This window comes from Apostichopus japonicus, chromosome 15 (genome assembly GCF_037975245.1).
Source record: "Apostichopus japonicus isolate 1M-3 chromosome 15, ASM3797524v1, whole genome shotgun sequence".
NCBI classification, from domain to species: domain Eukaryota; kingdom Metazoa; phylum Echinodermata; class Holothuroidea; order Aspidochirotida; family Stichopodidae; genus Apostichopus; species Apostichopus japonicus.
In genome coordinates this window covers 25671277-25959634 of record NC_092575.1, presented here as the reverse complement: position 1 = coordinate 25959634, position 288358 = coordinate 25671277, and the positions used below count along the sequence as shown (strand labels likewise).

General features: G+C 37.2%; 10 protein-coding genes across 15 annotated transcripts; 9 read left to right on the top strand and 1 right to left on the bottom strand.

Annotated features, from left to right (window-relative positions):
- Positions 1–10000: 10000 nt before the first annotated feature.
- LOC139980832 (uncharacterized) lies at positions 10001–55598 on the top strand. Of its 2 annotated transcripts, XM_071992786.1 has the most exons (22): positions 10001–10269; positions 16632–16709; positions 20210–21044; positions 23160–23430; positions 24169–24401; positions 25482–25610; positions 29374–29458; positions 30244–30567; positions 31130–31612; positions 31790–32016; positions 32446–32607; positions 33426–33578; positions 34260–34320; positions 34673–34989; positions 35365–35542; positions 41151–41474; positions 41728–41951; positions 44449–44589; positions 46952–47104; positions 48730–48879; positions 52288–52519; positions 52948–55598. In XM_071992786.1, exons 2-22 carry the CDS (start codon positions 16690–16692, stop codon positions 52971–52973), a joined length of 4728 nt encoding a protein of 1575 aa, XP_071848887.1. In that variant the 5' UTR covers positions 10001–10269; positions 16632–16689; the 3' UTR covers positions 52974–55598. The 2 variants fall into 2 exon arrangements, 1 of the variants encoding a protein (XP_071848887.1); XR_011797712.1 differs by lacking the exons at positions 48730–48879; positions 52288–52519; positions 52948–55598 and having other exon boundaries at positions 41728–41994; positions 46952–47089.
- Positions 55599–79127: 23529 nt separating this feature from the next.
- On the top strand, positions 79128–128766 carry LOC139980831 (uncharacterized). Of its 3 annotated transcripts, XM_071992783.1 has the most exons (24): positions 79128–79373; positions 89594–89671; positions 90208–90269; positions 93248–94082; positions 95729–95999; positions 96731–96909; positions 98087–98215; positions 100316–100400; positions 101124–101447; positions 102008–102490; positions 102671–102897; positions 103326–103484; positions 103799–103960; positions 104784–104936; positions 105623–105683; positions 106036–106352; positions 106689–106866; positions 112795–113118; positions 113350–113573; positions 116851–116991; positions 119367–119519; positions 120893–121042; positions 124352–124586; positions 125014–128766. In XM_071992783.1, exons 3-24 carry the CDS (start codon positions 90220–90222, stop codon positions 125040–125042), a joined length of 4869 nt encoding a protein of 1622 aa, XP_071848884.1. In that variant the 5' UTR covers positions 79128–79373; positions 89594–89671; positions 90208–90219; the 3' UTR covers positions 125043–128766. The 3 variants fall into 3 exon arrangements, with proteins under 3 accessions (XP_071848884.1, XP_071848885.1, XP_071848886.1); XM_071992784.1 differs by lacking the exon at positions 90208–90269 and having other exon boundaries at positions 125014–128765; XM_071992785.1 differs by lacking the exons at positions 79128–79373; positions 89594–89671; positions 90208–90269; positions 93248–94082; positions 95729–95999 and having other exon boundaries at positions 96897–97003; positions 125014–128763.
- A 13302-nt stretch (positions 128767–142068) lies between these two features.
- Positions 142069–143175, bottom strand: LOC139981418 (uncharacterized). The gene is made up of 2 exons (XM_071993789.1): positions 142969–143175; positions 142069–142653 (listed from the first exon to the last, which is right to left on the bottom strand). The coding sequence occupies exons 1-2, from the start codon at positions 143173–143175 to the stop codon at positions 142069–142071; spliced, it is 792 nt and encodes a 263-aa protein (XP_071849890.1).
- Positions 143176–143529: 354 nt separating this feature from the next.
- Positions 143530–149042, top strand: LOC139981417 (uncharacterized). The gene is made up of 3 exons (XM_071993788.1): positions 143530–143574; positions 146739–146871; positions 147860–149042. The coding sequence occupies exons 1-3, from the start codon at positions 143530–143532 to the stop codon at positions 148942–148944; spliced, it is 1263 nt and encodes a 420-aa protein (XP_071849889.1). The 3' UTR covers positions 148945–149042.
- A 2404-nt stretch (positions 149043–151446) lies between these two features.
- On the top strand, positions 151447–260134 carry LOC139980833 (uncharacterized). 2 transcript variants are annotated; one of them, XM_071992787.1, is made up of 17 exons: positions 151447–151729; positions 236611–236688; positions 240005–240857; positions 243926–244196; positions 244937–245169; positions 246271–246399; positions 248098–248182; positions 249623–249946; positions 250492–250974; positions 251150–251376; positions 252949–253110; positions 253863–254015; positions 254741–254801; positions 255429–255751; positions 256160–256337; positions 256868–257185; positions 257938–260134. In XM_071992787.1, exons 2-17 carry the CDS (start codon positions 236669–236671, stop codon positions 258060–258062), a joined length of 3945 nt encoding a protein of 1314 aa, XP_071848888.1. In that variant the 5' UTR covers positions 151447–151729; positions 236611–236668; the 3' UTR covers positions 258063–260134. The 2 variants fall into 2 exon arrangements, with proteins under 2 accessions (XP_071848888.1, XP_071848889.1); XM_071992788.1 differs by lacking the exon at positions 151447–151729 and adding an exon at positions 227229–227515.
- Positions 152309–155996, top strand: LOC139981536 (uncharacterized). Its single transcript, XM_071993994.1, has one exon. The coding sequence runs from the start codon at positions 152594–152596 to the stop codon at positions 153983–153985; it is 1392 nt and encodes a 463-aa protein (XP_071850095.1). The 5' UTR covers positions 152309–152593; the 3' UTR covers positions 153986–155996.
- Positions 165573–171794, top strand: LOC139981416 (uncharacterized). The gene is made up of 4 exons (XM_071993787.1): positions 165573–166394; positions 168712–168982; positions 169678–169796; positions 171547–171794. Exons 1-4 carry the CDS (start codon positions 165573–165575, stop codon positions 171769–171771), a joined length of 1437 nt encoding a protein of 478 aa, XP_071849888.1. The 3' UTR covers positions 171772–171794.
- On the top strand, positions 173169–177148 carry LOC139981414 (uncharacterized). Its single transcript, XM_071993786.1, has 4 exons — positions 173169–173217; positions 175151–175474; positions 175945–176436; positions 176901–177148. Exons 2-4 carry the CDS (start codon positions 175168–175170, stop codon positions 177146–177148), a joined length of 1047 nt encoding a protein of 348 aa, XP_071849887.1. The 5' UTR covers positions 173169–173217; positions 175151–175167.
- On the top strand, positions 177204–184493 carry LOC139980834 (uncharacterized). The gene is made up of 7 exons (XM_071992789.1): positions 177204–177707; positions 178508–178660; positions 179288–179348; positions 180562–180878; positions 181280–181457; positions 182010–182306; positions 183186–184493. The coding sequence occupies exons 1-7, from the start codon at positions 177654–177656 to the stop codon at positions 183317–183319; spliced, it is 1194 nt and encodes a 397-aa protein (XP_071848890.1). The 5' UTR covers positions 177204–177653; the 3' UTR covers positions 183320–184493.
- On the top strand, positions 198344–217179 carry LOC139981454 (uncharacterized). Of its 2 annotated transcripts, XM_071993855.1 has the most exons (8): positions 198344–199492; positions 202283–202342; positions 204468–204621; positions 206279–210675; positions 211298–211378; positions 211772–211849; positions 212655–212720; positions 213908–217179. In XM_071993855.1, exons 2-8 carry the CDS (start codon positions 202288–202290, stop codon positions 214153–214155), a joined length of 5079 nt encoding a protein of 1692 aa, XP_071849956.1. In that variant the 5' UTR covers positions 198344–199492; positions 202283–202287; the 3' UTR covers positions 214156–217179. The 2 variants fall into 2 exon arrangements, with proteins under 2 accessions (XP_071849956.1, XP_071849955.1); XM_071993854.1 differs by having other exon boundaries at positions 198344–202342.
- Positions 260135–288358: the final 28224 nt, after the last annotated feature.

Sequence of the window (288358 nt, the reverse complement as noted above, 5' to 3'; positions counted from 1 at the left end):
CCCAACTGATTAAAATCCCCCCCCCCCGATTTATCAAGGTGGGTATCTGAACCATTGTAGAATGGCCAGAGGCAAATCAAGCATTTAAAAAAGGGAAAGTGTTGCACTGGTGTCATTGAAGCTCTCTCCTATATGTTGGGGCGGGGGGGGGGGTGAGTTGGAGTCCTCCCGCTAGAAAAAAAATGTGGAGACGTTAAATGATGTATTCTGAGGCATTTTAGAGCATGAGTTAGATCTATATAGCCCTGAACTCACAATTTTTCCACCCATAGCAGTGGTCCAACTCTTCCCTGGCTGAATCCAAAACATTCCCCGACTGAAACATCCCTCGACTATCGGATGTGGTTGGTACTAACCCATTCCCTCTTGCACATTCTATTGTTTTATGGTTTTCCTAGGCCGTGTGTTGTTTGTGTCTGTTTGATTCGTATTTTAAGATATTGCATCACTTAAAGAATTCCATTCATTTTAGGCACACGTTTCGGTTTCGTTGATTATTTGCGGGTATATTTACAGTGTTGTGATTGGCATTCCTCTGCGCGTTATCTCGCGTTATCAAATATGTAAACCCGAATCACTGACGTGTCAGTCTCACTCATAGAATTTGAACTAGGAAGAATGCTGACACAGTGTATCGCCGTGTGTTTAAGCAGTGACGCCTTCAAAAAGTGAGGGCGCTGTGCGTTGTACGGCAAAAAGCCGGATCATTTGTACGTCTTCATACATACATTGTGCACTCGACTTTGAAATTGAATTTGATTTTACCCGTTTTTTTGAAAGAGTAGGTATACTTTGCACAGACAGAGACATGTTATGTCGACCAGAGTGGTAAGTACTATACTCCTGACTTAGAACCAACTTTGAAAAGTTATAAATTATTCTACACTTAACTTATGACCTAGGCTTACCTAAGTTAGACCAAGAGCAAGGCTACGCACATAGGTCTAAGTTAGGCTAAGCCTATTTCCTAGTATTGAATTTTTAGTGAAAATTCCACGACATCATAACCGTCACCCCACGTTATTCTGGTACGTGGATCTATCATTAGGGATACACTTTTAAGTAAAATGAGGTGGTGATAATTTTTGTCAATAGGCTTTAGCCATATCGCATCCGATTAACTATATCCAGGGTCCAGTGAATAACAATACAGCAGCTGAGCAGACGACACTACTAAAGTAATTCTATGTAATTGCTTCTACGATCACTTCCTAAGAATAACCTGTGAAACTACAGTACACTGCCACACTTTTGACGATTTTGGCACCCAAGTGCGGCACACGATATCACCATTTCGAGTGATTTATGTCAACTTTATAACTTTAGGTGTGTCAAAAACGTAGTGTTTGTATTACGCTCCGGTACATTCTTGCCGTACCAAGCAAAGCGCCACCAGTTGGATGGCTGGCTTCAGTATAATTCGCAAGACGTCATTCTCCCTACTTCAATTTCTATGGTCTCACGTGATCATACTACTCTCTTAAAATGAGAGACTGAAATTTCAGTCTAATCGACTGAAATTTCAGTCTAACGATGGATGGGATAAGGGATCAGACTACTTAGACTGAATTCCAGTCTGAAATGTAAAGACTGAAGGTCAGTCTTAATTAGACTGAATACTCTTCAGTCTAATAGACTGAAAATCAAACCACTTTAGACTGAACAGTCAGCAGTTTAGACTGATTTATTGCAGCACCAGTCTTAATTAGATTGAATACTTTCAGTCTATTAGACTGATATCAGACTGAACAGTCGGTCCTTTAGACTGAATTATTACACATCACAGCTATACTGTCAATCTTATAAACTGCAAATTCTGGATTGAACAAGCTTTTCTATTGATCCTCCGTGTTGGCTAAGTGCTGGAATTCTTCAATATAGATGCATTTAAGGTCATCAAAGACAACATTCAATGATCTGTTAATGCAGGGGAATTTACTGAAAGGTGCTACTTCATGGAGTGACTTCGCCTTCACATCAAGTATGTTAGGCTATAAAGACCAGAAAATCGTTGTGACAGTCACACACAAAGTACATTAAAAATGGTATGCCATCAAGAAATATAATTGTCAATATCCACCGAACAGTAATTTTATTTCCACTAACCCACTTATATATTCTTATTTAATTTTCGTTCATATTAAAAAAAAAAAAAAAAAATACAATATTCTGAGGGATGTTCAAGAAAACATGTTATCTTTCCAACAAACGTTCAAATTATAAAGATACTTTACATAACAGTGACATATTTTCAGTTCAATATTAATCTGTCAAATTTCTGCTCGAATTGGGCCATCTAAAATGTTCTTTAATTTTTTTTGAAAAGGATTAGGTGAGCTGAGAACAGATCAGTGGTGTCGCCAATGGGTGGCCTGGGGAACCCCTCCCCCGAGAGGGAATTCACAAATAGACATATCACCAACCAAGATTCAAATGTTTGGCAACACCACTGCAACAGAAAGCACTTTAAATTCTTTGTATGTCACCGCCAGGTGGTAATACCCTGGAATTCATTGACAACACAGCTGTAAATTGAGTCGTTGTATACCCAGCTGATCCCATCTCTCGATCTCACTGAACTTTAAATTTTCCACTGTAAAGGATATAGTAACTATACGATCCTGCCTTTGCAAAAGGGATAGGATGGAAACACGACGATAGTACAATTGATCTGCTACATTGCCTTTTTTCCAGTTGTGAATCATTAATGTATAGTAGCAACAATTTCTTAGAATGATTTCAAAATGGGGAAAACATGTGACAAATTTTCAGCAGGTTATTTATAAAATATTAGGAATGGTTAAACTATATATCAGTGCGGTCAACATTTAGTACTTTGTGTTTCAATGATATAGATTGGCGATTGCTGAAAGTCATTATCCAGCACACACAAAACAAAATATTACAAGCAGTTGACAGAATGGCACTAACTTCATAATGGTTATTAGATAAACATGAATTATTATATACTGCATTCACAATTTCATGATATGGCATTCATATAAAGCAAATTTGTATGCAAAAACAGTACATGTGACTATTATACCACCCTCAATTATTTCTTAACTTTCTGATAGTAATCATATAGTGATTGTGATTTCAATCAAATTTTGAAGTTTTATAAATTATCTGACGTGAATCATTTAATGTCGGCCTCTAGCTGAAAAAGAAATGTCACTCGAGAGTCGACTAAAAAATTGAAACAGTTTTGACTCATTACATCACTCAAATAAAAAAAAAATAGGGGGGAGAATAGTGAGGAAAGGATATTCTCAAATGGAATTTTCTACAGTTACTGACTTTATAATAATCAGGTTACTTGCTTTTCATGGAACAAATTATGGAATATTGTGCAAAATAAATAATATTAGCTTAATTAATTGCTTAATTAAATAAACCTTCAACATAGTGAGTGCAGTGAAATGTGGGAACATTAAAGTAAACATTAAAATAACATGCTCGAAAAATCATACAACAAAGTTTTTTGGCAACTAGGTGTTTGTTTAATTACATTCATAATTAGATCAGTATCATTAAAAAACATTTTTAAAAACCAAAAATCAATTAAATATTTATTTCTGGAGCCCTCCCTATTTATATAAAACTGTTGGTAAACTCCGGGTTATCAATTTAACGTTTTAGGGTATGTGTTAGTTACTCCTTAAAGGCATTGAAAACTTGTCTCAAACAGCATGCAGCCATCTGAAAAAAGTTAACTTTCTGTTGCTTGCAAGTGATGTTTGTTCGTGTCGCTAAAAAAGACAGACAGTAATGAAACGTGATACCTTGATATCTTTAGCTGGACCTGAGATGTTCATCGCTGTATCGTTTATACACTGTCATGTGGGTATTGACCGCAGCTGTATGTACTGACTGTACACTAGTGTCTAATTACCGACGGTAGCAAGCTGTGTTTGTATTTTCTGGGATCGATGGCAGTGTCTAACACTTCTGTTACACCTCATTCGAAACTAGGTCAGATTACCGGCATTAGACGTTCTTTTTGCGCGAGTCTTCACACCCTTTTAAAGCTACTCCATGCTGACACACATGGTTCCGGACTACAGAGCAATAAAAAAGTAACATTCACTCCTTGAAGTTACTCCATGCTGGCTGCCCTTATAGATGTGGCAAGGATTCGGACGGGAGACTTCACTTCTGTTGGTTGCACAATTCCATACACCATGGAAGCATGGAACTCACAAAACTAGTGTTGTAGAGGGGGAGCATAGTCTATGTTAAATGTATGTTCTACGCCTCTGTCCCTGCTGGAATGGCCAGTTTATCTGCCACAATGAAGAATTGTTTGGGGTTCAATTCTGACCCGAGAGATAGGATGAAAGGCTGCCAATATTGTCCTTGTCTGCCCTGTGCTGCGCTCTCAGTATCTGTGCCCTCCTGTTTGGTGAAGATAAAAATAAATGTGATAAAGGACAAGCAATACGGTATAAATCAAAACATTCTTGAAAAAAGATATGTTGAGAGGTAGAGTTCGATGTGGACTAGACTAATATTTGGGAGAGAATGGAGAAACAAGAACATGACTGGCATTGTACGAAGGAGATACATCAATTCACGATAGGCAGCAATATGTCATCCATGACGGGTGAGATGTGTTATGTGAAGGTGGATTCAAATTCAACCTAACATTTATGGGTTATCATGTTGATTTTGGCAGGTACATGGTTACCAAGCAAGGTTTTTTGTTAGTTGTTTTCAGAAATTTCTCTTTTTAAGGATAAATTGTTCATGACATCTCCTGATTCCATTACATCAGCATAGAAAACCAGTGAACAAGGAATATGATTTACATTTTAGCCTACTGATTTCACTAATATGTCTATCTGCTTGTAAAAGAAACTGACTTCATAAGATTAGTGAATGGTAATATTAGTGTAAAATCTTATAATAAAGACTGATGGCCCACTACATGTTTTTTAAAATAACAAAATCATACCAATTCTTTTCCAGTTTCCACATGATTTAAATACAATGGTAATGGTTTAACAGAATCGTGTTAGCTTCATGCTGTAGCAGTAACTACATTTTCAAATAATTAGGTGCTTACAATCTATGCATAATAGTACTGTGTTTTGCAATTTCCTTGAGCATTATTATGTTCAAGTATTTGTTATGAGGTTAACCTAGCCTAGATTCATTTCGGACGATCGAGTACATATTGCAGTCCTGACAAGCGTGCTTATTCGCCCGACGATTGGGTACATATGCAGGACAGGCGGGCTAATTTGCCCGACGATCTGGTACCGTGATAGCTTCATGCTGTTATGGCTGTAGCAGTAACTACATTTTGCAAATAATTAAGGGTGCTTACAATCTATGCATAATAGTACTGTGTTTTGCAATTTCTTGAGCATTATTATGTTCAAGTATTTGTTATGAGGTTAACCTAGCCTAGATTCATTAGGGACGATTGAGTACATATTGCAGTCCTGACAAGCGTGCTTATTCGCCCGACGATTGAGTACATATGCAGGACAGACGGGCTAATTTGCCCGACGAACTGGTACCGTGATAGCTTCATGCTGTAATGGCTGTAGCAGTCACTACATTTTTTCAAATAATTAAGGGTGCTTACAATCTATGCATAATAGTAAGGTTTTGCAATTTCTTGAGCATTATTATGTTCAAGTATTTGTAATGAGGTTAACCTAGCCTAGATTCATTTGGGACGATTGAGTACATATTGCAGTCCTGACAAGCGTGCTTATTCGCCCGACGATTGAGTACATATGCAGGACAGGCGGGCTAATTTGCCCGACGATCTGGTACCGTGATAGCTTCATGCTGTAATGGCTGTAGCAGTAGGCCTAACTACATTTTGCAAATAATTAAGGGTGCTTACAATCTATGCATAATAGTACTGTGTTTTGCAATTTCTTGAGCATTATTATGTTCAAGTATTTGTTATGAGGTTAACCTAGCCTAGGCCTAGGCTAGATTCATTTTGGGACGATCGAGTACATATTGCAGGACAAGCGTGCTTATTCGCCCGACGATCGGGTACATATGCAGGACAGGCGGGCTGATTTGCCCGACGATCGGGTACATATGCAGGACCGGCGTGCTTATTCGCCCGACGATCGTGTAAATAGGCCCCACCAATTATAACAATAGCCTAGCCGAGGCCCTATTTGCTATAGTACAGCCTAGCTAGGCCTACCTCGCGCACAAGCCTAGAATAACTAACGTTACGAACTGCCAAGCTTTTATTCTGTATTAATTGGAAAACAACAAAAAACATACATACATACCCTCGAACACTGTTATCACTTCTTCGTGGAAACCTTTATTTGTAAGAAAAGTTCTTAAAGACTCAGCCATTGCTAATTTATAACCTTTACTCTAGCTTAGACATACGGTCGTCTGTCTCGTTCATGCCTAGCTGTGTGTACGGCGTGCGTACGTACAGTACTGCGAGTACCTAGCTAAGCGAAGAATATAGTAGTATATATGTACACAAATTGTAGCGCTCGTTGTCGTTGTCACTTATTTCTGTGCGGCGTAGTTGCAAGTTTTCGGATGACGTAGGCGCAATTTCTATTCTCTGATTGGATACATTTTTCAGTGGAATACAGAGACTGAAAATGGTAAGATGCCATGCCACATGTGATTAGCTGATTGGTTAATACAGTCAGTCCAAAACAGCGACTGAACGGTGTAACTGATAATATAGTCTAAGTAGGTGTTTCTCAGTCTAAACTCAGTGTATAACACTGAAAACAATTTCAGTCTCACAGAAGACTGAATTCTTCAGTCTATCATTTTAAGAGAGTACTCCGCTGAATTCACAACTAACATTTCATATTTATTACATTCCATGTCTGCGTATATATCCGTTAGGGGTTGCAGCTTTGAACTTCAGTTGCGACCACGAAAATTAGATCCACCTAGCGTATAAAAGTGATACAGAAGCTTCGTATAGCTCAGTACCGCGACTGAGTGTGGAATTATTAAGAGTTCGATTTTCGACCGAAGTTAAGAATTATTTAAAAAAACCTTATGACTCTAATAGACCTGTTTATTTATTGTAGATTAGGTTACGTATCCTTTGTATTAATTTCAGGCACATTTATGGACATTTTGGGTGTTCCCGTGGGTCACGACATGTGACTTGTGCATACATACACCCATACGTACATACATACACAGACACACCCATACACATGTGCATACTTACGTACGTACATAAATGCATGCATACATACCGTGTACATACTGTTATGTAATAAAATAACAATTACAATGTAATTTCAACTTGCCCAAATCCCTATTATGTGATCTAGTACCATACCAAAGCACATTAGTAACTCTCTTTGACAACTTAGAGGAGCCTGTTACGTATTCTTTACAGCCATTACTCATTCCATAATGCTTCTGTGTGAAAATTGAAACTGTTGGTGTCTAAGGTAGAACAGAATTTGTAAAACACAAGTCTATTGGTCAACCAATCTGGCTTCTCTAATACGTTTGATATTCAGGAAGAGATTGGTAACCCCTCTGATGAAGTCAGAGTGAGGATCTGACAATAAAGGGGTAGAGGTTCTAGTCAGAGGAGTCTGGCTAAGTCCCCTCACTCTGAGAGAGATTTTTTGAAAATTATTTAGCCCTTAGATCTTGTCAGTGAAGGTAGCTAGTTTGTAGAAAGTTAAGTAAAATTATATCGTAGGGCAGACAGTCTTTTTCACACTGCTTTTATAAAGGTTCTAGCTTGTTTCAGTATTAGCAGAATAAGTAGGAACATCTTAATCGCATAAAGATCCCCTAACCAGGCTATATCATGATTTATAGTAGTGACCATACGTTGTAGCAAAAATAAGATGTTAAAGAATGATATTAAATTTGTTTCTGAACTCAAATGGTGTGTCGTTTCATTTCGTTCATATGTAACTATATCACTTTGACGCTCATAGAGACAAATGAAATGTTTTATATTGCTATCATTTAGACTATAACCATAATTTTTTGTCATATAAACCATAATTTAAATGCAGCGACATAATAAGCGCACAGAGCCAAATGGCGAGTATTACTTTCTTCTCCGTTTACACTATCACCAGACATGTAATTACCAATAATCATTCACAAATACAACATATATCAACATGGTAATAAACATTTATATGCAACGACAGAATGTACACACAGAGATAAATAGCAATTACCAATAACGATTCACAAGTTCAATATTTGAAATCCCTAACCTATGCCACAATATTATCCAATGTTAACTCGATGCCAAACTATTATCCAGCTGTATAGTGCAAATTATGACACACCGGCCGGATCCGAGAGTTGGATTAGAACTGGGTTGGCCGAACTTAGGCCTACAGAATAGGCTACAATGTAATTTACTAGGTCTAAGTAGCCTAGCCGTAACTTATGTCCCCCATTTGCCCTAGCCTATATGGTAAGTTAGGCCTAGGCGATCGTTAGCAAAGGCATGTGGTCTAACTTTAACTGAGTTTAAGTTAGTTATATGGCAATTCCACAGTAACATTGTGATGCTTTGGTAGGAATTTAAAATTTCAAGCGCAAATAGTAGAGACAGTGCAAAGTTTTGGAGTAAAATTTCATATTACAGTTCATCTTTTAATAGTTTTAACATTCATGCAGAATGAAAAATGTTTTCAAACTCTCTGAAATGTATGAAATATGAATATTAATAAGAAGAGTTACAGTAGTGCTGATATTCGACAATTTGTTTTAGCCGATTGATCGCATAGTTCTTCTCGCGATTACCCGGTTACAGTTATGACGTCATCATTGTCATTTTACATTGCTGAAATACAGTCAAAACAAATCTTTCTACATGGTGCACTGTCTTTGTTTGTTCTTCGTGTCTTACATGTGGTGTCTAAATCATGTTAAAACATCTACCAATCAAAAACTGTGAACAGCTTTCAATCTACAATGTTTCAATCCTTCATAGTTAATCAAACCTTTCGAATAAATATACGGGTTGCTATAACTACTAGCCCTTACTGAAAGCATGTGTAAAAGTAAGTGGGCCTGACGTTTTCATCCTAGCAGTGTCTTTCTTAGAGGCTGAAGGACAAGTAACAAAAACTACATGAGACAAATACAAACACAGAATACACACATAATAATGAGCAGGGTGAACACAAAAGAGATTGATGTAAGAGAAATAATAGACAAAGGATGGAGAGAAGAAATAAACCAACAGGGGGAAGAGGAGAGGTAGGAGATAAACTGCAAAGGGACAACGAGAATATTAAGGGAAGAAGGTAACATTAAACTGCAGAATGACAAAGACAGGAAGGTGTGGAGAAAAAAGGAGAGCTAAGAGAATAGGAGTGACAAAGGGTGAAACAAGGGGAGATAGAGGGAAGGGGGGGGGGGGGGAATTGAGACAGGCGGCTCAAAATCGGATAAAATTCCACAGTCTAATATGGATATCGAATTACCACCTCAGGGAGACCAACAACCCTATATGTTTGAGCCAGAAACAGATGCATCTGACGACAATTACAACCATGCAGGTCGAAGCAGCAGTCAATGACGTAATGCCAGCCAATCGCTTGGAGAATCTAGACTGGTATGAAACAAACATAGTGTACATGTTTGTGAAAAAAGGGGTTTTTCGCCCAAGAAATTTTCATATCAGTATCATTGTCACGCAACTACTGTGTTATTTGTTGACTGTGGTAAGTAGAATGCGACACTTTCGGACCAGTTACTGCTACTTCCTCCCTCTATATCATGTGATTTGCGCGTGGACTTGTATTATTAATATGCCTTATATAGTGTAGAATACTCGCTGAATGATAAAGACTTGGCATTTTGCTTGTCATTGTCAGTATTCACGTGAAGAACAAACATATTTTTTCACCTCGAAATGATTCACAATGGCTGTATAGGACAATAACCCTCACTCATTCAAAATGCTCAACGAATCATAGCTATAATTTGGGTAGAACCGACCTTACTAGTTAGTTCCTCTTTTGTAGACCGTGCTGGTAATACCTGTCAAAGATTAATCTGCATAATTCAACAGTTTTCTGCTTCATTTTGACAAGTTTGAAGCTGCCCAATGGTTCCACTTTGTTTCTCCTACCAACATGAGTAAGTGTGTTCTCTCCTGGTAGTGGATCCCTACATTTATCACCAGTCACCAGCCTAGTGCACCATCTGTACCAATACATCACCAGTCTAGTGCAACATCTGTACCAATACATACAAACGATACCAGGCAGACAGATAAGTCACGCCAGCAAACTGTAACTGTCAGTGAGTATCGCCCAAACCAATAGTAGCCTGCATCATTTTATATGTTTGAGTTGGTTAACAAATGTTTGCCGTGGACACGTTAGCCTACTTTTGTTAACAATTTGTTAAATTGTTTTAAATATAGACCTATTTCAACATTTGTAGAGCCTGAGTAGTTTGAAATTCTTAGATCATGATGTGCTGGTTAGGACAATTGAAGAAGTTTGAACATTTGACTGCATAGTGGAGATCAATTAAGGATAATAGAGGGATATGCTGCACATTAAATGTTGCTTCTCTCGGATCTATAACATAAATAATAAACATTGTCGGTGCACATCATTATCGTCTTCATTATCAGTTGTTTTTGTTGTGCTTTTTTCCACACTGAGTCAGTTTGTAGAAAGTTTGGAAAGAGGTTATCATTTATGTCTCATCCTAAGCCCTAAATAGTTAGATGTAGCCTAGTGCAGTATCATTATTTCAATGATAAAAAAATGTATTTTATACGTTTTTATAATTAACAAATGTCATTGTTGTTCTAAAAATGATAAGAAACCTGAATATTGTTTCTTAAAAGATAAAAATTGGTGCTAGAAATATTGCTTTCAGTCAATAACCAAGGCTTGGACATTAGTAAACAGACTGCATGTGACTCAAGTTACCATTCCAAGCCCATCGTTGAGAGAAATCAAATTCTTGGCTCGGAGTCCTGTATGTCACACTGTAATAAAGCCACCACCTCTCATACACTTTCATTGCCAGCTGTGCTGGCAATGACTATAAATCATGTATTGATAATATGGTCAATTTGTGTGAGCAGAAGAACCTCTTACTTAATCCTAAGAAATCTAAAGAAATAATTTTTGAAAACATTAACATTAAACATCAAGGTCTCATTCAGACCAGGGATCAGAAAACTCAGGTTCAAGGCTCCATTGTTGAGCGGGTATCTCATACTATGTACTTAGGAGTTGATATTGACGCCAAGTTAACCGTTACTAAATATATATCTAAAACGATGTCTAAGGTGTATTATATTGTATCAACGTTGGCATACATTACTCCTTAGATTCAATTCTAATGTAAGAGATAAGGTTTTCAACTCATCAATTCTGCCAGTGATTGTGTATGCAGTTCCTGTCTGGTATCACCTTCTACTTGAAAAGGACAAGAAAAGAACCAGAAGTTTCTTGAAATACTGCTCAAATATATTTAATCTCGACTATGAAAGCCTTGTTGCTAAAGTAAACACTGCTGCTAAAACTGAATTTATAAGACTAGCTAAGAATATACATAGTTCTAAAGATCACCCACTTCACTCCGAGTTGATCTCTCTGTGCAATAGAACCAACAAGTACAATCTACGTAATCCTACTATCTTGCCATCTTTTAGAATTATGCTTTTTAAGAACTCATTTATCTACAGAATAGCCATTTCTATTCAAAATGGGTTGTTAGAATCTCTGTTATAATTCTTTTAATCTTTAAAACTTCTAATCGTCTATCTTATTTCTTGTTTTGTTCATGCTTTCATGTTTGTACATGTTTAAGTCTTTTATGTATCATTTTTATGTGTCCTATTTATAAATTTTATAATTTATACTGGAATACAGAAATTTAATTGAAATTGATATCCTATATTAATAATCTCCCTATCATTAAGTCAGCTTTTCTCGTTTAGTAGCCAACTTCCTATAATTTCACTAAAAGTACCGAGAGGCACTAGCAATAGAATGACGATCAGGAAACAATCAAATTGTGTTTTTCTTTTATGATTTATCTTATGAAATTAACGTGCAGTATCAAGAAAAATTAAGTCCGAGAAAGATGTTGAATGGTACAACGATACGAGTAATATTGTTTATACTCTATACAAGATATATATTCAGAGCCCTACATAGAAAGTCCTGTTTATCACATTAGATTAAATATCATGCTACAATTAATATGTGATATCGTACTGCAGTAGCGCAATGACTTATTACAACGTTTCCCTCGTTTGAATGAAAGCAGGAATATATGAATTTTCCAACTTTATTCTTCCAATAAACTTGTACATTTAACAACTCAGTCTCGGCAAATCAAATACTAATTTACAAATATCCGTTCAGAAAATGTTTTATGAACTATAGAAAATTAAGTAAACTTATAAACATATTGAACAAGCACGTGACACACACACACACACACAAATATCAGAAAATGACATATATCAAATCTATAACCTGCTTATGCCTGTTACGCCGATCGCGACCGCCTTGTAGTTCTTTACATAATCCCTAATTAAACAGACCCATGCATCCAGTAAATTATAAGCAGCTTAACTTTCCTGACATGAACTCAGTCTAACATATCCTTATCGACTTTCTTTGATACTATGTTATTATCATCATCCTGGATTTTATATCCTAAAATTGAAGAAAAACATAGTGTACTGGTAAGTTTTAAAAAAAGTTGTTTTCCGCACAAGAAACTTTTCAGCGGAAGTTATCATCGGAAAGTACGGAAAGTATATATATACTTTAGACTTTCATCTCAAACGTTTTGCCATTTGATATTTACTTTATAAGTAACAATTATGAGATAAAAAGCCACATTTTGAAATCCCCCCCCCATGTCCCTATTAAGCCAACGTTGAATTGTAATACCTTTGAATTTTATAATTTCTCTCCTGCTGTGACCATGCATCTACCCCCCCCCCCCGCCAATTCTCAATTCATGTCGGGTAGCCCCGTATTTCGTGACTTTGATGTATCACGTTTCGGAAAATAACCGTTTGCACTGGTTGCCACTTGACAATAGAAGCTGCATGCATGGTCAGTGATTCAGGCCTCATTTTCAATAGCTATCTAGATGGTCGGGAATGGGCGATCCCAAGCGCACCTTCTTGAGCCAACCCTTTGGCACCCCGTTCGCCAGCAGGATCACTGCACATACAACATCAAAGTTCTACCACCCAAATAAGCCTTAAATAAAGATAAAATGTTTCGAACTTAGCATTTTCTGTCACTGCTATACAGCTATGCAACAGAAAACATACGAACGTGTTGTAGGCCTATCTCTCAGACACTGTGTATGCATATAGTGTGTGTTAGATGGAACACGTATCGTGTGCTTGTAGCATAGCCAAATTATCCAATTTGGACAGCGCTTGCGGTACAAATCCATCATTCATGTACATAAATCACAAAATTCCTGTCGACTGACTGCACTCGCGATCTTTAAGAAATTTACATAGGATGAATATAAGAGTTGTAACAAATTATGACCCAGTATAGTTAAGTGGTACAAAAATGTGCACAAGTAGGGGGACATTTGATATTGTGTCTGTACCATCTTAAAAAGTGGTGGGGGACATGTCCACCTGTGGATGGACGCCCATAACCAATTAATCATGTTATAACTGGGATAGCATACGCCAAGCGTAAGTGTCAACAATTTATATCGCGGTATCGCCTAATATAATAATAATACTGACAATAGTGGGAAAAACCAGTTTTCACCTCATAGCAATCGTTTTTTTTTTTATAACAAAAGTATGGCGTTTCCTAACATGAACAAGTCAAGTTAGTCGTAACAGTGTATCCTATACTGTTGGCTGTGTACAAACTGTGAATGTACAATACACCCTGACTTCAAACAAAGCTACATGGATATAGCAATCACATATATGTATGCACGGTATAGGCTATCTGTATAATTCATTGCCTTCAACGGAAGGTTTACTGTTATATACTAGTCAGACCAGTGGAGTCGCCAGACATTTCAATCTTTTGGGGGCACAGGGGGGGGGGGGGTGCACAGCACTTATTTAGGGGGCACGATGTTTATTGAGAGTGCCGTCCTGGAAGAGGAGTGTAATGGGAGGGGGGTTTTGATTACTTTAGGGTCCTTAGATCCAATCTGCAACTTGACATAACTTTCTGTTTAGAATTTTCAGGCTTAGTCTGTCCGAGATTTATGTTTTTAATTGAGGCGGATCAAAAAGTAATACAAAAAAAGGAATATTAAACCTTTTGCTTTGATAATGTTTGTAAATATTTAAGGGTCATAAGATGCAATTTGGTGCTATCTAGTGATGATCCATTATGAGAGAACACAAAGCAGTTTTCCGCTTGAAAAGTTTGGGCGGAAGCATACTTCAGCCTCTCCATCTCAAGAGGGTTAGGGAAAAGTTTATTACGTGGAGAACAGTGTTAAAAGTTAAATTTAAATTCATGCAGGATAGTAGTGAGGTTTAAGCACTAGCGATTCACGCCGGGGCCTCTGTGACCTTTTTAGTAAGAGAACAACTGGTTATTGTGATGGTCAGTGGAAAGAAATTTAACTGATGAACATAATACGTTTCGTCCGTTGTAAAAAAAAGTATCTCTTAAACACTACATTTGGGGGGGGGGGCACTTGGGGGGCACGATATTTTTGGAGGGAGGGCACGCTCCCATCCCCCCCCCCCCTTTGGCGATGTCACTGTGATAGCCCTAACGAGAATAACAAATACGATGTACAATGATAAAGTTCGGGTACAATATCATATGCGTCGTACCCTTTGCCTAGGTCTAACGGTTGTTACGGATATATCTATTTTTGATCATGGTTACATCTACGCTACCATTGTGTGTTACTGCTCTTTCTCTACGGTTAGCAAATACCTGCCTTTCGAAGCCGCTTTTTGGTTGACAGCGACACTAAATTTGGAGTGCGAACAAACTATTACGAAATATCGCTTCACTATCAGGGATTCCCCGATGTTGAGCAATAGTATTGCACAATCTTGGGGAATTCTTTGGTGACGTTCAACTGTTGGGATTTTGTTAACCGTAGCGTTATACAGTTTACATACTGAAAGATGTGTATTGTTCTATACTACACGATATTGAAATATGCTCGTGAACATTGAACTGTTGGCTTGGATAATCTTGTGTGCTAAAATATATCGGAACAGGACACAAGGAGCACGAACAAACAGACAAAGGAAAGTTTAACTGACAAATCCTGCTAAACTTTCGACGGTATCGCTCGTTAGTAGTATAGTAGCGTGTCTGGATGACAACCACCCACTCAATCTTATTGTTATAAGGGTGACGTCATAGTGACCTGAAATTTATTCTTTTATGTTTTAGACATAGAAATTAGTCAATCTTGAGATGGCCTTGGGAAGACCTTAAAGGTATGCTGTATTGGCCCCAAGTTTGCTAGATATTCAAACATGGTCACCTTTGGTTAAACTGTTTTTATTACAATCGTCGAGGAGATTTTCCTAACTGGGACATTCAGTCATCTTGTGTGTTCCTTAAAAATGTCTGAGAACAATTTGGAGAGTAAAAAACCTCCAGGAAAGTACTTTTTGAAAACTTCTAGCAATTACAGCGTGCTTTAATTCGGGGCCAATACAGACTACCTTTAAAGTACATACGGGAGTGGCCCACTTACTCCATTGAAGTTAGGTTGAGAGGGAGGGGAATATCTCAGGTTAAGAGATTATCCTAATGATCTGTAGACTTTACAGACATCTTTATATGATTTTACGCCAACCCCCTCCCTCCCTCCTCCCTGTTGCTCCCCCTTTCGAGAATAAAATTCGATGTATTTATTAAATAACTTCATAACGTTCGTTTAGTATAGCGTTTAGTATATAATGCAGTTCAGAATTTGTATCATCCTCTGATCAAAGTCATAGCATTTCGTTGTCTTTTAAATGATCTCAAAGGGCCCTCTGTTTGAAATTTGTGTTATCACTACACGCTTCGTTGACCTGCCAGCGACTCAGCATACAAGAACGTATCGAATTATCTCAAGAACAAGTTTATATTCAAGACCTTTCGAAGAATATTCGCTGTACCTCACATGCACCTGTCTTGCACAAACGTCTGTCATTCAAATACAGTAGAACTTTTCTGAATTGTTATTAACAATACTCCAATGTAGGAAGTATAGCTAACTTCTGTAATATGCCTGTAAGTGACATATTGAATAAAAATGTAAATTTCGTTAAAGAAAATCTCCACTCTTGACAATCGTATATATATGAATGTTTCATTTTTTAATCAATTTCAACTATTTTCTCACGATTTCGTCGTCTTTTTCAGGATGACTAAATAGAACTGTAACCGTACGTTAACTTCCTGATTAATAGTAGATTTTAGAATCGGGATCAATTAAAGAATAAGTCTAGGGAACCCATCGCAATGACCAAAACATCATTTCATCCATCATATTACATTCAAGGTTGCTCGTTAAACATAAACAAGGTCACAGCGTTCACCCAAAGAAGTTTTCTTTCCGTTCTGGTGATCTCTGTATTTATTGCGATATTCCTCCATAAGAATTTTTCTTAGAAAGTTGTATTTCTTTCTTAAGAATTTTTCTAACTTTATTCGCAGATCAGGACTCTCGCTGCATTAATATAATTCTCGAAGAACTAATTAAGCACATATCAAAATGGTCAACACAAAAACCTTGTAAGTATAATTATTATTTTATATATATATCACCTCACCTCACCTATCCCGGAGTCTGGTAGACCGTAGGGGCGCCACAGATGCCCTTCCAACTATTTCTTTCCACTTCTCCCTGTCCTCGGCCTCTCGAAGGGCATCAGGCAGTTTGAGGCCCGTCCACTCTGGGATGTTGTCCTCCCATCTTTTCCTCTGTCTGCCTCTCCTTCTTCCTCCCGGTACCGTGCCCTGCAGGATCGTCTTAGCCAGTCCTGTAGATCTTGTGACATGGCCATACCATCTCAATTTGCGTTTTTTTTTCACAATGGTGAGGAGGTCATCGTTAGGCCCGATAGCCTGGCCAATTCTTTTCCTCACTTCTTGATTGGAGATGTGGTCCCTGTAGGATATGTTGAGGAGTCTGGGGAAACATATATATACATATATTATAAAGGTTCCAAATTTGTTTATACTTGGCGATAATTATACATGACAGTATAATAAAAAAATATTTATTATTTGTTTACTTTACATTCACCTATATATATAGTTATTCAAGCAATGTTGTATACTAAACATCTTTCATAAACCGGGCTGTTCGTTCCCCAGATAACTCCTGAAATGTGGGAAAGTGTTCAATGTCGAAGGGGGGGGGGGGGGTTAACACACAAAATCCTAAGGGTAGTAGGACATCACGGTGACGTTGCTTTAAGGTAAAGCACGAAGATAAAATGGATCCTTTTTGCATTCTGTGCCACATATTCTGTTATTTTGATATGACAACGAAACAGCACCATTTGATTGATTACTTAAATTTATCAGCAAAGGGGGCACTGAATGATTACACTTTTTTTAAATGTCTCAACAAAAGGACATCTTTTAAATACCACAATATGACAAAGTACGGCATTTTTCCAAGATGTGCACTTCTAAGTTAATATACGCCTATTAAAACCCCATTGACTTACACACTAAATCACAAAAGTATTGTGGTTGGTCTCTAAGTCTAGATAAAAGTTCTCACTAGGTAAACGGATCTCTGGTTACTTGAAAAATTGGCCATTCATGGCACTATCAAATTTCGGTATCATGACTATGTAGATTTCTCTGATATAAGAGCCTACAATTTTCGTCATTTGTAAATAAACCTCTTCACTCAGAAGTAAACAATTTCGTATGCTGCTCCTGGTAGGCCCAAGGAATCTAAAATTGCGTCAATTGACCCAATTTTTGCAGAATATGTACTTCCATTCATGTTCTTTAACACAGGGACGTAGCCGGGGGGGGGGGAGCGACTGCTCCCCCCTTTTAGTGTTGATTTTTTTTAAACTGTTGTTTTTTTTTTAGCATGGTACTTTGTCAGTGCTCTTTGATCTTGAATACTCGTCAGCTCCGTTAACTCGATTATAATCGTAGTAACATTCATGCCTACTGATTTAACTACTTATTTAGTTTGGCAGCTGCAATAAGCTAAACCTAGCATATAGCCTATTACAAGCCTACAGTAGGCCACTGCGTTATAAAATACATATTGCCTACCTAACTGCACTCGATGGAGTGTTTTGAACCGTATATGCACAACGACGTCGATAACGTTTGTTCTCATCCTTTTTATGATTCGTCCTAATTTTCGTTGCACGAACAGCATGTTATGGAGCTAAGCTAGCAATCGTACGTGATACACACTTCCTAGAAATAAGTATTACACTGCTAATACACTGCGATAACGATATTTTTGTTAAGCCACTGCACATCTGGCTGTCTTACAAAATATGAAAGTTTATATTGTCCATCAGTTAAGTTCGTCAAATGTATTAAAGTCCATACAATGGACAATAAACAATATTCATCCTACTGGAAAAATTGTAAAAGAGCTCTATTTTAGTCTTTCTGATATATTAGGTAAAAGAATGGAAACAGGAAACAAAATCTGCTGATAATATGATATCATATGATAATGATGAAACTGGCAAAACATTGCACCAGATCGCATCTAAGGACCTTTAATTGTTCAGCATATCTCAAAGGGTAGTGGGACACCCCCTCCCCTTACACCTCTCCCACATATCAATCGCAACCAATCCCCCCCCCCTTTTCAAATTCCTGGCTACGTCGCTGCTTTAACATGAGAGCCACAAAAACTAAACCAGGATCCTGATTGGGTAACATGAATACAATTTTTTCTTCTACTGCTTTATGGCACATTTCCCGAAGGAGAACTTTCGGGAGGACTGATATAGACTCTAATATATATAAGTATTGCTACCCTCATCTATGAAGCGGGGCACTTCTTTGTCACTTCGGATCCCCCGCATCAGGTCAATCGCCTAACATATAACATATATTTTCTGGAGATAATGAACGTGTTTTGGTAAAGTTCTTAGAATTAAAAAAAAAATGGATTAACATTAAGATTTAGGATTGCAACTGAGGCGCCGACGTCATTGATCTCTGACTCTTTAAGTGAGCATTCCAGAGTTTTAGCATATTCTGAAGGTTAATATCTTTGAAACCTGTGTAGCAATAGAAACATTATTACTAGCAGTCAAATGTGTCCTTTCTTTTTCTTGGACTATAATATGCCGAAGTACTCAAGTCTAAACTTCTGTCTGAAGTTAACCCGTGAAAAATTTAAACCAAGTTAGTTATCTTTAATAGCGCCATCATTCATCATTAGCGGAGCCTTTGACAAAGTTAGCCTCCTTTAACAGCTCCACCACACACAGTTGCAACTTGAGTGCGTCTAACCATCTCTCATTTTTTTGGCGCTAAATGCAAATAAATCAGAATGTATTGCATGTGGTCATGTCAGCACATATGACAACTTTAATCAAAAATTTACATCAGTTATATATGCTAACGATGAGTATTGAAGATATGATAAATCCTGTTCAAGCAAACTAAATATCGCCTATGCAATTTTATCAATTTGACTGACACTGCCGGCTTTTAACACTAATTCGGTGTTGTTATAGTCGGTGTTGTTATATGCGAGAGAAATTTTGTGAAGGGAATATTTCCATATCCGTAAACACAGTAATTAATTTGAAATGTTTTTTTTTTTTTGTTCTGAATTTTATTTCGACTTTAATAGGATACTGTAATGGGAAAATATTTTATTCCGTCGATTTTCCAATTTCTAGCAGTTTTTACTCCGCTAGCCATATTTATGCGGCCATGTACTTTCCTTCACGCTCATGCGCGAAAGAGTTCTATTGTAAGTAACGACACTATATAGGTCAGTATCTTAATAATTAGGCCTTGAACGTCTCATACCTTATTATTTCGAGACTAGTATGTCGATTAATTTGCTCTGGACAATAGCCATTGTGGTTCGCGACTTTTGCAGCACTCAATAGATTTTTAAAGATTCAGTAACGTTCATTATTCCTAGTCACTTCGTAGTCTGAGCGTTGTTCATCAACATTCCTTCAATCAAAAATCACTCTAGATTCTTCGTAACCACGGAGACAAGCTTCCGACCCTCACATAACTTTTCACTTTTGCCTTCCACATACACACAGAGTGCATACAAAGATTCCACGATTCACTGTACAAGATGGTTACCATGTGTTGTTCATGGACGTGCTCGATACTGGCCGTTTGGCAGTCGCTGGATCTAACAACGGGAAAAAGAACACTTTTATCGATCTGTTTATGTTTCACTTTAATCCTGATTCTCAGGAACAACCGTTCTCATTGACGCCAGAGCCCTATTTTTCTCAGGAATATACCGAGTTTGGTTCAGAATGGCGGTCTGTTTGTTTACTGGATGATCGTCTGTTTTTAACGTGTTGTAAGGATACGATAGCATTGTACGATAGTAGTAATGGCGGTCTGGTCAAGCAAGGGAAGTTTAACGGTGTAGCCTGGTGTATGACAAGCAGAGGTGGTTTGGTGTATGTCGGTTTAAGATACAGTCATGAGGTGATTGTCTCAGATGCGAGAGAATTGAGAATAAAGAAGACAATCGTCTTAAAAGGATTAAGACTAGGAGACTGGCCTAATGATATAACAGTTAGTAATAATAAACTGTTTATCTGTACAGGCTATAGGAGTGCTTTAATGTGTAATAGTGAGGGAGAAATAGAACAGGAATATACAAACACACAGAACAGAGATGCACTGAGTATAACAGTCAGTGAAGAGAAAGTATTAATATTTATATTATGGGAGGGTGGTGAGGGTAGTCGAGTTGTTGTTTACTCTCTATCTGGGGGTCATTCTTCCATCTCTGGGGGTCATATCTTGGCTTCTTTTAAAGTTCCTAATTATTCCCGGAGAATCAGGATCAATAATAACATAAACAGATTGTTTTTGGTCACCCAGACAACTGGAGAAGTCTATGAATATCACACAGTAAGTACTGATAAAGGAAATATAAGCCTATGGCTAAAATTAGGAATATTTATCACTTTTATTAAAGCAATCCTTTTGAAGTTCAACAAATTGGATATCATTCCATGCGAACAGGTGACGAGAAGACACTCTTAGATGTTTTGAGTTCTACTTTTAAAATTTAATGAAAAATAAGGGCACATATTTCTTTGGGATTTGCTGATTCCGGTAAGGTGTTATGGAAATTGTTTGTACTGTCAATGTAAAATGGTTTTCCCTATTTTTTTTTCAATCTTAATAGCTTCAAAAATAAACAAAATTGTTGCTAGTTAATGCGGGAATTTTATTAAGAACACCACTATCACTTGTTTGGTAAGATGGAGGTCAAAATGGTGACAAAGAAAGTGCAATTTTATTTTTAAATTGAGGCCATTGCATTCTTGTTACCCGTTGCAATAATAGAGCAACATACAAAATTTGGGAAATATTTTTTCTTTTTTTCTGACTATACAACCTGCTAATTTTTACCAAATTGTTACTGGTGAATGCGGAATTTGATGAAGAACACAACTATATTTTGTTCGTTAAGAAGGAAATCAAAGTGGTGGAAAAGTAAGTGCAAAATTTAATGTAAATTTAGGCCATTGGAAGCTTGTTGCACTTTGCATATTAGAGCAACACACACAATTTCGAAAACATTTTTCTTATTTCTAAGCATACAATCTGCTTTTTTTTCAAATTTGGTATTAGTGAATATGAAATATTCTAAATAATGCAGTAAGTGCTATTTTTATGGGCAAATATTTCTATAATGAATATCTAGGGATTCTAGCCCAACATTCTATGAAAAGTGATGCAAATTAACATTGCATGACAAACAGCTCCTTTATCATTAAGTTTGGCTCTCAAATCTGCTGCAATATACACATTTGACAAATCTCAATGCAAAGTATTGCTAAGAACACGATAGGTTAAATTTTCCTTGAAATGAGGTAAAATTCAATAAAAATTAAGGGCAATATTTTTTATCTTAATTTAGGCCATAGCGATTAGTTTAATTGGCCATAGTGCACATGTAGAGCAAATACTGCAGTGATGATACCTTGATTTGATCACAGTATTTAAGTCTTGATAAATTGGTATGACACAAGCTTCCTTCTATTTTGGGATGTATGGTGGTTTATTTAGGTGAAAATTAGAAATTCTTTGTGTAAGTGAAGATACACAATATCCTGCTCAATTGTCTTAATATGCAGTACATTAATCAACTTTAGTAAAGAGCCCCAATCTTTAGCTGTCATCAGGCACACAGTGTAACATATTCAACTGCCCTGCACATGGATGAAATGTGATCAATGCTACCCATGTACGAGAAAGCATTACCACATGTCAACCAGTGTAAGAACGATATGGTCTTCCTGTAAAAGGCCTTTTTATGATAATAATACTAATACTAAAACTAAACCTAATACTACTACTAATAATAATAATGACGACGACGAGGACAATAACAAAAATAATAATAATAAATGAGATTTATATAGCGCCAAATGAGTAGACAAAAGTCACTGCTCAAGGCGCTTTACAAAGAAAGCAGATGAATTTACAAAAGAACAAGTGAAAAGATGGGTCTTAAGTAGACTTTTTAATGCAGAAATATTTGAATATAGAAATACATTGCCGAGAATAGAAGACACCTTATGTAGTTCTACGTTCATGATCACGTTCACACAGAAACATTGGTGACAATGTAGTGTTTATTGGTTAAAGTTGGAGAAAAATATTTAGCCCAATAAACTATAATTTAAATTTGGTGACTCATGAATAAATCTACAAGAAGCTGCCTGATAGAGCCTCAATTTATGGAATCATGTCAAGTCTGGAAAATCAGTCCATTCATTGTCAGCATTGAATACTTTTAATTTATTCAGATTTGGAAAATAAATATATAATATTGCAGTAAAAAAGACTCAGGTAAACCAAAATCACCTAATCCACACCATCATAATAAACTAAATCCATCGCTTTGAATATGTTGCTGCCTCAGTGCCTCAAATTACTACATCTATTTTGTTTTATAGTCTGCTGCAACCAGTATATTAATTTGATTTTCTTTTTGTTGAATTTTTGTTTTAGAGTGACATCTTTACATTTGATAACCTCCTGATGTGCTCAGAGTCATTGATTGAGAGAGATGACTGTCAGAAGCTACTTGACTACTTTGAAGTTCCAGCTAAGGAATCAAAGGACATTATTGAGAGTGATGCACCCTTTTCTTCTGTTATCCACCATCTCACAGAGGCAGAGAAGGTTTCTGTTGATGACATCAGCCATTTAATGACAGCATGCTGTGGCAAAGGACTGAGTAATTTGGTGGCAGTATTGACTGTCTACCAACAAGCTCAAGGTATGTTTTTATCAGAGAGCTTAACCAGTTACATATGTTTTGAATCGCAAAAACATGCAAATGCATTGCCCACACAAAGAACAGATGCGATTTGAGGTAATATACTATGGTATTTACTTAACTTAATTAACCCATGGTTAATAGAAGAAGGACCCCCCATCAATATCCTTTGATACAAATAATGTGATAAATGAGTTGGCAAGAAATTTAATAACCAGCATGGCCGGTAAAGTACTTCAATGCCAGAAAGAGAATCCAATTTTGATGTTCAGAAATGTAAATATTCCACAGTACATGTTTCAAGCAATGTCAAGGTCTTGTTTTACAGTGAAATCTTTGCATAAGTCTGTAAGTTATGGGATACACTCACATATTTGATTTGGGATATGTTCAGACAAGATTGAGGAAAGTTTGTTATTTGCTTTACTTTAAAACTTATGGACTTTAGTATCCTTGATATATTGGAGGATCATTTAAGGGTATTGATTTTGTTCAATTGCTCAGCTGCAGGGCCAACATAAGCACCAACGAAAGTGAAAGATTTGCCTGGTCACCTCATATAACATGCTCAAATTGGAGCAAAATTTGAGCACTAAATTTGTCATAATATTTTCCGGGAAGTGTTTACCGTATAAATTATTAACATACATTGAACTGTGTTTATTTACAATAAATAACTTAATCTCTTGGGTGGAAGACAATCTTTAACCATGTTTGTATCTTATATGTTTGTTTCAGATTCAAAGTTGACCAAAAAAGTACTCAAGGATCAAATAAAGGCATTAGAAGACAAAAGGCAGGAACTCTCTCACAAACTTACTGAATCAGAAGATGAAAAACAACAGCTCACTGAAAGACTAAAGACAACAGAGGAAGAAAGAGAACACTTCAGAACTAGATTGAGTACAACTGAGAACAAACTGAAGACATTGAAGGATGGGAAAGATGAATTACTTCAGCAGCAGAAAGAGGTTAGACTTCACATAGCTTGTTATTATAGAAAACAGATGACCAAGTTACCTAACTAGGGTCATGAGAAATGTAGTCACTTTGAACAATTCTCCACTTCTGCTTGATATAGTGGTGTAAAGTGAATTTGTAAGTTAGCATTTGCAAAAACAACATGTATTTTCAGAAATTAGGGAAAGTGTATGATATCCAACAGAAGAGGTCCAATGATGAACATATTAACAGCTCTTTGTCTCAAGAGTTTTAAACAAACATGATGTTTAGTTCATATGATGAACATTAACTCTACACATATTAATAGAGGTCAAATGTCATTTGAAATTAATCAAGGTCAATCAAAACATGTAAAGGTAAGACAATCAAGAAGTAGAAATTGACAAAGATCCTACTAGGCGTGAAACTTTTACATCATAAGTACAAGATCCCTATTTGTATTTGATATTTTAGTGCTACACCTAATCGTCATGTCATTCCTTTTCCAAACAGTGAAGTATATTAAAAACGTTTATCTCAAGAACAGATCTTTGAGAGTGTTTGCAATGCATGGTGGAATGCTTTGTTGATGTGGAAGTTCTCTACGAAACTGAAGTTACACTGTATTGTTCTAAATGCTTAGGTACAAATGGCAGTTTAAGTTAACTAGCAAAAGTAAACAAGGAATTTCTGCATGTGCTATGGCACAATATGTAGAAGATTAAAACATATTATGGGACTTATTTAACCTCAAAACATAAAAATTAATCAACCTTATTGATATAATTGAACCTCTGTCCTACAGTAGTTCCACCATTCATGGCAGTTCCTTTTGAAGGCTAGTTCACAATTCTCTGCACTAATTTATTGTAAACATGTGATTTCTCTGAGCCAGGTAGAAATTTGCAAATAGTCACACCCGAAGTAAAGGTCAAATGGTTATCAGTTCAGCCTGCTTGATATTTAATACGAAGAAGTTTGTCAACTTGGAGAATATGTTTCCTTCAGTAACGGGCTACTTCAACACTAGTCTACATGATAATATGTGGCAAGTAACCACTGGGAGGTACATCTTTCTTGTCTCATCAATTGTGTTGTTTACATGACAGAAGCTGGAAGATGCTAAATCAAGTCTGAGAGCTACAAAAGATGATCTTGTGAAGTCTCAACTGGAACATGCCAAGGAATCCATGGCCTTACAAGAGGTGTTAAAGCTACCTAGGGAAGCCTTGAAACAGGTATAATTTGTAAAGCCCCTTTCCCAGTTCCTGCAACATTTTGGAACAATTGCTAGCAGAAGGCAACTAGCAACTTCCATGACGTAAAAAGGCTGTAATACATATCCAGAGCGGGTTGTTACGGGTGGATACGGGTCTAGTACGGGTTTCCACGACATTGTTACAGGCTGATAAGAATTTGTATGGATAGCTTCCTAGGTTAACTTATGGGTAGTTACGGCTTACTTATAGGGCTCTCTTACATGTTGGTGCGGTTCCACTACAGCTTACTACGGGCTGTTAAGTATCCCCTACTGGTTCTTACGGCTTGGTACGGAAACATAGAAACGAACTTCCGCCTGATGCAGTCATTCATTCCACAACATCTGGAAACATTGATAGAAGGAGATGCAGACCTATATCCAGTCCTAGATTCAAAGTTGGATCTAACCTATGATGACTCTGTAGCTCGGCTAATGCTGGGCTCTTGGCTCTTCATCTCCATCTTGATTCCCTCTTCTTTGGTGGCATGATGAACTGCAGTGATGTGGTGATGTGCTCTGATCAATGGAGAAAGTCAGAATGATCGAACAGTTAGTGAAGCGTCACCAATTGACCCAAACGTTGGGCGCCTCGATTCGTAGCAAGCAGTACCAAGCTTTACCAACCCTTCAGAATACGTTACAACCCGTAGCAAGTTGTATCCAGCCGTAGTTCATACATAGGCATACCAATACTTGGCGCTATCCGTTTTAATACGTACCAACCCGTAGTAGATCCGTCACTGATTGAGTGATCACGGCTTCCTAGGGAAGCTATAAGGGTCCATTGCAGGCCGCTACGTATATCTATGGGTCGTCTACGTACAGAAGGCAACTAGCAACTTCCATGACCTAAAAAGGCTGTAATACATATCCAGAGCGGGTTGTTACGGGTGGATACGGGTCTAGTACGGGTTTCCACGACATTGTTACAGGCTGATAAGAATTTGTATGGATAGCTTCCTAGGTTAACTTATGGGTAGTTACGGCTTACTTATAGGGCTCTCTTACATGTTGGTGCGGTTCCACTACAGCTTACTACGGGCTGTTAAGTATCCCCTACTGGTTCTTACGGCTTGGTACGGAAACATAGAAACGAACTTCCGCCTGATGCAGTCATTCATTCCACAACATCTGGAAACATTGATAGAAGGAGATGCAGACCTATATCCAGTCCTAGATTCAAAGTTGGATCTAACCTATGATGACTCTGTAGCTCGGCTAATGCTGGGCTCTTGGCTTATCATCTCCATCTTGATTCCCTCTTCTTTGGTGGCATGATGAACTGCAGTGATGTGGTGATGTGCTCTGATCAATGGAGAAAGTCAGAATGATCGAACAGTTAGTGAAGCGTCACCAATTGACCCAAACGTTGGGCGCCTCGATTCGTAGCAAGCAGTACCAAGCTTTACCAACCCTTCAGAATACGTTACAACCCGTAGCAAGTTGTATCCAGCCGTAGTTCATACATAGGCATACCAATACTTGGCGCTATCCGTTTTAATACGTACCAACCCGTAGTAGATCCGTCACTGATTGAGTGATCACGGCTTCCTAGGGAAGCTATAAGGGTCCATTGCAGGCCGCTACGTATATCTATGGGTCGTCTACGTACAGAAGGCAACTAGCAACTTCCATGATCTAAAAAGGCTGTAATACATATCCAGAGCGGGTTGTTACGGGTGGATACGGGTCTAGTACGGGTTTCCACGACATTGTTACAGGCTGATAAGAATTTGTATGGATAGTTCCTAGGTCAACTTATGGGTAGTTACGGCTTACTTATAGGGCTCTCTTACATGTTGGTGCGGTTCCACTACGGCTTACTACGGGCTGTTAAGTATCCCCTACTGGTTCTTACGGCTTGGTACGGAAACATAGAAACGAGCTTCCGCCTGATGCAGTCATTCATTCCACAACATCTGGAAACATTGACAGAAGGAGATGCAGACCTAGATCCAGTCCTAGATTCAAAGTTGGATCTAGCCTATGATGACTCTGTAGCTGCTAATGCTGGGCTCTTGGCTTATCATCTCCATCTTGATTCCCTCTTCTTTGGTGGCATGATGAACTGCAGTGATGTTGTGATGTGCTCTGATCAATGGAGAAAGTCAGAATGATCGAATAGTTAGGGAGGCGTCACCAATTGACCCAAAAGTTGGGCGCCTCGATTCGTAGCAAGCAGTACCAAGTTTTACCAACCCGTCAGAATACGTTACAACCCGTAGCAAGTTGTATCCAGCCGTAGTTTATACATAGACATACCAATACTTGGCGCTATCCGTTTTAATACGTACCAACCCGTAGTAGATCTGTCATTGATTGAGTGATCACGGCTTCCTAGGGAAGCTATAAGGGTCCATTGCAGGCTGCTACGTATATCTATGGGTCGTCTACGGGTTTTTTATATCCGTGGTTCGACTCAAAATTGTTTAACATGTTTGGTACAGGTTGCCATGGATAGCTACGGATCACGCCAAATCGGACCACAGATCCTGCCGGATGCGTCCATATGCCCCGATCTGGCAAGACCCGGTGCGATTCGGGAAAGTGTGAAAGGTGCTTAAGTATGATTAAGTATAGTAAGTGAATTATGAATATAGAACAGTGTGTATCTGTAGCCAGTATACCATCAGAAGCAAAAGAAACTGTGTTTGTTTATGAAGTTAGGAAAATATTGTGACTAGATCAATAATGTGTTGAATTTATGATAAAATATTCCACTAATGAAGGTAATTACAAGTTGACAACAATATCTTGAGCTTTACAGAAATAATGCAATAAGTTAGAAAATTTTCAAAACTCATGCTACATTGGATCACAAGTAATGTGAAGTGAGTATGCATTCACCTATTCTACAATCAGTTTTATCAGCTGAGGTCATAATTGGTGTAACTTGACAGGTGATAGAAAAGAAAAGTAAGGTTCTTTCTGGTTATTTGGAAGTTACCATAGGTAGGTAAGTTACCTATGCAATCAGGTTGGCGAGTGTGTATGCGTGATGATGGGTTTGTGTATGTGACGCCCTACAGTAGCTTGTAAACACAATGTCTTAGGATCAGTTATAACCTCTGTAGTTATTACATTTGGCATGTGGCTTCCCCAAAATTAGCCCAAGAAATTATCTTGGTTTGTGTGGAGGTCAAAGTTCATTTGGGGTCATCAAAGATCAAACTTTGTAAATACGTATCAACACAAACCTTGTAAACATGATATCCCAAGATCACAGCTCATAGTTGGCATGTGTCTTTCTAATGGTAAGTACAGGATCCCTATTATTTTGGGTGGAGGACAAAGGTCATTTCGGGTCAGCAGACGTCCAAGTTTCAGAATATCGAATGTACTTTATCTTGAGAACTTCACCTGCAAAAACGATTATATATGCAACGTAGATTACCTAAATGCTTAAGTAAAATTGCTGTACAATTGGGAAATCTCATTTAAAGTTTGTAGAAGTTAAACCGTACGAAATTTTAAAAGTTCAGGTTTCAATGAAGATGTAAAAACTTATGCTGATTTGACTTTTCAATATTTAGTAGAACCTCCTTGCTGTTCAGGTGGAGTTCAAAGATTGGCTTTGGTACATGCAGCATGAACTTCAGCCAGGGTTAGCTTGCAAACTACTCCTGTGCTGCATATGCAATGTATTAAAAGGCAATACCGCTGGGAGGTGTTTCCCTCTTGATTAAAGTTACAGTACACCAAATAAGATATCTTTCCTAAGTTTTTTTTTTTATCTTCAGGCTTCATCTGCATCTGTTACGGAGGAAGAAACCCTACTTGAAGAACATAAAACTCTAGACATGTCACAGCAACCAATTTTGGCAGGTAGGATCACAATAAAAAGATAATTACTGCTTTTGAATGTAAATATCAATGCAGTACAGTGGTTCCTTATATCAGTATGTTTGTCCTTAAATAGTCCTACTTGCAGATCTTCAAAGCTGTCAGGAGAGATGTAGAAAGAGGGGCAGGGAGGGGCCAAGGGGGGGGGGTCATTGAGTTGATTTAATTTAGTGTAGATGCATTGTCAAACTGTCAATCATATTGAGATATTGAAAGTGAGCTGTACACAGGTGTAAATAAATCAAGGGGTATCATGGAAACAAGTTACGTCTTTCTAAAGGATTGTTCGGTGTTAAATTAATTTGTGACATTACATGTCAAATACAGACTTGATATGGGCGGGGATAATTGTAAAAGATGCATAGTCTTTCTTGTTCATCTTTTCCTGGTTTTGGTTGATCTTCTTTCTCACCTGAGATGATTGAAAACATACACTGGTACTAATTTAATCCTTAAATATATCTTACTCTCAAATTTCACCTGGCTTAAATCATCAAACTGCTCTATAACTTCAAATGTTACACTACCCCTTTGGTAGCCATGTGATCACCATCTAATACCAACAAACTAACACATCTAGTTATCTGTTCTATAACTGAACATATTTATAGCAATTAAACTATAAGGTCAAATAAACAAATGATTAATAGGAAATGTTTTCTCATCCATTATTTAATGATCAGTTTTATCAATTGTCTTATTGTGCTGATTTTGATCTTTAACTATATTTATATTTTTAACTATACTTACTTTTATTTACATTTCAGCTGATTATGGCAGATTAATAGTCAATGTTGCCGATGATCTTACTCTAGACAGCACTCTGAAATTAGCAACTCTGTTTGGTCTACCACCGGCAGAAACTGATATGCTACGCCGGGTTTCTCTAAAAGAGACACCAGGAATCACTCTGATTAACTTCATGAAGACACGAAACATCATCAATATGTACGATGTCACTAACCTGCAAAAGGGTTTGGTTTATATTCAGCTAAACCGAACGAATGAAAGCCTGTTAGCTCCATATCAGTCTAAAGTTGACTCCTTTCAGTTTGAAGAAAACCAAGCACCAGAACTGCTTGCCTGGCCTGGTAAGAATGGATAATATGATGCAATAGGAATACATAAAACAAACATAGTACATTACAGTAAAACTCTAGAAATGTTTGTGAATCAGTGCTTAATATTTGGCTTTCAGGCAATGTGTTGATTTAAATTATTACGGTGTATGCATGGTGTACGTAATTACGAGAGGATCTTTTGACCAATTATTTGTTGCCATTTGATTCATTTCATTATGGTAAAAAGATTGAAAATACAAAAATGCTCAAAAATTTATGTCCCAAGGATTATCCAATATTTGAAGGATCCATATGAGCCATCTGGTCACTCTCAGAGAACGATGCTAGATTCTTTGATATTCCCGTTGTCTGCTGCCACTCGCCAAATTCTCTAACAACATAAAGCTTGTGTTACATATCTATACATTTTGTATCATGATTCCTTCAAAAATACCTCTTTCATAAATCAATTGCAAGGCTATTTTATTGATGTTGAAATTAACATAAAGTAGCTCAGTGTGGCAATTTTTTCCCCATTATTTCAAAGCTTTAATTACTAGTTAGTTTTTGTTTTTCCATTATTCTATTTCAGTTGAAAATGTCAGTTTTGTCCCTGATGAAAACTCAACTCCATCACAAGGTTCTGATGAAAGAGAGGAATATCATGACCATAGTAAGGAGACTTTGCTGGAGAGAACAGAGAAAGAAGAACTACCAAAACAAAGAAAAGATCCAAAAATAATTGAAATGAGGCACCATCATTCATACATTGAACACAGGATAAAGTGTAAAGGTGGAACTATTAGCATCATGGGGGTACATCTGACTATACCTGAAGACGCTTTATCCTTTGATCATGTAATTGCTGTTAAAGTGATCTATGATCCTGACATACACCTCCCTGGAAGTGCTCGTAGAGGCAGAATGACACCCCTACTAAAACTTGAGCCAGAAGGACTCGCCCTCAACAAGCCAGCCCAGCTGACTATTCCTCACTCGGCTATTATCCCTAAGCCAGATCGACATGATGTTATAATCTTCACTGGTCTGAAAGATGAAGAACATTCACAGGAAGGTAAAGATGGTGACCAATAAACACTTTTAAAAGCATTTAATGAATGTACCAGAAGATGTTTAATAAATTATATGTTGGGAAACAGTACTGTAAAATATATCTTACTTAATAAGCTATTGATATTTACTGTATTTAAGATTACCAAGTACTTTATGTTTTTATCATTACTTATAATAGGTGAAATAACTTGGACCGAAGAGAAATCTTTTGATTGGAAGCTGTACCCGGAGGAAATCAGTCTTGATATTAACATCCTGAGCTATGTCTTTGTTAATTTAGTCAGCCAAGAAACAGAACAGAAGCATATATTCCGTATTGTTCCATTTATCGATGGGATACTTGATGCCAAAGATGATGTCTTAATCACTGTTTGTTTCTGTAAGGACAGTGATGAAGAGTACAAGGTAAGGATAATCTCATGTTACCATGGTGATATCTGCAGTAGTGTGAGGTCAATTCTGTTTTGTACTGTGATGTATACAGTAAGTCGGATACTGGGAATCTTGCTTTCTCTCATGATTTGTATAATGAATTTTATTGTGTTTTTACTGGCAAATTATGAAGTGATTGGGTAAGGGTGCAATTGTGTGACATTTTTATTGATTCCTCGTAGCACTCAAATAGAAAACTTTGTTAAATTTGAAAAACATTACATTAAATTTGCAACAAGGACTTAGAGAATCTGATAGAAGTAAGCAACATTAATTAAATTAAATTAAGGACACAAATGCTGATGTTGCTTGCTATAGAAGTATTGATGAAGAAAAGTGAAGGCAAAACAAATTGCATAATTGACTGTTTTTTATGTACTTGTCCATGTTCTTATTTTTTAGTTACTATTAGAGGACCACCAGTCCAAACTGAGTCTAGGAAACTATACAACATTTCACATTACCCGGAAATTAAATGACGGCAGAGATTATGCTTCTTTCATCGATCTGATGATGTCTTCGCCCGGTGAGAGTTACCATCTGACGAAGGAAGAATCAACAAAGGTTTGTATTAATCACCAATGCTATTAAAGTGTATCTTCTACATTATATGTAAGTTGACTTGTAGTTAAGGATTGGTAACCTAAAGTGGACTAGAATGCTGTAGTGGTTAGCATGTTGGCCTTACAAGTACTAATTTCTGGTTAAAAAACCCAAACAGGGACTAAAATCTATGCAAAACATCGAGTGAGCAGTGTTGTTGAGCATAATCTTGTGAGTGTTGTTATTTTCGGTTCATGACTTAGGAAATGAAGTTTGGTTTTATGTTCTTTCATATGGTTTACAAAAAGCTGCTCTCGCCATGTCTGCACGTTGGTGATGATTCATTGGGATGTTTCATTAATTCAGCTCTAATTGTATTTTGAGGTAGTGTTTAGGTGCTCTGGCAAACTCTCACTTGCTAGAGTGGGATGTTGATTAGGTGGCTGTCCTGTGAGCAGAAATGATAGAGGCAATCACATGCCTGCCTAGTTAATTCTCTGAACACTCATCAAAACAGAATGATTGATATAAGCCTGTATTCATCTTCAATCACAGTATATATTGTATCGAATATTTAATGGCTCGACTATGTTTCTGTAGGGTTCCTACCCCATGGGACAAAATTAACATAAAATGTTGTTATGGATTTCTTTAATACAATAGAAAGTAAAATCTTCACCAGCTGCCCATGAAATCTAAGGATTTGTATACGGCCACGTGTCTTGGTTCCTAACCAGCATTTCCTTAAATCTTATGTCTTATATGTGGCACAGTTTCTTTGAATACTTAACAAGCATTTTCTTCCTCAGTATATTGATCTTCAATATATTTTCCATTAGCATGTAGACATTGATCACCTCTGTGCTGCCAGTAGAGTCGCTCATCAGTTCAGACTTAAAAGAAACAACGATGTAGACACTGACATGGTTGATGTGAAGTTAAAAGTATCACAACATGAAGACCACCAGACAGCCCTTATCCTCCAATCAAAGGTGAGTTATGTCTGCTGATTGTCTTTCAGCTGTTTGTGTTCTCATATGTCTCTTCAATACATGACATTAAGCGGGATCTTCTCTCTTCTGATCATTTCTTTGTTTATTCATGTCCTGTCTGTTGACGGTCTTGCAGTTGTTTGCAGGCTGATTGAATAATGTCAGCGCTGTGACTGAATTATACTTATTTGTTGGCATGTTTTCGCATGGATCCTTTTCTTTGTAATATTTATGGTGGATGACAATTGAATTAAGTTGAATTGTATTAGTCTGTATTCTAGTTTTATGGTTTTTTCCAGTCATTCCAGCAATCCTGGTGTACCTAAGTTTCTTACTTTGATCCATTTTTCCAATTTTTTTCTGACTCTTTGGTGTTGCTTGAATGAGTAACTCAAAATGCAATGAAATGCTGAAAAGTATGTATTATTCTATGCACAGGTCAACAGTTATTGGAAACTTTGTTTTGTGGGTATCTTAGGTATCAATTATATAATCCATAAATTAAAGGTATGTTTCCATCAACATTCCTTTCCTTTGGATTTCAGACAATTATTATGTGTTGATCCATGTCTTTTAACCTCATCATTCACAGGGTTGGGATAGATAATCTGTACGATTTTATGTTAGACATGATTACACTTAACATTTTCATTATTCATATAATGTTTTTTTTTCCTTCAGGTGAAAGACATTCTCTTATCTCTAGAAAGCCAGGAAATTCTTTTTAGAGACTTGCACCAAGGTGAGTTTTGAAGTGGTAGTGGAACAGATGAGTGAACTTAGCTAGCTTTGAAAGTCCACCCTGGCCTGCATATAAATGAAATAAAGTTTAAAAAGGAATGCTGTTTATCTTAGACATGTATGCACCAGGTAAGTGCGTATTAGTGGAGATGAAAGAGTAAGCACACATGGACTCAGGTGAGTGTCTGAGTAGAGGTGAATAGGTAATAACTTTTGGTTGTAGAAGTAGACACACCTGAGTGTTACTCATTGTGCCAAATTGGCGCACAAATAGCATGTGATTCAGACACTCTATTTTGTACATGGATATAATTTTTCGAATGTAAAGTAGATGTTGTTGTCCTCACTTTCAGACTTACACAAATATGAACAATTGAGAGGAGACATTGCAAAGCTATTAGATAAACAACATTGTCTAAAGCTAGGCGTGTATTTTGAGCTCACGCCAGCAGAAAATGAAACAATTCAGACAGCAGCAGAATCTGGAAGGATGCTGATGAAAATATTGGATGAAAGAGAGCTCATCATGCCAGACAGAATGATCGGAATGTATGAAGGATTGAAAGCTATTGACTTTGATAAGGTGGTAAGACTGGTGCTGGAGTACATTGGTACATTACAGGAGAAGAATGGAAAGGAAAACGAAGGAGAGAAAGATGATAAGAAAATGGTTTGTTCTTTGGAAAACTTGTTAAGACTTAACAAAAACTTGTTAAGACTGAACACTTGAAGCTTGAAGCTTGAAGCAAAAGTCAGTTTGCATAAAATCAAGATGTTATAGGGTTAGAACCCCATTACACAGTACTGTACTTTCTGGTTTATAAAGTATTCTTTTTGCTGTCATGCAAGTCTGTCTGAAATGTCTTCCTTTTACAAATTGTAACTTTTTTTGCTTATTCAAGTTTGTAGAAATCCAGTGTACAGGAAGTCTATAGAATTTTCACTAAAGCCAATCAAATGCAGTAACTAGTTTTCTGTCTTCATGAAAGTATGATAAAAAAGATGAATTTTATGAACAGTTTGTAATATCTCAACATTTTTACAGGTAAACATTGCAGTGAAACAGGAAGTCATTTCAAAAAGGGAACCAAAGTTGCCAGTTAAATTCAAAATTTTGATAGAGGAGGGATACAAGAGACTGGATGTCCAAAGAGCCTTGAAATTGTCTCATGGAAAACTGGACTTGGGAAGACGCATATTGCTGCTTGCTAAGGAAGAGCATGGTAAAGTACCCATTAATGCAGCAGCTACACGGGTAGTCCTTTTTATGCCCTGATTTAATTAACCTCAATCTTCTATGACATTCTAGGACCAAATTTCATGGTCTTGCTGTTGCTGTGTTCATGGAAGAAAAAGTATTTTTATATATTTGTTTTTGAAAATTACTCACAAAATAGTTACAACATAGGAATGTGATCCAGACACTGTAAATAAACCTAAGTTCTTGTTACTGTCAATGGAGTATTCTCTTCTATATCTTTTTTCCATTAATCAGGTCAAACTTTTCTATTTGCTAATATACCTGTCAAAAATTCAAATATATTTTGAGTCTTAGTTATTTTAAGTAGAAAATAAGCAGTTTTATGTCAAAGAGATTATTTGCATAAGGTGTACTCAAATAACTTCACAACTAAACAATGCTCGTAATTATGGAGGGGTCCTTATTGCATCAAGTTACAAATAAATAAAGACAGTATCAATTCTTTCCATGTATGACAGCTATCATTGTGTCCTGTTTGTCTCTTTATAAAGAAAATACATTTATAAATTTTGAACTTACCCTCTAATCTTTTAAAATTCAACGTCCTAATTTAGCAAACAAGTGACTGAACTTTTGATGTTCTAAGGGTATGCTGGTACATATATTGTCTTTTGAAAATGAATTACGGCGTTATCAGTGTATCATGGTGTAATGAAATAAAGTGATTGCTGGTGTTCCTATTATTTTCATTCTTGGTGTATGACACTTTTTGCTATCATTGCTTGTATGTATAACTTGTAATTGTTAAACTGACTAAGCATGTCAGTATCTTAGTTTGTGTTGGAGTGAGCTTCCTTTACACTGGAAGATGATAAAAGATGTTATCAATTAACCAGATTACCCAACTATAAATATTATAAATATATTATAATTACTAATTTACCTAACACCTTGTTAGATTTATATCATGAATTGTGGAACATTTCACCTTCTTTAGTAGTAATTGGACTGTGTTCCTGTATTTCTTGCTTTAATAACAAAGAGAACTTATTCATCAATTGCCTACAACAGAAGATGGAGAGTTGGTTTGAAGCCATGACTACTTTCCCTTAGAAGAAATCTTGTAAATGGAGATCAAGCGATCTCTTTATAGCCAGCAGATTAGTCTTAACAACTTCTGGTTCAAAAATATCTAGCAGAGAAGTTGACCAAACATGTAAGCTACACTACCTAGATATCTTTACTGATGAAAGACTAAAAGCAAAGACTCAACTCATTCTAGTAAGACAGCTAGGCTCTGGCAAGACAATGATGTCCTCGCAGTCGGCCTATGACTGGTGTTGAGGGAAGCCAGTTTGGTTAGCGCAGCTAAAAGGTCTCCTCAAACCACTCCTGGACAGGCAGCAGGAAAAGACCGAAAAGGGGGCAGGGAACGAAAGCCAGTCAGGAGCGGCTATGGCCAGTCCGAACATGGCACCTGACCCAGAACCTGAGGGGATTGAGACAGGGGAGGATATCCTTGATTGCAGAGCCTCGGTTCAACTATTGGGATTGGAGGACGAGGTAGACGATTCCTAGAATTTGACACGATCGAGGGGCGACTGCGTCCTTATGAACGTAGAGGAAGAGGAGACCTCTACTTGGGGAGGTGCACTGCCTTCCGGACTGACGGCCAGTGCTGAGGAGATTTTTGGAAGCCAATGGGATTTGAGGAGCCACAAGAGTAAGTTCACAAACCAGCCTGAATTTCCAAGCTAACGACGACAGGAGAGTGAAGCCAGACGGAAGGCGACAATGCCGGTAGACGCCTATTGCTATGACGTGTTCAAAGCTATCAGGAAAAAGAAAATGAACTGCCTTCCCAACAAAGGCGAAAAAGAAGCTCATAACAGAGCAAGGCTCATCTTACTTTCAGATCTACAGAGAGCCAGGACAGAGAAACTATGGGGGACATGGTGACCCGGTTGGAAATGAACTTCTGCGCTCATGCTCGCTTCTGCTACTTTTGGGGTTCCTAGTGAGACTGGTATACAACCAATTCGTCAGGTCCATGAGTATCAGGAGTAAAATATAGTATCCTCAATCCGGTGGCCATCAGTTGAAGCAAGGGGAAACTGTTTAATCTCCCATTTCCTGGGAGAAATTTTTTGAGGGGAGCTTCCAACAAAAACTCCAAGAGGAAATATATCGGAAAGTGACACTGGCCAGGTGTAGAACATTGGAGATATACATGCCTCAACCATACCGACTAAGAGAGACTAGACCGGCCAGAGGAGGAAGTGGGATGCCTCTGTGGACGGGGAGGGGGGGCGGCAGAGGAAGAGCTGGCTGCCCATCTTGACTATGGGCAGGATCTAGAAGTTTGAGCAGAGGAAGCACAAACCCTACAATATGGGACAGTGACCGCTCCTCCACGAGACCGTTGTTCCCAGTTCGGCCCTATGGGTGCCCACCTCACATCAGCAAAACAACAGGGAAGGGGGGGGGGGCAGATTAGCATACTTATTCAAGTAATGGATAATGATAGGCTAGGACTAGTGGGTGTTGAGGACAGTATCCAAGGGATACCGAAGATAGTTTACCTCCAGTCTTCCTTTCGGGATAGAGGAAGGGCAGTGCCAACACACATATATCCCGTCGAGAGAATAGCTCTAGAGGGGGTGATTCAAGCCTTGCTGGAAAGGCAAGCAATTGTAGAGGTATTATGAGAGACAGGACAGTTCTTCCACACTACTCATTCTTCTTAACCAAACAAGGGACGGTTCTTGGCATCCCATCCTTAATCAGAAACCCCTCAACAAAAGATTTGTAAGGCCAAAACATTTCTGCATGGAAACCTAACACTTGGGGCTTGTGGGAGGTGAGCATATACTTAAAGGCCTACCTACACGTACCGTTGCACGAGGATCACTGAAGGTAGCTGGGCTTGCACTACGACAGGAGAGATTTTTAATTCAGAGCATTACCGTTAAGCCTGTCCTAATCACTCTGAGTAGTCAAGAGAGTGGCGGGATCAGTGGTCTTCTTCCTGAAGAAAAGAGGGGTGACTCTCTTTGTGTACCTTTACAACTGGCTAATAGTTGGAGAGTCAGAGGTGGACGCAAGAAAAAATGGAGATAAAACAGGTACAGGTGCTTCAGGAACTGGGCTTGGTAATCAACAAGAAAAATCACAGCTGGCATCGACACAGACAATCCAGTTTCTAGGGGCTGTTCTAGACTGCCAGACAGGGGTAGCCCGTCCCATAGAAGTAAGTTTTGCGGCAATAAAAAGGATGAAAGATCAAATACTGTTCCAACAAGAATCACCAACCTTGCTGTGGCTATGGGCTTTGGAACTAATGGCCATAAAGGTTGACGTGGTCCAATTGTGCAGACCACGAATGAGGCCGTTGCAGCTACACTACCTAAAAACCACTAACCCAAAGAATTTGGACAAGGGAGCATCAGTTCCCAGGTCGGAAGGAGTGATTCTGCACCTACTGTGGTAGTCCACTGGACCAAGGCTCCTGAAGTAGTGCGAATATAACCTAGAACTTTGTACTGTGACTTTTATCTTCAAAACAGAGAAATGTGGCAAGAAGTACCAAACTGTATTCAAATACATATTCCATGTGAGATTTGGCTGAGACTCTTATTGTCATGAACCATACATTTCAGTTGAATGGATCATTGGAGCAAACTTAATTCACATGTTAAAAGTAACAAATGGAGAATGGATAGTGAGATGCATTATTTTTTTTTTGTATAATTGTCATTTATTTCAGATCGTGTTCTGATATATGTCGGTCTTTAAAAAATTTGCCATAGTGACGTCATACATGTATGTACATGTATGTATGTACAAGAAGTGGCCAATCATAGCTTATACAATTTAGTTATGTGTGGTATTTTCGTCATAAAAATCTAGGGGTGGTGTAGGATGACAAAAGCATACAAACTGCAAGTTATCGTCTTATCTAACTGTGGGATTATATTCACTCAAATGAATAAAATTAGTGTCATTATAATGCTCGTATGTGACAGCTAACAGATGTCTATGCAATGATATAAATTGCTCAACTTACCTCAACTCCTTAAAGCATTAACTCAAATATGGTTTGTAATTGGACGTTGTTTCTCAGAGTAAGATCAAGTCTTCAGGAACAGTTCATAAAGAACAGGGATCTATGACTGGAACAAGTTAGTGCTAGATATTTAATGATGACTACAATGAAACAACAAGCAAACTGTAGTTCAAAAGCTGTTGAGCTGTTGTTCTCCAAGAGAGTCATAGAGACCACATCGTGTCTGAATTGAGTTATATGGAGACTTCTAACCACTCTGTGCCATTCACTTCTTTCAATAAAGTGCTATTTCCTTTCACTTCAGACGGTTGGCCATTTTCCTATGAAATCCTATTCGTGTTCTCCTAGTATTAAGAACTTAAAGAGTATCATACGTCCTTCTAGGTTTACTTCTGGGAATTTACTTCTGACAATCATGTTTGAGGAGCTAGGTCTATATTGATTCTCATCTTACTGAGGTATTATTGAGCAGTTGGTATCATATTCAACCTAATTTTCCCAATTCATGCAGATATGTACATAAGAAAATGCACAGTTCCATTTGTGATTGATACTCCTTGCAATATTGTGACAACAATTTTTAATACATTGACTAAAATTAGTCTAAAAGTCAAATTATACTATGCAAATGAATTATAAATCCTTTGTTAGTAGAACTTGAATGACATCATATCATATTAAACCGTACGCTTACCAGTCTTTGCAATAAGATTCACAGTGGTAGCTAGTGGTGAACTACTATGCTCAGCAAGTGGTAACTAGTGTTAAGGTCAGGCTTAACGAAAACATCCGAAAATAATGGTGTCAGGCCGCATGGTATCAATGACACAGTGTATCAGTAATCGATGACAAATGAGAAAGGATAAACCACCAACAACAGTATGCTGTAAGGAAATAAAATTCCACATCATTTTCTTAAAGCTTCCTAACATGCATGATGTAGTTTGCTTACTCAAATAGTCACTCATAAGAAACTGGGAGGGCGTGTCTTGATTTTCATGTCAACTTTGCCATTTCATAGTTATTTTCCAAATACCAAGGTTTTGTCACAGTTGTGGTGGGTATTACATTTTCATTTTTGGTAACATTTTGTAAAGAATTACATGTTATACTGGTAACAATCTTACTTTGAACAACATCAGCAACAAACATCAATCCTCTTTGAGTAATTTTAATTTTAATTTTTGTAAACACCAGTTATGTGTTATAGTTAAGTTTTTAGACTTTGTGTGTGTTTGTTTATTTATTATTGACAACAAGAGAAATGTGGAAACTGATAAATATAAGTTTAATAAATATATAGGTTGTACTATTTAAAATATATACAAACATTAGCATTGTAGAAATAGAGAATATACTAGCTTTTGACAAATAAGCAAATATGAGATATTAGCTTTTCCTTCAAGTGTTTTGACATTATGAATCAATGCCTGTGTACTCATATATACTACAAATACAAGCAAAGAAGAAGACCGTTAAGCAGACCACTTTTAACTGCAAACAATATTGTAAAAAAAAACTCCTGCTGAATGTCCCTGAACTTGTCTGATTATTTATATTGCAGACAACTTACCTTCCAATCCACTGCAAATGGAGCTTTGGGTCAACAAGGATGGAGGAGTGCTAGAGCTTCCAGATACCGGTGTCAGCTTAGAAATACCTCCTGGTGCTCTGGAGAAGGATCACTTGATTCAGATGAGAATTATTCCATATAATTTCCAGGGTGATTCTGATCTATCATTCACTAGTAATTCATCAGTTGTGGTTGAGCTCCTGCCTAGTAACCTGAAGCTACTGAAACTAGCAAAACTGACATTGCCTCACTGCTTGGTTCTTAGGAAAGGATGTGAATGGAAAGCAAATATATACAGTAGCCATCATGAAGAAGGTATATTTAAATGCACATATATTGTTTTGAAATTTATTTCACCTATACTAATAGGTTTTTTTGCTTAGTTATGATAGAACACAGTCTCTTACAGTGTTCAGTCATTGCATTTTATAGACTAATTCCGGCATAATACAATCTATCTCATGTAAAAGCTACCTGTTAAAACTTAAACTGTAAAAACTGTTAAAACTGTTAAGTTTTATTATTAAGAAATGTAAAATACTTTTTCTGTTTTATCTGGATTCTGCAGGCACCCAGCCTTTGTGGAGACCACAGCTGGACACGCCTTATGTACTAACTGAGCGAAATTGTGTGATCAAATTAAACAATTTCAGCTGGGAAAAATTTGACATCGGCGATGAAATAGTTGAAGGCAAACGTATCGTGTTATATGCTGCTAAAGATATGTCATCCTCTCAAAGCATAACTCTTATACATGTTGGCTATTACTTGGAGCTACCAGGGGGTGAAAAGGTGGGGATATTGACTGCCACTTGGATTTCCAGGAGATATTATGGTAGTGTTGTGCTAATATTTGCTATTGTTTGCATCTATCAAGCAGTCAAGATGTGATTTTTGGTTAAGATGCTGAAGGCTCAGCAATTGTGCCTGTGTGTTTATGTTTGTGTATGCCACAGCTAGCTTGTAATTGATATCTCAACAACCACTAGATACTTGGTAGGTAGACGACCCATGTTGTGTAGATGTGCCCAATTGTTTTTGGTTTGCATATCAGGAATATTAATGAGTGGATGGGGCTTCACATGAAATTATTAAAATGTCAATATCTCTTCAAATGTATGTTCTATTTAGTTCATACGTGGTATGGTGATGTAATGACATAGTAAGTACATGTTCTTTGCAACAACAGTTTTTACCTCATTAGTATTTATGCTTGGGTGGGGCTTCATGGGAAATCTTTGAAAACAGCTTGTAAACACGATACAACGAATACAAGTATAATCAATGACATACGTGGTAGATATATGCCTTATGATGAGCAGATGTGATATATTGTTGTTGCATCCCATCTCATGGAAATTAATGATAGGGCAGGGCCTGATATAAAACTTTTAAAATTTCAATTTCTGTGCAACCATATGCCCAATTAAGGTTATACTTGGCATGGTCATGTAACTAAATAGTATGTTCATGTTCATTGAAACAACAAGTTTACCTTATAAATATTTATGGTTGGGTGGGGCTTAATGGAAATTGTCAAAAAACAGCTGAAAAAAGCAATATCGCAAGAACAGTTAAATCAATGTGATAATTGGTAGATGTATGGAGAGTAGATGTGCCCTATTGTGGTTCTCATCGCATTAATAATAATAAATGGGCTGGTTTAACATTAAATTTGGTTTGTAATGGAATGGGAATGGTGATGTTGGTACATAGCAAGCACGGCAGTCGCCGGCTATCCCCGACAGTCAGTAGGATCAAACTATTGGTTTGCTGCATATGTAATGTATTTTAAGGCAAGTAACCGTTGGGGGGGGGGGGGTTCCCTCTGGTTCTACTAAGTCACTACATATATTTGGTCAACATGATAACTGTTTCCTGATACCTTTCTTTATTTTTTGCCGCATTAGTCAGTAGATAATCCTCTTCATTTTCGGTGTGCACAAGTTGATGAATGTTTACATATATGGCTTAATGCCCTATGAATATGTTTAGGCATCAGAACCACTAAACTTTTTCATTTTCTGTTTTGTTTTGGCTCACACACATAATTGTGTAAGAGGTATGGAATTCCAGATGTTGTCAAACTTCCAATTTTTGTTTCTTACTCTTTCTATTTGAAATTTTGTCAGCTTTTGTGCGACTAAACCTTTCAAATTAAAGGAGATATCATGTTGAAATAATATAATTTGTAGTAAATTTTGGTAAGTTTTTAGTAGTTCCGTGAAGAAATTGTTTATAGTATTTGCACACCACACGATTGTTTATTCTGTATCAATTGGGTCATTGCCAGCCTTCTGTTGAGCTCAGGTACAGTGATTATGGTAAGTATGACATGATACGTCACTTCTTTGTTCCAACTTACTGCTGACTGATATTATCTACAAAGTGGAGGTAACTACTTGGAATTCCAGATGTTGTCAAACTTCCAATTTTTGTTTCTTACTCTTTCTATTTGAAATTTTGTCAGCTTTTGTGCGACTAAACCTTTCAAATTAAAGGAGATATCATGTTGAAATAATATAATTTGTAGTAAATTTTGGTAAGTTTTTAGTAGTTCCGTGAAGAAATTGTTTATAGTATTTGCACACCACACGATTGTTTATTCTGTATCAATTGGGTCATTGCCAGCCTTCTGTTGAGCTCAGGTACAGTGATTATGGTAAGTATGACATGATACGTCACTTCTTTGTTCCAACTTACTGCTGATTGATATTATCTACAAAGTGGAGGATACTACTTGTATTAAGGGGTTCCATATTAACACTCCACCTCAAGTCATTACTAAGCGTTTTAACTGAAATGGACCAAAGCAAGTGTGATATCACGGGACCAAGTCAATCGGCTATTGGTGTGTGATTTCCATCGCATACTGTTAACTCAATGGAAAAGGTCCATTGACTTACTGTGTACAAGTAAAAAGATGGTTGAATCAACGTTTTTGCAAAGGACGAATCGAGAATGATCTCAACAAGATATATGTTTGTGGTTGGACAATAGATACTTGGTTAATATATACACATGTCCGCTGAAAACAGTTATACTACTGGGAATGCCGTTCAGCTGAACACTCAGTTGTTTCAGGTAGTGTCTTGAGGTGGGCGATTTATAAAAGCTGCTGGTGCTAAATAGGTTTATTCATTGAATCACACTTGTCCAAATAATAAATCTGGTGTGAACTACTGCGCTTTTATGTGCTCTAGTTTACATATTGATATCTGTAGCATCTTGTCAACTGTTTCTTACTTCTACATAATTTTTGCTTGTTTTCTCTCTTCTCTGTGTGAAGGTTGTCAGCATAAATGAGGTCTCTGTGTTGGTAAAAAAGTCTGCAGTATATTTTAAACATGGAAAATTGCCCCTGACATGTCATTTTGACAAAATAGAGCCACAAGTTTGGACCCATGGCTCTGAAGAGGAAAACCCAAAGGTATGGTGGACTCTGACTATTTTGTCAATACTATTCATGAAGTGGAACATATTAAACTTAACATAATTGAGACAGTTCAATTTGCAATATCATGTTTGTGTGAACTGGTCTTACCGTTCAAAAAAAAAAATGCAAAGGTAATTTAAAATAAGTAATGTTCAGTCATCTTTTCAAATTACCAAAAACTTATGTTTGTTCGCAAAATGCCATTTATATTTGGCAGAAGAAGTGTATCAAGCAATATAGCTTTGGCTGGTTTGAAAAGTACTTTGGGGTTAAAACACACAAATCGTGAAAAGCATGATGTTGCAGACTGGAGATTGGTGGCAAATATTATACTCACAACCCTTGGCATGTGGCTTGCGCATTCTGACTGTGAGGTATTTAATAGTTTTAAAGAGGCAAAGGTCAAATTTGTAAAATCATAAACACCTAATATATCAAGAAACTTAAGTTGAACTAAATTCTAATCTCTGCACAATCTAAACTCTGCACATGCACAATGAATTGGTGTTATGGTACTATGCAACAAGTCAAAACTTTCTAGGATAGGTCAAAAGTTTTCTGAGGTGAACAAATCTCAAAGCTGAAAACTTTATAACTGCAATATCTCAAGAAAGAGAATCGTGCTAAATGTCATACCACGTATGTAGTGTCATGTAATAGTTAGTCTGGCCTCCTCCTTAAACTCCAGGTCACTCGGAGTGCGCGCCGACGGCTTTTTTAACTACTTGTTTACTTCTCAGTTCTCCGGAGAGGACAAGTGTTTTCTCACGCCAATTTCTACTGTATTATATTGTTTTGGCTCTCTGTTACAAGCCTACATTCATGTCAAAATAGGTCAAGTTTACAAAGACGCGTGAAGTAATATTACTATCTAAGGACACTTGTATCTTGGCGCATGCTTAGCAGCTCACGTTAAAGATAATAGCTCCCAGTGGTTAGTTTTCCTGACCAATGACTCCCTTCCTTGATAACGTAGTGCATATTTATTTGGTTAGCTTGTGTAGTATTTCCATTCTGCTATACCTTTACTGTGTAGAAGCACTGTGAATACGTGCGCAGGCCTAGAACCATCCGACTTTTCTGCGCCGGCCCAGCATTCTGTCTCTGAAGTGATCAACTTGAAGCACCAGTAGTGTTGAACGTGATATCTCTCGCTCTCTCAACATCGAAATACATTTTATAAGTTAATCGCAAGGCAATTAAATGATGACTCATCAGAGGAATCAAGAAAAGTATTGTCTTCTTCTTATTTTACTGGAAAGTCTCTCTCTCTCTGATCTCAGCTGCCGAGGGAACATTTTTTACTAAGTTCTGTCATTATATAGCCTATGACCATTTACCCAACGTGAATTCCTGACTGAGCTAGCCGGCCACACAACAGTAGTTTGAGCAGAGCTGTGAGAACGAGTTCCTTACATTTTAGTGAAAGTTAAATGTCCTTTTAAGAAATTAAGACGTTTTGCAAGTTGATGATGTTTGACAGGTCTGCAGGTAGCCGAAATAGGTGCTGAAAGCTGCATTAGTATGTGTAAAATATTTAAATTACTAGCAATGATGAATGCAGTAAGTGTGTTTAGTAGAAGCTATATCCTTCTGGAAAGTCCATTGATTATTTCAGAACAACAATTTGGAGGTTCCTTTTCTAGTAAAGTGAGTCACAAACATGTCAACCACTTAAAACATGGATTTTCTCTTACCAGCTGAAACAGACATTGAATAGGTTTTTTTGGGTTTTGCATGTGACATCTTCACTTTTAATGGGCCAGAAATATTCAGTCCAGCCTTCTTAAATCTTGGCTGGCATATATCAGATTGTGAACACAGCTACTTAGACTAAGTTCTGACGAACATTTCTTCAGAGAAGATCAATTCTTCTCCATAACATTTTTACACTCCCTGCTGGTTTCTTCCTAGCAGAAAGAAGTAAAAAATTATATCCATCTCTTTACCACCAAATGTTGATTTTCTCTTAATACAACGGACAAAGGTAAAATCAATTATTGCTTGGTTTCAGTGCATACAATCCTAAGAAGTGGCAAGAAATTATCTGCAACTGCAGATCTGATATACAATTTAGAAAGGATTTTAAACAGCTTTCATCAGATATATGTCAATAATGTAAACCGTAAATCGTTCTCTCCCAAAATCAGCTGTTTGAATGATGGGATTTTGTTTTCCTAAAATGGCAAGTATATATCCACTGGGAAGATGTTTTATTCTTGTTAGTTCTAATTGCTTATTAAAAAACATTACCCTAACATTAGGTTGGTGTATCAAGCACTCTATCATAGGATAGCGATCATTCTTGTGAGTAATTAAACAAGAACGTTAAAAACTGTCACCTTTCTCATTTCAGGAAATATCTTTCCTAAGGGTTGTCACTTCCATGGGACTTTACTGCACATTTGTGTTACATATCAAGGAAGGTACGCAGGAAAGGCACAATTGTGCATGTTACTTCAAGGCTGGGCAAGGATCAGAGCTTGTGAAATTACTCTTTATTCTAAAGGTATAGAATGTTTGGAATACTTTACAATAACTATTAGGTTAACTGTAACATTCCTGGCCAAAATAGCTTCTTAAAATAAAATATGTTTCTACTCATTTCATATCTCATACCTTGATTTCCAGAAGGAAGTAGTGTCTTCATTGGTATTGAATATGTAATTTGCCTGTAAGGAGGCAGCGAGGTCCTTTTGATGAAGGCAGTAAGGCTATCAGGTAACAAATCTGTTAAATAAACAATGACAATGTAAGTATCACAGAGAAACTCTGTGTTGACATTAACTTGAATTTATAGTCGTGCCATAATATTCATTATTGTGCTTAAGATGTTCTTGGATAAAAACTTGATGGTGACACAAAGGGATGAAACTAGGAGTAGCAATAAATGATTGAACCACAGGAAGTGTGAATTAAGTGAACAAACTGCCAGGAAAAACTGCTATTTAGAGGAAACTTAGCGATGAGAGGAATGTAGTGAATAGCATGTTTAATTTGAAGGTATTGTATTTAAAGCGAGAACTAAGCGGGGCCTAGAAAATTTAAAAAAAAATAGATTCTTTGGTACCACATTTGTGATGCCTCATATGTTTGGGACCATTGGGGCCCACATTTTCTTTACTTTGAAATAACTCGGCAACCTTAAGTAGGATTCTAGCAAAACATGGTATATAGTTGTTGGTAAATAGCTGGTACATTTAGGCAATCTTGGCTCAAAAACAAAATTCCAGGCCCATTTTGGATCTGTGTGGGCTTAAATTTGAATTCCACCTCAAAAGCTTTAGAGGACACTTTCTTTGGTCCCGAATTTGTGGGGTCCAGTTGGGACATTTAGACGCAAAATTGTATCGGGCCCAATTTGCTTTGAGAGGGACCAAAATCTTAAAATGCAAGAACTCCACAACCTTATCAGATTATTATATTATATATAATGTGGGCATAAATATCATGATATTGAGTGATGACATACACAACTTTAATATTCCACTAAGCAAGGAATCGCAGTGCCTGTTGGGCTCTTCTCAACATATTCTAATTTGTTGGATTCTGGTGTAAACTATGAATTTAGTATGGTATCTTTCTTCAGGAAACTTGGCTTCGACACCAGCATGTCACCTGGGAAACCTTGACTACCTCCAGTTATGCTGAGAATGAATATTTTGCAACTGATGGTATTGCATCATTAATATGTTAATATTACAATATTCCATATTTCTTCAGCAGGACATATTTTTATGGTTCATCTGTTTTCTTAAATGAGCTATAGTATATACTGTAAGCATACTGCACATATCAACAGCAATCGTTTTTTTTTTGCACTGCACAAAAATAACTAGGTTAGCCCTTAACCATCCATGTGTTGTAATGCCTATACCTATAGTAGGACTATATAAGTTGCCTTCATATTTGACTTGTAACTTGACTTGGACTGAGAAACATTGACTTGTGACTTGATTTGATTTGCATGACTTGTCCTGATTAAATTAAATTTACCTGTGACTTGACTTGAATTGAGGAACATTGACTGGTGTATTGATGTGACAAAAAAAAATTGCTTGGTTACAACACTGGATCACAAAATTTAAGAAAGTTAAAAGTCCAGTTAATTTCTTTCTTGTTTTCTGATGTTAGGACGGAGAGAAAGATTCTGCAGCTAGCAGTTCTGACAAATTAGAAGTTACAGGACTATCTCAGTCACAGAAGAAGACTTGTGATGAAAGTCTAACGGTCAAACAACTCCCAGAAAACATTGATCTACAAGTCAGAGAAGGCATTCTCAGGGTAATAATTTAAATTCACAAAATACTGTTTTTTGGGGAAAAAGTCTTTTTGGCGCATATTACACAAATTGGTGCATTACAGTTTTGTCCATGTTGGCCCTTAAGGCATACCTACTTTGATGTTCAGGCTCTATGGTTTGCTTTCATATATTTCATCATTATTTATTTCTACTAAAATGCTTGCCATCTATAGTACTGATATTGCTTTATGATATCTGATTTTAATGAGGTATGTTCTTGCTGCAGTTAGTTTCATCTACGAGACTGAATTGTTCAATAGTGAATGCAGTAACTTAAAATGAGTTTTGACAGAGCATACGACCAAGCCCTAATATGAAACCGTGCCATGCTTTGTGAATGAGCTGTAACAAATAAGAGTGCGTCAATTAAATGCCGACTGTGCACCTCTTGCCAACAATTTGCAATGTTTACAGCTCACACACATGTTTGCAAATGGTGAAAGAGAAGCATACAACCGGCACAATGTTGGTTCACAAGTCAACTTTTGGAGATTACATACAATAAAGTATGTACTGAGCACAACTTTCCACAGTTTCATCCACTGTCTTGTGTATAGATTCTCCTCTTGGGTGCAGCATCAGTTTCTCTGAGCATGCAAAGTAGAAGTGAGTTTACAAACTTCAATGCAATCATGTAAATATGACTTAGAGTTTTCTGTGAGTGTGCCAACTGAGTAGCAGCATGCAATTTGTACTGATAAGTTTTGGGGGTTCAGCTGTACTATTAAATTTCTTTCCCTCAAGAAGTGTTCATGTTGATCAAATAGTCCCAATAAACATGACATTAACATGTTCATTTGGGTCCTTTGTTCCCTCGGAGACTAAATTAGTTGGAAATGCACTATGCAATTGCTCGACCATACATGCCCCCCCCCCCCCCTACCGATCCCAAGCTTCCTTTCCCCCTCGATCGAGCACCTGCATACAAACTAAAATCCCATGAACTGCATTAAAGTCAATAATTAATCTGCTGTTCTGGTTATCGCATTGTCCTTACCTAAAACACAAGTTCGTTTGTACTCTTTCGCACTTTTAACAAAATTAATACACTTTCTTGTGCTTTAGCAATTCAACATGGAAGAAAGGATGGGCTAGTTATTTGGCTTGTATGCAAGTAAGCAAGTCTCTGGTTGGGCATACACTTTGAACTTATATTTGTTGTTGTTCTCTGACAAGTGTACACAGCACATGCATTTGGTCTCTTACTATCTAACTTATACCATCTTGTACTAGAGCGAGAATTACATATATATTTCACTAACATGGTTAGTTGATTTCTTGATTGTGATTTGATTTCTTTAGGATTTTGTATTATACTCTGAATCAATAATTTAGCTATTTGCTGCAACTTAGGACATGTCTACATTGTCTTGATATACAACAGGCTGTGTAGCTTTTTTGTGCTATGCCAGGGCAGAACCCCCTCCCTTCCCTTATAAAATCATTTGCCTCTGCCCCTCCCATAAATGTTCAGGCCCCTACCACAATCAGTGGGGAGAAATGTTGAATTTATTATAAATTTTATTACCAAAACATTCCATTTTGAGATATTTTTGAGGACTAAAATTATAGGCTTAAAAGTATGTCTCAGAATGTACCATTTGCCTTCTGTTATTTTATTTTGATTCCTTGCCAAAGTCAAAGTCTAAACACTTTGTAAACAACTCAAAAAGTGGAGGTTGGATGAGTAGCTCATGGATGCATGTTATTGAGTAGAAGAAAACTTATTTTTTAGTTCAAAGGCAATTTGAGGTCAACAGAGGTTAAAGTCTGAAACTTGTGTTAGGTCTCACACTCGTTTAAGGTGGTTAGTAGTAAAAACGTTACTGTATATAACTCAGCCAACTACAGAGTAGGTAAACATTGTAGTTGAGAGAATGTTGCCCAATAATGTGTCCTACTTGCATGTAGCCAAAACAAATAATTACAGATTTTATACCTTCCTCCAGAAGGGTGGGATTGCAGCATTCTTCAGAAATTTCATATTTTACATTGGCTGGGGAAATGTCCATTGCAACTTGGGGCTGCTTGAAAGGTTACCATAGTAGTCACCATTTCTGAAATGTACTGTTAGGTCCCAGTTCTATATTTCAGAATGAAAAAACATTAATCACTCATAATATCTGACTGACTGGTGACAGGCAATATTCATTCTTACTTGCCAAAAGAAATTAGGAGCAACAATGTGACAGATCTTACACTTTCTTACATTATGACATTATTTTAATTTTGAGCACCATATCTTTGACGACTGGCTTTCCTGTATGTCACTAAATGTCACAGGATTTGACATTGGCTCTTTTAATTGGCTGAGGGAGTTTTCCACGTCCACCTATGACACAACTGACGATAACTTTTACAAGGAAATTACTTTTGAAATGGTCATGTTGTCTAAAACTCGTTTCTGATATTCTTGACTTGAGGACACACAGTTGTTCTATCAATCAGGTGATACATACATAAACCTATACTCCAGCACCCAAAGTAAGGGGACACACATCTTATTGTGCTCGTTGTGGAAATGATGTTTGCCACTTGCATGTGTGCCAGATGGGGATGTGCACCGTGTGCAAATATTTTAAACAAATTGCATACTGCACGCATTTGTATACATGCACACTCCATGAGTGCAATCATGCAATATGAGAAAATGTGCCCAGAACGAGCAACTTGCAACCATTTTGAAACAGCTCACATGAGCGTTGTACGTAAAGTTCCTTCCAGTTATATGCAAGGGCTACATGTTAATATGTGCAAATAGAGCATGCGTTGGGTATAAATGAGCAAACTACACATTTAGGTTGAGTGGTGACTCACAACTTGTCACCAATCTTTGTTTCATAATGTTCTCGATTTGCTCGTTCAGGGTATGCACGCGTGCAAATGAGTTTCAAATTTGTACTTGTGAGAAGCTCTATTTATTATTTTCATCACATTTGAAAGACATCTAGCTAGTGACAATCATACTTTGTCTGATTCATTTTCGGTAGTGTGGTCATGGATCCCTTTTCCAGTTGAGTCATTACCAGTGATATTCCTGACTCAAGTTACAATATTATCTTTGTGGGGTAAACTCCTTTGAGTGACTGTACTCTTGGAATTTAGTGACTCATGACCCGCATGTTAATTCCACTATCACTCTGTATCACATTTTAATATATATATATATATATATATATATCCAATATACAGTAGGTATCAGTTCTGGTATACTTTGTAAGAGAACTATAAATGGAAGACAATCGATGTGAATATTACTTCACTCTGTAATCAATTTATCAAAAATTGATTAAATACTTTAAACAGGGAACCTGATAGTGAACTGATATAATTTGTGTATGTTTAACTCAGGTAAAACTCAATATACAAAGACTTTGATCATATTACAGGATCTCTCAGGGAAAATTCCAAATAAATGGAAAGATGTAGGTAGAAATCTTGGACTTGTGGACTCAGAGCTTTCTATCCTTAAGAATGATAACCTGAAACTCAAGGAAACTGTTTATCAGATGTTGTTGACTTGGAAAGAGAGAAAAGGGAGTGGAGCCACATACAGAGAACTGGGAGAGGCTTTAAATAAAGCTTGCCGCAAAGACCTGCAAGAATGGCTGTATTATCAAGGTAAATATTTAATGTTATAATAAAAATAGCTGGAAGGAACTTAGTAATTAATTATATAACTGTTTCATATATAAAATTTCACTAAATTTTATTAAAATCTAATTTTCTAAACTTTCCCATTAATGAAGTGGACTGGTGGAATCAAATTTCATTATTCCAGGTAAATTGTTCATAATATCTCATCGTTGTAAAGTTACAAAGATTCACTATATGTTCATGTAAGACACCAAGTAACAACTTCAACAAAAAATAACACTATCTGTTGTAAGGATATTTTATTTGTCATTTCTGTGTAGGGTATAATTTTTGCCAGAAAGATTTCTTGATCATGTTTATTTTGTCCAAAAAAATGTCTGCATTAAAAAGTTTTTTGGCCATTTGCATATAAAACATTTTTGACCATCAACTATTCTTTTCTACCTTTTTAGCCACTATCCAAGATGAAAACTTATAATAGTTAGATCCAGGCAAGTGCCGTGCCAACAAACAGAGGTAGAAATGCAAATCTCCAGCCAAACTGTTCTGTTTCCTCCTTTCGTTGAGGAACGAATGTGACAGTGTATGTCAGTAAGGCAACTTGTGGTGTTGTTGACAACACATTGACAGTTTCTTGTTGATTGGAAAATATGTTATGTAGATGTCAGTATATTTTGGATATTGCAACTGTAATAACTGATATCTGAAGTTATATGTGAGTTCAGAGGTTCTGACTACAATTAATATGAACAAAAAATATATTTAAATGAATTATGTCAAGAAATAAGCAAAACTCATAATTGTCTTAAAGCAATGAAATCAGTTTACAGTTGCAGAAAATGTTGTTTCTCCTATTTGGTTATTTGTCAATTTCAGCTTTAAAACTAATATTAATAACATACATCAATTTAGAAATATAGAATTACATTTATGATCAACTACCATTGTAGACAACACTACTCGTGCTGCTTTCTGGTTCTTATGTTAACAGAATATCATTTATCATTTCATAATGTTTCAGGTAGTATGACCGTATCAGAGATACAAAACACAAAAAAACCGTCATGGAGAACAGATGTCAGTAATACTGTTCATCAGCATCTGGTATAGATTTGTCAGATATTCAGAATAGTCCAAGATATTTGAGAGATTAATTTATAAACGTATTCATAATTTCATTAAACACAATATTTTGTTGAAAGTTCAATACGGCTTCCGTCCAGGACACTCAACTGTTTTTCAATTTTTCACATTTGTATATATTTTAAATTTTAAGATTTTGTTTGTATAATTTTCGATTTTCCATTTGCAGTTTTTATACAATTTATTGTCAGATTGTATATAACAAATTTTCTACCCTTTTTATACCTTAAATTATCGATTTATATATTTGTATATCATGTTTGTATGTATTTTACTGTAAAGCGCCTTAGAGCAATTTCTGATTGCATAAGGCGCTATAGAAATTTTGTAAAATAAATAAACTGAACTTGACTTAACAAATGCTTTGGATAGGTTGTGTGGCGCATTGCACAAGAAACTGATCTGAGTGGGCGTTTTCTAAAGCGTTTGACACCATTGATCACGAGATTTTATTTATGAAACTAAGTCATTAATATGGTATCAGAGGTATCGCACTTAGTTGGATTGTGAGTTATTTCTAATATAGAATGCAATTTACACCATTCAATAATGTCAATTCAAATCCATGAGATATTGTATGTGGTGTCCCACAAGGTTCTCTATTTTAGGACCTCTGCTCTGTATTTTTTATGTTAATGACATTTACCTTGTTTCAGAGAATTGCTCCACCATTTTGTTTGCGGACGATACTATTATTTTCTTTACTGGCCCCAATCCTACTACAATGAATGATACAATTTGCTGTAAACATTCTCAATTTTACTCATGGTTTTCTGCTGATAAACTATCTCTTAATGTGAGCATGACAAATTAAATAGTTTTTCATATAATATTCAGAGAAATTGTCATTTGAGATTAAAATGGATGGAAAGTGTTTAAATAGGGTAACTTATACAAGTTTATATTATTGCTTCTGGTCTGACCTGGAATAATCATGTTAAATCTCTTTTAACGAATGTTGCTAGGGATGTTGGAATTCGTTCTAACCTGAAAGCATTCACTACCTAAGAATATTCTTCGTTCATTGAACTTAACTCTTATATATCCCCACTTGACTTATTGCATGACAGTTTAATCTGGCACAGCGTATTACAATAATAAAAAAGTTTTCACTCTCCAGAAAGAGCAATTCGCCATATATCGTCTGCTAACTACAATGATCCCACTAGCAAGCTATTCGCTGCAGTCAATATTCCCAAACTTCCTGATTTAATGAATGCTCATACTTAGGCACTTTTGCTTATCGATCTATAAATAACATTAATCCTCCCGTCTTAAAAGATTTCTTTTTACTAACAACAAAGAATTACACTTACACAATACGCAAGACAGGCTGACAACATATGCGCATGCCACGTCCTAAGACTAACATTAAGAAACATAGTTTACGTTATCGTGCTATTACCTGTTACAATTTTTTGCCGAATACTCTGAGAAATTTTGTTTAACACAATCATTTAAAAAGAAACATAGCTCATTATATTCAAGTAACTATCAAGAATGTTCCTTTCATTGTTCTCCGATCTTAGATATGTGCCTTAGTTCAGTTGACATTTCATTTTTCTCGGGAGTGTAGGGGGAGCAGTTGGTTTTTGTTTTGTCATGTGGTATATTTTCCTTTGCATGGGGTGTGGCACTACTCGTTTAGACTTGCAAGGTTTTCTAGGCCACTTCCTTCTCGTTTTATTTAAGTTTATGTTAGTAACCTATTAACTGTTAAACCTGTAATTGATGAGAAACATATGAAATATTACTTTATAATGTGCTTATGTAATTTTGGTTTAAAATGTAAACAGCTGCTATAATATATGTAGCAATTGTTTTCTGCACTTCATGAAAACATTGTGCAGTTGCGTAATTGAGTCACTAGTAATATCTGTGAGACTAAAGAACATGTATCATTTGGAATGTATCTTTTTTACTAGAGGTTTTTTGCTAGAGATCACCTGGAAATAAAAACTCCAAGTAAATGAAGCCTGCTGATTTTGTATTTCTTGCCGAAGGCCGAAAGAATATATGCGATGGTGATGGCGTGCGTGTGCGTGTGGGGGGGGGGGGATCGGTCTCCATAAAAACCTACTGGTCACTTCGCCCAACAACCATTTCGCCCAACTGCCATTTCGCCCAACCAGCCTGGTCATTTCGCCCAACCAGCCTGGCCATTTCGCCCAACCAGCCTGGTCATTTCGCCCAACTTTTTTTTTACTAATATTCAGTCAGAATAATATTACTTTTTCTTTTTCACTAGTTCAATTTGATTTATTTTGGGTTATGTTACTTCGTGGTAGGTAAATAAAGTGAGGTCCGGTCGATATCGATCGGAGTCTAAGCAGTTATTTCGGGTATAATGCGAGGACTACACTACTTTAGGCGGTAACGCATACAATGGAAGTCATTATATCACACAAACAAAGGGGAATCGGTGTGGAATAATATCACCTTTTCTATTTCACTAGTTCAATTTGGTATATTAATCCACAGCTATTGTTATGCTTGATGACTTCGGTCAAGCGTTTATCAAGTCCTCCAGGCATTAATCAAGGCTATTGTTCACAGCAGTTAGGTATTTAGTTCTACATAGTGTTAATTTAATGTTATACAAACAAAGGGGAATCGGTCTCCATGAAAACCTATCAAACCTAACCCCTAAAACACTGATCAGTCCTAATGAAGTGACCTGCTTCCTGCGTGTGTGAGTATTTGTACTCGTACTGCGATCTGAACTGTGAACAAGGAGCGAATCAGCAGACGAAACGAATCACCGTATAGCGAATCAACTCAACAAAGCAAATTGAATCGGCAGAGCGAAGCGAATCAACAGAGCAAAGCAAATCAGTGAAGCGAATTTGTATGGAACGCGGAAAGGGTAATTATTATGCTGTCTACTTCTTTGCTGTCTGTTATAATGTTGTTGTCTCCTTCGATGTTGCTCTCTCCTTTGATGCTGTTGTCTCCTTTGATGTTGTTGTCTCATTTGATGCTGACAGCGCTGTTCAAATTTATGACGTCAAAATACGTATACAAATTGAAAGCACGTGGGCCTAAAGGTATGATCGAAGATATTTGCTTCCCTTATTTTTATCCATACAATGACATCACATGCCTGTAGTTTTGATCCAGGCAAAAAGCGGTAAACCGGTTATACTAACGAAGGCACCATAGTTATATACCTATGGTTAGGTTAGATCCGTATCTGTAACTTGACCACATCTATTTTTTCGTAGGTTGAAATACTTTCGTAGTTTCTTTACCTTACCGATTATATTGAGATTTCCATCATTTCTGCTATCATTTTGTTCACAAATAACCTTATCCGACAAGATGAGCTGGTACGAAAGAGAACGACGTCGTTCTCTTTCAAACATTTTTGCTTGTTCTGAAGCACTAAATGCTTTGAATTTGTATACGTATTTTGACGGCATAAAAGTGAACAGCGCCGTCATCATCAAAGAATTCCGATAACGATTAGTTTTTAGCTTAAGAAGTCTCAGTCTACCAATAACCCTTTGCAGCGGCGTAACGATGAGCCTAAGGCCCCCTTTCTTCTACTGTATGTTCGATTTAATTCATATTTGGTATGGTGTGTAAGTACATATTATGTACATGTTCTGTACAACAACAACTTTTACCTCATTACTATTCATGAGTAGGTAGGGTTTAATTCATATCATGTCAATATGTCTTCAACAGTATGTCAGCTTTAGTTTATTCTTGGTATGTTGATGTAACTACATAGTACGTAAATGTAACAACAAGTTCGATCTAGTTAATATTCATGAGTGGTGGGACTTGCTGGGAGACCGTCGAAAACGGCATCTCAACAAACACTAGTTGAATCAGTGTCATTCTTGATCGATAGATGCCATATGTTCAGTAGATATGGCCTATTGGTTTTGATTCATTTTTTGGCCGGATAGGCTCAATTGTTTTGTCCAGCTCAAATGCATTTTGGGACACATTCTTTGGGCCTGAATGTTTGGGGTCCCAATATTCTTGGGACTATTTGGGCCCACATTTTTGGAGCTTATTTAATTTGGGAAAATGTATTTTTGATTCAGTAGTTTGGGTCGCATATTTTTAGGACCATGTATGTAGGCGCAACATTTCATTGAGCCCAATGTTTTGGGGGTGAACAAAATTATAAAATTTCAACAAAACAGTGTGCCAATTGGGCTCTTGTTATACTATGTCATTAAATAGGCTTTGTCAACATGATAACTGATTCCTGCATTAGTCAGCACATCATCCTCATCATTTTACTTGCACAACTTCATAAATAGGAACATATATGGCTTAATACCATGTTAAGGCATCAGAACCACTCAACGTTTTCGTTTTCTGGGTGCATTCTCTTAAAGTGCAAGTTTTGGTTTTGATGCCAAAGGTTCAGTAACTTTTGAAATCGTGATTGCATGTGAGTTTATGTGACGGCCAGTTTGTAAACACGATTTATCAAGAAGCACAAGATGCTACATGATGTGCATATGTGCCTCATTGTTTGTGGGTCCCATATTATGCATATTGATGAGTGGGCAGGGCTTAGTGCAATTCTTATAACGGCAATATATCTTCAAATATCCAATTGAGTTCATACTTGGTATGGTGATGTCAGTTGATGATAGGTACATGGTCATATAATCAAGAAATTCATTCCCATCATTATTCAGTAATGGATAAGGCTAGAGTGTTATCACAGTGAAAAGCTTGTAAACAGTGGCGTAGCTACGGGGGGCACGTGCCCCCACGACAAATCCGTGACCCCTCAGGTGCCCCCCCCCGAGTGAAATTGGTCCAATTTTTGACATTTTGATCACCAAACATAGCCCTTTCCAGGCAAGTCCAGCGCTGCAGCCCTTTACCCTCGCAAATTTTAATCTATATACCTTCCCGGAGGGAGAGAAAAAGCCTTGTGTCTATGCTTCTCTAGCATAGCGCTATCAGTTTTGATTTTTTGTGTGTGAAAACTTCCTCATGACTGAGTTGCCAAAGTGCCAAGCGGCCGCGTACAGCCAGTGTCCGATTGTCGTTGAAGTCCGTCTCGTTGAAGAGTTGGTACTTTAGGTAAGCAGCATTTCCCCAAATATTCATGAACAGAACAACAAAGGTTCGCTTCATGCGTAGTTTGTTAACACATGTAAAAGAGGAGAATCCAAACAAAGAAATAAAGAGGATGTTCAGACTTTCGGAGATATGTACCAAATATTCATCCTGTCAGATTAGGAAATTACTACTATTATGTGAAAGTGAATGAACAAAAGGTTAAGACCATTGGTAAGTTTTTAAAAGGTATTGTCTATCCAGAGGGAATTGAAGTGCTAACGACGAATTTTGCACATAAACGTCAGCAGGTTCCATTCTCGAAGAAGTGGGAAGGGGGGGGGGTGATGTCATTGCGGTCATGGCACATAGAGTACACAAACTCTATGGCCCCTACAGGTCCCCGATTGTAGGAAATGAGCCGTTTGATTTACATTGAAACTGATTATTTATTGTGATCTTATGTTCTCGAAATATGAACTGTGAGAAATGTTTTCTGAGAAAAGCATTTTCTCACTGCCGAAGAGGGATGACCACTCCTCGCGGAACTTTTTGCTAGGGCAATTTGTGACCCCCCAGGGAAAGGTTGTGACCCCCCAGTGCCCCCCTGCTCGAAAATCCTGGCTACGCCACTGCTTGTAAACACGACATCTCAAGACTAAAAAATGAATCAATGTCAAACTGGGTAGGTAGATGCGAAGATGTGCCCTATTTAATTTGTTTCAATTTATTTGTGGATTCCATCTCATGAATTTTAATGAGTGGCCAGACTTAGTAAAACTTCATAAAATGTCAATATCTCTGCAACAGTATGTCCAATTTAGATCATACTTCATATGGTGATGTAACTACATAAGTATGCACTTTGCAGCAACATTTTTGACCTCATTAATATTCATGAATTGGTGGGGCTTAACAGCCAGTTGGAACAATTTCCTAATGCTAAATTCTCTTTAAACTGTGCACAAATATCATGCTCTTGAAGCACTGATATTGACAGTATAAACAGTTAATATGTTTGTTGCTTTAAGTACACGCAAGTTTCCTTTTCCATTTTCACCCTCTGAGCTTCAAGGGGTCAACACGTTATCTCAAATGCTGGCAAAAGTTGCTCAGATTGGCAATTTGTTTTGTGAATTATACCAGATGACCTGCAGATTGTCAAAATATTTCACAATATCATGTAGAGCTCTCAATCTATAATATTTACATGTATGTAGAATTCTTCAAGGGATTCGCATTAGGAATAATAATCATATACTGTATAATCCTTACAAGTGAATTAGATGGTTAATGTTTTGTCAACATAATAACTGAAACCTCATACCTTTCTTTATACTGGGTTTGGTGCCAAGCCTCAATTATTTCAGGGTTCAAGTATTAAATAGGTAGAACAGCAAATAAAGAGAAATTTCAGATAAAGATTGTAGAATATAAACTTGATTTCATCTGAGATGATAATTATGTTGCTGGAGTGCAGATCCTGGATAATACATATCAAGTGCACTCTCTGAAGTCTGGAATGCTATGTTGTTTTTCACTCTAACAAAACTACAGTATTTAAGTAACTACAACTTCCTGAGAAGGAGCAATAACCACTCTGTGACATAGACTCTTTGTCGAGAATATTTACTTCAAATTACTAAGACACACAGAAGAGGGCTATGACTTACACATATTTTATACACATGAGATGCAACATGAGATGCAACAGGTTGTCATCTGTGGTCAAGCGTGACCATTTCATGGAATTTCATGGATTTCAAGACAAGGGAGGCTTGTATGACTATTTCATGAACTGATTTTCATTATAAATGTATTGATCTATCATTTTAAAATGCCAGAAGAAATATTACGACAAGCCGTCTTCATATTACAAATGTATAGAAAATAAACTACATAAACCGTAAGTCCTAATTAGCATATCTTAAAAAGGTTAGTGAAACTCTCTTCAAGGTGCATCCTTTATTGATAGATGTGTAATATGCACCAACTAGTATTATTAAGAGAATCATAGAGCTATCCACTCTGTTTCCTTTTCACAGATTGAAAAGTTACGACACACTGACCAAATCACATCTCCATTCCAGCTCGTCCTACCTGAATGTGAGTAATTAATTACCTTAGCAAGCTCATGTACCTGAAGATGTTCCATTACCATATTCTAATCACCACCAGATGTCTAAACTAGAAATGGTTTTAAATATCAAGTGACAAGTAGTGAAAATAGCTGATAGTTATACACTGTAAAACCCAACCGGTAGATGAGCTTTCTGAACAAGGGTAATGACAGTCAGGATGACTCAATAATGTTAAAATAAGCGTTACAACATGATTTACGTAAGTTTTATGCGGAAACGTAGATCAACGTATGAAGATATCGTTGTTTCAACTTGTGTTGGTCGAGTATCGAAACATTTCTACATGAAAACGACTGGAAAGAGAAGACTATGCGTATTTGCAACTAAATTACCGGTAAGTGTTCGCTCGCGCGCGTATATCGACTAAGTAGATAACATACGTCAGGGCCAGCTTTTCCAAGTCTTGGAAGATTTACGGTTCGTATTTAGAATGATTAATGCTCAATACAGTAATGAAATTCGCAAAGATTCGACTGAATCTGAAATATGTTGTTAAAATTAGCCCAAGTTAGAGTTTAAAACTTGCAGCATGAAATTATATGCGTGATTGAATTGGATTAGAAAAGTTACTATTTCAACAGCCTAGCCTACAAAATTTTTAAGCTCCATTTCACGTTGAACGTATGCTGTGCATTAGGTTAGGCTATAGAGCTTTACAGATAGGCCTAACCATTAACAGTTGCCCAGTGTGAGACAAAGGACTGGAGTAAACATTCGGTTCATCAGCATGAGCTCATGTGGTTAATACATGATACTGATTAGCAAATTTGAATGAGGTATAATTTAGAGATATATGTTTGTTGTGATTGGCAGTGATAGTGGTCATTCTGTACTGGTCAGCAAATATACAAACTATTATTGTTGATAAAACCAATGGATGGCTTGTGCTTGTAGTAAAATTACATAAATCTATTTTTCAAAGCCACATTGGAGCATACAAATTGACAGAGACTGAAAACTATCAAGTAGTTTGTCCAAGTTATCTTGAAGATTACTACCCTCTAACTTCCTACACTACCAGAGAAGCTAAAGTGGTTGTGTTGAAACACTTTGCAGATATACATGAGGAGCAATAGGAGTTACCCTAAGTTGAGTTGTCTGTAGCATGAGCCTTACTAAACGTTGAAGAAGCAGTACTTGGATGACTGTTACATGCAAAAATTTTACCCATGCAAGTAGCCAAGAGTAGATGTGCAGTAGATCAGCTGCCATACTGCATATTTATGCAGTACATTTGGTATACTGCAGCTGAATGGGTTGTTGCACTGACTGCTAAAATATTACTATGTGGTACACCTAGTACAGTACTGTAATTCTAAGGGTAGTGTATGAAACGATATAGCCAGCTGCTAACTCACTTACATTGTTCTCTTTTCATGCATAGGATTGCTCAGAAATTGATACAATGTACAAATTGAGGGTAGTGTTGTCACCAAAGGACATTCAGAAGGTGTCCCTTGAGCAACGTCCAGAGTCTGTTGAAAACCTTATGGAAACTTTGAAAGATAAGTTAAGCCTTGAAGGCAGTTTCACTTTGCAATATGCTGATCCAGACTTTGGCGGTGAGATGGTGAATCTGACTAATGCAAATGATTTACCAGAGACATGTGCATCTGTCCAAGTGATATACACTGAAATTGCTGAAGATCAGTGCTATCAGAGTAGCACACCCTCACTCTCATCTGTCGGTTCGTTCGGAAGCTCACATGACACTATGAGTGTTAGTTCAAATGATGACATACAGTCGGTAGAAGCCAAACTGAGACAAGGGTGTTGGCCAGAGGTCTTTCAGGTACCTAAAGTAGGTCCAGAGCTGGAACTGGTTTTTGAAGATGGTAATAGAAAGTATCTGTCAGAAGGAAAGAAGCACCTTGACTTAAGCAAAGATCACAAAAGTCAGTTCCTTGATGCGATTGCTAACCGCATTTGGGAGTACAAAGCTTATCCAGCACACATGGAATACACTGAAGTAGCAAAAGCAATCATGAGGACTTATCCTTGTTTGGCTGAAATGGGAAGTTCCTCTGGCTATGATGAAATGCTTAAGAGCATCAAATTTAAGATGGGTAATCTTAGAGCAAAAATGAGAAAGTTGGACTGCATGGAACTAAACGCTAACTCAAGGAAGCGCTCCTACCCTGGAACGTCTTCATCAAAACAAAAAACCAAAGAGAGCAGAAATAAATTACCAGACATTCCAATTGGAGAAGATGCAACAAGTATGGAGTCTTATTGAGAAAACTTTTGCACAGAAGTTCAAAAGAGAAACAGGGACATGAAAAAGATTTAAAAAATGATGATTAGGACCTATGCATACTGTAGAGAGGACCTGGTCTTAAATGTGCCAACGGCCAACGAAATGGTAGAAAGATGCCCGCCTTATTTCTTCCCAGTGAAGTAAGTTCCTTTAATTGTTCATTAACTTATTGGGGGTGCTGTCTCCTTCACTAAAATTGGACATTTTGTTTTGTATTTTTAATGATATAGTAGCTGCAGTGTATAATGAGTAGTAAATGTAATCACAGTGGGTGATTAGATGTTTAATGAGATGTTTAATTTCTTATATATAAAGTTTTGGTAAAATACAGAAAAAAGAGATGCAAAGTATGTGCTCTAATATGGTGCAGCAGGGTGATCTGATCAGTAATTAGCCGGTAGATGTATTTTTTAACCCATGGATGTCAGTCACCATTACTAATATTTTGTTGTCACTAATATCTGCACTAAATACCTGTAAAATTAGTTTATAACTGAATATTATATATGGTCTTACCCAGGATTCCAATTGGCAGTTGACTACCATCGACAAATTCACTTACAAGTTGCTTTTATACTCTCACCTTGGTAATGGCTTCATATTGCTACATGGCAAAAGGGGGCCATCTTCTTTTCATGGGGCAAACTTAACTAAATATTGTTTTCTACATTTCTCATTTTTATTCTTTCAGTGGAAGGCTGAGTTTTCGAGGTTAAGCAACCTTGCTCTGGAGAGCACTTTCTTTTCTTCACTAGACCAACACCTTGACAGAATGGTGGAAATATTGTTAGCCAGACAAAAGTTTCAGAACTTGTTTCACTTTGAGACAGGGGTAGGCTGTATAACACTTTCTGTATGGTATGATCAGATAATGCAAGAGCTCATTCATCTATATTCTTGTTTTAGCAATCCTTAAAACACAGTAAATAAGAGTTCATACTTTTTAATTAGAAATTACCTTGTGACAATTTAACAGTTACATTTTGCATTGTGTGTACAATATTACATGCAAAACTAGCATAAAGGTATGCTGTATTTGCCCCAAATATGCCAGAAATTCAAATATGGTCACCTTTGGTCAAAATTCTTACACTGGTTTTATTACCACCTTGGAGGAAATTTACTTTAATTTTGGTTTGTTTCATTTTTGCATTCTACTGTATATGTTAACAACACCATCGGTTTATTTGATCCATCGTAAGTACAAATTGTGTCCTGGATATTGATTCAAGAAAAAAGGGATTGCTGAATATTTTTGCTAATGACAGCTTAGAAATTAATATTCTTAAGTTAGGAATTTAATATATTGCTGTTTTATAGTAGTTTATCAACAAAAAAATAAACCGTCAAGCAACTTAAATAACCCTCTTAACAATTTGAAACCGTGCCTGTGGCATTGCATTCCATTACAAACATATATAGTTATCATGCATCTGAAGTGTTTAAATAGTTCATGTGGTGTCCAGAGAGATATTGCAAAACTCCATTTGACTGGTATTTATCTTGTTTCTTGGAAAGTCTTGAAAATGTGTTGAAACAAATTGTAATATGGAACAGGATGCCATGGGAAATTGTTTCTCTGCTTTTACATTTAAATTTATGAAGAATTGTTGATTGGGTGAATAGGCACTAATAATAATCATAATAATAATCAAAGAGCGAAACAAAGTTAATTATATGATATGCCAATGTTTTCTTCAGGCAGAGAAATGACATAATAGCCCACACCTCTAGTGAGTTGGAAGGGTCCAAAAATGTTTGAAAAAATTCTATCAGGCTTAAACTCTAGTTTACATTTTCATTTTTATTCAGAGCCCTTGTTTGTCAAATAATGACATTGTACTTGCTTAGTTATGGAGAATTTCTAACAGCTTCCTTGCATCAATGTGATTGGTATCCTAGTATATGTGTCAGAAATAATTTGCAAAATGTGTTATCAGTGAAATTTGAATCCTACAAACATGTTCATCCTAAACAAAGCCCAGTGAGGGATGTACTGTGAAATCATTTACAGAAAGTCAGTATTAATATTATATATACTGATAAAGGAAAATGCATCAGATATCTGTGTTGTGATGAAACTATATATTCAAATCACAGTAATACAAGTGTTTGAAGGATCCAAAAACTGGCAAAAGACAGGGATTGACAATGGAATTCTTTTAAAGTATTTTGTGTTCCAAATGGGTAAAAATAAAGTGCTTTGCTGTTAAGATATAAAGACAAACATTTTTCATTATGACTTTACTTTGCATGCAGGTTTTCATGAGCAAAGACTGTTGTGCTTCCTCTCAGATTATTAAAAGAGTTTTACAGAGTTGCTTTATCTTATGATTTAAATGTAAGTTTTTGAGTACAAAGGACCAAACGGGCTATTTGCTGAACCCTGGCTTGATTTCATATACCCCTTTCGAGGATGAACGGTTGTATGTGATTCCACAAACATATCCTTAGCTTTCATGGGAACTAATTTCGTGGTAATTTCTAATATAAGGGATCAAAATATCCTGAAAAGAAATTTTTCATATCATTGAAAAGATGAAATTCCTTTTTGATTCTTGGTTTTCACAATTGAACAATGCTCTTATCCATCATAACTAGTCTTTTTCATAAAAACAGGTGCAAGAAAATTGGTGGCATCACTATAGCTTTGCTATCGACAACTTTAAGTGCATTCCTTTAGTTAATGAAAAATTGGTGTTTTCAGCATCAATGCCTATTTACATGATGATGTAATTATGATTCACCTATATAAATATTTGCCACAAAATTAAAGTTTTTAGCTAAAACAATCATATTGTAAATGGCTGAGAGGAGTGGTTACTCCTTACTTCTTGGCTTTTAACAACATTGGTTATTTCCAGCAGCCATAACATATTAATTTTACTTCTGTATTTCATACCATGGAACACATGCACTTGAAATTGGTATACAATATCTTAAATGAATCATGGAATGAATGAATGCAGCAGGCATGTATACCCATGCTCCATGTTCTTCTGTATCTCTGTATTGATACATTTTGGCGTTGTTTCCACCCATAAAAGTAATAGACACTTTTTATGCGTTTGATTATTTCTTCTATTTCCTTGTTAAAGTACATTGTTACCGGCTTCAGAGGTTGAAAATAAAATTGTGTTGTAACTTAGCAATATATAGTTTTCTTTACTGAAATTGTGTGTTGTCATAACTCAATTATATTGAGGTAACCCGCTGCCTAGAATATGCCAAGTAGCGTCAACTTAAATATTCAAAGTTAATTGAAAGTGGGAAAAACTTGAATTGGTCTTGTCAGTTTAAAGAGGAAAGGCTATGCTGTATCAGCTCTAAAGTTTTAGTTACTATAACTTGCCCAGCTTTTTCTCAAAAAAAGATAAAGATTAAATTTGTTGGACTTTGCTGATATATGTTGCCACAACTGATGAACATAAAGTGTAACAAAGTAAAGCCATTGAGTTGGTTGTAACCACTACTGTCAAGTCTTACTTATGGAGTTTCTGGGTTAGTAGAGTGAACTTAAAAAAGTTAAGGCAGCGGGTTACCTTGACTTTTTCAAGTTGTCTTGACGTGTTGGGTTTTACAGTGTAGTCCACCTGTTGACATGGTAACTGCAGCCTGGACTGAACTCCTCTATGCAAAGTAGGATTAAGTGTACACATCTCATATGTTACGGAATTGTATGCAGTATGTAAAATGCTGATGTATGAAAAGTAAGATTCATGTGAAAGGACTGTAGTCCTAAATTATGTAAATTGTTGGTGTGTGCTTTGGTGGTAAACATCAAATTTAACACTAAAAGCAACACACTTACCGACTGAGTAAATATCTTGTATTCAAATCACACTGCTGTTTCAAACCAAAACTAATCCAAGTCAACAACCTACTGGAAATATGCATTCTCGGAGTTTCATCAGGTTTTATTTTTTGGGTTCATTGAAAACTCTGAGCTTTGATGTTTATTTTGCCCCTGTGTGTATTGTCTCACATTTCTGGATATTGTTGGCATACAACTGGATCAGTTTAATTAATTTTATGTAGAATAAGGTATTAAAAATATTATAATATATAGTAATATACAATTTCTTTTTCTTTCAACCTCACAGCCATCATCAAATCTTTTGATCAGCTGAAACAGAACTTATCAGAACATCTTCATGTAGACCAATCTACCCTGATGGCAAATATTTTCCAACTTTCTGAGGAATTAATAATAGATATCAAGGAGCAGAAAACACCAGGAACTCCTTTGTTAGAAAAGCTGACCAAAAATTCACTGATTTCTCCCACAAACATCACAAATTGGAAAATGCCTTAACATAACAAGGAAATGAAGAAAGTGCGAAACTTATCAGAGATTTTAGATGGAAGAATCCTATAGTTCAAGCAACAATGTGCCCAGAATAATGACAGAAATCACATTATTGGGGTTATTGTAGGCAAGTAATGATATGAACAAATCACCAGTGGTGATGTTAGGAATTTGTTCACTTGAGAGGGCCAGAGAACCAGCAAGTATATTTCTGTATTCACTGTTAATTACAGTCTGAGCTTATAAAAACAGGACTATGCTCTATTACTCCTGAAGGAGAAACTTATATACAATATTCTTCTCCCTTCTAACATGGGCATGTATGTAAATACTCTGTATGACTCTAATACTATCATTCTGCCTTTGATTAGCAAACAATTACAAGTAACCTATGCATTCATTTCAATATGGGTGTGTCTTGCGTGAATGCTTGTGTGAAGGCTGTAATTTTTGGTGTCGATGAGAATCATAATCAATGCATCATGATGACGTGTGTGCGTGCGCGCACATGTTTGTGTGTGTGTGTGACCCAGCTTGTGAACACTAGAGAGGAGCATGGATACTTCTCATACCTATCATCTGGATGTGTTATAATTCAGTAATGGAGTTCAAATGCCACCATAGGTCAAATCCTGAACACCTAATAAACACGATATCTCTAAGGAAGCATGGTTATTTAAATACCGGACACGTGTATGCAATACAGTGAGTAGAAGAACCCTGTTATTTTTGGTGAAAGCCAAAGGTCATCTGGGTCACCAGTGGTCAAACTCTGAAGGCCTATTAAACATTGTATCTCATGGTAGAAATCATGGATAGTTTTCATACACGTCATATGGATTTTTTATGGAGTACAAGAATCATGTCCGTGTAGGTAAAAGGTCATTTGAGGTTACCAACTTACCAGAGGTCAAACTGAACCTTAAAACATGATATCTCAAGGTAGGAATTAAAGATACTTCTCATACTTGGTGTGTGGATGCATCCATCACATTGGGTACAAGATCCCTCTCGTTTTTGGTACAGTATACTGACCTGTGTTTATCATGTCAAAGTGAATTGTACATCAAAATAATGGTTCACAGCATTAATACTATAAGAGCTATTTCTGGTGAACAAGCAGAAGTCTAGTGTAATGAAGTCATCGAAACCTCAATGCTCTTTTGCATTTTGGTTAAACATAATTTCCCAACAACCGTATTAATGCCGACAAACCTGAAGGATTTATAGCACAAGCTTGCTATTGTTTTGGTGGCAATCAAAGGTCATGTAAGGTCAGCAGAAGACAAATGTGAAATTTGAAAGTTCTATATGAGTAAAAATAGTGTTTATATGCAAAGTGCAGTTGTCTCTAACAAGTTGTTTTTGAAGGTCAATGTCAGTTGATGTCAACAGTTGTTAAGACCTGGAAAATTTTGTAAACATGGTGTCTTAAGAAGTGAAAAAGATTTCCAATCATCCAGAAACCGTAGCCGATTTCTTTGTCATTGGATAATGTTGGTTAACATTTCACACTTGGACTGGTGTGTCAGTTTGTACATCAATCAGTTACTTAAAGGTGATATTTAGCAATTCCAATCAAGATTGGCTAATTATTAAAGGTATACTCCGGTGGCTGAAGTTGTTTTCTCAAAACAATTCTAGAATTTTTTGCTTCCTTTGGTCAAACCACATCTTCTAAGCATTCTTTGTGGAAAGACATGAATTTATTATATTTGATAATAGTAAGTTGTGAATGCTGAAGCATTAACAGAAACTGAAAATGTTGTTGTTTTTTCTTCATAGTATCTATATAATGTATTCATATAAGTATAAAATATCTTCAAGAAAAGCTGGGACTGAGAGCTGATGATTTATCTTGCTTTTCAAAGGAATGTACACAGTGACTTTATTTTATTGACAATACAGATACAAACTCAGTAATCTTTTATTATTCCTATAGAGTTGTTTTACCTGTACGTTGAGGGTGATGGGAGGGGGCTATGACAATATCAAATATATATATCTGGATAATATGGAGGCAACAGATGCAAACTACATGAAAACAGACCTATGAATATTAATTTGGGTAGTGTACGGTTCTCATAAAGACCTTGATTATAGCTTTTACTTTGGCAAACCTTTTCGTTCATAAACCTTTTTGAGAAGAAATCGCAACCCTATAGATTGCGTACGGAAATACCTTTGTGAAAACAATGGTTTGTTCCTATAGACAGGCTTGCAAACATTAACTCCTAAACACGTATCAAGAAACTATTCAGTTCGGTTCACATAAAGGATTTTTCCCATGCCTTTATTGAAAATCTTATAATTGCAATTGGGATATTTGGAGTGTACTGACAAAATCTTAGAGTCATAAATATCATATATTTTGTAAAAAATATTTTTAAACGTCGAAATTCATAATTCAAAAATTCTTAATCAAGTCACGTGTAAGATGGGTAATGACGTAGGAGCGACAAATTGGTTTGAGTGTTTTCCCTGTACTGTATACAAACATCGCGATTGTCAGTGCATAAACCTATTCAGAGAGGCAGTTGAATTCCGGGATAAATACATTGCAGTTGGCCAGGTAAGATACGCAATATGTAAAATCAATATTTCATCTTTTAGCAACTTGTTTTTTAGATAAATGTTGGTCACGGAAAGTTAGTTTTATGGCCTAAAAAGATCCAACCGTAGCGTAGGTCTAGACTTAGGACACGCCAAACTGTGTACCCCTAGACTCGTCTACTTGGCCTAGTCCGAAGCCAAGAACAGAATGTAAACCCGGCGAGTAAGTCGTAATTTTATAAGATAGGCTGTAATATATATCGAAACATGGATCAACATCTTTTCTACGTAATGGAAGATACAAATTGCGTAAATATAAATAATAAAAGGAAGCATAAATGTTATTACGCGTTACTAGTACAGTTAGTTCCGATTAGGCCTACGAGCTGCTGTTGTTGCCAACATACATGATTACTAGGCGTGCAGTGAGAGTGTGGGTCGATCTGTTATCGTGCGTTGGTTTTTATACCTTGAAGTTATCAATGCAGTAAGTTTTTCGAGAGACTGTAGTATTAAAAGGCCTATCTTTATGCTGATTCTTATACTTAAGTACTAAAATTATTAGGCTTTAGATATGCAGTGACATTACTACTTACTACTAGGCCCCTATACTAAAATATTGAAAGCACTTGACATGCTAGTGCACTGTTCGCATTCACACCACCATCGCTCACTTACCCTTACGGGTTGGGCTATCATCACCCGTTTCTTCTTCCATTGCAATAACACTATAAGCCGAACGTTCGACCTCGCTGTGATTTGAGCCTCCGTGAATTCCGGCTCGAAATTATACCCCACGGGTCCGTTGTAATTCTCAGCCATTGAAGGTAAGCAGTAGCCACGCAATCAAAAGAGAAATGTTTCCATTGAAAATATTAAAAACGGTATAGGTAAATAAGCAAATCCAAAGAGTAATATTAGTTGAGAGACGTTTCGTACCGACAGCCGAGTGCAGTGTCAGTCTTGATATTAACCGTACCGATAACGCGTAAGGATTGTATTTGTCGCTGCTACGTCACAGGTCGAGCGAGGTCAATGTTGGAAAAGGAAAACCAGTCGATTTTTATTTCAAAAAGTAACCTAAAAACATCATTATTTCTGCCTTTCTATATCGCTTTCAAATGAACTTGATGTATATATTTGAAGTGTATTATATTAGTAAGCATATATGTAAACCCCCAATAGCATGGGACTAATATTTCGCATCATGTTACATAGACATACAAAACAGTGCAGTAATGGTATATACAAGATACCAGAAAAAACAACATAAAATGTTTATCAAAGCTAGTAACGCTAAAGAAAAAGAAAGAAAATAACAGAACAAAGTAAGAAAGAAAAACCATGTGTACAAAACAAACTTGACAATAATATCAATCACGGTACTTGGAAGTTAAATAAGTCTTTAGTTTATACTTTAATGAAGCAAATGATGTCGAATGTCTAATACCAGTTGGGAGGTTATTCCTTATTTTATAACAGTAATTGTTTAGCAGAAACTTTCCATGTTTAGAGCGATGTCTAGTGACAGAGAATAGTACATTTGTTCTCGTGACGTTAGGGATATCTGACCCAAATCTTGGGTGTACAATATTTCGAAAGACACGAGGCAGTGCATTGTTTACGTATTTGTAAGCAAAAGTAAACATTTTGAATATATGAACATCGTTGACTTTGAAGACACCAAGAGTACTGTGCAGAGTATTAGTAGGAAAACGCCAGTGGTTGAACGTGATCGTTTTTAGAATTCTATTTTGTAGAACTTGTAAAGGCTTTAGAACGGAAATATTGGTCATACCATACGTTTTCACACCGTAGGATATTCTGGAGTAGACTAGTGCATAGTAAATCTGGAGAGCGACGGTGAGTGGAAGTGAACATCTAAGGAGAAAGAAAATGCTTGTGTGCTTGATAAGGCTGTTGGAAAGGTCATCTATTTGTGGCTTGACGGTCAGTTTATCATCAATAAGAACCCCCACGTATTTGTCATAAGTTGTTCTACAGATCTGAGCATTATTAAGAGTAAAGGAATCTGGGCAGGGATGGAAATCGATTTGGCCTTGGACTGAAAGTTTACACAATTTTTGTCATGGACAAGCACGTTGGTGTCGTCAGCAAAGAGCCTCAGATGATCGTTAGGAATTACGTTACTAATATCGTTAACATAAATAAGAAATAACAAAGGACCCAACACTGACCCCCGAGGAACGCCAGTATTAATAATACACTGGTCAGACAAAATACTATTAACATACATACATACACTGTCTTCTATTGGATAGGTAGCTGGACATGACATCATATGCATTTCCACGAATGCCGTATAAAGCTTTTTAAGGAGAATTTTATGATCGACGGTATCAAACGTCTTCTTCAAACATTTTCGCCCTTGTCTAAGTATGGGCGAATACAATGTAACGTTTCAAGAATAGCATGACTAGGGTCATGACCTTTCCTGAAGCTAAACTAAAAATCAGGGAGGATATCATTCTTATCCCAATAGTCACGTAGACGTCTTACAATTATTCTTTCAAGTAATGTGTTGAAACAGGGTAATAAGCTAATAGGGCGATAGTTTTCAGGAAATTTGTGATCACCCATCAGGGTAGATACCAGAGGAGAGCACAAGATTGAAAATATAAGACAAGATGGGGAAAATTATATGACAAACTGATTTCAAGACATTGGGAGTGATTCCATCAATACCGGGAGATTTACCATCTTTCAAAGCGTTGATCCCTTTGGGTATTTCTTCATCGGTAACAGGTGAAAGAAAAATGGTTTGCGACGAACCAGTATACATAAACTGGTTAACGTCAGAGTTGCAGTGAATACTCTCTTCAAGTTTTTTCCCCTACATTTATGAAGAAGTCGTTAAAAGCGTTGGCGATACCAGCGTCATCACTAATCGATGTATTGTTGTGGAAAAGGTTATTAATAACTGGACTATTCTTCCATTTTCTATTTAAACCCCGAGTAACGGCAAAGAGTGATTAACACATCGCCACATGATACCGTTTTATTGTAGTTTTGTAAATGTATCAGAATTTAATTGTTATGCTCATTTTTTATCCTTAAATAGAATACGGAAGATGTTTATACGGAAGATGTTACGACAAAGACGTTGACGAGACTACGCATGCGTGACATATTGAACCACACATGGCTTCGTATGATTAAGCCTATCGGATGATTGGAGAACAAAGAGGTAGGTTATATGTTGTTATTAACTACAGTTATGCAAAAGCTTTGCTTACCCTCTGCATGTTTTAAAACCGTATATCGTCACCTTAGACGTTATTTAGAATTGGCGCAAGTGTCCTCATTTTAAAAATTGCAACAAGTTATCAGAAATGCTTCCCTGGAGGGTATGTATAGTCTACACAGATGCCATGTGTGCAAAGTTCAGAAACAAAACATTCATCATTGTCAGTTTCATTTCAAGACACATTAGTGCAGCCCGTGACTTTCCAAATGTTCTGCTATTCGAATATTTGATTTCGGTGAAGGGCTTGGGGCTAAAACGGTTTGATCGCTTACAGGGGACACAAAACCAACCATCACCTCTAACTTATATGACGCAAATCTTTAAGAAGAACAACTCCCCCAAACAGCTAAGAAACATTGTTCTGTGTGCGAGAAATCGTAGTTTGATCTCGGAGCTGTCATTTTGTAAATCTATCTGTGATGTCATATATAGTGCCACTATAGCAATGGGAACCTTCTCTTTGTTTTTCCATTCATGTTTTTTACCCTGATCACCAATGCCATCATTAATTAGATCATGTAACCAGTATCGATATTCGTGATTCATCACTTATAAATACCCATTTTTATCATGAAAAAATAAAATAAAAAATGAATAAAGAGAGACATAAGAAGTTGAAAAACATGTGGCTCGATGATTACATACGTAGACTTGATCAAGTTTTCGACCTTGCATCTCAAGAAAAAAAAACTATGATATCTCAAAAATAAAATAAGATCTTTCTAAGCTTTTTGGAAAGTTGTTCATGACAGTTACCTCTTTCACATATACTAATGAGGGTGGGTGGACGGGCTTGTGTCTCCTTTAATGTCAAATATTTCAAACTTCAAGCATTGGTATACAACTTACTCTATATGCCTTTTCCGATGCCAGATATGATATATATATATATATATATATATATATATATATATATATATATATATATATATATATATATATATATATATCCAAGTAATGGTTTCAATCATTACTGATAAAGAAAAAGAAAGAATGATACAAAATCGTCTCATTTGGTCAATTTGTTCCCCATTAAGTCCACAAAATACACATATGAAGTGCAATATCTCTGATAACTATACAGAAGCTGTCCGATTATGATAGCATTGATACTCCGGACGAAGAGGCAGAGCTTATTCAACCTAAACAGAGTAGAGATCAAAGTCTCAAGGAACCAAAATTGCTTCTATTGGCGAATGGAGAGACAGTCAGACAATGTAAGATATGACGTTTTTAAAAATACACAGCTTTACTGTTGTAAAAGTCTGGTATAGTCTCACCTGCTTGCATGCATGTAGTTATGTCATGTCTCCTTATATCAGTTGAGTAAATGGCGAAACTTAAATTATAGAAACATTTGATGAAAGTTTTCTAGGTCAATTTAATTGATTATAATTAGTTAATTTGTTGAAAAAGTGTTGACAAACGTCTTTACTTGCGAGCCAGAGCCCGCGCCGTAGTGGCGTACCTATAGTTGACACCCGAGTGGATACTTCATTTGTCACCCCGTGCAGTGGATGCCTTCCTGGGAGAGGGGTCTAAGGGAAGGGGTGTGAAATTTGTGTTTATGTAAGGTGGCGTAGATTCAAATTGGCAAAGCTTTGAAATGATAAGGCCTATATGTTTAGGAATTATAATTCTTTAGTGAATGTTTTTATAATGTTCCTTTTGTTTGTTGAAAAAAGACCGCCCGCCCCCACTTAGCACGCCATTTTTTGTCTTTGATGTTTTCGCATTTCTATAGGTTCATATAATGAAAGTGAGAATATATTATAATTCTTCGTCTCCGGGTTGTAGGACCCCTGGTCTGATCTTTACAGGCTTGCCCACAGGTATGAATACAACGCTAACACAAGAACAATGGCTGTGTAAAGAAATGTTGCTATATGGAAAATATAATGGTGTCTGAGTGAGAAAATAATCGACACCTGTATTATCTCATGCGGCATGATTCAAATATTTTCTTAATTAAAATGCAGTACTTTCTTTAATCAATTCTCAATCACTGCCTTGATGTTTGTCCTAAATAAAACATTCTGTCGGCGTTCTGTTTGTCAGACACTTTCCAATTCATTTTGGTTTCTTAATTTATGATTTATTAATTAATACATAATTTTGTGTCAGAGTGGCAAAATATAAAATAACCTGAATAAACACGAGTTTTAAATTATTTTATGTTTGTTTAGGTTAGACCAACATTTTGAACCTTTTACAAGAATATTTGTTTCAGGAATCACAGTTTAGAAGTTTCTTTGAATTTTATGCAATCATTGGTTCAATTGTTTTCTGTTTACGGTTTTTTTATTTCTTCTTATAGATCGAGAAGTAGAGAGAAACAGAGATCATTTCACTGCAATTACACTTCCTCGTTCGATTCTCAAGAAAAAGGTTGTATATTCAGAAACGGTAAAGTAAGGCCTTCCAAACTCATCCCGAGAACCACGCCAGGACTCTCCGACCACTAAACACAAGAACCATATGAAAAACATATATAATGGAATTCTCCGGCCAGGATCTCGAGCCGAGCAACTTCTCATTCAAGATGGTGAAAATTCTGAAAGAATCTTTCTCCAGATGCGAGAAAAAAGCGCGGAAAGGAATCATGGAATAAGAAAATTAAAAACGGAGGTAGAGAGAAAAGTGATCAGAAATGCAGAGCGTCCTCAGTTACAGTTCGAACCAGAGAGAGTCTGTCCGTGTCCTGCAAATGAACATATTATACCAGCAGAAAGGGGCGCATCAAAATCTGATGACGACATCGATGACGATTTATTCGTCTATGATGACTTTGAGGACGACGAACCATCCTCTGACGAAACCGTGACATTGATACCGGTCAACCGTCAAACCGTCAGGACATGGGAAGTCGGTACGGACAAAACTACGATTTGCTACCGCCTCGGAACGGCGCCTAAATCAAAGCCGAGTGAAACGAGTGCTAACTCACCGACACTAGATCTGACACCCCCTCCAGTACCAGGAAGGGTCATAACAACACCGGCCAAATCTCCAACGAAAGGTATTTTAAACGGCCTATCACCACCGTCACCTGTTGCTAAGATACAACCTACATCTTTTACTCCAGAGGAAAGGTCTAAATTGCAGAAGTATCCAGGAAGGTTTTCTGCCTCTCTGTCAGTTGACCAGAGGAAGTTCTCTAGTAGGGGCGCTCGTTACATCGTTGACGATAAGCGGGCATTGATGTCCGATACTTCTGCCTCTACTGGCAAAGCTGTGACCTTTGACACGTGAACTTCAGAAACAAGGAAGAGATTGAAAAAGCGGAGTTGTATGCGAAAAGCTAGATTCAATAACGAGAATCAGTTGAGGACGAGCGAGTTGCTTAATCACTTAGAAAATTTACCAATGCTACGGAAGTTTAAGACCAAAGACCATATCTGACTTTTAGATACATTGTTACTGGAGTCTATATAAGCTATAGGGAAAAAAGACGCAAGCATTGCTATCACAAAAATTTCACCGTTAAGTCAGGCTATCACATCAACTTATTTGTAAAGAAATGAAATAAAATCATCTTTTGAAAGGCACAATAATATACATATGGAATCACCATTATTTGAATGCCCCGCCACTTCACATCTCCACCCCTGCACACCCCCCTTCCACTGGGACGGGATTTTTTTCCCAAACAGGTTAACAATTATGTGTAAATAGTCGCTCATGATTGGTCGGAAAAGTTAGGTCATCACAAAAGAGACCTTCACTTCGAGGTTACCAAAGTCCATTCGTTGCAACGAAGATATATACCCGTCCTAACTATGTAAGGTGTTTGTTCAATAGTTTCCGCTAAGTATGATTTACCACATTGGGAGATACATATAATTCAACAGAAAAGTTGTGTAAATTAAGCCTTGATTATTCGCGTACCATTTTCCTAATTTAAGACAGGAAAATTCAGACTAACTAGAGTCCTAGTCGGGAAATTTGCTCACGTATTGTACGGATTCAATGTTTTGCTGTCATGTTTTGTGTATATTTATTCAAGACTCGTGAACTCACGTCGTGAAGTTGATTTTAGTGTACCCATTCCTGGAAACGAATTCAGATTTAAGTAGAACGGCTCACGAATCTTGGATAACGTAAACACGAATTCTATTAAATATAGCGTATGTATCATAAGTAATTAATATGTGTTCCAAGCATTAAAGTAAAGTTAGGATGTTGGGATGTTGATAACCACATCGTTCATTCGGGGCATACATACTGAAAAGTTGTGTACTGTTATAGAGTAGATAAATAGTGCTAAAATATATCGAAACAGGACACAATGAGCACGAACTAACAGATTGCTTGTCATATCTCAATAATTGTTGCTGTATTATACTTAAATTTATTTTGCTCTTTGAGTCACTCTTTTGTGCTCGCGTGCTCATCGCATCCACCGCATCGTGCGTTTTTCTCGGCATTTACTGTTTCAGCTTCACTGTCACCGATGCGACCGTCCGTTTTAGCGACATTTTCAACTTGGGCGTGTCCTGCAGCACCACCGATACCCAATAGTTCGTTATGACCAACTTTGAAGTCGTCATATCTAGGGCTCGGTCAATTTGAATAGCCTATTGCGTAACAACTTTTGTACCGATTACTTTCATCACACGTTCTGCAAATTCTGTTCGTTCAGATTTTAAAGTTACTGAGATCTATTGTCGTCGGCTTTACAAAATATACTTCTACACGTATAATTTTAAATCTAGGCCTATATATACTTTATCAAGTATACTTTTATGAATACCTATATATTACTCTTATTAGCTAAAACGAAGCCTTCCGAAACGGCCCGAAAAAAAAAACAGGAGACAGCCCCGAAATACAGATGCCTGCGGCTCCCAGAGGGGCATTCCCAACATAACGATGACATCATATCATTTAGTCTCATCACAACTCGTTTTGCTTCAATCTCTTTCATCTTGAAGGACCTTGGCGCCGATGCACGGTATCTTCTATACATCTAACACTACCGATAAGCGTTTTAGTTTAGTGTCGCTTGACCGTTACGTTAGTTGTTTGGGACAGTTCACGTAGGAAAGTACATCTTGGATATTAATTAGTGCATTGGTTAGTCTTGAAACTATTGCTGGTTTGGAATTACGACCTTTCTTTTTTAATTTAGTGGAGGCTTCAGGGAATTTTTTATTCACAAAAGCGGGAGACCCCTCCCGAAACATCTCCCAAAAAACAGATAACTTTATTATATACATACTTTGACTGCTGTTTGGGTAGATACATCTAACACCCGATGAGGTTTTTTTGTTTAGTGCCGCTTGGCAATTGCGTAATCACAAAACGGAGCCCCCGAAACGGCTCCCTAAAACGGGAGACTCCCAGTACAATGTGGCGAAGGCTCCCGAAAAAATAAATAAAGGGGAGCCAGTACAATGTGGCGAAGGCTCCCAATACAGAAAACGGGAGGGCCAGTACAATGTGGTGAAGGCTCCCAATGCAGAAAACGGGAGCCCCCGGAAAACGGTAGTCTTCGGCTCCCAGTAGATGCTCCCAGTAGATGTTCGGGGGAATGGGGGGGGGGGAGTGGCACGATATATACTACTTTGATCTGGACTCTAAATCTTGCAACCCACAGCAGTGGTTTAACTCTTCCCTGAAAAGATCTGACTTGAACTCACCCCTTCCCATTGCACACGCCACGTTTTAATTGTCTTCCTTGCCGTGTGGTCTTTGTGTCAGTTTTATTCGTATTTTAAGATATTGCATCACTTACAGAATTCCTCACATTTTAGACACGCCTAATTTCGGCTTTGTTGATTATTGGAGGGAAATATTAACCGTGTTGTGATTGGCTTTCTCTGCGTCGCGTGATCAAATATGTAAACACAAGCCACTGACGTGTCAGTCTCATAATTGTACGACTCCGCTGAATTCACGATTAATATTTCATATTTAATACATTCCATGTTTGCGTACATATCGGCTAGTCTGACATAAATGAAGAAACATCCTCTGTGTGCTCTACGTGCAATGACTTACATGATTACTTACTGCACAAAGGAAAGCAATATTTCTATTTCGTTTCATGTGAAGTAAATTATTTGTGCTTGTGAAGTATCTTTCAGTCCTGCTCATTTCAATCTTGGTAGATCAAAGGTTTCGGTTTTCTACATCTAACAACGCACCGCGTTACTGTCCATTCAGTGGTAAGTAGGCTACTGGTTTTCATATTCACTTAAACCATGTTAACTTGTATTCGTTTCGATATCACCCGTGTTATTCCATACTGAACACCTTTACCTATATACCCCCTCCCCGCCAGCCATATTCATCATTTAGTCACTCTAATAAGAAGTATTATGAGAAAGGATAGTAAAATTTTCCCCTCCTCCACCCCACCTCTGCATAAAAATATAATTTATTTGACCAATTCATATTCCTTGCGTGTTAAAACTGGAAAATGCAGCATACGCAAAGCATGAGTGCCAATAACTCTATATCTCAGCATCGCCTAATGTAATAATAATAATACTGACAAACAAGTTTTCACCTCATACTAGTCGATTTTTTTATAACAATAGTATGGCAATTCATAACACGAACAGTCAAGTAAGTCGTAACAGTGTATCCTACTGTTGGCTCATATACAAAATTACAAACTGTGAATGTACAATACACCCTGACTTCAAACCATGCTACACTGATATAGCAATCACATATATGTATGCACGGTATAGGCTAATGGTATATCTCATTTGCCTCTCACGGAAGGTTAGTGTTATAGCATTGTTAGACCTAGCGAGCATAACAAATACCATCTATAAAGATCAAGTTCGGGTACAATATCATATGCGTCGCACGTTTTGCTTAGTGTTGTGTTTGTTCGTTTTTGGGGTGTTTTGTCTGTCTTTGACGAAATAACTAATAAAGTAGACTTAGTAGAGTCCGTCTTGATTGTTATAACTCTGATTTATTTTCTCTTCCTTTCTTACAACTTACAAGCACATTTCTTCTTCTTCTAACCCCCTACCTTTCCACTCTCGGAAACCCGTCACGTAAAACATGCATATGATTGGACAATGATTATCACATGAGTAGGGGAAGTACCCTTTACGTAATTAACTCACTTTTGACATCACTTTACGACAATAGGCCTAATGGTTGTTACGGATAGATCTATTTTAATTTACCTTTTTTTGGCCATCTTTTATTCAAACTTTGAATTCAATGTACAATTTTGTTTTTCCATTTTCGTAAATAAACAATAGCTATTTCTTTAATAGAGACCATAATTGAGAAAACTAAAGTGATCGATTTACCAATCATATTAGAGTAATACCAATTTCGAAATATATAATAAACATTGCCACGCAGCAGATAATCAAGGTATAACTGAATCAGGACAAATAAATAGTGACTCCGAAAACCTTAACATCAAAAAGAGAAGAACAACTAGAAAATGTTGCGTAAAGGTTACTGTAAGAAATGGGAGAACGAGTTTCGTACTTATGGAGATATTTCTCCACCTGCAGTAAGAATTTAAACTTATTGAAGAATGCATTTGTTTTTGAAATACCACTGTTCATTTTTTCCTGATAAATATAATACGTCATATTAAAGATGAGGAAATTCATAGGGTGTTTTACTTGAAGACGATAACCAAAACATATATCTTGCTTAGAGAAAACAAATTGTCTATTTAATATTTTCTGATCAACATTTAAAATAAAGTTGGAGGTAATATTACACTCCCAAAATAAATGAACTATCGTTTCATCTCTTTCACCAAAGAACGTACACCGTGGATTGTCCTCCTTATTCATTAAAAAAAGGAAACAATTAGTACCTAAAATACGATGTATAAAGCGAAACTAAAAGTATTGAATCTTAGTATCTCTAAATGACTAGAAAGGAATCTGAAAAAAATACCTATATTGAAGTGCAAATTCCATTTAGAGATTGACTTCGGTGGTGTTACGAATCTCTGGATAAGCTGATTATATAACGTGAAAGGAATGGCATGTTATGAATATATTCTAGTAAAGACACCCCGTTGTAATCACCCTGGGTAAATAACTCTTTCAAATGACTGGGAATTGCGTGGATAATACCGTAATACGTTGTAAGAGGACAATTAAAGTTATACTTTTTTGTCAACGACGAGTGTGATAAGAAACAATAGTTGTCATCTAATAAATCTTTTAAATATGTAATCCCCTTGTCCTGCCAGGATTGATAAAAACAACTTTATGATCAACTTTAATATAATTATTATATTATTATATATTATATATTTATATTATATATATTATATTATTATATATATTATATTATATTATATATTATATATTATTATATAATTATTACTATTCCAAATGATTTGATCCTTGAAATTACAAGTTGGGTTCTGAAATGCAAAACGGGACCAGCCATGGATAACATCATTTAAAAACTTATTAGTAGTCTTAATGTCTTCATACGAATAATTACAAACAAATAAACGATGTTTGCCAAAATTCCTTAGATAAAAGTTGAAGTATAATTTCCATAATGCAACACTTTTGTCATGATATCGCCTCACCCAATTACCTTTTAAACCATCAATAAAGCTGTTAAGATGAACAGCTTTTAACCCACCACTGGAAATAGGATTTATTAAAGTAGTACGCCTACTTTTATCAGGTTTTCCTGAACAAATAAAATTATAAATAATCGACTCAATCAACTTAATGAAATATTCAGGCGGGTTCGGAAGATTCTGAAAAAGATAGACAAACTGAGAGATTGCAAATGACTTAACTAGGACAATTTTACCAATAGGGGGGAGGTCTCGACATGACCACATATTAAGAATATTTTTGAGGCGAGAAAGCTTGGGGAGAAAATTCAGCCGAAACAGACTATCTCTGTCATTACTAACCACAATACCCAATACAGTGATAGGGCCATTGGTCCACTTATAAGGGCGTAGGAACCGGGGGTCTGGGAGGCGCCAGCCCCCAGTGAGAAATATGGGGGGGGGGGCGGAAGTATCATTCCGCCCCCCTTCCCGCTCAGCAAGTCAGAAAACCCCTTTTTCATTTCCAAATCAGAAAAAAATCTCATTTGGAGCACCAAATTGCATCTAAGGCCAGGTGAAAAGGAAAAATTATTTACAAAATGGAGTGGGTATTGAAGTGTGCTATATTGCATCAAATTGCATCTGAGGCCACCTGGAAATGCAAAAAAAAGTCCAAAGGGGAGGGGACACCCCCTCCCCTTAGACCCCTCCCCCAGGCCAGCCATCAGTCTTCAGCCCCCCACTCATAAGTATCTTCCTACGCCACTGTCCACTTAAGATCATAACTATCTATAAAATGAGGCTTCCTATTAATAAAAGGGCCAAGTGGATCATATTGGTCTTATTATTGTTTACTTTAAGTCCAGATGCCGATTCAAAATTGCTAAAAATATGAACAATTTCAATCAGAGAAGTGTGGGAACCATCAAGAAAAAAATGTAGTATCATCTGCATATTGCATTATCTTAATCTCTTCATTAAGAATTGAAATACTACGGATAAGTGGATTGAAATTAATATTAATAGCTAAAATTTTAGCGCAGATAATAAAGATATAAGGACCTAAAGGGCATCCCTGTCTCACTCCTCTATTCATAGAAAATGACTTAGACGAATAACCGTTGTTAGTGACTGATGCCGTAGGGTTGCAATAAAAAGTATGGACACAATGACGAAAATTGTCATTAAATTTGAAAAATCGTAAACACTTCCAATTCAACTTATCATAGGCTTTCTCAAAATCAATAAACAGTAAAAAACCCGGGATAGATTGTTCTCTGCAGAAATCAATAGTATCAATAATACAGCGAATATCAGTCTCGCCAATAAAGCCAATTTTTATTTATCTTCGTTACATCTATACTACCATCGTGTGTTTCTGCTCTTTATCTACGGTTTGAGAATACCTGCCAGTAAAAAAACCCGGGATGGATTGTTCTCTGCAGAAATCAATAGTATCAATAATACAGCGAATATTCTCGCCAATAAAGCCAATTTTTTATTTATCTTCGTTACATCTATACTACCATCGTGTGTTTCTGCTCTTTATCTACGGTTAGAGAATACCTGCCTTTCGAAGCCACTATTTGGTCGATATTGTCAGCGGCACTAAACTTAGAGATCGAACAAACCTTTACGAAATATCACTTTCACCATCAGGAATTCCCGATGTTGCGCAATAGTATTGCGCAATCTTGGGGGATTTTGATGACGTTAATTAAACAGCTCGGATTTTGTTTACCGTAGCGTTATACAGTGTAAATACTGAAAGTTGTGTTTTGTTATATAGTAGAGGATATTGGAATATGCCTTGTGACTTTTGATCTGTTGGCGTGGATAATTGTTGTGCTAAAATATATCGAAACAGGACACAATGGGTATGAACGAACAAACAAAGGAAATTAAACTAACAAATCGGGTTAAACTCTCGCGCTATCGCTCGTTAGTAGTGAAGCGAACCGCAGATGGCGGGGGAAATTACCGAATTTAGGGTCCTTTGCTTCGAACTCACAAGTGATAAATGAGGATGCAAGAGTATTCTTGCGTTGACACAATGGCTGACAATTTATTACAAACGCTACAAAATGATAAATATACATATGAACAATAAATGGCTTAATGAACTTAAATGGCTCAATGAACTCCTTAACCTTATTACATCTCGGTTAAAACCTATATCAAAACTACGTAATATCCATCTCGCAATAACTCAACAAGGATATGCAGTAAAACTAAATTCAACAACAAAAATATTAAAAACACAGAAGAATAATACTGTAAAAAATGTATAATGAACATAATGAAATAATCTGCACTTGGAAATAATACAAGACGTTTGCCAACAGGCGAGGACTTTTGGCACCTCAGTAATACCCAGGGCAACACATGCCAGCTGCAACCATTACAGGAGTTTTCTACCTAACTGTTCCTAGACAGTAGGAATTTCACTTCCTGAACCCACAACTTTCTCAAGAGTCTTCTCACTCTATAGCTATCCAGAATGGCTAGGATTCAAGGACAATCTCTGAGACAATAACTTTAATAAACAACAGTAACAAATAATGTTCAGAGTACAAAAACACTCTTTAAACAACGAGCAGTACAATACTTAAATACAGGTACAATAATTAATAATCAATGCAATACAATATAATAGTACGTAATAAATGAAATGAATAGCACCCACATGCTTAACGATAAAGACACGCTATAAACCTGTAGGACCAAGGTCCAAAAACATAATTTAACATATGAACTTTGTACAGTAAAGCACAGCCTAGCCAAACACTTAAAACTACAATTCAATTAAGTGGCCTAACTTTAGAATCCGTACCATATGAATGGGAAAGCTTACTTCGAATCGGCAGAACAAGGTTATAGTAGTTAGAAAGTAGGGTAAAGGAGTAGGGTTAGGGGTTAGGAATTAGGGTGAGGAAGTAGGGAATATAGTAAGGGGTTAGGGAGTAGGGTAAGGAAGTAGGGAATAGGGTTAGGGGTTAGGAAGTAGGGTCGATTGGTACGGATTCTAAATTAGTACCCAATTAACTAACAATAAGGGTACGTTCAGCATTTATGAAACAATATTTATTACTTAGTGTTACGTTGGAATGCGAGAGGTCTCGATAACTAATTTTTAACGAGACACAAGCCTGGGTTCGTTTCCGTAAGGAACACAGACAAATTGACAAGTCTAGAGATTTTAAATGAGAACGTAAACTATATTGAACAATGGATTTCGAACCAACAACAACAAGTGGTAATTACAAATATATAGAAAATTACTCACAAACTTAACAAGATAAGATACACTTTAAAACACGCTGGTCTCTTCCAACGGCGATATCCCTCAGCGGCCACGACCTCGATGACGACGATTCTCGGTCCGTTGTACCGCGAAATTCACTGGTCCTCGACGAAGTTTCTCGCGATCCCAGAAACAGCAGTCACCTTCTTTCCGGCGATGCTCCAAAATAGAAGACGGACTTCCAGCCACAATAGAGTGAAGCACAAGTCGAACTTCTCGCCGACTAAATATTACCAGAGTCAGTCCAAAATCAGCTTTATAGCCACCAACTCCTGGCGTAACGAACTTCCTCAACGGAGACAGAAATTCTTCACCTTCTCCGCAATAACGACTGAAAACTGTAGTATCACAGTAAAGTCCTCTTCAAACTTCTGAATGGAAGTGTAGAATCAATCTTGGTATCGATATCTCAATCCTTCAGAAAATACTGGTAGTTGAGCACTGACGATATATAGTAGAATCATATAATATGTGTCGTCGCTTGTATTCGTACAGAAACTGAGAAACTCTCCGAACTGGGCGGGTTTATATACGATTCGCCATGTCAAGAATCATCTAGATCTCTCTCGATACACCTGAGTAACAACGCGACCCGGTTTCTCTATTCTTGGAAGTCCTTTGCATCGCTCGCGAATATTCCAGAGAATCCACGAAGATGTGTACAGCTTAAACGCGATCTCACGTAAACCGACGTCAACCCGAGACCAGCGCGTCATCATGAGGAATATACTAGAACAATCGTGTATTATAACATTCTGACACGGTAACCCGACCTAATTTCTCAAATACTGATTTATCACGTAGGCAATTTTAAATACTTTCTATCATATAACATTAGGTTCCTCACTAGCAGTAACTAGCGTTAGGCTACAATGGGCCCTCGTAACACTTAGCCTCTTACTACACTGAGGCTAGCTCGCTCGCGGAAAATAAAATCGCGGAAATCGAGAACGCGGACATCGAAAATGCGGACATCGAGACTCCATCTCTCGCCAGCTCGCTGCATGTTGGTATGTGTACAGAACCACCATCTTAGAAAATCAGTGGCTTCGAGCCTGAAGCCGAATACCGGAAAAACCTGAGGCATCCTGCCTCTAAGAAGGGGGACATCTCCTTCCTGACTTCAGATATGAGTAACTCTGGGCAATTAACGACCCGAGATTTATAAAAATTATGTAAATCCAAAAGGGTTTACGATGCGAACCCCGGAGCTCTGCAGAGACGCTGCTGGCCATTATCACGGCGTATACAGAACTAGAACTAACAAAACACATGTGCAAAAGCTATGTGCACAAACTAACGCTACAGTAAAGTATATTACGTAACACATATAGATATTCAAAGGGTGAAAACAACAAAATTTCACTTCACTACAGTAGTATAGTAGCTTGTCTGGATGACAACCACCCATTCAATTCTATTGTTATGAGAGATGTCGTCATGGTGACCTGAAGGTCATCCTTTTGTGTTTAAGACATCGAAAACTGTCAATATGAGATTGCCTTGGGAAGACCTTAAAGGTATGCTGTATTGGCCCCAAATATGCTAGATATTCAAACATGGTCACCTTTGGTCAAAATTCATAAAATGTTTTTATTAAGCCTACAACCTTCAAGGAGATTTTCCCCACTGGGACATTCAGTCATGTCTGAGCACAATTTGGAGAGTAAAGACCTCCAGGATAGTACTTTTGGAAAACTTCTAGCAATGTTGGCATGCTATTATTTGGGGCCTATACAGATTACCTTTAAGGTACTTGGGGGAGTGAGTAGATGTGATGTTCATTGAATTGGTCTTTGGTTGGATGCAGACTATTGATTGTTGCACGTCTGAGTCTGAAGGAGAGGATGGCTGTGAATGACAATAACGACACGGATCGATTGTTATTGATGGTAACTTGTTCGCGAAATGCTGCATGGACTGTATGACAATAATGAATGACAAAACACATAGTATTGAAGTTTCTAGAGTTTATTTGGAAATAAATGTTACATCAAGTAAAGTCATGTAATACATATGATATGGGGATACATTATATATAAATATGCAGATATTCACTACATCTTTAGAAGTCTAGTATTCAAGTAGTAGAATATATGGTTTCTCTTTAAAACCTAAAAATATAAACTCTGAACAGGGCTAATCATGTTAATTTTAATGTAAATATTCAATTATATATGAGGCCGAATTTGTGTCCCAATTGGAAAGTTAGAGAGAAAGAAATTAAAGCTGACTCATAGAAGATCGAAGCTCATACACGAAGCTCACATCTTTCGCCTTCATGTGCATCGACACACGATGAACCGGGTTTTGAACATATTTTCATCCACTGTATTTACTCCCGTCTGTACTCCCCAACCTCACACCCTCCCCCACTCATCCAAAATGCCCAATATACTCTGATGTGTAACACTTCCTCTCCTTATTTTGTCAGGTTTATATTGTGTAAAAGGTCAGGTCGGCTACCTAAGGATCAATCCCCTGTAGGGACATGTCGTTAATTGTATGGTTGGGAAGGTTAAAATGTTCTCCAACTGGGTTCTCAATCTTCAGGGTGTTGACTGTGGATCTGTGACCATAGAATCGCTTCTTGAGGGTGGTTTTGGTTTCGCCAACATACTGGATGCCGCAAACTCTACAAGAGATCAGATAGATGACATTGGTGGTAGTGCAAGTGATGTGACCCTTAGTCTTGTGTGTGAGTTGCATGCTGTGGCTGGTGATGGAATTGGATTCAACAATGTGGTGGCTGCAGACGATGCATCTCGAAGTACGATCATATTTGAAAGTACCATACTGAATAGGTGTAGGGTTGGAAGTTAGGCGTGAAACAGCAGCACACACAAGAAGGTCTCGTAGGTTAACGACATTTCCCTACAGGTAGCCGCCTTGACCTAGTACGAATCGGCAGAGAGAGGCTATGGATGCAACGCCTTCGCACCATTCAACCTCATGGGCTGAACATTCAGGAAGGACATGACTAACTTTTCTTCTGTCCACAACTTCTTCTCCCCTTGTTCCCTTCCCCTACCCCTTTCACTCATCCTCCCACAGCTCTCTTCCCCTCCTTTTTTCTCCACACCTTTCTGTCTTTGTCCCTTTTCAGTTTATTCCCTACCCTGTTCCTTTAATCCTCTCTTGGTCCCTCCACTGTTTATCTCCTACCTCTCCTCTTTCCCTGTTGCTTTCTTCTCACCATCCCTTGTCTACTTATAATCCTCTTTCATATATCTCATTGCGTTCACCGTGCTCATTAACCTGTCTGTTTTCTGTACGTGTTTTTGTCCCTTCTGTTACTTTACTTGTCATTTAGCCTTTGAAGAAGATCCTGCTAGGATCGAAACGCCAGGCCTACTTATTTTTACACATTCTATTACACAGGATCTCTAGTGAAAGGGCAGTTTGCTAACAGTTTTATTTTATTTTGAGGTTTCTATTGTGAATAATAAGGGGAAATCGTAGAGAATTTTCAATATACAGCTATAAGATGAGACTATAAGGCCGCTGACCACACAAGCCGGCCGTCACTATATATGACAGACGCTATTACTGTATTTGCCTTTTACTGAGTTATGTTGGACTTGTTAGAGGGACAATAATAGTGGCCCACTTACTCAATGGAAGTTAGGTTAAGGGGGAGGGACGGAGGGGAATAACTCAGGTTAAGTGATTATCTCGATGATCTGTAGACTTTACAGGCAGATCATAATTAATGATTTTATGCCAACCCCCTCCTTCCTATCCCTCCCCCTTTTGAGAACAAAATCTATGTATTTATTAAATAACTTCATAACATTCAAAATAAGATTCAAGTAGGTTCAGTAAAATATAGTTTAATATGTTCAGTTGAGAATTTGTATCATCCTCTGATCTAATTCATAGCATTTCGTTGTCTTTTCAATTATCTCAAAGGGTCCTCTGTTTGAAATTTGTGTTATCACTTCACGCTTCGTTGACCTGCCAGCGACTCAGCAAAAAATGTATACATCAAGAAAAAGTTTATGTTCCTCACATGCACTTGTCTTGCACAGACGACTGTCACTGAAGTGAAATATAACTTGTCTAAATTGTTATTAACAACAACATACCAGTGTAAGGAAGTATAGCTAAATTTTGAAACATGCCTGTACGGGACACTTTGACTATAAATGTAAATTTCTTTAAAGAAAATCTCCACTTTTGACCATCGTATATATATGAATGTATAATTTATTTTACTAAATTTCTACTATTTTATCACGATTTCGTCGTCTTTTTCGCAGTCCAGAATGAACTAAATAGAACTGTAATGTTAATTTCCTGATTAATCGTAGATTTTAGAATTTAAAATTTAAAGAATAAGTCTAGGGAACCTTTCGCAATGACCAAAAACATAATTTCATCCATAATTTTAAATCAAGGTTGCTCGTTAAATATAAACTAGGTCACAGGCTCACAGCATTCACCCAATTAAAAGTCTTCTTTCCTTGCTGATGATATCTGTATTTATTACGATATTCCTCGATAAAAAATTCTTAGAAAGTTGTATTTCGTTTTAAGAATGTTCCTAATTTTATTCGCAGATCAGGACTCCCGCTGCATTAATATAATTCTCGAAGAACTCATTAAGCACATATCAAAATGGCCAACACAAAAACCTCGTAAGTATTATTATTGTTATATATATATATATATTTTAAAAAGGTTCCAAATTTGTTTATACTTGGCGATAATTATACATGACAGTATAATAAAAAATAATAATTATTTTTTTTACTTTACATTCACCTATATATATATATATTCAAGCAATGTTGTATACTAAACATCTTTCACGAACCGGGCTGTTCGTTCCCCAGATAACTCCTGAAATGTGGGAATGGGTTCAGTTTATACTTGGCGATAATTATACATGACAGTATAATAAAAAATAATTATTATTTTTTTACTTTACATTCACCTATATATATATATTCAAGCAATGTTGTATACTAAACATCTTTCACGAACCGGGCTGTTCGTTCCCCAGATAACTCCTGAAATGTGGGAATGGGTTCAGTTTATACTTGGCGATAATTATACATGACAGTATAATAAAAAATAATTATTATTTTTTTACTTTACATTCACCTATATATATATTCAAGCAATGTTGTATACTAAACATCTTTCACGAACCGGGCTGTTCGTTCCCCAGATAACTCCTGAAATGTGGGAATGGGATAAAGTAGGACATCACGGTGACGTTGCATTGAGGAGGTAAAGCACGAAGATAAAATGGATCCTTTTTGCATTTTTTGCCACATATTCTGTTATTTTGATATGACAACGAAAAGGCACCTTTTGATTCATTACTTAAATTTATCAGCAAAGGGGGCATTGAATGATTACACTTTTCTTAAATGTCTCAACTAAAGGACATTTTTTTAAATACCACAATATGACAAAGTACGGTATGTTTCCAAGATGTGGACTAGTATACGTCCATTAAAACCCCATTGACTTACACACTAAATCACAAAAGTATTGTTTTTGGTCTCTAGAGTCTAGATAGAAGTTCTCACTAGGTAAAGGCTACCCATCTCTGGTTACTTGACAAATTGGCCATTCATGGCACTATCAAATTTTGGTATCGTGACTATGTAGATTTCAGAGCCTAAAATTTTCGTCACTTGTAAATAAACCTCTTCACTCAGAAGAAAACAATTTCGTATGCTGCTCCTGGGAGGCCTAAAAGAATCTAAAATTGCGTCAATTGACACAATTGTTGCGGAATATGTACTTCCATTTATGCTCTTTAACACAGGGACGTAGCCAGGGGGAGCAATGGATCCCCCTTTTCAGTGTCGATTTTTTTAAAAACTCTTGTTTTTTTAGCATGGTATATTTTGTCAGTGTTCTTTAGATCTTGAATACTCGTCAGCTCCGTTAACTCGATTATAATCGTAGTAACATTCATGCTTACTGATTCAACTACTTACTTAGTTTGGCAGCTGCAATTAGCTGAACTTAGCCCATAGCCTATTACATGCCTACAGTAGGCCACTGCGTAATAACATACATATTGCCTACCTAACCGCACTCGATGGAGTGTCACGAACCGTACGCACAACGACGTCGAAAACGTTTGTTCTCTCACCCTTTTTTATGATTTGTCCTAATATTTGTTGCACAAACAGCATGTTATGAAGCTAAGCTAGCAACCGTACGTGATACGCACTCCCTATAAATAATGATTGCACAGCTAATACACTGCGATAACGATATATTTTTTTTTTTTGGCCACTGCACATCTGGCTGTCTTACAAAATATGTTTATATAATATATAATAATAAGTTTATATTGTCCATCAGTTAAGCTCGTCAAATGTAATAAAGTCCAGACATTGGACAATAAACAAGAATCATCCAACTTGGAAAAATTGTAAAAGAGCTCTATATTTGTCGTTCTGACATATAATGTAAAAGTACATGTAAAAGAATTCAAGCAGGAAACAAAATCTGCTGATAATATGATATCATATGATAATGATGAAAATGGCAAAACATTGCACCAGATCGCATCTAAGGACCTTCAATTGTTCAATATATCTCAAAGGGGAGTGGAACACCCCCACCCCTTACACCTCTCCCCCGTATCAATCACAAAACTCCCCTCTATTCAAATACCTGGCTTTATTTCGCTGCTTTAACATGAAAGCCACAAAACTAAACCAGGATCCTGATTGGTAACATGAATACAATTTTTTCTTCTACTGCTTTTTTGGCACTTTTCCCGAAGGAGAACTTTCGGGAGGACTGATATAGACTCTACTATATATAAGTATTGCTACCCTCATCTATGAAAAGGGGCACTTCTTTGTCACCTCGGATCCCCCACATCAGTTCAATCGCCTTACATGTAACATATAATTTTTCAGGGCCCGTAGCCAGGGGGGGGGGGCAAAGGGGAAGCCGCCCCCTTGAGCATATTTTTTGTTTGTTTTTACGATTTCGCTAATAATTTAAAAAGAGAAAATGCTAAGATGCAACTAAGTGCCATTTCCAGCGATCTGGAAGGCATTTTCAGCCAAGATGTTCTTGTACGCTTCGCGCCACCCTATGGTGGCGCTACGCTTAAATAGTTTGCAATGCCGTATCTACGGCTCTGGTAGTTTGCCTACAGTTTTGTCCCTCCCTTGGCAAATTCCTTGCTGGAGATAATGAACATGTTTTTGTGAGTTAATATCTTTGAAACCTGTTTAGCAATAGAAACATTATAACTAGCAGTCAAATGTGTCCTTTCTTTTTCTCGGTCTATATGATGTCAAAGTACTCAAGACTAAACTTATGTCTGAAGTTACCCGTGAAAACTTTAAACCAAGTTAGTTTTCTTTAATAGCGCCATCATTCATCATTAGCGGAGCCTTTGACAAAGTTAGCTTTCTTGAACAGCTCCACCACACACAGTTGCAACTTGAGTGCGTCTGACCGTCCGTCTCTCCTATTTTGGCGCTAAATGCAAATAAATCAGAATGTACTGCATTTAGTCATGTCAACACACATGACAACTTTAATCAGAAAATTACATCAGTTCATACATATGCTAACGATGAGTATTGAAGATATGATAAATCCTGTTCAAGCAAACTAAATATCGCCTGTGCAATTTCATCAACTTGACTGAAACTGCCGGCTTTTAACACTAATTAGGCTTATAGTCGGTGTGAGAGAAATTTTGTGACGGTAATATTTCCATATCCGTAAACACAGTTATTAATTTGAAAGGTTTTTCTTTGTTCTGAATTTTATTTCGGCTTTAATAGAATATACTGTAATAGGAAAATATTTTATCGGTCGATTTTCCAATTTCTAGCACTTTTTATTCCCCTAGCCATATTTATGCGGCCATGTACTTTCCTTCACGCTCATGCGCGAGAGAGTTCTATTGTAGGTAATGGCACTTTATAGGTCAGTAGCTTTAGGCCTTGAACGTCTCATTCCATATTACTTCGAGATTAGTATGTCGATTAATTTGCTCTGGACAATAGCCATTGTGGTTCGCGACTTTTGCAGTACTCAATAGATTTTTTAAAGGTTCAGTTCCGTTCATTATTCCTAGTCACTTCGTAGTATGAGCGTTGTTCATGAACATTTCTTCAATCAAAAATCACTCTAGATTATTCGTTACCACGGAGACAAGCTTCCAACCCTGACCTAACTTTTCACTTTTTGCCTTCCACATACACGTCACACAGAGTGCATACAACGATTCAACGATTCACTGTACAAGATGGTTACCAGGTGTTGTTCATGGACGTGCTTGATGCTGGCCATTTGGCAGTCGCTGGATCTAACAACGGGAAAAAGAATACTTTTATCGATCTGTTTATGTTTCACTTTAATGCTGATTCTCAGGAAAAAACGTTCTCCTTGATGCCAGAGCCCTATTTTTCTCAGGAATTTACCGAGTTTGGTTCAACATGGCGGTCTGTTTGTTTACTGGATGATCGTCTGTTTTTAACGTGTTGTAAGGATACGATAGCATCGTACGATAGTAGAAATGGCGATCTGGTCAATCAAGGGAAGTTTAACGGTAGAGCCTCGTGTATGATAACTAGAGATGTTTTAGTGTATGTCGGTTTAAGATCCAAAGAGGTGATTGTCTTAGATGCAAGAAACTTGAGAATAAAGGAGACAATCTCCTTAAAAAGATTAGAAGTAGGAGACTGGCCTTCTGATATAACAGTTAGTAATAACAAACTGTTTATCTGTACAGGCTATGATAGAGCTTTAATGTATAATAGTGAGGGGGAAATAGAATATGAATATACAAACACACACTACAGATATGCACGTAGTATAACAGTCAGTAAAGAGAAAGGATTAATATTTATACTATGGACTGATGGTGGTAGGAGTAGACAAGTTGTTGTTTACTCTCCATCTGGGGGTCATTCTCCCATCTCTGGGGGTCATATCTTGGCTTCTTTTAAAGTTTCTGATAATTTCCGGAGAATCAGAATCAATAATAACACAAACAGATTGTTTTTGGTTACCCAGACAACTGGAGAAGTCTATGAATATCACACGGTAAGTACTGATAAAGGGAATATAGGCCTATGGTAAAAATTAGGAATATTTATCACTTTTATTAAAGCAATCCTTTGATTGAAGCTCAACAAATTGGGTTTCATTTTATGCGAACAAGTGAGGAGAAGACACTCTTAGATGTTTTGAGTTCTACTTTTGAATATTTTATGAAAAATAAGGGCACATTTTTCTTTGGGATTTGCTGATTCCGGTAAGGTGTAAAATGGTTTTCCTTATTTTTTTCAATCTTAATTGCTTCAAAATGGTGGAAAAGAAAGTGCAATTTTCTTTTAAAAATTTAGGCCATTGGATTCTTGTTAGGCCTACCCATTGCAATAACATAGCAAGTTACAAAATTTTGGAAACATTTTTTCTTATTTTCTGAGTAAACAACCTGCCAATTTTTACGAAATTGTTACTAGTGAATGAGGATTTTTTTATTTTGATCACAGTATTTAAGTCTTGATAAATTGGTATGACACAAGCTTCCTTCTATTTTGGGATGTAGGGTGGTTTATTTAAGTGAAAATTAGTCATAAATTCAGAGAAAGTAATGTATTACTTCAGTGCCTTCCTGTCAACTTTGTGACAATAGACATCAATTTGTGTAAGTAAGGATACACAATATCTTGCTCAATTGTCTTAATATGTAGTACATTAATCAACTTTAGTAAATCCCCATTCATTAGCTGTCACCAAGCACACAGTGTAACATATTCAATCGCTATGCACATGGATGTAATGTGATCAATGCTACCCGTGCACGAGTAAGCATAACCACATGTTAACCAGTGTATGAAAAATATGGTCTTCCTGTAAAAGGCCTTTTTATGATAATAATAATAATAATAATAATAATAATAATAATAATAATAATAATAATGATGATGATGATGATGATGATGATGATGATGATGATGATGATGATGATGATGATGATGATGATGATGATGATGATGATGATGATGATGATGATGATGATGATAATAATGATGATGATTGATGATGATTGATGATGATTGATGATGATTGATGATGATTGATGATGATGATGATGATGATGATTGATGATGATTGATGATGATTGATGATGATTGATGATTGATGGTGGGCGGGCGGTTCTGGCGGGCGGGAGGGCGGGCGGGTGGCACTTATATAGCGACATATCAGTAGACAAAAGTCACTTCTCAAGGCGCTTTACAAAGAAAGCGCATAAATTTACAAAAGAACAAATGAAAGATGGGTCTTAAGTAGACTTTTAAATGTATAAATATTTGAATGTAGAAATGCATTGCCGAGAATAGAAGACACCTTATGTAGTTCTACGTCCATGATCAAGTTCACACAGAAACTTTGGTCACAATGTAGTGTTTATTGGTTTAAGTAGGAGAAAAATATTTAGCCCAATAAATTGTCAGCTTTGAATACTTTTAATTTATTCTGATTTCGGAAATCAATATACAATTGCAGTTGAAGGAACTCAGGTAAACCAAAGTTACATATTCCACGTCATCATATTAAAATAAATCCATCGCTTTGAATATGTTGCTGCCTCAGTGCCTCAAATTACTACATCTATGTTGTGTTATGGTCTGCTACAACTAGTATATTAATTTGATTTTCTTTTTGTTGTCTTTTTGTTATAGAGTGACATCTTTACATTTGATAACCTCCTGATCCACTCAGAGTCATTGATTGAGAAAGATGACTGTCGGAAGCTACTTGACTACTTTGAAGTTCCAGCTAAGGAATCAGAGGCCATTATTAAGAGTGTTGCACCCTTTTCTACTGCTATCCACCATCTCAGAGAGGCAGGGAAGGTTTCTGTTGATTACATCAGCCATTTAATTACAGCATGCTCTGAAAAAGGACTAAGTAAATTGGTGGCAGTATTGACTGTCTACCAACAAGCTCAAGGTATGTTTTTATCAGAGAGCTAAACCAGTTACATATGTTTCGAATCGCAAAAACATGCAAACGCATTGCCCACACAAGGAATAGATGCGATTTGAGGTAATATACTATTGTATTAACTTAACTTAATTAATCCATGGTTGATCGAAGAAGGACCCTGCATCAATATCCTTTGATACAAATAATGTTATAAAAAAAGAGATTTAATAACCGCCATGGCCGGTAAAGTACTTCAATACCAGGAAGAGAATCCAATTTGGATGTTCAGAAATGTAATTATTCAACAGTACATGTTTCATTTAACGCCAAGGTCTTGTATTACAGTGAAATCTTTGCGTAAGTCTGTAACTTATGGGAAACACTCACAAATTTGATTTGGGATATGTTCAGACAAGATTGGTGAAAGTTTGTAATTTGCTTTCCTTTAAAAAGTATGGACTTTAGTATCCTTCATATATTGGAGGATCATTTTAAGGCATTGATTTTGCTCAATTGCTCAGCTGCAGGGCCAACATGAGCACAAAGGAAAGTGAAAGATGTGTCTGGTCACCTCAAATAACATGATAAAGTTGAAGCAAAATTTGAGCACTAAATTTGTCAAAATATTTTCCTGGAAGTATTTACCGTATGAATTATTAACATACATTGAATTGTGTTTATATACAATACATAACTTAATCTCTTGGGTGGAAGACAATCTTTAACCATGTTTGTATCTTATATGTTTGTTTCAGTTTCAAAGTTGACCAAAAAAGTACTCAAGGATCAACTAAAGGCATTAGAAGACAAAAAGCAGGAACTCTCTCACAAACTTACTGAATCAGAAGATGAGAAACAACAGCTGCGTGGAAGACTAAAGACATCACAGGAGATAAGAACAGAGCTGAATAGAAGACTAATGATAACAGATATGGTAAAAAAAACACTTCAGACATGAATTGAATACTACTGAAAACAAACTGATGACATTGAAGGTTGAGAAGGAAGAATTAATTCAGCAGAAAGAGGTTAGACTTCACATAGCATGACTTGGTTCATGAGAAATTTAGTCACTTTGAACAAGTCTACCCTTCTGATTGATCTAGTGGTGTAAAGTGAATTTTTAAGTTACCACTTGCAAATACGACATGTATTTTCAGAAATTAGGGAAAGTGAATGATATCCAACAGTAGAAGTCCAATGATGAACATATTAACAGCTCTTTGTCTCAAGAATATAATACAAGCATGGTATTAAGTTCATGTACATTAAATCTACACATATGAAAAGACGTCTAAAGTCATTTGAGGTGAAGCGAGGTCAATTAAAACATGTAAGTTAAAACACAAAGAAGTGGAAATTGACAAAGATCCTTCTAGGCGTGAAACTTTTACGTTACAAGTACAATATCCTTATTGTATTTATTCTTTTAGTGCTACACCTAGCATACATGCCATTCCCTTTCTTACAGTTCAATACATTTAATCCGTTTATCTTAAGAACAGATCTTTGAGCGTGTTTGTAGTGCATGGTGTAATGCTTTGTTGATTTGGAAGTTCCCTTCGGAACTGAAGTTACACCGCATTGTTGAAATTGTTTTAGTTACAAGAGTTAGTTTAAGTTTCTAGCAAAAGTAAACAGATGAATTCTGCATGTGCTATGGCACAATATAAAGTACATTAAAACATATTGTGGGACTCATTGACCATCAAAACATAAAATTAATCAGACTAATTGATATGATATTATATGTAATATTGAATGTCTTTCCTTCAATGTGATAGGCCTACATTCCTATTCCAGAACAGTAGTTCAACCATTCCTGGCCGTTCCTTTTGAAGGTTAGGTCCCAGTTTTCTGCACTAGTTTATTGTAAACTTGTGATGTCTCTGAGCCAGGTAGTAATTTTGCCATAGCCACACCCTCAAGTAAAGGTCAAAAGATTATCTGTTCAGCATGCCCAAACAAATGTGAAGGAATTTGTCAACTTGGAGAATATGTTCCCTTCAGACATGGGCTTCTTCAACAGTAGTATAAATTTAAATATGTGGCGAGTAACCACTGGGAGATGCATCCTTCTTGTCTCATTTATTGTGTTGTTTACATGACAGGAGCTGGAATATGCCAAATCAAGTCTGAGAGCTACAAAAGATGAACTTGTGAAGTCCCAACTGGAACATGCTAAGGAATCTATGGCCTTACAAGAGGTGTTGAAGCTACCCAGGGAAGCTTTGAAACAGGTAGAATTTGTAAAGCCCCTTTCACACTTTCCAGTTCCTGTAACATTTTGGAACAATTTCTGTCGCAAGGCTATCCAGCAGCTTCAATGACGTAAAAAGGCAGTGATGCATATTCAGAACGGGTCGATACAGGTCCAGTACGGGTTTATACGACATTGTTACAGGTTGATAAGAATTTTTATGGATTCCTAGGTCTACTCCGTATAGGTACGGATAACGTATGGATAGTTACGGCTTACTAGGGCTCTCTTACAGGTTGATGGGGCTCCACTATGACTTTCTACGGGCTGTTAAGTATCCCCTACTGTTTCTTACGGCTTGGTTAGGTAACATAAAAGGAGCTTCTGCCTGATGCAGTCATTCATTCCACACATTGTACCTCTGGAAACATTGACAGAAGAAAATGCAGATCTGGATCCAGGCCTAGATTGAAAGTTGGATCCAGTCTATGACTCTGCAGCTGCTAATGCTGGGCTCTTGGCTCTTCATATCTCTCTTCTTTGGTGGCATGATGACCTTTAGTGACGTGAAGGTGTTTTCTGATAATTGGAGAAATGCAGAATTATCGAATAGTTAGGCAAGCGTCACCACTTGACCAAATCGTTGGGTGACCCGTAGTGACCCATACCAATCTTAACCAACCAGTCACAACACGTTACAACCAATAGCAAGTTGTATCCAGCCATCGTTCATACAAAGGCATACCAATACTTGGCGCTATTCGTTTTAATACGTATGAACCCGTAGTAGATCCGTCACTGATTGAGTGATCACGGCTTACTAGGGAAGCTACGTATGTCTATGGGTGCTCTACAGTTTTTTTTTTTATGAGTGGTTCGAATTGAAATTTTTAGAACATGTTCAGTACGGGTTAACATGGATAGCTATGGATCATGCCAAATTGGCTCACAGATCCTGCCGGATACGTCCATATGCAAGCAAGACCCGGTGCGAGCCGGGAAAGTGTGAAAGGTGCTTAAGTATGATTAAGTATAATAAATGAATTATAAATAAAGAACAGTGTGTATCTGTAGCCAATATACCATCAGCAACAAAAGAAGTGTGTCTTTATTAAGTTAGGAAAGTATTGTGACTAGATCATTATTGTGTTGAATTTATAAACTAATGAGGGTAATTACAAGGTGACAACAATATTTTGAGCTATACAGAAATAATGTAATGAGTTAAGAAAATGTTCAAAATTCCTGCTACATTGGATTACAAGTAATGTGAAGTGAGTATGAGTACATTCACCTTCATTTGGTTATATCAGCTGAAGACATAATTGGTGTAACTTGGCAGGTGATAGAACGGAAACTAAGGTTCTTTTTGGTTACTTGGAAGTTTAATACCATACGTAGGCAAGTAAACTATGCAATCAGGTTGGCGAGTGTGTGTGACGTCTTAGCTTGTAAACACACTTTCTTCGGATCAGTAACCTATGTAGTTATTATACACATAATACATACACATATACACAAAATTAGTGAAAAAACCTTGTGTTTTGTGTGGAGGTCAAAGGTCATTTGGGCTCATTAAAGGTCAAACGCTGTAAATCCGTATATAAACATGATTTACTAAGATCACAACTCGTAGTTGGCATGTGTCTTTCTTATGGTGAGTACAGGAACCCTATTATTTTGGAGACCAAAAGTCATTTCGGGTCAGCAAACTTCCAAGTTTCAGAATAAAGAATGTACTTTATCTTGAGAACTTCACCTGCAAAAAGATTATATGTATCGTATATTACCCAAATGATTTAGTAAAATTGCTGTACAATTGGTATAGGAGAAAGTTCATTTAAGGTTTGCAGAAGTCAAACCTTACAAAATTTCAAAAGGTCAGTTATTAATGAAGATGTAAAAACTTATGCTGATTTGACTTTCTAATATGTAGGAGAACCCCCTTGCTGTTTCAGGTGGAGGTCAAAGGTTGGCTTAGGTACATGCAACATGAACTTCAGCCAGGGCTTGCTTGCAAACTACTCTTGTGCTGCATATGTAATGTATTTAAAGGCAGAGATTGCTGGGAGGTGTTTCCCTCTTGATTGAAGTTTCAGTACACCAAATAAGATATCTATCCTATGTTTTTTATATTCAGGCTTCATATGCATTTGTTGCGGAGGAAGAAACCCTTCTTGAAGAACATGAAACTCCAGACGTATCACAGCAATCAATTTTGGCAGGTAGGATCACAATGAAAAGATAATTACTGCTGCTGAATGTAAATACCAACGCAGTACAGTGGTTCCTTATATCAGTATGTTTGTCCTTAAATAGTCCTACGTGCAGATCTTCAAAGCTGTCAGGGGGGTGTAGAAAGAGGGGGCAGGGGAGGGGCCAAGAGGGGGGTCATTGAGCTGATTTAATTGAGTGTAGATGCATTGTCAAACTGTCAATCTTATTGAGATATTGAAAGTGAGCTGTACACAGGTATAAATAAATCAAAGGGTGTCATGGAAATAAAGTAAGTCTTTTTAAAGGATAGTCCGGGGTTACATTAATTGTGACATTAAATGTCAAATGCAGACTTGATATGATTGTACAAGGTTCATATTCCTTGTTTATCTTTTCCTGGTCTTGGTGGATCTTCTTCCTTACCTGAGATCATGGAAACAAAACAAAAGATCTACATTACTCCTATCTTACTATCAAATTTCACCTGGCTTTAATCATCAAACTGCTCTAAAACTTCAAATGTTACACTACTCCTTTGGTAGCCATGTGATCACCATCTAATACCAACAAACTAACACATCTATGCATCTGTTCTATAACTGAACATATTTATAGCAATTAAACTATTAGGTCTAATAAACAAATGATTAATAGGAATCCACTATTTAATGATCAGATCGGCTGATTTTGTTCTTTAACTATATTTGTTCTTACTTTTATTTACATTTCAGCTGATTACGGCAGATTAGTGGTCAATGTTGCCAATAATCTTACTCTAGACAGCACTCTGAAGTTAGCAACTCTGTTTGGTCTACCACCGGCAGAAACTGATATGCTACGCCGGGTTTCTCTAAAAAAGACACCAGGAATGACTCTGATTAACTTCATGAAGACACGAAACATCATCAACATGTACGATGTCACTAACCTACAAAAGGGTTTGGTTTATATTCAGCTAAACCAAACAAATGAAAACCTTTTAGCTCCATATCAATCCAAAGTTGACCCCTTTCAGTTTGAAGACAACCAAGCACCAGAACTGCTTGCCTGGCCTGGTAAGAATGGATAAAATGATGCAAATGGAATACATAAAACAAACATATTACAGTACAGTAAAAACTTTAGAAGTTTTTGTGAATCAGTGCTTAATATTTAGCTTTCAGGCAATGTGTTGATTTAAATAATCACGGTGTATGTGTGCTGAAAGTAATTACGAGAGGATCTTTTGACCAATGATTTGTTGCCATTTGGTTCATTTCATTATAGTAAAAAGATTGAAAATACAAAAATGCTCAAAAATGTATTTACCAAGGATTATCCAATATTTGAAGGATCCATATGAGCCATCTGGTCACTCTCAGAGAACGATGCTAGTTTCTTTGATATTCCCGTCTGCTGTCACTCGTTAAATTCCCTAACAACATAAAGCTTGTGTTACTTACCTATTACATTTTGTATTATGATTCTTCAAAAATACCTCTTTCATAAATCAATTGCAAGGCTATTTTATTGATGTTGAAATTAACATTAATGTGGCTCAGTATGGCAATTATTCCCCATTTTGTCGAAGCTTTAGTTACCAGTTAGGTTTTGTTTTTCCATTATTCTATTTCAGTTGAAAATGTCAGTTTTGTCCCTGATGAAAAATCAACTCCATCACAAGGTTCTGATGAAAGAGAGGAATATCATGACCATAGTAAGGAGACTTTGCTGGAGAGAACAAAGAAAGAAGAACTACCTAATCAAAGAAAAGATTCCAAAATAATTGAAATAAGGCACCATCATTCATACATTGAACACGTGATAAAGTGTGAAGGTGGAACTATTAGCATCATGGGGGTACATCTGACTATACCTGAAGACGCTTTATCCTTTGATAATGTAATTGCTGTTAAAGTGATCTATGATCATGACATACATCTCCCTAGAAGTGCTCGTAGGGGCAGAATGACACCCCTACTAAAACTTGAGCCAGAAGGACTCACCCTCAACAAGCCAGCCCAGCTGACTATTCCTCACTCGGCTGTTATCCCTAAGCCAGATCGACATGATGTTATTATCTTCACTGGTCTGAAAGATAAAGAACATTCACAAGAAGGTAAAGATGGTTACCAATAAACACTTTTAAAAGCATTTTAATGAATATACCAGAAGATGTACAAAAAATTAAATGTTGGGAATCAGTACTGTTAAATATATCTTACTTAATAAGCTATTGATATTTACTGTATTTAATATTACCAAGTACTATATGTTTTTATAACATTACTTATAATAGGTGAAATAACTTGGACCGAAGAGAAATCTATTGATTGGAAGCTGTACCCAGAGAAGATCAGTCTTAATATTGACATCCTGAGCTATGTCTTTGTTAATTTAGTCAGACAAGAAACAGAACAGAAGCATATATTCCGTATTGTTCCATTTATCGATGGGATACTTGATGCCAAAGATGATGTCTTTATCACTGTTTGTTTCTGTAAGGACAGTGATGAAGACTACAAGGTGAGGATAATCTCATGGTACCATGGTGATATCTGCAGTAGTGTGAGGTCAATTCTGCTTTGTACTGTGATGTATACAGTAAGTCGGATACTGGGAATATTGCTTTCTCTCATGATTTGTATAATTAATTTTATCGTGTTTTTACTGGCAACTTATGAAGTGATTGGGTAAGGGTGCAATTGCGTGACATTTTTATTGATTCCTCGTAGCACTCAAATAGAGAACTTTGTTAAATTTGAAAAACAAACATTACATTAAATGACGGCAACAAGGACTTAGAGAATCTGATAGAAGTGAGCAACATTAATTAAATTAAGCACAAATGCTGATGTTACTTACTATAGAAGTATTGATGAAGAAGAGTGAAGGCAAAACAAATTGCATAATTGACTGTTTTTTATGTACTTGTCCATGTTCTTATGTTTTAGTTACTGTTAGAGGACCACCAGTCCAAACTAAGTCTAGGAAACTATACAACATTTCAAGTTACCCGGACATTAAATGACGGCAGAGATTATGCTTCTTACAACGATCTGATGATGTCTTCGCCCGGTGAGAGTTACCATCTGACGAAGGAAGAATCAAAGGTTTTTTTTATAACCTAACTTATAATAGGTGAAATAACTTGGACCGAAGAGAAATCTTTTGATTGGAAGCTAGACCCGGAGAAGATCAGTCTTGATATTAACACCCTGAGCTATGTCTTTGTTAAAAAACAAACATTTCATTAAATTTGCAACATGGACTTAGAGAATCTCATAGAAGTAAGCAACATTAATTAAATTAAGGACACAAATGCTGATGTTACTTACTATAGAAGTATTGATGAAGAAGAGTGAAGGCAAAACAAATTGCATAATTGACTGTTTTTTATGTATTTGTCCATGTTCTTATGTTTAAGTTACTGTTAGAGGACCACCAGTCCAAACTGACTCTAGGAAACTATACAACATTTCAAGTTACTCGGACATTAAATGACGGCAGAGATTATGCTTCTTACATCGATCTGATGATGTCTTCGCCCGGTGAGAGTTACCATCTGACGAAGGAAGAATCAACAAAGGTTTGTATTAATCACCAATACTATTAAAGTTTATCTTCTACATTATATGTAAGTTGACTTGTTGACTAGTTAAGGATTGGTAACCTAAAGTGGACTTAAATGCTGTAGTGGTTAGCATGTTGGCCTTACAAGTACTAATTTATGGTTAAAAACCCCAACAGGGACTAAAATCTATGCAAAACATCTAGTGGGCAGTGTTGTTGAGCATAATCTTGTGAGTGTTGTTATTTTCGGTTCATGACTTAGGAAATGAAGTTTGGTTTTATGTTCTTTCAAATGGTTTCACAAAAAGCTGCTCTCGCCATGTCTGCATGTTGGTGATGATTAATTGGGATGTTTCATTAATTCAGCTCTCTTTGTATTTTGAGGTAGTGTTCAGGTGCTCTGGCAAACTCTCACTTGCTGGAGTGGGATGTTGATTTGGTGGCTGTCCTGTGAGCAGGAATGATAGAGGCAATCACATGCCTGCCTAGTTAATTTTCTGAACACTCATCAAAACAGAAGGATTGATATAAGCCTGTATTCATCTCCTATCACAATATATATTGGCTCGAATATCCATGGCTCGACTATGTTTCTGTAGGGTTCCTACCCCATGGGACAAAATTAACCCAAAATGTTGTTATTGATTTCTTTATTACAATAGAAAGTAAAATCTTCACCAGCTGCCCATGAAATCTAAGGATTTGTATACGGCCACATGTCTTGGTTCCTAACCAGCATTTCCTTAAATCTTATGTCTTATATGCGGCACAGTTTCTTTGAATACTTAACAAGCATTCTCTTCCTCAGTATATTGATCTTCAATATCTTTTTCCATTAGCATGTAGACATTGATCACCTGTGTGCTACCAGTAGAGTCTCTCATCAGTTCAGACTTAAAAGAAACAACGACGGAGACAATGACATGGTTGATGTGAAGTTGAAAGTATCACAACATGAAGAAAACCAGACAGCCCTTATCCTCCAATCAAAGGTGAGTTATGTCTGCTGATTGTGATCCAGCTGTTTGTGTTCTCATATGTCTCTTCAATACATGACATTAAGCGGCATCTTCTCTCTTCTGATCATTTCTTTGTTTATTCATGTCCTGTCTGTTGAAGGTCTTGCAGTTGTTTGCAGGCTGATTGAATAATGTCAGCGCTGTGACTGAATTATAGTTATTTGTTGGCATGTTTTCGCATGGATCCTTTTCTTTGTAATATTTATGGAGGATGACAATTGAATGTAGTTGAATTGTATTAGTCTGTATTCCAGTATTATGGTTTTTCCAGTCATTCCAGCGAGCCTGGTGTACCTAAGTTTCTTACTTTGATCCAGTTTTCCAAATTTTTCTGACTCTTTGGTGTTGCTTGAATGAGTAACTCAAAATGCAGTGAAATGCTGAAAAGGTATGTATTATTCTATTATGCACAGGTCATCAGTTATTGGAAACTTTGTTTTGTGGGTATCTTAGGTATCAATTATATAATCCATAAATTATAGGTATGTTTTCATCAACATTCCTTTCCTTTGGATTTCAGACATTTGTTATATGTTGTTCCATGTCTTTTAACCTAATCATTCACAGGGTTGGGATAGATAATCTGCACGATTTTATGTTAGACATGACTTCATTTAAAATTTTAATTATTCATATAATGTTTTGGTTTTTTCCTTCAGGTGAAGGACATTCTCTTATCTCCAGAAAGCCAGGAAATTCTTTTTAGAGACTTGCACCAAGGTAAGTTTTGAAGTGGTAGTCGAACAGATGAGTGAACTTAGCTAGTTTTGAAAGTCCACCCTGGCCTGCATATAAATAAAATAAAGATAATAAAGGAATGCTGTTTATCTTAGACATGTATGCACCAGGTAAGTGTGTATTAGTGGCGATGAAAGAGTAAGCACACATGGACTCAGGTGAGTGTCTGAGTAGAGGTGAATAGCTAATAACTTTTGGTTGTAGAGGTAGACACACCTGAGTATTACTCATTGTGCCAAACTGGCACACAAATAGCATGTGATTCAGACACTCTAATCTGTACATGGATGTAATTTTTCGAATGTAAAGTAGATGTTGTTGTCCTCACTTTCAGACTTACACAAATATGAAAAATTGAGAGGAGACATTGCAAAGCTATTAGATAAACAACATTGTCTAAAGCTAGGCGGGTATTTTGAGCTCACGCTAGCAGAAAATGAAACAATTCAGACAGCAGCAGAATCTGGAAAGATGCTGATGAAAATATTGGATGACAGAGAGCTCATCATGCCAGACAGAATGATTGGAATGTATGAAGGATTGAAAGCTACTGACTTTGATGAGGTGGCAAGACTGGTGCTGGAGTACATTGGTACATTACAGGAGAAGAATGGAAAGGAAAACAAAGAAGAGAAAGATGATATGAAAATGGTTTGTTCTTTGGAAAACTTGTTAAGACTTAACAAAAACTTGTTAAGACTGAACACTTGAAGCTTGAAGCAAAAGTCAGTTTGCATTACAAAGTACAGTACTTTCTGATTTATAAAGTGTTCTTTTTGCTGTCATGCAAGTCTGTTTGAAATGTCTTCCTTTTACAAATTGTAACTTGTTTTGCTTATTCAAGTGTGTAGAAATCCAGTGTACAGGAAGTCTATAGAATTTTCACTGTAGCCAATCAAATGCAGTAACTAGTTTTCGATCTTCATGAAAGTATCATAAAAAAGATGAATTTTATGAACAGTTTGTAATATCTCAACATTTTTACAGGTAAACATTGCAGAGAAACAGAAAGTCATTTCAAAAAGGGAACCAAAGTTGTCAGTATGTTTCAAAATTTTGATAGAGGAGGGATACAAGAGACTGGATGTCCAAAGAGCCTTGAAATTGTCTCATGGAAAACTGGACTTGGGAAGACGCATATTGCTGCTTGCTAAGGAAGAGCATGGTAAAGTACCCATTAATGCAGCAGCTACACGGGTATTCCTATTTATGCCCTGAATTAATTAACCTCAATCTTCTATGACATTCTAAGACCAAATTTCATGGTCTTGCTGTTGCTGTGTTCATGGAAGAAAAAGTATTTTTATATATTTGTTTTTGAAAAATACTCACAAAATAGGAATGTGATCCAGACACTGTTAATAAACATAAGTCTTGTTGCTGCAGTGTCAATGGAGTATTCTCTTCTTTATCATTTTCCATTAATCAGGTCAAATTCTTTTATTTGCTAATATTCCTGTCAAAAATTCAAATATATTTTGAGTCTTTATTATTTTAAGTAGAAAATAAAAGCAGTTTTATGTCAAAGAGGTTATTTTCATAAGGTGTACTCAAATAACTTCACAACTAAACAATGCTCGTAATTATGGAGGAGTCCTTATTGCATCAAATTACAAATAAATAAAGACTTTATCAATTCTTTCCATGTATGACAGCTATCATTGTGTCCTGTTTGTCTCTTTATAAAGAAAATACATTTTAAAATGTTGAAACTACACTCTAAATCTTTTAAACTTCAACGTCCTAATTTAGCAAACAAGTGACTGAACTTTTGCTGTTCAAAGGGTATGCTAGTCCTTTTTTTTGAAAATGAATTACGGAGTTAACAGTGTATCATGGTGTGAATGAAATATAGTGATTGCTGGTGTTCCTATTATTTTCATTCTTGGTGTATGACACTTTTTGTTATTATTGCTTGTATGTATAACTTGTAATTGTTAAACTGACTAAGCATGTCAGTACCTTATTTTGTGTTGGGAGTGAGCTTCCTTTACATTGGAAGATGATGAAAGATGTTATCCAAGCTACAGCGTAACCAGATTACCCAACTGTAAATATCAAATTACTAATTTACCTAGCACCTTGTTAGATTTATATCATGAATTGTAGAACATTTCACCTCCTTTAGTAGTAATTAGACTGTGTTCCGGTATTTCTTGCTTTAATAACAAAGAGAACTTATTCATTAATTGCGTACAACAGAAGATGAAGAGTTGGTTTGAAGCCATGACTACTGTCCCTTAGAAGAAATCTTGCAAATGGAGATCAAGCGATCTCTTTATAGCCAGCAGATTAGTCTTAACAACTTCTGGTTCGAAAATATCTAGAAGTTGACCAAACATGTAAGCTACACAACCTAGATATCTTTACTGATTGAAGACTAAAAGCAAAGACTCAACTCATTCTAGTAGGACAGCTAGGCTCTGGCAAGACGATGCTGTCCTCGCAGTTGGCCTTTGACTGGTGTTGAGGAGAGCCAGTTTGGTTAGCGCAGCTAATAGGTCTCCTCAAACCACTCCTGGACAGGCAGCAGGAAAAGACCGAAAAGGGGGCAGGGAACAAAAGCCAGTCAGGAGCGGCTATGGCCAGTCCGAACATGGCACCTGACCCAGAACCTGAGGGGATTGAGGCAGGGGAGGATATCCTTGATTGCAGAGCCTCGGTTCAACTATTGGGATTGGAGGACGAAGTAGACGATTCCTAGAATTTGACACGACTGGGGGGCGACTGCGTCCTCATGAACGTAAAGAAAGAGGAGACCTCTACTTGGGGAAGTGCAGTGCCTTCCGGACTGACGGCCAGTGCTGAGAAGATTTTTTTTAAGCCCATGGGATTTGAAGAGCTACAAGAGTAAGTTAAAAAACCAGCCTGAATTTCCAAGCTAACGGCGACAGGAGAGTGAAGCCACACGAAAGACGACAATGCCGGTAGACGCCTATTGCTATAACATGTTCAAAGCTATCAGGAAAAGAAAATGAACTGCCTTCCCAACAAAGGCAGATAGGGCTATCAGAGTTCCAGAGGAGACATGGAAACCACTGTTCAGATACCCAGCCATCCCCAAAAAGGCGAAAAAGAAGCTCATAACAGAGCAAGGCTCATCTTCCTCCCAGATCTACATAGAGCCAGCACAGATAAATTATGGGGGACATGGTGACCCGGTTGGGAATGAACTTCTGCGCTCATGCTCGCTTCTGCTACTTTTAGGGCTCCTAGTTAGACTGGTATACAACCAGTTCGTCAGGTTCATGAGTACCAGGAGCAAAATATAGTACCCCTAATCCAGTGGCTATCAGTTGAAGCAAGGGGGAAACTGTTTACTTTCCCATTTCCTGGGAAAACTTTTTTGAGGGGAGCTTCTCACAAAAACTCCAGGAGGAATTTTGCGGAGAGAAACCCTGGCCAGGTCGAAGTTTAGAACATTGGAGATATACATGCCTCGACCATACCGACTAAGAGTGACTAGACCGGCCAGAGGAGGCAGTGGGATGCCTCTGTGGACGGGGGTGGGGGGGGGTGGCAGAGGAAGATCTGGCTGCCCATCTTGACTATGGGCAGGATCTAGATGTTTGAGCAGAGGAAGCACAAACCCGACAAGATGGGACAGTGACCGCTCCTCCACGAGACCGTTGTTCCCAGTTCGGCCCTATGGGTGCCCACCTACCCTACATCAGCAACACCACAGGGAGGGGGGGGGGCAGATTAGCATACTTATCCGAGCAATGGGAAATGATAGGCTTGGACAAGTGGGTGTTGAGGACAGTATCCAAGGGACACCGAAGATAGTTTACCTCTAGTCTTACTTTCGGGGATAGAGGAAGGGCAGTGCCAACACACATATATCCCGTCGAGAGAATAGCTCTAGAGGGGGTGATTCAAGCCTTGCTGGAAAGGCACGCAATCCTCCTAACCAAACAAAGGACCGTTCTTGGTATCCCATCCTTAATCAGAAACCCCTCAACAAAAGATTTGTGAGGCCAAAACATTTCTGCATGGAAAACCTAACACTTGGGGAATGTGGGAGGCGAGCATAGACTAAAAGGCTTACCTACACCTACCGATGCACGAGGATCACTGACAGTAGCTGGCCTTCCACTAAGACAGGAGAGATTTTGAATTCAGAACATTACCGTTAAGCCTGTCCACATCACTCTGAGTAGTCAAGAGAGTGACGGGATCAGTGGTCTTCTTCCTGAGAAAGAGAGGGATGACTCTCTTTGTGTACCTTTACAACTGGCTAATAGTTGGAGAGTCAGAGGTGGACGCAAGAAAAAACGTACACAAAACAGGTACAGGTGTTTTAGGAACTGGGCTGGGTAATCAACAAGAAAAATATCACAGCTGTCATCGACACAGACAATCCAGTTTCTAGGGACTGTTCTACACTGCCGTCCCACTGAAATAAGGGTTGCGGCCATGAAAAGGGTGAAAGATCAAATACTGTTCCAACAAGAATCACCAACCTTGCTGTGACTACGGGCATTGGAACTAATGGCCATAAAGTTGACGTGGTCCAATTGTGCAGACCACGAATGAGGCCGTTGCCGCTACACTGTCTAAAAACCACTAACCCAAGGAATCTGGACAAGGGAGCACCAATTCCCAGGTCGGAAGGAGTGATTCTGCACCTACTGTTGTGATCGACCGTAGACAACTGGAACCAAAGCTCATGAAGTAGTGCGAATGTGACCTGGAACTTTGTACTGTGACTTTTATCCTCAAAACAGAGTAATGTGAGAAGAAGTACTAAACTGAATTCGAATAGATATTCCATGTGAGAGTGGCTGAGACTCTTATTGTCTTGAAAAATACTCATTTCAGTTGAATGGATCATTGGAGCAAACTTAATTCATATTGTAAACGTAACAACTGGAGAATGGATAGTGAGATGCATTATATATTTTTTTTATTATTTTATTAATGTCATTTATTTCAGATCATGGTCTGACATATGTCCGTCTTTAACATTCAGATTAGCTCTATTCTTGATTCCTTTTTTGTCATGGTGACGTCATGTATGTACATGTATGTATTTACAAGAAGTAGACCTTGTAGACAGATTCTTTCAATCATAGCTTATACAATTTAGTTATAAGTGGTATTTTCCTCATAAAATTTTGTGGTGGTGTAGGATGACAAAAGCATACAAACTGCAAGCTATCGTCTTATCTAACTGTGGGGTTATATTCACTCAAATTAATAAAATATGTATCATTGATGCTGGTATGTGACAACTATATGTCTATGCAATGCTATTAATTACTCAACTCACCTAAACTCCTTAAAACATGAACTCAAATATGGTTTGTAATTGGATGTTGTTTCTCAGAGTAAGTTCATGAAGAACAGGGAACTATGATTGGAACAAGTTAGTGCTGTATAGTTAATGATGACTACAATGAATCAACGAGCAAACTAAAGTTCAAAAGCAGTTGAGCGGTTGTTCTCCAAGAGAGTAATAAAAACCATTTCGTGTCTGAATTGAGTTAAATGTAGACTCCTATCCATTCTGTGCCATTCACTTCTTTCCATAAAGTACTATTTCCTTTCACTTCAGACGGTTCAACGGTTGGCCATTTTCCTATGAAATCCTATTTGTGTTCTCCTAGTATTAAGAACTTAAAGAGTATCATTCGTCCTCTAGGCTTACTTCTGAGAATTTACTTTTGACAATCATGTTTGAGGAGCTGGGTCTATATTTATTCTCATCTTACTGAGGTACTTTTTAGCAGTTGGTATCATATTCACCGTAATTTCCCCAAATTCATAGAGATATGTACATAAGCATATGCACAGTTCCATCTGTGATTGATACTTCTTGCAATATTGTGACAACAAACTTTAATACATTGGGAAAGTCAAATTATACTATGGAAAGGATTATGAAACCATTGTTAGTAGAACTTGAATGACATCATGTCATAACTGCAAGCTTACCAGTCTTTGCAGTAAGATTCACAGTGATAGCTAGTATGAACTACTATGCTCAGCAAGCAGTAACTAGTGTTAAGGTCAGGCTTAACGAAAACATCCGAAAATAATGGTGTCAGACCGCATGGTATCAAGGATACAGTGGATCAACCATCGATGGAAAATGAGAAAGGATAAACCACCAGCAACAGTTTGCTGTAAAGAAATCAATTATCCACATCATTGTCTGTAAGCTTCCTTACATGCATGATGTGGTTTGCTTACTCAGATAGTCACTCATAAGAAATTGGGAGAGCCTGGCTATATTTTCATGTCAACTTTGCCATTTCATAGTTATTTTCCAAATACCAAGGTTTTGTCACAGTAGTGATGGATATTAAATTTTCATTTTTGGTAGCATCATGTAAAGAATCACATGTTATACTGGTAACAATCTTACTTTGAACAACATCAGCAACAAATATCAATCCTCTTTTAGTAATTTAAATTTGAGTTTTTGTAAACATCAGTTTTGTTTTATAGTTAAGCATTTAGACTTCTGTGCTTTTATTTATTATTGACAACAAGAGAAATTTGGAAACTGATAAATACAGAAAGAGCAAAGTTTAATAAATATATAGGGGTGTAATATTTAAATATATATGTATATATATATGTATATATATAGAGTAGGTTGGCGTCTATCTTGGCGCAGAGTGCTCTATGTCCATTGGACAGAGCGGAATATATGTTGATACTAGATGAGACTAGTGGAACACTAGTGGTTGTAACTCGGAGTTTCACGCGTTATAGCGATCTTCAGACAACTCTGTCTGAAGATCGCTATAACGCGTGAAACTCCGAGTTACAACTACTAGTGTTCCACTAGTCTCATCTAGTATCAACATATATATATATATATATATATATATATATATATAATTAGCATTGTAGAAATGGAGAATACAATAGCTTTTGACAAATAAGCAAATAAGAGATATTAGTTTTCCTTAAAGTTTTTCAACATAATGAATCAATGCCTGTGTACACATTTACTGCAAATACTAGCAAATAAGAATTTACCATTTAGGAGACCACTCTTAACTGCAAACAAAAAATAACAAATAAAAATAAAATACTCCTGCTGAATGTCCCTGAACTTGTCTGATCATTCATATTGCAGACATTTTACCTTCCAATCCACTGCAAATGGAGCTTTGGGTCAACAAGGATGGAGGATTGCTGGAGCTTCCAGATACCGGTGTCAGCTTAGAAATACCTCCTGGTGCGCTGGAGAAGGATCAGTTAATCCAGATGAGAATTATTCCATATAATTTCAAGAATGATTTTGATCTATCATTCACTAGTAATTCATCAGTTGTGGTTGAGCTACTGCCTAGTAACCTAAAGCTACTGAAACTAGCAAAACTGACATTGCCTCACTGCTTGGTTCTCAAGAAAGGGTGTGAATGGAAAGCAAAAATATATAGCAGCCATCATGAAGAAGGTAAATGTAAATGCACGTATATTGCTTTTTAATATATTTCACCTATACTAGGTTTTTTTAATAAGAAGTTTTGCATAGTTATGATAGAACACAGTCTCTTACAGTGTTCAGTCACTGCATTTAATTGACTAATTAAAACATAATAAAACTCATATAAGTGCTACCTGTTAAAAGTTATTATTATTATTAAGAAATGTAAAATACCTTTTCTGTTTTATCTGGATTCTTCAGGCACCCAGCCTCTGTGGAGACCACAGCCGGACACGCCTTATGTACTAACTGAGCGAAATTGTGTTATCAAATTAAAACATTTTAGCTGGGAGAAATTTGAAATCGGCGATGAAATAGTTGAAGGCAAACGTATCGTGTTATATGCTGCTAAAGATATGTCATCCTCTCAAAGCATGACACTTATTCATGTTGGCTATTACTTGGACCTACCAGAGGGTGAAATGGTGAGGATATTGGCTGCCATTAGGGTTTCCATGAGATACATTGGTGGTGTTGTGCTGAAATTTGCTATTGTTTTGATATATGAAGCAGTCAAAATTTTAATTTTGGTTAAGATGTTGAAGGCTCAGCAATTGTGCATATGTGTGTATGCTTTTTGTGTATGAGACAACTAGCTTGATATTGATATCTCAACAACCACAAGATAATTGGTAGGTAGATGCATCCGATGTATAGAGGTGCTCAATTGTTTGTGGTTTGCATATCAGGAATATTAATGAGTGGGTGGGGCTTAACATGAAATTCTTAGAATGTCAAGATCTCTTCAAATTTATGTTATATTTAGTTCATACGTGGTATGGTAATGTTACTGCATGGTTAGTACATGTTATTTGCAACAACAGTTTTTACCTTATTAGTAATTATGGTTGGGTGGGGTTTAATGGGAAATATTCGAAAACAGCTTGTTAACACGATATCTCAACAAATACAAGTAGAATCAATGACATAAGTGGTAGATAGGTGCCTTATGATGAGCAGATGTAAAATATTGTTGTTGCATCCCATCTCATGAATATTAATGAGTGGGCTGGGCCTGACATAACACTTTTTTTTTAAATTTCAATTTCTCTGCAACCATATGCCCAATTAAGGTTATACTTTGGTCATGTAACTACATAGTATGTTCATGTTCATTGCAACTACAAGTTAACCTAATAAATATTTATGATTGGGTGGGGCTTAATGGAAAATTGTTAAAAACAGCTGAAAAGCAATATCGCAAGAACCACAAGTTAAATCAATATGATAATTGGTAGATACAGTAGGAGCTCCACTGTGAGTAGATGTGCCCTACTGTTAGTTCCCATCTCATCAATAATAATGATTGGGCAGGTTTAACATAAAATTTGGTTTATTCTGGAATGGTGTGGTTAGTACATAATAAGCGCGTTTTCATGACGTCTCCAACTTTATGTCATTAATATTCACCAAATTGCAAGGAATGGCTTTCAAACACAATACAAGATGCAATTGTTCCATGTTTTTCATCCATGGCATATTAGGTTTGTCACACTACATTCATGCAATCAACCTTCTTGTTTTGTGTGTTCATATCATGAATATTCTGTACATAAAATTATTAGTAAGATATCTCTGAAGTATATATGTCTAATTAGCTTTATAAATGTGTTTGAATATCACGATGTAAGTATATAGATACTGTTTATGCTTTTTGGATCGTAAACTTTGACCTTACTAATGCATGTATCTGCTTTTGTTTGCTTGCATTAGGCTAGCAAGTAATATATGTAGTCACATTAGTGTGTTTGTATGGGACACCATGACTTACAAACACAATATCTCAAGATAGTTAACCGGTAGTTCTAATATGTGGCTTCCACTTAATCAGTGCAAGAATATATATGTTTTGCGTGGCGTTCAAAGTTAATTTGGGGTCAACAAAAGGCAAAATGTGAAAAACTCAAAAACGTCTTCAGAACCTGAACATCAAAGATACTCATTTATGCATCGTAGAATTGCCGTATGTATTATTAAGATTTACATAGGTTGGTGTAGGTCAGAGGTCATTTAAGATCACCAGGGTTCAAAACTTTGAAATCCTTGTAAACACTATATTTCCAGATAGGAAACTTTCTTGGCTTTCATATTTTGCATGTGGCTTCCCTACATTATTTGAATTTCTTATGGTTATTAAAAAAAACCCTATTATTTTGGGTTGAGGTCAAAGGTCATATGAGGTCAGTAGCGGTCTACCTTTGAGAGAGATGATATGAATAGTAGATTATCCAAATGATAAGTTACATTGCTCCACCAATTGGTATAGGCGAAAGCTCATTGAAGGTCTGCAGAAGGCAAACCCAACAAAATTTTTAAAAGTCCGGTCTCAATGAAGTCTCAATGAAGTGAACGTTATGCTGAGTTGACTTCCCCACATGAAGTATGACCGCCTGGCTGTTTTAGGCAGAGGTCAAAGGTCATCTTAGGTACATGCAGTATGAACTTCAGCCAGGGTTAGCTTGCAAACTATTAGGGTCCTACTTATATGTATATATGTATAAATACATACATACATACATACACACACACATGCATGCATACATACATACATACATGCACGCACGCACGCACGCACGCACGCACGCACGCACACACGCACGCACGCACGCACGCACGCACGCACGCACGCACGCACGCACGCACGCACGCACGCACGCACACACACACATACATACATACACACATACATACATGCATACATACATACATACACGCATACATACATACATATATAATTGTAAATGTTTATGTATATGTATATATATATATATATATATATATATATATAGACATATATAATTGTAAACGTTTATGTATATATATATATATATATATATATATATATATATATATATACACATATAATTGTAAATGTTTATGTATATGTATATATATATATATATAAGTATATATATCTATATAAATTAATATATATATATATATATATATATATATACATATAATATATTATATATATATATATATATCTATATATATATATATGTAAATATATATATATATATATCTATATAAATTAAATTTATATATATATATATATATATATATATATATATATATATATATATATATATGAATACTTGTCTAGGCTATGTACCCTGATTGTATGTCCAGAGGTTCGAAACCGGTAAGGAAGGTCGTAATTCCACTGTAGGCGTTTGTCACCTGTATCGAACAATACTAGTTCTGTTTTCGGTGACATATTTTGCCTTACTCTAGAGATAAAAAATGATGCTAACCAACTCGAAATAATTTGTGATTCTTAAAGCCGGATTTCGAAAGAGATACTTTGAACAGACTTTATGTTATTGCAATGGAGGTAAACGACAAAGGCAAATGAATATATATCAATGAAATTCGTAATGAGTTGGAAAATCAAGAACAGTGAAAAAACTTTCAGCCTCCACCGGGATTCGAACCACGGGCCTTCCGATGATGCTAACCAACTCGAATTCATTTGGAATTCCTAACTGTTTCAAGTAGTATCTGGAGGCGGGCAAGTTACAAAAGCTGCTGGTGCTAAATTGGTTTATTCATTGAGTCACACTTGTCCAAATGATAAGTCTGGTGTGAACTACTGCGCTTATATGTGCTCTAGTTTACATATTGATATCTGTAGCATCTTGTCAACTGTTTCTTAATTCTACATAATTTTTGCTTGTTTTCTCTTTTCTCTGTTTGAAGGTTGTCAGCATAAATGAAGTCTCTTTCTTGGTAAGAAAGTCTGCAGTATTTTTTAAAGATGGAATGTTACCCCTGAAATGTCATTATGACAGGATAGAGCCACAATATTGGACCCATTGTGCTGAAAAGGAAAACCCAAAGGTATGGTGGACTCTAATCAAACAATATTATTCAATACTATTAATGAAGTGGACAATATTAAACTGAGCATAGTTTAGAAAATTCAATTTTTATATATCATGATTGTGTGAACTGGTCTTACTGTTCAAAAACATGCAAAGGCAAGTTTAAAAATAAGTAATGTTGAGTCATCTTTTCAATATACCAAAACATATGTTTGTTCGCAAAATGCCATTTATATCTGGCAGAAGATGTGTATCACGCAATATAGCTTTTGATGGTTTGAAAGGTACTTTGGGGTTAAAACACACAAATCTTGAAAAACATGATGTTGCAGACCGGAGATTGGTGGCAATTACAATAATCACAGCCCTTGTCATGTGGCTTGCGCATTCTGGCTGTGAGGTATTTAATAGTTTTAAACAGTCAAAGGTCAGCAGAGGTCAAATTTGTAAAATTATAAACACCTAATATATCAATAAACTTAACTTGAATTAAGTTGCACACTCTGCACAAACTAAACTCTTCACATGCACAATGAATTGGTGTTAAGGTACTATGCAACAAGTCCAAACTTTCTAGGATAGGTCAAAGGTTATCTGAGGTGAACAAATCTCAAACCTGAATACTTTATAACTGCAATATCTCAAGAAAGAGAATCTTGCTAAATGTCATACCACGTATGTAGTGCCATGTAATAGTACAGTATGTCTGGCCTCCTCCTTAATCTCCAGGTCCCTCGGAGTGCGGTCGACGGCTTCTTTGAACTACTTGTTTACTTTTAGCTCTCTGGAAGGACTAGTTTTTTCTCACGTCAATTTCTAATGTATTACATTGATTTGGCCCTCTGTTACAAGGCTATTATGTCATGATAGGTCAAGTTTACAATGACGCGTGAAGTAATATTACTATCTCAGGACACATATATCTTGGCGCATACTTAGCAGGTCACGTTTTAGATAAAGCTCCCATTGGTTATCTTCCTGACCAATCACTCCCTGCCTTGATGACGTGTAGCATATTATATTGGTTAGCGTGTGTAATATCTCCATTCTGCCATACCTTTACAGTGTAGAAGCACTGTGAACACGTACTCAGCCTAGAAGCATCCGACTTTTCTGTGCTAGCCCAGCATTTGCGTATCTGTCTCTGAAGTGATCAATTGAAAGCTCCAGTAGTGTTGAATGTAACATCTCTAGCTCTCTCATAATCGAAATTCATTTTATAATTTAATTGCAAGGCAATCAAAAAATGAATCATCAGAGGAATCAAGAAAATTATTGTCTTCTTATTTTAAGGGAAAGTCTCTCTCTCTCTGTCTCAGCTGCCGAGGGAACATTCACTCAGTTCTGTCATTCTATACCCTTTGACCATTTACCCAACTTGAATTCCTGACTGAGCTAGCCGGCCACACAACAGTAGTTTGAGCAGAGCTGTGAGAACGAGTTCCTTACATTTTAGTGGAAGTTAAATGACCTTTTAGTTTGCAAGTTTGTTTTTGCACTGTGGATTGCTTTGATGATGTTTGACAGGTCTGCAGGTAATAGGTGCAGAAAGCTACATTAGTATGTGTAAAATATTTAAATTACTAGCAATGATGAATGCAGTTAGTGTGTATAGTAGAAGCTATATCCTTCAGGAAAGTCCATTGGTTCTTTCAGAAAAACAATTTGGAGGGTCCCTTTCTAGTAAAGTTAGTCACAAACATGTCAACAACTTTACCATTAAAAACATGGATTTTCTCTTACCAGCTGAAACAGACATGGAATAGCTTTTTGGGTTTTGCATGTGACATTTTCACATTTAATGGGCTAGAATTATTCAGTCCAGCCTTCTTAAATCTTGATTGGCATATAAAATTGTGAACACAACTAATTAGACCTAGTTCTGATGAACATTTCTTCAGAGAAGATCAATTCTTTTCCATAACATTTTTACACTCCCTTCTGGTTTCTTTCTAGTAGAAAGAAGTTAAAAAATTCTATTCACTTCTTTACCACCAAATTTTGATGTTCTCTGAGTACAAGGGACAAATGTGAAATCAATTACCGCTTGGTTTCAGGGAAAATAACATCCCAAGAAGTGACAATAAATTATCTGCAACTACAAATCTGACATATTATGTTGAAATGATTTTATACGGCTTCATCAGATATATGTCAAAAATGTATACTGTGTATAATTCTTCCCCAACTAAGCTGTTTGAGTAATGGGTTGTTTTCCTAAAATGGTAAGTATATATCCACTGGGAGGATTTTTTGTTCTTGTTCGTACTAACTGCCCATGAAGCATAACCCTACATTAGGTTGGTATATCAGGCACTATATCATAGGATAGCGAATATTCTTGTGAGTAATTAAACAAGAATGTTAAAACTGTCACCTTTCTCATTTCAGGAAATAACTTTTAAAATGGCTGCCACCTCCATAGGACTTTACTGCACATTTGCGTTACATATCAAGGAAGGTACACTTGAAAGGGGCAATCGTTTATGTTACTTCAAGGCTGGGCAAGGATCACAGCTTGCGGAATTACTCTTTATTCTAAAGGTATATAATGTTTGGAATATTTTACAATAACTATTAGGTTAATGGTAACATTCCTGGCCAAAATAGCTTCTTATAATAAAAATGTTTGTACTCATTTTATATCACATGACTTGATTTCCAGAAGAAAGTAGCTTCTTTAATGGAATTGAATATGTAATTTGCCTGTAAGGAGGCAGGGAGGTCATTTTACTGAAGGTAGTAAGGCTATCAGTTAACAAATATGTTATATAAACAATTACAATGTTAGTACCACAGAGAAACTTGGAGTAACAATAAATGATTGAATCACAGGAAGTTTGAATTAAGTGAACAAACTGCCAGGAAAAACTGCTATAAAGTGGAAACTTTGCTATGAGAGGAATGTAATGAATAGCATGTATAATTTGAAGGTATTGTTTTTAAAGCGAGAACTGAGCGGGACCTAGAAATTTGAAACAATTTGATTCTATGGTACCACATTTGTGAGGCCTAATATGTTTGAGACCATTGGGGCCCACATTGTCTTTATGTTGCAATAACTCTGCAACCTTAAGTAGGATTGTAGCAAAACATATTATATATTTGTTGGTAAATAGCTGGTGCATTTCGGCCATCTGGGCCCCCCAAAAAATTCCAGGCCCATTTTGGATCTGTGTGGGCTCAAATTTGAATTCCACCTCAAAAGCTCCAGAGGACACATTCTTTGGTCCCAAATTTGTGGGGTCCAGTTGGGGCCCACATTTTGGGAGTTTTTTTTTTGGCGGCATATATGTTTTTGAGCCACTTTGTATGTGCCAACTAGTTTTGGGACCATTTAGCTCAAAATTGTATCGAGCTCAATTTACTTTGAAAGGGACAAAAATCTAAACTGCAATAAATCCACAACCTTATTAGATTATATCCAAACTTGGAATATAGTTGTTTGTTAATATCTTTTAAATGTGGGCATGCATATCATGATATTGAGTTGATTACATGCAACACTTTAATATTCCACTAAGCAAGGAATCGCAGTGCCTGTTGGGCTGTTCTCAACATATTCTAACTTGTTGGATTCTGGTGTAAAATATAAATTTAGTATGGTACCTTTCTTTAGAAAACTTGGCTTTTACACCAGCATGTCACCTGGAAAATATTGACGAAACCCAGTTATGTTGAGAATGAATATTTTGCAACTGATTGTATTGTATCATTAATATTTTAATATTACAATATTCCATATTTCTTCAGCAAGACATATTTGTATGGTTCATCCTCTGTTTTCTTAAATGAGCTATAGAATATACTGTAAGCATACATATAAAAAACAACTGTTTTTTGCACTGCACAAATATAACCTGTTAGCCTTTAACCATTCATGTGTTGTAATGGGTATACTTGTTTTCTGATGTTAGGACGGAGAGAAAGATTCTAGAGCCAGCAGTTCTGACAAATGTGTAGGTACAGGAATATCTCAGTCACAGAAGAAGACTTGTGATGAAAGTCCAACTGTCAAACAACCCCTAGAAAATATTGATCGAGAAGTCACAGAAGACATTCTGAGGGTAATAATTCCAAAATACTGTTGTCTTGGAAAAAGTCTTTCTGGAGCGTATTACACAAATTGGTGTATTACAGTTTGGCCAAGTTGACCCTTAAGGCATCCCCACTTTGAGTTTCAGGCTCCATGGTTTGCTTTCATGTATTCCTCATTATTTATTTCTACTAAATTGTTTGCCATGCCATATTACTGATATTGCTTTATGATTTCTGATTTTAATGAGGTATGTTCTTGCTGAAGTTAGTTTCATCTACGGGACTGAATTGTTCAATAGTGAATGCAGTAACCTATAATGATTTTTGACAGAGCATACGCCCAAGCTCTAATATGAAACCGTGCCATGCTTTGTGACGGAGCTGTAACAAATAAGAGTTCGTCAATTGAATGCTGACTGCACACCTCTTGCCAACAATTCCCAATGTTCACAGCTGACACACATGTTTGCAAATGGTGCAAGAGAAGCATACAACCGGCACAATGTTGGTTCACAAGTCAACTTTTGGTGATTACATACAATAAAGTATGTACTGAGCACAACTTTCAAAGTATCATCCACTCTCTTGTGTATAGATTCTCTTCTTAGGTGCAGCATCAGTTTCCTTGAGCATGCAAAATGGAAGTGAGTTTACAAACTTCAATGCAATCATGTAAATATGACTTAGAGTTTTCTGTGGGTGTGAAAACTGAGTAGCAGTATGCAATTTGTACTGACAAGTTTTTCGGGTTCAGCTGTACCATTAAATTTCATTCCCTCAAGAAGTGTTCATGTTGATCAAATAGTACCAATAAACTTGACATTAACATGTTCATTGGGTCCTTTGTTCCCTTGGAGACTAAATTAGTTGGAAATGCACTGTGCAATATGCAATTTATCGACCATGCACTCGCGCACCTGCATTACAAGCTAAAATCCCATGAACTGCATTAAAGTAAATATTAATCTGCTGTTCTGGTTATCGCATATCCTTACCTTCAACACAATTTCGTTTGTACTCTTTCGCATTCTTAACAAAATTAATGAACTTTCTTCAAGAAAGTTTCTTGTGCTGTAGCAATTCAACATGGAAGAAAGGATGGGCAACTGATTTAGATTGTTTGCAAGTAAGCAAGTCTCTGATTAGGCATACACCTTGAACTAATATTTTTTGTTGTACTCTGACAAGTGTACACAGCACATGCATTTGTATTATACTCTGAATCAATGATTTAGCTATTTGCTGCAATTTAGGACATGTCTACATTGTCTTGATATACAACAGGCTGTATAATTTCTGTGGGCTATGCCAGCGCAGAACCCCCTCCCCTTATAAAATCCTTTGCCTCTGCCCCTCCCATAAAGGTTCAGGCCCCTACCACAATCAGTGGGGAGAAATGTTTAATTTATAACAAATTTTATTACCAAAACATTCCATTTTGAGATATTTTTGAGGACTAAAATTATACGCTTAAAAGTATCCCTCAGAATGCTCCATTTGCCTTCTGTTATTTCATTTTGATTCCTTGCCAAAGTCAAAGTCTAAACACTTTGTAAACAACTCACAAAGTAGAGGTTGGATGAGTAGCACATGGATGCATGTTATTGAGTAGAATAAAACTTTTTCTTAGTTCAAAGGCAATTTGAGGTCAACAGAGGTTAAAGTCTGAAACTTGTGTAAGGTCTCACACTCGTTTAAGGTGGTTAGTAGTAAAAACGTTACCGTATATAACTCAACCAACTACAGAGTAGGTAAAAATTGTAGTTGAGCGAATGTTGCCCCATAATGTGTCCTACATGCATGTAGCCAAAACAAATAATGACAGAGTTTGTACCTTCCTCCAGAAGATTGCACATTCTCAATGTTTTTTTTTTTTGTAAACCTGTGTTAAGTAAGGGGTGGTATTGCAGCATTCTACAGAAATTTCATATTTTACATTGGCTGGGGAAATGTCCATTGCACACTTGGGGCTGCTTGAAAAGGTTACCATAGTAGTCACCATTTCTGAAATGTACTGTTAGGTCCTAGTTCTATATTTCAGAATGACAAAACATTCATCACTCATAATATCTGACAGACTGGTGACAGGCAATATTCATTCTTACTTGCCAAAAGAAATTAGGAGCAACAATGTGACAGATCTTACACCTTCTTACATTATAACATTATTTTTATTTTGAGCACCACATCTTTGACGACTGGCTTTCCCATATAACACTAAATGTCACAGGAATTGACATTAGCTCGTTTAAGTGGCTGAGAGAGTTCTCCAAGTCCACCTATGACACTACTGATGACAACTTTCACAAGGGAATTAATTTTGAAATGGTCAAGTTATCTAAAACTCGTTTCTGATCTTCTGGACGTTAGGACACACAGTTGCTCTATCAATCAGGTGATACATACATAAACATATACTCCAGCACCCCAAGTAATGGGACACACATCTTATTGTGCTCATTGTGGAAATGATGTTTGCCAACTGCATGTGTGCCAGATGGGGATGTGCACCATGTGCAAATATTTTAAGCAAATTGCTTACTGCACAAATTTGTATACGTGCACACTCCATGAGTGCTTGTTTCACCTGCAATCATGCAATATGAGAAAATGCGCCCAGAACGAGCAACTTGCAACCATTTTGAAACAACTCACATGGGCGTTGTGCGTGAAGTTCATTCCAGTTATATGCAAGGGCTACATGTTAAAATGTGCAAATAGAGCATGCGTTGGGTATAAATGAGCAGAATACACATTTAGGTTAAGTGGTGACTCACAACTTATCACCAATATTTGTTTCATAATGTTCTTGATTTGCTCTTTCAGGGTATGCACGCGTGCAAATGAGTTTCAAATTTGTACTTTTGAGAAGCCCTTTTTATTATTTTCATCACAATTGAAAGACATCTAGCTAGTGACTATCATTATATTTTGTCTGCTTCATTATCTGTAGTGTGGTCATGGATCCTTTTTTTCCAGTTGAGTCATAACCGGTGATTTTCCTGACTCAAGTCACAATATTATCTTTGTGGGGTAAACTCCTTTGAGTGACTTCACTCTTGGAATTTAGTGACTCATGACCCGCATGTTAATTCCACTATCACTCTGTATCACATTTTAATATATATCCAATATACAGTAGTTATCAGTTCTGGTATACGTGGTAAGAGAACTCTAAATGGAAGACAATCGCTGTGAGTATTACTTCACTATGTAATCAATTTATCAAAAATATGATTAAATACTTTAAGCACGAGGACCTGATAGTGAACCGATATAGTTTGTGTATGTTTAACTTAGGTAAAACTCAATATACAAATACTTTGATCATATTACAGGAACTCTCTGGGGAAATTCCAGATAAATGGAAAGAGGTAGGTAGAAATCTTGGACTTAAAAACTCAGAGCTTTCTATCATTAAGAAAAATAACGACCTGGATCACAAGGAAACTGTTTATCAGATGTTGTTGACTTGGAAAGAGAGAAACGGGAGTGGAGCCACATACAGAAAACTGGGAGAGGCTTTAAATATAGCTGGCCGCAAAGACCTGCAGCTATGGCTGTATGATCAAGGTAAATATTTCATGTAATAATATAAATATCTATAGGAACTTAGCAATTAAATATATAACTGTTTCATACATAAAAGTTCACTAAATTTCATTAAAATCTCACTTTCAAAACTTTCTTATTAATGAAGTGGACTGATGGAATCAAATTTCATTATTCCAGGAAATTGTCCATAATATCTCATCGTTGTAAAGCTACAAAGGTTCCCTCTATGTTCATGTTAGACACCAAGTAACAACTTCAACGAAAAATAACACTAACTGTTGTAAGGATATTTTATTTGTAATTTCTGTGTAGGGTATAATTTTTGCCAGAATGCTTTCTTGATGATGTTTATTTTGTGACAAAAATACGTCTGCATTAAGAAGATTTTGGCCATTTGCATATAGAACATTTTTGACCACCATTTTTTCTTTTCTACTTTTTTTAGCCACTATCCAAGATGATAACTTATCATAGTTTGATCTAGGCAAGTGCTGTGCCAACAAACAGAGGCAGAAATGCAAATCTCCAGCCAAACTGTTACCTCCTTTTGTTTTAGGAACGAATGTGACAGTGTCTTTCAGAAAGGCAAATTGTGGTGTTGTTGAAAACACATTGACAGATTCAGTCAGTCTGTATATTTTGAATATTGCAACTGTAATAACTGATATCTGAAGTCATATGTGAGTTGAGAGGTTTTGACTACAATTGATATGAACAAAAACATATTTAAATGAATTATGTCAAGAAATAAGCAAAACTCAAATTTGTCTTAAAGCATAAATCAGTTTACAGCTGCAGAAAATGTCGTTTCATCTCTTTGGTTATTTGTAAATTTCAACTTTAAACCTACTATTAATAACAAACATCAATTTATAATTATAGACTTGCATTTATGATTAACTACCATTGTAGACAACACTACTCGTGCTGCTTTCTGGTTCTTATGTTAACAGAATATCATTTATCATTTCGTAATGTTTCAGGTGGTATGACCGAATCAGATAGCCAAAATATGATGTGAGAACAAATTTTCTTCACGTGCATGGTATTAAAAAAGCAATAGAGAAATCCTTTTCTGGTCTATTAGGCCATATAAATATTTCTCGTGCACTCCCATTTCAAGGCTTTCATATTAAAACTGTTTTGATGGATCCAAAAGGGTGTAAAAGGTTTTATAATATTTTATTAATAAATAATAAGGTCCAATATAAATGTATTCACAAATGGAACATGCTCTTGTCCCCAATTTTGTCTGAAGTAGATTGGTATAAGGTGTGCTCATACAATTGGAAATGTACTTCTGAGGTGAAGCTCCGTTGGTTACAATTTCGTCTACTTAACAGGGATTTAGGGACAAATACTCTCATGGTTAAAATTGGCAAAACCATTGATCCATTGTGCACTTTTTGTGGGGTGGCAGATGAGAGTTTAATTCATTTATTTTGGGAATGCAGCTTCATTCAGAAAGTATGGAGGGATTTCCAAATCTGGGTTTAAATTAAATTGAGCATCAATATTGTAGTTAGTAAAGAGCTTGTTCTGTTTGGAAATTATTTGTACAAAGACTATGTGTTTAATAACATCCTTCTGTTTCTGAAATTTTGTGTTTAGCAAGTAAGGTTAAAAATGAGAAACCTTCCTTTAACTATGGTAAAATTGATTTAAAGAATTTTTATTTAAAAGAAAAGTTTATGTATCTAACTAGTTGTAAGCAAAATGCTTTTGATATCAGATGGCATAAGTGGAAATCTTTATTTGAAGTTTAATGATTTATTTGTTGTTGTCATTAATATTGACTATTGGTCATAAATTATATGTTATTATGAATTGTACATTGTTTAGACTCTTGTTGGAATGTCATAAAAAAAAGGAAAAAGAAAAAAAAAAGATAGCCAACACAAAAGAAAGGAGAACAGATGTCAGTTATACTGTTCATCATCATCTAGCATCTATTTGTGAGATATTCAGAATAGTTCAAGATATTTGAGAGAATAATTTATAAACGTATTCATAATTTTATTAAACACAATGTTTTGTTTAAAATTCAATACGGCTTCCGTCCAAGACACTCAATTGAACTTGACTTAACAAATGCTTTGGATAGATTGTGTGACGCAGTGGACAAGAAACTGATCTCAGTGAGCGTTTTCTTAGATTTGTCTAAAGCGTTTGACACCATTGATCACGAGATTTTATTTATGATACTCATAGGCGTAGGAGCCTAATTTGATTTGGGGGGGCTGTAACGACTTGCCCGAAAAATATAGCAAAAATTTTTCGCGCGCGTTCAACATTTCAATGTGCATATCATATAGGCATTCATCGGTTATTACATCACATGCATTTACCCGATGAATGCTTATATGATAAGCTCACTAAGATGTTGAATGCGCGCGAAGCGCGCGAAAATTTTGGTTTTATTTTCCGTGTTATCACCCTTTCATATTGGTTATAATTATTGGGGAAGTCGTTACGATAATAATAATAATATCAGTTTAACCATTGAAAAACCATTGCAAAGTAACCATTGCAAATTATTCTTCTTTCAGTAGGTGCCCGAAAAATTATCACCATATTGCCCGAATTTTCACTAAAAAAAATGAAAAACACATTGCAAATTATTTTTCTTTCAGTAGGTGCCCGAAAAAATATCACCATATTGCCCTAATTTTCACCAAAAATTTTGGTTGGGGGGGCTGCAGCCCCCCCAGCCCCCCCGCCTCCTACGCCTATGATGATACTAAGTCATTATCATGGTATAAGAGGTATCGCACTTAGTTGGATTGTGAGTTATTTCTAATATAGAATGCAATTTACATTATTCAATAATGTCAATTCAAATCCATTGAATATTGTATGTGGTCCCAAAAGGTCTCAAAAGGTTCTATTTTAGGACCTCTGCGCTGTATTATTTATGTTAAGGGCATTTATCTTGTTTCAGAGAATTTCTCCACCATTTTGTTTGCGGACAATACTATAATTTTCTTTACTGGCCCCAATCCTACCATGAATGATATAATTTGCTGTAAACATTCTCAATTTTACTCATGGTTTTCTACTGATAAACTATCTCTTAATGTGAGCAAGACAAATTAAATAGGTTTTCATATAATATTCAGAGAAATTGTCATTTGGCATTAAAATCGATGGAAAGTGTTTCAATAGGGTAAATTCTACAAGTTTATGTTATTGCTTCTGGTCTAACCTAGAATAATCATGTTAAGTCTTTTTTAATGATTGTTGCTAGAGATGTTGGAATTCGTTCTAAACTGAAGCATTCACTACCTAAGAATATTCTTCGTTCATTGAACTTAACTCTTATATATCCTCACTTGAATTACTGCATGACAGTTTAATCTGGCACAGCATATTACAATAATACACGTTTTCACTCTCCAGAAAAGAGCAATTCGCCATATATCGTCTGCTAACTACAATGATCCCACTAGCAAGCTATTCCCTGCAGTCAATATTCCCAAACTTCCCTGATTTAATCAATGTTAATATAGGCACTTTTACTTATCGATCTATATATAAATAACATTAATTCTCCCGTCTTAAAAGATTTCTTTTTCTAACAACAAAGAATTACACATACACAATACACAAGACAGGCCACCAACATATGCGCATGCCACGTCATAAGACTAACATTAAGAAACATAGTTAACGTTATCGTGCTATTACTTGTTAGAAATATTTGCCGAATACTCTGAGAATTTTGTTTAACCACACTCATTTCAAAAGAAACATAGCTCATTCAATTCAAGTAACTATTAAGAATGTTCCTTTTATTGTTATCCGATCTTAGATATGTCCCTTATTTCAGTTGACATTTCTTTTTTCTCGGGTCAGTAGGGGGAGCAGTTGGTTTTTGTTTTGTTATTTGATATATTTTCCTTGACATAGGGTGTGGCACTACTCGTTTAGACTTGCAAGATTTTCTAGGCCACTTTCTCCCTCGTTTTATTTAAGTTCATGTTAGTAACATACTCATTGTTAAACCTGTATATTGATGAGAAACAAATTAAAAACTAGTTTATAATGTGGTTATGTAAGTTTGGTTTGAAATATAAACAGCTGCTATAATATATGTAGCAATTGTTTTCTGCACTTCATGAAAACATTTAGCAGTTGCGTAATTGAGTCACTAGTAATATCTGTGAGACTAAGGAAAATGTATCATTTGGAATGTATCTTTTTTAGTAGAGGTTTTTTGCTAGAGATTACCTTGAAATAAAAACTCCAAGTAAATGAAGCCTGCTGATTTTTTATTTCTTGCCGAAGGCCGAAAGAATCTATGCGATGGTGATGGTGTGCGTGTGGGGGAATCAGTCGCCATAAAACCTACCGGTCACTTCGCCCAACAACCATTTCACCCAACTGCCATTTCGCCCAACCAGCCTGGTCATTTCGCCCAACCAGCCTGGTCATTTCGCCCAACCAGCCTGGTCATTTCGCCCAACCTTTTTTTTTACTAATTGTCAGTCAGAATAATATTACTTTTTCTTTTTCACTAGTTCAATTTGGTTTATTTTGGGTTATGATACTTCGTGGTCGGTAAATAAAGTGAGGTTCGCTCGATATCGATCGGAGTCTAAGCAGTTATTTCGGGTATAATGCGAGGACTACACTACTTTAGGCGGTAACGCATACAATGGAAGTCATTATATTACACAAACAATGGGAATCGGTGTGGAATAATATCACCTTTTTGATTTCACTAGTTCAATTTAGTATATTAATCCACAGCTATTGTTATGCTTGATGACTCCGGTCAAGGGTTTATCAAGTCCGCCAGGCATTAATCAAGGCTATTGTTCACAGCAGTTAGGTGTTTATCTAGTTCTACATAGTGTTAATTTAATATTATACAAACAAAGGGGAATCGGTCTCCATAAAAACCTATCAAACCTAACCCCTAAAACACTGATCAATCCTACTGAAGTGACCTGCTTCCTGCGTGTGTGTGTATGTGTACTCGTACTGCGATCTGAAATGTGAACAAGGAGCGAATCAGCAGACGAAACGAATCAACGTATAGCGAAGCAACTCTACAAAGCAAATTGAATCGGCAGAGCAAAGCGAATCAACAGAGCAAAGCAAATCAGTGAAGCGAATTTGTGTGGAACGCGGAAAGGGTAATTATTATGCTGTCTACTTCTTTGCTGTCTGTTATAATGTTGTTGTCTCCCTCGATGTTGCTCTCTCCTTTGATGCTGTTGTCTCCTTTGATGTTGTTGTCTCATTTGATGCTGACAGCGTTGTTCAAATTTATGACGTCAAAATACGTATACAAATTGAAAGCACGTGGGCCTAAAGTTATGATCGAAGATTTTTGCTTCCCTTATTTTTACCCATACAATGACATCACATAGCCTGTAGCTTTGATCCAGGCAATGCGGTAAACCGGTTATACTTACGAAGGCTCCATAGTTATATACCTATGGTTAGGCTAGATCCGTATCTGTAACTTGACAACATCTATTTTTTCGTAGATTGAAATACTTTCGTAGTTTCTTTACCGATTATAGAGAGATTTCCATCATTTCTGCTTTGTTCGCAAATAACCTAACCCGACAAGATGAGCTGGTACGAAAGAGAATGACGTCGTTCTCTTTCAAACATTTTTGCTTGTTCTGAAGCACTAAACTCTTTGAATTTGTATACGTATTTTGACGGCATAAAAGTGAACAGCGCCGTCACCATTAAATAATTCCGATAACGATTAGTTTCAGCTTAAGAAGTCTCAGTCTACCAATAACCCTTTGCAGCGGCGTAACGATGAGCATTGGGCCCCCTTTCTTCAACTGTATGTCCGATTTAATTCATATTTGGTATGGTGTGTAAGTACATATTATGTACATGTTCTGTACAACAACAACTTTTACCTTATTACTATTCATAAGTAGGTAGGGTTTAATTCATATCATGTCAATATGTCTTCAACAGTATGTCAGCTTTAGTTTATTATTGGTATGTTGATGTAACTACATAGTACGTTAATGTAACAACAAGTTCTATCTAGTTAATATTTATGAGTGGTGGGACTTGCTGGGAGACCGTCGAAAACGGCATCTCAACAAACACAAGTTGAATCAGTGTCATACTTGATCGATAGATGCCATATGTTCAGTAGATATGCCCTATTGGTTTTGGTTCATGTTTTGGCCGGGTAAACTCAAATTTTGTGTCCAGCTCAAATGCATTTTGGGACACATTCTTTGGGCCTGAATGTTTGGGGTCCCAATATTTTTGGGACCATTTGGGCCCACATTTTGGGAGCTTATTTTATTTGGGAAAATGTATTTTTGATTCAGTAGTTTCGGTCGCATATTTTTGGGACCATGTAGGTAGGCGCACCATTTCATTGAGCCCAATGTTTTGAGGGTGAACAAAATTATAAAATTTCAACAAAACAGTGTGCCAATTGGGCTCTTGTTATACTATGTCATTAAATAGGCTTTGTCAACATGATAACTGATTCCTGCATTAGTCAACACATCATCCTCATCATTTTACTTGCACAACTTCATAAATAGGAACATGGCTTAATACCATGTTAAGGCATCAGAACCACTCAACGTTTTCGTTTTCTGGGTGCATTCTCTTAAAGTGCAAGTTTTGGTTTTGATGCCAAAGGCTCAGTAATTTTTGAAATCGTGATTGTATGTGAGTTTATGTGACGGCCAGTTTGTAAACACGATTTATCAAGAAGTACAAGATGCTACATGATGTGCATATGTGCCTCATTGTTTGTGGGTCCCATCTTATGCATATTATTGAGTGGGCAGGGCTTAGTGAAATTCTTATAACGGCAATATCTCTTCAAATATCCAATTGAGTTCATACTTGGTATGGTGATGTCAGTTGATGATAGGTACATGGTCATATAATCAAGAATTTCATTCCCATCATTATTCAGTAATTGATGAGGCTAGAGTGTTATCACAGTGAAAAGCTTGTAAACGGTAGCTACGGGGGGGCACGTGCCCCACGACAAAGCCGTGACCCTCAGGTGCCCCCTCCCAGAGGGAAATTGGTCCAACTTTTGACATTTTTATCACCAAGCATCGCCCTTTCCAGGCAAGTCCAGCGCCGCAGCCCTTTACCCTCGCAAGTTTTAATCTATATACCTTCCCGAAGGGAGAGAAAAAGCCTTGTGTCTATGTTTATCTAGCATAGCGCCATCAGTTTTGATCTTTTTTTGAAAACTTCCTCATGACTGAGTAGCCAAACGGCCGCGTTAACACAGCCAGTGTCCGATTGTCGTTGAAGTCCGTCTCGTTGAAGAGTTGGTACTTTAGGTAAGCAGCATTCCCCCAAATATTCATGAACAGAACAAAGGTTCGCTTCATGCGTAGTTTGTTAACACATGTAAAACAGGAGAATCCAAACAAGGAAACTAAAAGGATGTTCAGACTTTCGGAGATATGTACCAAATATTCATCCTGTCTGATTAGGAAATTACTTCTCTCATGTGAAAATGAATGAACAAAAGATTAAGACCATTGGTAATTTATTAAAATGTATTGTCTCTCCAGAGGGAATTGAAGTGCTAACGACGAATTTTGCACATGAACGTCAGCAGGTTCGATTCTCTAAGAAGTGGGAAGGGGGTGGGGGTGACGTCATTGCGGTCACGGCACATATAGTACAAAAACTCTATGGCCCCTACAGGCCCCCGATTGCAGGAAATGGGCCGTTTGATTTACACTGAAACTGATTATATATTGTGATCTCATGTTCTCGAAATATGAACTGTGAGAAATGTTTTCTGAGAAAAGCACTTTCTAACTGCCGAAGAGGGATGACCACTCCTCGCGGAACTTTTAGCTAGGGAAATTTGTGACCCCCAGGGAAAGTTTGTGACCCCCCAGTGCCCCCCTGCTCAAAAAATCCTGGCTACGCCACTGCTTGTAAACACGACATCTCAAGACTAACCAATTGAATCAATGTCAAACTGGGTAGGTAGATGCGTAGATGTGCCCTATTTAATTTGTTTCAATTTATTTGTGGATTCCATCTCATAAATTTTAATGAGTGGCCAGACTTAACAAAACTTCATAAAATGTCAATATCTCTGCAACAGTATGTCCAATTTAGTTCATACTTGATATGGTAATGTAACTACATAAGTATGCACTTTGCAGCAACAACTTTGACCTCATTAATATTCATGAATTGGTGGGGCTTAACAGCCAGTGACAATTTCCTAATGCTAATTTCTCTTTAAACTGTGTACAAATATCATGTTCTTGAAGCACTGGTATTGACGGTACAAACAGTTCCTAACATTGATCTGATAGAAACATGATATTCATACTGCTTGTACTTACAATACGAGTGATCTGAAGCGGGACATGATACTAAAGTATAGAAAAAAAATTGTCCCAACTTAATGTGAAATAGTCAAAACAGCTTGTAAAAACTATCTCTAATCAACCACAAGTTAAATGAATGTCATACTTGGTAGATAGATGCCCAATTGTTCAAATTGGTACAGGTCAAAAGAGGTCAACATATTTCAAAGTCTGAGACCTCTTAAAGATGATAAATCTTAAATTAAAAGCTACAATAAATCTGTCATTTTTCCAATGGTATTATTTACTTTTGGTGAACATAGTTTGGTCAAATTTAGTTTAGGTAAGTTTTGTGAAGGAGCTCTATAAGTCTTTAACAGAATATAGTCATCCAGGAAAGTTCAAGGAAAGTTGATACGTTTGTTGCTTTAAGTACACGCAAGTTGCCCTCGTCCATTTTAACCCTCTGAGCTTCAAGGGGTCAACAGGTTATCTGAAATGTTGGCAAAAGTTGCTCAGATTGCCAATTTGTTTTTTGATTTATACCAGATGACCTGCAGATTGTCAAAATATTTCAAAATGTCATGTAGAGCTCTCAATCTATAATATATACATGTATGTATAATTCTTCAAGGGATTCGCATTAGGAATAAGAATAATCATATACTGTAAAATCCTTACCAGTGAACTAGATGGTTGATGTTTTGTCAACATGATAACTCATACCTCATACCTTTCTTTATACTGCGTTTGGTGCCCAGCCTCAATTATTTCAGGGCTTAAATATTAAATAGGTAGAACAGCAAATTATGAGAAATTTCAGATATAATTGTAGAATATAAACTTGATTTCTTCTGAGATGATAATATTGTTGCTGGAGTGCAGATCCTGGATAATACATATCAACTGCACTCTCTGAAGTCTGGAATGCTATGTTGCTTTTCTATTTAAAAAACTACAGTATTTAAGTCACTACAACTTCCTGAGAAGGGGCAATAACCACTCTGTGACAGAGACTCTTTGTCGAGAATATTTACTTATATTTACTAAGGCACACAGAAGAGGGCTATGACGTACACATATTTTATACACATGAGATGCAACATGAGATGCACCAGTTTGTCATCTGTGGTCAAGCATGACGATTTTATGGAATTAAGACAAGAGAGACTTGTATGACTATTTCATGAACTGATTTTCATTATAAATGTTTTGATCTATCATTTTAAAATGCCGGAAGAAATATTATGACAAGCCGTCTTCATATCACAAATGTATACAAAATAAACTATATAAACAGTAAGTCCTAATTAGCATATCTTAAAATGGCTAGTAAAACCCACTTCAAGGTGCAGTCTTTATTGATAGATGTGTATTATGCACAAACTAGTATTATTAAGAGAATCGTAGAGCTATCCTTTATGCTTACTTTGCACAGATTGAAAAGTTACGAGACATTGACCAAATCATATCTCCATTCCAGCTCGTCCCACCTGAATGTGAGTAATTAATTACCTTAGCATGCTCATGCAGCCGAAGATGTTTCATTGCCATGTTCTACTCACTACCAGATTTCTATACTAGAAATGGTTCTTAAATATCAAGTAGTGCAGAAAGCTGATAGCTTCAGTCCACCAGTTGACATGGCAACTGCAGCCTGGACTGGACTCCTCCCTACAAAGTAGGATTAACATCTCATAATTTACGGAATTGTAGGCAGTACGTAAAATAATGATGAACGAAAAGTAAGATTACATGTACCCATCTCATGTTTAAGGACTGTAGTCCTAAATTATGTAAATTGTTAGTGTGTACTTTCGTGTTAAACATCAAATTATCACTAAAAGCAACACACTTAACGACTGAGTAAATAAATTGTATTCAAATCACATTGCTGTGACAAACCAAAATTAATCAAAGCCAACCGCCTGCCGGAAACATGCTTTCTCAGAGTTTTATCAGTTTTTATTGTTTTGGTTCATTGAAAACTCTGAGCTTTGATGTTTTTTTGGCCCCTGGGTGTATTGTCTCACATTTTTGGATATTGTTTGCATAAAACAGAGTCAGTTTAATTATTTTAAGGTAGAGTAATGTATTAAATATATTATTATTTATTATAATATACATTTTCTTTTTCTTTCAATCGCACAGTCATCATCAAATCTTTTAATCAGCTAAAGCAGAACTTATCAGAACATCTCGATGTAGACCAATCTACCCTGCTGTCAAATATTTTCCAACTTTCCGAGGATTGAATAACAGATATCAAGGAGCTGAAAACACCAGGAACCCTTTTGTTAGAAAGCTGACCAAAAATTCACAGATTTCTTCCACAAATATCACAAACATCACAAATGTCTTGACAGAACAAGGAAATGAAAATGTGAGAAACTTATCAGAGATTTTAGATGGAAGATTCATGTAGTGCAAGCAACATTTTGCCCAGAATAATGACAGAAATCATATTGTGGGTTATTGTAGGCAAGTTATGATATGAACAAATCACCAGTGGTTATGTAACCAGGAATTTGTTTACTTGAGAGGGGAAGAGGAAGTCAGCAAGTATATTTCTGTATTCATAGTGAATTACAGTCTGAGCTTATAAAAACAGGACTATATGCTAATTAGTCCTGTAGGAGTAACTTATATAGAAAAATCTTCTCCCCTTCTAACATGGTTATGTATGTAAATACTCTATATGACTGTAAACTCTATTCTTGTATTTCATAAGCAAACAATTAGAAGTGACCTGTGCACAAATTTTAGCATGGGTGTGTCTTGCGTGTATGTTTGTGTGAATGCTGTAAGTTTTGGTTTCGATGAGAATCACCATCAATGTATCATGATGACGTGCGTGCGTGCGCGCATGTGTATATGTGACCCAGTTTGTAAACTCTATCTCATGATAGGAGCATGGATACTTCTCATACCTATCATCTGGATGTGTTATAATTCAGTAAAGCAACTCTGTTGTTTTCAATGGAGTTTAAAGGCCACCAGAGGTCAAAACCTTAACACCTAATAAACACGATATCTCTAAGGAAGCATGGTTACTTAAATACCGGACACGTGTATGCAATATAGTGAGTAGAAGAACCCTGTTATTTTTGGTGAAGCCAAGTGTCATCTGGGTCACCAGTGGTCAAACTCTGAAGGCCTATTAAACATGATATCTCATGGTAGAAATCACGAATAGTTTTCATACACGTCATCTGGATTTTTCATATCGAGTACAAGAATCATATCCGTGTAGGTAAAAGGTCAGTTAAGGTTACCAAAGGTCAAAATGAAACCTTTAATCGTGATATCTCAAGGTAGGAATCAAAGATACTTATCATACTTGGTGTGTGGATGCATCACATTGGGTACAAGATCCCTATCGTTTTTGGTACAGTAGACTGACCTGTGTTTATCATGTCATAGTGAAATGTACATCAAAATAGTGGTTCACGGCATTAGTACTATAAGAGCTATTTCTGGTGAACAAGCAAAAGTCTATTGTAATGAAGTCATCGAAACCTGTATGCTCTTTTGCATTCTGGTTAACATAATTTCCCAACAACCGTATTGATGCCGACAAACCGGAAGGATTTATCGCTTCCCTAAAGTGAGTACAAGCTTGCTATTGTTTTGGTGGCATTCAAAGGTCATGTAAGGTCAGCAGAAGACAAATGTGAAATTTGAAGTTCTATATGAGTAAAAATAGTGTTTATATGCAGTAAGCAGTTGTCTCTTACAATGTTTTTTTTTTGTGAAGTCAATGTCAATTGAGGACAACAGATGTTAAAACCTGGTAAATTTTGTAAACATGGTGCCTTAAGAAGTGAAAAAGATTTCCAATCATCCAGAAACCGTAGCCGATTTCTTTGTCATTGGATAATGTTGGTTAACATTTCACACTTGGACTGATGTGTCAGTTTGTACATCAATCAGTTACTTAAAGGTGATATTTAGCAATTCCCATCAAGATTGGCTAACTATCAAAGGTATACTCCGGTGGCTGAAGTTGTTTGCTCAAAACAATTCTAGAATTTGCTGCTTCCTTTGGTCAAACCACATCCTCTAAGCATTATTTGTGGAAAGATATGAATCTATTATATTTGATAATAGTAAGTGGTGAATGCTCTAGCATTAACAGAAGCTGAAAATGTTGTTGTTTTTTCTTCATAGTATCTATATCATGTATGCATAGAAGTATTAAATATCTTCAAGAAAAGCTGGGTTTGAGAGCTGATGATTTATCTTGCTTTTCAAAGGAATGTACATATTTGCTTTATTTTATTGACAATACAGATACAAACTCAGTAATCGTTGATTATTCCTATAGAGTTGTTTTTAACTGTACGTTGAGGATGATGGGCGGGGGCTATGGGAATATCAAATATATCTCTGGATAATATGGAGGCAACAGATGCAACTACATGAAAACAGACCTATCAATACTAATTTGAGTAGTGTACGGTTCTCATAAAGACCTTGATTATAGCTTTTACTTTGGCAAACCTTTTCGTTCATAAATCTTTTTGAGAAAAATCGCAACCCTAGCTTGCATACGTAAATACCTTTGTGGAAACAATGGTTGTTCCTATAAACAGGCTCGCAAAAACTAACTCCTAAACATGTAACTCTTCTATGCATTAGGTACTGGTCCTTTTTACGTGACCCGGCAACCGGAACTCAAACGTCACGGCCCTACAACACTGTCAAAATAAAACCCGACCAACACCGACCCAAAAGCAAAAACGGAATAAAACCTGAAGCTCCATGGAAGCCCACTACTATCAGGGCATGTTTTAGCATTCAAACTAGTAGTGCAATTGCCCTAGTAGTCCCTCTTCCTGCCCCAGAAGTGAAGACAAAATTAAGGTTTTGGCTTCATTCATAGTCACTGGACCCTTTTGTCTATTCCCGCCGACCCCCCCTACCCCAAAGAGCAAAATTAGAGCATGTGCGATGCCACTCATCTGCCGGAGGAACATGATGAAGTTTGCCATAAATTCGAGATAAGTTATAAATGAAAGTAAATAAATCCGGGTCAATCATATCACACCGGTGACAGTTTTCGCAGATTCGAACTATCTTTATAACGCATAGCATGTTGAACGTATTGGCCTGTCATCGACAATTTTCACTTTCCATTTGACGCAATGGTTTGTGTGCTTTGGGGATTTAGAGGTTTTTTTAAGAGTGGATATTGATATTTATTACTTTTTCATCCTTGAATTATTGATATCTTGGACTTGTTTTGTGACATAGTTGAACACAGCTATAACATGCGTGCATATAGAACATGCATATAGAGAGTAACGTTAATATTCGCATTTTGCTAATTTATGTTGATATTTATGTGGATCACACGGCCGTAGCTTGCGTGCGGGTGGGGTGGGGGGTTGGTGGCAGGGGAAGCAGCCAAATGAGATTTTCACTTCCTAAATGAAAGTAGACCTACGATAATTTGAACGCCTGGACAGCATGCACTATTTCAGTTAGGTTTAGCTAAATGTTCATATCATTTCTTCTGATTTCATTAGTAGTGTGCAATTTCAATATTCTAAGCACGTATTGTTGATATTTGATCTTAATGGAATGAAGAATATTTATGAACTACTCAAATCTCGGTAGAGAGGAAATTTCTCAAAGGTACTGATTTTTAAGATGAATGTGTTTAATCCTCAGGAAAAATTATATGGTTGAAGAGCATTGTTTTCCATCCCTCCAACACTCGAGCTTTCATTGTGTTTTTTGCCAAAGGCTCAGAGAATCTATGCAATGGTGATGTCCTGTGCGTGAGATGACTGCTTGTATACATGATATGTGAAGAATCCTAGATTAATTTGAGTTGATACAAGGCAGAATGGTGTTCCCTGTTGTTTTCAGTGAAGATGTCTTGTAAAGTTTGGTCGGCACAAGGCCATGAAAGATTTGCCAAGATACAACTCTACCCGCAGCATTAGCTAAAATTTCTTGTATAGGCATACGTAAAATGATCTGTTCATAACAACTTTAATTTCAATAAAAAATCATCAACCCATGAACGTCCCAAGCAACATAATCTTCTTGGAGCTCTTAGAGTCTCTTAAAGCTTTGCAACTTAAACATGCTGGTATTAGACCTTTGACATTTCATGATTGTAATGAAATATTCTAAAGCATTCATTCAAACAATGCAGTCACTAATACCTCATGCGCAGAACACTTGATCGATTTTGACATTTACATATATTAGATAAAAGAACAGTTTGTTTTTACAAAAAATTCAATTTCTAGCAATCTTGTTAATAATCAGCTTCAGCCACCGTAACATCCTTAAAACTTGAACTTCAATCTCAAGTATTCTGGAGTACACTGTGCCATATATCTATATAGTAACAACCATTACGGAAAATGATCAAGGTGTCGTGTTTATATATATATATATATATATATATATATATATATATATATATATATATATATATATATATATATATATATATATAGTGCAATTACGACCTTCCTTACCGGTTTCGAACCTCTGGACATACAATCAGCGTCCATGGCCTAGTTGGTTAGGGTGTCCGCGTACAAAGCGGGAGGCCCGGGTTCGAATTCCGGTGGAGGCTGGAGGTTTTTCACTGTTCTGGATTTTCCTTTTCATTACGTTTTTATTTATATATATTCATTTGCCTTTGTCGTTTACCTCCATTCCATTTACATAAAGTCTGTTCAAAGTGTCTCTTTCGAGATCCGGCTTTAGGAATCACAAATGATTTTCGAGTTGGTTAGCATCATGTTTGATCTCTAGAGTAAGGCAAAATATGTCACCAAAAACAGAACTAGTATTGTTCGATACAGGTGTTAAACGCCTACTGTGAAATGACGACCTTCCTTACCGGTTTCGAACCTCTGGACATGCAATCAGCGTCCATTGCCTATAGTTGGTTAGGTTTTCCGCGTACAAAGCGGGAGGCCCGGGTTCGTATCCCGGTGGAGGCTGGAAGTTTTTCACTGTTCTGGATTTTCCTTCTCATTACGATTTCATTTATATATATTCATTTGCCTTTGTCGTTTACCTCCATTCCATTAACATAAAGTATGTTCAAAGTATCTATTTCGAGATCCGGCCTTAGGAATCACAAATGATTTTCGAGTTGGTTAGCATCATGTTTGATCTCTAGAGTGAGGCAAAATATGTCACCAAAAAAGGAACTAGTATTGTTAGATACAGGTGCCAGACGCCTACAGTGAAATTACGACCTTCCTTACCGGTTTCGAACCTCTGGACATGCAATCAGCGTCCATTGCCTAGCTGGTTAGGTTGTCCGCGTACAAAGCGGGAGGCCCGGGTTCGAATCCTGGTGGAGGCTGGTGTTTTCACTGTTCTGGATTTTCCTTCTCATTACGATTTCATTTATACATATATATATATATATATATATATATATATATATATATATATATATATATATATATATATATATATATAGGGGGAACATGGGGTAAAACGGAACCCCTAACTTCGAGGCTGCCTAATTGGCACTGTGAACGAAATGAATGTCAGTTTGGGACTAGGAGCAGACTCTCGAATGGCAACGAACATATTCAAGTACATTTGGAGCAATTTAAAATAGGAATTAAGTAGATATGTTACAAAACATAAAATGAGATGAGTGTTCCGTCTTGCCCCGTGACTCGGGTAAAACGGACCCCGGGGTCCGTCTTACCCCGTACTAAAAAAAAACTAAAACATATAACGTTTAAAACATATAACGTTTATTATACTACTAAATGTCTTACTACAACTGGTATAATTAAAAAATGGTTCAAGGCTTCTTCATAGCTTTCTTCAAGGCGTTTTACTTGTGAATTCAAGTCATGAAACGTAATAACTGTCAGCACCTCTGATGTGCATATTTATTTACACATATCACAAACGAACTCATTGTCATCAATTTCAACACCCGCGCAGTCGTCATGGGCCCACATTTTGCAACTTGTGCACTGTATCCAACCATCATCTTGCGTTTGGCTGTAGAGTTCGCCGCAAAACAAACACTCTGTGTCGTCCTGTTTATTGGCACTCTGTTCATCGTCCTGTGCAGTAGCATCGCTGAATTTTGCTGACAGTTGTTTAACTACTGTGGATTTCCTCCCAGCACCCTTTTTGGCGGGCCTACCCTTCATCCTCAGTATCGCCTTCATTACTGGAACAGGACCTTTCTTTCTTTTGTTATTTTCCTTATCTTTTCTCTTCTGCTCTCGTTCCCTCTTTTTTGCTTCCTTCTGGTTCAGCGCGAGTGTTTTCTCATGTTCAGCCTCGGTGAGATGGGCTTTATATGGACTGCTGGTTAAAATTTGCGCCCCTGTCATCGTGCTCTTCCTCTTCATTGATGAAGTGTATGATGCAGGTGCCTTAGGAGGAGGTGAAATATCCATGGGCATGATGAAATTGGCTGGCTGTTTTTCTGTTCTTGGCGGGGGGTGCACATCGGCGGAAACGCTTACTTGGTGAGAACTATTTGGAAGCTGCTTCTCAGTCTCTCCAGCGTCGATTAGGCCTACTTGTCCTTGGGGCAATGACTGTTCTGATTGGTTCACTTTTTGCTGGATAGGGGTGTTTGCCGCTGATCCTACTGATTATGTTGGTTCAGAGCCAGCTGGACTTATGGGCGCTGATGTGCTCTGCTGATCGGGGACATTCTCATCAGTTTCCTCCATCACTGTGTCCGAGTTTTCAGACTGTAGTTCAGGCCTAATAGGCGGCTGTTGCTCCGGAAGTGGCCGATCTGTTACATCCGCTGCAGCAAATTCGTGCTCCTGAAAGATATACCGGTTCAAAGGATATATCCCGGTTTTTCGGAAACCGCTCGCTGCATTCAGACCTGTTGCAGACTTCAAGTAAGCTTCGTTGAATAAACGAGCAACTTGGTATATGGTGACGTTCCGGCCAGGATGATTCTTCAACCATTGTTCGATTGCCCTTGTGTAAAAAGTGGACAAAGGCTTCATGAATGCTACATCGAGCGGTTGCAGCCTGTGTGAACAATGTGGTGGTAGGCACAGAAGATACACACCGTTTTGTCGTGCTAGATTGATGACCTCTAGATTTTTAGTGTGGGTGGCATGACCGTCGAGCAGCAGGAGCACCTTGTTGTCTTTGGTTGCTCCGGAGACCTTAATGAAATGAAGAAACCACCTCGCAAATATCGGAAGCTGCATTCAGCCGGACTTGTGACACTCGTAAATGGAGCCGATCGGTGCGCCATCCATCAATTCTGGCTTCATCCTTACCCTGGGGAAAATAAAGAGCGGAGGAACAAACGACCCAGTCACATTTATGCAAATTTCCGCTGTGACAAGAGTCCCACGCTCGGCCGAAGTTAGGGTCCCAACTTGCCGTCGTCCCTTCTTCGCAATTATCTTCGACGGTTTCCCCTGAACTGTAGACATACCCGTCTCATCGACATTGTAAATGTTATGAGGTTCGAAATGATGCTCCTCCATCAAAGACTCTAGCAGGTCGAAAAACTTCCCAACCGCTGTTTGGTTGAACCCCCTCGCCCTTGCAGCAGATGTAGCTTCTGGGGTTCTAAGGGATAGCTGCGGATGGCGCTTCATAAATCCAGCCAACCAGTCTAACCCGGCTATCTCTTTGTCGTCATCAAATTTGTTTGGAATTTGATTCCGGACTGCCAGCTGATATGCGAGACGTCGGATATCAGTGGTGGTTGTGCCAAACATCATCTCCTCCATTCTAATAATGTATGACACAAGTTCTTCTTCGATTTCGGGTGGAAATGTTGGCTGGAATAAAAAAGAAATAGCTTTCCTGAGTTGTGTTATAGCTTACTGGTGATTACCTAACAAAAACATGACATGCTTCAAAGTTAGTAACCCCTCCCCCTCCCCCACCCCTCTCCTCCACCCCCATTATATCTTAAGTCGACATTAGACTCTACAAAGAGCCCACCTGGGCAGATTTAGTGTTGTTTGTTTGTTCACAGATAACCGTGTTTCACTCGATTATAGCCCGAAAATCATCCTAAATTTCCATATCATTTTCCACTATATCACTGGACTCTGTGACGCATTAAATCTCATATGAGCGAATGAACCTACCTTCAATCTACCCAATGACTTGTCTCCTTGTTTTGCGTATATGTTTGTTCCCTTCACTCGTCGTCTCAAGGTGGTTTTTGGTACTTCAAATGCTTTACTGGCTCTTTTCAATCCCATTTCTCCCCTCGAAACAGCTGCAATAGCATTCTCCATAGCCTTGCTGTCCCATGAATTTCTGTTAGACCTTCTTTTGTAATCTCGCGGCATTTTGATCTACAAAATAAAAAAACAATAATAAACAGTGTGCAGTGTAGGCTACTTCACTGGAATCATTTATTAAATGCAAATAATTCCAATAAATACATGATCATTACATAGGGGCAAGACGGAACATGTTGTGGGGCAAGACGTTTGACCCAATTTAAGGATTCCGTTTTACCCCATATGCAATACTGTCGCTACATTCACTGTAGGTTGCAGCCTGTTATTTTAAGTAGACATCAAACACAACTATATTGTCAGTTACTTTTCTGTTTACGAATATAATGCCAATTAGTTTTATATAAACGTGTATAACTTCTGTAAAATAATGAAAACCTAACATACTCACATTAGATCGGCATGCACAGGATATTTGTAGATATGATAGACGGAATTGTGCTTTCGGTAAACGTCCTTCATGTGTTGTGAAAGTCACGTTGTAAGGCTCTTGCGCAATATCTCGAGTCAAAATTAGATGGCGGTACTGCGTTTTTGATATAGTGATGGGGTTCCGTTATACCCCGGTGGTCCGTTTTACCCCATGTTCCCCTATATATATATATATATATATAGGCTATATATATATAGGCTATATATATATAGGCTATATATATATTTACATATATATACATATATAATTTGATATAATAGATTCTTTTCTCGAAGAGCAGAAAATAAGTAACGTAAAAACCACTGTATTAAGTTTCTTTTCTTAATTAGATGCATACGTTTTCCTTACAAAACTTGCTTTCTGTTATTAACAAAAAATGTCGTAATATTTCAGACTGCTTCATGGTAGTTTTGCATTACACGCACGTTCACGGTATATGTGAAGTAGCCTATATAATATCTGAGACAAACGATTGGAAGATAGTTTGAAGAGTTTGGAGGGGTGACGTACGATTCTGTGTCCCTCCCCCAACGACTGATGCATTCCGCCAGCCAATTGGGACAATTTCCTACTGCTAATACTGTACACCAATACCATGCTCTCAAAGCACTGATATTGACAGTACAAACAGTTCCTAACATTGATATGATAGAAACATGATGTTCATACTGCTCGTACTGACAATACAAGTGATCTGAAGCGGGACATAACACTACAGTACAGAATAAGTTGTCCCAAACTGGTTGACAACAGGGTCAGCCGAAAGAATCGAAGAAATTATGCACGTTATTTACAATATAATGTTTCAAACGTAACTTGGTATGATAATTGAATAAATAAATATACCAACCATATATGCCAATTGTCAACCGATGTGACGGGTCTGAAAATGTAATGACAAAAAAAAAACAACTCTTCCTGAAGTCAATTTAAATAGTAACAACTTTAGATACACAGTGATTTCTTCATTATTAGTTTAATTTGAATTTGCAAACCAATCAAAACAAGTAGTGGCGAAATGAAAGGATATAATCTTGTTAACAGAAACTGGAAGATATACATCAAAGTGAACTTGTCTTTGTTGTTAGCACAGTAAACACGATAATCTCGAATCTGGTTGTACTTCCCACTACCAGTCCATGCAACTCATAAACAACTTTTGTTTCGGTTTTCCGAATTAGGGGGAGGGGGGGGGGGTTAATATGAAAAACTTAAAAAGGCAATTTCCAAGTAGTTATACATGACATTTACTTAGTATTTGATGTGGAGCGTTGGTCCATCATCACTATGTTTTCAGTGCCATTTTAGGTGTGCCAATTAAATATTGATGATTGGCGGGGCAAAGTGAAAATTTTTCTGAAATTTGCATGTAAACACAAAATCTAACAAAATCTATTTATGTTTGAGTTGATACTACATATAATTACAGCCATTAACCCCAGAATAGTCCCTGTTGATTTGGTGCAGATATCATGCATAGAAATCAGTGGACAGAGCTTGTTTTCTTATTATGACAGACATTAAAAATAGAACAGCTTGAGAAAATCTCTGTTGAAGGTCCTTTCTTGATAATTACTTTTTCTTACTACTTGAATCACTAAACGTTTATTATTTTTGGATGCAGGTGTCACGTTTTTGTAAGTGGTGCATGCAAATAAATGCCTAGGAACCATGTAGGTTTTTATACAGACTTAATATGATGGGAATGTATTCATCGTCTTTTTGTTACTTTTTTTTTACACCAACTTGCAGTTCTATTTGCAAAATATTTCAGAAAAGGTTCAGCCATATGTGTTACTTCTTGGAGAAAGGAAATTTCATCCTCACAGTTGTTTGTGATCATCGAGAGACATGCTCTACCTCAGAGGACATTGATGAAGACCATTAATGTGTGCTTCAAATCATTATGTGTTTAATCTGGAATACCAAAAGGCTTGTCTTGGTGCCTGGGAATACGTATATTTGATTATTTGTAACAATGTTTAAATGCTAGACCTTGGCCCCATGTGCGTCCGCAGGTAGGGGCAAGGAGGGGGGGGGGACTTGCCCCTCCCCATGGAAAATCAAAAATTGACAAAAAGGTCAAACATTTGACATTTCAATGGTTTCACCCAACCAACGTTTCTCTAGTTAAGTTCATTGCATAAGGACCCATAATGCGTTACTGAAATTACTGAAAATCAAAATCCTAAGACATGAGATAAATAAATAACCGATGTGTAAATGCAACTTGAAACGCCCGGGAAGTGTCTTTGCCGACGATGGTACGCTTCGCGCCGCCCGATGGTGGCGCTCCGCTTAGATTGTATCAGTTAGTTTGTTACACCTACACGACCTACTCATTCCCTCCACCCCCCCCCCCTTGTGAACATTTCCGCGGAAGCCCTTGCTTGGACCTCCAAATAAGGAGCCCCTTTGGGCCAGGAGCCGGGCCCCTAGGCTCATCGTTACGCCACTGCCTTAGACGTCATTTAGAATTAGCCCAAGTGTCAGCATTTTAAAAATTGCAACAAGTTATCAGAAATGCTTTCATGAAGGGTATGTAGAGTCTACACAGATGCCATGTGTGCATAGTTCAGAACCAATACATACAGCCTTGTCAGTTTCAATTCAAGATAAATCAGTGAAGCCCATGACTTTCCAAATGTTCTGCTATTTAGATATTTGATTTCTCTTTGTTTTTCCTTTCATGTTTTCGAGGTAGAACGTTATTCCGTTTTGACCCTGATCACCAATGCCATCATTAGGTCATGTAACCAGCATCGATATTCTTGATTCATCACTTATAAATTTCCATTTTCATCATGAAAAAATAAAATAAAATAAAATTACAAATGAATAAAGAAAGACATAAGAAGTTGAAAACATGTGGCTCCATGATATCCTATGTAGACTCAATCAAGTCTTCAACCTTCACATATACTAATGATGGTGGCTGGACGGGCTTGTGTCTCCTTTAATGTGAAATATTGCAAACTTCAAGCATTTGAATACAATACTCTATATGCCTTTTCCGATGCCCGATATTTTCCAATGCTATATGTCCAAGTATTTTTTTCAATCATTACTGATACAGAAAAAGAAAGAATGATATAAAATCGTTTCATTCGTTCATTGTGTTCCCCATTTAGTCCACAAAATTCACATATGAAGTACAATATCTCTGATAACTATACAGAAGCTGTCCGATTATGATGGCATTGATACTCCGGACGAAGAGGCAGAACTTATTCAACCTAAACAGAGTAGAGATAAAAGTCTCAAGGAACCAAAATTGCTTCTATTGGCGAATGGAGAGACAGTCAGACAATGTAAGATATGACGTTTAAAAATACACAGCTATACTGTTGTAATAGTCTGGTATAGTCTCACCTGCTTGCATGCATGTACTTACGTCATGTCTCCTTATATCAGTTTGAGTAAATGGCGAAACTTAAAAAAAAAATTTGATGAACGTTTTTTAGGTCATTTAATTGATTATAACTAGTTAAATTGAAAATGTTGAAAAAGTGTTGACAAACATATTTTACTTGCGAGCTAGAGCCCGCGCCGCAGTGGCGTACCTAGAATAGTTGACACCCGCGCGGATCCTTCCTTTGTCACCCCGTGCAGGGGATGCCTTCCTGGGGGGGGTCTAAGGGAAGCGGGTGAGAAATTTGTGTTTACGTAAGGTGGCGTAGATTCAAATCTTTGGCAATGCTTTGAACTGATAAGGCCTACATGTTTAGGAATTATAATTCTTTAGTGAATGTTTTCATAATGTTCCTAATGTTTGTTGAAAAAAAGTTTGGGCTGTGGAATGGCATCCCTTGACTAGGCTTGCCTACAGGTATGAATACAACGCTAACACAAGAGCAATGGCTGTGTAAAAGAAATGTGTCTATATGGAAAATATAGGTGTGTCCCAGTGTGAAAATAATCGACACCCGTATTATCTCATGCGGCATGCATCAAATATTTTCTTAATTAAAATGCAGTACTTTTTTTGATCAATTCTCAATCAACGGCTAGAGTTTTGTCCTAAATAAACATTCTGTCGGCGTTCTGTTTGTCAGACACTTTCCAATTCATTTTGGTTTCTTAATTTATGATTTATTTATTAACGCATAACTTTGTGTCAGAGTGGCAAAATATAAAATAACCTGGATTAACACGAGTTTCAAATTATTTTAGGTTAGATCAACATTTTGAACCTTTTACAAGAATATCTGTTTCAGGAACCACAGTTAAGAAGTTTCTTTGAAGTTTATGCAAACATTGGTTCAACTTTCTTTTACGGTTTTTTATTTCTTCTTATAGATCGAGAAGTAGAAAGAAACAGAGACCATTTCACTGCAATTACACTTCCTCGTTCGATTCTCAAGAAAAAGGTTATAGATTCAGAAACGATGAAGTTAGGCCTTCCAAATTCATCCCGAGAACCACGCCAGGACTCTCCGACCACTAAACACAAGAACCATATGAAGAACATATATAATCGAATTCTCCGGCCAGGATCTCGAGCCGAACAACTTCTCATACAAAATGGTGAAAATTCGGAAAGAATCTTTCTCCAGATGCGAGATAAAAGCGCGGATAGGAAACATGGAAAAACAAAATTAAATACGGAGGTAGAGAGAAAAGTGATCAGAAATGCGGAGCGTCCTCAGTTACAGTTCGAACCAGAGAGAGTCTGTCCGTGTCCTGCAAATGAACATATTATACCAGCAGAAAGGGAAGCATCAAAATCTGATGACGTCACTCACGACGATTTATTCGTCTATGATGACTTTGAGGACGACGAACCATCCTCTGACGAAACCGTGACATTGATACCGGTCAACCGTCAAACCGTCAGGACATGGGAAGTCGGTACGGACAAAACTACGATTTGCTACCGCCTCGGAACGGCGCCTAAATCAAAGCCGAGTGAAACTAGTGCTAACTCACCGACACTAGATCTGACACCCCCTCCAGTACCAGGAAGGGTTATAACAACACCGGTCAAATCTCCAACGAAAGGTATTTTAAACGGTCTACCACCACCGTCACCTGTTGCTAAGATACCACCTACATCTTTTACTCCAGAGGCAAGGTCTAAATTGCAGAAGTATCCAGGGAGGTTTTCTGCCTCTCTGTCAGTTGACCAGAGGAAGTTCTCTAGTAGGGGCGCTCGTTACATCGTTGACGATAAGCGGGCATTGATGTCCGATACTTCTGCCTCTACTGGCAAAGCTGTGACCTTTGACACGTTAACTTCAGAAACAAAAAAGAGATTGAAAAAGCGGAGTTGTATGCGAAAAGCTAGATTCAATAACGAGAATCAGTTAAGGACGAGCGAGTTGCTTAATCACTTAGAAAATTTACCAATGCTACGGAAGTTTAAGACCAAAGACCATATCTGACTTTTAGATACATTGTTACTGGAGTCTATATAAGCTATAGGGAAAAAAGACGCAAGCATTGCTATCACAAAAATTTCACCGTTAAGTCAGGCTATCACATCAACTTATTTGTAAAGAAATGAAATAAAATCATCTTTTGAAAGGCACAATAATATACATATGGAATCACCATTATTTGAATGCCCCGCCACTCAACATCTCCACCCCTGCACACACCCCCCCCCCTTCCACCGGGACGGGATTTTTTCCCAAACAGGTTAACAATTATGTGTAAATAGTCGCTCATGATTGGTCGAAAAGTTAGGTCATCACAAAACAGACCTTCACTTCGAGGTTACCAAAGTCCATTCGTTGCAACGAAGATATATACCCGTCCTATATATGTACGGTGTTTGTTCAATAGTTTCCGCTATGTATGATTTACCACATTGGGAGATACATATAATTCAACAGAAAAGTTGTGTAAATTAAGCCTTGATTATTCGCGTACCATTTTCCTAATTTAAGACAGGAAAATTCAGACTAACTAGAGTCCTAGTCGCGCAATTTGCTCACGTATTGTACGGATTCAATGTTTTGCTGTCATGTTTTGTGTATATTTATTCAAGACTCGTGAACACACGTCGTGAAGTTGATTTTAGTGTACCCATTCCTGGAAACGAATTCAGATTTAAGTAGAACGGCTCACGAATCTTGGATAACGTAAACACGAATTCTATTAAATATAGCGTATGTATCATAAGTAAGTAATATGTGTTCCAAGCATTAAAGTAAAGTTAGGATGTTGGGATGTTGATAACCATATCGTTCATTCGGGGCATACATACTGAAAAGTTGTGTATTGTTATAGAGTAGATAAATAGTGCTAAAATATATCGAAACAGGACACAATGAGCACGAACTAACAGATTGCTTGTCATATCTCAATATGTTTTTGCTGTATTATACTTAGATTTATTTTGCTCTTTGAGTCACTCATTTTGTGCTCGCGTGCTCATCGCATCCACCGCATCGTGCGTTTTTCTCGGCATTTACTGTTTCAGCTTCACTGTCACCGATGCGACCGTCCGTTTTAGCGACATTTTCAACTTGGGCGTGTCCTGCAGCACCACCGATACCCAATAGTTCGTTATGACCAACTTTGAAGTCGTCATATCTAGGGCTCGGTCAATTTGAATAGCCTATTGCGTAACAACTTTTGTACCGATTACTTTCATCACACGTTCTGCAAATCCTATTCGTTCAGATTTTGAAGTTTCTGAAATCTATTGTCGTCGGCTTTACAAAATATACTTCTACAAGTATAATTTTAAACCTAGGCCTATATATACTTTATCAAGAATACTTTTATGGATGCCTATATATATTACTCTTATTAGCTAAAACGAAGGCTTCCGAAACGGCCCGAAAAAAAAACAGGAGACAGCCCCGAAATACAGATGCCTGCGGCTCTCAGAGGGGCATTCCCAACATAACGATGACATCATATCATTTAGTCTCGTCACAACTCGTTTTGCTTCAATCTCTTTCATCTTGAAGGACCTTGGCGCCGATGCACGGTATCTTCTATACATCTAACACTACCGATAAGCGTTTTAGTTTAGTGTCGCTTGACCGTTACGTTAGTTGTTTGGGACAGTTCACGTAGGAAAGTACATCTTGGATATTAATTAGTGCATTGGTAAGTCTTGAAACTATTGCTGCTTTGGAATTACGACCTTTCTTTTTTAATTTAGTGGAGGTTTCAGGGAATAATTTATTCACAAAAGCGGGAGCCCCCTCCCGAAACATCTCCCAAAAAACAGATAACTTTATTATATACATACTTTGACTGCTGTTTGGGTAGATACATCTAACACCCGATGAGGTTTTTTTGTTTAGTGCAGCTTGGCAGTTGCGTAATCACAAAACGGAGCCCCCGAAACGACTCCCTAAAACGGGAGACTCCCAGTACAATGTGGCGAAGGCTCCCGAAAAAATAAATAAAGGGGAGCCAGTACAATGTGGCGAAGGCTCCCAATACAGAAAACGGGAGGGCCAGTACAATGTGGTGAAGGCTCCCAATGCAGAAAACGGGAGCCCCCGTAAAACGGTAGTCTTCGGCTCCCAGTAGATGCTCCCAGTAGATGTTCGGGGCAATGGGGGGGGGGGGGGGGGGGAGTGGCACGATATATACTACTTTGATCTGGACTCTAAATCTTGCAACCCACAGCAGTGGTCTAACTCTTCCCTGAAAAGATCTGACTTGAACTCACCCCCTTCCTATTGCACACGCCACGTTTTAATTGTCTTCCTTGCCGTGTGGTCTTTGTGTCAGTTTTATTCGTATTTTAAGATATTGCATCGCTTACAGAATTCCTCACATTTTAGACACGCCTAATTTCGGCTTTGTTGATTATTGGAGGAGAATATTAACCTTGTTGTGATTGGCTTTCTCTGCGTCGCGTGATCAAATATGTAAACACAAGCCACTGACGTGTCAGTCTCATAATTGTGCGACTCCGCTGAATGCACGATTAATATTTCATATTTAATACATTCCATGTTTGCGTACATATCGGCTAGTCTGACATAAATGAAGAAACATCCTCTGTGGGCTATACGTGCAATGACTTACATGATTACTTACTGCACAAAGGAAAGCAATATTTCTATTTCGTTTCATGTGAAGTAAATTGTTTGTGCTTGTGAAGTATATATCAGTCCTGCTGTATTTCAGTCTTGGTAGATCAAAGGTTTCGGTTTACTACATCTAACAACGCACCGCGTTACTGTCCATTCAGTGGTAAGTAGGCTACTGGTTTTCGTTCTCACTTAAACCATGTTAACTTGTATCCGTTTCGATATTACCCCGTGTTATTCCATACAGAACACCTTTACCTATATACCCCTCCCCGCCAGCCATATTCATCATTTAGTGACTCTTAAGAAGTATTCTGAGAAAGGATAGTGAAGTTTTCCCCCTCCTCCATCCCCACCTCTGCATAAAAATATAATATATTTGACCAATTCATCTTCCTTGCATGTTAAAACTGGAACATAGAGCATACGCAAAGCATAAGTGCCACAAGTTTATAGCGCAGCATCGCCTAATGTAATAATAATAATAATACCGACAAACAAGTTTTCACCTCACATTAGTCGATTATTTTTGATAACAATAGTATGGCAATTCATAACACGAACAAGTCAATTAAGTCGTAACAGTGTATCCTACTGTTGGCTCACATACAAATTGTGAATGTACAATTCAAAGAAAGCTACACTGATATAACAATCACATATATGTATGCACGGTATAGGCTAATTGTATATCTCATTTGCCTCTCACGGAAGGTTAGTGTTATAACATTGAATTAGGCGGTACCCTGAAGGAAGCAGGCGGTCAATTGTCAAAGCTTACAACATTTTTACAAATTTACGGCTATTTTTTACGATTTGAACAGTTTTGTATGAATGACTACGTTTGTTGTTATAATACCAATGGTTTGGACGTTTTTAATATACATTTGAACCATAATTTTTAGAGAATCTTAAGCAATAGTCTCAGTGCATTACAGGAATAACTCATCCTAACAGGCCTACACACAGTGCCTACCGTAGCAAGCAGTGCTCAATAGTATTACAGTGAATTAGTGTGTACATCACAATGGAAGCAGATCACACACACTACGGGATTACCACTCAAATCAATTCAGAGTGTCAGACAGAGCCGTCATTAATCGACCCATGCTCAACAAACTGCCACTACCCCAATGGTGAACTAGCCAAGCATGTCGCCTGTGATTTCTGTGGTGTAGTATACCATCTCTTATGTGTTGGTTTGGAAAAACAGCCTGTTAAAGGAGCGAAATCGAGATGGTTTTGTCAGGGATGCCTTAAAACTCCAGGCCTGCTTCAATCAACGCAGCACCAACTCAAAGAGGCATTAAGAATTATTATATCTCTGCAAGCTGAACTGGCGGAACTTTCAAGCCCAAGGCCAAGAAACACAGAGACTGGTAATGTGCAATCAGATAACCAAAATAACATAGACACTCCCGATCAAATCCGCCATAACACCTACACCGAATGCGTCTCATCTATACCTACACCACCACCCCATGCCGTACGACCAGTAATGATAATCGGGGACTCTATTTTAAAACACGTATATGAGGATGATTTTACTGATGAGATCGTGAAGGTAAATTGCCTGCCGGGAGCCACTGTCAAGGACGTGAGAAACGCTCTTCTGGCTCAAAGGGAAGATTTACATACATTTAGCCATATTATAATTCATGTTGGAACGAACGATATTAACACACATAATCCAAATGTCAACGACATTTCCGCTGATTTCGAGGAGCTCATCACATCTATCCAGCTAGTGAACGGGCATAGACCAAGCATCTATATTTCGGGCCCCTGTCCGCGGAGTGATGATCATGCGCCACAAATTATAGATTTGAACTCTCACCTGAAGGAACTCACCAATAAGCTGGATTGTAAGTTTTTAGACAATATGGCGTCGTTCACATACGCAGATGGTGAAATCGACTTATCTTTATATCATGGCGACGGTGTACATCTCAACAGAAAAGGCACCGTTAAACTGATCAACAAACTAACGATCATAGGCCCCATCTGCATTCGAAAGAAGAGCTCAAAGATGGAGAATGCCCGGCATATGGGAGTTTCAAATCACTCCCGCAACTTCTATAGTCAACACCGCTCGAATGGGACTATCCACAACAACACGTCCAGATATGAACATAGGCAGCAACGGATGAGGGGTTTCATAAACAACGATCACCAACGTGAGTACCACCGTAGACCAAATCGCCATCCACGAACATCCAACTCATCTCGTCAAGATTGGCAGCGGGAATGCCACCGCAAAGAAAACCGCCAGCCAGTTGCTGACCACTTCAATCACCGCGGATGTTTCAACTGTGGTGAACGCAACCATGTAGAGGCAAACTGCCGTCTCGAAAGGAGGATAGAATGCCATCACTGTCATCGACTCGGTCACAAGGCAAGCCACTGCTGGAACCGATAGGATGCTGGCCAGAAGGAGCGTGCCGTCAGTATATCACCCACACCTAAACATTTTAATGTATTGGACAAATGTGACCATTTTATTTTGCCGTATGAGGACCCACTCATGAGTGATGTAAGTCAAGATCTCCCAACTAATTCAATACAACCCCAGAGTAAAGAAGGTAAATATGTAAATATAACTAAGGGTATCCAATTCGGATTTATAAACATCCAACACCTTCATCCTAAACTAGATCAAATCCCCACACTTATAAACAGAAATGGAAGGAATGTTGATATATTTGGATGCTGCGAAACATTTTTAAACGATACTTATCAAAATCTGGAAATCACGGTTCCTCTATATAATACTATCCGTAGAGATAGATTAAATAAAGCTGGTGATGGTATTGCTATTTATATCAATGAAAACATTCCATTTAATAGGAGAAATGAGTTAGAATGTGATTATATTGAAGCCATATGGATTGAGCTTGTCTTACCATTTACCAAAAATATTTTAGTATGTGCTGTTTACCGTCCACCAAATTCCAGGGTTATGTGGTATGGTCATTGTCATGAAATGATTAGCAAGGCATATAGCTCATGCATGGGATAATAATGATCGGTGATTTTAATATTGATTATCTACACGCTAATATACCTTCGTGTTGGAATGAGATAATTAGTCATTTTAACTTTAAACAATTAGTAAATATGCCAACTAGGGTGACGGAGCACACCGCCTCCATAATTGATCATATCTATGCAACTAATGAAAATCATATTTGTGATATAGATGTTCCAAATATTCGATTGAGTGATCATTTTCCAGTATATTTCAATTGGAAAAAACAATCTTATGACAAGGCAGACTATTCCAAATTCTCATAAATCTGTTGTATACAGATCAATTGATAATATAAATACATCCTTGTTCTTTAATGATCTTCGTAGCTTTGATAGGACAAGAGGTGAAATGAGCTCTCCTGATGAAGCCCTTTCCAACTGGGAGAGAAGTTTGAAAAGAATACTAGATAAACATGCACCTAAGAAGCAAAAACGTATAAAACGAGAATCGCAACCCTCGTGAATCAATGCAACCATTTTGAATGCGATGAAAAGCCGCGACTCTGCAAAACGAAATGAACCTGACTTATATCGATTCTGGCGCAACAAGGTAACATGTCTTATACGATCTGCAAAGCAAAATTATTTCAAGAAGGAAATTTCAAAGAATGTTGGTAACACAAAGGAGATCTGGAAGATTTAAAAAAATGTTCAATCAATGAACCATGACACCAACAACGAAGGCCCCAGTATACTTAGAGTTGACGATAAGAACATTACTGGAAATGCTAATATAGTAGAAATGTTTAATTCGTACTTCACTTCAGTAGCAAGAAGCTACACTGGCACAACTCATTCAAACTTTGATAGTTCGTCTATTGAAAGACATATCTGTCCTAAAATTCCTCCAGATGAGACATTCGAAATTCCATGTATATCTGAAAATTTTGTATTTAAATATTTAACTACTCTTGATGCCTCCAAAGCAACAGGAGTTGATGAACTGAGTGCTAAAGTTTTAAAAATGAGCGGCCCCCATATATATGCAAGTATTACTCGTATTATAAACATAAGTATTAGGACAAATACATTTCCATCTAGATGGAAAGTCGCAAAGGTGATACCCATTTTCAAGAGTAATTCACGACAAGATTGATCGAATTATCGACCAATTTCTATTCTCCCTGTTTTGTCCAAAATTTTGGAAAAACATGTTCATATTGCTCTTACTAGTTTCTTAAAGCAATTTGATTTATTAGAAAATGCGCAATCTGGCTTCAGATCGAAGCACTCATGCGAAACTGCTCTATTACATGTCATGGATTTATGGATGGAAGCAATTGATAAAGGAGAACTGACTGGGGCTGTTCTATTGGATCTCAGGAAAGCATTTGATTTAGTAAATCATGATATTCTGATAAAAAAGTTAAAATTATACCAGTTTTCAAGTGCTACTATTGAATTGTAACGTCACTTCCCTGTCTGGTGGGGCAGTCTTTAATGTTGGGGTTGGCGAAAGAGAGTCTCGACAGAAAGATGACAATGAAGAGGATGATAAAGTGCCCGTGGCACAGTGGTACCGTTTATTCAAACCTCCGACTTACACTTAGGTTCATTAAATATCCTTACATTAGAACTTAGCCTTACAATACGCAAAACGTAACTGTTAGCGCAGTTCCTAAACGCGGCGTCTAAACGCAGCGTAGAACACGGCACTAAACGCAACACCCAACGCAGCGTCCAACGCGGCGTCACACGCAGCGTATAACGCAACGTACAACGCGGCGCCCAACGCAGCGCAGAACGCAACGTATAACGCGGCGCTAAACGCAACGCCCAACGCAACGTCCAACGCGGCGCCACACGCAGCGTCTAAATATGTAAACAGATTAAAAGCTATAGGGTTCACTAAACGGTGTTTGCAATACCGTTAACAGATGCAAATATACTAAGAACCAATCGATTGACTAAATGGCAGTAACGTATCTTTCTGATATCTGACCTAGGCTATTCACTTATGTTCCTACTTACGGACTAACTGAAAAATATACAATCACGGCAGAATACTGATCTCTACTAAAGTGCACACATTGTCACGTAGTTCAGAGTGCTACTGAATAACGTAAAATGATAACAATCGGTTAATAACGTTACTCCTAAATAATTGGGCGTAATATCCCTCAGTGCACTAGTGCAGTTTGCTAACAATTTATACAACTCACAAATGTATCCAATAATATTCTGAGCGCTTACAATATCTAAGAACAGTTATACACGGTGCCGTGGTATTAGAAACCTACCAACTTGGATAATAGTAAATGATATGATAACGTACCGTACGTAGACGTCTTGCGAGATTTTGGCAAAGAGTCCCTCGCTGCACGTACCAACAGCTCCTTTTATACTAGCCTGAACAATGGCTTAAGTTAACGCGCGTGAGAAAGTTACGACTTCAAAGAGTACCGCCTTAGTGTTGCAGTCACCAGACTTCCGGAGACCGAGAGGCCAGGTGCACGATTACTTACGTCATAGTAAACAACTTAACGGGGATTTCCCGACATAGAATCATAACATTACGTAAACAGTTTATACAGCTCAAAGAATAGCCCTCAAAGCTTAAGTACTATGCAAGTTCGGTTACAGAATGGTTTAAGTCGTACTTAATGAACAGAAGTCAGTATGTCGTCATGAAAGGGACTGCGTCCTCATGTATGAATATTAGTAATGGCGTTCCACAAGGGTCAATCTTAGGACCACTATTATTTTTAATATACATTAATGATTTTAGCCTATGTTTAACTCACTTCAAAGCCGACATGTATGCAGATGATACTACTTTCCACATTTCAAGCTCCAATGTTGAATCTCTTCAAAGCAAGTTGAATTTTGATGCTAAAAATGTTTCCAATTGGTGCAAGAATAATAAAATGGCAATCAATACTAATAAAACCAAATCAATGTTAATATGTTCCAGACAACGCTATGACAATCTACGAGGACAAAGAAATATTTCTGTCAAGATGAATGATATCGTATTGGAGAATTCTGATACGGAAAAACTTTTAGGAGTCAGAATTGATGCTCACCTGACATGGCAAGCTCAGATTGATTACATATGTAGTACTATTAGTACAAGATTAGCTCTGTTACGAAGGATTAAACAGTATTTAGACACTCCCACGTGCATACTTTATTATAATGGATACATTCTTCCAATACTTGACTACTGCTGTCTAGTTTGGGGAACTACCACAGCCCATAATACCGATAGAATTATTAAATTACAGAAAAGTGCTGCACGCATTATTTTAAATGCTACATATGGAGATTGTTCAAGTGATTTATTTGCCAGGCTGGGATGGAAGACTTTTGACAGACACGTTATGTATAGAAGATTAACCATGGTTTTCAAGTCAATTAATGATCAAGGACCGAAGTACATGAACGAGATGTTTAAACCAGTTACGAACATTCATAATCATAATTTAAGATCCTCTACTGCACGTAACCTGCACATTACAGGCGGACACACTAATTTTTATAACAACCATTTTTCATGCATTGCCGCAAAAGACTGGAACAAACTAGATCAAAGAGTAAAATCAGCAAGAAATCTTAACCATTTTAAAAGCCTTGTTTCTGATATTGTTTAGGCCTACTTCACTTTTATTTTTACCAAATTTCTTAAGTTTCTTTACTCTGTACACGTTTCTTAAATATTTAAAAAAAAAACTATTTTTTTAACCATTATTAATGTATTTACAAATTCTTAAATCTTCATACTTTTTATATTATTATATGTCTTTTTAAAAACTATTTTTTATTACATGTCTTTTTAAAAAACTATTTTTTTTAAAAACAATAAAGCCAATTTTTAATTATCTTGGTTACATCTATGCTACCATCGTGCGTTACTGCTCTTTATCTACGGTTAGACAATACCTGCCTTTCGAAGCCACTATTTGGTCGATATTGTCAGCGGCACTTAACTTAGAGATCGAACAAACCTTTACGAAATAGCACTTTCACCATCAGGAATTCCCGATGTTGCGCAATAGTATTGCGCAATCTTGGGGAATTTTGATGACTTTAAACAGCTCGGATTTTGTTTACCGTAGCGTTATTCAGTGTAAATACTGAAAGTTGTGTTTTTTTAAACAGTAGAGGATATATGCTCGTGACTTTTGATCTGTTGGCGTGGATAATTCTTGTGCTAAAATATATCGAAACAGGACACAATGAGAATGAACGAACAGACAAAGGAAATTAAGCTAACAAATCCGGCTAAACTCTCGCGCTATCGCTCGTTAGTATAGTGAAGCGAACCGCCTATGGCGGGGGAAATTACCGTAATTGGGGTCCTTCGCTTCGAACACACAAGTGATAAATAAGGATGCAAGAGTGGTTTTGCGTTGAAACAACGGCTGACAATTTATTAAAAACTCTACATAATGATAAATATGCATATATACAATAAATGGCTTAATGAACTTAAATGGCTCAATGAACTCCTTAACCTTATTAAATCTTGGAGAAAACCTATATCAAAACTACGTAATATCCATCTCGCAATAACTCAACAAGGATATTCAGTGAAACTAAATTCAACAACAACAATATTAAATACACAGAGGAATAATACTGTATAAAATGTACAATGAACATAATGAAATAATCTGCACTTGGAAATAATACAATACGTTTGCCAACAGGCGAGGACGTTTGGTACCTCAGTAATATCCAGGGCATCACATGCCAGCTGCAACCATTACAGGAATTTTCTACCTAACAGTCCCTAGACAGTAGGAATTTCACCTCTTGAACCCACAATTTCTCAAGAGTCTTGTCACTCTATAGCTATCCAGAATGGCTAAGATTCAAGGACAATCTCTGTAACAAATAATGGTCAGAATACAAAAACCCTCTTTAAACAACGAGCAGTACAATACTAAAATACAGGTACAATAATTAATAATCAGTACAATACAATACAATATAATATAATAGTACGTAATAAATGAAATGAATAGCAACCACATGCTTAACGATAAAGACACGATATAAACTTGTAGGACCAAGGTCCAAAAACATAACCTTACATATATACTTTGTACAGTAAAGCACAGCCTAGCCAAACACTTAAAACTACAATTCAATTAACTAACAATAGAGGTACGTGCAGCATTCATGAAACAATATTAATTACTTAATCTCTGACTAAACTGAGGCCAGCTCGCTCGCGGAAAATAAAATAGCGGACATCGAGAACGCGGACATCTCCTTCATGACTCTAGATATGAGTAACTCTGGGCGCTGCTGGCCAGTATCATGGCGTATTCAGAACTAACAAAACACACGTGCAAAAGCTATGTGCACAAACTAACGCTACATTACAGTTTATTACGTAACACATATAAATATTCAAAGGGTGCAAACAACAAACTTTCACTTCACTACAGTTAGTACAGTAGCTTGTCTGGATGACAACCACCCACTCAATCCTGTTGTTATGAGAGATGTCGTCGTGGTGTCCTGAAGGTCATTCTTTTGTGTTTAAGACATAGAAAACTGTCAATCTGAGATTGCCTTGGAAAGACCTTAAATGTATGCTGTATTGGCCCCAAATATGCTCGATATTCAAACATGGTCACTTTTGGTCAAAATTCATAAACTGTTTTTATTAAGCCTACAACCTTCGAGGAGATTTTCCCCACTTGGACATTCAGTCATCTTGTGTGTTCCTTAAAAATGTCTGAGCACAGTTTGGAGAATAAAGACCTCCAGGATAGTACTTTTGCTATTGCTCTAGCAATGATAGCGTGCTATGATTTGGGGCCCATACAGACTACCTTTAAAGTACTTGGGGGAGTGAGTAGATCTGATGTTCAATGAATTGGTCTTTGGTTGGGTGCAGATTATCGATTGTTGTATGTCTGAGTCTGGAGGAGAGGATGGCTGTGAATGACAATAACGGCACGGATCGATTGTTATTGATGGTAACTTGTTCGCGAAATGCTGCATGGACTGTATGACAATAATAAATGACAAAACACATGGTATTGAAGTTGTCATTAAATTTGAATAAAATGTAAACACTAAAATATAAAATTCCAATTCAACTTATCAAAGGCTTTCTCAAAATCAATAAACAGTAAAACACCCGGGATAGATTGTTCTCTGCAGAAATCAATAGTATCAAGAACACAGCGAATATTCTCGCCAATAAAGCCAATTTTTATTCATCTTGGTTACATCTATACTACCATCTGCTCTTTATCTACGGTTAGAGAATACCTGCCTTTCGAAGCCACTATTTGGTCGATATTGTCAGCGGCACTTACCTTATAGATAGAACGAACCTTTACGAAATATCAATTTCACCATCAGGACACGGATCGATTGGTATTGATGGTAACTTCTTCGCGAAATGCTACATGGAGTGTATGACAATAATGAATGACAAAACAAATAGTACTGAAGTTGCTGGAGTTTATTTTGAAATAAATGTTACATCAAGTAAAGTCATGTAATACATTTGATATGGGGATACATTATAAGCAAATATGCAGATATTCACTACATCTTTAGAAGTCTAATATTAGAGTAGTAGAATATAAGGTTTCTCCTTAAAACCTAAATATATAAACTCTGAACAGGGCTAATCATGTTAATTTTAATATAAATATTTAATTATATATGAGGCCGAAATTATGTCCAAATTGGAAAGTTAGAGAGAAAGAAGTTAAAGCTGACTCATAGAAGAACGAAGCTCATACACGAAGCTCACATCTTTCGCCTTCATGTGCATCGACACACGATAAACCGGGTTTTGAACATATTTCCATACAATGTATTTACTCCCGTCTGTACTCCCCAACCTCACTCCTTCCCCCACATATCCAAAATGCCAAATATACTCTGATGTGTAACACTTCATCTCCGTATATTGTCAGGTTTCTATTTTTATGATAAGGGAAAATCGTAGAGAATTTCCAATATACCGCTATTAGATAAAACTATAAGACCGCTGACCACACAAGTCGGCCGTATATGACAGACGCTTTAACTGTATTCGCCTTTTACAGACTTATGTTGGACTTGTTAGAGGGACAATAGTAGTGGCCCACTTACTCAATGGAAGTTAGGATGAGGGAGAGGGAGGGAGGGGAATATCTCAGGTTATGTGATTATCTCGATGATCTGTAGACTTTACAGGCAGATCATATTTATTGACTTTACGCCACACCCTCCCTCCCTCCTTCCTATTCCTTCACCCTTTAGAGAACAAAATCGATGTATTTATTAAATAACTTCATAACATTCAAAATAAGATTCAAGTAGGTTCAGTAAAAACTAAAACGCTTTAGTGTTTAGTTTACAATGTTCACCTGAGAATTTGTCTCATCCTCTGATCAAAGTCACTGATAGCATTACGTTATCTTTTAATGAAATGTTTGTTATCACTTCACGCTTCGTTGACCTGCCAGCGACTCAGCACCAAAATGCATTGAATTATATCAAGAAAGAGTTTATAATGAAGACCTTCCGAAAAACATTAGCTGTACCTCACATGCATGTGTCTTGCACAGACGTCTGTCACTGAAGTAAAATAAAACTTTTCTGAATTGTTATTAACAACACTACAGTGTAGGCAATTAAAGCTAAATTTTGCAACATGTCTGTACGGGACATTTTGAATAAAATTGTAAATTTCTTTAAAGGAAATCACCACTTTCACAATCGTTTATATATTAATGTATAAGTTTTTACTATATTTCCACTATTTTCTCACGATTTCATCGTCTTTTTGGCAATCCAGGATGAACTAAATAGAACCGTAACTGTAAATTCCTGATCAATCGTAGATTTCATCATTTGAAATTAACGATTAAGTCTAAGGAACATTTTTGAAATGACCAAACAATATAATTTCATCCATTATATAAAACCAAGGTTACTCGTTAAACATAAACAAGGTCACAGCATTAAAACAAAGAAACATTTTCTTTCCTTGCTGATGATCTCTGTATTTATTACGATATTCCTGGATAAGAATTTTTCCTAGAAAGTTGTATTTCTTTCTTAAGATTATTCCTAATTTTGTTCTCAGATCAGCTGCATTAATATAATTCTCGAAGAACTCATTAAGCACATATCAAAATGGCCAACACAAAAACGTCGTAAGTATTTGCAATATTACTATTATTATTATTATTTTTATTATTATTATTATTATTATTATTATATTATTATTATTATTATTATTATTATTATTATTATTATTATTATTATTATTATTATTATTATTATTATTATTATTATGTATATATATATATGTATAAATATATATATGTTAATGCAATGATTTTCATTTATATATATATATATATTTTTGTTTATCATTATTATTATTATGATTATGATTATGATTATTATTATTATTATGTATATATATATGTATAAATATACATATATATATATATATGTTAATGCAATGATTTTCATTTATATATATATATATATATATATATATATATGTATATTTATTTTCATAAAGGTTCCAAATGTGTTTTTACTTGGCGATAATTGTACATGCCAGTATAAGAAAAATATTGATTAGTTGTTTACTTTACATGTTGTATACTAACAATCTTTCATTTTCATAAACCCCAGAAAACTTCTGAATACTCCTGAAATGTGGGAAAGGGTTCAGTGTCGAAGGAAGGGGGGGGGGGGTAAGGGCCAAACACACAAGATCAAAAGTGTACTAGGACATCACGAAGACATTGAGGAGGTAAAGCACGAAGCCATATCAAATCGCCGATAAAGTGGATACTTTCTGCATTCTGTGCCAGAAATCCCATTATTTTAGATTTTTGATTGATAACTTTAATTTATCACCAAAAGGGCATTTCATGATTACATTTTCTTAGATTTCTCAACAAAGGACATTTGTTATATAACACAAAATGACAAAGTACGGTATGTTTCCAAGATGGCATCTAAGGTAGCATACTCCGATTAAAAGTCCCATTGACTTACACACTAAGTCGAAAAAGTAATGTGGCTGTTCTCTAAGTCTAGATAGAAGTTCTCACTAGGTAAACGCTACCCTTCTCTGAAAAGTTGACAAGTTGGTCATTCATGGCACTATAAAATTTCGGTTCATGACCATGGAGATTTTTCTGCTATCAGAGCCTACAGTTTTCGTCACTTGTAAACAAACGATCTTCACTCAGTAGTAAACAATTTCGTACGCTGCTCCCGGGAGGCCCAAAGGGGTCTAAATTTGCGTCGTTTGACCCAATTTTTGCAGCACATGCACTTCCATTCATGCTCTTCAAGATGCATGCCACAAAAATAAACGAGATCCTGATCCTGTTCTCCTACTGCTTTTTTGGTACTTTTCCTGAAGGAGAACTTTCAAGCGGACTGATATAGACTCTAATATGAGTATGCCTCCCTAATCTATGAAACGGGCACTTCTTTGTCACCTCGGATCCCCCGCATCGGGTCAATCGCCCAGCATGTAACAAACATTTTCCGGAAGATAAAATCAATGTTTTGATGAAATTATTAGAATTTTAATACAATGTATTAACATTAAGATATAACATTGCCCTGATGGGGCGACGTCATCGATCTTTGACCCTTAATTGAGCATTCCAGAGTTTAGCATATTCTGAAAGTAAATATTTTTGCAACCTGTGTAGCTATAGAAAAATTATTACTAGCAGTCAAATGTGTCCTTTCTTTTTCTTGGACTATAATATGTCAAAGTACTCAAGACTAAAATTCTGTCTGAAGTTAACCCATGAAAACTTTAAACAAAGTTAGTTTTCTTTAATAGCGCCATTATTCATCATTAGCGGAGCCTTTGACAAAGGTAGCTTTCTTGAACAGCTCCACCACACACAGTTGCAACTTGAGTGCTTCTAACCAGCTCTCCTTTGTTTGGCGCTAAAAGCAAATACATCAGATTGTACTGCATGTGGTCATGTCAACACACATGACAACTTTAATCAGAAATTTACATCAGTTCATACATATGCTAACGATGAGTATTGAAGATATGATAAATCCTGTTCAAGCAAACTAAATATCGCCTATGCAATTTCATCAATTTGACTGAAACTGCCGGCTTTTAACACTAATTAGGCTTATAGTCGGTGCGAAAGAAATTTTGTGAAGGGAATATTTCCATATCCGTAAACACAGTAATTAATTTTAAATTTTTTTTTGTTCTGAATTTTGTATGGATTTGCTTTTACCTTCCTTCGCTTCCTCTTTATTTTTTTCTATGTATTTCCTTATCTCTTTACTCTCTGTACTTATGTGATTTTTGAAATTTTTCTTTTTTTTATTAAAGGTCCAGACTCGAAAAGTCTCTACTTACTTCTGGTTCCTCCATTTCCATTACAGCATATTTTGAACTTTGTTTATTGTTATTTCATCATAATGTGAATAAATTACTCATTGACTCTGTTACTGTTTATATATATGGAAAGTGGAAAATAAACTTGAAACTTGAAACTATTTCGACTTTAATAGGATACTGAAATAGGAAAATATTTTATTCGGTCGATTTTCCAAATTCTAGCACTTTTTACTCCGCTAGCCATATTTATGCGGCCATGTACTTTCCTTCACGCTCATGAGCGAGAGAGTTCTGTTGTAATTAATGGCATTATATAGGTCAGTATCTTAATAATTAGGCCATGAACGTCTCATTCCTTATTACTTCGAGAATACTGTGACGATTATCTTGCTCTGAGCAATAGCCATTGTGGTTCGCGACTTTTGCAGTACTCAATATATTTCTTAAAGATTCAGTACCGTTCATTATTCCTAGTCACTTCGTAGTCTGAGCGTTGTTCATCAACATTTCTTCAATAGAAAATTATTCTACATTCTTCGTTACCACGGAGACAAGCTTCCAACCCTGACCTAACTTTTCAATTTTTGCCTTCCACACACACAGAGTACATACAGCGATACCAAGATTCACTGTACAAGATGGTTGCGAAGTGTTGTTCATGGACGTGCTCGATACTGGCCGTTTGGCAGTCGCTGGATCTAACCACGGGAAAAATTACACTTTTATCGATCTTTTTAAATTTCACTTCAATCCTGATTATCAGGGAAAACCGTTATTATTAACGTCAGATCCATATTTTTCTAAGGAATATACCGAGTTTGGTTCAACATGGCGGTCTGTTTGTTTACTGGATGATCGTCTGTTTTTAACGTGTTGTAAGAAGACGATAGCATTGTACGATAGTAGTAACGGCGACCAGGTCAAGGAACGGAAGTTTAAAGGTGTAGCATGGTGTATGACAACCAGAGATAATTTAGTGTATGTCGGTTTAAGATCCAAAGAGGTGATTGTCTTAGATGCGAGAGAATTGAGCATAAATAAGACAATCATCTTAAAAGGATTAGGAGTAGGAGACTGTCCCTGTGATATAACAGTTAGTAATAATAAACTGTTTATCTGTACAAGCTATCGGAAAGCTTCAATGTATAATAGTGAGGGAGAAAGAGAACAGGAATATAAAAACACACAGTATATACAAGCACGTAGTATAACAGTCAGTGAAGAGAATGGATTAATATTTATATTATGGGCTGATGCTGGTAGCAGTAGACAAGTTGTTGTTTACTTTCCATCTGGGGGTCATTCTTCCATCTCTGGGGGTCATTCTTCCATCTCTGGGGGTCATGCTCCCATCTCTGGGGGTCATATGTTGGCTTCTCTTAAAGTTCCTGATAATTCCAGGAGAATCAGGATCAATAATAGCATCAACAGATTGTTTTTGGTTACCCAGACAACTGGAGAAGTCTATGAATATCACACAGTAAGTACTAATGAAGGAAATATAGGCCTATGGTAAAATTAGGAATATTTTCCCTTTTATTAAAGCAATCCTTTGGTTAAAGCTCAACAAATTGGGTATCATTTTATGCAAATAAGTGACGAAAAGACACTCTTAGATGTTTTGAGATCTACTTTGCGAAATTTAATGAAAAATAAGGACACATGTTTCTTTGGGATCTGCTGATTCTGGTAAGTTTGTCATGGAAGTGCTTTGTACTGTCAATGTAAATGTAAAATTGTTTTTCCTATTTTTTTTCAATCTTAATTGCTTCAAAAATAAACAAAATTGTTGCTGGTGAATGCGGAATTTTATGAAGAACAACTATCACTTGTTTGGTAAGATGGAGATCAAAATGGTGGAAAAGAAAGTTCATTTTTTTTAAAATTCTTGTTACCCGTTGCAATAATAGAGCAACATACAAAATTTGGGAAATATTTTTTCTTATTTTCTGACTATACAACCTGCTCATTTATACCAAATTGTTACTAGTGATTTCGGAATTTGTTTAAGGACACAACTATAACTTGTTTGTCAAGAGGGAGATCAAAATGGTGAAAAAGAAAGTGCAAAATTTAATGTAAAATTTAGGCCATTGGATGTTTGTTGCACTTTGCATATTAGAGCAACACACACAATTTGGAAAACATTTTCCTATTTTCTGAGCATACAATCTGTATTTTTTTTCTTCAAATTTGGTATTAGTGAATGTGAAATATTCTAAATAATGCAATAAGTGATATCTTTATGGGCAAATATATCTTTAATGAATATCTAGGGATTCTAGCCCAACATTCTATGAAAAGTGATGCAAAATTAACATTTCATGACATACACCTCCTGTATCATTAAGTTTGGCTCTCAAATCTGCTGAAATATACACATTTCACAAATCTCAATGCAAAGTATTGCTAAGAACACAATAGGTTAAATTTTCCTTGAAATGACGCAAAATTTAAGAAAAATTAAGGGCAATATTTTCATCTTATTTTATGCCATAGTGATTAGTTCAATTGGCCCTAGTGCACGTGTATAGCTAATACTGCAGTGATGATACCTTGATTTGATCACAGTATTTAAGTCTGGATAAATTGGTGTGACACAAGCTTCTTTCTGTTTTGGGATGGAGGGTGGTTTATTTAGTTGAAAATAAGTCAGAAATGCAGACAATATACATCAATTTGTGTTAGTGAAGATCACAATATCCTGCGTAATTGTTTTTATATGCAGTACATTAATCAACTTTAGTAAAGATCCCCATTCATTAGCTGTCATTAAGCACACAGTGTAAAATATTCAATTGCTATGCACATGGCTGTAATGTGATCAATGCTACCTATGCATGAGAAAGCATTACCACATGTCAACTAGTGTAAGAACAATATGGTCTTCCTTTAAAGCCTTTTAATGCTGATGCTGATGATGATGCTGATGATGATGATGATGATGATGATGATGATGATGATGATGATGATGATGATGATGATGATGATGATGATGATGATGATGATGATGATGATGATGATGATGATGATGATGATGATGATGATGATGATGATGATGATGATGATGATGATGATGATGATGATGCTGATGATGATGCTGATGATGATGATGATGATGATGATGATGATGATGATGATGATGATGATGATGATGATGATGATGATGACGATGATGATGATGATGATGCTGCTGCTGCTGATGCTAATGATGCTAATGATGCTGCTGCTGATGATGCTGATACTTATATAGAGATTTATATAGAACAATTATGTTTAGACTTATATAGGGACTTATATAGAGACTTATATAGCGCCAAATCAGTAGACAAAAGTTACTGCTTACGGCGCTTTTAACAGAAAGCAGATTAATTTACAAAAGAATAAGTGAAAAGAAACATTCACACAGAAACATTGGTCACAATGTAGTGTTTATTGGTTGAAGTTGAAGAAAAATATTTAGACCAATAAGCTATAATTTAAATTTGGTGACTCATGAATAAATCTACAAGAAGCCTCTTGGTAGAGCCTCATGTATAGAAACATCAAGTCTGAAAAATCAGTCCATCCATTGTCACCTTTGTATACTTGAAATTTATTCTGATTTCGGAAATCAATATACAATATTGCAGTTAAAGGAACTCAGGTAAACCAAAGTCACATTATCCACACCATTATATTAAAATAAATCCAGCTCTTTGAATATGTTGCTGCTTCAGTGCCTCAAATTCCTACATCGATTTTGTTTTATAGTCTGCTACCACCAGTATATTAATTTGATTTTCTTTTTGTTTTAGAGTGACATCTTTACATTTGATATCCTCCTGATGTGCTCAGAATCATTGATTGAGAAACATGACTGTCAGAAGCTACTTGACTACTTTGAAGTTCCAGCTAAGGAATCAAAGGATATTATTGAGAGTGATGCACCCTTTTTTTCTGCTATCCACCATCTCAGAGAGGCAGGGAAGGTTTCTGTTGATGACATCAGTCATTTAATGAGAGCATGCTCTGACAAAGGACTGAGTAAATTGGTGGCAGTATTGACTGTCTACCAACAAGGTCAAGGTATGTTTTTATGAGAAAGTTTAAAAAGTTATATATTTTATGAATCGCGACACATGCAAACGCATTGCCCACACAAAGAATAGATGCGATTTGAAGTAATATACTATGGTATAAACTTAACTTAACTAACCCATTGCTGATAGAAGAAGGACCCTCCATCAATACTGCACAAATAATGTGATAAATGAGTAACCGCAATGGACTTTAAAGTACTTCAAACCGAGAAAGAGAAATTTGGATTTTTAGAAATGTAATTATTCAGCACTACATGTTTCATTCAAAGTCAATTACAGTCAAAGCTTTGCATAAGTCTATAACTAATAGAATACACTCAAAAGTTTGATTTGGGATATGTTTAGACAAGATTGGTAAAATTTTGTAATTTCCTTTCCTTTAAAAAATTTGTAATTTAATATCCTAAGTTTATTGGAGGATCATTGATGGGGCTTGAGTTTGATCAATTGCTCAGAATCAGGGCCAGAATAGTCACCTCCAATAACATGCTAAAGTTGGACTAAAGACTAAAGTTGGACTAAATTTTGTGCAAGTTTGTCACAATATTTACCGGGAAGTTTTTACCGCATAAATTAATAACATACATTGAACTGTGTTTACTTATATAAATAAATCTCTTGGATGGAATGCAATCTTAACCATATTTTTACCTTATATGGTTGTTGTGGTAACCCAAAAAGTACTAAACAAGGACCAACTAAAGGCACTGGAAGGCAAAAGACAGGAACTCTCTCACCAACTGACTGAATCAGAAGATGATAAACAACAGCTAACTGGAAGACTAAAGACATCAAAGGAGGTAAGACAACCAGAATGCAAAATGCATTGAGGTTTCGATGACTTCAATGCACTACACGTCTGTTTGTTAGTATAACCAGATCTAGCTGCTACAATAACACTATGGCATGCTAACACAGGTCAGTCTACTGTACGTGGTTATACACACCTCTATCAAAAGCAATAGGGTTCTTGAACTCAATGTTATGAATCCACACACCATGTGTTACAAAACCAAACCAAATCTCTAATAACCTCTCACATTAAGGTTGCAGAGGAGTCCACTTATGGACAAGTTAGATTGGAATATGACCACGAAACTTCAAAGAAACAACTTGAAAGAAGCTAATACAGGTCACTGGAGGTCAACCTGAGGTCAAAGGTCACCTAGATGCGGGTCGACTCCCTGATTACAATAGCGTAACTTCCAACCTTCACATCTACTCAATGTGGTACTCATATACACCAAATATTAGATTGGTCCAAGCTTCCCAACTTGAGATACCGTGTTTACAAGCCAGGCGTCACACACACACACATACACACTCTCCGCCTGCATGAATGCATAGGTTACGATTTCAACGAAACCAAAAATTGAAAGATAGATTGATTACAACTGAAAACAGACTGATTCTATTGAAGGATGGAGAGGATGAATTACTTCAGCAGCAAAAATCGGTTAGAAATTCACATAGCATGTGATTATAGATAACTGATGACCAAGTTACCTGACTTGGGTCATGAGAAATTTAGTCACTTTGATCAAGTTTACCCTTCTGCTCGATCTAGTGGTGTAAAGTGAATTTGTAAGTTACCATTTGCAAATTCAACATGTATTTCAGGTATTAGGTAAAGTTTATGATATCTAACAGTAAAGGTCAAATAATGAACATATTAACAGCTCTTTGTCTCAAGATTTTTATACAAGCATGATATTGTGTTCATGTGATGTACATTAACTCTACACGTATTAATATTTGAGTTTAAACTAGGTCAATCAAAAATTTGTAAAGGTAAAACAATCAAAAAGTGGACATTTACAAAGATACATCTAGGCGTGAAATTTGTACATCACGAGTTCAAGAACCATATTGTACTTAACCTTTAAGTGCTAAATCTAGCCTACACGTCTCTCTGTTTTCCCACACGTAAAAATAGTTAATCCCTTTATCCCAGGAACATTTCTTTGGGAGTGTTTGCAATGCATGGTGTGATGTTTGTTGAAGTGGAAGTTCTCTACCTAACTGAAGCTTCACCGCATTGTTCTAATTGTTTAGTTACAAGTGACAGTTTAAGTTTACTAGCAAAAGTAACAGAAAAATTATGTTTGTGCTGTGGCACAATATTTAGTAAATTAAAGCATATTATTGGACTAATTGGCCATCAAAACATAAAATTAATCAACCTAATTGATATACAGTAAATGAACGTCTGTCGTTCAATGTGATAGGCCTACATTCCTATTCTAGAACAGTCCATTCATGGCGGTTTCCTTTGAAGGTTAGGTCACAGTTCTCTGCACTAATTTATTGTAAACATGTGATTTCCCTGAGCCAGGTAGTAATTTTGCAATTAGTCACACCCCAAGTAAAGGTCAAAAGGTTATCAGTGCAGACTGCCTGGAAATAAATATGAAGAAGTTTGTCAACTTGGAGAATATGTTCCGTTCAGACATGGGCTACTTCAATGCTAGTATAAATTTTAATCTGTTGCAAGTAACCACTGGGAGGTGCATCCTTCTTTTCTCATTCACTGTGTTGTTTACATGACAGGAGCTGAAAGATGCTAAATCAAGTCTGAGAGCTACAAAAGATGAACTTGTGAAGTCTCAACTGGAACATGCCAAGGAATCCATGGCCTTACAAGAGGTGTTGAAGCTACCCAGAGAAGCTTTGAAACAGGTAGAATTTGTAAAGCCCCTTTCACACTTTCCCAGTTCCTGCGACATTTTGGAACAATTTCTAGCGCAAGGCGATCCAGCAGCTTCCATGACGTAAAAATGCGATGATACATATCCAGAGCGGGTTGTTACGGGTTGATACGGATCCAGGATGGATTTCTACGACATTGTTACAAGTTGATAAGGATTTTTATAGATAGCTTCTTAGGTCTACTCAATATAGGTACGAATAACTTATGGATAGTTACGGCTTACTAGAGCTCTCTCACATGTTAGTGCGGTTACAATGCGGTTTACTACGGACTGTTAAGTATCCCTTTCTGGTTCTTACAGCTTAGTACGGTAACATAAAAAGGACATTTCACCTGATGCAGTCAATGAAGTCAAATGAAGTGTGCGTTTATGAAGCTAGGAAAATATTGTGACTAGATCATTAATGTGTTGAATTTATGATCAAATCAACTAATGAAGGTTATTACAAGGTGACAACAATATATTTAGCTTTACAGAAATAATGCAATGAGTTACGAAAATGTTCAACATTCATGCTACATTGGATCACAAGTAATGTGAAGTGAGTATGAGTACATTCACCTATTCTACAATCAGTTGGTTTAATCAGTTGAAGACCATATTTGGTGTAACTTGACAGGTGATAGAAAGGAAAACTAAGGTTCTGTTTGGTTACTTGGAAGTTTAATACCATAGGAAGGCAAGTAACCTATTCAATCAGATTGGCGAGTGTATATGCGAGAGGATTGGTATGTGTACGTGACGCCCTAGCTTGTAACCACAATGTCTTAGAATCAGTAACCTTTGCAGTTATTATATTTGGCATGTGGCGTCCCCAAAATTAGTACAAGAAACCTTATTGGTTTTTGTGGAGGTCAAAGGTCATTTGGGGTCATCAAAGGTCAAACTCTGTAAATTCGTATCAACAAAAACCTGAAAACTAAACATGATATCCCAAGATCACCGCTCGAAGTCGGCATGTGTTTTTTCTTTTGGTGAGTATAGGAACCCAATTATTTTTGGTGGAGACCAAAGGTCATTTCGGGTTAGCAAACGTCCAAGTTTCAGAATAACGAATGTACTTTATCTTGAGAACTTCACCTGCAAAAAAGAATAAATGTATTGTAGATTACCCACATGATTATGTAAAATTGCTGTACAATTAGTATAGGGGAAAGCTCATTTAAGGTTTAAAGTCAAACCCTACAAATTTTCAAAAGGTCAGTTCTCAACGAAGATGTAAAACGTTTGCTGATCTGAATTTCTAATATGTTGTAAAACCTCATTGATGTTTCAGGTGCAGGTCAACGGTTGGCTTTGGTACATGCAGCATGAATTTCAGCTAGGGTTATCTTGCGAACTACTCTTGTGCTGCATATGTAATGTATTTAAAAGCAAGTAGTGCTGGGAGGTGTTTCCCTCTTGATTAAAGTTTCAGTACGCCAAATAAGATATATTTCCTATGTTTTTTATCTGCAGACTTCATATGCATCTGTTACGGAAGACATATCACAGCAATCAACTTTGGCAGGTATGATCACAACGAAAAGATAATTACTGCTGCTGAACAACGCAGTACAGTGGTTCCTTATATCAGTATTTTTGTCCTTACATAGTCCTACGTGCAGATATTCAAAGCTGTAGAAAGAGGGGGAAGGAAAGGGGCCAACGGGCGGGGGGGGGGGGTCCTTAAGTTGATTTAATTTAGTGCAGATGCATTGTCAAACTGGCAATCATATTGAGATATTAAAAGTCAAGTGAGCTGTGCACGGGTGTAAATAAATCAAGAGGTTTCATGGAAACAAGTTAAGTCTTTTTAAAGGATAGTCCGGGGATAAATTAAATTAGTGACATTAAATGTCAAATGATGCAGACTTTATATGGGCGGGGATTATTGTACAAGTTGCATAGTTTAACTTGTTAATCTTTTCCTGGTTTTGGCGAATCTTCTTTTTCACCTGAGATCATTGAACCAATACACTGGTACTAATTTAATCCTCAAATATATCTCACTTTAATGTGTACTGATGAGTGTTTATGAAGATGGATTACTGTACGTACACATCCAAAATTTCACCTGGGTTTAATCATCAAACTTCTCTAAAACTTCAAATGTTGCACTACTCCTTTGGTAGCCAGGTGATCACCATCTTCTTCTTCTAAAAAATAACACATCCAGGTATCTGTTGTATAACTGAACATATTTATAGTCATTAAACTATAAGGTCCTTTGGGGGTCGGTCATAGACACATTTAAACAGAAGGCTAGACTGCTGTAATATGTCAATTATGAGTTTTGTAAGAACACATACCAACCATGGAGGGTCATGAGTTGAGCTCCATCTTAACACATATAACTTATATCATTTTAATTGTTTAAATATATCCCTTCTATAAGTATTGTCATCATTGCATAGCTGCTACAGTCCTGGAGAGACTAAGCAAACCAAGAATTTGAGCTAAGTGATGCAGGTAACAATGTTTACTACAATTTGTCAATTGCAAAGTTGCTAGTTCCTTAAAAAAATGATTGAGCTGCAGATGGAACACATACAGCATCTGTATCAGGACTGTGCATGCACAATGTACATTGACATAAGTAGCAGACGACAGGATTCACGGTTTCTTTAGCAGCACAAGTCTAGTAAAATAACATACATGGTTAGAAGCTGCAGAAGCACATCACAAGACCCTGAATATGGAACTGGAAAAGGGCAAACATATTTCGTTGTCTAAACAAAGTTTGTTGTTGTCTAAACTAAAGTTGTTGCTGCTGTTTTACCACGTTGTTGCTCAAACTCACAGCAAGAACTTTAGCTAAGACAGCAAGAAACTTACTTTAGACAACGAAATATGGTTGCCCTTTTCGCGTTCCATACCTCAATGGTTAGTATATTTTGTTTATAGTGTATAGGGTGACGTCTAGATTTATATAGATGTCGCTGGGGCCAAGAAGCAAATAACATAAAGCATATTAACACCTGCCATGTCTTTCATGTGAAAATATTGTAGAAAATATATGCCTTACCTAATTCCTCATTATAATGTTTCTACTTTTATGTCATAAAGTGAGCTAGATCACACCATATTAGAATCTGAAGAGTATATTTTTAATTTTTAAATCAATTGGTGTTAAAATTCATTGCTATGTTTTCAAAATGTGACAATTAAGTTGTTATGGTAACACTAATGTTTGTTGTGTAAATGAGCAGTTACATCAACAGTACTTAAAAATGGAATTACATTTATTCATATTCCACATAAATTATGTTTTCTTTAGCTTTTGAACTGATTTTAAAGAAATGTATTTTGTTGTTACATATTAATGCGATACGAATCAATCTAATAATCAAATGATTAAAAGGAAATGTGATCTCATCCATTGTTTAATGATTGTCAATTGTCTTCTTGTGCTGAGTGTGACCTTTAACTATATTTTATTCTTACTGTTATTTATATTTCAGCTGATTACGGCAGATTAATGGTCAATGTTGCCGATGATCTTACTCTAGACAGCACTCTGAAATTAGCAACTCTGTTTGGTCTACCACCGGCAGAAATTGATATGTTACGCAGGGTTTCTCTGATAGAGACACCAGGAATCACTCTGATTAACTTCATGAAGACACGAAACATCATCAACTTGTACGATGTCACTAACCTACAAAAGGGTTTGGTTCATATTCAGCTAAACCGAACAAATGAAAACCTTTTAGCTCCATATCAGTCTAAAGTTGACCCCTTTCAGTTTGAAGAAAACCAAGCACTAGAACTGCTCGACTGGCCTGGTAAGAATAGATACAATGATGTAATCATAATACACAAAACAAAACTAGTACAGTACAGTCAGGGCTTAATATTCGGATCTTTTGCCAATTATGTGTTGCCATTTGGTTTCATTTCTTTATAGTAAAAAGATTAAAAATACAAAAATGCTCAAAATTTAGGTCCCACGGGATTAGCCAATATTTCATGGATCCATTGAAGCCATGTGGTCACTCTCAGACACGATGCTAGAATCTTTGATTCTCCTGATGTCTGCTACCACTCGTCAAATTCTCTAACAACATAAAGTTTGTCAACATATTGTATAATGGTTACTTCAAAACGTGCCTGCTTCATAAATCAATAGCAAGGCTGCGGTATTGTTGAAAAGTATTTTATTAATGTGGCTCAGTTTGGCAATTTATAAAAAAATATGTAAATAAAGTCAAAGCTTAACGTCATTTACTAGTGTTTGTGTTTCCATTATTTTTAGCTGAAAATGTCAAACCTGTCCCTGATGATGAATCAACTCCATCACAAGGCTCTGATGAAAGAGAGGACACAAAGGAAGATCACGACCAACGTAAGGAGAGTTTGATGGAGAGGCCAGAGAGAGAAGAACTACAAAAACAAAGAAAAGATTCACAAATACTTGAAATGAGGCACCATCATTCATACATTGAACACAGGATAAAGTGTAAAGGTGGAACTATTAGCATCATGGGGGTACTTCTGACTATTCCTGATGGTGCTGTATCCATTGATCATGTAATTGCTGTTAAAATAATCTATGATCCTGACATACACCTCCCTGGAATTGCTCATAGGGGCAGAATGACACCCCTGATAAAACTAGAGCCAGAAGGACTCAACCTCAACAAGCCAGCACAGCTGATTATTCCTCACTCGGCTATTATCCCTGAGCCAAATCGACATGATGTTATTGTCTTTACTGGTCTAAAAGATGAAGAAAATTCACAACAAGGTAAAAATGGTGACCGTAAACTCTTTTAATGCAAATTTTGGAATGTACCAGGAGATGTACAGTGAGTTAAATCATGAGAATCAGTACTGTCGAATATATGTTACTTAATAAGTTCCCCCTCTCGTTCTCCTCCCCCTCTCGTCTTCCTCCCCCTCTCGTTCTCCTCCCCGTCTCGTTCTCCCCACTCTCGTTCTCCTCCCCCTCTCTTCCCTCTTCACGTTCTCCCCCCTCTCGTGCTCCTCCCCCTCTCGTTCTCCTCACTCTGGTTCTGCTCCTCTTCTCGTTCTCCTCCCCTCATGTTCTACCCCCTCTCGTTCTCCTCCCCTCCCGTTCTTCTCCTCTCTCGTTCTCCCCACTCTCGTTCTCCTCACCCTCTCGTTCTCTTTCCGCACTCGTTATCCTCTTCCTATTTACTGTATTTAAGATTACCAATTAATATGTTTTTATAACATTACTTATTATAGGTGAAATAACTTGGACCGAAGAAAACCATGTTGATTCGAAGCTGTACCCGGAGAAGATCAGTCTTGATATTAACAAACTGAGCTACGTCTTTGTTAATTTAGTCAGCCAAGAAGCAAAACAGAAGCATATATTCCGTATTGTTCCATTTATCGATGGGATCCTTGATGCCAAAGATGATGTTTTAATAACTGTTTGTTTCTGTAAGGACAATGATGAAGAGTACAGGGTGAGGATTATTTCATGGTGATATTTGCAGCAGTTTGAGGTGAATTCTGCTTTCTGCTGTGATCTATAAGTCGGATATTGGGAATCTTGCTTCTTTCATGACTTGTATGATGAATTTTATCGTGTTGTTACTGGCAAATTATGAAGTGATTGGGTAAGGGTGCATCTGTGAGACATTTTTAGTGATTCCTCGTAGCACATCAAATAGAAAACTCTGTTACATGTGAAATACAAACATTACATTAAATTTGCAACAAGGATTAAGAGAATCTGATAGAATTAAGCAACATTAATTAAATTAAGGAAACAAAAGCTGCTGTTACTTGCTATAGCAGTATTGATGAAGAAGAGTGAAACACATCAAATTGCATAATTGATTCTGTTTTTTTTATATACTTGTCCATGTTCTTATGTTTTAGTTGCTGTTAGAGGACTACCAGTCCAAACTGAGTCTGGGAAACTATACAACATTTCAAGTTACCCGGACATTGATTGACGGCAGAGATTATGCTTTTTACATTGATCTGATGATGTCATCACCTGGTGATAGTTACCATCTGATGAAGGAAGAATCAACAAGGGTTTGTATTTACCACCACGCTATTAAAGTTTGTCTTCTACATTATATGTAAGTTGACTTGTAGTTAAGGATTGGTAACCTAAAGTGGACTAAAATGATGTAGTGGTTAGCATGTTGGTCTTACAAGTTCTAATTTCTGGTTAAGAACCCTAACAGGGACTACAACAGGGACTATCTATGCAAAACTTCTGGTGGGCAGTGTTGTTGAGCATAATATTGTGAGTGTTGCTATTTTCGGTTCATGACTTAGTAAATGAAGTTTGGTTTTATGTTCTTTCACATGGTTTCACAAAAAGCTTCCCTAACCATGTCTGCACTTTGGTGATGATTAGTGGGGATGTTTTATTACTTCAGCTCTCTTTGAATTTTGAGCTAGTGTTTAGATGCCGTGGCAAACTCTCACTTGCTGTAGTGGGATGTTGATTAAGTGGTTGTCCTGTGAGACAAGTACACGCCTGCCTAGTTAATTCTCTGAACACTCATCAAAACAGAAGGATTAATATTAGCCCGTGTTCACCTTCAATCACATGGTTATCCATGGCTCGAATATGTTTCTGTAGGGTTCCTACCCCATGGGACAAAATAAACCTAAAATGTTGTTATGGATTTCTTTATTACAAAAGAGAAAATAAAATCTTCACCAGCTGCCCATGAAATGTAAGGATTTGTATATGGCCACATGTATTGGTTCCTAACCAGAATTTCCTTAATTCTTATATCTTATATGTGGCACAGTTTCTTTGAATACTTAACAAGCATTATCTTTCTCAGTATATCGATCTTCGATATCTTATCCATTAGCAAGTAGACGTTGATCACCTCTGTGCTGCCAGTAGAGTCTCTCATCAGTTCAGACTTAACAGGAACAACGATGGAGACACTGACTTGGTTGATGTGAAGTTAAAAGTATCACAGCATGAAGAAAACCAGGTAGTCCTTATCCTCCAATCAAAGGTGAGTTATATCTGCTGATCGTCTTCCAATTGCCTGTCTGTTGGAAGTCTTGCAGCTGTTAACAGGCTGATTGAATAATGTCAGCGCTGTGACTGAATTGTAGTTATTTGTTGGCATGTTTTCGCATGGATCCTTTTCTTTGTAATATTATGGTGGATGACAATTGAATACAATTGAATTATAGTAGCCTGTTATTCTAGTATTATCGTTTTTGTCATTCCAGCGATCCTGGTGTACCTATGTTTCTTATTTTTATCCAGTTTTCCATCTTTTGCTGACTCTTTGGTGTTGCTTGAATGAGTAACTCAAAATATAGTGAAATGCTGAAAAAGTATGTTTGATTATATGCACAGGCCAACAGTTATTTTTTGTTTTGTGGGTATCTTAGGTATCAATGAATTACTCCATAAATGAAAGGAATGGTGTCACCAACATTCCTTTTCCTTTGAATTTCACATATCTATTAAATGTTGTTCCGTGTCCGTTTCAGCTCTAGTTATCTACATTACGTTCCTACTTTAAACCTAATCATTCACAAGGGTGTGATGGATAAGCTGCTCTATTGTATGCTAAATATTTCTTACATGTAAAAATTTCAATATTTATATAATATTTTTTTTCGTTCAGGTGAAAGACATTGTCTTATCTCCAGAAACTCAGGATATTTTTTTTAGAGACCGGCACCCATGTGAGTTTTTAAGTGGTAGTAGAAGAGATGAGTGAACGTAGCTAGTTTTGAAAGTACACCCTAGCCTGCATCGAAATTAAATGAAGTAAAGAAAATGAATGCTGTTTGTTTTATCTATGCCATACACCAGGTAAGTGTGTATGCGTGGAGATGAACAAGTAAGCACACATAGAGAACATGGTCCCACGTGAGAGTCTGTGTAGAGGTGAAAATAAAATAACATTTGGTTGTCCACGTAGACACACATATGGCAAGCCACATGTGCAATAATTAAATAAACCGAGTTTACCGCCGCTAAACTCTGTTTTCGATCGATAAACTGAGTTTATCGACTGGATAACCATGTTTTTTTGAGCAACAAGCAGAGTTTACAGCGATAAACTCAGTATTTCAAAATTATTGCACATGTGGCGTGCCATATATGAATTCGATAAACTTTGTTTTCCGATCGATAAACTCAGTTTATCGATAAACTCACTTTATCAAGCGAAAAGAGATTATCGATAAACTTAGTTTATTGAGCGAAAAACATAGTTCCCATTTGATAAACTTGGTTTATCGCCAATAATCTTAGTTGATCGAGGTAACCCTTCTTTTCGCACGATCAACTGAGTTTGTAGCAAATCACACGGTTATCCATTCGATAAACTGAGTTTAACGATCTAAAAACAGAGTTTTAACTGCGATTGATTCGTATGATCGAATTATTGCACATATGGCTTGCCATACACCCCTGATTGTTACTTATATATTCTTAGTTTATTAGGAAATACTTGATCAACATTATCAGTTATGATGGAGAGAAAGTCAATCTTCCTTCCTAACCCAATAATATCTAAATTATATTTGCACACTTTTATTTTCAGTTAGTGTGCTCACTTCTTATTTTTGTAGCTCAAAGCAATTTTGAAATGAAGCTGTATACAAGACTAGAATTTATACACTAGGCAAGGGCTTAAAGTTGAAAAGTTGCACGCAACTTGTTGGCAGTATAATTTACCCAATTTATTGTGTGCACGACGGTTGACTGCAAACCAACGTTTTCCATGCAGGTTGCATGCTTGAGGGCCAGTTGTGTACTTGTGCATGTTAGTTGTGAACGTTGCTCATTGTTCCAAACTGGCACACAACTAGCATGTGATTAAGGCACTCTAATCTGTACGTGTGATATACTTTTTCTAATGTAAAGTTGATTTTATGTCCTCGGTTTCAGACCTACACAAATATGAAAAGTTGGGAGAAGACATTGCAAAGCTTCTAGATAAACAACAATGTCTAGAGCTAGGTGGGTATTTTATGCTCACGACAGTAGAAAATGACACAATCCAGGAAGCAGCAGAATCTGGAAAGATGCTGATAAAAATATTGGATGAAAGAGAGCTCATCATGCCAGACAGAATGATCGGAATGTATGAAGCATTGAAAGCTTTTGACTTTAATGAGGTGGCAACACTGGTGCTGGAATACATCGATACATCACAGGAGAAGAATGGAAATGAAAACGAAGGAGAGAAAGATGATAAGGAAAGGGTTTGTGCTTTGCAAAAACTTGTTAAAACTTTGAAACTTTATCTTGAAGAAACACAAGAATCATTTTGCATAGAATCAATATCTTAGAATGGATTAGTACTGTACTTTCTAACATGAAAAGCAGCTTTTTTGCTGTCATGCAAGTCACATAACAGAATAAGAAATTACTCTTCAATTACTAATAAGTCCTCTTTTTACTCATTGTTACAAAATACCGAGCATTTAACTGTGATTTTATGCTTTAGTACTCACAAGATGGGTTTGAAGATATCATCTGTACAGGGAGTTTGTGTAGAATATTCACTGAAGCCAAATGCAGTAGAGAGTTGTCTATCTTCATGAGAGTATAATGAAATGTATGAATTTGATGAACAATTCATAATATTTCAACACTATTTCAGGTAAAAAATCCAGAGAAACAGGAAGTCATTTCAAAAATTGAACCAAAGTTGTCAGTAAATTACAAAATTTTGATAGAGGAGGGATTCGAGAGACTAGATGTCCTAAGAGCATTGAAATTGTCTCATGGGAAATTGGACTTGGGAAGACGACTATTGCTGCTTGCTAAGAAAGAGCATGGTAAAGTACACTATAGTTTTAGCAACATGTGTATTCCTTCTCTGTTTGTTACTTATATATTTATTCTCAGTCTTATATAACATTCTAGGATCATTAGAGTTATTTCATGCGACCCTTATGTTTCAGTATTTGCAAAAGATGAATGATTTTCCTTTCTTTATTTCGGTATGAATATACCATTGCCACCAAATTAGCTTCAGGCATGTCAATACTAGAGGAATATGATATGCCCTGCATACTTATTTTTGTTTCTGTTCATTAAAAATGTCATTAATTGTTTCATATTTATTAATTCAATGTTGCTAATATTTCTTGCAGATATAATCTACTACAGGTCTTGCTCTCTTTCTCATATCAAAGATGTTTGTGATTCTCTTATTTTTCTTTTGAAATTATCTACAAATAGTAATATGAAATCATCAGTTTTGAGTTACAGAGGTTATTTTCATATTGTTGATTGAAGCAGTTTATAGTAATACATATTTCATGATAGTGGCAAAATACTTTCCTTTCATATGAAATATATTACTTTTCTCCATCTTTTGAACCCAGGGTCCAATTTTTATAAAGAACAATACTTTGATCAGCACGGAGGAGAGATGGTTATCGCAGGTGTTTGCCTGCGTGTACCCGCTGGTGCACTACACACTGGAAGGATTGTTAGTCTGTGGGTTTCTACTGACCCTGCCATTAAAGGACCTATCTCAAACAAGGGTCTAATGTTGACCCCCTTTGTGAATTTTGGTCCAGAAAGCCTTACCCTACACAAACCTGTCACGTTGATGATTCCACACTGTGCTTTAACTAACCACGTGGGTATTGATGTTTCCTCTGGTGTATTACAAACAGGTCTGTTCTCTATTTTGTCTTGTGTTTTTATACTCCAGTCAGCATTATTTACAGTTACTCAATTTTGTATTATCAACAGAAGTATGTATATGAGCTTGTGTGTACCACCTCTTGAGTATTATCCACCATAGGCCAAAAACAAAAAGTGTATAATGTTGTGTATTGTCACTGGATGTGTTCCTTGTTAAATAAATACAAAAACCCTGCTTTTCTGTAGAGGTCAAAGTCTGAAACATTTGTAAGCACAATAACTCAAGAAAGATTGTGTAAACTTCATATGCACTATCTAGATCCACTGGGGGCATGTAAAACAATTTAAAGTGTTTTGTGTTTAGCAATAGGTCATTTGAGATCAATATGTGTCAAAGCCTGAAAAGCTCCCAAACCTTTGTAACTGCTGAAGTAAATCTGGAATAAAAGTCACACTTGATATGTGAAACCACCTGCGTACACAAACATGATATTGACAAGAAAGTCACTAAGCCTTCTGGCTCTGTGTAATGTAGAAATCAACATCTCAAGAAGGAGGTAATGTCTACACATTTAACCTCTACATAAGTAACCTTTCTCTTTTAGTTGTACATTGAGAGTAAGCATTTATAATGTTGCACATTTTAGAGAGAAACAAACAACATTTTCAAAGAAAAATAATACCCTTCAAGCTGTGTTATACTTCAGGGTTTTTATCTAGTGACCTTGCATCCATACATAGAGTTAGTAACATAATATTGTACTATTTTGATGTTCTATGTCTTGCTTTTTCTACCACCAGACTGTTCCTTTAAGAGCATTTATGCATGGTATAGTATAGGATTGGTGTTCTACTTTTCACCATGTTATAAAAACTTCTTAGCAAAATGTTTTTAAAATTTTCTTCAGATAAATCTGTCAACTGGAGCTTAGATAGGAAACACCTCAGCTGCTATATGACTAGTCAGCACCTTGCGGTTGAAGCTGAGAAACCCTCTCTCATTGGTCTCCATGTCCCTAACTACCTAGATGAGGAAGCGTGATTGTCTTTCGCTGATTGTTAACAGAGTTTCTGAATCGGGGGATCAATTGACAATCCATCTTTGGTTCCATAATGATGACACTCTGGAACATAAAGTAAGTAGCAGATTTCATCAGCTCAAGTGGTATTGCTAATTATCTGATGGATTCCAGTTGTCTGCCTTTCTGAATGGCACTTGGTTCATGCACATGATTGTATAGGGTTGATACCGTGTTAACCATAGATATTTAAATTTTCAATAATGTATTGCTGGTGATCATTGCAAACTTAAAACAAGTATGTAAGTACATAAACATTTGTAAACACAACTTTGACCAGGTGACCAAGATTAGACAGCAAAGATTTATATTTCAGAACATAGGCTGTCAGACTATTAATGGTCTATGATAATGCATCCTATCAGACACTCTATTTTTTAGATATTTATAACAGCTCCCTGATTTATCAAACAATGGCCACCCCAGAGAGGGCCCTACCGGGGAGATGTTATTGCTTCCTGGGTAATACAGAGGGCAAATAAGCAGTGTGTGCACTGATGTCGATATTAAAATTTACATAAATAATAACAATATCATATTCAATTGTTTCATGTTCTTATATTAAAAGAGTCTAATCAATGGATAAATCTACCAGCAAAAGGGAACCATAATTCATGATCCAGTGTATGTTCGACTCAAATCTATGACTTCAATTTTATATGTTAGTGCTAACTCCAGTACATCACAGTGTAACCCACATCCTAGAAAAGTGGTTAGTTATGTTTGTCAACTATTATAATTTACATATAATATAATATGTATAATGTATTATTATTTATTCTTGGTAACACGTAAAGAAAGCAGTTAATTACTGTTCCACAGGTAAATTGCATTTGTTGGAAGAATAGTTATTTGCATATGTGTTAGCATATTTTGTTATAAAAATAAACATGATATTTTGACATTGTCTCCTTCTGTCATTCCTATGATATTCAATGAATGAAAGGTGATCATATGGTCCCAGCTGAGTTGTCTATACAGTTGATTTCATTCTGGACTAGTTCTTCATTCCAACCTCATTGACTGTCCATGTAATGATTATATAAGTACTTTGAAATGTGTGTAATTGTTCTGGTCTCTATTTGTTTGCTACAACAAATAATCATTCTTTTCAAAGCTTATAAGAGCTAAAAATAATATGAAGCCTTGCATGTAGGTAAAAGCCTTGCCAGATGACTTTACAACACCCATATATTTCAATATGCATAAATTCCATTAGATGGTCACAGAGTACTTCAGTTTACTATATATATTTGTCCACAGTGGGAAATGGGTGCTGTCAAAGTAAAGCACGCAGCTATATTTTAAAAATTACCTTTGTATACACCTGGATGAAGATGACAATTAATGTTAACCCCTTTGCCTAAATCCAGATTGTAATGATGCAGTCGAACAATACTGGGGGCTGAATTCTTTACATTACTAGCTCATTGCCCTAACAACTTGATACCCATGTTCAAGGCTATCAAAAATGTTATAAATTAGCAATTAAAAATCACTTGAATTTTCTCGCTTCAATGATTTTGCTATGGAAACCCTATGGTTTAAGAACAGGCACCAGGTAGAATTCCATCTTCAGAATAAAGGGATCAAAGATACTGTCAATCTGGAAATAGAAGCAAGATATGAGATGTATATGAAGAATCTTTTCCAGTTTAGCATTCAGTTGCAGAAAACATGATTTTGGTTTAATTCAACACAAAGAAAAATGTGAATATAAGGAGTTATAACTTGGATTTGTCTTGGCAACTGAGACTCCTTTTATAGTTTCCTTGTATTATGTCTTTTTTATCAATTTGACATTCTCTAATTAATTCATTTTCATTTTTCTATTGAAGTCACTACTTTATTTGCCTTAATTGATGAACTGATTTCCATTACACAGGTTTGAAATATCACGTTTCATGTTTCAAATTTTACAAAGAAAAAAAGCCCTTCCTATCACAAATGTACTATATACATAATTTCCTAAGCAATAAGTACTACTTAGCATATCTAAACATGATCACTTAAACCACGCTTAAACGTTTAAACCACGTAATTAATATAAAGCTGTATCTAAAGTTTTGATGTTTGCTTTACAATCCTTTCATATGAGATGTGTACATGTAATATTACTTTTCATATGAGATGTGTACACCAAATCCTACTTTGCAAAGAGGAGTCCAGGCTGCAGTTGTCATGTCACATGTCACAGGGAGATTATAACTATCAGCTTTTTGCAATATTTGATATTAAGGAAACATCATTTTTGTCTCACTGCAGTGAAAAATCAAACTTAATGTAATTTAACCACCTGTTTTGAAATATACTTTCTTAATCTATATCAGATTTTATGTTTAGTTTCATTGAAATCTCTGTTTTAGTTTACCCTTGTGTGTAAGAAACACATAACATTTCTGGATATTGTTTGCATGAAACAGGTTCGGTTTAATTCACTTTATGTAGAGTAATGTATTTAACATATTTACAATTTCCTTTCTTTCAACCTCACAGACATCATCAAATCTTTTGATCAACTAAAGCAGAACTTATCAGCATATCTTGTTGTAGACCAATGTAGTCTGCTTGCAAATATTTTCCAAATTCCTGATGGAATTACTGAAATCAAGAAGTACAAAACATCAGGAACTCTTTTGTTACAGAAGCTGACCAAACATTCACTGATATCTCCCACAAACATCACGAAATTGGAAAATGCCTTAACAGAACAAGGAAATGAAGAATGTGCGAAACTTGTCAGAGAATTTAGAAGTAAAAATCCTGTAGTTCAAGCAACAATGTGTCCAGAATAATGACTGAAATCATATTGTGGGTTATTGTAAGAATAGAATGATGAATACAATAATCCTATAACCAGTGGTGCTGTATGTAGGAATTTGTTCACTTGGGTAAGGAAGTCCGTGAGACATTTTGTACAAACCATTATTTATTATCAGAGCTTATAAAAACAGGATCATAAGTTTAATTACACATGTAGGAGTTACTTACTTGAAATATTCCACCCTGTCTAACATGGTTATGTATGAATGTACTCTATGTGACTCTGTCTATAGTAGTATACTTGCCTTTAATAGGCAAACAATTACAAGTAACATTTGAAGTCATTGAATTTGAATTTATATGCCCACAATCGGAAATTCGGCAAACGAAAAAAAGAAAAGAAAAGAATAAAAACAATAGTATAAGTATCAATAGACTGCGATACACATACAGTAATACAACAAATATACAGCAAGTCCTACAAATAAGAAACTTCTTCTCACTTGTGAATTAAATATATGGATAGAGTTAGGCACAAACGAGTATCTGTAGCGGCCCCTAAGTGTACGTGGTGGGCATAAACACAGTCCAGAGCGGTTGTAATTATAGTGCTGAAACAAAGGGTGTGTTGGGTCTTGCCTGATATGTTTCAATTTATTGCAGACCCACTCATGGTACGAGTACTCTAACAATGATAATTGAGCACCGATTACACGCTGAGCAACCTTCTTAGGTTGCTTAAGCATCTTCACATCAATTTGTGTACCATTGGCAAAGTAACAAATTATGTTGTACATCAAAACACTTTGAATGAAGTATTTATAGAACAAGGTCATGATTGTTTTATCCACTCTGAGGTTCTTCAGTTCTCGAGAAATACAGCCTCTGATTCGCTTTCTTATGGACACTTGTGGTATTACTAGACCAGTCAATTTTTATTACTCAGCATGGTCAGGCGCGGCGGAACGGAAAAATTATTGGGGGGGCTAATGTGTGGAGACTATCTAAGCGGAGCGCCACCACAGGTTGGCGCGGAGCGTACAGAACATTTTTGAGTAAAGATACTCCATAGATTGCAGGAAATGACCCTTTCCGGGCCTTGCTAATTTGCAGATAAACAGAGAATAAAAAGGTGTCGTCGCCATTTTGTCGGAAAATTACACCAACAGAATATGACAAATGTCAAAAGGTATATGAGAGCGCAATAAAATAGTTAATAATCGCGAATAAGTAAAAAGTAGTGAAAAGCTGAAAAGGGCGCCAGCAGTCCAATTGAGTCCGTCGGGGGGAGGGGGGGCATCCGCCCCCTGACTGTATATATGGACGCTCCGCCACTAAGTAAGGGGATGTTGGAGAACTGGCTGAAATGAGGCAAGTCATTGGCCTAAGACGAAGTTGTGTTACGCTTACCGGTACTCACACTCACTGCTTCCACTTTTCACGGGGCTTGAAGACGCGGTTGGGGTGACAATGTGGTCTATAGCCAGGGGACGGGCCGAGGGTCCCCCAGCATTTACTAAAATTATTACACCTATATAGTATACGTGTGCATCGGACAGATCGACAAGTATGCATTGAAAAATGGGCAGATGCACGTTTCGGAGCCTTGGTAAATATTGGGGGGGGGGGGGGCTTATCATGCATTTGCCCCCTCAACTTTTTCATTGGGGGGGGGGGCTGAGTCCCCCCAAGTCCCCCCCCCCGGCTCCGCCGCCACTGAGCATGGTTCCTGAGTACTTATATTTATCTACTTGTTTTACTTGTTCCCCATGAACATAGATGGGGGCGTGAGTTACTGGCTTGCGACGGAAGCATATAATCAGCTCCTTAGTTTTGGACACATTAAGTTGTAACAAATGATCATCGCACCACTGGACAAACCTTGCAATCGTGGTGGCGTATGAGTCAAAGTCATCTGACAGGTAACCAGTAATGACAGTATCATCCGCATATTTGATGACGTTACAATCACTGGTCATACTCTGACAGTCGGTGGTATACAGGAAAAAAGCCAGGGGGAGAGGACACAGCCCCGAGGCGCACCTACACTTAAAATCAATTCCCCTGAGTAGACATCGCCTACCTTCACCCTCTGAAGTTTATTTTCTAAGGTAATCATGAATCCAAAGGGTAATTCGAGGGGATACACCGTATGCGATTGGTTTAGCTGTAAGTAAGTGTGGGACAATTGTGTTGAATTCACTAGAAATGTCTATAAAAGTAGATCTCGCATACTGTCTGTCTTTATCTAAATGAGAGTAAACTTTGTGAAGATATGTCAACACCGCATCATCAACCCCCCTCCCTGCCCTATAAGCAAACTGCATGGGGTCAATGAACTGTTCTGTAATACTGAGAAGGCGATTCTTTATAAGTCTTACGTAACATTTCATGATATTACAGGTAAGTAAGACGGGCCGAAAATCATTAGGCTCAATTGCTTTCTTTTTCTTGGGGACGGGTATTACCAATGACGATTTCCACAGTCGTGGAATTGAGCCGTTGTCCGAACGTCATTGAAAGAGTTTGAAAGGTAATGTGAGTTCAGCAGATGTTGAAACCTGGCAAATTTTGTAAACTTAAGAACTGCAAAAGTGAACTTGTGCCTTGTAGACACCTTTTGCAAATTTCTTTGTCATTTGATAACGTTGGATAACATTTCACGCTTGGGTTGATGTGTCAGTTTATAGATAAACCTGTTTCTTAAAGATGATGTGTAGTTATTCTCATTACGCTTGGCTACTTATTAAAGGTATATTCTGGTGGCTCAGAAAAATTCTTGGAAATTGACTGCTCCCTTTGGCCAAACCACAAACTTCATATCGTTTTATGGAAAAATTTGAATTTGTTAAATTTGATCATAGTAACTTGTGAATGCAATTGAATCATTAACAGAATGTAGGTCATCATGGTCATTGAGCTGAAAATGTTTTTGTTTTTTCTTCATAGTTTCTATATCATGTATGCATAGAAGTATTAAACAGTAAAGGAAAAGTAGAGAACTAATGAACTATCTTTGCTTTTCAAAGAAATGTACACATTCACTTTATTTTATTGACAATACAGATACAAACTCAGCAATCATTGATTGTTCTTATAGAGTTGTTATTACCTGTTAGTTGAGGGTGGTGGGAGGGGACTTTATCAATGTCTCTGGATATTGTAGAGGCAACAGATTCAGAATACATTACAACATATCACTGAATACACATTTAAGTACATTTAAGTACAGAGATCTTACGACATTACGAGATCTTACGATTCTCATTAAGGCCTTGTTTATAGATTTTACTGTGGCCAAATATTTCGTTCATAACCCTTTTTAAGAAATATTACAACCCTTGCATACGTATATACCTTTGGAAACAGAATGGTTTGTGGCATTCCTGTAGACAGGCTGGCAAACACTAACTCCTAAACATGTTTCAAGTAACTCTTCGATTCATTTAGTAGTGGTCCTTTTTACGTTACCCGGCAACCGGAAACTCAAACATCTAAGAAAAGATAAGATAAGATAAGATTCACTTTATTGAACCCGCTTCGGGTAATTAAATGCTCGTTGTACAGAATAAGATGGATATAACATTAAAATACAGCACATGGAAATTGACTCACGTAAAACAATAAGACAATAAAATTGCAAAGTCCAACAATGGCAAGACTAAGTATGACAAAAACAGTGAAGGTGTTACCAGACGGCAAGAACACTAGCGATTGTAATTTTGATTATGGATTCTGATGCACTGTGGGACGAATGAGGAGAGGTGACGATTAGTTTTGGCTGTCGGCAGCCTCATCCTCCCGCTCGCGAGATTTTTTTTCCCAGCGCGGTAAAGGCCATCATTTGCATAGCTCGCTTCTCATTGGCTGCAGTCTTGCACTGTTGATGCTGGTAAGTTCTTGCTTACGCTATGCGTCTGTGTATGTACATGAACATACACGTGCAAGCAGTGGATCGTGATTCGCATACACGTACTGTATGAACTGGCCACTGTGTTGAGACAACGTTGTTAAAAAAATTGTTAAAATGTGTTTTATTTGCTTTTGCGCGGACTTGTTTGTGTACATTTACATCCATAAGTTCGTAAAACAATACTGCGACTATGGACTGTGAGTGTACACGCCTCATTGTAGATGACTGTCCTTCTTTGAAGGTAATGATTACTTAGGTTGATGATCCAAAACTGAAAAGCCAATATATCGAATTAGTTAGTTTTGACGAGGGTGAAGCTTCGAAGTGATGATGGAACTTGCTGTACATGGTACTGCGATGGGCAATGTACGCAGATAAGTACCAGGCGTTTGATTGCTTCAAAACTGTTTAAAACATTGGACAGCTTGACCGTTTCTGGTTGACTATTAACTTGGGATGCTTTTAATCTTTAAACTGATAGACTCTTAATTCTGAGCATAGACATTGATTTGAATGTCAAATTCATGACCCTTTGAAACGGTTTATTATGACCCTTTGGCACGGTTTTCAGGTAATATACTACGAAATCTGGGCCTAGTATTTATTCATGCATGTTAGTAGTACCACTGCCACTGTGGATTATAGTTATTGAACACAGAAATTGTCTTACGTGTATATTATATGGTGCTTTTTTTGTATCATCTTCAAACTTTTCCGGTTTGATTTAACTTCTTTCAATTTACAGCAACAGAGTTGTGCGATACATAACCACAGACCCTCTACACCAGTGGCATAAGACACCGACAAATATATTGACTCTACTCAAACGTGTACCATTGTACATTCTGCTGCTAGACTGTTTTCTTTTTTGAGTGTAGCAAAGTGGCCTTGTGAAATGTGGTATGTGATGAACGATTCAGTGCATCAGCTGCTAGTTGATATTGCAATGAATCTTATGTATACGGACCCCAGCCAATGAGAAGCGAGGTATGCAAATGATGGCCTTTACCGCGCTTGGAAAAAAATCTCGCCTCCCGCTCCGAGGAATCATTGCATTCTGAAATTGTCTATGCAGTGGGTGGTCAGCATCATCCAAAATCATGTCTAATTTCTGTTGGAGTAGATGGGTATAACTTGATGAGTAAGAGGGTTGGCTGTTGCCAATTATGCGGCCCGCCTGACGGATTAAAGAGTCTATACGGTTCTGATCTTCCTTTCTCGTATTCCCGCCCCAAGAAATCAAATTGTATTTCCATACCCCAAAAATGGTGGAAGTATAAAACATAGTCAGAATACGTTCATCAATTTGAAAAGTTTTCATTTTACGCAGGCAGTGCATTCTAGAGTTAAGTTTCTTCAGTGTGGCATCAACATGGCTATGCCAGGACAGGGAGTTATCCAGTACAACCCCTAGGTATGTATAGTGATCCACTCGCTCAACATCATGGGCTTTAATATGGACAGGACTCGGGATAGCCCCACACTTACGGAAATCTATTACCATTTCCTTTGTTTTATCAACATTTAAAACCAGGAAATTGCTATCACAATATTTCTCAAAATCTCTGATTTGCTCAATATACTGGGTGTCATCATCTTTCGTCATCAACCCAATCAGGGCAGTGTCATCTGCAAATTTACGAGAGAACAACTCTCGGCAGATGACCTGGCATCTGCTGTGTAGAGAGTGAAAAGGAATGAGGCCAGAACAGTACCCTGGGGTGCTCCTGTATTCGAGAAGATGACGTCAGAATTACAACCCGATGACCTCATGGAAACATACTGGGGCCTGTTTGTGAGGTAGTTAAGTATCCAATTAATAAAATCACATTGCACATTCATTTCCAGAAGTTTGTTGGCAAGGATATGGGGCTGTATAGTATTGAAGGCTGACGAAAAGTCAAAGAACAGTATACGGACTGAGTTACCCAAGGTGGTGTTCTCTAAATGAGAATACAGTGACTCTAGACTATATAGGATTGCATCTTCTGTACTCCGTTTCGACCTATAGGCAAATTGCATGGGGTCTAGAAACTTATCAACCATTGGTTTTAGATGCCTCAGGACCAGACGTTCACACGTTTTCATTGCCACTGAAGTCAGAGCAACAGGTCGAAGGTCATTCATGCAAGCAATACTGTTTTTCTTAGGGATCGGAACGATATACGACCTTTCCCAAAGTGTCGGTACTGTCTGAGTTTTAAATGACATGTTAAAAATAACTGCAAATATGTTACACAATTGATTTGAACAAAGTTTGAGAACACGGGGTAGTAATACATCTGGGCCAGCTGCCTTTGATACGTTTAGTTTTGAAAATTCAACACGCACTTCATCTGCAGTAACAGTTAAAAACTGCTCAGGATACGACTGCATAGATAACATTTCCCGTAACTCACCAATCTCATGTGAAAAATCTAGGTGATCTCGGCCCTACAAAAATGTTAAAATAAAACCCAACCAGCACCGACCCAATAGCCAAAGCGAAATAAAACCTGAGGCTCCCTTACCCATGGAAACCCACCACTATCAGTGCATTTCAAAGCAATTAAACTAGTGGGGTATTTGCTCCGGTAGTCCCTCTTCCTGCCTCAGTAGTGAAGGCAAATTCAGGTTTTTGCCCCAATCATAGTCACTGGACCCTATTCGTCTATTCCGCCTCCGCCCCCCCCCCCCCCCAAGAAAAAACAGGAGCCTGTGCGAAGCCACGCAGCTCATCTGGCGGAGGAATTCAGAATTAAGACCACAATTCGACATATTATAATTTTAAAAAATAGTAAATCCGGGTCAATCATACCACACCGGTGAAAGTTTCAACAGATTCGAACTAGCTATAGAACTCGTAGCATGTTGAACGTATTGGCCTTTCAACGACAACTTTCACTATCCTTTTGACGCGATATTTGTTTGTGCTTTGGGGTAATAAATGTTTGTAAGAGTGAATATTGATATTGATTAATTTTTCATCCTTGAATTGTTGAAATCTTGGACTTGTTTGTGACATTTTAAAACAGTTAGAACATGTATATATAATATGTATATAGGGAATAATGTTTATCTTCGCATTTTGCTGTTTTGTGATGATTTTTATGTGAACTGCACGGCCCTAACCTGCATGCCGTGAAGGGGGGGGATGGGGAGGGGGTGGGAGGGGTGGCAGCTGCCTCCTGGACGGATGTCGATTTCTTTCACAATCAACTTATTATAATCCAGTAATGCGGGTGGTTGTGGGGGGGGGGGGTTAGCATAGCTAAAAAAGGTAACCAATTTCTAGGTTTACCACTTTCCCTGGTATCGACCCCATTAGCATGAACTAGACCTCAACCGGGGTTCTCGTGCGTATGCAAATGGGGATCGTAGAATTCCCCCCTCCTCTCTATCTTGCACCCCTACCCTCCCAAGTGAGCTGAAACAGAAAACGTCATAGCTAACGCCTGTGCACACAAAGCTAACGCACAGACTTTTAAACAAAATAGTGTTGAATTTCCACACAGCACAGTTCTTTCTCAAATTTGTTCACATTATGGTTGTTGGGCCAGAAACTTGTGTCCATCTAGATGCTTGAATGTTGCCATAGTAATTATTTTATTTGTTAAAAAACAGAGCTTCCAATTATTCTTGAAGGACATTTTACTGTAAGATCTTTTCCTCCCTTTTCCGATTTAGTACCTTATATGTCTAAATCTTTATTATGTTTTTAATACATATGAAAATGATTAACTTATGTCTAAAATGAAAGTCCAAGAGGCCTGTGTTTATTTGTTGACCCATTTTATGTTTATATTTAGGGACCTCCATATATTCCTTACCTCTCCCACCCCAATCTGGACACATCTGAAGTATTGGGATAGCAAAAGAATTGGAGAGTAGCTTATGAAACCATGTTAAAATGAAAAGGAACATATCCCACAGTTCCAAAGGACCAATATCATGCGCGCTGCCTGCTAGGCTGCCAAATACCCACAAGTTTGCCACTCACCCACCCCCCTCCTCTCCCCGCGAGATCCATTGGAAGTATAGGACGAACTCAAACATTTGAAGCTGGGCGATTCTTTAGCTCTTTATTACTCTACCGTTTTTCACATGTCTTCCGAACCAGAACCTAAAGTGCAGCGACCGCTATGCACCGATAGGACAATATGCAGTAAAAAAAATTTGTTCATACTAAATTCGATGAATTGATGACATAAAACGATCGTCGATGTTGTATTACTTACACATTTAACGGAATTGTCTCCTGTTTCCTCTCTTGCAACCAATACTCATGGCGAAGGCCTACACTTCGCCAAAACGGTATCATTTCGACAAAGGTAGAAGGAAGGTCGTAATTCCACTGTAGGCGTTTGTCACCTGTATCGAACAATACTAGTTCTGTTCAAAGTATCATACATACATACACACTTTTATAAAGCGCAAACTCCATATGATTAATGCGCTAAAATTTACAAGAAACAGGGGCGTATCCAGGGGGGGGGGGCGCAACAGGCGCGCGCCCCCCTATTGGCCGTCACCAAAAAAAAAAAAAGTTTAGCAAAAAAAAAAAAAATTTGATGACGACCTTTATGTGAGATGTCGGTGATCGCTCAACCCCCCCCCCCCTCCCGTATGCTTTATTTTTTGTTTGCCAAAAAAAAGGTTCTGGCGAAGTTCGGCGGCATAATAGTTTTAGAAACATAGATGGTAATTGTGTTTGTATTATCACTATAAACACTAAATGACATGCCAGCCATACTAAATTGTGCATTTTGTGTCCATATTTACTGGAAATGTTGCTTATTATTAAGGTCGAAAAATGGATCACATATGGCCATGGGCGGCGATCCTGGGTGGAGGGGGGATATATCCCCCCATGAAAATGGGTGGAGGGGATGTAATGCACCATACCCCCCCCCCCACCAAATGCCAGGGATAAGAATATTTTCATGCCTACATTTATGCATCATCGTTAATGTACGGCTCTTTTTTAGCTTCATTTCTCGCCTACCATAAACGCAGTGCGATCTTTTCAAATAAAGCGTCTTTATAAAGCAAGAATAGTTGACTGTAGGCTTCATTGGCCCTATAACAACAAAATGTATTATTTCGCCCACGGTATTGATATAGTACATATATGCACCCTCATAGTATTCATATAGGCCCTATAGTAGGGCTACACACGTACATGTTCCCTCGAACAGCTGAGAATCTCATGTTACCAGGGTAATGCTTAATACACGTTTCACCTGGATGCCCTAGCAATCGGTACCTAGGAATGTAACTATGTGTAATTGTGTATTGCATGTGTATAGGCCTATAATAGCCTGCATGAGGCCATTTTCTTCATCGAATAATATAAAAGAGCTCTCGAACATTCTAACGTTGCGCCTGAAACAAGATTGACAGGGGCAATTTTCCAAAAATAACACCCGAAATTAAAAAGAAAAGTATTTTGGATCCTGATTATGAGATATTTCGGACATGACATCCCTATTTTAAAGTTGGGTATATGCCGCTCGGAAACCTCGGGAAGTGGAGTTTCCGGCCATCTAGAGGCTTTGTTAATCCCAAAATTTTCTTGTACGCTTCGCGCCAACTCATGGTGGCGCTACGCTTAGATAGTCAACAAGGTCATATTCCCCCCCCCCCACTCGGAAGTACGGATCGCCGCCCATGCATATAGCACCATTTTGCATTTCAGCCCTTCTTCGAAAGCAAAAATTGTCCACCTCTCCCCTTAGACCCATCCCCCAGGACGGCGATCATTCATGCCTGCGCGCCCCCCTATTGGAAAATCCTGGATACGCCCCTGAGAAAAATAATACCAACAAAATGTACAATTATTTAAACAGGCAAGTCTTAAGTTGTTTTTTGAACAGTTTAACATAATTATAATTAAGTAAATATGAGAGGGAAGAGAGTGCCACAACACAGGACCTGCACTGGAAAAGGCGCCCTCACCTCACCCACCCAAGTATCTCTTTCGAGAGCCGGCTTTAGGAATCACAAATGATTTCGAGTCGGTTAGCACCATGTTTGATCTCTAGAGTAAGGCAAAATATGTCACCATAAACAGAACTAGTATTGTTCGATACAGGTGACAAACGCCTACAGTGGAATTACGACCTTCCTTACCGGTTTCGAACCTCTGGACATACAATCAGCGTCCATAACCTAGTGGTTAGGGTGTCCGCGTACAAAGCGGGAGGCCCTGGTTCGAATCCCGGCTGAGGCTGGAAGTTTTTTCACTGTTATTGATTTTCCAACTCATTACGATTTCAATTATATATATTTATTTGCCTTTGTTGTTTACCTCCATTTCAAAGACTTAACATCTTGGTCGAACTTGAGATATAGTTATAGGTCCCAGATTTGTGTAAGAATTTTGTAGTCAGCAATTGTCAAACCAGGAAATAAAAACAAAGCTTTAAAATTGTTTTTGTAAGGTTTAAAGTTAATGTTTGAATTGGCTGAAATCTCTCAACTTGTTATTTTCGCTTTTTTGAACTCTACAACTGCAGGCATCTGGAATATCTTACATAATACTTTTACTTTGAACAGGTGGCTAGCCAAAATAAATCCCAGGAGAGGAAACATGTATAAAGGGAAAGATGAAGTGCTACATCTTTCGTCCGAAGGTTCTCTCTATGATAAAGGAGATAAAGTCCTATGAGTCTAACTGGATGTAGACTATTTTCTGGAGTAATTTGAAGTTATACCTCTCGATGTATTTGCCAGTGGTTAAATTTGTTTGTGTTGTTTGTTTAAACTTGATAATAAAGTATATCTCAGCCAGCGATAATAAGCGAGGGTTAATAACAGTCCATGGAATGTAACCCTTTACCCAATACTATGAAAACTACTTAAAGAAAATATTTTGGTGTATATTGTGATATCTCATATATATATATATTTTTACATAGTTGAGTGCATCTAGGGTCAGGAAAAATAAGTTTTTTTTTGTTATTTGGAACTGGGGGGGGGGGACACATAATCAAGTCATAAGTAAGTAAGCAGAGAATGTGTGTTTAAGCATTCTAAATCTCTATCTTTTATGTGTTATTGCAAAATTTTGGGAAGACTATTCTGTTAACCTTTTGTTTAGTCTTACTATCATCACACATTAGGTCATACACATAACTAAGTATAATGTTTAAAGTAGCTTGTTGTGTGTCCATTGTAGCTTCTCTTGCTCTCAAATACATTTGAAGAGAAAAGTTGATAGTAAGTTACATTCATGTTACAAGATATGTTTATGTTTTGAACAAGTCAAAACCTAGCCGAGGCCTACCACGAGATAACTATCATTGAGACTTATTACTAGCTGATTGCACTGTCCTGCGGAAGAGTAACTTGTACAGTTAGCTCAGAATATCACCCAAAAGAGTAAACTGGGTGAATCTAAAGTATTGTAATATTGTGACGAGCCCGGCTCCTCCGATAGTGATACTATATCGGGACTCGCGATAGAAAGGTCTGGGATATCTTGATGCCGTATTTATGCTTCTTCAGGAGATGTCTCAAACGGGCGAAAACAATGAGTTCACAGAAAAACAATTTGACAAGATCGGATTTGATTAGTGATTCGGTATAATTTCTTCTCTGTCGATTCTCTTTACAAATAAAACTAAATTACAATGATTTGACTTGACTTGACTCCGTCAATTAAGCAATTAGAAGGAGTGATGAAATGGTAACGAAGCAATGACGAAGCGACGAACTGGTGACCGAGTGATAAATTTGCTGACGGAGTGATAAATTTTCGGGACATGCCGCCTTTTATACCTTACTTCTATAAAATCCCTCTGCGCACAATCAGTAGGCAGCCAATAACCTGACCATCCTGTATTAACTTAACGATATAAAAATAAGTGCGCTGGCACTGATCTGCCCTGATTGGTTGGGAGTTTGGAAGTCCCTCCCCTTTCTATGGAAACTTCCATACCACGTGAGAGAACCTTCTCGAATGTTCCACAGACATAATGGAATCTATTTTGGGAAAAAGGCCCTGTACCAAGATTCAATAAGATAGTTAAAACTTCTCGTGGGAAAACTGAATCCATGACCTAGATAAATACATAAGAGGCATGTAAGGTGTCTCGATGGAGTGTTTCGGTAACATCAAAGAGATGGTATCACTATTTCATAACAGTATGTATGTATGTATGTATGTATGTATGTATGTATGTATGTATGTATGTATGTATGTATGTATGTATGTATGTATGTATGTATGTATGTATGTATGTATGTATGTATGTATGTATGTATGTATGTATGTATGTATGTATGTATGTATGTATGTATGTATGTATGTATGTATGTATGTATGTATGTATGTATGTATGTATGTATGTATGTATGTATGTATGTATGTATGTATGTATGTATGTATGTATGTATGTATGTATGTATGTATGTATGTATGTATGTATGTATGTATGTATGTATGTATGTATGTATGTATGTGTGTGTGTGTGTGTGTGTGTGTGTGTGTGTGTGTGTGTGTGTGTGTGTGTGTGTGTGTGTGTGTGTGTGTGTGTGTGTGTGTGTGTGTGTGTGTGTGTGTGTATGTATGTATGTATGTATGTATGTATGTATGTATGTATGTATGTATGTATGTATGTATGTATGTATGTATGTATGTATGTATGTATGTATGTATGTATGTATGTATGTATGTATGTATGTATGTATGTATGTATGTATGTATGTATGTATGTATGTATGTATGTATGTATGTATGTATGTATGTATGTATGTATGTATGTATGTATGTATGTATGTATGTATGTATGTGTGTATGTATGTATGTGTGTATGTATGTATGTATGTATGTATGTACTTGAGAAGCCATCTTTGTGAGCACATCTGTCTCTACAAGACGGCAATATGAGGACGATTTAGAAATATGAGGACTTTTTTAATGTCCTCACATTAGGACCCGTATCACCTTCATCTAGTGCATTGTCTGAGAACCCCTGACAAGTTTCTCATCATTCCTCATTTGCTCATAAAAATAACTAAGGGTGTATATTTTGCATACACTGGCTTTCTTTGGTAAGCTACATGTCGCCCTCTATTTTGGGTATGGCATACATGCGTGTTGTGTAGGCGATCACGACCGTGCGTTTATAGTATGTAGTTCAGTCGTGCACTTGACCAAGTCATGTTCACGCTGCATACTATCGTTGCTATTATTGTAGCGATATCATTGTTTGTCATATTTGGGGTTCTTTTGAAATGGATATGTGAAATAGCTTCCAACTTACGACAAATTCAGAGCCGCTTTTTCTATGAAGGTGGTTGCGTGGTTATTCCAGTATCAGCGAATAACACACCGACATATCAACAACAGGAGCTAGGCCTACCACTCCCAGTACCAGTACCACTAGACCTACCAACCAATACAGAGCAAGACGCAGCGCCAAGCTGCACGCCTCCAACACAAACATACTTCGAGTTCGAGACAGTTTTGTGAAAGGTTAGTTAAGGTAAATTGCTGTTATACAGCTCCCTGGTTTGGACCGTTGTATTCCGATATTGGTACTGCCACGCACTAGTGAAAGTATCGTCATAAACTCGGAGTAGGCCTAGTGGAGAATCATGTACACATAATAGGCTAGGCCTATGATGTCTACTACTATAGTCTTTGCCTACCGTTCACTAGTCCTCAGATTGACTGTGTAGGCTAGGCTAATTTATATGAGATGGCAATGAGGGATCGACAGGCCAGAGAGAGGTGAGATTGTTCTCATGTTACATAATATCACACCTAGGATTAGCTGTAGTGTTATGGTTTGGGATGTTGTATTCCAATATCAGTACTGTCAAGCACTTACGAAAATATCAACCTTAGTTCGTGTTAAGCCTCAAACTGATTGCCCACCGTTCAGAAGTCCTCATATTGACGTAATGTAAGCTAGGCTAACTTATAACGTTAACAATCCATTAGTCCTTTAAGAAAACTGTCTGGTGGAAGATTTTGATACATTGTCCTCAGTTCTAATTTTCTCTTCCTAACCATGTGAAAACTACATGCTCCCCTATTCGACATTTTCTTCTTGTAGAAATCTGGTTTTTGGTTTAGATGATAATCGTAACATTTGCAATCATGCGTGTGTGTATGCATTTGTTTTGCTAACTGACCGAGGACTTGAACAAAAGAATTTCAGGTCCTCGGTTGTGATTTCTAAAGAATCACCACGTCGTTGGAAGAATTCTATTGTATGGGGTATTGTTAAGGTTAGGGTACGTGGATTTGAACAATGGAAAATTCAATGGGGTCCTCGGTCTGAATGTAATACAAACATGTGTGTGTGTGTGTGCGTTTGTGACGCCCAGCTTGTAAACACGATATCTCAAGAAGGGAAGCTTGGACAGTTCTCATATTTGGTACATAGGAATACCTTATTGAGTAGAAAAAGCCTTTTGTTTTTGGTGTAGGTCAGAGGTCATTTAAGGTCACCAGGGGTCAAATAGTGAAAAGCTTGTAAACATGATATCTCAACGAACAAAGCTTGGACTAATCTCATATTTTGTTTGTAGAAGTACCACATTTAGTACATGAAGCTTATTGTTTTTGGTGTAGGTCAAAGGTCACTTGGGGTCACCAGGGGTCAAATAGTGAAAAGCTTGTAAACATTATATCTCAAGAAGCAAAGCTTGCATTGACTTCATTTTTAGTATGTAGGTTGACCACATTAAGTACAAAAAAACCTATTGTTTTTGGTGGATGTCGAAGGTCATTTAGGGTCACCAGGGGTCAACTTGTAAAAACCTTTTCATAATAGACGGTATCTCCCATCGTCCAGCCTATAAGTAGATGACATGGGCAATTCGCCTCATAAGAATAGGAGAGCCTTTTGACAATTGAAAATGATCTTACGGGCATCCGTAGATTTGAATATGAACTCGCGACAATATCCCCATTGACTTAAGTGTGTCGATAGAAGTCCTGAATTGCTATGTACATAGCTACATACATGTGTGTGTGTAACAGTGTCCTCCAAGGCTTGCTTGCAGACCATAGATATATAAAAGTGCTAGAGCTACTGCAACACTTGTCACTCATCCGTATGGATATTTTGCTAAAGAGTTGATGTGATTTCGATGGAATAGTGCACTTGAATGGCGAAGCATGCCTTCTCTAGATAATATTTGTAGATAATTGGTAGTTCTGGTTGGTTGTTAGTTTGCACAGGTACCGCGAAATTTCAAAACATTTCTTGGCCAGCTGCCAAGGAGAAACTAGGTCAAGCACCTGTGAACTTGAGATTTGCTTTCACTTCATTGAGTTGGCTGTAATGTTGGCCTAGTTTTTCTCAATAACTTGTGAAACTACCATTGACAGGGTCCGACAAATTTGATATTTTGGGACTAGTTGTGAATGGGGTAAGGGATTGTTTCAAAACATAACAGTCATGTGATCCAATGTCAACAAAGGTCAATCAGGGGTCAAAAACTAGTATTTTTGCAATAACTTGAGAACCAAATGTCCATCAAGGTTGGGAGTTTCGCTATTGTAATACAATATTAGACCTGCAATTGGGTGACCTTTGACCTCAGGTTGACCTCCAGTGACCTGTATTAGCTTCTTTCAAGTTGATTCTTTGAAATTTCGTGGGCATATTCCAATCTAAATTGTCCATAAGTGGACTCCTCTGCAACCTTAATGTGCGAAGTTATTAGAGATTTGGTTTGATTTGTAATACTTGGTGTGCGGATTCATAACATTGAGTACAAGAACCCTACTGTTGTTGATGGAGGTGTGTATAACCATGTACAGACTGACCTGTGTTAGCATGCCATAGTGTAACAGCTAGTTCTGGTTATACTAACAAGCAGAAGTCTAGTGCATTGAAGTCATCGAAACCTCAATGCATTTTGCATTCTGGTTATTAAATTCACTAGTCTTTCACCAGAAGCACCAATTTATTTTGTGAATGACGTTATGCTGGCATATAGGCAAAACGAGCTCCTTGAAGTTTTAGCACTCCCATCAATCTGTATTTAAACGCAGTTTTTGTTGTGACTATTGTAGGAACTGTATGTAGTGTGGGTTATGCCGCAATCTGCATTTACCGAGGTGACATCACGTTCGCTACTGTTCAAAGTATATTTGAAATATCCATCCTTAAAGATTAAAAAAATGTTCCTCTTTCAAACACAATACTAACGTTCTCATACTTTTGAAACATGTTTCTAAACTTATTTATTGTGCTTTAAGGTAACATCTAAGAGTCAAAGCTATCGCTTGATTTTTACTTCACAGGTCACATGCAGATGATGGACGACCAAGAAGGTTTTCTCATGAAAATTCTTCCCATCAAAGGTAAGAATTACAATATTACTTCTGTCCAGTACATAACACTTTTGTTTCCTATCTTTCTGATGAACAAAATGTTACAAGGTATTAACACATATATTGTGTTAATGAATCTTTGAATTGAATGGATTATAACTATGAGTGCACTCTTTGTGTGGAATTTCTATCTACTATTAAGTAAATCGTATGGGAATTAAGGGTCCATTGACGTGATCACGTCGATCTAGATCGATCTAGCGCTGTGTTATGCAATGGTCGATCTTTATAGGAAACATTAATGTAACAATCATTCGATAACTTTGATGTTTTTGAGTTGAGTTTTAATCATTGGAATCATTTTAAATGCTTAGAGTTGTGTGTTGTTCAAAATTGGTTATAAGATGACAAATTGTACACAGATTATTGAATCATATGCTGGTGAGAAGTGGGGGTAATGATCCATGGTTTATTCTCCCTAAGGGGTATTCCTTGAGTTGATGCTGCATTGTTTCAAAATTATTATCAGTTTGAGCCATTAGTCAATGTCCCTTTTTGTTTGTAAATAATCAATTTTTCATTACTCATGATCTGATAAGGCACTTTCGTGTAATATCCTTCACTTACTGAATTGGCAAATAAACCACAAAAATATCAACATCCTGCTTAACCCAATAAAGGAGAAAGCAAAATCTCAGAAAATCATGTTCATGAAGTTTCAAACAAAACTGTACACAGTTAATACAACCCAGTGTAATGTTCTTGACATGAAGGCCTACAGTCAAATGCTTTTACCAGAACTGGCACAAACGATGGAGCAGTAAACTTTCAAAAATTCTTCTACAAACCCAATTTCCATTAACATGCACCATTTAGAACTTCACCACTGGGAAAGCAAAACAGGTGTCTTTTTACACTGCTGAGGGTTCTACAAATTTATATCACATTTGGTACATAGTACTACTAGGGCAATGGAGATCTGCTTATGCGCTTGTAAGATGCAAATGCTATTTTACTTTTCAAATGAGCAAGCAAACAAAAAGGGATCTTTTCTATTTTCAAAGTTTATAATCAATATCTAGACACTAATAATCAAGTGATCTTTTCGGTTAAAATGGCCTTTAGGCAGATGTAATGATTTACAAACTTGTGCAGGTGGCATGTTGGTCAAAGAAATAGTTGGGCAGGCAAAAAATCAGGTACCTGGTATGCCGCCGGGTCGGACCAGTCGGGTACCTAGCTTCAAAATTTCTACTTATTACAAAGTCCTTTCAGTCGATCCACACTCTTGATTCATGAAGAAGAAACTATTCAAACTAAACCCTCTTACACTATAGCAATTAAAATCTTGTTCACATTTATAATGATTATTTATTCCTATCAACTGATTGCATTGTGACTGATATTGTAGTAAGACTAGGATTGAAATCCTACTAAACATCATTCTGAGGGCATACAACTTTCGACAGTGCCCCTTTCAAACCAGCATGTTGCAAATAAAATTGATCTCATGGAAGCAAGATCTCTAGTAAATCATACACACAGAAATTAGTATTTAAGTAGACCACACCAAATTTTTAGAAAGAAGATGATCAAATTTCCAGACATTTCCAAATATTTTAAAAGTGGTATTAAGAGACTTTGCTGTATAGCAAGTTAAGTAGTCTAAACACCTTTGCCATTAACAGTTTAAGTTAAAAAGTTACTACCAAAAAGTGACTATTGTAACAGTAAATTACAGACTTCGTGTTTTCTAACAGAACATTTATCATCTCAGTGGCATTAAACACAGATATGCTGGGTTTAAATTGACAATGATGGCATCTCTCCCATTGAGGGCTATCATACCAGACTGCATGCATGTATGCATATGGTTGATCATCTCTCCTCGTGCTTGAAAATCTAAGGATTATGTCTGTCAGGCTCATGTGGGTTAGCCATTCGGAGGGGGGTAGATATGTAAGACTCAAAGAGACTTTCCATAGACATGAGCCAGCAATATTTGGTGTTTACACAAATTAAGCGCAGCATAGAGAAAGAAAGATAAAATTGGAGGAAGGAAAGAAGCAGAAATGACAAGCAATTAGGCTTACGTGAAAATAAAAATTATTCTGGCAACAGAAAATCAATTCATTTTTGTGTCCTTGTCTTTCAGGAAGAGCTATTTTTACCAAAAAAAAATTTGAGATAGGAGATTTTCTGCTTACTTACAAGGGAGAATTGGTAAATGCAACAGAAGGAGATAAGAGAGATGCCATCAAGGAGACTGGATTTAGGTTTTTTTTTCGTTGGAAACATCAAAAGTTGTGGTAAGCAAACCTACAAACTTACTCTGCATGAATGAAGTTCATGTTCCATTACATTATAATGTTGTGAGATCTTTTACGTGATGTTTCAAAGTATGAGTAAATGATACTGATTTAGATAGATTGTTGGAATGTCAGAGGTAGTCTGAAACCATTAAGTAAAATATTAAAAAGGGTTGAAAACTAAGTAAGGAATAAGTTCCAGGTTCAGATCAAGTTTCAGCTTGTTGACAATTTTACGAAGTACTAAGTATACACAGTTTGTACTGATTTAAGTGCAGATCTGAGCACATTTTCAGTGAAAACTTTAACATGCATAGCTCCCATGGAGAGGATGAAATATTGAAATTCCTTAGCCAGTTGGGGTGTACAAGCTATCTCAATTACCATAGCAACAAATGTCATGCAATCAGAGGTCAGATGCTAGGACACCTTATGGGCCACCCTTGGTGGGGTTCCAGGGTGTGACCAGAAGTTCATGACGAGGGAAGGGCCAAAAGGTGTGTGTGGGTACACGTGTTTGAGTCAGATTTTGGTTCAAGAAATCCCCTTAAATGGCCTGGTTTAACTTCTTCAACCTTGGTGGGTAGCTGCCCAAGGGCGAACAATTGTGTCTTGTAGACACATTCAGCGAAATCGTTTCATTGACATTCTTGAATTAAACTTTACTTATGAGTACAATGCAAGAAAAACCTTTGAACAGGAACTTTATCTATCTGCTGTTGGTGGCCCCCACGATAGCGTGTTACAATCTCAGAAAGTTGATATGCAATTACTATACAGTGACTTTGGGACTTGATGTCAACCTGCCTTGCTTTCTTTTTACTAAGGTCAATTGTGCACAGACCTTCACAAGCAATGTATCATTCAGAAGCAGTCTGTTTGGTTCTCAACAGAACTTGCATCTCACATTGGCAAGGAATCAAAAAGTCACCTTGCGCCTGTGTTCAACAGTAACACACAGATATAAGAAAAACATTTCGGATGAATTTTGTCATGTGTTTGTGCAATTATTTACTCTTCATAAACCCTTTGGTTTTGAGATGCCAAAGAGGTCATCTGAAGGTACCATAGGTCATATACTTTAGAACCTTAACACGCATGTTTATCGTGCTCATAATGTATGCATTTTGTAGGCTCATAAACACACAGTCATATTAGTTTTGTACACTGCTTGCAGAGCTTCTTTGTGCTGAAAGTGAATTTTGTAATTTTCATTTTATTTCTGAACTTTTGCTTGACCATGTGTATTAAGTTATCATACGTTCAAATAAAACCCTTACTTAAGGGGAATCAGAGGTCATTAGACTTCAACATATGTGAAGCAAACCCATATGTACGTAGATGTACTATGGTTGAGTTCATAGTGTGTCAAACTGGGTAGATGTCAGAGGTCAACTGATATCAAATACTCAACCCTAGCAGTACATCTATCATTTTTATGTAAGGAATTGCTGAATCTTGAGATTTCTGGTTATTTTTCCCATTAGTACATGCAGTGTAAAAGCTGTTGAGCAATGCTACATTGTTCCATGGATTGCTGAAAGAACATAATGTTAGACAGGAGGTGGAATGTGTCTTTAGAAATGATTCTTCTATTTCGTGCATCTTGTCATTAATTGTGGTTTTGTTAAAAAAATATTTTGTTTGTTTCTTCCAGTGTCGATGCCTCAGAGGAGCCAAGGGATGATGATCCATGGAAATTTGGACGATTAGTCAACCACGCCAGAAGTAGAAAAGAGATAAACAGCAAAGTGAAAGTTTTTGAAGGGCCAGACAATAAGCCACAGCTACAGTTGTTTGCAACTCGACACATTCCAGCAGATGAAGAAATACTCTACGATTATGGATTGCCATTTTCATATTGTTTTCCACCACCAGCTTTTTTCAGAGTCCCAGAAGAAATTCCACAGAAGGAAAATGAGAATTTTGAATCAGATTCAACTTATGCTCCAGAGTCCGACCACTCAGACTCCCAGTTGTCACAGGTAATACCATTGCCATGTCCATTTTCACGTACCTGTCGTGGGCTCATCCAAGAAACATCGCCCATTCATGAGGATGGATTTCCAGTTGAGGAAGAGGTAAATCTACAATTATCTCCTGCAGTAGTTCCAGAACCCTGCAACTCAGACTCACAATTGTCAGAAGTAATACCATTGCAGCATCCCTACCGTCAGGACAGCGATGCTGGGAATGGTGATTTAAGTGACTTGGAGGAAGACCATGACCCAGATCATTCAGTTGAGAGGTCTAATATCGATGATTCAAATGCTTCTTCAAATGACTCTTCAGATACTTCCCCACAGAAATTAAAGGTTTCCAAGGTAATTGTAGAAGCGGAAGAGTTCTGTGAAAATGTTAGAGCAAGCAGTCCTGTAAGTAGGGAACTCATAGAAGACAAGATGAAGGAGTATGAAGTTGAAGCCTCAGGTGACAAAGGAGAGCCCGAAGCTGCAACTGAAACCACAAAAAAGCCAAAGGCAAGCAAGAAGAGAAAGCTTAAGGTATACAGGAAAAGAAAATTACTTGTGAAAGGTATCATGGATAAGGAAGATTCAGATGATGATACTGTTAACATGAGTACAAACATTCACCAGAAGAAAGATGTTTTGAAAAAGAAATATTCGTCAAATGAAGATAAAGAGTTCACTACCGCAAGTGGAGTGCAGCTTGGAGAAGTTCCAGAATCCTGCAACTTAGACTCACAAATGTCAGAGGTAGTATCATTGGCATGTCCATTTTCAAATATCTGTCATGGGGTTACCCAGGATACATCACCCTTTCATGCGAATGAATTTCCAATTGAAGGAGAGGTAGATTTGCAATTATCTCCTGCAGTAGTTCCAGAATCCTGCAACTCAGACTCACAATTGTCAGAAGTAATACCATTGCAGCATCCCTACCGTCAGGACAGCGATGCTGGGAATGGTGATTTAAGTGACTTGGAGGAAGACCATGACCCAGATTATTCAGTTGAGAGGTCTAATATCGATGATTCAAATGCTTCTTCAAATGACTCTTCAGATACTTCCACACAGAAGTTAAAGGTTTCCAAGGCAGTTGTAGAAGCGGAAGAGTTCTGTGAAAATGTTAGAGCAAGCAGTCCTGTAAGTAGGGAACTCATAGAAGACAAGATGAAGGAGTATGAAGTTGAAGCCTCAGGTGACAAAGGAGGGCCCGAAGCTGCAACTGAAACCACAAAAAAGCCAAAGGCAAGCAAGAAGAGAAAGCTTAAGGTATACAAGAAAAGAAAATTACTTGTGAAAGGTATCATTGATGAGGAAGATTCAGATGATGATACTGTTAACAAGAATACAAACATTCACCAGAAGAAAGATGTTTTGAAAATGAAATATTCGTCAAGTGTAGATAAAGAGTTCACTGCCACAGGTGGAGTGCAGCTTGCAGAGAAAAATGGCGAGGAAGAGCCCACAATTGCAATTAAAACTAAAACAAAGTCAAAGGTTCACAGGAAGAAAAACAAATCAAAGGCTAAGGTATCCAAGAGAAGAAAGCTACTTGTAGAAGACAACAAAGATGAGGAATCTACAGATTTAGATAGAAGAAAATCAAAAACTTACAAAGAGACATATTTTGTGGAAGATGAAGATTCATCAAGTGAAGATAAAGAGTTCACTACCACAAGTGGAGTGCAGCTTGCAGAAAAAAGTGACGAGGAAGAGCCCACAATTGCAATTAAAACTAAAACAAAGTCAAAGGCTAAGGTATCCAAGAGAAGAAAGCTACTTGTAGAAGACAACAAAGATGAGGAATCTACAGATTTAGATAGAAGAAAATCAAAAACTTACAAAGAGACATATTTTGTGGAAGATGAAGATTCATCAAGTGAAGATAAAGAGTTCACTACCACAAGTGGAGTGCAGCTAGCAGAGAAAAGTGATGAGGAAGAGCCCACAATTGCAATTAAAACTAAAACAAAGTCAAAGGCTAAGGTATCCAAGAGAAGAAAGTTACTTGTAGAAGACAACAAAGATGAGGAATCTACAAATTTAGATAGAAGAAAATCAAAAACTTACAAAGAGACATATGATGAAGACTTCACAACCACAAGTGGAGTGCAGCCAGCAGAGAAAGATGATGAGGAAGAGCCCAAAACTGCAAATAAAACTGAAAGGAAACGAAAGGCAAAAATGAAGAAAAGAAAGGTACTTAAAGAAGACACAGATGAGCAAGGTATATATTCAGACAAAAGGCAATCAAAGATTAACAAGAAGCAAATTTTTACTGAAGATGAAGACTCATCAAGTAATGACGGAGACTGGGAAGACTCTTCAAGTGATGACGAAGCATTCGCAACAACAAGTGATGTGCAGCTATCAAGTAAAAGCAAAGAGGGTAATAGAAAATGGGATTCCAAGGACTACTGCCTCTACTGTGATCACGCTTTTGCAAAGATTTTTCGTCATTGCTCTCAGAAGCATGATGAAGAAAAGTTAGTTGTTGAAATCAATGCTCTTCCATTACATGGGAAAGATAGAAAAGCAAAGATAGCTGTTTTGAGAAACCGAGGGAATTTAAAACACAATAAATTGGTATGGGACACTGGAGAAGGTCAAATAAAGCCACGGAAAAGGCCAACGGCATTAGACAAGGCGGAATCATCAGACTACCTGCCATGTGAATATTGTGATGGTAGTTTCAAGAAGGATGGACTTTGGAAACACCAAAAGGTTTGCTCATCCAGAGGCAACAGGAAACGTGTTCACCGTGTTCAAGCAGTAGCAAAGATGTTTCTGCCTACCTCTGAATGTGCTTCGGATGCACTCAATGCAAAGGTATTGACCCGCATGCAGGCAGATTTGGTTGCACGGGAAGTTAGAAAAGATCCAGTTATTTTGACATTTGGCACTAAGCTGTTAAACTCACATCCTGAAGATCACCATGCCCTTCCTATTTCCCAGCGCATGAGAGATGTAGCAAAGTTGTTGATTGAATCAAAAAAGATTGATCCATCTGTGACATGTATGAGGGACTGCATAAATCCTGATAAATTTGATACTCTTGTTAAAGCAGTGAAGAATATTGCAGGATTTGATGAAACAAGGAGCAACTACAAGACACCATCTTATGCCAGAAACATAGGCTACGATATCGACAAAGTAGCTGCAATAGTTCATTCAGAGGCTATCAAAGCCAATGGTGGAAAAGGTGACAGCACTTTGATGGCAAAGGTTCAGGGGTTCCAGACACTTAAGAGAAATGATTGGTCCTCCTCAGTGTCTTCCGTAGCTCAATATACTTTGGATAAACGCAGCATAAACAAACCAAAGCTGCAGCCTGTGGCATCAGACATACAGAAACTCACCAAGTACCTAAAGACCAACACTGAACTACACAAACAACAGCTGAAAAATGATGTAACTTCAACAAACAACTGGAATGAACTAAGTAAGATGACTTTGGCACATATCAATCTGTTCAACCGTAGAAGAAGTGGGGAGATCGAAAGGCTACGTTTAGATCAGTATGAGAAAATAACAACTGATATGGATAACATACCAGAAGAAGTGTTCCAAAGTCTAGGTGAGGTTGAAAAGGCACTTGTGAGGAAGTTCCACAGAGTTGAGATTCCTGGGAAACGGCGTCGCACGGTCCCTATCTTAATGACTGAAAGTATGGTGCAAAATGTGGATTTGTTAATCTCCACAAGGAGCTCAGCCAAGGTAGCATCAAACAATCCTTATGTATTTGCAAGGCCATACTTTGATTCTCAGTGGCCTGTGCCAGCAAATGACTGCTTGAGAAAGTATTCCATCGACTGTGGTGCCAGCCACCCAGAACTGATTAGGTCAAGCAAACTGAGAAAGCATGTAGCTACAATGTCCCAAATTCTGTCTCTGAAGGAGAATGAATTGGATTTGCTTGCTGCTTACATGGGACATGACATTAGAATCCATAGAGATTTTTATAGGTTGCCTGAAAGCACACTGCAAGTAGCCAAGGTATCAAAGATTCTTATCATGATGGAAGAGGGTACCATCAGCAAATTTAAAGGCAAGGCTTTGGATGAAATAGATGTCTCTCTTGAAGGATGTAAGTGCACAATATCTTTACGTAAAGGTTAATATATAACTCAACTAAAAACAGCTCCTGGGTCTTACATTTTATATTTTTACTATATTAATTCTGTAGGAAGTGTAATCGTGTAGCAAATTTACGTTACTTGTGTGAGATTTTGTGGCACCAAACCGACAGTGATGTCACAATTAAGCAGCATGAGTACTGTAAGTGGTAAACATATGAGCACAGAACCTTGCATTAGGTAGACCTTCAAAGGACATTTGCCTGACGGCCCAAATTGTTATTGCAATTTTGTAATGATTCAAGTAGAAAGATTATCATTTTTTTAGTTACTTATACTGTCGAAATATCAGTTTTTGTCTCCATTTAGAGCAGTGGTTGGCAACATTTTTGCTGCCAGCCAAATTATTGATCCTTGTCATGCAAAAGGGGCTGGGGTGGGTAGATAAAGCTCTTTTATCAAAACTTTCTTAGCATCCCTCATGGGTTGGACATGCCATGGCGAGCTAGATTTGGATTGTAGGCTGATGTCCATAATTTAGAAGGTCTCTGTGAAACGGTAGTATAACCCTTAAAGAATTAAGCACAGCCACATCAATAACATAATACCTGAATTGTTCATTGTTTCATGAAGCTGATGAGAACAACTCAAGCTGTGAAGAATTAGACGACGAAGACACAAGTGAAGAAATACCCAATGTCAACCAAGAGGCTGGTAAATGTTTTCAAAGTGCATCTTACTCGTTGACTTGAGGGCAGGGATGAGAGTACTAACTTATTTTCTACATCAGCTACACACTATTTACAAAACTTGGCTGATTTCTATAGGTATCGTAATAGTACACATGCATGTACTGATGTATGTGGGATAAATAGTGGTGCATATCAACCTTTTGCTACCTAATGCAGCCACTCAGTTATCAATCAAACCATGTCAGTTTATCTTAACTGTGCATATGGGAAATCACATGACATTTGTCAGAGTTATGGTCATAGAATTGCCTATAAAGGGACATGACTGGCTGAAATTTCCTAATTTGAATTAATATTCCTCATGTTTCTCTACCATTGAGTTAGTTTTCTGACTAGAAAAATATATTTGTTTCAGAAACCTCAGTAGTGAGCAGCACCTCCTCTGGCCGAATTGAGAGTACTAAGAAGCTGTCTCAAAAGAAGTCACTAGCAGGTGAATTTTTTAGTTTGGTTAGCTGCAGGCATTGACAGGAACTGGCATAAATTCATCAATTTAAAGCTGTACAAATGAAGTAATTCTTGTATAGCACAATCACAGTATACAATAGACGTATTACTGCAGGAGAAACATGTAGTCTTAAGACAGATCACTATAAGACAAATGAGTGAGACAAAGTGGCATTTACACTCCTTCCTAATTACCTGACAAAATTACTAAAGCCATGCAACTGCATAATGTGCAAACAACCCCAAATATGCCAGATTCTTTGCCAGATTTTTTGTTGCCTATATTTGACCAACAAATTGAACATTATTAATATATTCTATCACATGAATCAGGTTTGCTTTTCTTCTTAACTCAAATGTTCACAGAAAAAAGAGTTTGCTTGATTGACTGATTTGAGCAAATCATATTGTTTTACATTATGCATGAATCTCGTTTTGTTGATACGATCGTGCACATCATGTGTACATGCATGGACATGTAACAACATGTGCCCATGAGTGAGAACACACATGAGTCCAAAAATATGGTATCTGAGTTCAGTATTTGTACAACCTACCTTTTAGCCAATGGAGTCATTCAGTGATCAATTAAATCATAGAAGTCAATTTTAAAGGTGCATATGAGGCACAATACTATCTGTTGTTCTGTTAGACCTTGTCGAGGAAAAGAAAGCTTGCTCCGGCTGGCTGCTGACAGGATGTAATTTGAATCCATATTCCTCATGTTCAATTAAGTTAATTGCATATCTAAACAGACAACTTATGTTTTTATTTTTCAAAAACCTATTCAGTAAGTAGCACTTCTTGTGGCCAAGATGGAAGAACCAAAAAGGAGTCTCAAAAGCAGTCACAAGCAGGTAACATCTTTATTTTTTTTTCCATAACTTCTAAAAAGTACTAGTGGTATCAATAATTCAATTTTTCATTACGATACAGTTGGAAATTGAAAAGATGTACAAATGAAGTCATTGACAGTGGACTTAAATGTTATCTAAAGACAGTTTACACTAACTAGACAAATGATTGGGTGGCATTTGCACCACATTCCTTAATCACCAGACAAAATGAATGCAAAGCCATGTAACAGAAAAGGTGCTAGAAATTATCCCCACATATGTGCCAGGATGTACTCAATTCTGCAGAAGCCCAGATTTGAAAAAAGTTTTGGTTTGGATGATTATCGTTGCCTGTGTAGTCATGATGGGACATGCATGCGTGCACTTGTTTTGTTATTTGACCGAGGACCTGAACATAAGAATTGCAGGTCCTCGGATGTGATTTCTAAAGAATCACCACGTTCTTTAAAGAATTCCTATTGGATATTGTTAAGGTTAAGGTACATGGATTTGAACAATGTAAAAAACAATGGGGTCCTCAGTCTGAATGTAAAACGCACCGAGCAATGGTCCATTGCCGGATTTAATGCTTGATTAAGCAGCCAGTAAAACATTGCAATGAAAGGTAACTTCTGAAAATAGTTCTTCCAAAGTGTCAATTACTCATAGTCAAGGAGCCTTAGACCACGACTGTTTCTGCTTAGAATGAGATAAACTAGCATCTAATTTCACTTGAGAATACACCTTCAGGCTATAGGTGATACACACCGGGAAGAGAACCTATTTGGTAGAGCAAGTGTTTTTTGATAGTTTTTTCTTATAGTAAAGTTCTGCTTCATGAATCCTGTTGTTTTTGGTGAGGGTTAAATGTCATTTAACTGTGGCGCTAGAAGAACCTTTTTGGCAACACTAGAAACATACAGGTATGTGCTATGCAATGTAGATGGAACGTTGCAATGTTTATACATAGTGCCGGCCATGATCTTATGGTATATTCGTTGGTTCAGAGGTTGAATGTTGAATTACCACAGTCCTATATCGTTATAACCATGAAAAATCTAGCAATTTCAAAACTCGTATGGTTGGCTTGAAGCAATGATCTGAGCAATACCAGCTTATTATTAATTATTAACCTTTATTTATCAAGGAAGATTCATGTTCTTCATGTAACAGATCACAGGTTTTTTCACTGCTACTCTTTTTCAAAGTGTCCAGCTGTGAAGATAGAAGTAAAAGAAATTATGCAAGAAGGAAGCCGTGGACATGTGAGGAAAAAAAGTGTGTGCTTGTGCACTTCAAAAATGAGCTGGAAAGTGGACAGACTCCAAACTATGAACAGTGCATTGCTGTACAACAAAAACACCCTCTGCTCAAGGGAAGAAAGTGGTCAACTATCAAAGATTTTGTAGTAGCAGAAAGAAGGAGGTGTTTGCGCAAACTCCAAAACAAGGAGTAACCACAGCTAAATGTTAGGCTCTTATGTGGAAACTGTAGGGCTTACCCAGTCTTTAATTTAGTTATGGTAAATTGCCCTTCGCATGAGCCATGGGACTTTATTTTGTGTTTATTGTTGTGAGAGTAAAGTTTTCATTGCTGTTACATACTTAGCTTTGTTTTTAAATTACCTGTGCAATATAGCACTTGAGTTTGTTTTGCTTTTCGAACGATTACCCCAACTAAGCATGTACTAACTTCCCCAAATACTGACTAATTTTACTGATACTGTCAACAAAGGAAACTGTATAGCTTACACAGACTTAACCTATGGTGGATTGTCCTGCTCATAGTAATGAGACAAAACAAATCAGCTTGTGAATATTTGTTAGAACACTGAAAAATATGGATACATTAACCACAAGAAAATTTTCAATATATCTTGAAAATTTCTGAACAAAATGTCATCTGGAACTTATTATGCTGCTGTATGAAGCCATGTGTACTGGAAGAAAACTTTGCACTTGAGCACTTGCGTGCTCCAGCTTTGGCCGGTGTGTTGTTTTGCAAGAAAAAATAAACATGAAAGTTTTCATACATCAAGGTCTTAGTTAAAGATGAAAGAAGGAGTAGTTTGGAGAAATCGCAAAAAGTAAGTAGGACATTGTGAAGGTTCTCCACATTATCCTCTCATTAGCAACCCAAAGGATGCAGATGCAGAATTGTACTCTACATAGCTTCAGGTTTACTGGTGAATCTGTGAAAGTTGTGGTTTGATTTACCCAGTCATGGTTTTAGTGTTGTCAAAACGGGAAAGTCTCAATTTCTGTTACATGTTTCCAGTTTCATTACCGAAGTCCTTGAACTAAATAGCCGTTTGAGCCTATTCTGCTTTCTATCAATAAGCCAAACTTGTAGTAGGTCTACCTCTGTGTATGAAACTCTAGGGCATAGCCAGAATACCTATGAATTGTTATCCACATTTTCATAAGACAAGTCTTAATTACTTGAATTATTGTTAACATTTGTAGTTAAAGTTAATGTTGTATTGCCATAGTTACACTTTTATTGTTCTCACAGGAATGTTTCAGTTGCTTTCATTTGCATACAAGTGAGGAAGTTGTTGGTATAATTTAACGAATACATGGATAATAAACAGTTCTGTTTCATCTTCTAGTTAAACTGAAAAGTCATTTACCATTGATAAGCTCTAGACTACCAGTTAGTAACATCAGCTCTTTCAAAGCATGAAAACATGTGTTTGATCTGAGATAAAGTGCTGGCAAAATACAGTATTTTTATCATTAATGATTAATTGCTACAGGCCCACTAAGCGCCTAATAAGATGTTTGTGGCAGTGGAATAATACTCTAACACGGTTTCAATGACCAGTTCTGCTTCTCTTGGGCTTTACATGACCACATTCAGTTCTGGCATCTCTCATGTCATTCTATGACTGTGGGTAAGCTATTGGACTGCCAGGGAGACAATCCATGCTACTCTGAATCTGAGTGTTATTATGAGAACTCTTGCAACTATTCTTAAGTGTTATTTTGGAATCTTGAATGGCTTTTATTCTATTTAGTCAGTTTACGTTTAATACTTTTATTTGTTTGATATTGGTTTCGTTTTTATGTGATGTGAAAGGAGCATTAAAACGCTTCCCATGAACAGAGGCCGCTATGAAGATGAATGAAGCTCTGCATTGACTCTATCTAATCACAATATACTCATTTCTGGTAATGCCATCAGTGTAGTGGCAGACTTGTGTTATTAGGGATGTTAATTTCCTTAAGTTGATGGTAGCATAAATCCAAGAGTCATTTTCAAAAGTGATGAATTTCATGACAGAAGCAACAAGCTATGGCTACATATGCATCTGCTTCCAATTTGCATGAGACGTGCATTATCTTATTAGCCTTACCTTTTAGTTTAGTCAGTTTACGTTTAATACTTTTATTTGTTTGATATTACATTACACTACCTTACCTTATACCTGATAATGCCTCTTTGCATTGGACATTGAATGCTACATAGAGTACTCTATTGTCAACAAACCAAACCTACAGGTTCACCTGCTTCCAATGTTATTGAGATGTCGCATTACCTTATATGGTCAGTCTGACAGTGTATGTATTGTTGCATTGAACATTATACTTCTCTATTGCCAAGATACCATGGCTACAGTTGCATCTGCTTCCAATGTTATGAGATGTTGTATTAGATAAAGGTTCTAATATTGTTCACTCCCTTGCATCAAAAGTTAAATGCCTCTTTGGTGATAACGAACCAAAGCTACACTGGTGCATGTTGTTATCATGTCAATATTGAAATGCTGCATTACTGATTATGTTTTAGTATTGTCTGTACTTTAGCATTTAATTTAGAACGCTGAAAAGTTAACAACAAACTGCAACTACATATGCATCATAGAGATGTTAAATTGCCATATGGGTTCTGATTTTGTCACCTTGTGTTAAAGTTGAAATGCTTGTTCAATACATCTACTTTTCATGTTATTGACATTTTCGACTACCATTTGTGTTCCTATATTATCTTGTAATAATAAAGGGGGAAAGGGTCAGTTTCATTTGTATACTTTTTATACTGTCTAGATATACTTTTTGTTAGCTATCTTTTGTCTCCACTCAGTACCTCACCACATGGAATGCACAAGCTTTTGTTTTTTGGGTGTGTTTTATCAAGTGGTTAGTTGAGAAATGATATGCTATCCCTAGTTACTGTAAAATCACTAGATACAGAAGACTTGTATAGCCTTAATTGAAACATTCAATTAAATCAAACACTGTTGTGATAAGGTATGAAACTGTTTTAATCCAGTGGGTTGATTGTAGGTTTGACTCACTTGGACTTGCTCCCATGTCGTTGTCGAAGGGAGGCCGAGTCAGACGGATCCTAGTGCAAGGCATCTTGAATTCAATTTTAAGTCTGAGGATGCAGTAGTCCAGACTAGTCTGAAGCTGGACTGCAAACTGCTTCATACTCACAAGATGCTACTGACATTATGTGATGACAGCAGGCTGTAAACTGGTTTCCATTTGACACATGTAACACCGTGTGTGTATAAGGTATATGCACACATCTGAGGACTGTCCTCAGATAGTTTTATACACTTCTTACTCATGTAGTGCAAAAAGTGCCAATCTGAGGACCATATTTACTGTCCTCTCATATGTCTCATTGACACTAAGTGTGTATGCAGTGTATGTACAATGCGAGGACAGTCCTCATATTTTTATACATTTCATACACATGTAGTGCTTCAAGAACCGTTAAGGGGACAGTATGTGTTGTCCTCAGATAGGGACCTTTACCATGATGCTGTGTATGTAAAAATGTGAGGACAACCTCATTAGCGTGGGAGGTATGGGCAGACAATTTGGTACATTTGTGTCCTCACTTAATTTGGTGCTCCTCTATGTATGTATGTATGTATGTATGTATGTATGTATGTATGTATGTATGTATGTATGTGTGTATGTATGGGTGTGTGTGTGTGTGTGTGGGTGGGTGGGTGGGTGGGTGGGTGTGTGTGTGTGTGTGTGTGTGTGTGTGTGTACGTGTGTGTGCGTGTGTGTGTGTGTGTGTGTATGTATGTATGTATGTATGTATGTATGTATGTATGTATGTATGTATGTATGTATGTATGTATGTATGTATGTATGTATGTATGTATATGTGATCTTCCCGCAAGCAGGAACTCGCGAAAGAAGCCATGGAGGCTTGTAAACTCGCAAGCTGACCGAAGCCAACCGAAGTGGATGTAACTATGAAACAAATTAGCTATATCAAAATAATCTACTAAGCTTTTGAGACTTGGGGGATTTCCGAAGAATTTAATTCTTTGTGCCTGGAATTGGGGTTTGCATTTTCTTTTATAAAATTATTACTGCATGCTTCTAAGAAATTGACTGATAATTACATCAAAAGTAACGTCCTTATAATTGTTTACATGGTTTTCCTTGTTGAGTTTGTTGTTGAAGTACAGATTTCTTGAAACTGGCAACTATTTAATGTGTTGGTGTGATCAATTGTGCTGTATACACAAGTATTGTGGATTGCATCACCAGCAGGTTTCTTGCAGTAATACTGTAATTCTGCAATAAAGACTCCTCAGGGAAGTACAACTACAGAAACTTGTCATTGAATTTAAAGTTCTGAAGAATTTACAGAAGGTTCACTATTTGCTATCGGCTAATAATTCACATCTCTATTACAGATACTACTGAATATGCTAACGCGTTACTTGTAAAGAGCATTTCAAGCTCTGCGGTCATTTAAGAGGAAAACCGTCAATAATCAAACAACATGTAAACAGTTTCCAAGTTTTCTGGGAATTTTACAGTGATGCTGTTAATAAGATCTACATACTTCTTTGTAAATCAGATTTCATGTTTGATAAGAATTTACAAGTACGTGTACAGACCTGTCTGTATAATGTAATGTATATTTTTACGGACCACTTACTGATAACTTCATTTCATGTTGCACGTTTGTAAAATGCAATTTAGAGAGGGTTCACTGGCGACACTGTTGCCAGTGAATGGTACTGTAAATTTTTTATTTGTTTCTACTGTGAACCATGTACGTCTGCACGTCTTGCAAACTGGAACCACGGTGCACACCTATAGACATCAAAGAGTCATTTTGTTAACTTGATGCAATAGTTGTATAGACCACAGCCTAGACCACAGCCTAGACCACAGCTGCAAAAGAAACACTTTTGAGGAACTGACACTAAAATCATTTTTGTCATGATAGGTGCATATCCTGCAATAGCACATGATACGTACATTGCAGTGTTCAGTAAGCTACTGCAATGCTCATTTGCTTAGCTAGCCTATACATGCTGCAACGTAGGTGTTAAAGGTATGCTGTATTGTCCCCAAATATGCTAGATTTTCAAATATGATCAATCGTGGTTAAAATTCTTAAAATGTTTTATGTTTATATTACTATCCAGGAGTAAATTTATTTCACTAGGATGTTCAATCTGTGTGTTCATTGATAATGTCTGAAAACAGTTGGAGAGTAGACATCCAGAAAAGTACTTTAGAAAACTTCAAGCAATTATAGCATGACATAGTTTAGTGTCAATACATGCAGACTACTTGTAATTTACACTTTTTCATCATTATTTATTAATTTTTCCATTGTTTGTGTGGTTAGAAATATTTCGGTGCTGCATTTCATCTTGAGACTATTGGGATTATCATATTTAAAGGGTTTGCTTCCAATCAATGCAAGCCTTGGCTAAGCTTGTCACTTCTTCCTTCTAATTTCATGAACCCCCTTATTACAAAGTTCAAGTCTCTAGCCGATATAGGCTTAACTCAAGGAGGTTCCATCCTTAGGCGATATCATTACGACTAGATCAAGGCCCAGTTGGTCACTCTTTCTCTAGTCTTTGTCCTTGGATATTGGTAGCAGGCGCGTATCCATGGGGGTGTTGGGGGCGCGCGACCCCCGGGTAAGAAAAAGAGGAGAGAAAAAAAAAGAGAAGAAAAAAGGAAAAAGAGGGGAAAAAAGGAAAAAAGAGGGGGAAAAAGAGGAGGAGGAGGAGAGGAAGGAAGGGAAAAGAAAAAAGAAGGAGAGAAAAAAGAGAAAAGGAGGGAGTAGAAGATAAACGCTAAGACACCGGGAAGAGAAAGAGGAACAGTGACATCATTACAGCACTGAACCCTATTATATACACAGGGCCGGGTAGCCAGTGACGGATCGAGGATTTCGGAAGGGCGTGCGCCTCACCCTACCCCTTACACCGACAACTCCATTTTTGACGTTTCCATTTTCCTCTCTCGCTAATGTATCTATATATATATACTATGTTTGGTCTATCATAACGCGTGTGTGTGTATGGACGCCTTAAACAATTGTGTTATGAAACCAACTGTGGCTGGTCTCGAACTCGACCGAGTTGTCGGGGAACATGACGCATTTCGGGAATGGGGCAACCGCCGCCCCCCCCCCCGCCCAGGATATTTTTTTTTATGATATCGCTAGTAAATTCAAAATAGAAAATGCTAAGATGCAACTTACAAGGCATGGGAAGTGTCATTTCCAGCGATCTTAGAGGCATTTTCGGCAAAAAAAATTCTTGTACGCTTCGCACCAACCGTAGTGGCGTTACGCTTAGATAGTTTGCCTACAGGCTTCGCCCTCCCTTGGCAAATTATTCGCTACGCGGCCTGTTCGAATTTGTAAAGCAAACAGCAGATATCACATCATATCAGTGAGCATGAAAATGGCGTTCCAGGCAGAACAGCCTCAAAACTGTCTATGAGTGTACACTGAAAACTTAAATTGGTTCACCGACTAACATAACGTTAGTCCATCTGGTGCCTCTCCCGACTAACATAGCCTTAGTCAGTTGCTATACCGACTAATTTATTCCTTAGTCAGTTGGATTTCTTAGTCGGTCATCTTAGTCCGTCAGCTTAGTCGATCAACAATTTCTTAGTCGGTAAATGTATATTAGTCAGTTACATCAGTTAGTAACATTAGTCGGTCTTTACCGACTAATTTATATGAGCCACCGACTAGTTTATAGCAGGTTTTACATTAGTCAGGATGGTGCCTCTCCCGACTAACCTTTCTTAGTCGGTATCGACTGACTAGTTGCACTGACTAGAATCACTGAAAGAATTAAACCCGACTAGTTTCACTGACTAGCATCACTGAAAGAAAAGAGAGCAGAAGAAACACAAATAATGTGTACGTTGGCAGTATTTATTTCTGATAAAACTTCTGATGTCTACAAAGGCTGACTTTCGACAGATAGAGAAGAAATCACTGTAAACAAAAATCTTAAAATATGATTTTATTCCAACAAAGTTAAGACAAGTTAATGGATCAAACATGAATTGCAAAAGTATAGCACTGCACAATAATGCAAAGTTGAATCTTGGGCAAGGGTTCCTCATGACTTTCGTTTTAAAGTGGTACCCCAAATCGACACCAGTTAAGTCTTCACGAACAAAGAGTGTTTCTCTTAACTACAAATGGCCTCCCACTTGTCTTCAGGAAGCCAAAATCTGCACCATTATTGACCTGTGAACAGAAAATATGATATACGTGTAAGCACAGATACAGATATAGCACATGATAACTCACATTATCATAAACATACATTTACATTAGCGCTTTGAGGCCTTTGCATAAAGCGCTCTATAAATATTTGCTTATTATTATTAAAATTTTATAACATATTGGGAGGTATACATTTAAATCTAGGTCCCTCAAATTATAAGCCAGGAATAGCAGCTTTACCAAATAATTATTAGCTTTGAGCAGCATAACACCAAATTATTTTTCAAAGCTTAATAATTATGTTAATCATGTTAATAATGATCCCAATAGACCGGGAGCCCAGCGGGTTTGGTTAGCTGGGAAGGTAACCAATTGCCTTGTACATCACAATGTTCACAGTGCATTCCTGTATATGAAACCAGACGACTGGCAAACCGACTGTGGTGAGTGTGGCTGGGAGAGCAATTTTAAAGTCACCTGATAGCTAACCTAGATCAGTTTTCATGGTAACACATCAAAGTAAGTACAACGTGTCAGGTATGGCCCCAAGAGCAACAAATGGCCATTGCCAGTAATAATTGGTGGTGGGGTACCCCTGCCAGTGATCTATAATTGACCCCTCAAGGCTGACCTAGGTCAGCTCATGAGGTAACCACTTGAAACCTACTGGAAAATGTTGGTTAGGGCTTCAGATACAACTGACGGGCATTGCCAGTATTTTTTATTGGTGGGGTACCCCTGCCAGTAGACCCCCAAAATGCCCATCCCCCATTGACCTAGATGAGCTCATGATGTAACCAGTTGCAAACTACTGGAAAATGGTATCACTTCATATGTAAGGGATGGGAATTTCCAGTAATTTATATTGGGGGGGGGGGGGTACCCCTGCCAGTAGACCCCCAAAATGCCCATTCCCTCATTGACCTAGGTCAGCTCATGAGATAACCAGTTGAAAAATTACTGGAAAATGATAGGTATCACTTCATATGTAAGGGATGGGCATTTCCAGTCATTTACATTGGTGGGGTAACCCTGCCAGTAGACCCCCAAAATGCCCATCCCCATTGACCTAGATTAGCTCATGATGTAACCAGTTGAAAACTACTGGAAAATGGTATCACTTCATATGTAAGGGAGTGGCATTTCCAGTAATTTATATTGGGGGGGGTACCCCTGCCAGTAGACCCCCAAAATGCCCATTCCCTCATTGACCTAGGTCAGCTCATGAGATAACCAGTTGAAAAATTACAGGAAAATGATAGGTATCACTTCATATGTAAGGGATGGGCATTTCTAGTCATTTACATTGGTGGGGTAACCCTGCCAGTAGACCCCCAAAATGCCCATCCCCCATTGACCTAGATTAGCTCATGAGGTAACCAGTTGAAAACTACTGTAAAATGATTGGCAGGACTCTATATGTAAGGGATGAGCATTTCCAGTAATTTATATTAGTGGGGTACCCCTGCCAGTAGACCCCCAAAATGCCCCCCCCCCCTCATTGATCTAGGTCAGCTCATGATTTAACCAGTTGAAAACTACTGGAAAATGATTGACAGGATTCTATATGTAAGGGATGGGCGGACTCTGGCAGTGGTGGCCCACCAATATAAAATACTGGAAATGCCCATCCTTACATATGAAGTGATACCTATCATTTTCCTGTAGGTTTCAACTGGTCAAATCATGAGCTCACCTAGGTCAATGAGGGGATGGGCATATTGGGGGTCTACTGGCAGGGGTACCCCACCAATAAAAATTACTGGCAATGCCCATCAGGTGTATCTGAAGTCCTAACCAACATTTTCCAGTAGGTTTCAAGTGGTTACCTCATGAGCTGACCTAGGTCAGCCGTGAGGGGTCGATTGTTGATCACTGGCAGGGGTACCCCACCACCAATAATTACTGGCGATAGCCATTTGTTGCTCTTGGGGCCATACCTGACACATTGTTCTTACTTTGATGTGGTTACCATGAAAGCTGATCTAGGTTAGCTATTAGGTGACTTTAAAATTGCTCTCCCAGCCACATCCACCACAGTCGGTTTGCCAGTCGTCAGGTTTCATATACAGGAATGCATTGTGAACATTGTGATGTACCAGGCAATTGGTTACCTTCCCAGCTAACCAAACCCTCTGGACTCCTGCTCTACAGATCAGTGAAAATTTGACCAAACTTATGAAGCTTGCACGTAAATGATATACTAGACTGTTTTTTTTTAAAACAGGTTATGATAAGTATCTTGAATATCATTAAACAGTTGGGTACAATAGTTAAACTCACTCTTCCATCTTTTTTCTCTATGGTACTTGTTCCTTTGCTTTTTGGACTCTTGGATAAACTCTTTTGTTCTGCGAAGGGTACCAATATATCATCTTAAAACATGTCTTTAAGCCATATATAACACAGTTCTCCTCTTCTGTTGTTGCCTCCACACTGGTGTCGTACATCACAGGAAACCTCACTCTTGACTTAGATATTTGGCTTTTCAATTCCTGCTGGAAAAAAGAAACAGCAAAGTATTCATCATTTGAAAAAGAAAAAAAAAAGTTGTCACCACAAAGTTATGTGAGATTTGCTTCGACTATAGTCTCAAAAAACAATCCCAAAGTTTGAAGCAGACTGTATAAAGCTGAAAATTTGAACGAGAGTGTCATTACCATTGCAACCAGAATCAAATGCCCAGAATACAGAGATAATAAAACATGGGCTAAATCTTTGTTTGTTTTTATGATCTTTAAAAATATAAAATTTAGAAATAGAAATGCACTGAGCCAACTTATTTATAGGCATAATCGTTTTTAGTTGTTATTTTGCTTGCTCACATAACAAGCCTGTTTAGACCTAGGCTAGAGGAGAATCAGTACTTTGCTACACTAAGTTTGTCTTTCGGTCGTTTTGATTTAGTCTTACTAGTAGTACTAAAGTATATAATGGACCGGCGAAGACTAGAGAATACCCAGAGTTTTAGGAACTGCGTTAAACTGTATGATCTGATCTATTATTTACGTCAATGAGTTTCATTCAATCTAGGATCAAAAAGAGAAAACTAATTAATCTTAACCTTTAAACTTTGCTACTAAACAGATATGCTTGAATTACAAATAAATGTCAAAAAACATCATAATCTACGAATCGATGCATATACATATACATAAACAGAATAATTTGAATTCGCGCACGTGAACCCTGCACTACATTGGACAGAAAAAAAACTTGCAATTAGACCAAACTAAACATACTAAATTTTCCGTTACTTCTACATAAAATATCAATACAAATACAACAACTTACTCTTTTGGCAGTATACTAAAAGCACAGGTTATAATAACTTCAGACTATCAAGCTTTCCTGAGAAAAAAACGGTTAATACTTCTTACAGTAAACAAGTCGACCGTGAAGGAATGTCGCAATTGTTTCCTGGGCGTGACCGGAAATTAAATACTAAAAAATGATAAATGAAAAGGTTGAATAGAACTGAAGCGTGCATCCTGACTGCTCGCAACATATAATACCGTTGAGTAGCCAACATAATTTGTTCAGCCTACTGTGACTGTACGTTTGAAGGTCTAGCCTTGCTTGTTCAATATCACAAAGCCTACCCATTTAGATTCACATGGGAAATTACAGGAAATCTTTACCAAATGAGTGTAGACTTCAAATAAACTATTGAGACTTATAGTTCCAGCATTTGTTTGGGAATAAATTAGAAGATTATGTGCCACTGTTCAATCTAGCCCAATACACACATAACACATTGTTAATTGGTGTTTAGAATGCACACTTTAGTGTTGAGAATGCACTGCAGTACCCAGTAGAAGCCTATAGGCTACTCACTGTCATTGCACTTGTGTATTGCGAAACGCCAGCGTGACAACGGTAGCGTTACACTAACCATAATACAGTACTAGTGCCAGTGGCCTAACAATTAACTTTAATTTTACCTTCAAGTTAAAGGAATAACAGGTAGGCCGATGATGGCAGTTAATACCTCCATTCTTCATAGAGTGATCGTATGAAACTATGCCAAGTCCAGCAAGCTGCCGTTGCCTCTCGGTTTCCAAATTGAAGTGAATCGAATTGTGTTAAAATACATTAGTCCGTCGACACCGACTAAGCTACGATTATGGCGTAAAAATCGGGTGTCCGTATCGTTCTTAGTCCATGGGTTAAAATACCTTAGTCCGTCGCCACCGACTAAGTTGTGATTATATTTTCCTTAGTCAGTGTAAACTGACTAAGAAGCAGCGATGAAACGAAGATTTTTGCTAGTTCGTGTGCATTGACTAACGTTACAGACTAATTTAACGTTAGTCCGTGGCAATATTGACTAGTTTATTTTTTCAGTGTAGTCAAAGGTGAAGGAGCCCAATTTGATTGGGGGAGCTCTAACGACTTGCCCGAAAAAATATAACCAACATTTTCGCGCGCTCCGCGCTCGTTCAACATGTTAATGTCAATATCATATAAGCAAGCATCGGTTATTACATAGCATGCCATCATGTACCGTAAGGTCACTGATAGTTGCGCAGTATACCGCTGGATGCTCATATAAAAAACGAATTGTCCTATGTAGATGGAGAAGAGCATGGGTCCAATTATGTCAAAACTCTCTTTTACGTTAGTAATGGCGAATTAGTCGGACAAGCTTAGAACTATATATTTTAATTACCAAGGAGATAATTTTTAAACTATTCATTTCCTTTAGCTATACATCATTGCAATGTATTTTTCTTTCAGTATAGGTGCCCGAAAAATTCTCAGCATATTGCCCGAAATTTCAGAAAGAAATATTTCGTTAGCCCCCCCCCCCCCTCCGCCTCCTTTACCTATGTGTGTAGTGTTTCCTTCAACGAAGTTTTATAGTAGCCGTTATAGGATGTTTCAATATTTGTACACCAATAAATTAACTGTGTCTGAATTTCGAAAATTTCCTGACCAGCATTCTTCATCATACTTCCCTCTACTCGTGCAATTTTGACCAGTCTGTTAGGGGTTCAAGGAGGTTTTTCTATATTGGTTGTCCATAGATGAAATTTTTGGCAACATTATGGGTATGTTTTGAAGTGAGTTTAATCACGAGAAATGTGAATTTTCAAATTCTGAACAAAAAATGGGCTTAAAACCTGCAAAAGTGCGGCTGTCGGTAATGTGGGCCGCGACGTAGAATCACCTACAAAAAGCAATGATCCACAGGACATGCGATGAGGTCGAACGTGATGTGTGGCTGGTGACAATCTTCAAAAATGTTAAGGATGGTAAAAAAAAAACTATTGGGAAATACTTGGTTCTCAGGCAAAAGTGTACATCTGGTTGGTCATTTCAAGCCCGAGAAGTGCCATTTCCGGTGATCTGGGGGTGTATCAAAACCAGAAATTATCTTGTACGCTGCGCGCCAACCAATGGTGGCGCTCCGCTTAGATAGTAATTCGCGCTCCCCGGGTTATAAAATCCTGGATACGCCCCTGGGTAGGCTACATATTGAAACTTTTGCTTCAATGTTTCTTGGGTTTAGCAAGAATGTGTGATACCTAAGGTAAAAAAAATATGATAACGTCCAAAAAAAATGATTGACCTAGATGGCCATCCTAGATAGCTAGGGCATATGCTAATGATGTGTAGGTCTAAGGCGTAGGCCTTAGCCTACATACTCCACAGCCTGTACAGGCCTACCCTCTAGCATCTCACTTCTTTTTTTAAATTAACTACGTTTATACATGATTACAATATTCCATTTACACGAAATACTCCAGTTGACCTTTTTGGGTATCGATAAAACGAAATCTTTGGGCTTTTCCTACCTGAATGACTGCAATTAATGGCTGAACACCATACTTCTGCAATGGTCATGTTATCGTTGCTACAGTAAATAGCGTCGAGAGAAAGTTTTTACCTACCAACCGCAAGCGGGCACTATTCCCCATGAGTCACGTGATCGTGTTACAGTTTTTGACGAGAGTGACCTATCGTATCCGGAGGTGAGTTATCTTTGGTAAACCCGAGCCTCTGACGCGTCAGTCTCACATGTTCATACGACTCCGCTGAATTCACAACTATACTATTTCATATTGATTACATTCCATGTCTTCGTAAATATAGGCGAGTCCGACATAACTGAATGAACACACATCCGATCTGGGCTGCTCGCAATAACTAACAGGTTACTTAGGCCTACTGCAGAAAGGAAAGCAATATTTCTATTTCGTTTCATTTGAAGTAAAGTGGGTTGTGCTTGCAAAGTATCTATCAGTTCTGCTGCATTTCAGTCTTGATAAATCAAAGGTTTCGGTCTACTGCATCCAACAACGCACCGCGTAAGTGTCCATTCAGTGGTAAGTAGGATACCATCTGGTTTTCACTCTTAGTAAGACCATGTGACCCTGTATACCTTTCGATATCACCCCGTATTCCTCAATGTTGAATCTTTCCCCCATTACCCGACCCCGCTAGCCACATTTACGTAATCACTATTAAATAAAATACAGAGAAAGGATCTTGAAATTTAAATCCCCCACCCCTCTGTAAAAATAATATGCCTTATATCTGACAGTTTAACCATGTTTCCTTTGATTCTTTTCCATATTACCCCGTATTATTACATACTGAGCCCTTTTCCTCCACCCGCTCGCCGCCAGCCATATTTATAATATATTTTGTGACGTTCAGCCGTTGAGATTTTGTTAAACGTAGCGATATTCAGTGAACATACTGAAAGTTGAGTTATGTTATATACTACAGGATATTGAAATATGCTCGTGAATGGCGTGGATAATTTTTGTGTGCTAAAATATTTCAGAACAGGACACAATGAGCACGAACAGACAAAGGATAATTTAACTATAACCTTTATCTGGCTAAACTCTCAGCTCCCAACTCTCAACTCTCAAACGAAACTCTCAACTCCCACTGTTGGTTTTCAAATATGTGTACATGCCTGCTAGTGGTAAACAGTTATTATCGTCACATATAGCCAATATGACCTTTGCTTATGTTTGTTCTTGGGCCTGCAGGAGTGTGAACGTATTGCAAATAGATTTATAGATTTATATATATATATATATATACATATACATATATATATATATATATATATATATATATAATGCTATATATATAATGCTATATGTGTAATGCTTTTGTCATTTTGAATGTTGCTTCTGTGTTTTCCTGTATCAATTCTTTGTGTGTGTTCACTGCTGACAAAGTGTTGTTTTACAAACCTTGATCCCAACGGCAAGCATTGTGAGCTTCCTGAACTACAACTTAGTCAATTGTGACAGTCCCAATGTTTTGCAAATGCAAGAATGTCAACCTAATGCAGCTGTAAGTACTTGCTGTCTTAGATAATTAAAGAGAACATTTATTTACCTACAAAAGAAGAGACATTGCAAAAATGTGATATAGGGCACACAAGAGAAAAAAAGATGCATAAATTCTGACTTGGTTCAAGTTATCAGGACTGTGCTATTTCAAAAACTGTGACTGGAGTAAAAACCTTGCGAGATTCCAGGGAATGATTATATCGGTTATTTGGTTGATAGACAGTGCCTGAAGTAAAATCAAAGTTGGCATCAGAACATGGTCTAACAGGATATTGAATTGTGTAGGCTGGGCGGGTGATGAAGTGTTGGTTTATTATGAGGGATTAGTAAGTTGGGATAAGTGGCTGGTGCTATTTTGTCATATTTATGAAACTAGAAATGTTAATACAGACACGATTACTATGAAAGCAATCCCAAATAACTTTTCTTTCCCTCGTTAGCCTTGAAGTTCTTGATCTTAACATACTTTGCTGTAAAAAAAATGTATTCTTCAGCTTTGTTGTGTGGAGCAAACTCCCAAAGTGCCGCATTCCTGTTACATCACCACCAAGACACATGTAGAAACAGGAGGCGACTGAAGCAAACACATAATTGGCTCGAGCTCGGGTAATAAGCCTATCTCTCCACTCCAAGCTCTTTCCTGTCGGCTGAAACAACTGTACCGTGGTGATATCATGCGGAACTCACCATAACTATCATTTTGACAAATGCAAGGTTATGAAAGTAGGCTTTTGAACAAAGAAGAAGGTTGTAAATCATCTCAAGGCACCCCCCGCCCTTCCCCTCGACTTAGGAGTCTTTTGATACTTTCTTGTGGCCTACTAGTGTTAGGGTATTACCTGGGCATGACCAATCCCAATTTGTTTTCATTACCCCTCCAAAATTTTGCTCTTTGAAAACTGATCGGTGCCTTCCCATGTAGTTTTTTTTTCCGAAGGCTTTTGTTGTTTTGTAAGAACCACCATGTTGGTATTATATTGATCCATCCCTGTGGGATTTTAGGGAGAACAACGAATATTTATTGATTGCAACATTCCGCTGGTAGAGAGTAACGCCAGATGGTTTCGGTGCTGTTTAATATTTAAATTACAGTTACCATAGGATGTGACCACCAATCGAATCCCATTATTGACCAGGCTTCATTCATTCATTCATTCATTTCTATCTTCTTTTTCTTACATTGTGCAATATTTACAGTCACACCCTACACAGTTTTGGGAAACCTCGTGTTTAGATGTTAAACTGTGCAGCTTCCTGCAGCTGTTCCAATCGAAGCAGAAGATGCATGTTACAAACCTCCCCTTGGCTCATCCAGCTGTTTCAATTAGAACAATTCCCAAGGCAAACAATCACATCATGATTAGAAGTTGTCATTTCTATTAAAAAACCGAACAAACATTGTGTCCTATAGCAATGTATTAATGGATGCAGAGTATATTTAATATACGGCTCGTAGGTGTACCATATTGAGCAGAAGAAGTCTTTTGTCATTGGTAGAGGTCAATCTGTATGCTGAATGCAAGAAAAGTTTTCATCTCGGTCATCAGCTGCCAATCTGAAAATTGTTTGTCAAATGATTATTGCTGTAATACTTAGATTGAAGTATGTCGTTCATCCTGGCTATACACTTTAAAGCCTAGTGTGCCAAATTCATATACGATTATTCATGTAACATCCTTGAAACCACACCGCAGTTTTGCTTTCTGGTTGTGACATTTTATCTAAAAAATATTGTACTGTAAATTCATCCGTCCATCCATCCGTCTGTGCGTCCGTCCTCCCGTCCCTCCATCCGTCCGTCGATCCGTCCATATATCTGTCGAACAGCATCACTTTTTATGACATTCTTTTGCTTAGATGTTGCAGAACACGAGTGAGGAACATGTAATGCAAAAGTTGAGTCAATTGAGGCAAATTTAGACCACTTTAGGTCTCCAAAGAGTAGCGTATGATCATGCGTATGATAATTGAAAATTCAGACTCTCATATCGACAAATCTTTACGGTCATATAATAAGAAATAATAAGTTGTTATTTTTTAATTAATAAGTTAGGGAAGCACATTAAATAACGAAACATTGAAAGGCAACATATTAGACAAAATAAATATACTTTCCTAGTATCGCAGAAGGAGAACTGTAGTGAACAGAACACAAATCATACAAACTATTCAGTGGACAATACACAGCACCGTAGTTTATTTTATAGCCATATGTTGAAGCTAGCGCACATTGAAATCTTGACTTTGCTGTGGATAAAAAGTAGGTATCTGCTTTACATCGGAATATCGAATGCGCGCCGTAGTGTGCGGCTTACTTGACTCTGATCTATCTTCTATAGTCTGCAGTCGTGTCTCTCAGTTGCAACAGGGCACCATCCCAATAGACTTGATTATCCTAATGTTTACAAGTTTATTTATCTTTATCAATTACCCCCAATGCTAGTGGACCTACATAAAATACAATGGTTCAGTCCTGCGTAACGATTAGTCATATAGGCCTAGTGCATATACAGGGACGTCACTAGAAGGGGTTGGGGATGGGAGTGTATGGTGGGGGTTTCTCACCCACAAACTTGGTAAAACTGACGATAGTTGGAAAATTGGAGTGCGGCATTCGGAATTTCCGACTGTCGCACTCCAATTTACCTAGGCCTATTCATATATGTGAATGACCTAAAAATTGAAAAATTCGGTCAAAATTGATCCTTAATCAGTCATATTTACTACGTTTTTCTTGCCAATTTGATAAATTATATCTCGCGATCCTTATACTCCACCATACAAAACTTAGTATGACTTTGGATACTCTAAAAAAAGCTTAATAGAAGTACCGCACAACGTTCATCAGCTTCAATTCGGTTTATGTACTCATTTTGATATTGGGTGGGTTGACCCTGCTCGCTAGCTTCAAGTTAGTTCTGTATAAATATATATATATATATATATAAATATATATAGATCTATATATATATATATATATATATATATAGGCCTATATATACATATATATATATATATATATATATATATATATATATATATATATATATATATATATATACATATATATATATATATATACAAAACTTAGTATGACTTTGATACTCTAAAAAATGCTTAATGAAAGTACTCTTTGTAGCGATCTTCAGACAACTCGTTGTCTGAAGATCGCTACAAAGCGTGAAACTCCGAGTTACAACTACTAGTGTTCCACTAGTCTCATCTAGTATCAACATATCTATATATCTATATATATATATATTTATATATATATATATAGATCTATATATTATTAGAGAAAACCAGAGAAATCAGATGTGACTCATAATTGACGAATAAGGAGCAAGGTTTAGAAAATATATTGGAATTTTCGGTCCCCCTGGGACCTTCGTCAGCAATACTTGGCAGTCGAATGAGAAGTACAAAATGTGACACAATTAAAGTATATATGACGCTAGATAAGTGTAAGTTGCAATGATGGAATTAAAACCAAATAAACCATGACTACACAGGAAGCGGATTAAGGAGCAAAAAACGGATTACATATGCTTGTAGAACTGATAGTTGTTAAGGGGTCCCAAGTCTTTGTTGAGGCCGGTGATGTCAGACTTAATACGAAAGATCCAATCGATTTCTTTACGTTTACGTTCAGTAGTTGATTTGAAGTCCGAGGCAATTAAAATACATTTTAGGTTTTTTAAAGAATGACTATGAAGATTGAAATGTTCGGAAACTGGGAATCCTGCAAAATAATCACGAATAAATTTTTTGTGATTATTAAAACGTAAGCGGAATCGGGAGCCTGTTTCACCTACATAATTGCCCTCTTTGCAAAGAACACAATAGAAAATGTAAATAACATTAATAGAATCACAAGAGAGGGAAGGGGGTCTTAGACTAAAGTCAACATTGGGAAAATGAAATAAAATAATCTTTTGAAAGGCACAATAATATACACATGGAGTCACCATTATTTAAATGCCCCGCCGCTCCACATCTCCACCCCTGCAACCTCCCCCTCTCCACCATGACGGGCATTGTTTTCTGAAAGAAGGGGTAGCAATAATGTGTAAATGGTCGCTCATGATTGTTCGGAAAAGTTACGTCAATACCATAGAAACCTTCACTTCGAGGTTACCAAAGTCCATTCGTTGCAACGAAGATATACCCGTCCTATATATGTACGCTGTTTGTTCAATAGTTTCCGCTATATTATGATTTACCACATTGGGAGATACATATAACTCAACAGAAAAGTTGTGCAAATTAAGCCTTGATTACTCGCGTACCATTTTCCAAATTTTATACAGGAAAATTCAACTAACTTGAGTCCTAATCTAGTCGTGCCATTCGCCCACGTATTGTGCGGATTCAAACTATTGCTGCTGACATGTTTTATGCATATTCATTCAAGACTCGTGAACTCACGTAGTGAAGTTGATTTTTAGTGTAACCATTCCACGAAACGAATTCAGATTTCAATAGAACGGCTCGCGAATCTTTGATAACGTAAACACGAACTCTATGATATGTAGCGTATGTATCATAAGTAAGTAACATGTGTTACAAGCATTAAAAATAAAGTTAGGGCGTTTGGAAAGAAACCTCGTAACTGGACTTAACTCAGTGTCACAGGTCAACACCAAAATTAATCTGTTCAGCTTAAGCACCATGCTTCAGTGACGTCAATAAACTCATTCATGTTTTGACGTTTTAAGACCCGTTGAACTTATCATTCTTCTGATTCAGTTAATGTTTTCCAACTTCCAAGCGATGGTAATTATTTATACTGACGTCATGGGGAATATGATTCGCTGAAAACTCCGTAATTGCAAACCTGTTTGGGAAATACAATTCGCAACCTGGACATCTGATTTTGTTTAAGTCTCATGGCGTGTTTGCCAAATTTAAATTCGACCAGTCCAGCTTACAGCACTTAAAGTTCTGTGAACATGCTGACATGGGCGGTCGCAGTGAATTTACGGTAAATCGTTCGCGCCATAAACGCAGCAGAAAATAGATTTCTTTCTTTCGATTGTGACAGCTTTTCTCCATTCAACCCACCTGGTCAGAGCGCATTTAGAATAAGAACACTTGAATCTACTTCTGAAATTTGATTTACGAAAATCACCAGCAAACACATATTGAGACTGAACAATCCACAAAGTATGGGGATAATTTAAAGGGTCTCGTCCTCCGTAAAGGTGCTTCTAGAAGCTTGTAACAATTGTTACCAAGTTAAATATTGGCGGCTTAACTGATGACATTTTTTCCATATTTTATTTTATTAAACGTCAGTTAATTTGTAACAAAACCTATCACTGCTGGCGTATGTGACACCTGTGACAGATGTCTCGATTCAGTTTAATGTAACAGATAAGAAAGCAAAGGGACCCCGCAAAGCATAAATATATATATATATATATATATATATATATATATATATATATATATATATATATACATACATACATATACATATACATATATATATATATGTATATATATATATATATAAATATATATATATATATCTATATATATATATATATATATATATATATATATATATATATATATTTAAATAAATGAAAATCGTAATGAGTTGGAAAATCAAGAACATTGAAAAAATTTCCAGCCTCCACCGGGATTCGAACCCGGGCCTCCCGCTTTGTACGCGGACACTTTAACCAACTAGGCAATGGACTATGATTGTATGTCCAGGGGGTCTAAACCGGTAAAGAGGGTCGTAGGTCCACCCTAGGCGATTGACACCTGTATCGAACAATACTAGTTCTGTTTTTGGTGACATATTTTCCTTACTCTAGATATGAAACATGATGCTAACCAACTCGAAAATCATCATCACACAGAGAAAGATATATCACCAAATACTATATTCCCCACCTAAAATATTGGCGGGAAAGCCCCCCCCCCCGCTCGCCCCCTCCCCATGATCGCTGCCCATGCACATGATGGTAGTATAGATGTAACACGATCAAAAATAGATGCATCCGTAACAATCATTAGTCCTAGGCAAACGTACCATGCATATGATATTGTACCCGAACTTAATCTTTGTAGAATTAACTTAACTTACCCCCACCCCCACATCACACCCACCAACATAGGGGACAGCTTCAGTGACACAAGTGCAATACTTTCTTCCTTTTAAAACTATTTATGAGTATAAACGCGCGTTTAGAGCTACTTACACAACCATAAATTATAGCTTAAATAAACACCAGCATGCACCATTTGACGTCTAAAATGTAATTGTTCGTTACTAATGGAACACCACCAAACCCATACCCCCATCCACCCTCCTCCTAACATAAGAGTCAGGTTTCTAGATTCCCAACGATTTGAGACTGATGGCCCGCCATACAGACTATGGATTGTTGTATGTCTGAGTCTGGAGGAGAGGATGGCTGTGAATGACAATAACGGCACGAATAGCTTGTTATTGATGGTACCTTGTTCGCGAAATGCTGCATGGACTGTATGACAATAACGAATGACAAAACACATAGTATTGAAGTTGCTGGAGTTTATTTTGAAATAATGAATGTTACATCAAGTAAAGTCATGTAGTACATATGGCATGGGGATACATTATATGCAAATATGCATTTACAAATATTCACTACATATAAGTCTAATATTAAAGCAGCAGAATATAAGGTTTCTCTTAAAAACCTAAATATATATACTCTGAACAGAGCTTATCATGTTAATTTTATTTATATATATTTAATTATATATGAGGCCGAAATTGTCTCCTAATTGAAATAGAAATTAAAGCAGACTCATAGAAGAACGAAGCTCATACAGGAAGCTCACATCTTTCGCCTTCGTGTGCATCGACACACGATAAACCGGGTTTTTAACATATTTTCATCCACTGTATTTACTCCCGTCTGAACTCCCCAACCGTACTCCCTCCACCACTTATCCAAAATGCCCAATATTATCTGATGTGAAACACTTCATCAGGTTTCTATTTTGAATAATAAGGGGAAATCGGAGAGAATTTCCAATATACCGCTATTATATAAAACTATAAGACCGCTGACCACACAAGTCCGCCGTATATGACAGACGCTTTAACTGTATTCGCCTTTTACAGACTTATGTTGGACTTGTTAGAGGGACAATAATAGTGGCCCACTTACTCAATGGAAGTTAGGTTGAGGGAGAGGTAGGGAGGGGATTATCTCAGGTTATGTGATTATCTCGATGATCTGTAGACTTTACAGGCAGATCATATTTATTGATTTTACGCCACCCCCCTCCCTCCTTCCTACCCCTTCCCCTTTTGAGAACAAAATCGATGTATTTATTAAATAACGTTATAACTTTCAAACTAAGATTCAAGTAGGTTCAGTAAAAAACAAAACGCTTCAGCGTTTAGTTTATAATGCTCAGTTGAGAATTTGTATCATCCTCTGATCAAAGTCATAGCATTTCGTTGTCTTTTAAATGATCTCAAAGGGCCGTCCTTTTGAAATGTGTGTTATCACTTCACGCTTCGTTGACCGAAGAACATTAGCTGTACCTCAAATGCACCTGTCTTAATTGCACACACGTCTGTCAGTGAAGTGAAAAATAACTTTTCTATATTATTATTAACAACACTTCAGTGTAGGGAAGTATAGCTAAATTTTGCAACATGCCTGTACGGGACATTTTGACTAAAATTGTAAATTTCTTTAAAGATTATCTCAATTTTTGACCATCGTATATATGAATGTATAATATTTTTACTAAATTTCTACTATTTTATCACGATTTCGTTGTCTTTTTCGCAACCAAGGATGAACTAAATAGAACTGTAACGTTATATTCCTGATTAATCGTGGTTTTAGAATTTAAAATTAAAGAATAATTATAGGGAACCTTTCGCAATGACCTAAAACATAATTCCATCCATAATATTAAATCAAGGTTGCTCGTTTAAATATAAACTAGGTCACAGCATTCACCCAAAGAAAACTCTTCTTTCCTTGCTGATGATCTCTGTATTTATTACGATATTCCTCGATAAAAAAAAATTCTTAGAAAGTTGTATTTCGTTTTTAGAATGTTCCTAATTTTATTCGCAGATCAGGACTCCCGCTGCATTAATATAATTCTCGAAGAACTCATTAAGCACATATCAAAATGACCAACACAAGAACCTCGTAAGTACTATTATTATTATTATTATTATTATATATATATATATATATATATATATATATATATCTATATATATATATATATATATTATAAAGGTTCCAAATTTGTTTATACTTGGCGATAATTATACATGACAGTATAATAAAAAATATTAATTATTTGTTTACTTTACATTCACCTATATATATTCAAGCATTGTTGTATACTAAACATCTTTCATAAACCGGGCTGTTCGTTCCCCAGATAACTCCTGAAATGTGGGAAAGGGTTCAGTGTCGAAGAGGGGGGGGGGGGATTAACACACAAAATCCTAAGGGTAGTAGGACATCACGGTGACGTTGAATTAAGGAGGTATAGCATGAAGATAGAATAGATCCTTTTTGCATTATGTGCCACATATTCTGTTATTTTGATATGACAACGAAACAGCAGCTTTTGATTGATTTGATTAATTTATCAGCAAAGGGGCACTCAATGATAACACTTTTCTTAAATGTCTCAACAAAAGGACATTTTTTAAATACCACAAAATGACAAAGTATGGTATTTTTCCAAGATGTCCACTTCTAAGTTAGTACACGCCCATTAAAACCCCATTGACTTATTCAATAAATCACAAAAGTATTGTGGTTGGTCTCTAAGTCTAGGTAGAAGTTCTCACTAGGTAAACGCTACCCGAAATTGCGTCAAGTGACCCAATTTCTGCAGAATATGTACTTCCATTCATGCTCTCTAACACAGGAACGTAGCCAGGGGAGCAGGGGGAGCGACCGCTTCCCTCTTTCAGTGTCGATTTTTGTTTAAACTGTTATTTTTTTAGCATGGTATTTTGTCAGTGTTCTTTTTATCTTGAATACTCGTCAGCTCCGTTAACTCGATTATAATCGTAATAACATTCATGCCTACTGATTCAACTACTTAGTTTGGCAGCTGCAATTAGCTAAACTTAGCCTACAGCCTATTACAAGCCTACATTAGGCCACTAAAATACATATTGCCTACCTAACCGCACTCGATGGAGTGTCACGAACCGTATGCACAACGACGTCGACAACGTTTGTTCTCATCCTTTCTATGATTCGTCTCAATTTTTGTTGCACGAACAGCATGTTATGAAGCTAAGCTAGCAATCGTACGTGATACGCACTTCCTATTAATAATTAGTACACTGCTATAGCACTGCGATAACAATATTTGTTTTAGGCCACTGCACATCTGGCTGTCTTACAAAATATGAAAGTTTATATTGTCCATCAGTTAAGTTCGTCAAATGTATTAAAGTCCAGACATTGGACAATAAACAAGAATCGTCCTACTGGAAAAATTGTAAAAGAGCTATATTTTTGTCTTTCTGATATATTATGTAAAAGAACATTTAAAGAATTCAAACAGGAAACAAAATCTGCTGATAATATGATATAAAGATAATGATGAAACTGGCAAAACATTGCACCAGATCGCATCTAAGGACCTTCAATTGTTCAAAATATCTCAAAGGGGAGTGGGACACCCTTAGACCCCTCCCCCATATCAATCGCAAAACTCCCCCGTTTCAAATTCCTGGCTACGGCGCTGCTTTAACATGAAAGCCACAAAACTAAACCAGGATCCTGATTGGTAACATGAATACAATTTTTTCTTCTACTGCTTTTTGGCACTTTTCCCGAAGGAGAACTTTCGGGAGGACTGATATAGACTCTAATATATATAAGTATTGCTACCCTCATCTATGAAACGAGGCACTTCTTTGTCACCTCGGACCCCCCGCATCAGGTCAATCGCCTAACATGTAACATATATTTTCTGGAGATAATGAACATGTTTTGGTGGATTAACATTAAGATTTCGGATTGCAACTGAGGCGCCGACGTCATTGATCTCTGACTCTTAAGTGAGCATTCCAGAGTTTTAGCATATTCTGAAGGTAAATATCTTTGAAACCTTTGTAGCAATAGAAACATTATTACTAGCAGTCAAATGTGTCCTTTCTTTTTCTTCGACTATAATATGTCAAAATACTCAAGACTAAACTTCTGTCTGAAGTTAACCCGTGAAAACTTTAAACCAAGTTAGCGGAGCCTTTGACAAAGTTAGCTTCCTTAAACAGCTCCACCACACACAGTTGCAACTTGAGTGCGTGTAACCATCTCTCCTTTTTGGCGCTAAATGCAAATAAATCAGACTGTACTGCATGTGTATGGCAAGCCATGTGGGAAAAACACTGCATAATATATCCGCGTATGAATTGGAATTTATACGCGTATTAATTGGAATATATACGCGTATATATTATTAGCCAATCATATGGCTTAAATATATCCGCGTATTAATTCGAATATATACACGTATTAATTCGGATATATACACGTATTAATTCGAATATATACACGTATTAATTCGAATATATACACTTATTAAATAAAATACATATGGGGATTAAATCCAATATATGCATGGATCAATTAGAATATACACGAACAAAAACATTTCCACTCTTGCTGTGTACATATGCCAACGATAAATGTTTTGGCGGGATCGCCAGATCGCTTCAAAAAGCGAAACTTTACACATGTAGGCTACAACACATATATTCGAATTAATACGCGTACATATTATGCAGTGTTTGTCCCACATGTTTGCCATTCATGTGGTCATGTCAACAGACATGACAACTATAATCAGAAATTTACATCACTTCATACATATGCTAACGATGAGTATTGAAGATATGATCAATCCTGTTCAAGCAAACTAAATATCGCCTTTGACACTAATTAGGCTTATAGTCGGTGCGAGAGAAATTTTGTGAAGGGAATATTTCCATATCCGTAAACACAGTAATTTATTTGAAATGTGTTTTTTCTTCTGAATTTTATTTCGACTTTAATAGGATACTGTAAAAGGAAAATATTTTATTCGGTCGATTTTCCAATTTCTAGCACTTTTTACTCCGCTAGCCATATTTATGCGGCCATGTACATTCCTTCAAGCTCATTCGCTAGAGAATTCTATTGTAAGTAATGGCACTATATAGGTCAGTATCTTAATAATTAGGCCTTGAACGTCTCATTCCTTATTACTTCGAGATTAGTATGTCGATTAATTTGCTCTGGACAATAGCCATTGTGGTTCGCGACTTTTGCAGTACTCAATAGATTTTTAAAGATTCAGTACCGTTTATTATTCCTTGTCACTTCGTAGTCTGAGCGTTATTCATCAACATTTCTTCAATAAATCACTCTTGATTCTTCGTTACCACGGAGACAAGCTTCCAACCCTGACCTAACTTTTCACTTTTTGCCTTCCACATACACACAGAGTGCATACAACGATACCAAGATTCACTGTACAAGATAGTTGCCATGTGTTGTTCTTGGACGTGCTCGATACTGGCCGTTTGGCAGTCGCTGGATTTAACATGTGGAAACAGAAGACTTTTATCGATCTGTTTATGTTTCACTTTAATCCTGATTCTCAGGAAAAACCGTTAACATTGAAGCCAGAGCCCTATTTTTCTCAGGAATTTACCGAGATTGGTTTTTCATGGCGGTCTGTTTGTTTACTGGATGATCGTCTGTTTTTAACGTGTTGTAAGGATACGATAGCATTGTACGATAGTAGTAATGGCGGTCTGGTCAATCAAAGGAAGCTTAACGGTAAAGCCGGGTGTATGACAACCAGAGATGGTTTAGTTTATGTCGGTTTAGATTCCGATGAGGTGATTGTCTTAGATTTGAGAGAATTGAGAATAAAGAAGACAATCGCCTTAACAGGAAAAGGAAGAAAATGTCCTCATGATATAATAGTTAGTAATACTAAACTGTTTATCTGTACAGTCCTGTATTGGAGAGCTTTAATGTATAATAGTGAGGGAAAAATAGAACAAGAATATACAAGCACACAGGAGAGCCGTGCATGTGGTATAACAGTCAGTGAAGAGAAAGGATTAATATTTATATTATGGGGTGAAGGTGAGAGTAGTCAAGTTGTTGTTTACTCTCTATCTGGGGGTCTTTCTTCCATCTCTGGGGGTCATTCATCCATCTCTGGGGGTCATATCTTGGCTTCTTTTAAAGTTCCTGATGATTCCAGGAGAATCAGGATCAATAATAACATAAACAGATTGTTTTTGGTTACTGAAACAACTGGAGAAGTCTATGAATATCACACAGTAAGTACTGATAAATATAGGCCAATGGTGAAAATTGGGCATATTTATCACTGTTATTAAAGCAATCTTTTGATTGAAGCTCAACAAATTGGGTATCATTCTATGCGAACAAGTGACAAGAAGACACTCTTAGATGTTTTGAGTACTACTATTTAAAATTTCATGAAAAATAAGGGCACATTTTCTTTGGGATTGCTGATTCTGGTAAGGTTGTCATGGAAGTTTTTTGAACTGTCAATGTAAACTTAAAATTGGTTTTCCTTATTTTCTCAGTCTTAATTGCTTCAAAAATAAACAAAATTAAAAGCACAACTACCACTTGTTTGTTAAGATGGAGAACAAACTGGTGGAAAAGAAAGTGCAATTTCATAAAAAAATATAGGCCATTGGATTCAAAACAAAACAAGAGACAAAACAACCTGCTTATAGAAAAAAATTGTTACCAGTGAATGCGAAATTTTATTAAGAAGACAACTATTGCTTGTTTGTTAAGAGTGAGATCAAAATGGTGGAAAAGTAAGTGCACAATTTTATGAAAAAATCAGGCCATTGGATGCAAGTTGCATTTTCAGTATTAGAGCAACACATATCATTTGAAAAACATTTTTTTATTTTCTCAGCATACAACTTACTTATGTTTACAAATTTGGTATAAGTGAAAATGAAATTCTCTCAATAATGCAATAGGTGCTATTTTGACGGGCAAAGATTTCTATAACGATCTAGGCCCAACATTCTATGAAAAGTATGCAAGTGAATGTTCCATTCTGACGTTCAGCTGAGGCCATAAAATGTATTTCCTTTATTATAATTTTGGCTGTCAAAGTGTGCTAAAATATTCAAATTTGACAAAAATCAATGCGAACTATTGTTAAGAACATAACAGGTTCAACTTTCTTTGAAATGAGGTAAATTTCAAGAAATATTAAGGGCAATATATATCTTACTTTAGGCCTTGATTAATTCAAATTGACACTAGTGCACATATATACATATAATTTTTTGGGGGGTGGTGGATGTAGGATGGTTTATTTAGATGCAAATTAGTCAAAAATGTAGAAAAAGAAGGGGAAAATGTTACCTTAGCCTTGTCATATTTTCGCATTGTCAACAGAGTTAAGACTGCAACATTCACAAAGCCATTGAAATCATTTTTCATTACTTCTGAAAGTTGTAGCTAAGTAAAGGCTTTACTTTAATAGGGGTTGCACCGAGTCAGTTGGCAGTATTTTTGTCAGTTCTCTTCAAGTGGTTCATTTCACTGATGGCCTATGATTTCCATTATAAGGAATGCACTGTGTAATGTTGTCCTTATAAGTAACCAAGTAACAGATATTGGATTAATTAATACGTAGCTCAATTTAGCTGTACTATACTCATAATGCAGGTAATATGGGAATTAGCAGGGAAAATGAGGCAAAACATTAACTGGTTTGAAAATTATGTCGATTTTCTACGTTTGAACACTAAGAAAGTAATGTATAACTGCAGTGTATTCCTGTCAAAATATGACAGTAACGATTATAGAGATCACTTTGTGTAAGTGACGATACACAATATCCTGCTCAATTGTCTAATTATGCAGTACATTAATTAACTTTAGTGAAGATGCTAGATGCATTCACTAGCTGTCACCAAGCACACAGTGTTATATATTCAATTGCTATGCACATGGATGTAATGTGATCAGTGCTACCCCTTGCATGAGAAAACATTACCACATGTCAACCACTGTAAGAACAATAGTCTTTCTGTAAAAGGCCTTTTTGGTTTCGATGATAATCGTAACCTTTGAATTTATATATGGTGTGTAGAAGTATCACATTGAGTACAACAAGCCTATTGTTTTTGGTGGAGGTCAAAGGTCATTTGGGGTGACCAGGGATCTAATTGTGAAACCCTTGTAAACACGATTTCTCAAGAAGGGAAAGGTCAGACCAATTTCATATTCAGTGTGTCGAAGTACCACATTGAGTACAAGAAGGCTATTGTTTTTGGTGGAGCTCAAAGGTCATTTGGGGTCACAAGGGGTCAAATTGTGAAAACGTTTAAACCACCTTTTTCCAAATTTTGGAAGCTTGGCCCGACCTCTAATTTAGTGTGTAGAGGTATCACATTAAGTTAAAGACGCCTATTGGTTTTGGTGGAGGTGAAGGTCATTTGGGGTCATCAGAGGTCAAATCTTGAAACCCTTGTAGAGATATACATCCTCACTACACATTACGTCAGATTCATGAAGAAAACTGATCATGTAACATCATCGAAACCACAATGCATTCTTGCGTTCTGGTTATGTCATCAGACCACACCCATATACTAGTAAATTATGTCTAACAGGTTTAAGTAACCCAGTAAAGTTGGTTAAAATAGTATTAAAATAAGTTGGTAACTACAGATAGCTTTAATAATTAAATGTTTCACATGTATTCTTTGTCATGAAGCTGTGTATAGCTCCATAGTGCTGTAGCTGCACATACAATTTAGTGTACACACCAATTTAAAAAAAAAATATTGATAGTGCATATGAACTTTGATTATTCAGGCATTGAGCTGCATTTTTTACAAGCATTTTTTTAATTTAAAAACAAATACTTTGTAAAATACAACACTGCATCAATGATTGACATAGTAATTAAAATCTTAACTCATGTTAAAAACCACTGTTAAGAATTAAGGAAAACGTGATAGGTATTAAAAGAACAGGGGTCGGAGAGGGTTATTTGTGTGTTATATTGACATTACTGGCTACCTACATTTCCCAGAATAGATACTTTAAGTAGTTCTACGTCCATGATCACATTCATAGTTCATATACAAAAACGGGTCACAATGTAGTGTTTATTGGCTAAACTTGAAGAATAGTTTTTAGCCCATAAACTATCATTTTAAGTTGGTGACGTCATGAATAAATCTACACCAATCTGACTGATGTGCAGCTTCATGTATAGAAGCTTGCAACTGTACAGTTTTAAAAATCAATCCATCCAATTGTCAGATGTTAATACGTAATCTGAAATAAATATATAATCTGCTACCACCAGTATATTAATTTGACTTTTTTATTACAGAGTGACATCTTTACATTTGATAACCTCCTGATGTGCTCAGAGTCAATGATTGAGAAAAATGACTGTAAGAAGCTACTTGACTACTCTGAAGTTCCAGCTAAGGAATCAAAGGACATTATTAAGAGCGATGCACCCTTTTCTTCTCTTGTCCACCATCTCAGAGAGACAGGGAAGGTTTCTGTTGATGACATCAGCCATTTAATGACAGCATGCTCTGACAAGGGACTGAGTAAATTGGTGGCAGTATTGACTGTCTACCAACAAGCTCAAGGTATGTTTATATCAGAGAGCTTAATAAGTTAAATATGCTATGAATCGCCAAAGAAAAATCAAACACATTGCTCACACAAAGAATAGATGCATTTGAGGTATAATACCATTGCATTCACTTAACTTAATTAACCCATGGTTGACAGAATAAGGACGCTCCATTAATATCCTTTGATACAAATAATATGATAAACGAGTTGGCAAGAAATTGAATAACCGCAATGGCCGGTAAAGTACTTCAATGCCAGAATGAGAATTCAATTTGGATGTTCAGAAATGTAATTATTCCACAGTACATGTTTCATTCAATGTCAAGGTCTTGTATTACAGCAAGATCTTTGCAGAAGTCTGTAACTTATGGGGATACACTCAAAAGTTTGATTTGGGTTATGTTCAGACAAAATTGGTAAAAGTTTGTAAATTCCTTTCCTTTAAAAAGTATGGACTTTAGTATCCTTGATATATTGGAGGATCATTGAAGGGTATTGATTTTGTTCAATTGCTCAGCTGCAGGACCAACATCAGCACCAAGGAAAGTGAAAGATTTGCCTGGTCAATTCAAATAACATGCTAAAGTTGGACCAAAATTTGAGCACTAAATTTGTCACAATATTTTCCTGGAAGTGTTTACCGCATAAATTACTAACGTCCATTGAACTGTGTTTATTTACAACACATAACTTAATCTCTTGGGTGGAGGACAATCTTTAACCATGTTTGTATCTTATATGTTTGTTTCAGATTCAAAGTTGACCACAAAAGTACTCAAGGGTCAACTAAAGGCATTAGAAAACAAAAGGCAGGAACTCTCTCACAAACTTACTGAATCAGAAGATGAAAAAGAACAGCTCACTGGAAGACTAAAGACAACAGAGGAAGAAAAAGAACTCTTCAGAATTAGATTGAGTACAACTGAGAACAAACTGAAGACATTGAAGGATGGGAAGGATGAATTACTTCAGCAGCAGAAAGAGGTCAGACTTCACATAGCTTGTTATTATAGAAAACAGACGACCAAGTAACCTGACTTGGGTCATGAGAAATTTAGTCACTTTGAACAAGTCTACCCTTCTGCTTGATATAGTGGTGTAAAGTGAATTTGTATTTGTAAGTTACCATTTGCAAATGCAAAATGCATTTTCAGAAATTAGGGAAAGTGTATTATATCCAACAGTAGAGGTCTAATGATGACCATACTAACAGCTCTTTGTCTCAAGAATTTTATACAAACATGAATATTTAGTTCATATGATGTACATTAACTATAAACATATTAATAGAGGTCAATGGTCATTGAAATTAATCAAGGTCAATCAAATCATGAAAAGGTAAGAAAATCAAGAAGTAGAAAATGACAAAGATCCTTCTAGGCGTGACACTTTTACATCATAAGTACAAGATCCCTATTGTATTTAATATTTTAGTGCTACACCTAACTTTCATGTCATTCCTTTTCCAAACAGTGAAGTATATTTAATCCGTTTATCTCAAGAACAGATCTTTGATAGTGTTTGCAATGCATAGTGGAATGCTTTGTTGATGTGGAAGTTCTCTACGAAAATGAAGTTACACTATAATGTTCTAAATGCTTAGTTACAAATGGCAGTTTAAGTTAACTAGCAAAATTAAACAGGGGAATTCTGCATGTGCTATGGCACAATATGCAGTAGATTAAAACATATTATGGGACTTATTGAACATCAAAACATAAAATAAATCAACCTTATTGATATAATTGAACCTCTGTCCTTCAGTGTGATAGGCCTATATTCCTATTCTAGAACAGAACAGTAGTTCCACCATTCATGGCAGTTCCTTTAGAACGTTAGTTCACAATTCTCTGCACTAATTTATTGTAAACATGTGATTTCTCTGAGCCAGGTAAAAATTTGCAAATAGTCACACCCGAAGTAAAGGTCAAATGGTTATCAGTTCAGCCTGCCTGAAAATACATATGAAGAAGTTTTCCCTTCAGAAATGGGCTACTTCAACACTAGTATACATGATAAGATGTGGCAGGTTACCACTGGGGGTGCATCTTTCTTGTCTCATCAATTGTGTCGTTTACATGACAGGAGCTGGAAGATGCTAAATCAAGTCTGAGAGCTACAAAAGATGAACTTGTGAAGTCTCAACTGGACCATGCCAAGGAATCCATGGCCTTACAAGAGGTGTTGAAGCTACCTAGGGAAGCCTTGAAACAGGTATAATTTGTAAAGCCCCTTTCCAAGTTCCTGCAACATTTTGGAACAATTTCTAGCACAAGGCAACTAGCAACTTCCATGACGTAGAAAGGCGGTAATACATATCCAGAGCGGGTTGTTACGGGTTGATACGGGTCTAGTACGGGTTTCCACGACATTGTTACAGGTTGATAAGAATTTGTATGGATAGCTTCCTAGGTTAACTTATGGGTAGTTACGGCTTACTTATAGGGCTCTCTTACATGTTGGTGCGGTTCCACTACGGCTTAATACGTGCTGTCAAAGTATCCCCTACTGGTTCTTACGGCTTGGTACGGTAACATGGAAAGGAGCTTCCGCCTGATGCAGTCATTCATTATACAACCTCTGGAAACATTGACAGAAGGAGATGCAGACCTGGATCCAGTCCTAGATTCAAAGTTGGATCTAGCCTATGATGACTCTGTAGGTCGGCTAATGCTGGGCTCTTGGCTTTTCATCTTCATGTTGATTCCCTCTTCTTTAGTGGCATGATGAACTGCAGTGATGTGGTGATGTGCTCTGATCAATGGAGAAAGTCAGAATGATCAAATAGTTAGGGAAGCGTCACCAATTGACCCACACGTTGGGCGCCTCGATTCGTAGCAAGCAGTACCAAGCTTTACCGACCAGTCACAACACGTTACAACCCGTAGCAAGTTGTATCTAGCCGTAGTTCATACATAGGCATACCAATACTTGGCGCTATCCGTTTCAATACGTACCAACCCGTAGTTGGATCCGTCACTGATTACGTGATCACGGCTTACTAGGGAAGCTCTAAGGGTCCATTACAGGTTGCTACGAATATCTATGGGTCGTCTAAGGTTTTTTTTTATATCCGTGGTTGGACTCAAAAATTGTTGAACATGTTCGGTACAGGTTGCCATGGATAGCTACGGATCCTGCCAAATCGGACCACAGATCCTGCCGGATACGTCCATATGCCCCGATCTGGCAAGACCCGGTGCGATCCGGGAAAGCGTGAAAGGTGCTTAAGTATGATTAAGTATAGTAAGTGAATTATGAATATAGAACAGTGTGTATATGTAGCCAGTATACCATCAGAAGCAAAAGAAACTGTGTGTGTTTATGAAGTTAGGAAAATATTGTGACTAGATCATTAATTTTTTGAATTTATGATAAAATATTCCACTTATGAAGGTCATTACAAGTTGACAACAATATTTTGAGCTTTACAGAAATAATGTAATGATTTAATAAAATTTTCAAAATTCATGCTACGTTGGATCACAAGTAATGTGAAGTGCGTATGCATTCACCTATTCTACAATCAGTTGGTTCTATCAGCTGAAGACATAATTGGTGTAACTTGATATGTGATAGAAAAGAAAAGTAAGGTTCTTTCTGGTTACTTGGAAGTTACAATAGGTAGGCAAGTTACCTATGCAATCAGGTTGGCGAGTGTGTATGCGTGAGGATGGGTTTATGTATGTGACGCCCTACAGTAGCTTGTAAACACAATGTCTTAGGATCAGTAACCTCTGTAGTTATTACATTTGGCATGTGGCTTCCCCACAATTAGTACAAGAAACCCTATTGGATTGGGTGGAGGTCAAAGGTCATTTTGAGTTATCAAAGGTAACACTCTGTAAATCCGTATCAACACAAGTTTCAGTACACCAAATAACATATCTTTCCTATGTTTTTTATCTGCAGACTTCATCTGTATCTGTTACGTGGGAAGAAACCCTACTTGAAGAACATGAAACTCTAGATGTATCACAGCAATCAACTTTGGCAGGTAGGATCGCAATGAAAAGATAATTACTGCTGCTGAATGTAGATACCAATGCAGTACAGTGGTTCCTTACATCAGTATGTTTGTCCTTAAATAGTCCTACGTGCAGATCTTCAAAGCTGTCAGGGGAGATGTAGAAAGAGGGGGCAGGGGAGGGGCCAAGGGAGGGGTCATTGAATTGATTTAATTTAGTGTTAATGCATTGTCAAACTGTCAATCTTGTTGATATATTGAAAGTCAAGTGAGCTGTGCACAGGTGTATATAAATCAATGGGTGTCATGGAAACAAGTAAAGTCTTTTATAAAGTATAGTCCGGGGGTAAATTAATTTGTGACAATAAATGTCAAATGGACGGGGATGATTGTACAAGATGCATAGTCTTCCTTGTTAATCTTTTCCTGGTTTTGGTGGATCTTCTTTTTCACATGAGATCATTGAAACAATACACTGGTACTAATTTTAATCCTAAAATATAGGTCACTCTAATGTGTACTGATGCAGTGATGTGTGTTTATGAAGATGGATTACTGTACGTATACATGTGTCAAATTTCCCCTGGGTTTAATCATCAAACGGCTCTAAAACTTCAAATGTTGCACTACTCATTTGGTAGCCATGTGATCACCATCTAATACCAACAAAATAACACATCTAGGTATCTGTTGTATAACTGAACAATTTATAGCAATTAAACTATAAGGTAATTTGGGAGTCCATCATAGACACATTTAAACAGAATGCTAGACTGCTTTAATATGTCAATTAGGAGTTGTGTAAAAAAAAGCATACCAACCATGGAGGTTCAAGTGTTGTGCTCAATCTTAACACATATAACTTCCATCATATTAATTGTTTAAATGTATCCCTTTTACAAGTAGTTTCATCATTGTATAGCTGCTACAGTCCTGAAGAGACTAAGCAAACCAAGAATTTTAGCTAAGTAATGCAGGTATCAATGTTTACTGAAATTTCATGTGAAATTTAGAAAATATATGTCTTACCGAATTTCTCATTATAATGTTTCTACTTTGATGTCATAAAGTGAGCTAGATCACAAAACACTAAAATCTGAAGAGTATATTTATGATTTTTAAATCATTTGGTGTTAAATTCAATGCTATTTTTTTAAAAGGTGACAATTAAGTTGTGATAGTAACACTAACACTAATGCTTGGTGTGTAAATGAGCAGTTACATCAACAATACTTAAGGAATATCATTTATTCATATTCCACATAAATTATGTTTTCTTCAGCTATTGAACTGACTTAAAGAATTGTATTTTGTTTTTACATATTAATGCGATACAAATCAATCTAATAATCAAATGATTAATAGGAAATGTGATCTCATCCATTATTTAATGGTCAATTTTATCAATTGTCTTCTTGTGCTGAGTGTGATCTTTAAATATAATTTATTCTTACTATTTTTACATTTTAGCTGATTATGGCAGATTAATGGTCAATGTTGCCGATGATCTTACTCTAGACAGCACTCTGAAGTTAGCAACTCTGTTTGGCCTACCACCGGCAGAAACTGATATGCTACGCAGGGTTTCTCTGATAGAGACACCAGGAATCACTCTGATTAATTTCATGAAGACACGAAACATCATCAACTTGTACGATGTCACTAACCTACAAAAGGGTTTGGTTTATATTCAGCTAAACCAAACAAATGAAAACCTTTTAGCTCCATATCAATCCAAAGTTGACCCCTTTCAGTTTGAAGAAAACCAAGCACCAGAACTGCTTGACTGGCCTGGTAAGAATGGATAAAATGACGCAATCGGAATACATAAAACAAACATAGTACAGTACAATAAAAACTCTAGAAATGTTTGTGAATCAGTTCTTAATATTTGGCTTTCAGGCAATGTGTTGATTTAAATTATCACGGTGTATGTATGGTGAAAGTAATTACTAGAGGATCTTTTGACCAATTATTTGTGCCATTTGCTTCATTTCATTATAGTAAAAAGATTAAAAATAGAAAATGCTCCCCAAGTTATGTCCCAAGGATTATCCAATATTTCAAGGATCCATTTAAGCCATCTGGTCACTCTCAGAGTACGATGCTAGATTGTTTGATATTCCCGTTGTCTGCTGCCACTCGTCAAATTATCTAACAACATAAAGCTTGTGTTACATATCTATTACATTTTGTATTATGATTCCTTCAATAATACCCCTTTCATCAATCAGTTGGAAGAATTTTGTATTAATCTGGCTCAGTATGGCAATTTTTTTCCCGTAATGTCAAAGATTCAGTAACTAGTTAGGGTTTGTATATCCATTATTCTATTTCAGTTGAAAATGTCAGTTTTGTCCCTGATGACAAATCAACTCCATCACAAGGTTCTCATGAAAGAGAGGAATATCATGACCATGGTATGGAGACTTTGATGGAGAGAACAGATAAAGCAGAACTAACAAAACAAAGAAAAGATTCACAAATACTTGAAATGAGACAACATCATTCATACATTGAACACAGGATAAAGTGTGAAGGTGGAACTATTATCATCATGGGAGTTCATCTGACTGTTCCTGAAGACGCTTTATCCTTTGATCATGTTATTGCTGTTAAAGTAATCTATGATCCTGACATACACCTTCCTGGAAGTGCTCGTAGAGGCAGAATGACACCCCTTATAAAACTAGAGCCAGAAGGACTTGTCCTCAACAAGCCCGCCCTGCTGACTATTCCTCACTCGGCTATTATCCCTGAGCCAGATCGACATGGTGTTATGATCTTCACTGGTCTGAAAGATGAAGACAATTCACAAAAAGGTAAAGATGGTGACCAAAACACTGTTAATGCAACTTGCTGAATGTACCAGGAGATTTACAATGAGTTATATGATGGAATCAGTACTGTAAAATACATCTTAGTTAATAAACTATTGATACTTACTGTATTTAAGAATACGAAGTAATTTATTTTGTATAATATTACTTAATATAGGTGAAATAACTTGGACTGAAGAGAAATCCATTGACTGGAAGCTAGACCCGGAGAGGATCAGTCTTGATATTAACACCTTGAGCTACGTCTTTGTTAATTTAGTCAGCCAAGAAACCGACCAGAAGCATATATTCCGTGTTGTTCCATTTATTGATGGGATACTTGATGCCAAAGATGATGTCTTAATAACTGTTTGTTTCTGTAAGGACTGTGATGAAGAGTTCAAGGTGAGTATAATCTCTTGTTACCATGGTGATATCTGTACCAGTTTGAGGTCAGTTCTGTTTCATATTGTGATTTGTCAGTCGGTTACTGGCATCGTAACTTTCTTTCATGATTTGTACAGTGATTTTTATCGTGTTTCACTGACAAATTATAAAGTGATTTGTTAAGAGCACATTTCTTAGGTCAAAATTTCATTTTGTTACAAATTATGTGGTTCCTCTAAAAAATATCCACAAAACCCAAGTCTTCCTGGGGTAGATATATTGCATAAAAAGTACTAAGTTGATTTGACACCAGCAAGCAACATTATTAATGTGAGTAAATTAAGGAAACAAAGATGATGTTACTTGCTAAAGGAGTATTGACTTCTCTATACATAATGAAGGCACAACAAGTTGCATAATTTAATATCTGCTTGGATTTTGGTTTCAATGATAATCGTAACCTTTGCATTGATGATGGTGTATGTGTGTATGTGCGTGCACGTTTGTGACGCCCAGCTTGTAAACCGATATCTCAAGAAGGGAAAGCCAGGCCAATTTCATATTTGGTGTGTAGAAGTGCCATATTAGGTACAGAAAGCCTATTGCTTTCTGTTGAGGTCAAAGGTCATTTGGGGTCACCAGGGGTCAAATAGTGAAAACTTGTTAACACGATATCTCAAGAAGGGAAGGTTCGACAGACCTCATATTGAGTGTGTAGAAGTACCACATTAAGTACAAGAAGCGTATTGTTTTTTTGTGGAGGTCAAAAGTCATTTGGGATCATCAGAGGTCAAATTATGAAAGCCTGTTAAACATGATATCTCAATTTTGGAAGCTTGGGCAGATCTCATCCTTGGTATGAAGGTTTATAACATTGATTAAAAGCAGCTTATTGATTTTGGTGGAAGGCAAAGTTCATTTGGGGGCAACAGGTCAAATCGTGAAAGCCTTGTAAACATGATATTGCAAGCGAACATTTGACAGAACTCATATTTGGTTTGTAGATGTACCATATCAAATTTAAGGAGCATATTATGACTTTTGGTGGAGGTCAATTGTCATTTTAAGTCAATTAATGCCAAACATTTACTTCACCTCCCTCTTACCTGTCTCTCTACACTAACACACCTTCCTAAACATAATACCGCAAGGGAAGCTTGGCCAGGTCACATATTTGGTATGTATGTACCACATTGAGTACACAAAACCTAATGTTGTGGGCAGAGGTCAGTGCTTTTTTGAGTTCACCAGGGGTCAGATTTTGAAAACCATGTTTTTTCGCAATAGTGCAACAAGGACAGATGTCATATTAAGTTTGTTGATGTATCTATCACATTTAGTACAAGCAGCCTCTTGTTGAGGTCAATGGTCATTTCAGGATAGCCTGTGTTATTGTGATTTATTGTTTGTCACATCATACTTCTTCCACTGTATTACTAATCAATTACTAATCAATTATGTTGTACACCCTCACTATACATTACGTCAGAATCATGCAGAAAACTGTTCATGTTACGTCATTGAAACCACAATGCATATTTGCAATCTGGTTCTCTTTGGAATTTACTTTGCCATATTCTTATGTTTTAGTTGCTGTTAGAGGACTACCAGTCCAAACTGAGTCTAGGAAACTATACAACATTTCAAGTTACCCGGACATTGAATGACGGCAGAGATTGTGCTTCTTACATTGATCTGATGATGTCATCACCCGGTGATAGTTACCATCTGATGAAGGAAGAATCAACAAAGGTTTGTAATAACCAATGCTATTAAAGTTTGTCTTTCAACATTACAAGACTTGAAGTTAAGGATTGGTTTCCTGAAGTGAACCACAATACTGTAGTGGTTAGAATGTCTGCCTTTCAACTACTAGGTTTCCGGTTAAAAAAAAAAACCACCAGGGACCAGAATATATGCAAACTTCTGTTGTGAAGTGTTGTTGAGCAGAATCTTGCGTGGGTTGTACTTCCGGTAAGTGAATTATTAAATAAAGTTTGGTCCGATATTCTTTCGCATGGTTTCTCAAAAAGCTTCAGTCACCATGGCTGTACTTTGGTGATGATGAATGAATGGGGTTGTCTTTAATTTGATAACCTCCCTTCGTGTTTGAGGAAATGTTCAGATGCTGTGGCAGTTTCAGTCATCAGATTAGGATGTTGAATTAAGTGGCTGTCCTGTGAGCAGGAATGATTAAGAACATTACATGTCTGCCTAGTAATTCTCTCAACGCTCATCAAATGTCACATGAATATTCATAGCTTGAATATGTTCCTGTAGGGTTCCTACTCCATGGAACAAAGTAAACCTATTAAAATGTTGTTATGGAATTACATTACAATCTTCACTATCTGACCATGAAATCGAAGGATGTGTACATGACTGAATGTCTTGGTTTCTTACCAGCTTTTCCTTAATTCTTATATCCTATATGTGGCACAGTTTTTTTGACTACATAACAAGCATTCTCAGTATATTGATCTTCAATATCTTGTATCCATTAGCATGTAGAAATTGATCACCTCTGTGCTGCCAGTAGAGTCTCTCATCAGTTCAGACTTAAAAGAAACAACGATGGAGACACTGACATGGTTGATGTGACGTTAAAAGTATCACAACATGAAAAGAACCAGACAGCCCTTATCCTCCAATCAAAGGTGAGTTATGTTTGCTGATTGTCTTCCAGCTGTTTTTGTTCTCATATGTCTCTTCATTACATAATATTAAGTGGCATCTTCTATCTTCTGATATTTTCTTTGTTTATTCATGTCCTGTCGGTTGGAAGTCTTGCAGCTGTTTGCAAGCTGATATAAAAGCTAACTCTTTTGTGTCAATGAATATAGTCAGTGCTGTGACTGAATTATAGCTTATTCCATGGCACCTTCTCTCATGGATCCTTATCTTTCTAAACATTATATACTATGAATAATTGCAATTCAATAAATGTTTTGTTGATCTGCTATTGTATTGCCAGTCACTCAAGTGATTTTGGTGTACCTAATTTTCTGGTTTTTATCCTGTTTTCCAAGTTTGCCAATTCTTTCATGTTGCTTTGTAAATAATGAGTAACTTTAAAAGCAAAGAATTGCAAAAGAAGTGTACATAACACCTGCGTGTTATAACATGCACAGGTCAACAGTTATGAGAAACTGTTTGGTGGGTATAAGGGATACTAATTAATGAATTATGCATAAATAATAGCTATGTTGTTATCACAGTCCTTAAATTTTGGATTTCACACATTTATTATGTGCTGTTCCATGTCTGTTTCATTATGTTCCTACTTTAAACCTAATCATTCACATTGTTTGCACTCGTGTGTGTTGAACTTGCTTACATTTACAGTTTCCATTATTCATATAATTTTTGTTTCATTCTTCAGGTGAAAAACATTCTATTATCTCCAGAAAGCCAAGAAATTCTTTTTAGAGACCTACACCCAGGTGAGTTTAAAAGTGAAACAGATGAGTGAACTTTTGTAAGTCTACCATGGACTGTATCTAAATGTAGTTGGCACAAAAAATGAATGATAATTATCCTAGACATACACCAGGTAAGTGTGTATCAGTAGAGATGAAAGAGTACATGGTGAATGTCTAAGTAGATGTAAAAAGGTAGAAGCATTTGGTTTTAGCAGTAGACACACTTAAGTGTTACTTATATCAACTTAGTATTGGGAAACATTTAAATCAACATAACAACTTCTGATTGAAACAAATTACATCTTGCTGCTGAACCCCAAAAATGTCTTCTATTTCCTACTTGCAAAGTTAAATTTTTAGTTAGTATGCTCACATCCTACTTTGTATCTTAAAGCAACTTTGAAAGTCAAGCTGTATACAAGACTAGAATTTATACACAAGGCAAGGGCTTAAAGTTGAAAAGTTGCACACAAGTGGTTGGCAGTGAACTTTGCATGCTTGTGGGCCAGTTATGTACTATAATATGCACGTACGTTGTGAACGTTGCTTTTTGTTCCAAACTGGCACACAACCAGCATGTGATTCAGGCACTCTTATCTGTACGTGTGATATACTTTTTCGAACGTAAAGTTGATTTTATGTCCTCAGTTTCAGACCTACACAAATATGAAAAGTTGGGAGAAGACATTGCAAAGCTTCTTGATAAACAACATTGTCAAAAGCTAGGTGTGTATTTTGAGCTCAAGCCAGCAGAAAATGAAACAATTCAGACAGCAGCAGAATCTGGAAAGATGCTGATGAAAATATTGGATGAAAGAGAGCTCATCATGCCAGACAGAATGATTGGAATGCATGAAGGATTGAAAGCTATTCACTTTAATAAAGCGGCAAGACTGGTGCTGAAGTACATTGGTACATCACAGAAGAAGAATGGAAAGGAAAACGAAGGAGAGAAAGATGATAAGAAAATGGTTTGTGCTTTGCAAAAACTTGTTAAAACTTTGAAACTTTACCTTGAAAAAACACAAGGATCATTTTGCATAGAATCAAGATCTTAGGATGGATTAGTACTGTACTTTCTAACATGAAAAGCAGCTTTTTTTTGCTGTCATGCAAGTCACATAACAGAATAAGAATTACTCTTCAATTACTAATAAGTCCTCCTTTCACTCATTGTAACAAAATACCGAGCATTTAACTGTGATTTTATGCTTTAGTACTCACAAGATGGGTTTGAATATATCATCTATGCAGGGAGTTTGTGTAGAATATTCACTAAAGCCAAACCAAATGCAGTAGAGAGTTGTTGATCTTCATGAAAGCATAATGAAAAGTATGAATTTTGATGAACAATTCGTAATATTTCAACACTATTTCAGGTAAAAAATCCAGAGAAACAGGAAGTCACTTCAAAAATGGAACCAAAGTTGTCAGTAAATTGCAAAATTTTGATAGAAGAGGGATTCAAGAGACTAGATGTCCAAAGAGCATTGAAATTGTCTCATGGAAAACTGGACTTAGGAAGACGGATATTGCTGCTTGCTAAGGAAGAGCATGGTAAAGTACACTATAGTTTTAGCAACATATGTAATCCTTCTCTGTTTGTTACTTATATATTTATTCTCAATCTTATACAACATTCTAGGATCATTTCATGCGACCCTTATGTTTCAGTATTTACAAAAGATGAATGATTTTTCCTTTCTTTATTTCGGTATGAATATACCATTGCCACCAAAATAGCTTCAGGCATGTCAATACTAGAGGAATGTGATATGCCCTGCATACCTAATTTTGTTTCTGTTCATTAAAAATGTCATTAATTGTTTCATATTTATTAATTCAATGATGCTAATATTTCTTGCAGATATAATCTACTACAGGTCTTGCTCTCTTTCTCATATCAAAGATGTGATTCTCTTCTTTTTCTTTTGAAATTATCTACAAATAGTAATATGAAAACATCAGTTTTGAGTTACAGAGGGTATTTCCATATTGTTGATTGAAGCAGTTTACAGTAATACATGTTTCATGATAGTGGCAAAATACTTTCCTTTCATATGAAATATATTACTTTTCTCCATCAGAGAGACTTCCTTCGTTCCCAGGGTCCAATTTTTACAAAGAACAATACTTTGATCAGCGTGGAGGAGAGATGGTTATCGCAGGTGTCATTCTGCGTGTACCAGCTGGTGCACTACACACTGGAAGGATTGTTAGTCTGTGGGTTTCTACTGACCCTGCCATTAAAGGACTTATCTCAAACAAGGGTCTAATGTTGACCCCCTTTGTGAATTTTGGTCCAGAAAGCCTTACCCTACACAAACCTGTCACCTTGATGATTCCACACTGTGCTTTAACTAATCACGCGGGTATTGATGTGTCCTCTGGTGTATTACAAACAGGTCTGTTCTCTTTTTTGTCTTGTGTTTTTATACTCCAGTCAGCATTATTTACAGTTACTCAATTTTGTATTATCAACAAAAGTGTATATGAGCTTGTGTGTACCAACTTTTTAGTTTTATCCACCATAGGCCAAAAATAAAAAGTGTATAATGTTGTGTATTGTCACTGGATGCGGTTCCTTATTAAATAAATACAAAAACCCTGCTAGAGGTCAAAGTCTAAAACATTTGTAAGCACAATAATTCAAGAAAGATTGTGTAAACTTCATATGTACTATCTAGATCCACTGGGGCATGTAAAACAAATTTAAAGTGTTTTGTGCTTAGCAATAGGTCATTTGAGGTCAATATGTGTCAAAGCCTGAAAAGCTCCCAAACCTTTGTAACTGCTGAAATAAATCTGGAATGAAAGTCACACTTGATATGTGAAGCCACCTGCGTACACAAACATGATATTGACAAGAAATTCACTAAGCCTTCTGGCTCTGTCTAATGTAGAAATCAACATCTCAAGAAGGAGGTGATGTCTACACATTTAACCTCCAGTTAAGTAATCTTTCTCTTTTAATGGTACATTGAGAGTAAACATTTATAATGTTGCACCTTTTAGAGAGAGAAAAACAGCATTTCCAAAGAAAAATAATACCTTTCAAGCTGTGTTATACTTCAGGGTTTTTATCTAGTGATGCATGGTATAGTATAGGATTGGTGTTCTACTTGTCACCATGTTATGTTTTTAAAATTTTCTTCAGATAAATCTGTCAAATGGAGCTTAGATAGGGAACACCTTAGCTGCTATATGACTAGACAGCACCTTGCAGTTGAAGCTGAGAAACCCTGTCTCATTGGTCTCCATGTCCCTTACTACCTAAGATGAGGAAGCGTGTTTGTCTTTTACTGATTGTTAACAGAGTTTCTGAATCGTGGGATCAATTGACAATCCATCTTTGGTTCCATAATGATGACACTCTGGAACATAAAGTAAGTAGCAGATTTCATCAGCTCAAGTGGTATTGCTAATTATCTGATGGATTCCAGTTGTCTGCCTTTCTGAATGACACTTGGTTCTTGCACATGATTGTATAGGGTTGATACCGTGTTAACCATAGATATTTAAATTTTCAATAATGTATTGCTGGTGATCATTGCAAACTTAAAACAAGTATGTAAGTACAGAAACATTTGTAAACACAACTTTGACCAAGTGACCAAGATTAGACAGCAAAGATTTATATTTCAGAACATAGGCTGTCAGACTATTAATGGTCTATGATAATGCATCCTATCAGACACTCTATGTTTTAGATATTAATAACAGCTCCCTGATTTATCAAACAATGGCCACCCCATAGAGGGCCATACCGGGGAGATGTTATTGCTTCCTGGGTAATACATAGGGCAAGTAAGCAGTGTGTGCACTGATGTCAATATTAAAATTTACATAAATAATAACAATATCATATTCAATTGTTTCATGTTCTTATATTAAAAGAGTCTAATCAATGGATAAACCTACCAGCAAAAGGGAACCATAATTCATTTTCCAGTGTATGTTCGACTCAAATCTATGACTTCAATTTTACATGTTAGTGCTAACTACAGTACATCACAGTGTAACCCACATCCTAAAAAAGTGGTTAGTAATGTTTGTCAATTATTATAATTTACAGATAATATAATATGTATAATGTAATATTATTTATTCTTGGTAACACGTAAAGAAAGCAATTAATTACTGTTCCACAGGTAAATTGCATTTGTTGGAAGAATAGTTATTTGCATATGTGTTAGCATATATTGTTATAAAAATAAACATGATATTTTGACATTGTCTCCTTCTGTCATTCCTATGATATTCAATGAATGAAAGGTGATCATATGGTCCCAGCTGAAGTTGTCTATACAGTTGATTTCATTCTGGACTAGTCCTTCATTCCAACCTCATTGACTGTCCATGTATTGATTATATAAGTACTTTGTAATGTGTGTAATTGTTCTGGTCTCTATTTCTTTGCTACTACAAATAATCATTCTTTTCAAAGCTTATAAGAGCTAAAAATAATATGGAGCCTTGCATTTAGGCCAAAGCCTTGTCAGATGACTTTACAACACCCATAAATCTCAATATGCATAAATTCCATTAGTTGGTCATAGAGTACTTCAGTTTACTACATATGTGGGAAATGGGTGCTGTCAAAGTAAAGCACGCAGCTGTATTTAAAAATTACCTTTGTATACACCTGGATAAAGATGACAATTGATGTTAATTCCTTTGCCCAAATCCAGATTGTAATGATGCAGTCGAACAATACTGGAACCTGAATTCTTTACATTACAAGCTCATTGCCCTAACAACTTGATCCCTATGTTCAAGGCTATCAAAAATGTTATAAATTAGTAATTAAAAATTACTTGAATTTTCCCGCTTCAATGATGTTGCTATTGAAACCCTTTGGTTTAAGAACAGGCACCAGGAAGACTTCCATCTTCAGAATAAAGGGATCAATGATACTGTCAATCTGGAAAAAAAAGAAGCAAGATATGGATTGTCCATGGAGAATCTTTTCAAGTTTAGCATTCAGTTGCAGGAAATATGATTTTGGTTTAATTTAACACAAAGGAAAATTTGAATAAGGAGTTATAACTTGGATTTGTCTTAGAAACTGAGACTCCTTTTATATTAACCTTGTATTGTGTCTTTTGTATTATTTTACATTCTCTAATTAAGTCATTTTTTCTATTGAAGTCTCTACTTTATTTGCTTTAATAATGAGATGTGTACATGTAATGTTACTTTTCATATGACCAAATCCTACTTTGCAAAGAGATGTCCAGGCAGCAGTTGTCATGTCACAGGGGGATTATAACTATCAGCTTTTTGCAATATTTGATATTAAGGAAACATCATTTTTGTCTCACTGCAGTGATAATCAAACTTAATGTAATTTAACCACCTGTTTTGAAATATACTTTCTTGATCTTTATCAGATTTTATGTTTAGTTTCATTGAAATCTCTGAGCTTTTAAGTTTTATTTTACCCTTGTGTGTAAGAAACACATAACTGTTGTCTCACATTTCTTGATATTGTTTGCATGAAACAGGTTCAGTTTAATTCACTTTATGAAGAGTAATGCATTAAACATAATTACAATTTCCTTTCTTTCAGCCTCACAGACAACATCAAATCTTTTGATCAACTAAAGCAGAACTTATCAGCATAACTTGTTGTAGACCAATGTAGTCTGCTTGCAAATATTTTTCAAATTCCTGAAGGAATTACTGAAATCAAGAAGTACAAAACATCAGGAACTCTTTTGTTACAGAAACTGACCAAATATTCACTGGTATCTCCCACAAACATCACGAAATTGGAAAATGCCTTAACAGAGCAAGGAAATTAAGAATGTGCGAAACTTGTCAGAGAATTCAGAAGTAAAAATCATGTAGTTCAAGCAACAATGTGTCCAGAATAATGACTGAAATCATATTGTGGGTTATTGTAAGCAAAGAATGATGAAAACAATAATCCTATCACCAGTGGTGCTGTATGTTCACTTGGGTAAGGAAGTTGGTGAGACATTTTGTACAAACCATTATTTATTATCAAAGCTTATAAAAACAGGATCATAAGTTTAATTACACCTGTAGGTGTTACTTACTTGAAATATTCCACTCTGTCTAACATGGTTATGTATGAATATACTCTATGTGACTTTATCCATAGTAGTATACTTGCCTTTAATAGGCAAACAATTACAAGTAACATTTTAAGTCATTGAATTGAATTTGAATTTATTGCCCACAATCGGAAATTCGGCTTACACAGGTCGTAAAAAAAAAGAATAAAGAAAAGCAATAGTATAAGTATCAATAGACTGCGATACACATTCAGTAATGCAAACAAATATACAGCAAGTCATACAAATAAGAAACTTATCTTCTCACTTGTGAATTAAATATATGGATAGAATTAGGCACATATGAGTATCTGTAGCGGCCTAAGTGTAGGTGGTGGGCATAAACACAGTCTAGAACGGCTGTAATTATAGTGCTGAAACAAAGGGTGTGTTGGGTCTTGCATGATATGTTTCAATTTATTGCAGACCCTCTCATGCTGAGCAACTTTCCTAGGTTGCTGAAGCATCTTCACATCAATTTTGGTACCATTGGCAAAGTAACAAATTATGTTGTACATCAAAACACTTTGAATGAGGGATTTATAGAACAAGGTCATGATTGTTTTATCCACTCTAAGGTTCTTCAGTTCTCGAGAAATACAGTCTCTGATTTGTGTTCTTATGGACACTTGTGGTATTACTAGACCAGTCAAATTTATTACACAGCATGGTTCCTTAGTACTTATATTTATCTACTTGTTTTACTTGTTCCACATGAACTTAATGGGGGCGTGAGTTACTGGCTTGCGACGGAAATATATAATCAGCTCCTTAATTTTGGACACATTAAGTTGTAACAAATGATCATCGCACCACTGGACAAACCTTGCAAGTTGCAATCGTGGTGGCGTATGAGTCAATGTCATCTGACAGGTAACCAGTAATGACAGTATCATCCGCATATTTGATGACGCTACAATCACTGGTCATACTCTGACAATCGCTGGTATACATGGAAAAAACCAGGGGAGAGGACACAGCCCTGCATGAGGCGCACGTACATTTAAAATCAATTCCCCTGAGTAGACATCGCCTACCTTCACCTTCTGAAGTATATTTCTAAGGAAATCATAAATCCATAGGGTAATTCCATGGGATACACCGTATGCGATTAATTTAGCTGTAAGTGAAGGACAATTGTAATGAATGCACTACAAAAGTCTATAAAAGTAGATCTCGCATAGGCCTACTGTCTATCTTTATCTCAATGACAGTAAATTGTGTGAAGCTATGTCAACACGGAATCATCAACCCCCATCCCTGCCATATAAGCAAACTGCATGGGGTCAATGAACTGGTCTTTAATACAGATAAGACGACTCATTAGAAGTCTTTCGAAACATTTCATGACATTACAGGTAAGTAAGACTGGCCGAAAATCATTAGGCTCAGTTGCATTCTTTTTCTTGGGGCGGGTATTACTAATGACGTTTTCAACAGTCGTGAAAATTGAGCCGTTGTCTAAGATCATTGAAAGAGTTTGTGAAAATCCCGGCCAGTTCAGTTTTGCAGAGGATCTTATTGCATAAACCGTCAGGGCCTTGAGCTTTGTTGGTTTTCAATTATCCAAACACTACCCTAACTTCATGTTCAGTAAAGCAGATCTCATTGTCGAACCCAGTTTCCATTAATTCACTAATCCACCCACTCATAACTACATTGTTCTCAGTTGTAAAGTCCCTTTCGAATCTACTATAAAATACATTCAACTCTTCCACGAAACTTTTGTCATGTCAGCATGTGTACGTGTATGTCGTCCTACTTTGTCAACATAATATTTTAACAACAGTATTAACGTTGACAGAAGTGATACTATGAATGTATAGCTTCCATATACGGTGAGTACAAGGTTGTGATTGTTTCGGTGGCACTCAAATGTCATATAAGTTGGGCAGATGGCAAAATGTGAAATCGTTGAAGTTCTATATCAGAACAATAGTAACTTTGACAAAGTTTTTATTTGAAAGGAGCAGTGTTCTTAGAATCTCTAGCAGTTTTGTTTTATGAAGGTAAATGTCAGTGGAGGTCGACAGATGTTGAAACCTGGCAAATTTTGTAAACATGAGAAGTGCAAAAGTGAACTTCTAGACACTTTTTTCAAATTTCTTTGTCATTTGATAACGTTGGGTAACATTTGAGTGATGTTTTAGTTTATAGATAGACCTGTAACTTAAAGCAGCATTTTGCGTCCTTTTCTATGATTTTTCTCAACCTCACTGACTCCACTATGCCATAACGACATACATAACTAGCTTATCTATTTATATTTTACTTCAAATGGTGGCATAAAAGTCGAAAAAATTGCAACTTTCAACTTTGTTGTTCTCCAAGATATTTTCCGTTGGGAACCCAATAAACCTCGCCCATAATATGAATATTTAAACACTACGAACGTCATTGACAGATACGTAATATAACACCACGCTTGATTTGTGTACAGTCTATATGGCAGTTGTACCAGGCAGTTGCATAACAACTCCCTGGTTGTACTAACGCAAAGTCTTGAATCTATTTTTAGCAACGGCTCATAACTAAACCTGCATCTCTGATTGGTTGAATTTAAACTAGTGGGTTTGGGAACTGAATGCGATTAATTTTGTATGTGGAATACTCGCCAATTAACGTTTTTGGCAGGGAAAAACTAATATCTTAATTTGCTGTTTTGTGATTTGATGTATGTAAAAAACTCGATGGACATGTCAAAAAAGTAGAAAACGGCGACCAAACGCAAAATGCTCATGAATAAACATACTATTCACTGATTGGTGGAATTCAAACTAGTGGATTTGGAGATATGAAAACTTTGTCGAGGACACTTTTACTCGTTATCGACATAAATCGTTAATTACTCGCTTATTAACGCTCTTGGCAGGGTGAAACTTGGATGGTATCTTAGTTTGCTGTTTTATGATTGATACATCTAAAAAAATCGATGCACATGTTAAAAAGGTGGAAAAAAGCGACCCAACGCAAAATGCTGCTTTAAAGATGATGTTTAGTTATTCCCATTAAGATTGGCTACTTATTAAAGGTATATTCTGGTGGCTCAAAACAATTCTTGGAAATTGACTGCTTCCTTTGGCCAAACCACATCTTCAAAACGTGTTTGTGGAAAACTATGAATTTGTTAAATTTGATCATAGTAATTTGTGAATGCAATTGAATCATTAACAGAATGTAGGTCATCTTGGTCATTGAGCTGAAAATGTTTTTGTGTTATCTTCATAGTTTCTATATCATGTAAGCATAGAAGTATAAAACAGTCAAGGAAAAGTTGAGAACTAATGAACTATCTTTGCTTTCCAAAGAAATGTACACATTTACTTCATTTTATTGACAATACAGATACAAACTCAGTAATCATTGATTATTCCTATAGAGTTGTTATTACCTGTTAGTTGAGGGTGATGGGAGGGGACTATATCAATGCCAAATGTGTCTCTGGATATTGTGGAGGCAAAAGATTCAGAATACATTGCAGCATACCACTTAATACACATTTAAGTACAGAGATCTTACGATTCTCATGAAGGCCTTGATTATAGATTTTACTGTGGCCAAATATTTCGTTCATTGCCCTTTTAAAGAAAAATCACAACCCTTGCATACGTATATACCTTTGGAAACATAATGGTTTGTTGCATTCCTATAGACAGGCTGGCAAACACTAACTCCTAAACATGTTTCAAGTAACTGTTCGATTCATTTAGTACTGGTCCTTTTTACGTGACCCGACAAGCGGACACTGAAACATCTCGGCCCTACAACACTGTCAAAATAAACCCAACCAACACCGACTCAATAGCCAAAGCGAAATAAAACCTGAGGCTCCCTTACCCATAAAAACCAAACACTATCAGTGCATTGTATAGCAATTAAACTAGTGGGGCATTTGCTCCGGTAGTCAATCTTCCTGCCTCAGTAGTGAAGGCAAAGGAAGGGTTTTGCCCAATCATAGTCACTGGACCCTATTCGTCTATTCCGCCCCCCCCCCCAAAAAAAAAAACCGGAGCCTGTGTGAAGCCACGAAACTCATCTGACGGAGGAATTCGGAATTAAGACCACAATTCGACATATTATAATTTAAAAAAAAAAATCCGGGTCAATCATACCATACTGGTGAAAGTTTCAGCAGATTCGAACTAGCTATAGAACTTTTAGCATGTTGAACGTATTGGCCTTTCAACGACAACTTTCACTATCCTTTTGACGCGATACTTGTTTGTGCTTTGGGTTAATAGATGTTTGTAAGAGTGAATATTAATATTGATTAATTTTAACCCCATTAAAAGGAACTAGACCTCAGCCCGGGGTTCTCGTGCATATGCAAATGGGGATCGTAGAATCCCCCCCCCCCTCTCTCTCTCTCGCACCCCCACATATATATATATATTTATATATATATATATATATGTAAATATATATATAAATATATATACATACATACATACATACATACACGCATATATACACACATATATACATATATATACATATATATATATATATATATATAGATATATATATATATATACATATAAACATATACATATACATATGCCTTCATTGCGTAAGAACTTGACGTTACGTTAGGTGATGTTCAATTACGTTTTCAGATGAACAATACAATACAGTACAGCAATATCGTAATTTAAAGAATAAAAGAAATTAAATTTATCTTTTCAAATATCGTACACGCATTTGCATGGTTTGTAGAACTGTAAGTAATACGATTAATGCAGACCTTTCACATGAGAAACTAAATTAGTTATAAAAGTAAGAACAAGATTGCTGCATTTGTAACTTTAACATTCTCTGAACGCAAATAATAAGCCTAAACTATTTTGTTAGATTCTTGCATTATTAATATCTCGAGAAAGTCGTTTGACTATTGGCTTGGATCAATCTTTTTCAAATGACCTATGGGCTCTCTTGACCTTGAAACAATAGGCCTTGGAAACTCCAGTCGCATTGGTCCTCGCCTAATCTTCATATCGGGTAATACGGCACTGCTAGTAAGCCTGCAATACCTTCACGGCAGACACACACACGTATATAGAGATGACCACGATTTGAACAAATATTAATATGTATCCTGGCAGTTCTCAGGACTGTTGCGATCATCAATAAATGATTAAGACTGCCGGATAATCACAAACCTTTGGGACCAAGAAACAGTCAAATTTAAATGTTATTCGTTTTATGGTACAGACTAGTAAACACAGTCTAGTAAAACATTTGCACGAATGACAAAGATAAATCAAATTTGGTATGAGAAAGTCTACTCTAGATTTGTTCAAATGATAATGTAATGTTATGTAATGTAAACATATTCTTAATAAGGCGCATTATACATGTAAAAACATCAACGCGTCGTACAACATATAAATTGCAAGCAATGAAATAAAATGATCAAATTCAATAAAAGGTTAAGTTAAACTCTCTGAGACAAGAATAAAAATTCTGATTAAAAGTATCAATACTTAAACAATTCTGATTAAAAATACTCTTCCAAACTTCCTGTTCAAATGAAAAATCTCAGCAGTTCTCTTTTTAAATGGAAAATACACATATAAAAACATAAGCCAATATAGAGACTATACACGATTTACATTAATACGTAAATGACTAAAGCGTTACTTTAGTGTAAGATAGTCCATACGGTGCACCTGTTTGTGATATGACGTCATTGTGACGAAATCCGAAATTTCTTCGTCTTACAAATGTGTTGTGTTTCGTGTATGTATATTCACCATTATAATTCAGTTTCAGTTTGCTGTCTGCTTCCCAAACATAACCTAGTAGCCACCAAAATGTCTTCGGAAATTCTTATCCCTGAAAGGAGAAAACAAAAACAACAATTTACTGGAATTAATCTATTCTAGTTTAACCGCATCCGTAAGTTTCAATTTAACTTTCATTAAGTATTGACCGATCTCAAAAGATTTAATAAATATATTTGGTTGGTTCAATATATCTCACATGAAAATATGTGTAACGTCATCATACATACATTGTCGGTCTTACAGTCATATCTTTCCACTAACTCGCCGTTATCTGTCGTGACGTCAGAGGCAAATCCAACTAAAGAAATTCTTATCAAAGGTATGTATATAAGACTATTCTCTCAAATATGTGCAAGAATTTCAGAAGATATAACTTGATCGTTATGATACGAGATGAATAAAGTGTACCGGTATATTCAGAATGGTACGGGAATGTTAGTTTGTTTAACGCTCACAATTAATAAGTGTAAATACCATATAACCAGGGCCGGATTTAGGCATGGGCAACGTGGGCAGTTACCTATGGGCCTCCACAACAAGGGGCCTCCACATATTTCATGAAAAATTATAAGGAAAATGTAGGTTGACACGTGTCATCAGTCAAAACCTTAATGCGCATTTTACGTCATCTATATATACGCAAGCCATATTCAATTGTAATTGTATCTCTTTGTGAATTGTAGAAACAACTAAGTGGTTTTTTCCTGCCATTTCAAAGCACACGTCGGCAGACAAACATGATTGGCCTAATATCTAAAGTCATCAATCTCAACGTCTATTTTCTTTAGAACTAGGCTAGTGGTTGGTTTTGAAACGTTACAGTACACCCTGACACTGCGCCTGTCATCACCTTCCGCTTGGTTGCTGCCCCCAACCAATTTTGACCGTTTTTGGCTCAAGAGATTGCCGATTCAAAAAGCTCACTTCAAATTGGAAATGTGGAAGCAGTGCGCAGCCGGGAAAATCCAATATTGGGCGACAGATATCACCAACAGCCTTGTCAGTCACGGACTGAAACGGTATTTGAATTCACAGATTTTGACTGAAAATTCCTCTTTTTTTGGAGGATCAGCCATATATCAGTAAGTTATACCTCTCATGAAGGTATTTCGTGTATGTTTTGGGTGGTATGGGTTGAAAATCCTGGAATATAAATTTACTTAAAAAATCACAAAATACTGCATCATTTTGCATCTAAGCACCCTTAATTATTCAAAATAAATCCAAAGGGGGAGGGGGACACCCCTCCCCTTAGACCCTTACCCAGGACGGCGATCACTGGGGTGCTGTACGCTCCACTACTGGAGGTTGCCCAAGTGCCTCCACATGTGTAAATACGGCCCTGCATATAACCAAAATGAAACTAAATCATCTTTTCTTTTTTTCTTTTGTCCTCTTTTCCCTCGGAGACGGAACTTGTGTATTCGTTAAGTCTTTTGCATGATGCTTTCATTCAAACTGTTGTAAAAGGCTTTTCTCTTTGTGTTTCTGTTTTTCAGTGGTCGGATTAATCGCATCAAGGCTAGATCAGGCAGGGTAAGTATACCTTGATCCAGATAATCACGAATGTCCCTACCAGCTCGTGCGTTAGTCAGCTTTTCATCAAAGTATGAAGGAATTGAACTGCTATATTGTTAATTAAATTAACAGCTAAACTCCCATACGTAAATATAAAAGACTGGTTTAGCTAATATATCGATGCACCGTATAGGCAAACACATTCAGGCATGTGTGTGTACACTGTATGTGGGCTTTCAGTTTATAGCATTTCAGTATATAGCATGTTTGTTACACAGGCTCTAGTAACTTCATTTGCACACTTCGGAATGGATTATTTTCTCCACAGTACCAACAATATTTATGGACAAATGTTCCTTATCGCGGTTCCCAGTAGATCAATATTATATATCTTATCATTGACAGATAATATTACTTGAAAAACTCGCGTTCATTCCACATGAACAAGCTGCTGGAGAATTTAGTCTGGTGTAAGTCAATACGAACAATTCAAACTCGTAAGATGGAGCGCATTATACCAAAAATGTGACATACTGGAGATTTGGCAATATTATGGTGTCATATATACCAAATATGTTGACAAATATATACTCTGTGAAATTTTTCATTATAACATAAAAATTTGTCTCGAACTGTAAAACGAATCAATATTTATTTTCAATACCCACATTATCCTAATTCGGAACTAAACACAGGATTCTCTTGCGTTCTCGGAGGCTCGGAGGCTAATTGAATTCGTAAAGGAAATAAATTCAAAATTTTCGGAACTAAATTCAGGCATTTTCGGAACTAAATTCAGGAATTTTGGAACTCAATACAGGATTTTCTTGCGTACTCGTAGTGATTGAATTCATAACGAAACCTGCGTACATCAATCAGCTGCTAATCGCAACCCTACCAGATAGTGAGGCTGTCTGTCCATTTTGTAAGTAGACTTTTTTACAAGTTAGATTATGCCTAGTCTGTTTCGCTTATGTATACATATATTTAATGATAAATATAGTTTGGTAAGTGATGTAAGCCATAGATATTCTTAATTTAGTGAACTCTAAAAGTTTTTAAGCACCAGTTATTTATATGTATAAAATATAATGTAAGTGATGTAATACACGCACAAATATTCATAAATAGATTAGCTATGTCAGTTGTCTCAGCCACAGATATTCATAGATAGGCTAAATGTATTTCGTATGTATTTTAAGCCACGGATATTCATAGACTCATCTTTTATTGAAGGGATGTATGCCACAGTTATTCATATATAATTGTTTTTCGTATGTATTTGCAGGATTTTTGGAACGAAACACAAGATTTTCTTGCGTTCTCGGGGCTGATTGGATTCCATTAAGGAAAATAAGTACAGGATTTTCGGAGTGATTGGATTTAAACAGGAACCTGTGTAGATAAATGAACTGCTTAAAGCAACCCTCTACCCGGGATAAGGAGGCTCTATGCCTGCACGCCGTACCAAACACACACAATCAACCGGCGCCATTTTGAATATTCCCTTGCCCTGGATACTTCCAAGGGATATCTTTATTTCCAATCTAAGTTGTGTCGGATTCTGTTTGTCAATCGTGGTGATCGACTGGTCTTTTACTTCGCTGGTCCTTGGTAAGTATCTAGGGACAGTAAGGGGACCGAGGGGAAGGAAGGGAACAGATGAAGAAGAAAAACCGTGAGTACACTTTTTCTATACTAAATGTTCCGGATCGTCATACTAACACTGGAAGAAGTCGCACTCAAACAATTTTAACTGACGTACATTAAGACGCCATTTGAGACTTATTCAAACCATTTCATTCAACAGATACGAAACAAAGCGAATTACAAATCTCAACGTAATTGTAAATATTTATTTGTAATTCCAAACTAACTACGCATAGTAAAGATAAGTAATTTATTCTTTCGATGAAAACAAAAGTGTTCTTAAAAATCGGGCCTATTTAATAAAAATTAAGTATCTAATTAAATCAAATGGGAAATTAAACAAATTTAATCGATACAAAACGTGCTTAATTCAATTCTCAGTAAAAATCCCTATAACTTATCTCGTCGATAAGTGGATCAACTTAAACCAGCGATTAAAAGAAATCTAACATATCATTCTCCTTTAATTAAGAGCAAACAATATTTAGCGCATGCCTCTACGTTCTCTCCAAGTTCTTCAAATTTGAAAACCACGAACTTATCCATTATTTCCTTTGCCTCGTAGCTCACTTGTATCTTCATCGCTGATGGCGAAAAGAACAAAGTTAGGATTTTGCTGTAAACCACTTTTCAAAATTGTTTTTACAGCAAGCGCACGTTTGTAAAGAATATTTTTGGGGAACATCAATATGTAGCTGAAGGCGCTACTATGACATAACTCTTGCATTTAAAGTTCAGTAATAAATTTTGTTTTGAAATATCTAATTCCTTAAAAGACCTAGTTTTCAGCGAAACAGTACAAAATTTTGCTTTCATGAAGTATGTCGCTTGAGTACAATCGTTTCACCCAATTATCCACAACGTGCCTTGTTAGGGAATATCTCAAAGAAATTTTCTAGACACCAGCTCGTTTGGTTTTACTTTTCCAACCACATACATAACCTTGGCATTCCACCACACCTTATCTTCCATTTCCGAAAAGGTATGACTTAGATATAACTTATGCATTTGTGCAAAATAATTGCGAACGGAAGACCACAAAAGGGATTATACAGCCAGTACATATTTATGTACAAACGCACTATACCGAACGGCAGTTCTATACCTGCCGATGTCAATTCCATTCTCGATGAGGTATTGACGGTATCGTAAAAGAGAGACCACACAGAGGCATTCTGGAACAGGTTTCACCAGCTACAACCGAAATGAAACCGTGTCAAGTTCAATTTGCTATGTGCACTTTTCGGTGATGTCAGTATACAGTAAGTGATCTAATTTTAACAACGTTGTTTTACGCTTGTCACAAGTTGTTTGTATTCATGTAAACAATGTAGGCTTATTAATGTTCTATTGTTGTAGCGTATTTATTCATAAATGCAACTGTTATGTTAGTGTTGTAGGCCAGAAATAATCATAATACATCTGTTATGTTATGTTAGTGCTGTAGGCCATATATACTCATAGATAAAGCTGTTATGTTAGTGTTGTAGGCCACAGATATTCATAGATAAAACTGTTTTGTTAGTGTTGTAGGCCACATATATTCATAAATAAATATGTTATGTAAGTGTTTGAGGACACATATAGTCACAGATACATTTATTATGCTAGTGTTGTAGGCCACATATATCCATAGATACAGCTGTTTTGTTAGTGTTGAGGTCACATATATTCATAGATAAACTGTTTGGTTAGTGTTGTAGGACACATAGATTCATAGATACATATGTCATGTTAGTGTTGTAGGCCACAGATATTCATAGATAAAACTGTTTTATTAGTGTTGTAGGCCACATATATTCATAAATAAATATGTTATGTAAGTGTTTGAGGACACATATAGTCACAGATACATTTATTATGCTAGTGTTGTAGGCCACATATATCCATAAATACAGCTGTTTTGTTAGTGTTGAGGTCACATATATTCATAGATAAACTGTTTGGTTAGTGTTGTAGGACACATAGATTCATAGATACATATGTCATGTTAGTGTTGCAGGCCACAGATATTCATAGATAAAACTGTTTTATTAGTGTTGTAGGCCACATATATTCATAAATAAATATGTTATGTAAGTGTTTGAGGACACATATAGTCACAGATACATTTATTATGCTAGTGTTGTAGGCCACATATATCCATAGATAAAGCTGTTTTGTTAGTGTTGAGGTCACATATATTCATAGATAAACTGTTTGGTAAGTGTTGTAGGACACATAGATTCATAGATACATATGTCATGTTAGTGTTGTAGGCCACAGATATTCATAGATAAAACTGTTTTATTAGTGTTGTAGGCCACATATATTCATAAATAAATATGTTATGTAAGTGTTTGAGGACACATATAGTCACAGATACATTTATTATGCTAGTGTTGTAGGCCACATATATCCATAGATACAGCTGTTTTGTTAGTGTTGAGGTCACATATATTCATAGATAAACTGTTTGGTTAGTGTTGTAGGACACATAGATTCATAGATACATATGTCATGTTAGTGTTGCAGGCCACAGATATTCATAGATATAGTTGTTATGTTAATGTTGTAGGCCACATATATTCATAGATAGGGGCCTACATCTATCAAATGTTAGTATTGTAGGCCACATATATTCATAGATATATATATTATGTCGAGGTTGCAGTAACATATACTCATAGATACAGATGTTAGTGTTTTAGGCCACAGATATTCATAGATACAGCTGTTATGTTAGTGTTGTATGCCACATTTATTCATATATATATATATATATAGTCAGTATTGTAGGCCACATACATTGAGAGATACAGCTGTTATGTTAGTGTTGTAGGCCCCATATATTCATAGATACATCTATTATATGTTAGTATTGTAGGCCACATATATTCAAAGATACAGCTGTTATATGTTAGTGGTGTAGGCCACAAATTAATCTGAAATGTAGATCTTGTAAGCTACCGATATTAATAGATAAAAACGATGTAACCTAAACTAAGCGATAGATGTTCAAAAGTTATATACACTTCTATACAACGTTTAATCCTATTTGTTAGTAGATTAAGCCACAGATATTCATAGATTAATACTATTCGTAAGTATTCTAAGCCACAGATATTCATAGTTTAATCCAATACGTTAGTAATCTTAGCCTCAGAGATATTCATAGTCGAATCCTATTCGCAAGTATTCCAAGCCACATATAATCATAGAATAATCCTATTCGTAAGTATTTTAAGCCACAGAAATTCATAGTTTAATCTAATACGTAAGTAATCTAAGTCACAGATATACATACTTTAATCCTATTCGCAAGTATTCTAAGTATTCTAAGCCACAGATATTTATAGTTTAATCCTATTCGTAAGTATTCTAAGCCACAGATCATCATATATTAATCCAATTTGTAAGTATTCAAAGCAACAGATATTCATAGTTTAATCCTATTCGTAATAATTTTAAGCCAAGTATATACATAGATTAATCCTTTTCGTAAGTATTCTAAGCCACAGGTATTCATAGTTTCATCCTATTCGTAAGTTTTTTAAGCCACAGATAATCATATTTTAATCCTATACATATGTATTCTAAGCCACATATAATCATATATTAATCCTTTTTGTAAGTTTTCAAAGCAACAGATATTCATAGTTTAACCCTATACTTCAGTACTCTAAGCCACAGATATTCATAATTTTATCCTATTCGTAAGTATTTTAAGCCACATTTATTCATAGTTTAATCCTATTCGAAAGTATATTGAGCCACAGATCATCATAGATTAATCCTTTTCGCAAGTATTCTAAGCCACAGGTATTCATAGTTTAATCCTATTTGTATTTTAAGCCATTTATATATATATATATATCCTATTCGTAAGTATTCAAAGCCACAGATATTCATAGTTTAATCCTATACGTAAGTATTCTAAGCCACGGATATTCATAATTTTATCCTATTCGTAAGTATTCTTAGCCACATTTATTCATAGTTTAATCCTATTCGAAAGTATATTAAGCCACAGATATTCATAGATTAATACTATTCATAAGTATTCTAAGCCAAAGATATTCATAGATTAATCCTATCTGTAAGTATTCTAAGCCACATATATTCATAGATTAATCATATACGCTACTATTCTAAGCCACAGATATTCATAGATAGATCCTCAATGTAAAGTGGATAAAGCAACATACTTTCAAAAGTAAGTTTATCTATGTTAGTTTTGTTAGCCACAGATATTCATAATTTAATCCTTTTCGTAAGTATTTTAAGCCACAGATATTCATAGTTTAATCATATTTGTAAGTTTTTTAAGCCACAGATATTCATAGTTTAGTATTCTAAGCCTGATTGTCTAACTGGCTGCGTGTTTGATTGTCTGACTGGCTGCAATTCTGATTCTCTGATTGACTGGATCTCTGCGTCACTGACTGCCTGAATGTGTGCTTGTCTGTCGGCTCTTCTGACTGACTGAAAGTCACGCTGGTTGTCATCGTGTCTGATAAGCTAACTGGCTGCGTGTATGATTGTCTGACTGACAAGGTGTCTGATTTTCTGCGTTTCTACTTGTATACATGTCTGATTGTCTGATTGAGTGATTGTCTGATTGTCTGTCTAAACGATCTGATTTCTGATTGATCTGATTTTCTGCGTTTCTGCTTATCTACATGACTGATTGTCTGATCGTCTGATTGTCTGATTGTCTAAGTGGACAATTGTCTGCTTGTATTATTGTCTGATTGTCTGACTGGCTGTGTGTCTGATTGTCTGACTGGCTGCGAGACTGATTTTCTGCGTTTCTGCTTGTCTACATGTTTGATTGTGTGATTGTCCGACCGGCTGCATATCTGATTGTCTGAATGGCTGCGTGTCTGATTGTCCGATTGTCACGCTTATTGTCACGCTTATTGTCACGCTTATTGTCACGCATATTGTCACGCTTATTGTCTGCTTGTCTGTTTGTCTGTATGTCTCTACTTGTTTCTGCTTGTCTCTGATTGTCTATGCTTGTCTCTGCTTGTCCCTGTTTGTCTCTGTGCTTGTCTCTTTGCTTGTCCGTGTGCTTGTCCGTGCGCTTGTCCGTGTGCTTGTCCGTGTGTCTTTCAGTGTGCTTGTCCGTGTGCTTTTCCGTGTGCTTTTCCGTGTGCTTGTCCGTGTGCTTGTCCGTGTGCTTGTCCGTGTGTTTGTCCGTGTGTGATTCCGTCTGCGATTCCGTCTGCTTTTCTGTCTGCTTTTCTGTCTTCTTTTCTGTCTTCTTTTCTTTCTGCTTTTCTTTCTACTGATAGGCTGATTGGCTGATTGGCTGATTGGCTGATTGGCTGGTTGGCTGATTGGCTGGTTGGCTGGTTGGCTGGTTGGCTGGTTGGCTGATTGGCTGATTGGCTGATTGTTTGATTGTCTGATTGGCTTTTCGTCTGATTCTCTGACTGGCTGTGCGTCTGATTTTTTGATTGTCTGCGCATCTGATTGTCTGCACATCTAATTGACTGATTGGCTGCGTGTCTGATTGTCTAATTGTCTGATTGTTTAATTGTCTGATTGGCTGCGCGTGTGCGCGTCTGATTGTCTGATTGGCTGCTCGTCTGATTGTCTGATTGTTTAATTGTCTGATTGGCTGCGCGTGTGCGCGTCTGATTGTCTGATTGGCTGCTCGTCTGATTGTCTGATTGGCTGCGTGTCTGATTGTCTGATTGTCCGATTGTACGCTCATTGTCACGCTCATTGTCACGAATATTGTCACGCTTATTGTCATGCTTATTGTTACGCTTATTATCACGCTTATTGGTTGCACGTCTGATTGGCTACGCGTCAGATTAGCTGCGCGTCTGATTGTCTGATTGGCTGAGCGGCTGCGCATCTGATTTTCTGATTGGCTGCGTGTCTGATTGGCTGCATGTCCTGGCGTCTGATTGTCTGATTGGCTGGGCGTTTGATTGTCTGATTGGCTGGGTGTCTCATTGTCTGATTGGCTGGGCGTCTCATTGTCTGATTGGCTGCGCATCTGATTGTCTGATTAGCTGTGCGTCTGATTGGCAGTGCGTCTGCGCGTCTGATTGGCTGCGCGTCTGATTGTCTGCATACGGGGCGTCTGATTGTCTGATTGGCTGTGCGTCTGATTGGCTGTGCGTCTGCGCGTCTGATTGTCTGATTAGCTGTGCGTCTGATTGGCTGGGCGTCTGATTGTCTGATTGGCTGCGCGTATAATTTTCTGATTGGCTCTGCGTCTGATTGGCTGTGCGTCTGCGCGTCTGATTGGCTGCGCGTCTGATTGGCTGCATGTCTGGGCGTCTGATTGTCTGGGCGTCTGATTGTCTGATTGGCTGCGCGTCTCATTGTCTGATTGTCTGATTGGCTGATTAGCTGAATGGCTGTGCGTCTAATTGTCTGATTGGCTGGGCGTCTGATTGTCTGCGCGTGTGATTGGCTGCGCGTGTGATTGTCTGATTGGCTGCGCGTGTGATTGTCTGATTAGCTGCGCGTCTGATTGTCTGCGCTTCTGATTGGCCGCGCGTCTAATTTGTCTGATTGGCTGTCGGTCTGATTGTCTGATTGTCCGATTGTCTGATTGGCTTATTGGCTGCGCGTCTGATTGTCTGATTGGCTGCATGTCTGGGCGTCTGATTTTCTGATTGGCTGGGCGTCTGATTGTCTGATTGGCTGGGCGTCTCATTGTCTGATTGGCTGTGCGTCTGCGCATCTGATTTTCTGATTGACTGATTGTCTGCGTGTCTGATTGTCTGATTGGCTGCATGTCCTGGCGTCTGATTGTCTGATTGGCTGGGCGTCTGATTGTCTGATTGGCTGGGTGTCTCATTGTCTGATTGGCTGGGCGTCTCATTGTCTGATTGGCTGCGCATCTGATTGTCTGATTAGCTGTGCGTCTAACTGGCTGTGCGTCTGCGCGTCTGATTGTCTGACTGGCTGCGCGTCTGATTGTCTGCATACGGGGCGTCTAATTGTCTGATTGGCTGGGCGTCTGATTGTCTGATTGGCGGCGCGAATAATTGTCTGTGCGTCTGATTGGCTGTGCGTCTGCGCGTCTGATTAGCTGTGCGTCTGATTGGTTGGGCGTCTGATTGTCTGATTGGCTGCGCGTATAATTGTCTGATTGGCTGTGCGTCTGATTGGCTGTGCGTCTGCGCGTCTGATTGTCTGATTGGCTGCGCGTCTGATTGTCTGATTGGCTGCATATCTGGGCGTCTGATTGTCTGATTGGCTGGGCGTCTGATTGTCTGATTGGCTGCGCGTCTCATTGTCTGATTGGCTGATTAGCTGAATGGCTGTGCGTCTAATTGTCTGATTGGCTGGGCGTCTGATTGTCTGCGCGTGTGATTGGCTGCGCGTGTGATTGTCTGATTGTCTGATTAGCTGCGCGTGTGATTGTCTGCGCTTCTGATTGGCCGCGCGTCTAATTTGTCTGATTGGCTGTCGGTCTGATTGTCTGATTGTCCGATTGTCTGATTGGCTTATTGGCTGCGCGTCCGATTTTCTGATTGGCTGCATGTCTGGGAGTCTGATTTTCTGATTGGCTGGGCGTCTGATTGTCTGATTGGCTGGGAGTCTCATTGTCTGATTGGCCGGGCGTCTCATTGTCTGATTGACTGTGCGTCTGCGCATCTGATTTTCTGATTGGCTGATTGTCTGCGTGTCTGATTGTCTGATTGGCTGCATGTCCTGGCGTCTGATTGTCTGATTGGCTGGGCGTCTGATTGTCTGATTGGCTGGGCGTCTGATTGTCTGATTGGCCGGGCGTCTCATTGTCTGATTGGCTGTGCGTCTGCGTGTCTGATTTTCTGATTGGCTGCGTGTCTGATTGGCTGCATGTCCTGGCGTCTGATTGTCTGATTGGCTGGGCGTCTGATTGTCTGATTGGCTGGGTGTCTCATTGTCTGATTGGCTGGGCGTCTCATTGTCTGATTGGCTGCGCGTCTGATTGTCTGATTAGCTGTGCGTCTGATTGGCTGTGCGTCTGCGCGTCTGATTGGCTGGGCGTCTGATTGTCTGCATACGGGGCGTCTAATTGTCTGATAGGCTGGGCGTCTGATTGTCTGATTAGCTGCGCGTATAATTGTCTGATTGGCTGTGCGTCTGATTGGCTGTGCGTCTGCGGCGTCTGATTGTCTGATTGGCTGCGCGTCTGATTGTCTGCATGTCTGGGCGTCTGATTGTCTGACTGGCTGGGCGTCTGATTGGCTGCGCGTCTCATTGTCTGATTGTCTGATTGGCTGATTAGCTGAATGGATGCGCGTCTAATTGTCTGCGCGTCTGATTGTCTGGGCGTGTGATTGGCTGCGCGTGTGATTGGCTGCGCGTGTGATTGTCTGATTAGCTCCGCGTCTGATTGTCTACGCTTCTGATTGGCCGCGCGTCTCATTTGTCTGATTGTCTGATTGGCTGTCGGTCTGATTGTCTGATTGTCCGATTGTCTGATTGGCTTATTGGCTGCGCGTCGGATTGTCTGATTGGCTGCATGTCTGGGCGTCTCATTTTCTGATTGGCTGGGCGTCTGATTGTCTGATTGGCTGGGAGTCTCATTGTCTGATTGACTGTGCGTCTGCGCATCTGATTTTCTGATTGGCTGATTGGCTGCGTGTCTGATTGTCTGCATGTCCTGGCGTCTGATTGTCTGATTGGCTGGGCGTCTGATTGTCTGATTGGCTGGGTGTCTCATTGTCTGATTGGCTGGGCGTCTCATTGTCTGATTGGCTGCGCGTCTGATTGTCTGATTAGCTGTGCGTCTGATTGGCTGTGCGTCTGCGCGTCTGATTGGCTGCGCGTCTGATTGTCTGCATACGGGACGTCTGATTGTCTGATTGGCTTTTCGTCTGATTGGCTGTGCGTCTGATTGGCTGTGCGTCTGCGCGTCTGATTGGCTGCGCGTCTGATTGGCTGTCGGTCTGATTGTCTGATTGTCCGATTGTCTGATTGGCTTATTGGCTGCGCGTCGGATTGTCTGATTGGCTGCATGTCTGGGCGTCTCATTTTCTGATTGGCTGGGCGTCTGATTGTCTGATTGGCTGGGAGTCTCATTGTCTGATTGACTGTGCGTCTGCGCATCTGATTTTCTGATTGGCTGATTGGCTGATTGGCTGCGTGTCTGATTGTCTGCATGTCCTGGCGTCTGATTGTCTGATTGGCTGGGCGTGTGATTGTCTGATTGGCTGGGCGTCTGATTGTCTGAATGGCTGCGCGTCTGATTGTCTGATTGTCTGGGCGTCTCATTGTTTGATTGGCTGATTGGCTGATTAGCTGCGCGTCTGATTGTCTGATTGGCTGATTGGCTGATTGGCTGAATGGCTGAATGGCTGATTAGCTGAATGGCTGCGCGTCTAATTGTCTGATTGGCTGCGCCTCTGATTGGCTGCGCGTGTGATTGTCTGATTGGCTGCGCGTCTGATTGTCTGATTGTCTGATTGGCTTTTCGTCTGATTGTCTGACAGGCTGTGCGTCTGATTTTCTGATCGTCTGCGCATCTGATTGGCTGCGCCTCTGATTGGCTGCGCGTGTGATTGTCTGATTGGCTGCGCGTGTGATTGTCTGATTGGCTGCGCGTCTGATTGTCTAATTTTTGCGCGTCTGATTGGCTGTGCTTCTGATTGGCTGCGCGTCTAATTTGTCTGATTGGCTGTGGGTCTGATTGTCTGATTGTCCGATTGTCTGATTGGCTGATTGGCTGCGCGTCTGATTGTCTGATTTCCTGATTGGCTACATGTCTGGGAGTCTGATTTTCTGATTGGCTGGGCATCTGATTGTCTGCGCGTCTGATTGTTTCATTGGCTGGGCTTCTGATTGTCTGCTTGGCTGCGCGTCTGATTGTCTGCGCGTCTGATTGTCTGATTGGCTGCGCGTCTGATTGTCTGTGCGTGTGATTGGCTGCGCGTGTAATTGGCTGCGCTTCTCATTGTTTATGGCACATTGGCTGATTGAATCATTGGCTGCCTGATTGTCTGCGTTTAAGATTTAATGATGGTCTGATTGTCTGATTGACTGCGTGCCATATTGTCTCATCGTCTGCCCGTCAGATATATCCGATTGTTCATTTTAAACAGCTTAAAAACTAGAGTAAATTTTTACTTGTGAATGAGGTATGTAGGTGTGTATACAGTGTTGCGTTGCGAATCAAGCTTCCAACTGCAAAAGAAGGTTTACAATCCATATACAGACTAGTCTGTCTAGGTACTGGGATGAGTACGAGACCGGAACCGGACCAAACAGAAATACTGCTTAGGGCTGTTTTCCAACTATTTGGAACACCCGATGTAAACATACTTAGAAGGTATCAATGGAACTAACTCCTCGCCAGGTCCTACGGGACGAAAAGAGGGCATGGGCAGGGCCTCGGGGGGAAGTTCCCCAGGCGCTCAACCATGATTTTTTTCTTCTTTTTTTTCCATTCAAAATCAACCATGTGAGGATGGAACTAACTACACACGTGTACAATTTGGCAGTAACATGTCGCAAATTTTCTATGGCGGAAAGTACCAATGGCGGAATAACACGGCCTCTAGCACACTACAGTTGGTTGAAAGAAACACAACGGTAATCATTTTACAGTTGTTAATTAGTGCATAGGGTACACTGTGTCTGTTTTTTTTTTATCAGATTAGTTGGTTGAAATACTAACATTATTCATCAATTTACTCCGTTCCTCGCTTACCTGTCTCCCCACAACCTTGGCACATAATTCTACCTTCCCTAGAATGAACCTATAACCTTTTTACACTGTGCGCCCTCCATACCGGATCGTCCCGTCAATGCCCTTATATCTCATTCTTCCATCCAAAGTGCCAACAATATAACCCAAACACTTGCCTTCTAAACTTGCCTTCTCTTCATCTTCTCTTCTTCTTTTGACAGTTATACAAAGCCAGTTTATACGCATTCACACACGTATTCACATACGCATTCACATTCACATACGCATTCACACACACTATGTTCGAGTGGTACGGACTTGTACGGTCTGTGACACAAGATCCCGTGTTCGATTTAACCTTCGCCTGGTGAGTCCCAAAAGGACGAAACCGGTCGTGAAGTGCAATTTTTCTGGTGTGTTGATCTCAGGTTTCAAGTATCCATCTTTGCTTTCTTAACCTATACAGCGATTTTTCCAAAGTAATATAGCAATCGATCTTACTTAGTCTAATTAACTTCCAAATAAACTCTCTGATATTGGGCTTCTTCTATCACTCGTTTTTATGATAGCCCTGTCTAATTAATACAACGAATGGCATTGTTTACGATTTTAGTTTTAAAACAAATTATGATTCCGCAAAAAAATAATAGCAATAATGTAAAATATAAAAAAATGCTGTGCGGAAGAATTGATGTTGCAAATATTTGGCTTCATCTCTCACTCTCCTTTATGATGGACGGAATATGATCTGTATTGTCAAGCGAACAAATACTATTGAATAAGATTGCAAATGAAAATAAAATGCGGTAAAATGAAACGCTTTTTATGATCACATAATGACAACAGAACGGAAATAATATTGAACAGGATGGATGGATGAGTGTCCTGAGGGTCATACCTCAGTAAAAAAGCTTTAAACTTCCAATACTGCATTCTGATAGATATTACGCACATATAAACTAGCTTTATGTAAGTAGTTCTGAACGCAAGGTTTGGGCTATACAAATACAGTTCAAAACGTACGATTGTATGATAATTAAAAGTAAATTAAAATTTTCCCCAACTGATTAAATCCCCCCCCCCCTGATTTATCAAGGTGGGTATCTGAACCTTTATAGAATGACCAGAGGCAAATCAAGCATTTAAAAAAGAGAAAGTGTTGCACTGGTGTCATTGAAGCTCTCTCCTATATATTGGGGCGGGGGAGGGGGGGGGGGTGAGTTGGAGTGCTCCCGCTAGAAAAATGTGATGGAGACGTTAAATAATGTATTCTGAGGCATTTTAGAGCATAAGTTAGATCTATATAGCCCTGAACTCACAATTTTGCCACCCGTAGCAGTAGTCCAGCTCTTCCCTGGCTGAATCCAAAACATTCCCCGACTGAAACATCCCCCGACTATCGGATATGGTTGGAACTAACCCATTCCCTCTTGCACACGCTATTGTTTTATGGTTTTCCTAGGCCGTGTGTTGTTTGTGTCAGTTTGATTCGTATTTTAAATTATTGCGTCACTTAAAGAATTCTGTACATTTTTAGGCACACCTACTTTCGGTTTCGTTGATTATTTGCGGGTATATTTACTGTGTTGTGATTGGCTTCCCTTTGCGCGTTATCTCGCGTTATCAAATATTTAAACCCGAGCCACTGACGTGTCAGCTTCACTCATAGAAATTGAACTAGGAAGAATGCTGACACAGTGTATCGCTGTGTTTAAGCGATCAAGCAGTGACGCCTTCAAAAAGTGAGGGCGCTGTGCGTTGTACGGCAAAAAAAGCCAGATCGTTTGTACGTCTTCATACATACATTGTGCGTTCGACGTTGAAATTGAATTTGATTTTACCCGTTTTTTTTTTGGAAAGAGTAGGTATACTTTGCACAGACAGAGACATGTTATGGCGACCAGAGTGGTAAGTACTATACGCTTGACTTAAGAACCAACTTTGAAAACCTTTTCCGTCTCTTATGACTCGAGTTCGTGGAGTGTTTTGTGCAACTTTTAAAATCTGGAAAGTATAATTTCCGGTATCTGAGAGGCACAATTGTTAACATTTTTCTTTCGTGTATTATTAAGTGCTCCACTCAAATAGTGTCATAGTTGTCTCTGTAAAATGCCGTGAAAAACTTTATGTAAAGTAACAGATCCCACCTTATGAAGTGAGAGTGAACAAGTTTGATGCATGTCTACATTCAGTCACATCCATCAAAAGATGAGATGTTAGCACGAGTATTGGCTTGAGTGTGTCGTTTTGCCTACAGAGCTTTGTCCGAGCAATGGTTTGTGAATATCATCATGCCCTAAAATCACAGTGTTGTGAATATGTTGCAAATGGCGGATGTGTTTGAATATTTGCACAATTCTGGATAGGTTCTGGATGACTAAAATATTCTACACTTAAGTTATGACCTAAGCTAAGCTAAGTTAGACCAAGGGCAAGGCTACGTACATAGGCCTAAGTTAGACCAAGCCTATTTCCTAGTATTGTCCAAAACATTTTAACAGTCATCCCATGTTATTTTGGCATGTGGATCTATCGTTAGGGATACGCTTTTAAGTAAACTGAGATGGTGATAATCTTTGTCAATAGGCTTTAGTCATATCGCATCCGAAAGGAGCCGTAGCCGGTCTAGGGGCCTATAAGTTAACAATATCCAGGGTCCAGTGAATAACAATACAGCAGCTGAGCAGACGACACGAGTAAAGTAATTAGATTCCTATGTAATTTGCTTCTACTATCGCTTCCTAAGAATAACATGTGAAACTACAGTCCACTGCCACACTTTTGATGATTTTGGCACCCAAATGTGGCACACGATTTCACCATTTCGAGTGATTTATGTCAGCTTTATCACTTTAGTTATGTCGAAGACGTAGTGTTTGTATTACGCGCCGGCACATTCTTGCCGTACAAGCAAAGCGCCACCAATTGGATGGCTGACTTCATTATAATTCGCAAGACGTCATTCTCCCTACTTCAATTTCTATGGCCTCACGTGATCATACGACTCTGCTGAATTCACAACTAACATTTCATATTTATTTCATTCCATGTCTGCGTATATATCCATCAGGGGTTACAGCTTTGAACTTCTCCACCTCGGGGTAGATATCGATATGTAAGACAGTTGCGCCCACGAAATTTAGGTCCACCTAGCGGACAAAAGCTTTACAGAAGCTTCGTACGGACTTTGATACAATGAAAATCTTAATTGGGGTTGCTTTCTACAAAAAGGTAAAGACTCTATAAAAAGGACTAGGTATTTATTCCAGAGTTTGTTGAAATACTTTTTATATATTTTAGATACATTTAAGGACAATTAGGGTGTTTTTCGAGGTTAAAACTCAGCTCCACCTCAGGGTATAGCTCAGTACCGCGATTGAGTATGGAATTTTTAAGAATTCGATTTTCGACCGAAGTTAAGAATTATTTTTACAAATAAAAGCGATAATTTATGACTCTAATAGACCTGTTTATTTATTGTAGATTATGTTACGTATCCTTTGTATTCATTTCAGCCACATTTATGGACATTTTGGGTGTTTCTCGGGGGTCACGACAAGTGACTTGCATACATGCATACGCAATCGTACACCTATACACGTACACCCATACATGTATTTACCTAAGGAACCGGATGCTACCCACCGGGCTGTAGACGGTCACTCTAAACTATTTTATTAATTTGTCATACCATTTTGTAAATCGCTGGACTGCAGTTTATTACGGAGTTTATTACGGAGCACACTGATGTACACCGGAACCTTAATTCGCGAAAATTAACTTTCCGCTTTTAAGCAAGAAAGTGAGCAGTTGCGACAGCACCAGTGTAAAATCAGATAAGTTTAAGTATTCCTTTTATTGTAACCTTTTTCATGGCCATAGACAATAGGTTTAAGTTTAACTTCTAAATGTTTAGTGTATAGTACAGTGCACACTGTTACCTTATTATTGTTAATATTGTCTATACCACCTGTGCTGCATCTTGATGTACAGTGTTCAGTACCACAGTAACCAGTATATGTAATGTATCTGCAAGAATTAATATTTAAGAGTGTGGTCAAGTTGACACATTTGTAATGTAGATCCTTTTTATTGTTTTGTGCCATTGATAGCCTTATAACATCCCCATTTCCCACAATTGGAGGATTGAAAATATAAGTAGTTCATGGAACATTTCTTTGTGTTTTGTGTCTCTCATTGTAAACCTATGTAGAACTGACTCAGCAGTTGTTTTGAATATCAGCATTAAACCATTCGGACATGGGGACAATTTTATCCTGTCTAGGCCTACTTGATACACATATTGCCAACCCATTGTCCTAATTACCTTGACCGAAGGAAAGGAGGGTTACATATAGGATGGACTAAGAATAATATTGGATTTTTATCTGAACTCAAATGGTGTGTCGTTTCATTTCGTTCAAATGTAACTATGCCACTTTGACGCACATGGAGACAAATGCAATGTTTTATATTCCTATCATTTACACTATCACAATTAATATTTGCCATAATAAACCATGGTTTAAATGCAGCGACATAATAAACACACAGAGACAAATGAAGAGTTATCATATTCTTTTCCGTTTACACTATCACCATACATATAATTACCAATAATCATTCACAAATACAACATATATCAAAATGATGATAAAACATTGATATGCAACGACAGAATGTACACACAGAGACAAATAACAATTACAAATAACGATTCAAAAGTACAACATTTGAAATCCCTAACCTATGCCACACTATTATCCAATGGTAAACTCGATGCCAAACTATTATTCAATGGTAAATTGCAAATTATAACACCTCGGCCGGATCCGAGATACATGATCCAGTAATACTAGCCTACTCACTTTAAGTCTTAAATTGGATTAGGCCTACAAACTATGCTACATTGTAAGTTACTAGGCCTAAGTAGCCTAGCCCTAACTTAGGTCCCCTATTTGCCCTAGCCTATGGTAAGTGGGGCCTAGGAGATCGTTAGCCCAGGCATGTGGTCTAACTTTAACTTAGTTTAAGTTAGTAAAAGGGCAATTCCACAGTAACATTGTGATGCTTTGGAAGGAATTTTAAATTTCAAGTGCAAATGGTAGAGACAGTGCAAAGGTTTGGAATAAACTTTCATATTACAGTTCATCTCTTAATACTTTAACATTCATGCAAAATGAAAAAAGTCTTTGAAATGTATGAAATATGAATATTAATAAGAACAGTCACAGTTGTGCCGATTTTCGACAATTTGTTTTAGTCGATTAATCGCATAGTTCTTCTCGCGATAACTGTCATTTTACATTGCAGAAATACAGTCAAAACAATTCTTTCTCCATGGTGCACTTTCTTATTTGTTCTTTCGTGTATTAACGTGTGGTGTCTAAATCATGTTAAAACATCTACCAATCAAAAACTGTGAACAACTTTCAATCTACAATGTTTCTTCAAATCCTTTATAGTAAATCAAAACTTTCGAATGAATCTACGAGGTTGCTACAAATTCTATCCGTAATGAAAGCATGTGTAAAAGTAATTGGGTCTGACGTTTCGATCCTAGCAGTATCTTCCTTAGAGGCTGAATGACAAGTAACATAAACCACATGAGACAAATACAAACACGGAATACAGGCAGGTTAATGAGCAGGGTGAACACAAAAGAGACTGATGTAAGAGGATTAGTAGATAAAGGATGGAGAGAAGAAAGAAACCGATCGGGGAAGAGGAGAGGTAGGAGACAAAATGCAAAGGGACAAAGAGAAGATTAAGGGAAGAAGGTAAAATTAAACTGCAGCATGACAAAGACAGGAAGGTGTGGAGCGAAAAGGTAGAAGAGAGCTAGGAGAATAGGAGTGACAAAGGGGGAGACAAGGGAGATAGAGGGAGGGGAAAATTGAGACAGACGGCTCAGAATCGGATAAAATTCCACAGTCTGAAGAGGAAAGGTAAGAGGATTTCTACCTCAGGGAGACACACAACCCTATATGTTAGAGCCAGAAACAGATAAATCTGATGACGATGACAACCATGCAGGTCGAAACAGCAGTCAATGACGTTATGTCAGCCAATCGCTTGGATAATCTAGACTGGTATGAAACAAACATAGTGTACATGTATGCAGGCGCGGTTTTAGGGACATTGTTTGGGTGGGGGGCGGGGCTTACGTGCCGTTGCAGATGTTTAAAGATGATCATCATTGTGCAACAAACCAGTGGTGTAACGATAAGCCTGGGGTCCCCCGGCTCCTATCAGGTCCAAGCAAGGGCGTCCGCAGAAATTTGCACAAGGGGGGGGGGGGTCAGTAGGTCATATAGGTGAACACACTACTTGATCCTATCTAAGTGGAGCGCCATCATCAGTTTGCGCGGAGCGCACCACGGAATGTTTTTTTTTTTGCCCAAAAATACTCCTAGATCGTCGGAAAGACACTTCCCGGGCGTTTCAGGTTGCATTTTAACGGTACATCGTGAAACTTCGTTCATCTCTAGCTGCTTGTGTCACCACCACCGATTCCGGGATGTGGAAGTCCCCTAGATGGCGAGGGCTCATCTCGGATCTCAATACCAGCACCTTCAGCCATAACTTTAGAAAGTCCCAGGATTTCTTCAAAGGCCTCATCTGATCTCATCATCTCTATGGCTGAAATTGTAGCTTCTGTCAACTTGGAGAACTTTGCCATGGTCAAAGTTTTGGATTTTCAGTGAAAGAGAATTAGATTTCCCCAGCTAGTCGTATAGTATGCAAAGTGAAAATAGCTTGGAACGATCTGGATGAATAGACCGCGCGCTTCAGCTGCTTCACATCTGTTCTCAGATGTTTGGTTGACACATCAGAGCAAGAAAAATTACAACTGAAAGCGGCGGTTGTACTCCGGTAAATACATGACTCTCACTCTAGTCTAGTATTATATTTTGTAATGCGGTAAAACCAGGCGCGTAGCCAAAGAGGGGGGGGGCGAAGGGGGCAGCCCCCCCTTGAGCATATTTAAAAAAAAAATTAATATTTTTGATATCGCTAGTATTTTCAAAAGAAAAAATGCTAAGATGTAACTCACAAGGCCTGGAAAGTGCCATTTCCAGCAATCTGGGAGGCATTTCAGTCAAAATTTTCTTGTACGCTTCGCGCCAATCATGGTGGCGCTACGCTTAGATAGTTTGCAATGCCGAATCTTCAGTTTCGCCCCTCCCTTTGCAAATTCCTGGCTACGCGCCTGGGTAAAACAACCCGTTGAACCCGATATAGTGCCATGGAGAGTTTTTATATCAACTAAATTATATATATTGTGCGGATTTTTTTTTTTTGGGGGGGGGGAGGGGGCTAGAATTAATTAGAACCGCACCTGCATGTATGTGATGTAATATTGTGACGAGCCCGGCTCCTCCGATAGTAAAAGTATATCGGGACTCGCGATAGAAAGGTACTGGGATATCTTGATGCCGTATTTATGCTTCTTCAGGAGATGTCTCGAACGGGCGAAAACAATGAGTTCACACAAAAAAACAAGTTGACAAGATCGGATTTGATTTGATGATTCGGTATAATTTCTTCTCTGTCGATTCTCTTTACAAATAAAACTAAATTACAATGATTTGACTTGACTTGACTCCGTCAATTACGCAATTAGAGGGAGTGATGAACTTTCGGCGGAGTCATAAATTTGCTGACCAAGTGATAAAACTTTCGGCCCCATGCCCTCTTTTAAACCTTACTTCTATAAAATCTCACTGCGCACAATCAGTAGGCAGCCAATGAACTGACCATCCTGTATTAACTTAATGATATAAAAATAAGTGCACTGGCACTGATCTGCCCTGATTGGTTGGGAGTTTGGAAGTCCATCCCCTTTTCTATGGAAACTTCCATACCACGTGAGAGAACCTTCTCGAATGTTCCACAGACATAATGGAA

What these genes read in the sequence shown, in the direction of transcription:
- LOC139980832 (XM_071992786.1), top strand. Translation starts at nt 16,690, where the DNA reads ATGGTCAACACAAAAACCTT. An exon ending in CGAAGGAAGAATCAACAAAG is followed by an intron (nt 32,608 to 33,425) that starts GTTTGTATTAAT and finishes ATTTTCCATTAG; the next exon opens with CATGTAGACATTGATCACCT. An exon ending in AGAATGGCTGTATTATCAAG is followed by an intron (nt 52,520 to 52,947) that starts GTAAATATTTAA and finishes CTACCTTTTTAG; the next exon opens with CCACTATCCAAGATGAAAAC.
- LOC139980831 (XM_071992783.1), top strand. Translation starts at nt 90,220, where the DNA reads ATGTGGGAATGGGATAAAGTAGGACATCACGGTGACGTTGCATTGAGG. An exon ending in CCCTTATCCTCCAATCAAAG is followed by an intron (nt 104,937 to 105,622) that starts GTGAGTTATGTC and finishes TTTTTCCTTCAG; the next exon opens with GTGAAGGACATTCTCTTATC. An exon ending in TCACAGAAGACATTCTGAGG is followed by an intron (nt 121,043 to 124,351) that starts GTAATAATTCCA and finishes ATCATATTACAG; the next exon opens with GAACTCTCTGGGGAAATTCC.
- LOC139981418 (XM_071993789.1), bottom strand. Translation starts at nt 143,175, where the DNA reads ATGCCGCGAGATTACAAAAGAAGGTCTAACAGAAATTCATGGGACAGC. An exon ending in AGTCATTGGGTAGATTGAAG is followed by an intron (nt 142,654 to 142,968) that starts GTAGGTTCATTC and finishes TTTTTATTCCAG; the next exon opens with CCAACATTTCCACCCGAAAT.
- LOC139981417 (XM_071993788.1), top strand. Translation starts at nt 143,530, where the DNA reads ATGCACAGGATATTTGTAGATATGATAGACGGAATTGTGCTTTCG. An exon ending in TAGACGGAATTGTGCTTTCG is followed by an intron (nt 143,575 to 146,738) that starts GTAAACGTCCTT and finishes ATAACTATACAG; the next exon opens with AAGCTGTCCGATTATGATGG. An exon ending in TGGAGAGACAGTCAGACAAT is followed by an intron (nt 146,872 to 147,859) that starts GTAAGATATGAC and finishes TTCTTCTTATAG; the next exon opens with ATCGAGAAGTAGAAAGAAAC.
- LOC139981536 (XM_071993994.1), top strand. Translation starts at nt 152,594, where the DNA reads ATGGAAGCAGATCACACACACTACGGGATTACCACTCAAATCAATTCA.
- LOC139981416 (XM_071993787.1), top strand. Translation starts at nt 165,573, where the DNA reads ATGGACGTGCTCGATACTGGCCGTTTGGCAGTCGCTGGATCTAACCAC. An exon ending in TGTCTACCAACAAGGTCAAG is followed by an intron (nt 168,983 to 169,677) that starts GTATGTTTTTAT and finishes TAACCCAAAAAG; the next exon opens with TACTAAACAAGGACCAACTA. An exon ending in GACTAAAGACATCAAAGGAG is followed by an intron (nt 169,797 to 171,546) that starts GTAAGACAACCA and finishes TTTACATGACAG; the next exon opens with GAGCTGAAAGATGCTAAATC.
- LOC139981414 (XM_071993786.1), top strand. Translation starts at nt 175,168, where the DNA reads ATGGTCAATGTTGCCGATGATCTTACTCTAGACAGCACTCTGAAATTA. An exon ending in AGAACTGCTCGACTGGCCTG is followed by an intron (nt 175,475 to 175,944) that starts GTAAGAATAGAT and finishes CATTATTTTTAG; the next exon opens with CTGAAAATGTCAAACCTGTC. An exon ending in TGAAGAAAATTCACAACAAG is followed by an intron (nt 176,437 to 176,900) that starts GTAAAAATGGTG and finishes TACTTATTATAG; the next exon opens with GTGAAATAACTTGGACCGAA.
- LOC139980834 (XM_071992789.1), top strand. Translation starts at nt 177,654, where the DNA reads ATGATGTCATCACCTGGTGATAGTTACCATCTGATGAAGGAAGAATCA. An exon ending in TGAAGGAAGAATCAACAAGG is followed by an intron (nt 177,708 to 178,507) that starts GTTTGTATTTAC and finishes CTTATCCATTAG; the next exon opens with CAAGTAGACGTTGATCACCT. An exon ending in AGAAAGATGATAAGGAAAGG is followed by an intron (nt 180,879 to 181,279) that starts GTTTGTGCTTTG and finishes ACACTATTTCAG; the next exon opens with GTAAAAAATCCAGAGAAACA.
- LOC139981454 (XM_071993855.1), top strand. Translation starts at nt 202,288, where the DNA reads ATGCAGATGATGGACGACCAAGAAGGTTTTCTCATGAAAATTCTTCCC. An exon ending in GAAAATTCTTCCCATCAAAG is followed by an intron (nt 202,343 to 204,467) that starts GTAAGAATTACA and finishes CTTGTCTTTCAG; the next exon opens with GAAGAGCTATTTTTACCAAA. An exon ending in TCAAAAGAAGTCACTAGCAG is followed by an intron (nt 211,850 to 212,654) that starts GTGAATTTTTTA and finishes AAACCTATTCAG; the next exon opens with TAAGTAGCACTTCTTGTGGC.
- LOC139980833 (XM_071992787.1), top strand. Translation starts at nt 236,669, where the DNA reads ATGACCAACACAAGAACCTC. An exon ending in TTTTAGAGACCTACACCCAG is followed by an intron (nt 254,802 to 255,428) that starts GTGAGTTTAAAA and finishes TTATGTCCTCAG; the next exon opens with TTTCAGACCTACACAAATAT. An exon ending in AGAAAGATGATAAGAAAATG is followed by an intron (nt 255,752 to 256,159) that starts GTTTGTGCTTTG and finishes ACACTATTTCAG; the next exon opens with GTAAAAAATCCAGAGAAACA.